At 35.8% G+C, this 288,358-nt stretch overlaps 17 protein-coding genes, 8 long non-coding RNA genes, 8 other non-coding genes and 3 pseudogenes across 41 annotated transcripts; 21 read left to right on the forward strand and 15 right to left on the reverse strand.

Annotated features, from left to right (window-relative positions):
• Window positions 1-255: 255 nt before the first annotated feature.
• On the reverse strand, window positions 256-3,786 carry LOC147563880 (uncharacterized). The gene is made up of 3 exons (XR_015236717.1): window positions 3,660-3,786; window positions 1,748-1,870; window positions 256-1,106 (listed from the first exon to the last, which is right to left on the reverse strand). It is a non-coding gene; the product is annotated as an uncharacterized LOC147563880 (long non-coding RNA).
• A 1,760-nt stretch (window positions 3,787-5,546) lies between these two features.
• On the reverse strand, window positions 5,547-7,914 carry LOC147563881 (uncharacterized). Its single transcript, XR_015236720.1, has 4 exons — window positions 7,775-7,914; window positions 6,460-6,543; window positions 6,169-6,235; window positions 5,547-5,941 (listed from the first exon to the last, which is right to left on the reverse strand). It is a non-coding gene; the product is annotated as an uncharacterized LOC147563881 (long non-coding RNA).
• Window positions 7,915-10,716: 2,802 nt separating this feature from the next.
• On the reverse strand, window positions 10,717-14,096 carry LOC147563882 (uncharacterized). Of its 3 annotated transcripts, none has more exons than XR_015236723.1 (3): window positions 13,996-14,096; window positions 12,411-12,536; window positions 10,717-11,681 (listed from the first exon to the last, which is right to left on the reverse strand). XR_015236723.1 is itself a non-coding variant. In XM_086665266.1 (3 exons), the coding sequence occupies exons 1-3, from the start codon at window positions 12,731-12,733 to the stop codon at window positions 11,283-11,285; spliced, it is 573 nt and encodes a 190-aa protein (XP_086521392.1). In that variant the 5' UTR covers window positions 12,734-13,912; the 3' UTR covers window positions 10,717-11,282. The 3 variants fall into 3 exon arrangements, 1 of the variants encoding a protein (XP_086521392.1); XR_015236725.1 differs by lacking the exon at window positions 13,996-14,096 and adding an exon at window positions 13,929-13,962; XM_086665266.1 differs by lacking the exon at window positions 13,996-14,096 and adding an exon at window positions 12,686-13,912.
• Window positions 14,097-23,588: 9,492 nt separating this feature from the next.
• On the reverse strand, window positions 23,589-41,769 carry LOC147563883 (uncharacterized). Its single transcript, XM_086641562.1, has 4 exons — window positions 41,706-41,769; window positions 25,559-25,616; window positions 25,284-25,409; window positions 23,589-24,554 (listed from the first exon to the last, which is right to left on the reverse strand). Exons 2-4 carry the CDS (start codon window positions 25,604-25,606, stop codon window positions 24,156-24,158), a joined length of 573 nt encoding a protein of 190 aa, XP_086497688.1. The 5' UTR covers window positions 25,607-25,616; window positions 41,706-41,769; the 3' UTR covers window positions 23,589-24,155.
• Window positions 33,405-34,750, reverse strand: LOC147563884 (uncharacterized). The gene is made up of 2 exons (XR_015236727.1): window positions 34,643-34,750; window positions 33,405-33,692 (listed from the first exon to the last, which is right to left on the reverse strand). It is a non-coding gene; the product is annotated as an uncharacterized LOC147563884 (long non-coding RNA).
• Window positions 38,322-41,325, reverse strand: LOC147563885 (uncharacterized). The gene is made up of 2 exons (XR_015225556.1): window positions 39,831-41,325; window positions 38,322-39,194 (listed from the first exon to the last, which is right to left on the reverse strand). It is a non-coding gene; the product is annotated as an uncharacterized LOC147563885 (long non-coding RNA).
• Window positions 41,770-50,066: 8,297 nt separating the features above from the next.
• On the reverse strand, window positions 50,067-53,408 carry LOC147563886 (uncharacterized). The gene is made up of 3 exons (XR_015236730.1): window positions 53,295-53,408; window positions 51,547-51,669; window positions 50,067-50,904 (listed from the first exon to the last, which is right to left on the reverse strand). It is a non-coding gene; the product is annotated as an uncharacterized LOC147563886 (long non-coding RNA).
• Window positions 53,409-61,084: 7,676 nt separating this feature from the next.
• On the reverse strand, window positions 61,085-66,077 carry LOC147563887 (proteasome subunit alpha type-2-A). Its single transcript, XM_086641582.1, has 11 exons — window positions 65,793-66,077; window positions 65,618-65,694; window positions 65,149-65,213; window positions 64,581-64,627; window positions 64,375-64,450; window positions 63,803-63,870; window positions 62,673-62,742; window positions 62,359-62,444; window positions 62,150-62,212; window positions 61,676-61,741; window positions 61,085-61,427 (listed from the first exon to the last, which is right to left on the reverse strand). The coding sequence occupies exons 1-11, from the start codon at window positions 65,831-65,833 to the stop codon at window positions 61,379-61,381; spliced, it is 708 nt and encodes a 235-aa protein (XP_086497708.1). The 5' UTR covers window positions 65,834-66,077; the 3' UTR covers window positions 61,085-61,378.
• A 4,108-nt stretch (window positions 66,078-70,185) lies between these two features.
• Window positions 70,186-162,564, forward strand: PARC6 (plastid division protein). Of its 3 annotated transcripts, none has more exons than XM_086641590.1 (12): window positions 70,186-70,774; window positions 71,053-71,166; window positions 71,272-71,409; window positions 71,747-71,851; window positions 71,943-72,065; window positions 72,373-72,741; window positions 72,879-72,974; window positions 73,059-73,187; window positions 73,680-73,745; window positions 73,835-74,584; window positions 75,570-75,760; window positions 76,164-76,581. In XM_086641590.1, exons 1-12 carry the CDS (start codon window positions 70,484-70,486, stop codon window positions 76,249-76,251), a joined length of 2,460 nt encoding a protein of 819 aa, XP_086497716.1. In that variant the 5' UTR covers window positions 70,186-70,483; the 3' UTR covers window positions 76,252-76,581. The 3 variants fall into 3 exon arrangements, with proteins under 3 accessions (XP_086497716.1, XP_086497726.1, XP_086497733.1); XM_086641600.1 differs by lacking the exon at window positions 76,164-76,581 and adding an exon at window positions 162,150-162,564 and having other exon boundaries at window positions 70,255-70,774; XM_086641607.1 differs by lacking the exons at window positions 75,570-75,760; window positions 76,164-76,581 and adding exons at window positions 159,269-159,459; window positions 162,150-162,564 and having other exon boundaries at window positions 70,255-70,774.
• On the forward strand, window positions 78,838-80,556 carry LOC147563889 (pentatricopeptide repeat-containing protein At5g08305-like). Its single transcript, XM_086641618.1, has one exon. The coding sequence runs from the start codon at window positions 78,852-78,854 to the stop codon at window positions 80,490-80,492; it is 1,641 nt and encodes a 546-aa protein (XP_086497744.1). The 5' UTR covers window positions 78,838-78,851; the 3' UTR covers window positions 80,493-80,556.
• On the forward strand, window positions 82,171-86,617 carry LOC147563890 (succinate--CoA ligase [ADP-forming] subunit alpha-2, mitochondrial-like). Its single transcript, XM_086641642.1, has 7 exons — window positions 82,171-82,676; window positions 83,507-83,716; window positions 84,224-84,394; window positions 84,661-84,784; window positions 85,044-85,105; window positions 85,545-85,626; window positions 86,183-86,617. The coding sequence occupies exons 1-7, from the start codon at window positions 82,260-82,262 to the stop codon at window positions 86,320-86,322; spliced, it is 1,206 nt and encodes a 401-aa protein (XP_086497768.1). The 5' UTR covers window positions 82,171-82,259; the 3' UTR covers window positions 86,323-86,617.
• On the forward strand, window positions 86,609-89,888 carry LOC147563891 (chaperone protein dnaJ C76, chloroplastic-like). Its single transcript, XM_086641630.1, has 4 exons — window positions 86,609-87,332; window positions 87,690-87,946; window positions 88,609-88,792; window positions 89,103-89,888. The coding sequence occupies exons 1-4, from the start codon at window positions 86,952-86,954 to the stop codon at window positions 89,778-89,780; spliced, it is 1,500 nt and encodes a 499-aa protein (XP_086497756.1). The 5' UTR covers window positions 86,609-86,951; the 3' UTR covers window positions 89,781-89,888.
• Window positions 92,967-96,796, forward strand: LOC147563892 (rRNA 2'-O-methyltransferase fibrillarin 1-like). The gene is made up of 7 exons (XM_086641663.1): window positions 92,967-93,212; window positions 93,303-93,610; window positions 94,019-94,114; window positions 94,270-94,347; window positions 94,449-94,625; window positions 96,031-96,099; window positions 96,427-96,796. Exons 1-7 carry the CDS (start codon window positions 93,197-93,199, stop codon window positions 96,601-96,603), a joined length of 921 nt encoding a protein of 306 aa, XP_086497789.1. The 5' UTR covers window positions 92,967-93,196; the 3' UTR covers window positions 96,604-96,796.
• Window positions 95,026-95,096, forward strand: LOC147563893 (small nucleolar RNA snoR60). The gene has a single exon (XR_015231633.1). It is a non-coding gene; the product is annotated as a small nucleolar RNA snoR60 (small nucleolar RNA).
• LOC147563894 (small nucleolar RNA snoR60) lies at window positions 95,546-95,616 on the forward strand. Its single transcript, XR_015231629.1, has one exon. It is a non-coding gene; the product is annotated as a small nucleolar RNA snoR60 (small nucleolar RNA).
• On the reverse strand, window positions 101,303-148,395 carry LOC147563895 (uncharacterized). Of its 2 annotated transcripts, XM_086641674.1 has the most exons (7): window positions 148,276-148,373; window positions 148,147-148,233; window positions 103,412-103,669; window positions 102,983-103,160; window positions 102,803-102,904; window positions 102,588-102,737; window positions 101,303-101,654 (listed from the first exon to the last, which is right to left on the reverse strand). In XM_086641674.1, the coding sequence occupies exons 3-7, from the start codon at window positions 103,552-103,554 to the stop codon at window positions 101,445-101,447; spliced, it is 783 nt and encodes a 260-aa protein (XP_086497800.1). In that variant the 5' UTR covers window positions 103,555-103,669; window positions 148,147-148,233; window positions 148,276-148,373; the 3' UTR covers window positions 101,303-101,444. The 2 variants fall into 2 exon arrangements, with proteins under 2 accessions (XP_086497800.1, XP_086497807.1); XM_086641681.1 differs by lacking the exon at window positions 148,147-148,233 and having other exon boundaries at window positions 103,412-103,653; window positions 148,276-148,395.
• LOC147563896 (small nucleolar RNA snoR60) lies at window positions 106,508-106,576 on the forward strand. Its single transcript, XR_015231636.1, has one exon. It is a non-coding gene; the product is annotated as a small nucleolar RNA snoR60 (small nucleolar RNA).
• On the forward strand, window positions 125,277-131,686 carry LOC147563897 (chaperone protein dnaJ C76, chloroplastic-like). Its single transcript, XM_086643476.1, has 4 exons — window positions 125,277-126,038; window positions 129,590-129,747; window positions 130,398-130,581; window positions 130,892-131,686. Exons 1-4 carry the CDS (start codon window positions 125,277-125,279, stop codon window positions 131,570-131,572), a joined length of 1,785 nt encoding a protein of 594 aa, XP_086499602.1. The 3' UTR covers window positions 131,573-131,686.
• LOC147563898 (rRNA 2'-O-methyltransferase fibrillarin 1-like) lies at window positions 145,827-149,951 on the forward strand. Of its 2 annotated transcripts, XR_015225602.1 has the most exons (8): window positions 145,827-146,110; window positions 146,200-146,534; window positions 146,943-147,038; window positions 147,194-147,271; window positions 147,373-147,549; window positions 148,996-149,064; window positions 149,432-149,684; window positions 149,770-149,951. XR_015225602.1 is itself a non-coding variant. In XM_086641653.1 (7 exons), the coding sequence occupies exons 1-7, from the start codon at window positions 146,095-146,097 to the stop codon at window positions 149,606-149,608; spliced, it is 948 nt and encodes a 315-aa protein (XP_086497779.1). In that variant the 5' UTR covers window positions 145,827-146,094; the 3' UTR covers window positions 149,609-149,801. The 2 variants fall into 2 exon arrangements, 1 of the variants encoding a protein (XP_086497779.1); XM_086641653.1 differs by having other exon boundaries at window positions 149,432-149,801.
• On the forward strand, window positions 147,996-148,066 carry LOC147563899 (small nucleolar RNA snoR60). The gene has a single exon (XR_015231634.1). It is a non-coding gene; the product is annotated as a small nucleolar RNA snoR60 (small nucleolar RNA).
• On the forward strand, window positions 148,511-148,581 carry LOC147563900 (small nucleolar RNA snoR60). The gene has a single exon (XR_015231630.1). It is a non-coding gene; the product is annotated as a small nucleolar RNA snoR60 (small nucleolar RNA).
• On the forward strand, window positions 151,765-151,835 carry LOC147563901 (small nucleolar RNA snoR60). Its single transcript, XR_015231631.1, has one exon. It is a non-coding gene; the product is annotated as a small nucleolar RNA snoR60 (small nucleolar RNA).
• Window positions 162,565-163,970: 1,406 nt separating the features above from the next.
• On the forward strand, window positions 163,971-166,355 carry LOC147563902 (pentatricopeptide repeat-containing protein At5g08305 pseudogene; annotated as a pseudogene). The gene has a single exon (XR_015225591.1). The product of XR_015225591.1 is annotated as a pentatricopeptide repeat-containing protein At5g08305 pseudogene (transcript).
• A 1,097-nt stretch (window positions 166,356-167,452) lies between these two features.
• Window positions 167,453-191,939, reverse strand: LOC147563903 (uncharacterized). Its single transcript, XM_086641717.1, has 6 exons — window positions 191,891-191,939; window positions 169,557-169,814; window positions 169,134-169,305; window positions 168,954-169,055; window positions 168,739-168,888; window positions 167,453-167,804 (listed from the first exon to the last, which is right to left on the reverse strand). The coding sequence occupies exons 2-6, from the start codon at window positions 169,697-169,699 to the stop codon at window positions 167,595-167,597; spliced, it is 777 nt and encodes a 258-aa protein (XP_086497843.1). The 5' UTR covers window positions 169,700-169,814; window positions 191,891-191,939; the 3' UTR covers window positions 167,453-167,594.
• Window positions 171,883-173,586, forward strand: LOC147563904 (PKS-NRPS hybrid synthetase cheA-like). Its single transcript, XM_086660466.1, has one exon. The coding sequence runs from the start codon at window positions 171,883-171,885 to the stop codon at window positions 173,584-173,586; it is 1,704 nt and encodes a 567-aa protein (XP_086516592.1).
• Window positions 173,761-183,723, forward strand: LOC147563905 (succinate--CoA ligase [ADP-forming] subunit alpha, mitochondrial-like; annotated as a pseudogene). The gene is made up of 7 exons (XR_015234448.1): window positions 173,761-174,159; window positions 174,804-175,013; window positions 175,504-175,674; window positions 181,886-182,009; window positions 182,269-182,329; window positions 182,678-182,759; window positions 183,321-183,723. The product of XR_015234448.1 is annotated as a succinate--CoA ligase [ADP-forming] subunit alpha, mitochondrial-like (transcript).
• On the forward strand, window positions 184,002-186,623 carry LOC147563906 (chaperone protein dnaJ C76, chloroplastic-like). Its single transcript, XM_086641696.1, has 4 exons — window positions 184,002-184,469; window positions 184,823-185,079; window positions 185,369-185,552; window positions 185,856-186,623. The coding sequence occupies exons 1-4, from the start codon at window positions 184,089-184,091 to the stop codon at window positions 186,534-186,536; spliced, it is 1,503 nt and encodes a 500-aa protein (XP_086497822.1). The 5' UTR covers window positions 184,002-184,088; the 3' UTR covers window positions 186,537-186,623.
• LOC147563907 (rRNA 2'-O-methyltransferase fibrillarin 1-like) lies at window positions 189,652-193,545 on the forward strand. Its single transcript, XM_086641706.1, has 7 exons — window positions 189,652-189,857; window positions 189,947-190,284; window positions 190,693-190,788; window positions 190,944-191,021; window positions 191,123-191,299; window positions 192,740-192,808; window positions 193,176-193,545. The coding sequence occupies exons 1-7, from the start codon at window positions 189,842-189,844 to the stop codon at window positions 193,350-193,352; spliced, it is 951 nt and encodes a 316-aa protein (XP_086497832.1). The 5' UTR covers window positions 189,652-189,841; the 3' UTR covers window positions 193,353-193,545.
• On the forward strand, window positions 191,740-191,810 carry LOC147563908 (small nucleolar RNA snoR60). Its single transcript, XR_015231635.1, has one exon. It is a non-coding gene; the product is annotated as a small nucleolar RNA snoR60 (small nucleolar RNA).
• LOC147563909 (small nucleolar RNA snoR60) lies at window positions 192,255-192,325 on the forward strand. The gene has a single exon (XR_015231632.1). It is a non-coding gene; the product is annotated as a small nucleolar RNA snoR60 (small nucleolar RNA).
• Window positions 193,546-203,470: 9,925 nt separating the features above from the next.
• LOC147563910 (serine carboxypeptidase-like 34) lies at window positions 203,471-210,500 on the reverse strand. The gene is made up of 11 exons (XM_086660692.1): window positions 210,292-210,500; window positions 209,879-210,128; window positions 209,544-209,782; window positions 209,272-209,325; window positions 205,271-205,415; window positions 205,089-205,177; window positions 204,767-204,982; window positions 204,529-204,665; window positions 204,339-204,428; window positions 204,153-204,258; window positions 203,471-204,049 (listed from the first exon to the last, which is right to left on the reverse strand). Exons 1-11 carry the CDS (start codon window positions 210,481-210,483, stop codon window positions 204,014-204,016), a joined length of 1,554 nt encoding a protein of 517 aa, XP_086516818.1. The 5' UTR covers window positions 210,484-210,500; the 3' UTR covers window positions 203,471-204,013.
• An 11,018-nt stretch (window positions 210,501-221,518) lies between these two features.
• On the forward strand, window positions 221,519-222,078 carry LOC147563911 (uncharacterized; annotated as a pseudogene).
• A 9,708-nt stretch (window positions 222,079-231,786) lies between these two features.
• Window positions 231,787-232,263, reverse strand: LOC147563912 (uncharacterized). The gene has a single exon (XM_086661024.1). It carries the CDS (start codon window positions 232,261-232,263, stop codon window positions 231,787-231,789), a length of 477 nt encoding a protein of 158 aa, XP_086517150.1.
• Window positions 232,264-270,774: 38,511 nt separating this feature from the next.
• On the reverse strand, window positions 270,775-271,665 carry LOC147563913 (uncharacterized). Its single transcript, XR_015225623.1, has 4 exons — window positions 271,575-271,665; window positions 271,226-271,287; window positions 271,080-271,117; window positions 270,775-270,871 (listed from the first exon to the last, which is right to left on the reverse strand). It is a non-coding gene; the product is annotated as an uncharacterized LOC147563913 (long non-coding RNA).
• A 719-nt stretch (window positions 271,666-272,384) lies between these two features.
• LOC147563914 (uncharacterized) lies at window positions 272,385-273,516 on the reverse strand. The gene is made up of 5 exons (XR_015225621.1): window positions 273,375-273,516; window positions 273,192-273,291; window positions 273,048-273,087; window positions 272,883-272,927; window positions 272,385-272,524 (listed from the first exon to the last, which is right to left on the reverse strand). It is a non-coding gene; the product is annotated as an uncharacterized LOC147563914 (long non-coding RNA).
• A 4,205-nt stretch (window positions 273,517-277,721) lies between these two features.
• Window positions 277,722-280,729, reverse strand: LOC147563915 (uncharacterized). The gene is made up of 2 exons (XR_015225625.1): window positions 280,296-280,729; window positions 277,722-278,036 (listed from the first exon to the last, which is right to left on the reverse strand). It is a non-coding gene; the product is annotated as an uncharacterized LOC147563915 (long non-coding RNA).
• Window positions 280,730-288,358: the final 7,629 nt, after the last annotated feature.

Raw genomic sequence — 288,358 nt, forward strand, 5'->3', positions numbered from 1 at the left:
TAAAATAACTGAAGCAGTAATATTATGTGGTTCGGTCGGATACTCAAGACCTACATCCACGGAGAAATAATTGTTTCATTAATAACCAATACAACTCGTGGATTTGATCGGTTACATTTGTCAGATATAACTCGGTGATTTAACTCCTATAACCCTTTCCTATTTATAGAGAAATTGTGTTGAGGGTTTCATAGTTTCTCCTAACTAAACAGAATATAATGTTTATCTAAATATAATTACAAGAGATTCTACATACATGAAACTAAATATTACTGGATCTTCATATATCATGGACTCATCTTGATCGCTGAATCTCTTCATCTCGATCCGTCTCATATCTTTTATATCTTTCATATCTTTTATATTTTTCAATATCTTGGACTCATCTTGATCATCAGATCTCTTCATCTCGATCTGTCTCTAATGTCACGTATCCTATTATCTGGACTTACAAATGTCAATCGAGTGCCGAAAGAAAATGTATATAAGATCAATTACGCTCCGAGAGAGCTTTAGAACACCTGCGCGAGTGAGAAAGTTTTGTTCCAAATGTAAAATGCCATAGATACGACATTGGTATTTTTCCTTCCCATGAGAAGAGCTTCACCTCTCGGATCCCATTACGAACTCGGTAGAACAAAGATTTTATGTTTTGGAATCTCGAATCAATTACCCTACCTATCGTTTTGGCTGTATCACCAGAGATAACAAATCCTTCTCCATATGTAAAGTTGAAAAGGCAAATTTGTCTTATTGTCAAATCTTGAACCTCGTCAATATAGACGAAATCCATCTCTTCACATTCAAAGTCTCCAGTTCTCAACCTTGGGTGCAAAACGATGACTAAATCCGCCTGAACAAACTCACTGTTTATTAACTTTTTCTTCTCATAATCAAAAACAAAAGATTATGAGAAATCCTCATAATCTTCCTCTAACATTTTCATTAGAAATTCTCTTCGTGCAATCGGGGCAATCCCAACAGCTAAATGATGGAACTCTAAGGGGAAGCCTTGCAAGTATTTCCTCGTCCGATTGTTATGAAGTTCCGGAGGAAATGGCCAACAAGCTCTAATATCTCTAGTTCGGGCACTAGCAACGTATCCTCTGTTTTCATGACAGAAACAATTTGTTAGTAAATAAACATACAGAGCGGAAATCTGTAGTAATGACAAGAAACATAAGACATTTGACTTTCGGAAGTACTATCAGCATTACAATTTTGACAGCATATCTCAAGAAGTTATATGCATTTTTATGATTGGTTTGAGTCCTTCGGTTATGAGTGTTAGGTCTTCAGTCACTACAGTCCATTGAGAAAGCTTCATAATGTAGAGAGGGTTGTATCAAACATAGAAAAATTAGCTCCGTTTATGAAGGAAGAACACAAATTTTTTTGAGGATTAAAGAGTAGTTAAATAATACAAATTAGAACAGCAAAGAGGGAAATGAATATTACTATAAGGTCATTGCAACTATACTCGCCCCCTAAGGCATGTATCCTTTTTTTTATTATTATACCTCGGCCTTTTGTATTTAGGGAAATAGTGCAATGCCCGGCGAATATCCAGGCCTAATCCCGACCGGGGTACTTGGACGGGCATGATCTAGTGAGAGAAAGTCAAACACTTTCTCTCACTAGTTATGAACCAGTCACGTAACCCGGCCGAGATAATGATCGGGCATAGCATCACTGCTGTTATATTTTTCATGCATGCATTTAAGACAAAAAATAGAGTACGTTTTACCTGGGTTGATCTTTGAAGAAAGTAGACTGTTTGGAATCAGATCTAGGACCTTACATTTTGCAACAATAAAATGAACCGTTGCAAGCTCAAATCTGATGACGACCTTTTCCTCCATGTGAGAAACTAAACTCATACATCCAAAAAAATCTTATGTGAAATTAAAATTAGACGAACAAATTTTCTAGACAATGCAAAACTATGAGACAGGAAGAGCATACATTGGATTAAAAACATTAAAGGAAATTATTTCTAATAAGAACATAATATATACCGAGGTTATGATCTCATAACACGTACAATCAAATTTACATGTAGACATTGTCTTTATTTCAAGAGGGGTAACATGTATTGAAACTTCTTCAACAAAAAAAAACATGGATTGAAACTTCTGCCAACGTCGTTACCATGGTTTATTTCTTAAGTCTCTTTAGAAGATTATAAGATCTAATAAAGGTATTGACTTTGATATTATTATAACATAAAAATTTCTAAAAATCTAATTAAAAACATTTGAAGTTTTAGAAAGTTAAAACATAAAGATGTTAACTATAACAGTACATAATGGGGAGATATTGGATATATATGGCGTGTACTACAATCTAAATTCTATACCGAGTTAATGATCTCATAACACGTACAATCAAATTTATATGTAGACTTTGTAGAACTGCTACCTAAACAAAAAGATTTGTAAGATCATGTCTTTATTTCAAGAGGGGTAACATGTATTGAAACTTCTTCAACAAAACGAAAAAATCATGCATTGAAACTTGTGCCAACGTCCTTACCTGGTTTATTTCTTAAGTCTATTTCTAAGATTATAAGATCTAAAGAAGGTATTGACTTTGGTATTATTATAACAAAAAAATTTCTAAAAATTAAAAACATTTGAAGTTTTAGAAAGTTAAAATATAAAGATGTTAACTATAACAGTACATAAGGGGGAGATATTGGATATATATGGTGTGTACTACAATCTAAATTCTATAACATTACTTAATGGGGAGACAATGGAAAGTGCGTGTACTATAATCCAAATTCTACTAGTAGAGAATAATAATCAGATAGTATGACAAACAACATTGATATACTTTCAACTTCAACAATTGTGATTTATCGAAATCCAAATTGTATATCAGATAGTAAGAGGAGAATATTTGATGTCATTGTGTGGGAAACCATAACCTTAACCTAGAAATATAGTTTTTGGTCTGTTTTTTCTCCAGCCACTTCCCGTGCTAATACATTTCTTCATCTAAACCTAACAGGTTAAGTTAATAAGGGGTAATACAATTAAGAATTAAATAAGTCAAATCAAATCAAGCAAATGAAGATGCTTGAAGTGTTTTAACAGATTGGCTTTGTTAGTTTGTTTCCAAAATCTTTTGTTGAGTTTGCCTTTAAGATTTACTTTTTTTAAATCTCCTTCACTTAAGATCTATGTCCCTTACAATTTGTTTTTAGATGTGTTTTAGCGAGTCTTCCAAGATCTATCTTCTTCAAATAATCAGATTTATTAATTTTAATCTCTTCTAGACCCATTTTTTCGGTGGTTTGAGCTATTTTAGGCTTTGAAGTGGTGGTACGGTCTTGGTTATCTCAATTTATTTGTGGTTGCTCACAACTAGTTAAGTCTAGAAAATAATTGTGAAGACTAATCTACAACCTTGCAGGTTACAGTTAGGAATGTGTTTTTCAAGTTACATTATTTGATTTTATACATATCTATTGGAGCTTTCATTCTCATTTTCTAAACTTTTGATTTATTAATGTAACAGTTAAAAATAAAGTGAAGCAAATGAAAATGCACATTACCAAGAAAAAATGAAACTAATAGCCCAAACCTACCTCATCAAAAAATATAAAAAAAATATAACATCAATGAATTGCAAGAAGGATTAACAGAACAAACCTTGATTTTAGATGACCTCCTTTCTTGCACCACTTAGTGGAAAGAATTTTAGGTAGAAGCAAAGATAAAAAAGAGTCGGAATATTAATGAATTGAATAGAGATCCGATGGTGAATGAGAAGAATTTGGTGGAAAAAAAAACTAATTGGGTATATATAGATATGGAGTCTCGTAATTAACGCTCTTCTAGAAACCACCTAGATAAGAACGTGGGGTCTACATTATTTCTTTATCACACTATTTTTCCTTGGATTTGGATAGTCTTGACTTTTAAGGGAAAAGATAAATATGAAATCCTTTATTTGAAGAAAGATTTTGTTCTCTCGTCTTGTAAATAAGAGTGAAAGGAAATCTACACTCTCAAAGAAACTATGTTTTCTCTCTCCTCATATTTGTAATTTTGGATGACTAAATTTCTATTTTAAACAAATTAGGGATATTTGTTGTCATGATTTCATTGTTAATCTTCCAAAGTAGAAAACAAATTAATGGAGAAAATCATTTTTTATAAATATCCTATATTTGATGATTACAATAAGTATATATTTAAGTTGTTTGAGATATTCTGGTGAAAATTATCCTTTTTTAACCCGCCACACAAAAAAATTAGCTAAAACACCTAAAATTAAAAATGTAATCCTCCACACAAAAAAATTTACAAATAGGCTGGTGAATAATATGACTTACGAGACAAAATTTTGTATAGCAACTCCTAAATCCCCACAAGTCCATACCATTGTAATTGCTAACACCCTCAATTTTGTTCAAACTATCTTTAGCCACTAAACATATATTTTATTTTTTTAATTTATGATCTTTAATTATAATACTAAAAGTGCTTAAGCACAATATTATGATCAAAGTTATCCTTGACAGAAAATTTAAAAGTAAATTACTCAGAAAATCAAAATGTAAAACACAGTAAATATGTGATATGAAGCAAGTTAACGCAAAAGCAGATAGATTTTAATGAATAAGAAAAACAAGCATAAACATAACTTTAATTAGCAATTACCAAATAACCCCAAGTCTTCACTAGCCTAACTATAGGATTCTAGTTTCGTCCAACCTGACTTTAACCATCAAACTCACGATTTTGCCTTTGGGTTGTTCAGTTCTTTTTCACTTGTTCCGATAAAGTTAAGGTTTGATCCTTAAAGTCTCTTCCAGTTTTTGTAATGATTTGATATTGATTGTGTTTTCAATTGATCTGTTTGGATTTAGAAAATGAATCCAATAGGTTAATACATACTTGGTTAATGAGTAACTTGGTCCTCAACATTTAAACGCAAGATTTCGCGAAAAAATCTATAAATGGATCTGTAAACTTTTTTTAGCCTTGAATAACCTAAACCATTTGTTCAAATAGCATTTAGTAAGATGGATCTTTAACTTGAAAGAAAATAAGAGGTACATTTTGGATAGGTTGTCAATTTCTTGCTTTGATTTTCGTACAAGTACATTGAGCGGTACAACATATTACAAGGAGATTATTGTATACACAATTCGTTGATTCAATAAAATGTGCTCAATTCATGACCAAGTTACTCGTTTTACATGTCCCATATCGCTTCATTGCTTCTCGATCATGGTAGCAAATGATCAAACTAGAGTTAGAAGTAAAGATCGAAATGGAGTTGGAGTAAAAAATTGAGGAGAAGATGAAATCAAAAGTTGAGCTGAATATGGCATCAAAATTTGAGTTCAAGATGGAGTAAAACATTAAGCTGAAAATAAAAGAGAAGACTTTGAGAGTCGCAATGCTTTAGGATTTGTTTTTTGTTCTCTTCCTCCAACAAAATCTTCCCCTTCCGCAATCATCGTGTGAGACAAATTTCATTTACTTCCTTTTCCTTGTGAAAGTGAATTATCTTTTGCTAGAAGAAAATACCTGAAACAAAAGACTAGTAGATACAGAATGCAATCCATATGGCCATACAAGGACTAACAACTTTATTATTTGTACTAAAAACATTAGGCTTGACGGCCTGATATATATACAAGTCTATACATAGTGAACGAATCTGACTCTTGGTGAACTAATATGTTGCACTTAATGAAAATAAGTTAACTCTTAAACAACTTAGACAAAATCTCTCTCTTCCCTTTGTCACCTTCTTCACCATTACCGCCATCATCGACGACCAATACCACTACACATATAGTACATAACAAGCAACAAAGCAATCTACACATTACAAAACTAGAATTTACCAACCTTGACTGTCTTTCCACTTAACCATGAGATCGTCCGGGTTATAAGGCAACTCACGTTTACATAATCTGAAATCAGAACAAAACAAAAACTAATCAACGTAATTCACCAGTGAAAGAAACAATTATCCAGTCCACAATATTCAAACATAAATAAAATTAAATGGACTAACAATTTAAGTAGATTTGGTTTGAATCCACCAGTAATAGCATTATACTCAGAGCAAGAACAGAACCTTCAGGATTAACAATTTTAAGTTTCTTGTAGTTCTTGAAGGAGTGAATATTGTTATTACCTTTTATTGTTGCGTACATTCGTGTAACGCCCCAAGCCTAGATTTCCACGTCAGCCGCCATGAAAACCTAAACTCAAAGCATTTCTCCGCAGAACAGTAAACATAGTTGATATACCCATCAAAAGAGACAAATAATATCAAATGTGAAGCTCATAAGAATCAATAAATCATCTAAAAGAAATCCATTAGACTTTCTTAACTCAAACAATGGTTCTGAATCATCGACACGTAGGTCGGACAATAACGAATGAAACAAATAACTATCTAGAAAGTGAAACTCCAAATAACTACCTAATCTCGAAAACGAAAACTAAGAAAGAAGCTCTGAACTGACGAACTGGGATCAAGCTGGTGGTGCTCCCCGATCTCTATCACCTGAAAAATAGTAGGCTGGGTCAGAACCCAGCTAGTAGATTTCTAATTACCTAAGGTCTAAATAGACCAATCCAATAACAAAACCAAATATCGAACAGAAGAAAAACAATAACAGTTTATTGTGTTACGCCTTTCGTGTCAACACCACTAAAGTCAACCTGATTCACAGTTGAAGAGATTCAAACAATACAACTTCTCTTTTTGAGGGGCATAACCAATTTTGAGGTCCACGAGATAGCTTCACTTAGCATCCGTGTTTGCATCGACTTAAACCTCTCAATAAACCATGGATATCTCTCCAAAAGGCAATCCGTGCAACACGAGCACTTCTCATATGAGCAGGAGGCGAGCCAACCTCTAGTTGGTAAATTACTTCTCAAACTAGAAGTATGTGGTCCACAAGAATGAACTTGTGTTTGCATCGATCATCCTGTCGAGCCAACCACCTATGGATTACAATCGTCAATCCATATTAGAACCCAAGCCCCTGGTCCACTAGGTTGTCCAATATCAAATTGACAAACCCGTGTTTGCAATCGACCCACATGTCGAGCCAACCAGTCTTAGTTCAATCCATTAACGAAACTCAAGATCATGGTCCACCAAGTTATCCAATATCGTAATGGTAACTAGTGTTTGCAATCGACCCACATGTCGAGCCAACCATTCTTGGTTCCGACTAGCCTATGCTTTCTAGGTTAACAACCTAGAGCAATATATCACACACAACTATGGATAACACTTATATTCCAATATCATACATATAATCTCATACAATCAAACGAGTCAAACATGATAAATATTGGTTATAATATCACTATAACCTATTTCGATGAACTTACTTATATAAATATGTCTAGAAGTGCAAAATATTACATCTAATTGATCACAAACATCAATTATCAACATCATTCACATAAACACGAATAATTCTCAACTTCTAGGTTGCTGTCCGGATCTATTTGTACTAAATTTATATAACCTTAATGGCCTAGGTTGCTATCCGGGTATGTAAATACTCTATTACTATAAGTATAATGTTCTAGGGTTACTTTATTGTTGTTGGGATTAGTTTCTAATCAAAGTATATGTATATTGTATCACTAATTGGTACTAATTTGATGATAACTTAACAAAAATTCATGGTTTAAAGTTGTTATTGTTCTAACCATTCAAATCTAGGTTTGAAATTAAAGAGGGCTATATAAACCCTAGGGAAAAAGAAACCTACTTGATTTTGTAGCACCAAGAAGAAGAAACCAAACCCCTTTAGTAAAGCTCTTTGATCCTCCTTCTCCTTCCTCCACACTTTCTCTCTCTAAGCCACACTTTCTCTCTCTAGATTCCTCCCAATTAATTAGCTTGTTGCTGCCTATTTCTCACGGCTGGAAAAGAGAGGAAATATGATGGGTAGTAGGGTTTTTAAAGGGGTGAAAAGGTGGTCCTGCTATAGGCACCCCGTAATTAATTGTTAGGGCACTACAATTCGCTCCATGATATTTCCGTCTTTACCATCACGTGTAGCTGGCTATAGGATCTAGTAAAATCAGGCAATATGACAATGAGAAGCTGCAGTTGTTTCCTCGTGAGTTTGAAATAGCCTCTCTATACAAATTAACAACATCATAATCAATTTGGTTAGGGTATGCACAGCGAATCAATTGGTGTTAGAGGACTTCGAAACAACTTTACAAAATGAAAGATATTTCAAAATCTACCTGACTAAAAGAAGGGAAAAAGTGAAATTTACCATTCCTTTACTGGGTACATGCTAACTAGTTCCTTGAAGTAACGAGTAGCCTCATATTGACGTATATTGGATAAGTTAGTGCACGACCAGTAATCAACTCCACCATTAATAGTTTTTTGCACAATAATTTCTATAATCATATATTGATTCCAAAGGAGTATTAATGATGTTTTTTTAGGGAAATGATAGAGTGACTTAGAAATTGGTACTTAGAGAGTGACATATTTTCTCATTTAGAAACAAAAGCTGTCCCCACCGTAGTCAAACTTTGAAAAAACCTCGTCTTTTAGTGATTCCACATCAGCTGGGCATTAAAATGCCCAAAAAACTGGTCACTCTAGCATCTCCCGTTTTTTTAAGTGTTTAACGACAAAGTTGTTGGAGATTTGGGATTTAGAATCAAGGTTTGAAGGACATTGCAAAACATAACATAATTAGAATTACAATAATATTCGATTTGGGGCATTTTGTGGGAAGTGAAAGTTTAGATTGAGTTTCATTTGGCCTGTAGAGACATCACAATAAAGGTGTTCTATAGGATGGTGAGCTTCCAGAAAAGAATGAGGGAGAATAGAAAAGCCACATAGGAGCCATCATGAAAGAGTGGACAAATATAAGAGCTAATATTTTAAGTTGTTAGAAAAAGGGCTCCACATCATTGTCAAACTTTGAAAAACTTTGTCTTTTAGTGCAAACTGAGTCACTAAGTCATCCTTTAAGTAATCCTTCAAGTAATCATTTAAGTAATTGTAGTAGTATATGCCAAGTTAAAAATCTTAGGACGGGAATAATTAGCGAAACGAGTTGAACTTGGACTTTTAATCACTTATTATTTGCCTTGAGTACTTCGGTTTTAATTCAATTAGAATTCTCGGAAAGAAAACAATTAATGAACAGTGATGAAATTTATTTTGATTAAAATTTTCATGAGATTTTGTTATTACGTGTTTTAAAATTTAAGTATATTGTTTTAATCGGTCTTTTATGTGTAATCTATAAGGAAATAGATCGGATCTTAAACATCCCTTCTGGCTTTGAAATAACAGCTAATAACGCCCAAGGAATAGCTCGGCCGCTCGGGTACGTTGTCCACCCTTATGCTCAACTCGTTTCGCTAATTATTCCCGTCATTATGTCATCCTTTAAGTAATCCCTTAAATAATTATAGCATCTCCCAAGTTAAAAACGAGTTGAACTTTGACTTTTAATGACTTATTATTTGCTTTGAGTACTTCTCTTTTAATTTAGTTAGAGTTCTCGGAAAGGAAACGATTAATGAGGAGTACATTTAATCTGATTAAAATTTTCAAAAGACTTTGTTATCACGTGTATTAATATTTAAGTATATTTTTTTAAGTCTCTTATGTGTAATCTATAAGGAAATAAATTGGATCTTTTGCATCCCTTCCGGCTTTGAAATAACATCTAATAATGCCTAAAGTATAGCTCGGACCCGTTGTAATGTGACACAGATACGGCAATAGAAGTTTATAGTCCAACCTTATATGTATGTGCGTGAATCACGCTTCTATAAGTCGTAAAGAAGTCATGTTGCAAACTTGGATTTTAAGCATGTCTTGAGAAAATCTTAAGAAAAAGATTAACGGCAAAAAAGAAACAAAACAAAAAAAAACTTGTAAAACATTAATAGATCAAGAAACTCGAACTACTCACTAATTGCTTGAATTCATCCCCAAATTCCATGATGCAACGCATTGGGGTATGATTTGAATAGTCAAAAGAAGGCGAAGCTCTCATCAATCTGTCCAAATTGAAATTCATTCTGCAAAATTTTAGAAAAAAATCATAGAATGTGATAAAAAGGTTAACATACTCCAACAATATGACTCTCTTATACAGACTCCTACAAAGATAGTGACCTAAACTTGATAACAAAATGGAGCAATCATCCACACATTTTTCAAATAGATATGTGGATACACCATATCTGTCCAAAATTGAAACTCATTCTGGTTGCGGATTGGACGAAACCAGGAATAGGGTTGGTCGGCTAGAACGAGAATAGACCAGATCTGGTCAGTTTTAGTTCCAGGAGTATGCTTTTGAATTTTAGACCTATTTTATGTCTAAAAGAATTGAAAAAAAAGATCAAAAGAATTCGAAAATGAATATAGGACTGACTTTTGTTGAAGAGGAAGTCTTTGGTGCTTCTTCGATGAGTAGAATTAGATTTCTTCTTTCACTTTATTTTCTCGTCTTGAAGATGAAATATAATCATCAAGAATAATCTTGGAAAAGGTTTAACAAATCAACAAAGCGATTGAATAATAATGTAATCATAACTATAAAAAAAAGTTGTAATTTTGCAAAGCATAAGTCAGGACTAATTAACCTGCTCATCATACCATGTTAAATTCATGGTTATGGGATAATCGACACGGAAATAACTGACACAGTAATATTACGTGGTTCGGTCGGATACTCATGACCTACATCCACGGAGAAATAATTGTTTCATTAATAATCATCACAACTCGTGGATTTGATCGGTTACATTTGTCAAACATAACTCGGAGATTTAACTCTTATGACCCTTTCCTATTTATAGAGAAATTGGGGTTGAGAGTTTCATAGTTTCTCCCAACTAAACTAGGAAATAATATAATGTTTATCTAAATATAATTACAAGAGATCCTACATACATGAAATTAAATATTACTGGATCTTCATATATCATGGACTCATCGTGATCGCCGAATCTCTTCATTTCGATCCGACTCATATCTTTTATATTTTCCAATATCTTGGACTCATCTTGATCATCGGATCTCTTCATCTCGATCCTGATCTAATGTCACGTATTCTATTATCAGGACTTACAATGTCAATCGAGTGCCGAAAGAAATTGTATATAAGATCAATTACGCTCTAAGAGAGCTTTAGAACACCTAGGTGAGTGAGAAAGTTAGGTTCCAGATGTAGAAGGCCATAGATTATATGTCTTGGAATCTCCAATCAATTCCCCTAGCTATCGTTTCAACCGTATCACCGAGAAAACAAATCCTTCTACATATATATAGTTGAAAAGGCCAGTTTGTCTCATTGTCAAATCTTGAACCTCCTCAATATAGACGAAATCCATCTCTTCACCTTCAAAGTTTCCCATTCTCAACCTTGGATGCAAAACGATGACTAAATCCCTCTGATCAAACTCCCCATTTATTAACTTTTTCTTCTCATAATCTTCCTCCAACATTTTCATTAGAAATTCTCGTCGTGCAATCGCGGCAATCCCAATAGCTAAATGAGGGAACACTAAGAGGAAGTCTTGCAAGTACTTCCTCGTCCCTGTTGTTGTGAAGTTCCTAAGGAAATGGCCAACAAGCTCTGATATCTCTTGTTCGGCTACTAGCAACGTATCCTTTGCCTTCATGACAGAAACAATTTGTTAGTAAATAAACATATACAGAGCGGATATCTGTAGTAATGACCAGAAATATAAGACATTTGACTTTCAGAAGTATCAGCATTACAATTTTGACAGCATATCTCAAGAAGTTATATGCATTTTTATGATTGGTTTGAGTCCTTCGATTATGAGTCTTAGGTCTTCAACCACTGCAGTAAATTGAAAAAGCTTCATAATGTAGAGAGGGTTGTATCAAACATAGAAAAATTAGCTCCCTTTATGAAGCAAGAAGGCAATTTTTTTTTAGGATTAAGGAGTAGTTAATCCTAATCCTATATGGTCATTGCAGCTATATTCGCCCCCGAAGGCATGTATCCTTTATTTTATTACACCTCGACCTTTTATATTTAAACCTTTTATATTTAACAAGAACAAACATAGAAAAATTAGCTCCCTTGCCTAGGCATGAAGTTAATGCCCAGGGTAATATATGACCCACCAACCATGCACCCAGACACTTATATTTAGGGAAATAGTGCAATGCCCGGCTAATATCCGGGCCAAATCCCGGCCGGGGTACTTGGACGGGCATGATCTAGTGAGAGAAAGTCAAACACTTTCTCTCACTAGATCTGAACCAACCACGTACCGCTGTCGGGATTCGACCGAGATATTGTTCGGGCATTGCACCACTGCTGTTATATTTTTCATGCATGCATTTAAAACAAAAAATATAGTACATTTTACCTTGGAAATTGATCTTTGAAGAAAGTTGACAGTTTGGAATCGGATCTCGGACCTTACATTTTGCAACAATAAAATGAAGCGCTGCAAGCTCAAATCTGATGACGACCTTTTCCTCCATGTGAGAAACTAAACTCATACATCCAAAAAAATCTTATGTGAAATTAAAACTAGACGAACAAATTTTCTAGACAATGGAAAACTATGAGACAGGAAGAGCATACAATGGACTAAAAACATTAAAGGAAATTATATCTCCATGAGAACATAATATATACCGAGTTGATGATCTCATAACACGTACAACCAAATTTATATGTAGACATTGTAGAACTCCTTCCTAAACAAATAGATTTGTAAGATCATGTCTATATTTCAAGAGGGGTAACATGTATTGAAACTTCTTCAACAAAACAAAAAAATCATGCATTGAAACTTGTGCCAACGTCCTTACCTGGTTTATTTCTTAAGTCTATTTCTGAGATTATAAGATCTAATGAAGGTATTGACTTTGGTATTATTATAACAAAAAATTTTCTAAAAATTTAATTAAAAACATTTGAAGTTTTAGAAAGTTAAAATATAAAGATGTTAACTATAACAGTACATGAGGGGGAGATATTGGATATATATGGCTTGTGTACTACAATCTAAATTCTATAACATTACTTAATGGGGAGACATTGGAAAGTGCGTGTAGTACAAGCTAAATTCTACTAGTATAGAATAATAATCTGATAGTATGACAAACAACACTGATATACTTTCAACATCAACAATAATGATTTATCGATATCCAAATTGTATATCATATAGTAAGAGGAGAATATTTGGTGTCGTTGTGTGGGAAACCATAACCTTAACCTAGAAATATAGTTTTTGGTCTTTTTTTTCACCAGCCACTTCCCGTGCTAATACATTTCTTCGTCTAAACCTAACAGGTTAAGTTAATAAGGGGTAATCCAATTAAGAATTAAATAAGTCAAATCAAATCAAGCAAATGAAGATGCTTGAAGTGTTTTAATAGATTGGCTTTGTTAGTTTGTTTCCAAAATCTTTTGTTGAGTTTGCCTTTAAGATTTACTTTTTTAAATCTCCTTCACTTAAGATCTATGTCCCTTACAATTTGTTTTTAGATGTGTTTTAGCGAGTCTTCCAAGATCTATCTTCTTCAAATAATCAGATTTATTAATTTTAATCTCTTCTAGACCCATTTTTTTCGGTGGTTTGAGCTATTTTAGGCTTTGAAGTGGTGGTACGGTCTTGGTTATCTCAATTTATTTGTGGTTGCTCACAACTAGTTAAGTCTAGAAAATAATTGTGAAGACTAATCTACAACCTTGCAAGTTACAGTTAGGAATATGTTTTTCAAGTTACATTATTTGATTTTATACATATCTGTTGTAGCTTTCATTCTCATTCTCTAAACTTTTGATTTATTAATGTAACAGTTAAAAATAAAGTGAAGCAAATGAAAATGCACATTACCAAGAAAAGATGAAACTAATAGCCCAAACCTACCTCATCAAAAAATATAAAAAAAATATAACATCAATGAATTGCGAAAAGGATTAACAGAAAATCAAACCTTGATTTTAGATGACCTCCTTTCTGGCACCACTTATTGGAAAGAATTTTTAGGTAGAAGCAAAGATAAAAAAGAGTTGGAATATTAATGAATTGAATAGAGATCCGATGGTGAATGAGAAGAATTTGGTGGAAAAAAAACTAATTGGGTATATATAGATATGGAGTCTCGTAATTAACGCTCTTCTAGAAGGTACCTAGATAAGAATGTGGGGTCTTCATTATTTCTTCATCACACTATTTTTCCTTGGATTTGGATAGTCTTGACTTTTAAGGGAAAAGATAAATTTGAAATCCTTTATTTGAAGAAAGATTTTGTTCTCTCGTCTTGTAAATAAGAGTGAAAGGAAATCTTCACTCTCAAAGAAACTATGTTTTCTCTCTTCTCATATTTGTAATTTTGGATGACTAAATTTCTATTTTAAACAAATTAGGGATATTTGTTATCATTATTTCATTGTTAATCTTCCAAAGTAGAAAACAAATTAATGGAGAAAATCATTTTTTATAAATATTCTATATTTGATGATTACAATAAGTATAGATTTAAGTTGTTTGAGATATTCTGGTGAAAATTATCCTTTTTTAACCCGCTACACAAAAAAATTACCTAAAACACATAAAATTATAAATATAATCCTCCACACAAAAAAAAAATTACAAATAGGAAAGGTGATGGTGAATAATATGAAAAAATTTTGTATAGCAACTCCTAAATCTCCACAAGTCAATACTATTGTAATTGCTAACACCCTCAATTTTGTTCAAACTATCTATAGCCACTAAACATATATTTTATTTTTTTAATTTATGCTCTTTAATTATAATACTAAAAGTGCTTAAGCACAATTTTATGATCAAAGTTATCCTTGACAGAAAATTTAAAAGTAAATTACTAAGAAAACCAAAATGTAAAACACAGTAAATATGTGATATGAAGCAATTTAACGCAAAAGCAGAGGTACATTTTGGATAGGTTGTCAATTTCTTGCTTTGATTTTCGTACAAGTACATTGAGCGGTACAACATATTACTAGGAGATTATTGTATACACAATTCGTTGATTCAATAAAATGTGCTCAATTCATGACCAAGTTACTCGTTTTACATGTCCCATATCGCTTCATTGCTTCTCGATCATGGTAGCAAATGATCAAACTAGAGTTAGAAGTAAAGATCGAAATGGAGTCGGAGTAAAAAATTGAGGAGAAGATGGAATCGAAAGTTGAGTTGAATATGGCATCAAAATTTGAGTTCAAGATGGAGTAAAACATTAAGCTGAAAATAAAAGAGAAGAATTTGAGAGTTGCAATGCTTTAGGATTTGTTTTTTGTTGCCATACAAGGACTAACAACTCTATTATTTGTACTAAAATAAATTTAAATGGACTAACAATTTAAATAGATTTGGTTTTGTGAAAGTCGGTGGGATAGAAATTGCTACAAAATTGGATTTCCAATTTTTGGACTCAAAATTGACAACTATTCAATTTTGGAAGTTGCTCAATTTTGAGTGGAATCTCAAATTGCAGCCGGTGCAATTGAAGAGGCGGTTTTGATGCCTAATGGCTTGTGGCGGTTTAGGCATCAATGGAGGTTTCTAAATTTTAAATTGGAATTGGTTTCCAAAAAATTGGAGGACCTCACAGGCTTATATTATAATATAAATAGGGGTCTTGAGTCTTTGTAAATCAACACCAACACAAGCAACAACAACTCTTCTTTAGAGAGAGCTAAAGAGAGAGAGCAAGAGTGAGAGAAATTTTTCATAGTTTTTTGAGCGGTGTTAAATTTCTCGGTCGTCGAAGATTTAGTATAGAAGGTTATTACTATACGGTACCATCTTGGGACGAACTTGCGGGTTGTGTTAGTCGTCTTCATCTATCCTTCAATAAAGATTTCTTGTTCGCCCGAGGACGTAGGCTTTAAAGCCGAACCTCGTTAAATTCTGTTCGCATATTTGATTTTGACTTAGCTTTTCGATTAATCTTCATAATCGGATCAATTTCTAGGATAGGTTCGATAGCTTCCGCGACTTTTAGTTATAACAATTGGTACCAGAGCCTTGTTGAAATTGAACGAAGAGAAGATGGGATCGAGAAGTGGTACGGTCAAAGCAGGGAAATATGAGATAGAGAAGTTCAATGGGAAAAACGATTTTTCTTATTGGCGGATGCAGATGAAGAATCTGTTAATCTCGCAGAAATTACACAAGACGTTGACGGGAAAGAAACCAGGAGATATGTCAGATGAGGATTGGGAAGAGTTAGATCTCGAAGCACGGGCTACCATTATGTTGTGTCTTGAAAGGGACGTGGCGTTCCTAGTAGACGAAGAAACAACGGCGGCGGGTGTGTGGTTAAAGCTAGAAAGCAGTTTCATGACGAAAACTTTAACGAATCGGGTCTACTTAAAATCCAAATTATTCACATGTAGAATGGAAGAGGGTTCTTCTATTCAGGAATATGTGAATAGGTTTGACAGGATTATCTCAGATTTGAAGGATATTGATGTTAAGGTTGAGGATGAGGACCAAGCCCTCATATTGTTACTTTCATTGCCAAAATCCTATGAAAACCTTGTCCAAACTTTGATGCTTGTTGGTGATAGTCTAAGCATGGAAGAGACGAGAAATTCGCTATTAGCGGATGACCTTCGTAAGGTTGCTACTAGCAGTATGGCGTCGGGTGGAGTAGACAAGGATCAAGCACAAGGGTTGTTTGTAACGAGGGGGAGGAGTAATGAAAGGGGAAAGGGAAAGGGCGGGAAATCTAGATCCAAATCTAGAGGCTCTTTCAAGAAAACGTGCTTTAGTTGTGGTGAGCTTGGCCACTTTAAAGCGGCTTGTCCAAAGAGAAAGTTGAAGCAAAAGAACGAAGGCTACAAGGAGAAACAAGAGATGCAAGAGGCGGGATATGTGTCAGAAGAGGCGGACGAATGTTTCTCGGTGACAGAGGTGTCTGAGAAGATCTTCGATAAGTGGATGCTTGATTCAGGGGCGTCACACCATATGTGCCCAAATAGGGAGATGTTTACTACCTATAGGAGTATAGATGGTGGTACAGTTATACTGGGTGATGATAGTATATGTAAAACTGTGGGACTCGGAACAATACGTATCAAGATGCACGATGGAGTGGTGAGAACATTGACGGACGTAAGACACATACCCGATTTGCGGAAAAATCTAATTTCCCTTGGTGTGTTGGAGCAAAGCGGCTGTAAGATAATTATAGAGAATGGCTCCATAAAAGTAGTTAAGGGTTCTTTGGTAGTAATGAGAGGTACTCGTTACGGTAATTTATACAAACTTTTGGGGACAACAATTACAGGAGATGTAGCAGTAGGAATCAGTGGAAGGGATCCAACGGCTAGTACGAGGCTTTGGCATATGCGCCTTGGGCATATGTCAGAAAAGGGTCTATCTTTGATGTGCGGGAAAGGCTTGTTGAAGGACATGAAGAAGCCTTGCATGGAGTTTTGTGAGCATTGTGTGTTCGGGAAGGCACACAGGGTGACGTTCTCTACAAGCAAGCACAGGAGCAAAGAGGTGTTAGACTACGTACACACCGATGTCTGGGGACCGGCAAAGTTACCTTCCAAGGATGGTTCCAGGTATTTTGTTACGTTCGTTGATGATCATTCGAGATTTGTCTGGCTTTATTTTCTGAAGCATAAGAATGAGGTATTCAACACGTTCCTGGTGTGGAAAGCAATGGTTGAGAACAAAACTGGTCGAAAGCTGAAGACGTTAAGATCGGATAATGGGACCGAGTACACGGATGGGGCATTCAAGGAGTTTTGTAATCAGGAAGGCATTGTAAGGCATTGGACAGTAGTAAACACACCTCAACAGAATGGAGTCGCAGAGAGATTGAACCGTACACTACTTGAGAAGGCTAGATGTATGCGCTCCAATTCGGGATTAGGCGTAGAATGGTGGGCAGAATCTGTTGCTACAGCTTGTTATATTGTGAACAGGTCTCCACATTCTTCTTTAGATGGCGGCATACCTTACGAGGTGTGGTCAGGTGAACATGCAGATTACGGGAGACTTAGGGTTTTCGGTTGTACGGCCTATTACCATGTTAAAGGTAACAAACTTGACAATAGAGCAAAGAAGGCAATTTTCTTAGGATATGCTACAGGAGTCAAGGGTTATCGGCTATGGTGTACGGAAGACAAGAAGTTTGTAATCAGCAGAGATGTGGTATTTGATGAGTCGTCTATTGTAGCTACGGCGAAAGCTACGGTGCCTAGTTGTGGTGATGTTGGGTCTACTAAAGCTCAAGTAGTGGAAGTAGAAGCCGAAGACCAACGGGTTTCTAGGAATCATGATCAGGTGGAGCATCAGGATAATACTCAGGATGAGGAAATTGATGAACCCGATCATGAGGAGGTTCAAGGGGAAGGTACACAAGTTTTACAACAACAACAGCAGGATGTTTCGGTACACACTAGGCCGAAACGGTTATATAAGCCGGTACAGAGGTTAGGGTCAGACAAACCTCTTAGGCATTATGGGCAGGCAAATCTTGTTGAGTATGCACTCTCGGTGGAAGACGACGAGCCGGTCACCTTCAAACAAGCTATTACCGCGGCGGAAAGAGAGAGTTGGTTGGTTGCTATGCAAGAAGAGATGGAGTCTCTTCACAAGAACAAGACATGGGAGGTTGTCCCATTGCCCGAAGGGAAGTCTGTTATTGGTTGTAAATGGGTGTACAAGAAGAAAGAGGATTCTTCCGAGATCAAGGGTACAAGGTATAAGGCAAGACTAGTGGCCAAGGGTTATGCACAGAAAGAAGGGGTCGACTACAATGAGATTTTCTCACCGGTCGTGAAACATACTTCTATTCGGGTGCTATTGAGTATTGTTGCTCACAGGGATCTTGAGCTGGAACAACTCGATGTTAAAACCGCCTTCTTGCACGGAGATTTGGAAGAAGAAATTTATATGGCTCAACCTGAGGGATACAAGGTTGAGGGTAAAGAAAATCAAGTATGTCGTTTGAGGAAGTCTCTTCACGGATTAAAACAATCCCCTCGCCAATGGTACAAACGATTTGATTTTTTCATGCTAAAGCATGGTTTTCGCAGAAGTGACTATGATTGTTGTGTATACATCAAGAAGCTTCGCGAAGGTGACTTTATTTATCTCCTTTTGTATGTGGATGACATGCTTATTGCTTCTCGAAGCATGGTGGAGATAAATAAGTTGAAATCTCAACTCAGTCAAGAGTTTGAGATGAAAGACATGGGCGCTGCAAAGAAGATACTGGGAATGGAGATTAAGAGAGAGCGGTCAAGTAAGAAACTGTACTTGAATCAGAAAGGTTACATCGAACGAGTAGTTTCTCGGTTCGGGATGCAGAATGCGAAGGCGGTGTCAACACCTTTGGCACCACACTTCAGGCTCTCGGGAAAACAATCTCCCACTACTACGGTGGAGAAGGATCATATGGATCGTGTACCGTATGCTAGTGCAGTTGGCAGTTTGATGTACGCTATGGTTTGTACTCGTCCGGATATTTCGCAGGCGGTCAGTGTGGTTAGTAGGTTTATGGCAAACCCGGGGAAGACACATTGGGAAGCTGTGAAGTGGGTGTTGAGGTACTTAAAGGGTACCGTTGATACGGGTTTGTGCTTTGGTGGAGACACATGTCAGGTAAGCGGTTATGTTGACTCGGATTATGCTGGCGATCTAGATAGAAGACGATCTACTACTGGTTATGTATTTAGGGTACATGGTGCTCCAGTTAGTTGGCGATCGATGTTACAATCTACAGTTGCGTTATCTACTACGGAGGCCGAGTATATGGCTATGGCCGAGGGTGTGAAGGAAGCACTGTGGTTGTGGGGTCTTCTGGATGATCTAGGGATTAAGTAGGAGTACGTGGATGTATGGTGTGATAGTCAAAGTGCGATCCACTTGGCGAAGAATCAGGTTCATCATGCTCGTACTAAGCATATTGATGTCAGGTATCACTTTGTACGAGATGTCATAGAGGAAGGTGATGTTTCTCTAATGAAGGTACACACAGATGAGAATCCCGCGGACATGTTGACTAAAGTGGTGACATGTAGCAAGTTTCAGCATTGCCTGGAATTGCTACAAATCGGCTCGTGTTAAGTTGCCCGAAAGGGCGTAATGGCGACAAGGTAATCTTTATGTGAAGGGTTGGTAGAACTACGGTAGGCTTGATCCTGTAAAAGGGTACGTAGGCAACCATGGTCAAATGGTGCAGTCGGATGATGTTACAAGAAGCAGACATATCTTACAAGGAGTATCCTGGTGTTCGTCCAAAATTTGAAGTATATCAAATTGTGTACGAGGTGGAGAATTGTGAAAGTCGGTGGGATAGAAATTGCTACAAAATTGGATTTCCAATTTTTGGACTCAAAATTGACAACTATTCAATTTTGGAAGTTGCTCAATTTTGAGTGGAATCTCAAATTGCAGCCGGTGCAATTGAAGAGGCGGTTTTGATGCCTAATGGCTTGTGGCGGTTTAGGCATCAATGGAGGTTTCTAAATTTTAAATTGGAATTGGTTTCCAAAAAATTGGAGGACCTCACAGGCTTATATTATAATATAAATAGGGGTCTTGAGTCTTTGTAAATCAACACCAACACAAGCAACAACAACTCTTCTTTAGAGAGAGCTAAAGAGAGAGAGCAAGAGTGAGAGAAATTTTTCATAGTTTTTTGAGCGGTGTTAAATTTCTCGGTCGTCGAAGATTTAGTATAGAAGGTTATTACTATACGGTACCATCTTGGGACGAACTTGCGGGTTGTGTTAGTCGTCTTCATCTATCCTTCAATAAAGATTTCTTGTTCGCCCGAGGACGTAGGCTTTAAAGCCGAACCTCGTTAAATTCTGTTCGCATATTTGATTTTGACTTAGCTTTTCGATTAATCTTCATAATCGGATCAATTTCTAGGATAGGTTCGATAGCTTCCGCGACTTTCAGTTCTAACAGTTTGAATCCACCAGTAATAGCATTATACTCAGAGCAAGAACAATAACCTTCAGGATTAACAATTTTAAGTTTCTTGTAGTTCTTGAAGGAGTGAATATTGCTAGTACCTTTAATTGTTGCGTACATTCGCTCCATGATATTTCCGTCTTTACCATCACGTGTAGCTGGCTATAGGATCTAGTAAAATCAGGCAATATGACAATGAGAAGCTGCAGTTGTTTCCTCGTGAGTTTGAAATAGCCTCTCTATACAAATTAACAACATCATAATCAATTTGGTTAGGGTATGCACAGCGAATCAATTGGTGTTAGAGGACTCCGAAACAACTTTACAAAATGAAAGATATTTCAAAATCTACCTGACTAAAAGAAGGGAAAAAGTGAAATTTACCATTCCTTTACTGGGTACATGCTAACTAGTTCCTTGAAGCAACGAGTAGCCTCATATTGACGTATATTGGAGAAGTTAGTGCACGACCAGTAATCAACTCCACCATTGATAGTTTTCTGCACAATAATTTCTATAATCATATATTGATTCCAAAGGAGTATTAATGATGTTTTTTAAGTGTTTAACGGCAAAGTTGTTGGAGATTTGGGATTTAGAAATCAAGGCTTGAAGGACATTGCAAAACATAACATAATTAGAATTACATTAATATTCGATTTGGGGCATTTTGTGGGAAGTGAAAATTTAGATTGAGTTTAATTTGGCCTGTAGAGACATCACTATAAAGATGTTCTATAGTATGGTGAGCTTCGAGAAAAGAATGAGGGAGACGAGAAAAGCCACATAGGAGCCATCTTGAAAGGGTGGACAAGTATAAGAGCTAATATTTTAAGTTGTTAAAAAAAGGGCTCCACATCATTGTCAAACTTTGAAAAACTTTGTCTTTTAGTGCAAACTGAGTCACTAAGTCATCCTTTAAGTAATCCTTTAAGTAATTGTAGTATATGCCAAGTTAAAAATCTTAGGACGGGAATAATTAGCGAAACGAGTTGAACTTTGACTTTTAATGACTTATTATTTGCTTTGAGTACTTCTTTTTTAATTCAATTAGAATTCTCGGAAAGATAACAATTAATGAACAGTGATGAAATTTATTTTGATTAAAATTTTCATGAGATTTTGTTATTACGTGTTTTAAAATTTAAGTATATTGTTTTAATCGGTCTTTTATGTGTAATCTATAAGGAAATAGATCGGATCTTAAACATCCCTTCCGGCTTTGAAATAACAGCTAATAACGCCCAAGGAATAGCTCGGCCGCTCGGGTCCGTTGTCCACCCTTATGCTCAACTCGTTTCGCTAATTATTCCCGTCATTATGTCATCCTTTAAGTAATCCCTTAAATAATTATAGCATCTCCCAAGTTAAAAACGAGTTGAACTTTGACTTTTAATGACTTATTATTTGCTTTGAGTACTTCTCTTTTAATTTAGTTAGAGTTCTCGGAAAGGAAACGATTAATGAGGAGTACATTTAATCTGATTAAAATTTTCAAAAGACTTTGTTATCACGTGTATTAATATTTAAGTATATTTTTTTAAGTCTCTTATGTGTAATCTATAAGGAAATAAATTGGATCTTTTGCATCCCTTCCGGCTTTGAAATAACATCTAATAATGCCTAAAGTATAGCTCGGACCCGCTGTAATGTGACACAGATACGGCAATAGAAGTTTATAGTCCAACCTTATATGTATGTGCGTGAATCACGCTTCTATAAGTCGTAAAGAAGTCATGTTGCAAACTTGGATTTTAAGCATGTCTTGAGAAAATCTTAAGAAAAAGATTAACGGCAAAAAAGAAACAAAACAAAAAAAAACTTGTAAAACATTAATAGATCAAGAAACTCGAACTACTCACTAATTGCTTGAATTCATCCCCAAATTCCATGATGCAACGCATTGGGGTATGATTTGAATAGTCAAAAGAAGGCGAAGCTCTCATCAATCTGTCCAAATTGAAATTCATTCTGCAAAATTTTAGAAAAAAATCATAGAATGTGATAAAAAGGTTAACATACTCCAACAATATGACTCTCTTATACAGACTCCTACAAAGATAGTGACCTAAACTTGATAACAAAATGGAGCAATCATCCACACATTTTTCAAATAGATATGTGGATACACCATATCTGTCCAAAATTGAAACTCATTCTGGTTGCGGATTGGACGAAACCAGGAATAGGGTTGGTCGGCTAGAACGAGAATAGACCAGATCTGGTCAGTTTTAGTTCCAGGAGTATGCTTTTGAATTTTAGACCTATTTTATGTCTAAAAAAATTGAAAAAAAAGATCAAAAGAATTCGAAAATGAATATAGGACTGACTTTTGTTGAAGAGGAAGTCTTTGGTGCTTCTTCGATGAGTAGAATTAGATTTCTTCTTTCACTTTATTTTCTCGTCCTGAAGATGAAATATAATCATCAAGAATAATCTTGGAAAAGGTTTAACAAATCAACAAAACGATTGAATAATAATGTAATCATAACTATAAAAAAAAGTTGTAATTTTGCAAAGCATAAGTCAGGACTAATTAACCTGCTCATCATACCATGTTAAATTCATGGTTATGGGATAATCGACACGGAAATAACTGACACAGTAATATTACGTGGTTCGGTCGGATACTCATGACCTACATCCACGGAGAAATAATTGTTTCATTAATAATCATCACAACTCGTGGATTTGATCGGTTACATTTGTCAAACATAACTCGGAGATTTAACTCTTATGACCCTTTCCTATTTATAGAGAAATTGGGGTTGAGAGTTTCATAGTTTCTCCCAACTAAACTAGGAAATAATATAATGTTTATCTAAATATAATTACAAGAGATCCTACATACATGAAATTAAATATTACTGGATCTTCATATATCATGGACTCATCGTGATCGCCGAATCTCTTCATTTCGATCCGTCTCATATCTTTTATATTTTCCAATATCTTGGACTCATCTTGATCATCGGATCTCTTCATCTCGATCCTGATCTAATGTCACGTATTCTATTATCAGGACTTACAATGTCAATCGAGTGCCGAAAGAAATTGTATATAAGATCAATTACGCTCTAAGAGAGCTTTAGAACACCTAGGTGAGTGAGAAAGTTAGGTTCCAGATGTAGAAGGCCATAGATTATATGTCTTGGAATCTCCAATCAATTCCCCTAGCTATCGTTTCAACCGTATCACCGAGAAAACAAATCCTTCTACATATATATAGTTGAAAAGGCCAGTTTGTCTCATTGTCAAATCTTGAACCTCCTCAATATAGACGAAATCCATCTCTTCACCTTCAAAGTTTCCAATTCTTAACCTTGGATGCAAAACGATGACTAAATCCCTCTGATCAAACTCCCCATTTATTAACTTTTTCTTCTCATAATCTTCCTCCAACATTTTCATTAGAAATTCTCGTCGTGCAATCGCGGCAATCCCAATAGCTAAATGAGGGAACACTAAGAGGAAGTCTTGCAAGTACTTCCTCGTCCCTGTTGTTGTGAAGTTCCTAAGGAAATGGCCAACAAGCTCTGATATCTCTTGTTCGGCTACTAGCAACGTATCCTTTGCCTTCATGACAGAAACAATTTGTTAGTAAATAAACATATACAGAGGGGATATCTGTAGTAATGACCAGAAATATAAGACATTTGACTTTCAGAAGTATCAGCATTACAATTTTGACAGCATATCTCAAGAAGTTATATGCATTTTTATGATTGGTTTGAGTCCTTCGATTATGAGTCTTAGGTCTTCAACCACTGCAGTAAATTGAAAAAGCTTCATAATGTAGAGAGGGTTGTATCAAACATAGAAAAATTAGCTCCCTTTATGAAGCAAGAAGGCAATTTTTTTTTAGGATTAAGGAGTAGTTAATCCTAATCCTATATGGTCATTGCAGCTATATTCGCCCCCGAAGGCATGTATCCTTTATTTTATTACACCTCGACCTTTTATATTTAAACCTTTTATATTTAACAAGAACAAACATAGAAAAATTAGCTCCCTTGCCTAGGCATGAAGTTAATGCCCAGGGTAATATATGACCCACCAACCATGCACCCAGACACTTATATTTAGGGAAATAGTGCAATGCCCGGCTAATATCCGGGCCAAATCCCGGCCGGGGTACTTGGACGGGCATGATCTAGTGAGAGAAAGTCAAACACTTTCTCTCACTAGATCTGAACCAACCACGTACCGCTGTCGGGATTCGACCGAGATATTGTTCGGGCATTGCACCACTGCTGTTATATTTTTCATGCATGCATTTAAAACAAAAAATATAGTACATTTTACCTTGGAAATTGATCTTTGAAGAAAGTTGACAGTTTGGAATCGGATCTCGGACCTTACATTTTGCAACAATAAAATGAAGCGCTGCAAGCTCAAATCTGATGACGACCTTTTCCTCCATGTGAGAAACTAAACTCATACATCCAAAAAAATCTTATGTGAAATTAAAACTAGACGAACAAATTTTCTAGACAATGCAAAACTATGAGACAGGAAGAGCATACAATGGACTAAAAACATTAAAGGAAATTATATCTCCATGAGAACATAATATATACCGAGTTGATGATCTCATAACACGTACAACCAAATTTATATGTAGACATTGTAGAACTCCTTCCTAAACAAATAGATTTGTAAGATCATGTCTATATTTCAAGAGGGGTAACATGTATTGAAACTTCTTCAACAAAACAAAAAAATCATGCATTGAAACTTGTGCCAACGTCCTTACCTGGTTTATTTCTTAAGTCTATTTCTGAGATTATAAGATCTAATGAAGGTATTGACTTTGGTATTATTATAACAAAAAATTTTCTAAAAATTTAATTAAAAACATTTGAAGTTTTAGAAAGTTAAAATATAAAGATGTTAACTATAACAGTACATGAGGGGGAGATATTGGATATATATGGCTTGTGTACTACAATCTAAATTCTATAACATTACTTAATGGGGAGACATTGGAAAGTGCGTGTAGTACAAGCTAAATTCTACTAGTATAGAATAATAATCTGATAGTATGACAAACAACACTGATATACTTTCAACATCAACAATAATGATTTATCGATATCCAAATTGTATATCATATAGTAAGAGGAGAATATTTGGTGTCGTTGTATGGGAAACCATAACCTTAACCTAGAAATATAGTTTTTGGTCTTTTTTTCACCAGCCACTTCCCGTGCTAATACATTTCTTCGTCTAAACCTAACAGGTTAAGTTAATAAGGGGTAATCCAATTAAGAATTAAATAAGTCAAATCAAATCAAGCAAATGAAGATGCTTGAAGTGTTTTAATAGATTGGCTTTGTTAGTTTGTTTCCAAAATCTTTTGTTGAGTTTGCCTTTAAGATTTACTTTTTTAAATCTCCTTCACTTAAGATCTATGTCCCTTACAATTTGTTTTTAGATGTGTTTTAGCGAGTCTTCCAAGATCTATCTTCTTCAAATAATCAGATTTATTAATTTTAATCTCTTCTAGACCCATTTTTTTCGGTGGTTTGAGCTATTTTAGGCTTTGAAGTGGTGGTACGGTCTTGGTTATCTCAATTTATTTGTGGTTGCTCACAACTAGTTAAGTCTAGAAAATAATTGTGAAGACTAATCTACAACCTTGCAAGTTACAGTTAGGAATATGTTTTTCAAGTTACATTATTTGATTTTATACATATCTGTTGTAGCTTTCATTCTCATTCTCTAAACTTTTGATTTATTAATGTAACAGTTAAAAATAAAGTGAAGCAAATGAAAATGCACATTACCAAGAAAAGATGAAACTAATAGCCCAAACCTACCTCATCAAAAAATATAAAAAAAATATAACATCAATGAATTGCGAAAAGGATTAACAGAAAATCAAACCTTGATTTTAGATGACCTCCTTTCTGGCACCACTTATTGGAAAGAATTTTTAGGTAGAAGCAAAGATAAAAAAGAGTTGGAATATTAATGAATTGAATAGAGATCCGATGGTGAATGAGAAGAATTTGGTGGAAAAAAAACTAATTGGGTATATATAGATATGGAGTCTCGTAATTAACGCTCTTCTAGAAGGTACCTAGATAAGAATGTGGGGTCTTCATTATTTCTTTATCACACTATTTTTCCTTGGATTTGGATAGTCTTGACTTTTAAGGGAAAAGATAAATTTGAAATCCTTTATTTGAAGAAAGATTTTGTTCTCTCGTCTTGTAAATAAGAGTGAAAGGAAATCTTCACTCTCAAAGAAACTATGTTTTCTCTCTCCTCATATTTGTAATTTTGGATGACTAAATTTCTATTTTAAACAAATTAGGGATATTTGTTATCATTATTTCATTGTTAATCTTCCAAAGAAGAAAACAAATTAATGGAGAAAATCATTTTTTATAAATATTCTATATTTGATGATTACAATAAGTATAGATTTAAGTTGTTTGAGATATTCAGGTGAAAATTATCCTTTTTTAACCCGCTACACAAAAAAATTACCTAAAACACATAAAATTATAAATATAATCCTCCACACAAAAAAAAAATTACAAATAGGAAAGGTGATGGTGAATAATATGAAAAAATTTTGTATAGCAACTCCTAAATCTCCACAAGTCAATACTATTGTAATTGCTAACACTCTCAATTTTGTTCAAACTATCTTTAGCCACTAAACATATATTTTATTTTTTTAATTTATGCTCTTTAATTATAATACTAAAAGTGCTTAAGCACAATTTTATGATCAAAGTTATCCTTGACAGAAAATTTAAAAGTAAATTACTAAGAAAACCAAAATGTAAAACACAGTAAATATGTGATATGAAGCAATTTAACGCAAAAGCAGAGGTACATTTTGGATAGGTTGTCAATTTCTTGCTTTGATTTTCGTACAAGTACATTGAGCGGTACAACATATTACAAGGAGATTATTGTATACACAATTCGTTGATTCAATAAAATGTGCTCAATTCATGACCAAGTTACTCGTTTTACATGTCCCATATCGCTTCATTGCTTCTCGATCATGGTAGCAAATGATCAAACTAGAGTTAGAAGTAAAGATCGAAATGGAGTCGGAGTAAAAAATTGAGGAGAAGATGGAATCGAAAGTTGAGTTGAATATGGCATCAAAATTTGAGTTCAAGATGGAGTAAAATTTAGATTGAGTTTAATTTGGCCTGTAGAGACATCACTATAAAGATGTTCTATAGTATGGTGAGCTTCGAGAAAAGAATGAGGGAGACGAGAAAAGCCACATAGGAGCCATCTTGAAAGGGTGGACAAGTATAAGAGCTAATATTTTAAGTTGTTAAAAAAAGGGCTCCACATCATTGTCAAACTTTGAAAAACTTTGTCTTTTAGTGCAAACTGAGTCACTAAGTCATCCTTTAAGTAATCCTTTAAGTAATTGTAGTATATGCCAAGTTAAAAATCTTAGGACGGGAATAATTAGCGAAACGAGTTGAACTTTGACTTTTAATGACTTATTATTTGCTTTGAGTACTTCTTTTTTAATTTAGTTAGAATTCTCGGAAAGGAAACAATTAATGAAAAGTGATGAAATTTATTTTGATTAAAATTTTCATGAGATTTTGTTATTACGTGTTTTAAAATTTAAGTATATTGTTTTAATCGGTCTTTTATGTGTAATCTATAAGGAAATAGATCGGATCTTTAACATCCCTTCTGGCTTTGAAATAACAGCTAATAACGCCCAAGGAACAGCTTGGCCGCTCGGGTCCGCTGTCCACCCTTATGCTCAACTCGTTTCGCTAATTATTCCCGTCATTATGTCATCCTTTAAGTAATCCCTTAAATAATTATAGCATCTCCCAAGTTAAAAACGAGTTGAACTTTGACTTTTAATGACTTATTATTTGCTTTGAGTACTTCTCTTTTAATTTAGTTAGAGTTCTCGGAAAGGAAACGATTAATGAGGAGTACATTTAATCTGATTTAAATTTTCAAAAGACTTTGTTATCACGTGTACTAAAATTTAAGTATATTTTTTTAATCGATCACTTATGTGTAATCTATAAGGAAATAAATTGGATCTTTTGCATCCCTTCCGGCTTTGAAATAACATCTAATAATGCCTAAGGTATAGCTCGGACCCGCTGTAATGTGACACAGATACGGCAATAGAAGTTTATCGTCCAACCTTATATGTATGTGCGTGAATCACGCTTCTATAAGTCGTAAAAAAGTCATGTTGCAAACTTGGATTTTAAGCATGTCTTGAGAAAATCTTAAGAAAAAGATTAACGGCAAAAAAGAAACAAAACAAAAAAAAACTTGTAAAACATTAATAGATTAAGAAACTCGAACTACTCACTAATTGCTTGAATTCATCCCCAAATTCCATGATGCAACGCATTGGGGTATGATTTGAATAGTCAAAAGAAGGCGAAGCTCTCGTCAATCTGTCCAAATTGAAATTCATTCTGCAAAATTTTAGAAAAAAATCATAGAATGTGATAAAAAGGTTAACATACTCCAACAATATGACTCTCTTATATAGACTCCTACAAAGATAGTGACCTAAACTTGATAACAAAATGCAGCAATCATCCACACATTTTTCAAATAGATACATGGATACCCCAGATCTGTGCAAAATTGAAACTCATTCTGGTTGCGGATAGGACGAAACCCGGAATAGGGTTGGTCGGCTAGAACGAGAATAGACCAGATCTGGTCATTTTTAGTTCCAGGAGTATGCTTTTGAATTTTAGACCTATTTCATGTCTAAAAAAATTGAAAAAAAAAAAGATCAAAAGAATTCGAAAATGAATATAGGACTGACTTTTGTTGAAGAGGAAGTCTTTGGTGCTTCTTCGATGGGTAGAATTAGATTTCTTCTTCTTTCACTTTATTTTCTCGTCTTGAAGATGAAACATAATCATCAAGAATAATCTTGGAAAAGGTTTGACAAATCAACAAAGCGATTGAATAATAATGTAATCATAACTATAAAAAAAGTTGTAATTTTGCAAAGCATAAGTCAGGACTAATTAACCTGCTCATCATACCATGTTAAATTCACGGTTATGGGATAATCGACACTGAAATAACCGACACAGTAATATTACGTGGTTCGGTCGGATACTCATGACCTACATCCACGGAGAAATAATTATTTCATTAATAATCACCACAACTCGTGGATTTGATCGGTTACATTTGTCAGACATAACTCGGAGATTTAACTCTTATGACCCTTTCCTATTTATAGAGAAATTGGGGTTGAGGTTTTCATAGTTTCTCCTAACTAAACTAGGAAGGAATATAATGTTTATCTAAATATAATTACAAGAGATCCTACATACATGAAATTAAATATTACTGGATCTTCATATATCATGGACTCATCTTGATCATCGAATCTCTTTATCTCGATCCGTCTCATATCTTTTATATTTTCCAATATCTTGGACTCATCTTGATCAGCGGATCTCTTCATCATCGGATCTCTTTTACATGAAAATGTCTCATTTGAATCTCCTAACTCGGACTAGTTAGTCCATTTCGGGCAGTTACTCTGATGAATTTAGTGTTTCTCTTTCCTAGGTGTCTTTTACGGAGTTTGGTGTGAAAAACGGTTAAAAACGGGCAAAAGACACATTAGGGGCATTTTGGTCATTTGTGAATTGTGGGCATTGATGGTGACCAGGTGAAAATAGAGTCCAAGATGAACCCAATGGCGGAAACGGGAGTCAAATCGGAATCCGGATATGAAAAATAGACTGGGTCAAAGTTTGTGTCAATTAGGGACCTTCAAAGACACGTGGCGGAATCTAACGGTAACGGATATGATTTCGGTATTCCCTCGTCCAAAGTTGTACCGAATTTAGTACTAGATGTGGGTCCAGATCAGGTGCATTGCACGGCAAGGTTTCAATGGTCCGCGTAAGAATCTAACGGTGGGACCTATAAAAGCAACACAAGGCGTGATCATAGAAGACCGTTTCACCTTTTCCCGCTGCTACGAGAAGTACTGAATCAAAACTTTTGGACAGTAAATCCTAACGGATTGGTGCCCAGATTTATGGGTAACATTTTATCCCATTTCTTAAGTCAAATCTTTCATGTTTCTCTCTTTTTGGAAACAAATTAATATGCAGTAGAGTGAGAAAGTTAAGGGTGAGTTTTATTTTAAGGATTTTCAAATCTTTTAAAAGGAAATCAGAAAGAAGAATTGGGAATTAATGTGTTGCGATTTAGGTCTTCTCTTTCTCTCTCTCTCTCTCTCTCTAATGTTTAGAGATATTCAAAGAGAGAGCTGGAAATTTGTTTGATGGAATTGATATTTTCTAGAGAGAAAGAGGGATTATGAGTATTTCTCATTGAAGGAAAGAAGAAAATATTCTTGTGGAAGGTGGGTTCAGAGTGATATTTTTAGAGTGGGACTCGACTAACCAAATCAAGACAGAAAGCTGGAATTTTCGGAAAAACTTTTCTAATACTTGATTGTTTGATTTAGATTTAAATTTCCATCATGGATAAGAGTTGGGTTCACAATAATAGAATTTTCAGAAAATTCTTTTGCAAAGAAGGAAGAGATTGATGATTCAATTGATTCGAGGATATTTTAGAGAGTTGAAAGGAAAGAAGATAATATTAAATAGAGATGGTTCTTCTCGGCTACAGTGAGATAAATCAAGATTCAGAGATCTTGGAGAAAGGGTTCTTCTCGGCTTAGTTTGGTCTTATAGGATAATGAAAGATTTCTTACTATCATAGGCGAGGAATGCAGGTTGATTGAAAGATATTTCTTGGACAAACAGAGTTTTCTCCTTGCTTCTCCTATTTAAACAGAGAAAGGACAGAGTTATGGGTATCTCCCAAAAAGCCAAAAACAGGAGTAAAAGTTCCATTAAAGAGTCCTCTGTTTCTTCTTCTCTGGGCATTGAAGATTATATTTTAGAGAGAGAGAGAGAGGAGAAGAACAGAGATGGAAAATTAAGTTATTTGTAATCAGAGTTTTCAGATAGAAAAAGGGAGAGTTATACTTGGTTTCCTTGTTATCTTCTTCTTGTTCTTCTCCTGTTTTATAAATTCAAAGAGAGAAATAAAGAAAATTGTAGAGAGATGGGGAGGGTTTGTGAGAGACTTTAACCATATTCTTTGTAATTTTCTTATACAATCATAAATCAAGGATAGAGAGAGTACAATTAAGATATTTCTTGTGTTTAAAGAGGGTTTGAGAGGGGCTTGATAAAGGTTCTTGTGAGAGGAACCAGAGATTATCAAATCTCTCCATCACCTACATCATCACCATGTTGGGATTTTGAGCATCTTCTTGGTGATTTCTTTTACTTGTCTTGGATTTGTTTTATTTTCTTAGATTGATAACTAGACACTTATAAGGATCACATTGGTATTAATCTTTATGTCTCTTTATCTAGGATGTTGATGAAGTTTTATGCATGAGTAGATAATTTAGTCTCTTCCTTTTTCATGATTCTTAGGATGTGCATTATTGTTTAATTATGCTCATTTCGATTCCATAGAATAATGGTAGTAGCTTCATCGTCTATACTTATAGCTTGATAGGTCATACTTAGAAGTAAGTTTCTTTGATGATTTATACTTGTAATTTGATAGGCGATAGTTGGGATATAATTATTTAGGACTTGAATTTTAACATAGTTCATTCTAGATATGTTTGTTTCAAATGTTTGATTTTCCGATGTTTAGATAAAGCTATTTTACTAAATATTGAGTTATAAGTTAAAGAATCATGCTAGGAAAGGGGTAAAAATCATTTTTGCAGTTCAAGGTGGAATCATAACTCTAAAATTTTCTCTCGTTTTTTTATATCTCTGAGAACCAGTCCTCAGTCTCTTTTTGTTCAAGTATTTTTTTTATTTTATCACCAAAACAATTTTCAAAGAAAACCGATTTCTTTTCAAGTCTTAGAATAGATTGACTTAGTCTCTGAGGAACGAACCGGTCTTACCGGAACTATTACTTGACGCCCGTATACTTGCGGGTGGTGACCTATTTAGGAAACTTTCTAGGCCCATCAGCCAACAAGCTCTAATATCTCTTTTCCGGGCACGAGCAACGTATCCTTTGCCTTCATGACAGAAACAATCACTACAAAAATGGAGACTTTTAGCGACGGTTTAAAACTGTCGGTAATATAATAAAACCGTCGCAGAAACTATTTAGTGACGGATCATAATCCGTCCTGGAAGCCACTGTCGGGGATACTTTTCGCGACAGTTGGTAGCGACGGGGTTGTAAATCTGCCGCTAAAAGCAATTATCAGCTACAATTTGTGTACAGAAAGAACCGTCGCTTCTGCAAAGTTGCGACGACAGAAAACCGTCGGTGATATGTTCTGATTTTCTAAAAAAAAAATTGTATTTCGAAACAATAAATTGACCCTCTGATTTGGGATCAATATATAAAATATTTCCAAATCTGTCAAAATACTATAATATCAGCCACAAAACATTACAACATTTCTTTTAGTTTTGATAGCGAAAACAAAAACGAAAGAAGTTCTAATTTCAGCTTGTAACTTGGTTTCTCCATACAGACTTATAAACTCCAAGTTTCATACAAAAGGTTTATCATAATAGAATCCCACCAATGTCCAATATCTTTATCTTTACCTTGTCTCCATCTTCTTGATAGCTTCTTCTATTCCTGGTACAGCTTTACCGAAGGAAGACCATTGTTCTGCTGTCAAGTTTCTACCTAAGATGATAAAACACGATAAACATTAGAATCATCCATAGAATTCTAGTTCCTATACAGGTAGAAACAACAAGGAGTTGCAGTATTCGAACAATTACCAAATATATGAAGTACTGGATCACTCAAGTACCAAAAATGGGATAGTAAAACACGAAAAGCATTAGGCAGTAGATTCTTCAATAATACCTGATCGAGCCTGCTAGGGAGTAGGGATTTCATTAAGAAATCTCAAATTGATTATAGAACTAATACTACTTTCAGAGTTGATGTTAAGGAAAACAAAACTGATCATAGGGACTAGGGAGAAACGCATTCTAACGATGAACTAGCGAAGCAGTATTGAGATTTCGAAGTAGCTCTTGTAAAGGGCATTAAGAACCTAGCGGCAAGAAGTGGGCAACGAATGCGTCAAAATGATAATAACAACAAGTGTGTAAGAAATGAGAAGCTATGACAGATTGATGCTGAGTATCTAAACCCATAAACATTAGTGTCATACTTTGGCATGCCCAATTTAAACTAATAAACCTAGGGTTTCAGATCCTTTGTGTTAGACATTGACATATAATAGCTGTAACATTGTGTTAGACATTGACGTGCTTATTAGACTAAGCGAATGGGTTGAACCACCCCATTTTGGGCGATCATGTGAAATAAAATCAATTACAAAAGAGTGAGCAGTAACATCCCATTATGATTCTGACATTTAACGATATATAATAGCTGTAATGAAATGACTCGCCACAACAACATTTCTTAACTATGAGAAATAATATAGTTCTCAACATTCAGCAAAGTAGCTGCAAGAGGAAAAAATTGGATTGCAGAATAGTAGTATAATATTGAATCACGTTTGAGAAAAAATAAAAGTTTCACATGAGATGTCATCAGAAATTTGAAGACTCAACATTGTAATGATCAAAAAACTTATCAGCATAATATCAGCATACCTGCATAATGACTAGCACATCCAAGGGGTCATTGTCGTCACAAAGAGTACGAGGGATAGATAAAGCCATAGTTGTGGGGGTAGACGACTGAGGAGTACAGTACACGGTCAACCTGCCAAAATATTTTCAATTACAAGATCATAAGATATACAACTATAGTAGGGAAGACCCCTAATAAGAACATTGAGTTCTTTATTACCTTGATAAGCCCAGTTTTCTTGTCCAGTTCGTATTTCACCTTACTCCCTCTTCCTATTTCCACCACCTGCATAATTTAGAGAGGTTTTCGCTCAAATTCATGTACCATTAGCTCAGTTTGCGTCTAAGAATGTTTGTTGAGAGAAACAATTAACAGGTTCGTAGAATCATAAATCACTAAAAAGCTACAATAGCAAAGTTGTGCTTTGTACGAATAATGACTACTGAAGTTACAATTAATTCTTTTCAATACATAAAGCTAGAATAGCAAAGTTGTGGATTGCAGAATTGTCGGTTACAGGTATCTCATATTATACATGCTGGTTGTCAATACTTGATACCCATTTATTAATTTATCTACTCCAAAAGATATACATGCTGGTAATGACATTAAATATGAAAAGATATAGTCCCTTTGTCGTTTCATTTCAGTTTGAGAAGGCAAGTAGGAAAGTGGAGAGAGAGAGAAAGAGAGAGAAAGAGAGAGAAAGAGAGATGAGTTTACTTGTAACCGCCAATTTGTTGTTCCATTTCAGTTGAGTGAAGTTGGTACTTGTGATGAACCTCGAGAGTCCTACGAAGATATTCAATAGTTAAAATGTAAAATCAGCAAAGAAGTGGTTACTAAAAATTTGAAGACTCCATTACTAAACGCATAATTCAAGAATTTGACGACTCCATCATCATACTCCTTTGAAACCCTATTATTGCGAACCCAACTCTTATCCATGATGGAAATTTAAATCTAAATCAAACAATCAAGTATTAGAAAAGTTTGATATGTTTTCACTTAGTAGTCATGAATAATTTCATATAATAAATAACAATAATACTATAAATGCAATTAACACACATCATACCATGAATGCTATTAAGCTTCATACATGAACTAGTATTTAGGATCTCAAACAATAAACTATTAACCAAGTTCCAATCAAGTATATATTTGGCATAATTAACATGTTATTAAGCTTCAAGACAGACTTTCTAATTGTTAATAGTTTTCAACTCTAAATAGCAAGTCTAAGGCAACAAACACAACTGAGATATTTTCTCATTGTTAATAGCTTTCTACAACAGAAGAACTTAGATTATAAATAAGTGTACCTGATAATGAAGTGGTTTTCTGCAAGCAAACTTTAAAATCCAACACTTCAAATGCCTCCCGGAATCACTTGATACTGAGCAAAATGATGATGAAGAAAAAAATTGTAGGTTAATATTACAGTGGAAAAAATGAAACTTAAACAAAAGCAAATAAGCAAAACAACCATTATGAAGAAGCAAATATGAAAACCAACCTTTGACTTCTACAGTGGAGGAGTAAAACACTCAAACTAGTACTTTTATTAGACTCATGACACTATCATACTTTACCCATACATGCATATACATGATTTTCAAAGGTGCTTGGGTATCTCTCAATACTTTAAATAAGTATAAATATTTATATTCTCTAAGGTAGCTAATTTGTGGCATTCTTCATTCAACAGATGATCAAGTAACATCATTAATTTGTCGCATATACATGATTTTCAAAGGTGTTTGGGTATCTCTCAATACTTCCATCAATGGAGAAACAAAGTCAAGTAACATCATTAATTTCAGATCGAATTGGCCAAATTTCCTACTGAAAATGAACTATTCATGCATCTAAATCATCTAAAATTGGAAACAGATGATCATTTAGGAATTTCATCAAACATATACAAGTCAATTCTTGAAACATCAACATTACAGATCGTACAACAAAACTTACCATGTTAATCATCATCTTTAGAACCTAATTTGTTATCTAGTAAGCACTACAAGAAAGAAAATAGGAACCACTAAGAACTATAAACTTAGATTAGACATGGAAAATGAAGTTTTGAATTAGTATTCCACATATAAATAATCAATACATACCATCTCTTCCATCTCTCACTAACACTAAAATAGTCAATTTATTTGAATCTGAGTTTAAACTGATCAGTATTCATTAAAGTGTCGCATGGGTGGTTTGCACAAGTGATTATTATAGCTATCAAAACACATAAGAGATAATACAGAACAATGTATCAAAATCTAACACTAAAATAGACTTCATCCTACACCCAGAAGGACTAAAGGAGACATGAGTTTGATTATCAAAATCTAACAAGTTTGTCGTTCCTAATAGTTTACATTTTTTGTAGTGGTTTTAACAGTTTATCGAATACTTTCGATGATCTTAGCAATGATAAAAGTAACCAAAAACTCATTGGATGTGGGCGACTGCATTATTACAGAAAGCAGCTCAAATGGGTGCCACTATGAGTAGTAGTATTAACTCTCCCATTATGCCGAAAAGCTTTGTTTCTGATATGGTTGGATTAGACCGTGATTTTAATAGCATAAGGTCTTCATATAACCAGCAGCAAGATCAAACCAACAGTAGTGATAGTAAATCTAATAACAATTACATCGGCACTAACATCGCTAACAACATCGCTAGGGTTTACGAAATCTACTTAACATCAACGGTAAATGTGTGCGAGCTGCTGGGAAGCCCATTAGACACAAGAGTGAGAAACAAAAATATTGATAACAAGTTATAACTAGTCAAAAAAGGAAAATAGTTGTTTAAACTTAATGAACAAGTCTCTCTCTCTACTAATTTTTTCAGAGAAAATCAAATCGATTTCACTTTTCATGAACAAATTTCATCAAATTTTTTCTTTTGGTTTAATCTTACTTCATAGTAATACAAACAGGAACAAAGGATCTCGAGTGAGAAACGACAAACCTCGGCATCAGCAGCTTCGTTAGACTTTTCTACGGTTTACACTTCAGTAGCTTCATCTCTCTCTCTCTCTCCCTCCCTCCCTCTGCGTATTTCTCTTTCCTCGTAATCTCTGAGATTTCTCTCTCTCTCTCTCTCCTCTCGAACTAGGCAGACAAGGAAAAACTAGGGCAAACGGGAAAGACGACCCACCTTAGTAAAACGAGTGCCGGCAGTAATTAGTAACTTTTGCCGACAGTTTTTAGAAAACCATCGTTAAATACCGTCGCCAAAAGTCCCTGTTTTTGTAGTGAATTTGTTAGTAAATAAACATATACAGAGCGGAAATCTGTAGTAATGACCAGAAACATAAGACATTTGACTTTCAGAAGTACTATCAGCATTACAATTTTGACAGCATATCACAAGAAGTTATATGCATTTTTATGATTGGTTTGAGTCCTTCGGTTATTAGTCTTAGGTCTTCTGTCACTACAGTAAATTGAAAAAGCTTCATAATGTAGAGAGGGTTGTATCAAACATAGAAAAATTAGCTCCCTTTATGAAGCAAGAAGGCAAACTTTTTTGAGAATTAAGGAGTAGTTAAATAATACAAATTAGAACAGCAAAAAGGGAAATGAATCACTATAAGGTCATTGCAACTATATTCGCCCCCTAAGGCATGTATCCTTTATTTTATTATATCTCGGCCTTTTATATTTAACAAGAACAAACATAGAAATTGGGTTGAGAGTTTCATAGTTTCTCCTAACTAAACAGAATATAATGTTTATCCAAATATAATTACAAGAGATCCTACATACATGAAACTAAATATCTTTTATATCTTTCATATCTTTTATATTTTCTAATATCTTGGACTCATCTTGATCATCGGATCTCTTCATCTCGATCTGTCTCTAATGTCACGTATCCTATTATCTGGACTTACAATGTCAATCGAGTGCTGGAAGAAATTGTATATAAGATCAATTAGGCTCTGAGAGAGCTTTAGAACACCTGCGTGAGTGAGAAAGTTTTGTTCCAAATGTAAAAGGCCATAGATACGACATTCGTATTTTTCTTTCCCATGAGAACGAGCTTCACCTTTCGGATCCCATTACGAACTCTGTAGAACAAAGATTTTATGTCTTGGAATCTCGAATCAATTCCCCTAGCTATCGTTTCGGTTGTATCACTAGAGATAACAAATCCTTCTATATATGTAAAGTTGAAAAGGCAAATTTGTCTCATTGTCAAATCTTGAACCTCGTCAATATAGAAGAAATCCATCTATTCACCTTCGAAGTTTCCAGCACTCAACCTTGGATGCAAAACGATGACTAAATCCTCCTGAACAAACTCACTATTTATTAACTTTTTCTTCTCATAATCAAAAACAAAAGATTATGAGAAATTCTCATAATCTTCCTCCAACATTTTCATTAGAAATTCTCGTCGTGCAATCGCGGCAATCCCAACAGCTAAATGAGGGAAAACTAAGAGGAAGCCTTGCAAGTACTTCCTCGTCCCTGTTGTTGTGAAGTTCCTGAGGAAATGGCCAACAAGCTCTAATATCTCTTGTTCGGGTACTAGCAACGTATCATTTGCCTTCGTGACAGAAACAATTTGTTAGTAAATAAACATATATAGAGCGGAAATCTGTAGTAATGACCAGAAACATAAGACATTTGACTTTCAGAAGCACTATCAGCATTACGATTTTGACACCATATCTTAAGCAGTTATATGCATTTTTATGATTGGTTTGAGTCCTTCGGTTATGAGTGTTAGGTCTTCAGTCACTACAGTACATTTAGAAAGCTTCATAATGTAGAGAGGGTTGTATCAGACATAGAAAAATTAGCTCCCTTTATGAAGGAAGAACACAAATTTTTTTGACGATTGAAGAGTAGTTAAATAATACAAATTAGAACAGCAAAAAGGGAAATGAATATTACTATAAGGTCATTGCAACTATACTCGCCCCCTAAGGCATGTATCTTTTTTTTTATTATACCTCGGCCTTTTGTATTTAGAGAAATAGTACAATGCCCGGCCAATATCCGGGCCTAATCCCGACCGGGGTACTTGGACGGGCATGATCTAGTGAGAGAAAGTCAAACACTTTCTCTCACTAGTTATGAACCAGTCACGTAACCCGGCCGAGATATTGATCGGGCATAGCATCACTGCTGTTATATTTTTCATGCATGCATTTAAGACAAAATATAGAGTACATTTTACCTGGGAAATTAATCTTTGAAGAAAGTAGACTGTTTGGAATCGGACCTAGGACCTTACATTTTGCAACAATAAAATGAATTGTTGCAAGCTCAAATCTGATGACGACCTTTTCCTCCATGTGAGAAACTAAACTCATACATCCAAAAAAATCTTATGTGAAATTAAAACTAGACGAACAAATTTTCTAGACAATGCAAAACTATGAGACAGGAAGAGCATACATTGGACTAAAAACATTAAAGGAAATTATTTCTAATAAGAACATAATATATACCGAGGTTATGATCTCATAACACGTACAATCAAATTTACATGTAGACATTGTCTTTATTTCAAGAGCGGTAACATGTATCGAAACTTCTTCAACAAAAAAAAACATGGATTGAAACTTATGCCAACGTCGTTGCCATGGTTTATTTCTTAAGTCTGTTTAGAAGATTATAAGATCTAATGAAGGTATTGACTTTGGTATTATTATAACAAAAAAATTTCTTAAAATCTAATTTAAAACATTTGAAGTATTAGAAAGTTAAAACATAAAGATGCTAACTATAACAGTACATAATGTGGAGATAATAGATATATATGGCGTGTACTACAATCTCAATTCTATACCGAGTTGATGATCTCATGAAACGTACAATCAAATTTATATGTAGACATTGTAGAACTCCTACCTAAACAAATAGATTTGTAAGATCATGTCTATATTTCAAGAGGGGTAACATGTATTGAAAATTCTTCAACAAATCAAAAAAATCATGCATTGAAACTTGTGCCAACGTCCTTACCTGGTTTATTTCTTAAGTCTATTTCTAAGATTATAAGATCTAATGAAGGTATTGACTTTGGTATTATTATAACAAAAAAATTTCTAAAAATTTAATTAAAAACATTCGAAGTTTTAGAAAGTTAAAATATAAAGATGTTAACTATAACAGTACATAAGGGGGAGATATTGGATATATATGGTGTGTGTACTACAATCTAAATTCTATAACATTACTTAATGGTGAAACATTGGAAAGTGCGTGTACTACAATCTAAATTCTACTAGTATAGAATAATAATCAAATAGTATGACAAACAACATTGATATACTTTCAACTTCAACAATTGTGATTTATCGAAATCCAAATTGTATATCAGATAGTAAGAGGAGAATATATGGTGTCGTTGTGTGGGAAACCATAACCTTAACCTAGAAATATAGTTTTTGGTCTTTTTTTTCTCCAGCCACTTCCCGTGCTAATACATTTCTTCATCTAAACCTAACAGGTTAAGTTAATAAGGGGTAATCCAATTAAGAATTAAATAAGTCAAATCAAATCAAGCAAATGAAGATGCTTGAAGTGATTTAATAGATTGGCTTTGTTAGTTTGTTTCCAAAATCTTTTGTTGAGTTTGCCATTAAGATTTACTTTTTTTAAATCTCCTTCACTTAAGATCTATGTCCCTTACAATTTGTTTTTAGATGTGGTTTAGCGAGTCTTCCAAGATCTATCTTCTTCAGATAACCAGATTTATTAATTTTAATCTCTTTTAGACCCACTTTTTTCGGTGGTTTGAGCTATTTTAGGCTTTGAAGTGGTGGTACGGTCTTGGTTATCTCAATGTATTTGTGGTTGCTCACAATTAGTTAAGTCTAGAAAATAATTGTGAAGACTAATCTACAACCTTGTAGGTTACACTTAGGAATGTGTTTTTCAAGTTACATTATTTGATTTTATACATATCTGTTGTAGCTTTCATTCTCATTCTCTAAACTTTTGATTTATTAATGTAACAGTTAAAAATAAAGTGAAGCAAATGAAAATGCACATTACCAAGAAAAAATGAAACTAATAGCCCAAAAGGATTAACAGAAAATCAAACCTTGATTTTAGATGACCTCCTTTCTTGCACCACTTATTGGAAAGAATTTTTAGGTAGAAGCAAAGATAAAAAAGAGTCGGAATATTAATGAATTGAATAGAGATCCAATGGTGAATGAGAAGAATTTGGTGGAAAAAAAAACTAATTGGGTATATATAGATATGGAGTCTCCTAATTAACGCTCTTCTAGAAGGTACCTAGATAAGAATGTGGGGTCTTCATTATTTCTTTATCACACTATTTTTCCTTGGATTTGGATAGTCTTGACTTTTAAGGGAAAAGATAAATTTGAAATCGTTTATTTGAAGAAAGATTTTGTTCTCTCGTCTTGTAAATAAGAGTGAAAGGAAATCTACACTCTCAAAGAAACTATGTTTTCTCTCTCCTCATATTTATAATTTTGGATGACTAAATTTCTATTTTAAACAAATTAGGGATATTTGTTATCATGATTTCATTGTTAATCTTCCAAAGTAGAAAACAAATTAATGGAGAAAATCATTTTTTATAAATGTCATATATTTGATGATTACTATAAGTATATATTTAAGTTGTTTGAGATATTCTGGTGAAAATTATCTTTTTTTAACCCGCTACACAAAAAAATTACCTAAAACACCTAAAACTAAAAATATAATCCTCCACAAAAAAAAAAATTACAAATAGGAAAGGTGATAGTGAATAATATGACCTACGAGACAAAATTTTGTATAGCAACTCCTAAATCCCCACAAAGTCCATACTATTGTAATAGCTAACACCCTCAATTTTGTGCAAACTATCTTTAGCCACTAAACATATATTTTATTTTTTTAATTTATGCTCTTTAATTATAATACTAAAAGTGCTTAAGCACAATTTTATGATCAAAGTTATCCTTGATAGAAAATTTAAAACTAAATTACTCAGAAAACAAAAATGTAAAACACAGTAAATATGTGATATGAAGCAATTTAACGCAAAAGCAGAGGTACATTTTGGATAGGTTGTCAATTTCTTGCTTTTATTTTCGTACATGTACATTGAGCGGTACAACATATTACAAGGAGATTATTGTATACACAATTCGTTGATTCAATAAAATGTGCTCAATTCATGACCAAGTTACTCGTTTTACATGTCCCATATCGCTTCATTGCTTCTCGATCATGGTAGCAAATGATCAAACTAGAGTTAGAAGTAAAGATCGAAATGGAGTTGGAGTAAAAAATTGAGGAGAAGATGGAATCAAAAGTTGAGCTGAATAAGGCAAAATTTGAGTTCAAGATGGAGTAAAACATTAAGCTGAAAATAAAAGAGAAGACTTTGAGAGTCGCAATGCTTTAGGATTTGTTTTTTGTTCTCTTCCTCCAACAAAATCTTCTCCTTCCACAATCATCGTGTGAGACAAATTTCATTTTCTTCCTTTTCATTGTGAAAGTGAATTATCTTTTGCTAGAAGAAAATACCTGAAACAAAAGACTAGTCAATACCGAATGCAATCCATATGGCCTTACAAGGACTAACAACTTTATTATTTGTACCAAAAACATCGGGCTTGACGGCCTGATATATATACAAGTCTATACATAGTGAACGATCTGACTCTTGGGGAACTAATATGTTAACTCTTAAACAACTTAGACAAAATCTCTCTCTTCCCTTTGTCATCTTCTTCACCATTACCTCCACTTAACCATGAGATCGTCCGGGTTATAAGGCAACTCACGTTTACATAATCTGCAATCAGAACAAAACAAAAACTAATCAACGTAATTTACAAGTGAAAGAAACAATTATTGTCATCTTCTTGAAGGAATGACTATTGCTACATTCGCTCCAAGAACAGTAACCTTTAATTGTTGCGTACATTCGCTCCATTTTATTTCCGTCTTTACCATCACGTGTAGCTGGCTATAGGATCTAGTAAAATCAGGCAATATGACAATGAGAAGCTGCAGTTGTTTCCTCGTGACTTTGAAATAGCCTCTCTATACAAATTAACAACATCATAATCAATTTGGTTAGCGTATGCACAGCGAATCAATTGGTGTTAGAGGACTCCGAAACAACTTTACAAAATGAAAGATATTTCAAAATCTACCTGACTAAAAGAAGGGAAAAAGTGAAATTTACCATTCCTTTACTGGGTACATGCTAACTAGTTCCTTGAAGTAACGAGTAGCCTCATATTGACGTATATTGGATAAGTTAGTGCACGACCAGTAATCAACTCCACCATTAATAGTTTTCTGCACAATAATTTCTGTAATCATATATTGATTCCAAACGAGTATTAATGATGTTTTTTTAAGTGTTTAACGGCAAAGTTGTTGGAGATTTGGGATTTAGAATCAAGGTGTAAGAGTATAAGTAAGAAGAAGAATCAGAAGGAAGAAAGATCGACTGTTATGGGCACTCCACCACTTGTGTACTTCGCTCGTGTGTTTTGATATAATGTTAGTTATGAAGTTAGTTACTGTTAGTTAATGTTCTAATTAGTATTAACGAACTATTAGTCTCTCTCTCTCTCTAGAATAGTTAGCTATATAAATCAAGAACTTGTAAACTATTTGGTTAATGAAAGTGAATGAATTGAATCTTACTTTCCTTCATGGTATCAGAGCCCTAATAGTTTGAAGATCAAAATCGATCCAAGAAAACCTAATTGGGACACGAGACCGAAATAGATCAAAAGGAGTTGAAACTTCCGCCATCAGAGAATCGGAGTATTCAATCTTCTAAAACTCAACTTTGAGATTTTCTTCTGCATCATCGAATCAGAGAAATAATCTCATCTCATGGAAAATCCTGAAATTATCAATAATCCCCCAATTCATACTATGAACCCTAATTCAGGTCAGATATCTTACAATGCTAACATAACCAATTTGATTTCTACAAGATTAGATGGCTCCAATTTTCTCATTTGGAAAGATCAAATCGAAAATGCCCTAATTGGCAATGATCTTATGTGTTATGTTGATGGATCCTATGAGGAACCTCCACAATTGATTCAAATCGAAGGAAGAGATGCTGTAAATCCTGCATATCTTCAATGGAGGAAGAATGATAGTTTTGTTAAAGCGTGCATTAAAGCTACAATTAATCAATCTATAGCATCAGACATTCTAGGGTTGAAAACAGCAAGAGATATATGGAGATATCTTGAACAAATTTATCTTCAAGAATTCGAAGCCAAGAAATCATCACTAAGGCACAAACTACAAACTATCAAGAAAGGTACATCTTCTATTTCTGAATATTTGAGTATGATTAAAACTTTGGCTGATTCCCTTGTAGCTGTAAATGATCGAGTTAGTGATGTCGAATTAACTAGAATAGCTTTACAAGGATTGGGTAAAGAATATTCTCAATTTGTTATTACAATTCAGAATAGAGATGTAGTTTTGAGTTTTGGAGAACTTAGAAGTAGATTGACTCATCATGAAGTTTGGCTGAAAGAACAAGACTCAAATGAAGAAAATGAATCTTATTTTGTGAAGAAATATCAATCAAAGAATCAAATAAAACCTTTCTTTAACACTAGATTCCCAAATCAGACCCAAAATTCAGAAGGGTCTCAACAGAGAAATCAACTTAGACAAAATCAAAGACAAATACCATCTCAATCAAGAAACACATTCTTTGATTATACTACAATACCTTGTGGTATTTGTTACAAATGGGGTCATACAGCAAGGCAGTGCAGAATGAGGTTTAGAGACTTTCCTGAATCAACATCTTCATCCTCAAACAAAGTATCTCAAAGAGATTTTGCAAACTTGCATTTACAAGAAATAGAAGAAGAAGAAGATGAGGATGAAGATGGGTCCTTTGAACAACAAGATGAAGGAGAAGAACAAGCACATTTTGTTCATTATGATGAAAATCAAGAGGTCTCACATGAAGCACATTTGTCTTGTCAAAGTGAAAAAGATAGGAAATGGATTGCTGACACAGGGGCTAGCAGCCACATGACCTATACTAAAGAAAATCTCACTGTTAGTGAACCATATAAAGGCACAAATGGGGTTTTGATAGGAGATGGAAAGTCCTTGCCTATATCTAGCACAGGAGAGGCAACTGTTAGCTCTGGATCAGCTACTTTTCAGCTCAAAAAGGTACTCCATGTACCAACTATTCAAAGAAACTTGCTCTCCATTTCAAAATTCACAAAAGAAAACTTTTGTAGTGTTGAGTTTCTACCATGGGGTTTTATGGTTAGAGACTTATGGTCTAAGGAGGTTCTTGCTGATGGACCTATGGTGAATAATCTATATAGCATTGATCTTACACTTAATCCATATGATAAACCTCTAGATGATACTGAGGAAGCTTATTCTGTAAAAGCATCTGCTCAAACTTGGCACAATAGGATGGGACATCCTTCTAAAGACATCATTTTGAACTTAGAAAAAGAAAACAGGATCAAACTAAGCTCTAGGAATTTTATGTCTCTATGCAACTCCTGTCAACTGAGCAAGAGTCATAAGTTACCTTTTGCCTCTTCATCAAGTACATCTTCTGGTCCTCTTCAATTGGTATATTGTGATATATGGGGACCATCACCTGTTACAACAAAATCAGGGATAAGATATTATATACTATTCATGGATGACTTTAGTAAGTTCTTCTGGATTTACCCTCTTAAACTAAGATCAGAGAGTTTGAGTAGTTTTCAAACCTTCCAGAGGCACTATGAAAAGCTCTTTTCCACATCAATAAAGGTTTTTCAAAGTGATGGGGCTCCTGAACTGTCAAAAGGAGATTTCAAAGCTTACTTAAACAAATGTGGGATACTATTTAGAAGCTCCTGCCTCTATACACCTGAGCAAAATGGGGCTGCAGAGAGAAAGAATAGACAAATTACATCAGTGGGTAATTCATTACTTTTTCAGGCCTCAATGCCTAAGGATTTCTGGTTTCATGCCTATGACACAGCCACCTATATCATAAACAGAACTCCCACCAAGGTACTCTCTTATCTAACACCTTATGAAGTTCTGTTTAATAAATGTCCAGATTACTCAATGCTTAAAGTTTTTGGATCATTATGTTATCCATATTTGGGAGATGTGAAAAATGATAAACTATCACCTAGGTCTGTTAGGTGTGTGTTCATAGGTTATAGTACTATTCACAAGGGATATAAATGCTTAGATATGTCCTCTCATAGAGAATATGTCTCTAGGCATGTCATTTTTTATGAGTCTTGCTTCCCTTTTGCTGAAATCAGTACACACACTCCTTCACATAAACAGGAACAGCCTATCCCATATCAAATTTTACAATTGCCTACACTGACTCAAAGTCCATTAACCTCCATTCCCTCATATCACAATAGCTATCCACAAACTGATCAGGAGCTGTCCATCAATATGTCTCCATCAACCTCTTCACCTATGCTCCCTAACTCAGCAAATTCACAAATGGAGACTTCCACAACCTCATTACCCACTCCTGCTAACTCACCACACTCACATGTTGAACCAATTCCACCAGAGGTTACTTCTCCTATTCACACTAATCAACACCATATGCAAACTAGATTAAAAAGTGGGATAGTTAAGCCCAAAGGTATTCCTGACCATGTTTCACATTTCACTGTCCCTCATGCTCTTCATTCATGCTATATTGCTGCCATTTCTTCTATACCTGAACCAAAATCCTATAAGGTAGCTGCTCAAGACCCAAATTGGGTTCAAGCAATGCAATCTGAGTATAAGGCTCTAGTTCAAAATAAAACATGGTCACTGACACCCAAACTACCCTCTATGAATGTACTTGGGTGCAAATGGGTTTTTAAAGTCAAGTACAACTCAGATGGTTCTCTTGAAAGGTATAAAGCAAGGCTGGTTGCTCAAGGGTACTCCCAGCAGGAAGGTATAGACTACCAAGAAACATTTAGTCCTGTAGTGAAGATACAAACAATTAGAGTAGCTCTTACATTGGCAGTGACCCATCAATGGTCTATTCAACAACTTGATGTGTCCAATGCCTTCCTCCATGGGGACTTGAGTGAAGCTGTCTATATGAAACAACCTGCTGGTTTTGAGGATTCTCAATACCCTGATTATGTTTGTCTTCTTCATAAGTCTCTATATGGACTTAAACAGGCTCCAAGAGCCTGGTTTACAAAAATAGCAACCTATTTACAACAATGGGGCTTCAAGAGAAGCACCTCAGACACATCTATGTTTGTGTTCTACTTGGATGGCCAAATGCTTATTTTTCTTCTCTATGTTGATGATATTATCCTCACTGGTTCAAATGAGTCTTTGATGAAGCAATTGGTCAATGATTTGGGAAATGAGTTTGCTATGAAACAGCTAGGTGCACTTCACTATTTCTTGGGTATAGAGGTTAAGCATCAAGGTTCTTCTCTGGAATTAACTCAAACTAAGTACATTACTGAGCTCCTTCATAAGTCTGAGTTGCTGGATAGTAAGCCAAGCTTAATTCCAGTGTCTCATGGCAAGAGAGTTTCTAAATTTGATGGAGAACAGATTGATAACCCTCTGTTCTATAGGAGTTTGGTGGGTGGCCTCCAATATGTGACTATGACAAGGCCTGATATTACCTTTGCTGTCAACTACCTAGCTCAATTCATGCAAGAGCCTAGCACCACTCATCTTATACTCCTCAAGAAGGTACTTAGATATCTAAAAGGGACTCTTGGTGCTGGAATCTCGATTGTTTCAGGAGATATTTCAAGCTTATCTGGTTTTTCAGACTCTGATTGGGGAAGTTGCCCAGATTCTAGAAGGTCTACTAGTGGATATTGTCTCTTTCTAGGGTCTACACTCATTTGCTGGTCTTCTAAGAAGCAAAATGTAGTTTCCAAGTCTTCTACAGAGGCTGAATATAGGGCTCTCTCCTTGGCTATTTCTGAATTGCTGTGGGTATCTTATCTGCTGAAGGAACTCCATGTTGAAGTCACAAAACCTATGACTATTTTCTGTGATAATATGGGTGCTAAGTATTTAGCTTCTAATCCTGTCCTTCACTCAAGAACTAAGCATGTTGATATAGATTTTCACTTTATCAGGGACTTAGTTTTTCAGAAGACTCTTGAGGTGAAGTTTGTGTCCTCTGAAGACAATCTAGCTGACATTCTTACTAAGGGAGTTCCCTTCTCCATTTTGAACTCAATTCGAGACAAACTCATGGTTGTTCCTCCTTCCACAACATGTGTTTGAGGGGGGGTGTAAGAGTATAAGTAAGAAGAAGAATCAGAAGGAAGAAAGATCGACTGTTATGGGCACTCCACCACTTGTGTACTTCGCTCGTGTGTTTTGATATAATGTTAGTTATGAAGTTAGTTACTGTTAGTTAATGTTCTAATTAGTATTAACGAACTATTAGTCTCTCTCTCTCTCTAGAATAGTTAGCTATATAAATCAAGAACTTGTAAACTGTTTGGTTAATGAAAGTGAATGAATTGAATCTTACTTTCCTTCACAAGGTTTGAAGGACATTGCAAAACATAACATATATAGAATTACAATAATATTCGATTTGGGGCATTTTGTGGGAAGTGAAAAATTATCCTTTTTTAACCCGCTACACAAAAAAATTACCTAAAACACCTAAAATTAAAAATATAATCCTCCACACAAAAAAATTTACAATAAATAGGAAAGGTGATGGTGAATAATATGACCTAGCCGAGACAAAATTTTGTATAGCAACTCCTAAATCCCCACAAGTCCATACTATTGTAATGGCTAGCACTCTCAATTTTGTTCAAACTATCTTTAGCCACTAAACATATATTTTATTTTTAGACATAGAGTTTTTTTTTTAATTTATGCTCTTTAATTATAATACTAAAAATGCTTAAGCACAATTTTATGATCAAAGTTATCCTTGACAAAAAATTTAAAAGTAAACTACTCAGAAAACCAAAATGTAAAACACAGTAAATATGTGATATGAAGCAAGTTAACGCAAAAGCAGATAGATCTTGATGAATAAGAAAAACAAGCATAAACATAACTTTAATTAGAAATTACCAAATAACCCCAAGTCTTCACTAGCCTAAGTGCCTAACTCTAGCATTCCAGTTTCGTCCAACCTGACTTTAACCATCAAACTTACGATTCTGCCTTTGGGTTGCTCAGTTCTTTTTCACTTGTTCCGGTAAAGTTTAGGTTTGATCCTTAAAGCCTCTTCCAGTTTTGGTAATGGTTTGAAATTGATTGTGTTCTTAATTGATCTGTTTGGATTTAGAAAATGAATCCGATAGGTTAATACATACTTGGTTAATGAGTAACTTGGCCCTCAACAATTAAACGCAAGATTTTGCGAGAAAATCTATAAATGGATCTGTAAACTTTTTTAGCCTTGAATAACCTAAAACCATTTGTTCAAATAGTATGTAGTAAGATGGATCTTTAACTTGAAAGCAAAGAGGTACATTTTGGATAGGTTGTCAGTTTCTTGCTTTGATTTTCGTACAAGTACAATGAGTAGTACAACATATTACAAGGAGATTATTGTATACACAATACATTGATTCAATAAAATAATCTCTCTTCATAACCAAGTTACTCGTTTTGCATGTCCATGTCGCTTCATTGCCTCCCGATCGTGGTAGCAAATGATCAAACTAGAGTTAAAAGTAAAGGTCGAAACGGAGCTGGGGTAAAAAATTGATAAGAAGGAATCGAAATTTGAGCTGAATATGGCATCAAAACTTGAGTTCAAGATGGAGTAAAACATTAATCTGAAAATAAAAGAGAAGACTTTGAGAGTCGTAGTGCTTTAGGATTTGTTTTTTCTTCTCTTCCTCCAACAAAATCTTCTCCTTCCACAATCGTCTGTACATAAATTGAGTTAGTTGAAAAGGCAAATTTGTCTTATTGTCAAATCTTGAACCTCATCAATGTAGACGAAATCCATCTCTTCACATTCAAAGTTTCCAGTTCTCAACCTTGGGTGCAAAACGATGACTAAATCCGCCTGAACAAACTCACTGTTTATTAACTTTTTCTTCTCATAATCAAAAACAAAAGATTATGAGAAATCCTCATAATCTTCCTCTAACATTTTCATTAGAAATTCTCTTCGTGCAATCGGGGCAATCCCAACAGCTAAATGAGGGAACTCTAAGAGGAAGCCTTGCAAGTATTTCCTCGTCCTATTGTTATCAAGTTCCGGAGGAAATGGCCAACAAGCTCTAATATCTCTAGTTCGGGCACTAGCAACGTATCCTCTGTTTTCATGACAGAAACAATTTGTTAGTAAATAAACATACAGAGCGGAAATCTGTAGTAATGACAAGAAAAATAAAACATTTGACTTTCGGAAGTACTATCAGCATTACATTTTTGACAGCATATCTCAAGAAGTTATATGCATTTTTATGATTGGTTTGAGTCCTTCGGTTATGAGTGTTAGGTCTTCAGTCACTACAGTCCATTGAGAAAGCTTCATAATGTAGAGAGGGTTGTATCAAACATAGAAAAATTAGCTCCGTTTACGAAGGAAGAACACAAATTTTTTTGAGGATTAAAGAGTAGTTAAATAATACAAATTAGAACAGCAAAAAGGGAAATGAATATTACTATAAGGTCATTGCAACTATACTCGCCCCCTAAGGCATGTATCCTTTTTTTTTATTATTATACCTTGGCCTTTTGTATTTAGGGAAATAGTGCAATACCCGGCGAATATCCGGGCCTAATCCCGACCGGGGTACTTGGACGGGCATGATCTAGTGAGAGAAAGTCAAACACTTTCTCTCACTAGTTATGAACCAGTCACGTAACCCGGCCGAGATATTGATCGGGCATAGCATCACTGCTGTTATATTTTTCATGCATGCATTTAAGACAAAAAATAGAGTACATTTTACCTGGGTTGATCTTTGAAGAAAGTAGACTGTTTGGAATCAGATCTAGGACCTTACATTTTGCAACAATAAAATGAACCGTTGCAAGCTCAAATCTGATGACGACCTTTTCCTCCATGTGAGAAACTAAACTCATACATCCAAAAAAATCTTATGTGAAATTAAAATTAGACGAACAAATTTTCTAATAAGAACATAATATATACCGAGGTTATGATCTCATAACACGTACAATCATATTTACATTTAGACATTGTCTTTATTTCAAGAGGGGTAACATGTATTGAAACTTCTTCAACAAAAAAAAACATGGATTGAAACTTCTGCCAACGTCGTTACCATGGTTTATTTCTTAAGTCTATTTAGAAGATTATAAGATCTAATAAAGGTATTGACTTTGATATTATTATAACATAAAAATTTCTAAAAATCTAATTAAAAACATTTGAAGTTTTAGAAAGTTAAAACATAAAGATGTTAACTATAACAGTACATAATGGGGAGATATTGGATATATACGGCGTGTACTACAATCTAAATTCTATACCGAGTTAATGATCTCATAACACGTACAATCAAATTTATATGTAGACTTTGTAGAACTGCTACCTAAACAAAAAGATTTGTAAGATCATGTCTTTATTTCAAGAGGGGTAACATGTATTGAAACTTCTTCAACAAAACGAAAAAATCATGCATTGAAACTTGTGCCAACGTCCTTACCTGGTTTATTTCTTAAGTCTATTTCTAAGATTATAAGATCTAATGAAGGTATTGACTTTGGTATTATTATAACAAAAAAATTTCTAAAAATTAAAAACATTTGAAGTTTTAGAAAGTTAAAATATAAAGATGTTAACTATAACAGTACATAAGGGGGAGATATTGGATATATATGGTGTGTACTACAATCTAAATTCTATAACATTACTTAATGGGGAGACATTGGAAAGTGCGTGTACTACAATCTAAATTCTACTAGTATAGAATAATAATCAGATAGTATGACAAACAACATTGATATACTTTCAACTTCAACAATTGTGATTTATCGAAATCCAAATTGTATAACAGATAGTAAGAGGAGAATATTTGGTGTCATTGTGTGGGAAACCATAACCTTAACCTAGAAATATAGTTTTTGGTCTGTTTTTTCTCCAGCCACTTCCCGTGCTAATACATTTCTTCATCTAAACCTAACAGGTTAAGTTAATAAGGGGTAATACAATTAAGAATTAAATAAGTCAAATCAAATCAAGCAAATGAAGATGCTTGAAGTGTTTTAACAGATTGGCTTTTAGATGTGTTTTAGCGAGTATTCCAAGATCTATCTTCTTCAAATAATCAGATTTATTAATTTTAATCTCTTTTAGACCCATTTTTTTCGGTAGTTTGAGCTATTTTAAGCTTTGAAGTGGTGGTACGGTCTTGGTTATCTCAATTTATTTGTGGTTGCTCACAACTAGTTAAGTCTAGAAAATAATTGTGAAGACTAATCTACAACCTTGCAGGTTACAGTTAGGAATGTGTTTTTCAAGTTACATTATTTGATTTTATACATATCTATTGTAGCTTTCATTCTCATTCTCTAAACTTTTGATTTATTAATGTAACAGTTAAAAATAAAGTGAAGCAAATGAAAATGCACATTACCAAGAAAAAAATGAAACTAATAACCCAAACCTACCTCATCAAAAAATATAAAAAAATATAACATTAATGAATCAAAAAGGATTAACAGAAAATCAAACCTTGATTTTAGATGACCTCCTTTCTTGCACCACTTATTGGAAAGAATTTTTAGGTAGAAGCAAAGATAAAAAAGAGTCGGAATATTAATGAATTGAATAGAGATCCGATGGTGAATGAGAAGAATTTGGTGGAAAAAAAACTAATTGGGTATATATAGATATGGAGTCTCGTAATTAACGCTCTTCTAGAAGCTACCTAGATAAGAATGTGGGGTCTTCATCATTTCTTTATCACACTATTTTTCCTTGGATTTGGATAGTCTTGACTTTTAAGGGAAAAGATAAATTTGAAATCCTTTATTTGAAGAAAGATTTTGTTCTCTCGTCTTGTAAATAAGAGTGAAAGGAAATCTACACTCTCAAAGAAACTATGTTTTCTCTCTCCTCATATTTGTAATTTTGGATGACTAAATTTCTATTTTAAACAAATTAGGGATATTTGTTATCATGATTTCATTGTTAATCTTCCAAAGTAGAAAACAAATTAATGGAGAAAATCATTTTTTATAAATATCCTATATTTGATGATTACAATAAGTATATACTGTATTTAAGTTGTTTGAGATATTCTGGTGAAAATTATCCTTTTTTAACCCGCTACACAAAAAAATTAGCTAAAACACCTAAAATTAAAAATATAATCCTCCACACAAAAAAATTTACAAATAGGAAAGGTGATGGTGAATAATATGACCTACGAGACAAAATTTTGTAGAGCAACTCCTAAATCCCCACAAGTCCATACCGTTGTAATTGCTAACACCCTCAATTTTGTTCAAACTATCTTTAGCCACTAAACATATATTTTATTTTTTTAATTTATGATCTTTAATTATAATACTAAAAGTGCTTAAGCACAATTTTATGATCAAAGTTATCCTTGACAGAAAATTTAAAAGTAAATTACTCAGAAAACCAAAATGTAAAACACAGTAAATATGTGATATTAGCAATTACCAAATAACCCCAAGTCTTCACTAGCCTAACTCAAGGATTCCAGTTTCGTCCAACCTGACTTTAACAATCAAACTGACGATTCTGCCTTTGGGTTGTTTAGTTCTTTTTCACTTGTTCCGATAAAGTTAAAGTTTGATCCTTAAAGTCTCTTCCAGTTTTTGTAATGATTTGGAATTGATTGTGTTTTTAATTGATCTGTTTGGATTTATAAAATGAATCCAATAGGTTAATACATACTTGGTTAATGAGTAACTTGGTCCTCAACAATTAAACGCAAGATTTCGCGAAAAAATCTATAAATGGATCTGTAAACTTTTTTTAGCCTTGAATAACCTAAAAGCATTTGTTCAAATAGCATTTAGTAAGATGGATCTTTAACTTGAAAGAAAAGAAGAGGTACATTTTGGATAGGTTGTCAATTTCTTGCTTTGATTTTCGTACAAGTACATTGAGCGGTACAACATATTACAAGGAGATTATTGTATACACAATTCGTTGATTCAATAAAATGTGCTCAATTCATGACCAAGTTACTCGTTTTACATGTCCCATATCGCTTCATTGCTTCTCGATCATGGTAGCAAATGATCAAACTAGAGTTAGAAGTAAAGATCGAAATGGAGTTGGAGTAAAAAATTGTGGAGAAGATGGAATCGAAAGTTGAGCTGAATATGGCATCAAAATTTGAGTTCAAGATGGAGTAAAACATTAAGCTGAAAATAAAAGAGAAGACTTTGAGAGTCGCAATGCTTTAGGATTTGTTTTTTGTTCTCTTCCTCCAACAAAATCTTCTCCTTCCACAATCATCGTGTGAGACAAATTTCATTTTCTTCCTTTTCCTTGTGAAAGTGAATTATCTTTTGCTAGAAGAAAATACCTGAAACAAAAGACTAGTCAATACAGAATGCAATCCATATGGCCTTACAAGGACTAACAACTTTATTATTTGTACCAAAAACATCAGGCTTGACGGCCTGATATATATACAAGTCTATACATAGTGAACGATCTGATTCTTGGGGAACTAATATGTTAACTCTTAAACAACTTAGACAAAATCTCTCTCTTCCCTTTGTCATCTTCTTCACCATTACCTCCACTTAACCATGAGATCGTTTGGGTTATAAGGCAACTCACGTTTACATAATCTGCAATCAGAACAAAACAAAAACTAATCAACGTAATTTACAAGTGAAAGAAACAATTATTGTCATCTTGTTGAAGGAATGACTATTGCTACATTCGCTCCAAGAACAGTAACCTTTAATTGTTGCGTACATTCGCTCCATGATATTTCCGTCTTTACCATCACGTGTAGCTGGCTATAGGATCTAGTAAAATCAGGCAATATGACAATGAGAAGCTGCAGTTGTTTCCTCGTGAGTTTGAAATAGCCTCTCTATACAAATTAACAACATCATAATCAATTTGGTTAGCGTATGCACAGCGAATCAATTGGTGTTAGAGGACTCCGAAACAACTTTACAAAATGAAAGATATTTCAAAATCTACCTGACTAAAAGAAGGGAAAAAGTGAAATTTACCATTCCTTTACTGGGTACATGCTAACTAGTTCCTTGAAGTAACGAGTAGCCTCATATTGACGTATATTGGATAAGTTAGTGCACGACCAGTAATCAACTCCACCATTAATAGTTTTCTGCACAATAATTTCTGTAATCATATATTGATTCCGAAGGAGTATTAATGATGTTTTTTTAAGTGTTTAACGGCAAAGTTGTTGGAGATTTGGGATTTAGAATCAAGGTTTGAAGGACATTGCAAAACATAACATAATTAGAATTACAATAATATTCAATTTGGGGCATTTTGTGGGAAGTGAAAAATTATCCTTTTTTAACCCGCTACACAAAAAAATTACCTAAAACACCTAAAATTAAAATATAATCCTCCACACAAAAAAATTTACAATAAATAGGAAAGGTGATGGTGAATAATATGACCTAGCCGAGACAAAATTTTGTATAGCAACTCCTAAATCCCCACAAGTCCATACTATTGTAATGGCTAGCACTCTCAATTTTGTTCAAACTATCTTTAGCCACTAAACATATATTTTATTTTTAGACAGAGTTTTTTTTTAATTTATGCTCTTTAATTATAATACTAAAAATGCTTAAGCACAATTTTATGATCAAAGTTATCCTTGACAAAAAATTTAAAAGTAAACTACTCAGAAAACCAAAATGTAAAACACAGTAAATATGTGATATGAAGCAAGTTAACGCAAAAGCAGATAGATCTTGATGAATAAGAAAAACAAGCATAAACATAACTTTAATTAGAAATTACCAAATAACCCCAAGTCTTCACTAGCCTAAGTGCCTAACTCTAGCATTCCAGTTTCGTCCAACCTGACTTTAACCATCAAACTTACGATTCTGCCTTTGGGTTGCTCAGTTCTTTTTCACTTGTTCCGGTAAAGTTTAGGTTTGATCCTTAAAGCCTCTTCCAGTTTTGGTAATGGTTTGAAATTGATTGTGTTTTTAATTGATCTGTTTGGATTTAGAAAAGGAATCCGATAGGTTAATACATACTTGGTTAATGAGTAACTTGGCCCTCAACAATTAAACGCAAGATTTTGCGAGAAAATCTATAAATGGATCTGTAAACTTTTTTAGCCTTGAATAACCTAAAACCATTTGTTCAAATAGTATGTAGTAAGATGGATCTTTAACTTGAAAGCAAAGAGGTACATTTTGGATAGGTTGTCAGTTTCTTGCTTTGATTTTCGTACAAGTACAATGAGTAGTACAACATATTACAAGGAGATTATTGTATACACAATTCATTGATTCAATAAAATGTTCTCTCTTCATGACCAAGTTACTCGTTTTGCATGTCCATGTCGCTTCATTGCTTCCCGATCGTGGTAGCAAATGATCAAACTAGAGTTAAAAGTAAGGGTCGAAACGGAGCTGGGGTAAAAAATTGAGAAGAAGGAATCGAAATTTGAGCTGAATATGGCATCAAAACTTGAGTTCAAGATGGAGTAAAACATTAATCTGAAAATAAAAGAGAAGACTTTGAGAGTCGCAGTGCTTTAGGATTTGTTTTTTCTTCTCTTCCTCCAAAAAAACCTTTCCTTCCACAATCGTCTGTACATAAATTGAGTTACTTTGAATTGAATGCCTTAGAGACTAGAATGATTTGGAAGTATTTCCAAAAGTAATCTCCATCTAAGTTGCAAAAGAATTCTTAACTTTTTTTGATGGCTTTGCAATCTGGTATGTAGTGGATTGCAATATGGTTTGCAAACTGAATTGCAATATGGTTTACAAATTGGTACGCAGTGATTTGCAATGCCTTAGAGACTAGAATGATATGCAAACTATTGTAAGCAATTACACCAACATTGTTCATCCAACAAATATAAAGAGAATATATTCAAAAAGCAAGTGAAAGCTAATGAAAACTAATTCATGAATTGAATTGACAAGTGTTTTTGGTCGTAATAACGTAATGAGAACTGGTTCATACATCAAGTTTACAAGTCTTCTTGGTGCGGTCAGATGTACGGCACACACTACACTTTATCGACCTCTTTTACTTTGCTCCACTGTTCGGCATTCTCTTTTGACTTGCTCTTCCACGTCTCTTCTTCTCAGTCGGTGGTAAAACAATCAGCTCATCAGAGTGATGATTCGGAAGGTCATAATCAACAACAGGTTCAATAACTTTCTCGTACGACGCACGATAATGAGAAGCACCAGTTTGCAAAGTCTTGCAAATCAGTTTGCAAAGTGATAAAGATTATTCTGCAATGCCTTGAAATGCAACAAAAAAATGCATGAATACAAGCCCCAAATGCAACAAATATAAGCATCACCAGTTTACACTTTAATATCAGAGTTAAAGGTTCAACTTTAGAATAAGTTTAATATTTATAGTTCACATGATATTACATTTATTCACAAAAAAAGAGATGAACTATTGATCTTCATATTCTTCATCCAAGAATCCTGGTGTCGAAGACTCGGTACTTCCTGGTTGCCCAAGGGTTAGCTTTATCCATACAATAAAACTTCAAACAACACTGAAACCAGGGTGAGTTTCTACATGGCTCTTCCTCTATGTGGTCGCCTTCAGATATTCCGAGAAGTTTGTTACACTTCCTGTTCAATACTTTCACCGATGGGTAACCATCGAAGAATTTTTCCTGGTCACGAATTAACATGATGTCGGTTAAAATGGGGATCGACTGGCTTATAGAAAGGTGGGAGTTTAGTTTAGAGACAATTGAACTATGTAATTTAAAGAACATGATGGATATGGTTTCGATGGCTCGCCCTGCCCCAGCATGTCTCGAGTAGGCTAGAGGCAGGTCATAGCGTACTTTCGCTTGCTTGAAGGGTGGCGGCCTAGCTAAGTGGAAAACACCAGTACCAAGCTATAACCATACAAGTTCTTTTCTTAGTGATGTGCTCGGTTTCTGCTTAGAATTCCATACTTCTCATATACCATTTTTAAATTACACAAAGACCTTGACCTAAAGGGTCCAACAAATGTACTAACAAGGAGTATCTGACAAGGGTATTCTGGCATCCAACATTAGTATCAGTGTCCGGCAGGGCAAAAATATATTAACAATGAGCATCAATTTCATATAGATAATGCTTCTAGTCCAAGGAGTATAAAGCGTTTACCCCGTCTTCACCATATATGTAAGCACGGATTCTTGCAGTCGAGTCCTCCAGTGTCAACCTCGCCAAAGAGTTGCCAGAGCAAGGAAACTCTCAACCTGCCAGGGAGAAATTGCAACAACCCGAACAATACATTTGAAATTGGTTGTAACCTGTAATGTATAACACACTTGGATTAAATCAAGACAACCTTTTGTTTTTCCGATGGATGGACGATTAAAAAAAGGTACTGACTGTTCTACAAAAGGAGTTGTTTGATCTTAACAAAGTTAACCTTGGGTCAGTCTTATGTAGCCTCAAATATAATAAAGAAAGAAATGCAGCTTGCGGGAAATTATGAATCACCAGTGAATACGTAAGAACATCCATAAATGTAATATAATAAGTAACAAATCAATATAATAACAACCGACTATTTGCAAATCACTGCAAAGCAATGCAAACAATTTACAAAGTCTTGTAAACCTCTTATTAACTCTTGCAAACACAATTAATCTTATAGAAAAGAAATTAAAGATAAATCAGAATCAATTGTGGCAAATTTCATCGAATAAACTATCATGAATAACTTACAATTATCATCCACAACTCATAATTTATTGTTCAATGAAAATAAAGTAATTAACAGGTTAGATTATACCTTGAAATATTTTGAAATTCTCCTTCTATTGAAAGTACATAAACCTTTTGAAACCCTAGCAAATTATGAAAGGGTATTACAACTTTCTCTCTCTAGAATTTTAAGAAAAAACTAACTCAAAATCCTTAACTCAAAACCCTAAACAACTAAAGAGATTCAATCACAAAAACCTAGTATAGATTGATGATCATAAAACTACAAAATCGAGTTCAACCCACGCTCGGCGAAATCGTCCAAATCCCACAATCTTCTGGTTAGTCATTTTTTGTTTTTGAGAAAGAGACAAGTTCCTGATTTTGATTTCAAATCGAATTTTTGGGTATTTTTTATTAGGCAAAAGATATTTTGACCTTCAAAATGTGAGTGTCTACAAAATTGTCCTTCAAGAGCATTTAGAATCTTTATTTGCGCCCTAGCTTCTTAAAAAGAGAAGAAGTTGTTTTAACCAAAAAAAAATTCAACTACTTATCTATTTAATTGAAGAGTGACGTGTGTATCCACTCCATGTTGAACAGAGTTTATAAGACGATTGTCACTATTACCAGTAACGAGAAGAACAGTTGTGGTTCCACTCCATCTGCTTCTCTGTCACACTTTATATGAGACTAGGGGTGGGAATCGGTCCGGACGGGCGGGAAACGGACACTAACTCAACCGGTCCGGGCGGAACGGACAAGAGTCCTAAGTGTCCACTCGGACATCCGAACAAAATGGGCGGACATTTCGGATTTTTCTCCAACAAAGTGTCCGTCCATGACCGTTTTGATAGTCGGGCAAACCGGGTATCGGTCGGGCGGACACCGGTCACTAATGAACAAATAAAGAAACTTTTATTCGAAATTTAAAATGTTAAGTCGCTAAATACAACTTTCTAAAACTCCCACTTTACAATTCTAAAAAGTAAATGAATTCAAAATCGCAAGATAAGCATTGAGATTTCTCATGGATTATGATCGGTTTCTATGCTTCTTCTCATGGATTACGACCGGTTTATTGTGGATTCTCGGGTTATTGATGAGATACTGAGATTGTGAAGGAGATAGAGACTAGAGAAGTAGAACGACGAAGACAAAATTAAGAAAAGTGATTTCTAGGGTTATTTATTTTTACTCTTGAAATCTAATGGTTGTAGCTAACTCTACAAATCTAAAGGCTTAAAATCAATCATATAGGCGGGCGGGTATAACAGGTAGGATAAACAGACGGATGCGGACGGGTTCGGTCGGGCGGACGATATAAGCAGGCTGACTCGGTCGGACCACCGGGTAAAGACCTATGCCCGCGTCCGTCCGCTTAAGATCTTTCGGTCGGGCGGGTACGGACCGATTCGGGCATCGGACGGTCACGGACCCTTCGGACTCGGACGGTCACGGACCCTTCGGACTCGGACGGTCGTGGGCGGGTTCCGGGTTTCCGGGCCAAAATCCCACCCCTATATGAGGCCCGTCCATCTTGAGAAGTAAGATTTTAAGTATTATGTCATAGACTCATAGATACAATAATCATAATAATGAGATAAACACATTAACTGCCATGAAATTAATCATTTAAAACTTGTCATTTTTAATCACTGCCACAATCCCATATTCTCCTCACAGCCAAACCAAATCCATTGGCAATACAGATCTGTTCCTAATGATGGTTGAACTCTAATTACTGAATTTATCTCATACTGATTTATCTCAAGATTCTAAACATGATCAAATTGTTCCAAATACAGTAGTCGGTATGCTTAATGTCAAAGTGCAGAGATATCTAACGAGCAAACAAGTATACCATCTCCAACAATGCCCTTCAACCATGTCCATACAAAGACAATCAGATTATTCCACTTCTGCCAAGTAATCGTCAATTTCAGCTGGGGTCAATACTCTGCAACATAACAACCATTGATTGATATCATTAGTTTCAAGACTACCACAGATTGGAAGAAAGGGAAGTTAGGGAACATAATAGCTAATTCAATATTTGATTATCCGCCAGTTCACTTGTTTCGTTTAGATTATTAACTACATAACACAAAAACTATGAAATTGTAACGTGATCAGGCAGGCAATATTCAGAGTTCCCCGTCGAAGGTGGAAGTCCCGATAATACCGCAATGAAAAAAAAAAACTTGCCTGAAAGTCTTTTCCTTGTCGATTATCCCGATCTCAATGTTTTTGCTGGAAATCTGTCCCTCGAACCTACAAAATGTGTAAAATACTGTCAGGTGCCATTTGAAGCATGATTGAGTGACTGGGATGCATTCTATAGAAGCATATGTTGTGACATAACTTAAGAAATTGTGAAAAAATTAAAGACAAGCTTCTTCTTGCTGACTCTAATAATGAAAGTGCAGTGAAAAGAAACAAAGATAACATTTTCCTGAGAGGGACTTCCGTACACGAGATGAACTATCAATGACAATAGCCAAAGATGGTGTTTTCCAGAGAGGACATTCATATATGGGATGAAATTTTGTAGACCTTTCCCAACGATCCTACTGCTAAATTTAATGGTCTGTATGGAATCTAGCCATGTGTACCAAGTAAAAGAAACTCCGTGAAATGAAATATATAAAGCATGACAATAGTCTGGTATATGTAAAATACCCTTCTTTCAGAGTCAAAATAGCCGTGTGCACAGCATCATCAAGCTCCATATCATCAGTGTACCTATAACATAGATGAGAACTCAGTTAACTCACTCTAAATTAATATATACGTAACGACAAATTAAGCTATATTATCCATAAAACATTTCCTCGATAAGTTCAAACCAGTAAACTATATTAAAGCGTAAATAAGAATCAAGCGAGCACCTCTTCTCAAGAAATGTCTTAGCATTAGAGACATTTTTGCCCATAGCCGAAGCTTTCCACGAAAAGTATGAACCCGAAGGGTCCACCTATAGCAAAATGAACAAAACCGGTCATATTAGACGATGCATTCAGAAAATAGGGTCAAGTGTCGAGACAAATAAAGCATGCTCTTGGAACAATATACTCCAAGGGAAAATAAGAACACACAGTTACCTCTTCTAAATGATTACTTGTAACTTCCAAAATTGTAATCGGAATTTATGGCACTGGTTTCAAAGCAAACACACAACAAAATGACAAATTAAAGGATGTACCTGGTATAACTGTGGACCATTGTCATCAAACCCAGCAACCAGCAAAGAAACTCCGAACGGTCTAACACCACTGTCCACAAAACACATTTTACAATATTCCATGAGTTTACTGTTTAATATAAAGAAGCCACTGTTTAATATAAAGAAGCCGGTCATACTGCAGCAAACCAAGCAGAAACTATTCCGTTAGATGCTCGATTGAAGATCTGTACCGCAGAAAGTCTTGTTTTCTTGCATTTCAGTGTTCCTAAGTAGTTATTTTTAATTTATATTTTACAAATAAGATTAATGATAATTGGAACCTTGCAGATGATTGTGGATTAAGTATGAATTCTAGAAAGAACAACTCATGATTAGAGCTTACAAACTAAACCTAAACAACTGATTAGGATGTGCCATTTTTTATTCATATCAATGTCAACTGGGTTTCTCCTCCCAAAAAAGTTTGAAGCTTAGAAGTGAGAACATGAGGTTATCGCTTTCATTATCATTTAGAACTAATATTACAAACTAGCGAGCTTAAAGAGAAATTTTTCTTCTAATTCCACAGGACAACTCCTCTGGTGCTTAGCAGCCCTTCTTAGAAGTTTCACGGCAAATCTTTGACATCAGAAAGGGCTTACATTCACTACGTGTGCTACTATGCACTAATGGGTGTTGGTTCATTAGTTTCTTCTACATAGCTGAGTTGCAATGAAAAGGTCAAATTCAAATTCTTTGCCTTCTCTTCACAATTCCAGATCTTACGGGGATCATCTGCACTCGTGTTATTTGTTGCCGAATGTGAAGAGAGAGCGTGCTACTATTTTAATCGCAGTGAAAAAGAATCCTATGCTCTTGCTCATTATGAACAATAAGTTTATTGATCTTGTCTTCATCTTCTGTCCTGGACAATGGGCGGGATAAAAGAGGAGCATTTAAACAGGCGAAACGTCCTTCAAGTTTTTGTAACCAAATTTAGCGTATATTTTTAGGTAACAGCGAAACAAAATACTACTATGTACAAATGGAGGAAGCACAAGAATCTAAGGATAAATGCTGGTAAAAACGCAAATAAGTTAAAATCCTTAGGTTTATATCAGTTGATGAAAATTGTGTATCACAAAGACGAGGAAATTATTATTCATTACCCAGATTGAGTGAACTCCTGCATAACAGCTGCAGTTTCCCTGACTAGTTGGGTAACAGGAATTGGTTCCTGCAAATGACCAGATTAAAATTCAAATATGCAATTTAGGTATCTCCATTTACAATATGTTGTGCTGACACCAGAACACAAATGATGCAAAACCGACAAGCAGAGAACAGATGATGCAAAAAACGTTGCTCCCATCTACTATAAGTCTCTAACAATACATTATTTGGGAACAGTAGCAGGAACTAAAAACCAGGCAAACATGTAGACTTTGCGCAATAGGAGACAGGAACAAATACTTAAAGCAAAGCAGTGGGGGTTTCATCGATACAGACTAAAGTAAATGCTTTACTGAAAAGCTCTAGATTAGACAACAACATTAAACTGAATACAAATTTAATTACCAATGATTTCCAAAATCTTTTAAACTTCTTTTGAAATTCAAATACCAAGAGTTGGAAATAAGAACAGACAAAGAGCAAGTAGAAAGTAAATAATGCACAAGTGTACTCAGAGAGTTAAACATCGTAGTAAAGCAAAAAAGATCCAGAGGGCGTAGAATAGTACTTTGTATAATCGGTGGTATTGTTGCGCCTGCTTCCTACTTTTCCGTACCAAAACTCTGGAATCGGGCCCCATTCCACTGCAGAAGAAAAGCAAGATTACCAGTAATAGTTATGTATAGAGTGGTCTAGGCTTTACTAGTTCGTCAATAACATAAGGATTATAAAGTAAACTTCCGTAACAAAAAAATACAAGTAAAGAAACACAACCTGTATACAACCCCAATATTTGGTGTCAAAGACTGAATTTTCTGAACCTGCGAGTGCAGATGATGGCGTTAGAATAGATGCTAAAAAATGGAAGAACGTTGAACAAAAAGAAAAAGAATAAACCTCAAAGCTTGACTTACCAACGTTACTCGTATTTGTATATGTGAAGCATAGATATGAAACATGAAAATGAAAGCTAGATATGAAAGGAAAAGATAAAACAGCATTGGCTAGTAATGTCTAGTAAAACTCCTAGATAACAGAAAATACTAGACAATGCTCCACGAGGAACTATACAAAGAAGTTCAAATTATCAGTTGGTAGAAAAACACATAATGTCATAACAAGGATAATAGTAAACCCGGGATAATGGCTGCAATTTGATGATAGGGAAGCAAGTAACAGTTTCACTTAGAGAAACTAATGCTTATTGCTAAAACAGAGAAACAAAATACAATTTTTGCACATCACCCGGCAACTGTTTTAACATAACAAATAAAAAAACCAAAAAAGTATGCATCTTCGAAGAACAATTCTAAGAGGTTACGAACTTAAGTTATTAACTCACAGATGTTTCGTCGACCAATATTGATGGCAACTTCTTCTCAGTTGCAATGACAACACCATTGGATGCTGCAGATATCATTGAAAGAATATGTTAAGTCTTAGTAATTATGAGAAGAACATAAAATTGTACTTTCAGTAAACCCCCAATCCCATGAGTTAATTTGGAAAGAAAAAGACGACATTTTTATTTTATTGGCTAACGAAACAATTATTTAAATCACACAACATTGTTTGTTTTTGTATATTATTCATAAAACCAAGCCTCGACCTGAATGGGTTGTCCACAGAAACAAGCGCTTGACCTACTAGAAAGAGAAAGAAAAAAGCCCTAGCTAGTACTGATCCATCTATGCGTGAGATAGTAGATAATAGGGCGAACTTAGGTAACAGCAATGAACTACTATTCTACCACTAGATTGATGAGATTATGACAAAATAAGTAAAGAGAGATCGCAGAGAATTGATAATACCTTTGATACCGAGAGATGTTTGTCCAGATCCGACTGCCATTAGAGCATATTCAATCTGAACAAGCTTACCGGAAGGACTATTCGATTCAAAGTTAGAAAGTTAGATGCTTGATCAAAGTTATAATCCGACGAAGATATGGAGATAGTAGAGAAATTAGGTTATTGTGTTGCATACCTGAAAGTAGTGAGAGAGAATGAGTATTGACTGTCTCCCATGGCGCCGGTTGAAGAAAGCGATAAAGGTTAAGTGTGAGTTACTGTCGAGAGAGAGAGAGAGAGATGAATCAAATCACAGAATGAGGGCAACGGGAGAAGAAAAAGGTCGAGGAGGAAGAACCCTTGCTCAAGAAAACTAACAGAGACTTGAAATTACACTTTTGCCACCAACTTTTGGTAAAACTACTTTTATTGTCCTAGCCTATGTGTTTTCCTTAAGAATTCTACTTTCCCCTTAGTAATTAATTCTAATTTGGAATCCGATATTTGATTAATTTGTTTGTTTAGTTCTTATATTCTGACCAATAGAGTGTTAAGTCCCCAAACTAACATTTATGTCGTTGTTACCTTTTTCGGGTTCTATTTCATCCTTGTTGTCGTGGACGGTTGATAATTAATATGTTAGTTGTTAACACTTGGTTGCCCAAGTGGATGATTGTGTTGACGTAAACTCCAAAATTTCTAGAGGCTCGGGATCGATTCCCATAAGAGGTAGTATTCATGGTTATTGAATTTGGACTATTAAAGGTATAGATAATGAGTTTGTGGGGCTTTAGACCTCTTTAATATGTTGTTGGGCTTAGGCCTCTTTGATTCATAGTTTAATTTTGGCGGTTATCGTGCTTATCACATCTTAAGAAAAAAACTAATTTGTTAGTTAAAAGCCACAAAGCTCTACAAGTCAAAATATGGAAATCGGGCAAGCAAGTAGGTCAAAAATGGGGGATGATCGGATCTCTATCAAGTGGTTTCTCTCAACACGCTCGTATAAGTGTTCTCTCTCTCATTTCTCTTTGCTCGCCAAAAGTCAACACCCTAACCGTCCCTCAAACAACTGTTTTGAAGCTCAGTTGTCCCTTTTTATGCTTCGACAACCCTTTCACAATGACCAACTACATCGCGCGCGTGTGTGTGTGTTTGTGTTTTGCAAGCTACAACGATTGTCACTCTCGGTTTTAACTAGTTTTCGCCAAAATTCAGTACTACTTTCATCTCCTTGATCTCCTTTAAATCTATTATTTTCACTCGTTTATGTCTTCGTTTTATTTCAGAACTACTGTATGTAGTTTTTTTTTCCCGTATCTATGATATTCTTTACTATATCTATTATTTTAACTTCCTTTTAATTTGTCAAAAGAGTAGTATCTTCTTTCAAAACCTCATAAATCCTCGGTTGGCATCTCTCTACGGATTGACCCTCACATACTTAATAGTGACTAGCATTTTGTTCCCCTTGCAAACTCTCAATTAGATTTTCTCACAAGGAAGTTTTTGTTGAGGTGTCGACTACTACCTACTATAATGGCCTGACGCTCACTTCATAATCCAGAGGTCATAGATTCTATTCTCAATGAAATTAAAAATCCATGAATTATAGATCTTACGGCAAATCTATGGGTTTTGGACTCTGTCCTTGTATTTCATTCTACAAAAAAGGTTTTTGTCGAGTGGCTCAACTAGGTGGCCATGGAGTGACTCTTCGGAGTTAGTAAAGAGAGTAAATATCGTTTCGGAGCCCTTCAATACAGTAGTCAGTAATTTACACATCAAAATGACACTTAAATTGTTATTAGAAAAATGATTTAGTAAAGAGAAATTCCAGATAGACTTGAAATGAAATCTCAGATGAGTTGTTAAAGTGGTTTGTCAAATTCTTTTGGTGTAGGAAGAGCACTTTTTAGCAAAGGCAGTGCATTAGATAGGGAGAGCACTCTTTTTAGAATAGGGAGGGATAAACATTTTTTTTTAAAATATCTCAAATTTATACTTTGGTCACTCCCATCAAACTATTTTGGACCAAAAGAGAGAGAGTATCCTCCTATTCGACTAAAAACCTTCGAGAGAAAAGAGAGAATCTTGTTCGACCTAAAACCTTCGATCAAATCAAAGAGAAAGAAGAGATATAAACATCCTGAAAAGGAGAAAAGCCCGAGATCTATTTGATTCTATCAAAAAGAGAGATATAGAGATAGAAACCTAAACCCTAGATGATTAACACAACACCATCTCCGTAGAGAGTTTGTAATTCTTGTTATTGCTTGATTTCTCCATAGATTTTTAGGGTTTTAACACTAACTAAGTAAGTTTTGAAGATTTCAAGTATCAATATTGCAATGAAAAATACAAACAAGGATGTAACTCGAAAAATATATAAATGACATTTACATAAAAGAAATTTCGCTTAGCATAAATAAAAATTCATAAATACCAACTGAAAATTTCAAAAAAATTCGGCCAGAGTGGTTGAAAAAACAGACTAATTTCAGCCATCTCAGCCGAAATTTATTACTATTTTCAGCGGGACCGGCCGAAATTTGTTATCTTTTTCAATCGACCCAACCGAAATTTTGTCATCTTTTTCAGTCGTTACGACCGTAATTTGTTGTCTTTTTCAGCCGACTCTACCGAAATTTGTTGTCTTTGTCAGTCGATCCAGCCGAAAATTATTTACGAAAAAAAACGACCTAAAACCCTAAAATGTTTGTTCAACCGTAGAGGAAGACAAGAAAATGATATTTCTTTACCTGAGACATATTATCTTAATTATAAATGTCTTTGTTTAAGTCGATAACTTCGTTTAAGTCGATATCCTTGTTTAAGTCGGTGGTTTCGTTTAAGTCGATGTCTACGTTTAAGTCAAAGGAATCTTCTTTCTTGATGTAGGTTGCATCCTTCTTTAACTGTGGTTCCTCATCCATGAGATCTTGAGGCATCATTAAAAGCTCGAAACTAAGACTATAGTGATAGTAAACTTTGTAAGTTTTTTAATACTAATGGTGATGTTGATAGTAGTGACAATATTAGGGTTTTGGTTGTTTATGTAAGAGAAACTACAAGTGAACAAAATTTTAGATTTATTATTAATTTTCATCGAAGTCTTTCTATTTTGACACAACTTATTAAATGATCCTTATAACGCCCTCCTGCCCTCCTTAAACTAATTTGGTAAAGGAAGAGCAAATACATAAATTGATCTTTCTAACGCACTGTCTTTACTAAATAGTTCTCTTCTTATACCAAAATTCTTTTTTTTTTAATGAGATTGTCAACTTCTTCTTGATACATGTTGTCCTGATTTAAATTTTTATGCAAAACCTACCTACGGTTTTAATTACTTGTTCTATCACTAAGGGGGGGTATTGGATTGGGACTTTCGCGGACATTTGAGAGTCCGCGAAAGTCCGAGGCATTCAAATCCAGACATTTAAGAGTCCACGAAAGTCTGAGGCATTCAAATCCAGACATTTGAGAGTCCACGAAAGTCTGAGGCATTCAAATCCAGACATTTGAGAGTCTATGAAAGTCCGAGGCATTCGATTTGTCTTCCAAAATGTCTCAGACTTTGGTGGACTCCATAGTTTGATGGATTTGTGAAGGATTTGGGACAAATTTGGAAGCCAAAATGTCTTTCAAAAAACAAGAGACATTTGAAGTCCATCATGTGATCAAATAACAATAATAATATTAAAATCATAAATGTCTACCAAATGTCCATCAATGTCCACAAATATTCACAGATGTCTACGAAAGTCGAAAAATATATTTTTGAAATGTTAGTATAAATATATTATTTCATGTAATTAAAAAATAATAATAATATTAAAATAATAAATATCTATCAAATGTCCATCAATGTCCACAAAATTCACAGATGTCTACGAAAGTCGAAAAATATATGTTTGAAATGTTAGTATAAATATATTATTTCATGTGATTAAACAATAATAATAATATTAAAATAATAAATGTCTACGAAATGTCCATCAATGTCCACAAATATTCACAGATGTCTACGAAAGTCGAAAAATAAAATTTTGAAATGTTAATATAAATATATTATTTCATGTAATTAAAAAATAATAATAATATTAAAATAATAAATATCTATCAAATGTCCATCAATGTCCACAAATATTCACAGATGTCTACGAAAGTTGAAAAATATATTTTTGAAATGTTAGTATAAATATATTATTTCATGTGATTAAACAATAATAACAATATTAAAATAATAAATGTCTATCAAATGTCCATCAATGTCCACAAATATTCACAGATGTCTACAAAAGTCGAAAAATATATTTTTGATTAGCACAAATATAATATGCATTACACATTTTGTCAATGGACTCAAGATCTTAAAATGTCCCCCAGGACATTTTGTTTATGGATCAAATGTCTTGAAATGTCTATAAAGACATTTTGTCTACAAACTCTCAATGTCTTGAAAATGTCTATGGACACATGTTGTCTATAATAAGTCATCCGAAATGTCTTGAAATGTCTACGGGACAATTTGTCTATGAAAGTCTGTGAAAGTCTCGATCCACTACCCCCCCTAAAAAAATGAACTTAGACATTCATGGACATCCTCCAGTTCACTATCCGACCAGTGGATATGAATATGATAGGCCTGGGGTAAAAAGTTTACAGTAAGAACGTCAAGATAACACGTGTTACTATACTATTGGCCTTTTTCCCAGTAAATAGAAGTAGACTTGCTTTTATCAATGTTAATTTCTTCAGAAGTGTGAGCAAAGCAACGTTCTCCATCGTCACTACTCTCAAAAGAGTAGCTTCTCTCTCTAATGGCGATCGCTGCTAAAGAATGAGCGACCAAAAATCTAGGGTTTGAATTTCATTTCTGAGATGGCATTAGCTAATTTAATGATCGCATCTCCTTCTTGCTGTTGTTGTTCTTGTTTCGATGAACCTAAAATTTCTAGATTAGGGGTTCTCATCCCTCTCTGTGACACCGGAAATGCCATTTATAGGACGAGGGGAGTTTTTTCACCGAGTTTAGGGTTTCGATTTAGAAAGAAAAGAAGAGGGGTTCTTGTTCAAGGTCGTGGGAGATTGAATATGACAGAGGTGAAGAATAATGCTGAAAATAACGGTCAGATCCGGAGTGGTGTTGAAATTCCTGTTACTTGTTACCAGGTTTGAAATTTTTTTATATGCATCTCCTTTCATTTGTATTGGTTTAACTGATAATTAGCAATGAATTTGGATTTTTTTTTTTTCTGATAGAATTACTTGAAAGCTTACAAATGATGGAGTTTTCTTAAAAAGCATTACTTCCTCTTTGACGGCTAACTATATGAAATAAAATCAGATTAGGCATGTAATTAAGTTGGGTGTCAGTATGATCGGAGTGTAGTTGTATTTGTGTTTTTATTGTCCTCTATGGTGCTAAGGTTATCAAGTTTAACTTGCAGATTATTGGTGTTCCCGATCGAGCGGAGAAGGACGAAATTGTTAAGTCAGTTATGAATCTCAAAAGCGCTGACATAGAAGAAGGGTACACATTGGATGCTGTTGTATCACGACAGGTAGAAGAAAAATTGCTGCAATGTTTTTGTTTTCCTCTGAAGAATTAGTCAATGATCTTGCTGATTCTTGTTTATCCTCTTTTGGGTCTCTTTGTTAATTTGAAGGAGCTTTTAATGGATGTGAGAGATAAGCTTCTATTTGAACCAGAGTATGCTGGTAATGTGAGGGAAAAGGTGCCACCTAAATCTCCTCTTCGCATACCATGGTCTTGGTTGCCTGGCGCTCTTAGCCTTCTTCAAGAGGTATGTTCTTAAATTCTGTAGCTCATTATGTATTTAGGGAACATATACGAGCTGGTGAAATATATGTTACGACGAATTATGAATTTCCCTGTGTAACTCTTACTTAGTTCACCTAGTTGTCCGCAGTGTCGTGGTAATCTAACCCCATCTGGTTTATTGTCTTCCTTCGCGACAATAAAAGTGGTAACTAGATGGGCCTTGAGTTCTAGAATCTAGATTCACGTCTCTCACCTCTAAGGTTTTAATGTATCTTCTATTTCTGATCCCAAGTTATTCTTTATCCAAACATAAAGATTTTTGCTATAGAGTATAAGGAGGTATTTGGTTGTTGCCACAGGTTGGAGAAGAAAAACTTGTACTGGAAATTGGTCGTGCAGCTTTACAACATTCAGATGCTAAACCATACATCCATGATTTACTTCTCTCAATGGCATTAGCTGAGGTAAGGAAAAGCAGTAAGAGGTGAAACACCCTTTCTAGTTTTTAGCAGAGTTGTTATTCCTTCCTTTCTTATCATAGGTATTTCTTTGAAGTGTGCAATTGCGAAGCTGGGGTTTGAGAAAAACAAAGTATCCCAAGGATTTGAAGCGCTTGCTCGTGCTCAGTATCTACTTAGAAGCAAAATAACTTTAGGGAAAATGCCACTGTTAGCCCAGGTATTAGCCCTTCTTTGTTGCAGTGTCTGCCAATTTGTGTTTTCTTTCTGTTTTTGTGATAATTTTGCAATTTTTTAGTTTATCTGAGGAGATCTAAGGTACGAAACAGGTGCTTGGGTGTGACCACCTCTCAAAGACTCTGTACCTCTTAAGTAAATTGTACAGGGTCTTGTAATCTCGAATAGTACAACAGGAGATCTCTTATAAGCCGATGGTTGATTCTCCCCGTTCTGGCTGTGGCCTGTGGTACCTCTGATTTCCTCTTAAGATTGATTGTATACAATGATTTAGTTGGATGTGACTTTAGATCGAAGAATCCCTGGAGGAGCTTGCACCTGCTTGCACGTTGGAGCTTCTAGGCATGCCTCACACCCCTGAAAATGCTGAACGTAGACGAGGTGCTATTGCAGCTTTGCGTGAACTGCTCAGACAGGGCCTTGATGTGGAATCTTCTTGCCGAGTCCAGGACTGGCCATGCTTCTTGAGCCAGGCTTTGGTTAAGCTCATGGCAACGGAAATAATTGATCTTCTTCCATGGGATGACCTAGCTGCGATCCGCAAGAACAAAAAATCACTTGAATCACAGAATCAAAGAGTTGTGGTTGATTTCAATTGTTTCTACATGACCATGATAGCTCATGTTGCTGCTGGATTTTCTACCAAACAGACAGATCTGGTATAAACAACTTGTAGCCCTCTTACTAGAACATCAGACAATTATGTTTCTCTTTCTCTCTGATATTTCATCCCCTCTTTTGTTTCTACCCTATTTCTTCCTCAATTCCCTTCAAATTTACGCATATATTTTTGCAGATCGCGAAAGCAAAAGCCATTTGTGAGTGTGTGGTAGCATCAGAGGGTATTGATTTGAAATTTGAAGAAGCCCTTTTTGATTTTCTTCTTGGGCAGGTACATATGTATCATATCTGTTTTTCCTGAATGTTATTTAGTTAATGATTATTATCTTTAAGTATATGAATGTTGCGTTCTCAGGGTAGTGAAGTAGTAGCTGCTGAAAGGCTTCGAGAGCTCGAAATTAATTCAGGACTTGCTTCTAGGAATATTGTATCAGCTGTTTCAGAGAAGGAAACAAAAAATGGTTCTAGTGCCAGTCGGTCATTGGTGAGTCACGTTGACTTTACTTATTAATATCTAATAGTCCATTGGACCTCCCCTCCACGTGTTGTAATCATGCACACATATTCACGAACCAAGTGAAGCAAATGCTCATTAATTTTTTCCTCTGCAAGGGCTGGTTTAAAAAGGAAAAATTAACCCCAAGAAGCAGTCCCTTTGAGGCTTCTACCAACATCGTATTAGTACTGTCCAACTAATAATTTTTGGGCTTTTGTTCTCTTCTTAAAAAGAACCAAACTTAGTGCCACATAGTGTTAAGGTCCTGTTGTTACTATCATACTATGTTCTGTAAAGTTATGGTTTTGATTGTTTGGAGATCTTATGTCAGTGGTCTGTGGTAAGGACTAAGGAGTTTGGGCATCCAGCCACTGCACTTTGATGCTATTCTTCCACTTGACCACTAATTCTTGAACTACTTCTATACTTTCCTTAAGGTTGATATTGTCTTATGCCAGACGATCTGCTGAAATTGACCAGGAAATATGGCTGAAGGATGCCGTGCTTGGTCTGTTTCCAGATACACGGGATTGTTCTCCATCTTTGGTGAGGATTTTAATTCCAAATTTGAACTTGTTTTTTATGTAAAATGCTCACTCAAGAAATTTAGCTGAGACATAATCCAATCTTTGCAGGCCAACTTTTTTGGTGGTGAAAAAAGAATACTTAGGGGCAACAAGCAAAATAAAGGAGTTACCAAGACAGTGCAGCCTATAAGCCACAGACCTTCATCTTTTGCTCTTTCAACTGACCGTGGTGGTTCTGATGAGCCTCTTTCACATTTGAATTCAACTGGACATCTGGGTATAGCCGTAAAGCAATTGGCTCCAGCTGATTTGCAGAATCCGTTAACAGCAGGAAAGCCAAGTAGTGGTAGCAGTGCTAGTTCACCTTCAGTTCAACTAAAGAGAAGCCTTGGAAGTTATCATAAAAATATATGGGGTGATTGGTCCTTCTTGCTTGATGTCGTGGGAAGAATTACATTTGTTACAGTAATAGGGTGCTTTATCTTCACTACCTTTAAAATGAATGTCTCTAGATTGTCTTCTACTAAACCGAAGATGAAGCAGAACACGCTCTCTTCGTCTATGGACCATAAAGCAGGTCCTGCTTGCATTAACCGGAGTAACATCGGCGGAAGAGTCGGGAAGTTGCTGGTAATGTGTAAGAATCTGATGCATCATACAGATGAAGTGCCCATGGAAAGTTCATCATATGTTGATGACCTTCTGCCTTTTACCATGACGCTGCATAAAAGACAGATGCCTGTGGAAGAAGCTGAGGGCCTTGTAAAACAGTGGCAAGCCATCAAGGCGGAAGCCCTCGGGCCCGACCATGAAGTTCACTGCCTGTCTGATGTCCTTGCTGAATCGATGCTTTCCCAGGTAAATATCCTGGTGGTGTGACCAACTTAATATTGGTTCTTCTCATGTGGTGAGTGGTAACCGAACCGGACTTGTTAGAACCCGCAGCATCTACCATCTACTCTACTTTGTTATCTTATCCTTAGCTTTCTATCGCTCTGCCATATGGAAAATGGGCATCCGCATAGCATCTTGTGATCTCCATAACTTATGCTGTATGGGTGGCCTGAATTCCCATGCAACACGGATATTTTTTGTGAGTAATTTTGGTATGTTTGATACCTGGATAATCACTAGAAACTATGTAAGAAAAACCCAAGATTTGGGCCCAAATACGAAAAAAAACCCACTCAGGAATAATAATGTAAGAAAAACCCAATTTTTAAACTGTTGACAACACTTTGAAACTGTTACAACACTTTTAAAACTGTGACAACATATATAATTATGTGTGAACAAAAACAAATTTGTTCATACATTTACAAAATTGTTGAGAGCAAATACAAAATTGTTAATAGCAAACTGTGTTTTGTTCAGAAATTTTCATAAATGTTTTGTAATTTCAAATTTTGGGTTTTTTTTGCATTATTATTTCGGGTTGGGCTTCATTTGATATTTTGACCCGAACTTTGGGCCTTATAATTTTCCTCTCTAATCACTATGGTTACTTGCAGTCACGTCAGTGCGTATAAATTGATATTTTTCTATTTCACCTCTGGTCCATACTTGCTCATAATCTTGTTAGGATCATAAAAGATATCATTATGTTAATTTCTTTTAGTTATGGTGGGGCCAGGCTCTATTTGTAGTAAGATCTATATAATTACTTTGTGGAAACATCAAAAATGTACATAGTCATATGACTCATATCCCTTTGGCATTTTTCAAGTTTCCGTGTCAGGCAGCTTGTAAAGGTGTTGGATTTCGATAACAGTATTGCTGTCGTACTACTCTCTCCAAGTTCATGAACTGACTTTTTTACTGCATGCTTGTTGGCTTCTTGTAGTGGCAAACTTTAGCCGAGTCAGCAGAAACAAATTCGTGTTTTTGGAGATTTGTGCTGCTAAAGCTGTCTATCCTGCAAGCTGAAATATTATCAGATGGAAATGGTGTCGAGATGGCCGAAATTGAGACTCTCCTGGAGGAAGCAGCAGAGCTTGTTGACGAGTCTCAACCCAAGAACCCAAATTATTATAGGTAACCATGCATCAACAAACTTATTAACAGTCACTCACTAAAAACTATTATCGTGGGTTTGTTAATTAGCTACTAACCAAGCTATGTACTAGCCATCCTCAATTAGACCTTATTGCCAGGAAAGTGAATTTGTTGACCCACAGACACCATGTTTCAAGAAAATCCACAATATAGTTGGGTACTTGGGTCTCATAGACGGTCCTAAATGATTAGAAACATATAAGTAAGCCCTACTAGTCACAGTTTTCTTCTTGCCCTTGAGTTTTCTGTCAACAAATAGCACTCGGATTATCAGAGTTGCCTACCCTAGATAATATTTACATAACCAGATATTCAGTAAAAGCTCTGATGTATTCTCATTTGATTATAAGCGGTCTTACGTTTTAACTATGTCCTTTTGCAGCTCGTACAGAATACGGTATGTTCTAAAAAGACAGTTAGATGGTTCATGGAGGTTTTGCTCATGGAGTATTATTCAGTCTCCAACATGATTCATCCAGTTGTGACAGAACCCTAACTCGCCACGGTCAATGTCCTGCAACACTGGTTTCAATCTTTCAATGCTTTCATAGACGCTGACTTCAAACATTTGAGCTTGAAAACAGAGAACCCCAAGATTAGTGTTCGGATGGTATCATATTTCTTTCTTTTTCCCTCCATTGTTGATCCTTGTACATCAATAGGAATTGAGTCTAATTTGTTGTTAGCTTTGAACCTTTCTCTTCAAAGTTGTGGATAATTTTATTAATCCCTGGATTTCAGAAGCCATTTTTCATGGTTATTAGGGAGGATTAGTGTTAATCATCTAACACCATTTTATCTGACTTGTTCTGATTTTTCGTGTTGTTGTATTTCCCCAGTGATAGTACTATATAAAACAATCTCACAAAATTAAATCTCTTTCTGATAAAAACACTACTAACTTCGAAAGAAGAACCTTTAACGTCATAGATAACTTTTATCATTTCATGTGTCAACTGAGAATTAGTGACGGCTGGTCTAATGGTGAAAGTTCTGACTAGTTACATGATCATAACTTCTAGGTAAGCGGTGTGAGTGGTTAAATTAGCTCCAGTATAGAATCTATGATAACCATTTAATTTTGTTTTCTTCTCTGAGTAAATATCGAAAAGAATCTACTGACTTCAAAATGAACTTTCAGTATGAGTTGTATAAGGATGTAACTGAAGTGCGAACATGAGAGCTACAAATAACTAAAACCAATAATTCAAATAGTTTTCTTTGATTTGGTACGCAAAATCTACGTAGGGTAGGTGATTAGAGGGTTTTTTTGGATGGCCAGCGATTTGGGGAAAGCTAAATAGTTTCCAGAGTGTGAAGACTTGGCAAAAAATTAGTCAATTTTGTTTGACAATTTTATTTTGTAAGTTGTTAGAGGGAAATAAAAACCTCCACCTCACCTCCCTCCACCTCACCTCACTCTCTCTCCACCTCACCTCTCTCTCCACCTCAACTCTCTCTCTCCCACCTCACCTCTCTCTCACCACCTCACCTCTCTCTCTTCTCCGACAAGGTTGCCGGCTGGAAAATTTCCGGCCGGCGACCATGAAAAAAAAAGAAAGATTCACTCTCTCTCTCTCTCTCTAGAAACTCCGGCGAAGGGAAACCCCTTCGCCGGAGAAACCAGACCAAAATCTGGTTGATGTAACCAGATTCCGGTCTGGTTTGGAAGTGAAACCAAACAATTCCGGTCTGGTTTCGAAGTGAAACCAAACGATTCCGGTCTGGTTTCGAAGTGAAACAAAACGATTCCGGTCTGGTCTCCGGCGAAGGGGAGCCCCCTTCGCCGGAATATTTTGAGAGAGAAAGAGGATTTTTTTTAGAGAGAGAAAGAGAAGAGTTTAAGAAAAAAAAATTATGTTGAAGGTCGCCGCCCGGAAATTTTTTCGACCGGCGACCTTCGTCGGAGAAGAAAGAGACGAGGTGAAGAGAGATGAGGTGGAGAGAGATGAGGTCGAGAGACATGTGTGGTGGAGAGAGGTGAGGTGGAAAATTTCCCCATAAATATATTTTCCCAAAAAATTTTCAAAATTTTACATATTCTCTTTAAAATTTCACACCCCGAAAACTATTTAGCTTTCCCCAAAGCGCTGGCCTTTTGGATGGAGGGCAGAAACACATTTAATCAATACAGTTTTGCTCAATTTTTTTTTATATTGGACTGCAAGAGTCATTACATTTCAATGACATTGATACGTCATGATTACAATATGCAATACATCATGAATTTGAATAAACACTATAACCGCCAATTAAGACGTTGGACCCTAAAGGCCGTATAAAGACCCTTCGGGCCATTCTAGAGAGTCTGAAAGCCCATCTACTCCTACTTCTACTTTTATTTAGTGTCTAAATTACATGGAATAAATCTTGATGACAAACTGCTTCCACTGAGACTCGATCCCACAAACTCATGGGCTTAAGAGGGGTTGTCCAACCACTACACGGCTACACCAAAGGGTGGTGGACAGTTTGGCTCAAATTGACTAGACGACAACTAGTCTTAACTTCCAAAAATCAACATGTTAGTTTTTACACCTTAATTTTTTGTCTTCATCACTATCTCTGACTACCACCATTTTTCTCTTAATCTCTGTTTCTCTCTTACTGTTTTGGTCAAGGAAAGTTACCTTCGTCTGTGAAGGATCCCCATTCTCATATAGAGGGGGATCAATCCCCATTCTCATACAAAATGACAAGACAGATGGATTCCGGTGAAAGGTACCTTTGTCAAAAGAGAGCGAGAGTTTGAAAAAGAAAATCGTTGTTAGTGGTAGTGGTCGAAAATAGTTGTACTCGGAAGTGGTGGTAGTTGTCGAATGTGTGGTAGAGATCAGAAATAGTAGTGGTGGTGCCTGGTGGTCCGAAGTGGTCCTCAGACATGAATGAGGGGAGAGCCAAACATATTGATTTTTGGAATTTAATTAGGTTGCCCTATAGTCAATTTTGGGACAAAACTAGATTGAGCCAAAGTATTTATGGTCCGCAACCGAAACTCTATGCCCCAAAGCACCCCACCTTCACAGTTCAAAAATCAGTTTATGCAGTTGTCTTCTTACTTCACCTGTAAATGGTGAAGTTTTCATCACTAGCACCTAAAAAGCAAAATGAACTTATCCACTCTTTACCCTCATTCTTGGATCATTGCAAATCAATGTTCCATTTAAAGCAAATTCATGCTTTAATCATCTCTTTAGGTTTCACAGAAGATCATTCTTTCTCATCAAGAATTCTCTCTCTCACATCAATCTCTGATTTCAGTGACATTGATTACTCTTACAAATTCTTCCAAAACCTCTTAAACCCTTCAATTTACAATTGGAATACCATCATAAGAGGTTACTCAAAAAGTAAAAACCCTAATCGTTCAATCTCTGTGTTCAATGAAATGTTACATGTTGGTGTATTACCAGATCATCTAACTTTTCCATTTATAGTTAAAGCTTGTTCTCGTTTATCTTCGATTAAGCTTGGGTTGTCTATTCATAGTTGTATTGCTAAAACTGGGTTTGAATTAGATCGATTTGTTCAGAATTCTTTGATTCATATGTATTTTTCGTGTGGGGATAAACTTTGTGCTAAGAAAGTGTTTGATGAAATGCCTAATAGAAATTTGGTTTCTTGGAATTCAATAATTGATGGGTATGCAAAATGTGGGGATTTAGTTTCCGCTCGAAATGTATTTGATTTGATGGAAGAGCGAGATGTTGTTTCTTGGAGCTCTTTGATTGATGGGTATGTCAAAAGTGCTAACTATAGAGAAGCTCTTCAAGTCTTTGAGAAGATGAGAGTTGAAGGACCAAAGGCAAATGATGTAACAATGGTGAGTGTTTTGTGTGCTTGTGCACATCTTGGGGCACTTGAGAAAGGAAGAACAATGCACAAATATGTAAAAGACAATGGGTTGCCATTGACTTTAGTATTGCAAACTTCTCTAGTGGACATGTATGCGAAATGTGGATCAATCCGTGATGCTTTGGTTGTTTTTCGGGGAGTTTCAATCGATCGAACCGATGTTTTAATATGGAATTCGATGATTGGAGGGCTTGCAAGTCATGGGCAAATAACGGAATCACTTGAATTATTTCAAGAGATGCAAACTTTATCTCGGGTTACTCCGGATGAGATCACTTATTTGTGTTTATTGAGTGCTTGTGCTCATGGAGGATTAGTAAAAGAAGCTTGGGGTTTCTTCGATTCTATTAGTAAGCAAGGAATGATGCCAATGCTTGAACATTATGCATGTATGGTTGATGTTTTAAGTCGTGCAGGTTACTTAGACGAAGCATTCGAATTCTTAAGCAAAATGCCGGTTGAACCAACTGCATCAATGTTGGGTGCATTACTTAGTGGGTGTAAGACTCATGGAAGACTAGACCTTGGGGAAATTGTGGGGAAGAAGCTCATAGAGTTGGAACCCGACCACGATGGTAGATATATTGGCTTGTCAAATGTTTATGCAGTTGGTAGAAGATGGAAAGAAGCTAGGAGCATGAGAGCAGAAATGGAGAAGAGAGGAGTTAAGAAATCCCCAGGGTTTAGTTCTGTTGAGGTTGACAGAGTTCTTCATAAGTTCATTGCGCATGATAAAACCCATCCAAAAATGTCAGAAGTATATTCAATGTTGAATGAAATTTCAGAAGAAATGAGATTGAATAGTGATCTACAAAATCAAGAACAAGTCCTGTATGACACATGGGAGGATGGGTAAGGTATTTTTTTTCGATCATCCATATTTCATTCAAGTCACAGCTCTTGTGTGTTATCGTACTTGGTGCTGATAACTTTGAGATGGCGGCACGTTTGGGTCTAAGTTCCATCTCTGTACTCATCAATCATCATACCTTAGTCTGCAAGAGTTTCTTCTAGCAAAACCCTTCATTCATCAAGACTTCACGTGACTGAAAAAAGAGAGGTGAGCAGGAAGCACCTCATGTTTGAACTCAGATATCATATCATAATTTTCTCCTTGGTTATACAGCACCGAACAAGCAGCTGGTTTAACCCAAGAAAATCGACAGAGGGGCGGTTGTATTCTCCAAGGTAATTCTTGATGGAGTGTTTATGATTTAGCAGGAAAAACAACTGTTCTATTGTTTAAGAACTTACGACAATGAGTTTTTTTATGATTAATGATAATTTATCTTCAAAGATATTTTGTTCTTTACTTCAACAACTATTTGAGAACTCTATGGTGCAGCTCGAATGTCATCTGTAACAAGTAGAATTTAGAATGTTTTGATCAAACCAACTTCTATAGCCCATAAAAGAAAGAAACAAAGATCTGTTAACTGCCGAGTAATATTGTAGTCGGTGAAGATAAGTCTTTCCTATGGAATTTGGGAAATGATAAAGAGACCACACTTTGACAAACTCCAACTTCCAGCTCTCTTGACTTGGAAGACTGACTTGGATCAAGTCTTGGCTAAGTTGTAAACGCAACCTTTAGGAAAACAAGAACAGAAGAAGATAAGCCTTTTGACCTCCTATTGTACTGGTGGCCGACGTATCGTGGCGTTTGTGACGCGCAAGAGTTCAGTTTGACAGGATACGGGCGTGCCACATGCCGTTGCTGTACGCCTGTACCACACTTCCTTTATACTTGTAAGTTCTTATATTATTTTAAAAGTTCTTGTTACTTTTTATGTTTTTTGTAAATTTGGACCATTATCAATTAATTTAAAATATTACTATAACTCAAGTTATAGCTTATGTTTGTTAACTACTAACACTAACATATCGTGCCATGGCCTGTGTGTTTGTTAATGTTTTTTTAGTTAAAGCTTATATTTTTAGCTTATTAATCTAAAATTTGAAAGGACTGACATTTTGCAAGTCTTGTGTCATGGCCAATTGTGTCGTCACATTTCGTGGTGATGCTGGGACGATATGATATTGGATTGTGGCTTTTGGGGCGTGGGAGCATAGAGAGAGCCAATGAGGGGATCGTTCCTAAATATTTAGGATTCATGTGTCCTACAGATATATCAATTTTGTTGTGAACCAGTATCACGTTACTGGGAAGCAAACAATGTTGCCTTTATAAACGATTGGAAATATTTAAACGTGATTCCTTTATAAACTATTGGGGAAAAAACAACTTCTAATTACGTGAGGCCCTTCCTTACATGTAAAAGCAAAAAACTATAACGAGCAACTAGGAAGTTTGGTGCAAACAATCCTTGGTTAGAGTGGTAAAAGGTATAATATTCCACCTTAGAAGTCAGGGTTCGAGGCACACGCTGACTAATTCAAAAAAAAAAAAAACTAAGAAGTTTGGTATGCACAATACTATAAAAGGTTATCAGCACAACAAGCACTGTTGTAATATAATCTTGATACTGCATTATACACCAATCTCACATCGATGTAAGACAAAGTACTCCCATAAAAGTCACAAGGCTCTAGAGCTCCAATACAGACATTAGCACTAGCAGTCCAAAATACGGGGTAACATGGACCTAGAATATGGGGTAACATGGACCTAGAATATGGGGTTTGCGCTTTGAAAAGTGATGGTGCCCATATAACTTTCCCAAATAAGAATTGCCTCGACATCGTGCAGAGACTAGTGGGTCTCTCTCTCTACATTTTTCCGGTCTTCTTCTTCTTCCTCCCTCAAAAAAGAGAGAAGCGGCAGCAGAATCAAAAGAAGAATATCAAAATGTCTAGGCAAGCTTTAAGATCTTTAGGTTCTAAATTAAAGTCTAGCAGATCTCTCTCTTCACCTTCTCTATCTTCTTCTTCTTCTTCATGTCAATCTCGCCGTTTCGCAACCGCTCCTCCACCTCCAGCTGTCTTCCTCGATAAAAACACTAGGGTTATTTGTCAAGGTATCACTGGAAAGAATGGTACTTTCCATACCGAACAAGCTATCGAATATGGCACCAAAATGGTAATCATAAGTAAAATTATTTTCTTGTGTTCTCATTTTTTATCTGATTCTTTTTTTTTTTTAATAATATTTAGATCTGAAAAAATGTCTTATGTTTGAATGAAACTCTTTTCTTTCATCTTGTTAGGGCAATTTGATTTTGAGTTATACTCCAGAAATATTTTCTATTCTTTATCTATGTTTAGTTTTTTCCCTAGTTACCTTGAATTGATCTGAATCATTTCAATCTCAAGGTCGATTATATTGTTCTGTGACAGAATGATTGGTTGCCCTGATCTTATTATGATGATGGATATGTGGGTTAGACTTTTCTCTTTAATCTTGTTCAATAATTTGTTTTTAGATTGATTTAGATCATATAAATATTGGGGATATGAACTATATCAAGAGATAGGTGATATATGAAATTATCTGCTACATATACTTCTAGTCGGGATGGGGATGTCAGAATTGTCCAAAAGTAATTATACAAGAACTCTTCCACTATGCGCGTCTCCCGTATATGTGCCGAATAGTTCAAACTGTAATGATAATTGACTAATCTTGGTACTTGACACGGGTATTTCTTAAGAGCTGTTGGCATGAATTTTGATTTGCGAGTAAGTGTTCTTCAATCAAAGTACGATCGTTATTGTATTTTATCATTAACAAACTGTTGAGATGAAATGTCTCTACCTAGGGTTTAATATTCTGTATTGTACCTTGAGAATAGATATGTAGATTTAGTGATACTCATTTATTCAGTGAAGTATGTTTAATAAGTGGTGGTTTTAGAAATTTCCAAAAATATTTTACATATATTTTCATTATTTGCCTATTCAATAAAATAGGTTGGCGGGGTGACACCAAAGAAAGGTGGAACAGAGCATTTGGGTCTTCCTGTATTCAATTCAGTTGCAGAAGCAAAGGCCGAAACAAAAGCAAATGCATCTGTAATTTATGTACCCCCACCATTCGCAGCTGCAGCTATAATGGAGGCCATGGAAGCTGAATTGGATCTTGTGGTCTGCATCACAGAGGGAATTCCCCAGCATGACATGGTATAGTATACTTGTTAGTTATATTCACTTTGCATGCTTTTATTTCTACATGCTGAAAAACACAGTTTGTTTTTATGTTATTTTTGTCACATTGTTGGTTCTTCTCTATTGATCAATTTCGATTTAATTGAACATGACAATATTAAAATATTACACACACACACACACACACATGTAGTAAGAATGTATATGTATATCTATATATTTATCCATTTAGTATTTATATACAGAGGGTATCTCGAATGTTAATCATCATGGGTAGCAAATAACTTATAATTATATGAACTTTGAGCAATGGGTAGATAGCCACCATTACTTCATTGGTTGTTTTTTGAATTGCTTTGTACTTCATGCAGTTTTAAATAGTTCTGGGTATTTCTTCTCGGCTATTGAAAGTTTAATATGTTTACGCCATTTTCCTTTCGGTGTTCTTCACTCGTCATTCTATTGGATCCGGATTCACTTTTTTCATGCTTTGACCTTGAAACAAATATTTGTCAATTTCAGGTTAAGGTGAAGGCTGCTCTAAACCAACAATCCAAGACCAGGCTTATTGGACCAAACTGCCCTGGCATTATCAAGCCAGGAGAATGTAAAATTGGAATCATGCCTGGATACATTCACAAGCCAGGTCGCATTGGAATTGTTTCTCGATCTGGTACCTTGACGTATGAAGCTGTAAGATTCTTTCTTCAGATGAAACTCAATATGCACTTGAAATTATCCATTTAATTTTCTATGCCCATGAATTAACCCTCAAAAGAGATCTCTTTAATCTCGATACAGATTTGAACTAAATAATTCGTCCAAACCATTCAAAATTCAAATATTGCATAGAAGATGCTTGTGTTCATCACACAGCTGTACTAATATGTCGTGTTGTTATTTCATATAATCAAGGGACCAGTTAATAATCTTGCTTATAATTGTTGTATATTCTACAGGTTTTCCAAACAACTGCAGTTGGCTTAGGACAGTCAACTTGTGTAGGTATAGGTGGGGATCCTTTTAATGGGACAAACTTTGTTGATTGTATGAAGAAGTTCATTGCTGATCCTCAGACTGAAGGTAAACCGTTCATATGATGACTACTTTCAGTTCTTTTACATATTCGGTATGAACAGTGTCACTGCCTGTCCGTATTACCTCATTATACAATAGTATATAACCCTACTAATACTTTGTTTTCTGTTTTCCGACTTAAGTTTTGTCCGTTGAAATTTTGTCCATTTGTTTAAGTATAAGTAATTGATAAGTTCTGTTTGGTCTATATGAGAAATGCAGTTGTGGTTTGTAATATCTCATTGTCGTGACATTTGCTTTCCAGGTATCGTTCTTATTGGAGAGATTGGGGGGACAGCGGAAGAGGATGCTGCTGCTTTAATCAAGGTATAGTCGTATAGATGGTTGAGATTCATTAACCTATTAAAGAAACTGCATTGACGATTGAACTATTGAGGACGAAATAGCTTAAATGATTATCTTAATATCTTATTAGCAATCAAGGTCCAAACCCATTCCATGTGTTGGTCACCAGTGTATCTCTCCAAGAATCAGTTATAAAGCACTAAATCTGACGATCTTGATATTTCAATCCACATTGTTTTGGATGTACATTGCTATCTGCGAGTTCCTTCAAAAATATGCACGGTCTATATAATTTCAGTGGATTGTATAAATCTATTGTGTAACATAAACCAGAAGACATTTATAAGCAATTTCGTTCGCCAGGATAGTTAACTTTGGGTTATAGTTCCCTCTTATTGCTGGAATATCCCTAATCATCTCTTTCGAGTGGAACTGATCTGTTTGATTTTATGTGAAACAGGAAAGTGGAACTGAGAAGCCTATAGTTGCATTCATTGCTGGTCTTACTGCGCCACCTGGTCGCCGTATGGGTCACGCTGGAGGTACGATTATCATACATTAAGCTGTATAGACTATAGAGTATAGACATGAATTATCCGAAAACGATGCTTACCTTTCAGTTCAGCATAATCATAACACTTGCACTCAAACTACACATTTTTTTAGCTTACACAGAGGCTCTCAAGTCTTCATTAGTACCTACCCTAATGGATCATGCACGATATACACCCCATGTTTTGAAATTCGGTAGACGTGTGCGCCTCGAGGCACTCTCAAGGCGAGGCAGTCTGTTTTCGCTTCGGAGCAAACCTCCTCGAGGAGTCATTGTAACGACAGTTTTTTTGTTATAATTGACCGTTAATATCTCTTATATTATAAATGAAAAAGAGAGATAGTTGTAACAATTCTTTTTACTGTAATTGGTGCTTTTTATACAGTATATCGTTTCGTCGAAAATTAGTAACCCGTAATGCAACCTTTCCCATTATCATAGTATTGAACTAGAGCTGTATCTATCAGTGCACTTTATATACATGCCTTCGACAATGAAATAATGTATTTACATTTTCGACATACTTCTTTTTTTGCTCTGTGCAGCTATTGTTTCGGGAGGGAAGGGTACAGCCCAAGACAAAATCAGGACACTGAGAGAAGCAGGAGTGACAGTGGTCGAATCTCCAGCAAAGATTGGTGTTGCAATGCTCGAGATATTCAAACAAAGGGGTCTCGTCGATTAGTTTATGCAGAACTTCCTGTTATTTAAACAATGGATTCCAAGAGCATCGATTTTCCCTGTTCTGTTTTCACTGCTTAGAGTTGAGTTGACTAATAATTGGGGATAAAAACCCTGATTGTGCTTAAATTACTGCAACATACATCCGAGCTTTATCAATTTTTTTTGGTTATATATAGAGGTTATTGAATACTAAGAAGGATAAAGAGGAGCTCTTATTATCGAATTGTAGAGAAGTTTCTCTTGATATGCAACTTCGCTGCCTTGGGCATCGTATTTATCTCTTTTCAAGTCCAAAAGTTTGTTTGTTGACTGCAGTTTTTGTTATCTATGTTCTTAGCAAAAAGGAAAAAATCGAACCCAATTTTTTCGGTTTATCTTTGGGTCAAAATGAGATATTTTCAAAGCAAAACTAAAAAAATATCTAATTGGAAAAGGACATTATATCATTTTCATGGGCCAATTTCGAATTTTCAGTATGTAATGTGGGCATTTGAGTAATTCTTAATAACCAGATATTTTTTTGAGCAATTGGAAGTTTGCAAACTCAACCAATAGAAATATCTCTCATCCTTTAACATACAAAATTCTCTCCCTCTCTCTTTTCTCATCTTCCAAAAAAGTAGGGGAACAATGCCTTCAACAGGACTTCTCCTTCTTCATAATCCCTCTACTTCAACCATTTTCAGACAACCTTCTTCATATTCTAATTCAAATGACTTCCCTAATTTTTATTCTCCAATAACTAAGAGATTGCATAATAATAGTACTACTCTTAGATGCAAATCTTCATCATCTTCTTCGTCGACTTCTTTAGTTACAGATTTTGATCTATATGATCTTCTTGGAGTTGATAGTTCTTCAGACCAATCACAGATAAAACTCGCTTATCGATCACTTCAGAAACGGTGCCATCCCGACATCGCTGGTCCTGCCGGTCATGACATGGCTATCATTCTCAATGATGCTTACTCCATTCTATCTGATCCAAATTCGCGCTATGCTTATGACAAGGTTCGTATCATACAATCTTATTTTTTCCTGGCGAGGAGAAGTTTATTTCCTCCTTGAATTATGCTTTTATTCGTAATCGTTTGGATTAAATGATCCAAATTAATCAGAATAAATGATTCAGACTGACTAGACACCACAAGCCTGACAAAACTAAACAGTCTGACCTCTCACTTGAGTCAGACACTAACTCAGATTTCAGATCTGACTTAGAGAATTGTTGGGGGCTATTTTCACTCCAGATGAGGAAAGACACTATTGTGTGGGGAAAAAACCCCCAAAAGGAAATTGTTATTTCAACCTAACTATCTTTTCCCATGAGTTCTTAGTTATTGATGAATGGAATGTTAACTTGATCAGGAACATGCCAAAATAACAGAGTTTAGGGGTTATACTGGGAAACCAATTTACTCGACGTGGTTCGGATCAGAGAGTGAAGATCGAGCAGTTTTTGTCGATGAAGTAAAATGTGTGGGTTGTTTAAAATGTGCATTATTCGCCGAAAAAACATTTGCAATAGAATCAATATATGGGAGAGCTAGGGTTGTAGGTCAATGGGCTGATCCTGAACATAAAATTCAAGACGCCATTCAGTCATGCCCCGTCGACTGCATCTCGTAAGCTTTATTTTCATCGGTTTTATTTTATTTTTATTTTTTTTATCAAATATTATATGATTAGAAGAATAAAAAGGCAAAGACGTCAATGGAACTTCAAATTTTATCGGAGATATACTACCTTACCTTCTAAAGGAACATTTGTATGTCTAAATTCGATTATACAATCTATTCCGATGTTTGATGGGCAAATAAAAAACTCGTTTCTTGAAAGGTAAAAGTGAATTTCACCTCTTCAGCTAGTGATGTCAAGTGGGTGGGACTACCCGAGCCTAGGCCAGGCTTAGACAATCTCAGATTGAGTCAAATTTGCTCAGTCGGAGCCATGTTGGGCTCGACCTCCCTAGCTTGTGTTAGTCAAGGACATCCCAGGCTATACAAGCTAAATCGGGTCGTCTAACTCAAATGAATCGTTTTGAGAGTTTGACTATTTTACCCTCAAAATGGAAAAAAATGAACGGAGAAAAAGTAACAAACAATAGAATTTGGAGAAAAAGAAAAGGAATAACTCAAACCCGTGACACCACGATAGTAGTACTACCCCCAAATAGTCAAATCATGTCGAGATCTTTTGGATCGACTCATTATAGGAGACACTATCTCACACAAGTATAATGGCCTAACCCATGAATTTTGTGTTGTCCTTTTCTTTTGTGTTTTAGGGTTGTTGAGAAATCAGACCTTGCAGCCTTAGAATTCCTAATGTCAAAGCAGCCACGTGAGACAGTAAGAATGAGTACTGGGAACTCAGTTGGGGCACGAGTCTCTAACATATTTGTTGACATCAAGAAGTTTCAATCTAGATTTGATGAAGCCAAACTCAATTCCTCCCATCAAGACTCCAAGGTAAAAACTTCATCTGCACTAATTTTTTTGTTAGAGACTATTAGGAAGACGTTTTCCTTTTTCCTCGTTGTCTAAATCTGACTCGTGCAAACTTAGGTTGTCCGAGTTCAGCTCATGTGAACATAAAATCAGCTGAAATCATTCATACATACAAGTCAGACAAAAACAAATATTCTAAAATCTGACTCAAGTAAATGCAAACTACGACTCGAGTTTAAGATCGGACTCAAATTTTTTGTTAGGTTAGGAAGTTAAGGATCGGACTCAATTTTTTTTTATGACCAAAATACCCTCATATTTATAATGGCAGGAATCGGACTTCCAAAGAAAAGCAAGAATATCAGCTTTTCAAGCTATCAGATCAATCTCAAACTGGTTGTACTGGCAATCACCCAAACCTCATTCAACTACACCAGCTGGACTTCACCGGAACCTGGCACTAATTGCCGGAAAATCAACTCAACCTAATACGAAAAAACTTCAAGATGCCGCAGAGGCGAGGCGAAAAGCAAGAGATAATTTGGGTACACGTAAAATTCCGTCGAATAATAAACTTCATGACGAATATTGGGCCCCATCAACTCTAACTCTTCCAGACAGCTCTAACTCAACAACAACAACAACAAGTACTAAATCTTCATTAGATACAACCAATGACAAAGATAAAGGTGATAATGAGAATGATCATCAAGATGAAGTAGTTGTGGAGAAGGATCGAGGTCGTCCAAACCCAATCAAAGTGGTGTTTCCGATGGGGACGGCTGTTGTTGCAGCAGTTATAATACGGTTGCGAGCGGACGGAAATGGTGGCGGGGGTGGCGGTGGTGGTGGAGAAGGAGGGGTGAATGAGCATATGGGTGGGTCACTAATATTGGACATTGTCAATAGCTCTTGGCTACAAGTGATATTAGCAGGACTTACATGGTATTTAATTGGATTGGCAGTGATTGAATTGGTAGATGCTCTTAGAGGGAAAAAATCAGGTTAAACAAAGACAATGTGAAGGGAATCATGTAAACCAAGGATGTGAAGGGAATTATGTAAACCAAGGATGCAAAATTAATTTAAAGTTGAAATATAGACTATACTTTTTTTTTTTTGTGTTGAAGGAAAAAAGAAAAACATTACAGAACAAGGTCAGCCTTAAGCTCAAGAACGGAATTCCAAATGCGTTGTCGAAGGTTTCTCTTTCCCCATTTCGCTAGTTTATCCGCCATTTGATTGTGTTGCCGCTTGATGTGGGTGAAAACTATTTCCTCAAAACCTTGTCGAAGTCGATTGATGTCGTCAATGAGATCCTCCGATTGCCAGTCTATAGACGATCCGTTATGTTGGAGATATCGAACAAGATTTAGATTATCGCTCTCGATGTGCAGGTGAGAGATCTTCAGATTGTCCGCCCACCTGATAGCATGTAAGATAGCTTGACATTCACACTCTTCCACTGTTTGGCCTCTGATAGTGTCTGCTTTGGCTATGATGAAATTCGCTTGATCATCCTGAAAGATACAGCCAATACCTGCTGGTTCCGTGAGTGAGGAGAAGGAGGCGTCCACATTGCACTTTAGGAAAGGTTTTGATGGAGGGGTCCAGCCTGCAGTTAAATTAGTATTCTGTTGTGTAGATGGGATATTAGTTACCGATCCCTGTATTTTCGTGATTATCTGCCTGGGGTTTTGTTCTACTTTAGAGAAGTGTTTATCACATCGTGCTTTCCAGATGAACCATAGGATTTTAGCCTGTAGAGCTGCTCTCTCTGGTTTTAAATTTTGCCATTCAATAATCCAATCATGAATGTTATTGACTGAGCCTGAAAAGACACCAAAATGGAGCCAGATAGTACGAGAAAAAGCACAGTTTAGAAGAATATGGGTCACAGTTTCTTCATCACAAAAAACACATTGCAATGTGTTGCCAATGAATTTGCCAATTTTGCTCCGCACGGGGAGGCAGTTGGTACAACATTTCCATAGGAATAGTTTTATCCTCGGTATCGTTGGTATGATCCAAATAAAGCACCATGTCAGAGTGTCGTAATCTTGGTTTCTTGTTCGCAGGTGATAATACATAGATTTAATAGTAAATTTACCTGTTCTTGTTAATGACCACTTCATAGAATCACCTTTATCATTCTGTAAATTGATACTGCTAAACTTTTCTATTTAATATATATATATATATATATATATATATATACATATGTGGGCCTATTTTCGGTCTAAACTTTTCTATTTAATTTCATCTTAACTAGGGTTAGGGGAGGAAACTTTGTGTTTGTTAAAAAATGCAAATTTTGGTAAGTATCACAATTATCCAATAAAATTTTTCTAGTTATATCAAACGGTTTGAACATCTAATATTACGAAATTTGTCGTTTGACCTTTCTCTTTCCTATATATGGACCTCAAACATACAAAAGTCGGAACAAGGGAGTGTACTGAATAAAAAGAAATAAGATAAAGAGAAGACACAAATTTTGTAGTGAAAATAAAATGCACTTTGCCCTTAAAAAATAGCACCAGTAAATTTTATTTTTGATGAAACTGCATTAAATAAACAACTAAAACAAACTAGGGTCAAAGAAAATAAGGAAAGACATTCCAAATACAATTACTACTATCCGTACGCTCCCATTTAGCCAACTTATCTGCTTGGTTGTTGTTTATTCTCTGAGTGTAGGAGTAGATAATCTTCTGGAAATATCTGTTATACTTGTGAATTTCCTTAAGGTGACCTTGAGATTGCTAGTGTACTGATGAATCATGATGTTGAAGATTTTTTATAATGTTTATGTTGTCGTTTTCAATGTGAAGGTATTTTATTTGTCTGCTTTCGGCCCATTCCATATCCTGTAAGATTGCTTTACATTCGCATTCCTCAGCATTTCCCCCTCTTGTTATTTTCGCAAGTGCTCGTTGGAAAATCGATTGGGAGTCATAGAGTATACAGCGGATCCCTGCTCATTTACTAATGTGTGTGAATGAAATATCCGAGTTAAACTTGATAAAAGGTGGTTTCCATGCTAAAACAATGATGTTGTGTTGCCAGACATTAGTTTGGGTTCTTCTAGCTGTCATGCCTTTAATATGTTGAATAACGTGTAAAGGTGATTGTGCCTGTTTATTAAAACATAACTCACATCTAGTTTTTCATATATACCATAGCACGAGTAAACTTGGTACACTATCAACAATTCAATAAGTTGAAAAAAAAGAATTCAACAATTCAATAAGCTAATCATAAAGTTCGAACATTTGAAGAAAATTTAATCATGCTTTACTGCACTGTAGCTTTGCTAGAAATATATGGTTTTACTTTCATATTATTACTTCGAATATTTCGTCTCTACTGCAATGAATTATTTCATGGAAAGATTCTAATTATCATGTTTGTAGCACTCAAATATCGTTGCATGCCACGATTCTTTGGTATATATGGAAAGCGAGATGTACTAATTGCTTTCAGCATATAAAGACTACTCCTTCTCAGGTAATCAACTAAATCTTAGTTTTTCCTTGAGAAATGAATTCCAGTACCCATATAAATCTAACAAGCACCAGATTAGATGGCTTCCTCGTATGTTAAACTTAATAAAGATGTCCCGTTCATTGATATTAAAGCTCCCGCAGGTATACGCACCATATTTCGTAACGATAGGGCAGAATTTTTACATGGCCACACTTCACTCATTACTACCAGAAATGCGGATATGGTTGCAGTAAATGGAATCAATGGACGATCTTTCACGGAATCGAATTCCTCCACGTTGAAAGTGATAATCAAGCTATAATTAATCATCGGAATGATCTGAATCATCAAATCCATTGGAACACAAAGGTGCACGTCCCATCGATCAAGAAAATCCTCTCTCATTTCCAGGCCACGATCTTCACGCATCTCTCCAGACAAGGCAATGTGCTCGTTGACTCTCTAGCTAAATGGGCTAGGACGAATTATATCATTAGTAACTAGGAGGTTGTTCCCACAATTATTAGACATAAATATTGTAATAGCACCTTGTTTATTAATTTTATTCCCTTTCAACAAAAAAAAAAAAAAAAAAAGTGAAACATCACACACTTTTCTAGTACATCTTCAACGAAAAAAAACACTTTTGTACTACATTGGGCTACGTAGGCCTGCCTATAGACCTTTCTAACTCACTTAACGGGTTACGTCAGCCCATTATACACTAGTTCATTGGCAACCCTAATGTCAAATTCTAAAAGTCCCGCTCTCCAAAACCCTAAAAATCTTAAACCCTACTCTCTTCAGAAGTTCATATAAACCCTAAAACCCCTTCGAAACTGTACTACCTCTACTTCATTTCTACCCTTCGTAGACACTTATTTTCCTTGTTGAACCCTAGTTTCTCTACCAGTTACTCTATCATATTTTGATAAGATGAGACCTCCAAGAGGTAAATCTATATCTCTATTTGTAATCGTTTTTGGTTTTTCTGTCGCAAATAGATCTTACTGATTTTATCTGTTTTGCGTTTGGTTTTCAGGACGTGGTGGTGGTGGTGGATTCAGAGGTAGAAGTGACGGAGGCGGTAGAGGAGGAAGGGGTGGTAGAGGCGGCTTCGGTGGTCGTGGTGGTGATGGTGGTGGAGGTAGAGGCCGTGGCGGCGGTCGTGGTGGTGGTCGTGGTCGTGGTGGTGGAAGAGGAGGTGGAATGAAAGGTGGAAACAAAGTTATAGTTGAACCTCATAGACATGAAGGAGTGTTCATCGCAAAGGGAAAGGAAGATGCCCTTGTTACTAGAAATATGGTTCCTGGGGAAGCTGTTTACGGTGAGAAGAGGGTTTCTGTTCAGGTATGACTACTACCCATTTCTTAAAGGTTCAATTTTTAAGTTGAAAATTTTGTATTCATTTGTTAATAGTCTTTATTTGTTTAGATTTAGGGTTTAACCACTAAAACTAGTTCAGTTAATCATATATCATTGGATTTGAGCTGTTTTATACCATCAATCTTTTGAAATTATGTATTTATGATAGATGATGTTCTGTTTTTACTCTGTTTTCCTTTTGTTTGTATGGAAATGTTAGGTTTTAGATATGGAGAAACCCACTGTTTTTTTTTGTTATTTTCTATGATTAGTTGGCTAAATCTTTTCAATTTAGTTATCAAATGATTTATTCGCTTAACATTCTTGTTCTAATTTAACACTTCAATTTGTGATAACTGTTATAGTTTACAATTTCTTGTATTTTAATATCAGAATGAAGATGGAACAAAGGTTGAATACAGGGTTTGGAATCCCTTCAGGTCGAAGCTTGCTGCTGCCATTCTTGGTGGCGTTGACAATGTTTGGATTGTGAGTGCTCTCTCACTCTCATTGTCTCCCTTGTTGTTATCTCTTTCTCTCTCTTGCGCAGACTGTTGTAGTTTTGTATTCCATCTCTTATATCCCATGCCCATCTTTTTCTACCTTCATTTGCACCATTTTTTGACAGAAGTTTTGTCTCTCAGGTACCTGGAGCACGGGTTCTCTATCTTGGAGCTGCTTCAGGAACCACAGTGTCTCATGTTTCTGACGTTGTTGGACCTGTAAGTCGAACCTCTTGTTGATGGCTTTAGTGCATTTCCCATTTCTTTTCTGTTTCATAACGTTTATGCACTAATTTGTAATATTCTTTGTACCTGTACAGACAGGAGTTGTCTATGCTGTGGAGTTTTCACACCGAAGTGGTAGGGATCTGGTGAACATGGCTAAGAAGCGGACAAACATTATTCCGATCATCGAGGATGCTAGACATCCGGCCAAGTACCGAATGTTGGTTGGCATGGTCGATGTTATATTCTCCGATGTTGCCCAGCCTGATCAGGTGCAGTTTTTCTACTACTGGAATTTGTTTTCCTTCGGATTATTTGTCAAAGCTGATTAATATAGATGGTGTTATTTGTGCTATTGTTTCTAATAATGCATGTGCAAATGCATATACATATGCATATACATGTACACAATGCATATGCATATACACCGATACACATACATAAAGAGATACACACACAACACATATACTATGTTCCTAATGTAAATTCATGCTGGTTCTGTTTTCTCTTTTTTTTTTCCCTCTTCGGGCATGTTGTTTGTTTTTGGATCTTGAGAGTGCTTCTCTAATCATATAAACGTATCTGATTCACTTCATACATTTATACACCTGACTTGATTACATTATGTTTTTCATTTCGTCTCATGTTTGGTTTTACTATATTTGTGACGTCAAGCATATGATGAATTACTCGGATTCCCCTTCAAGACATTATGGGTGATGTATTCTCGAGTTTCTGATGCAATCAGTCATTTGATTACAAATATTATTGGACCTGATTATAAATCGTTTTTCAACTCGTGATGATGTTGTTACAATGCTGCACCTCTTAATATATATGAAGTCTACTGATGGAGAAATTAAATTGAAACATTGCTTAAACTTTCTTACAAATAAAGTTTTATTAGATAGGAAGCTGGCATTATTAAATGCCCAGGCTAAGAAGTTTGAGAAGTATGATATTTGGTTTGATGTGTGGATTTCCATTTGATGTTATTTTCTTCCCAAAGGTTTTCTCTTGCTTGTTGGTATCCTTTTTTTTTGGTGTTTTTTGTTATTAGCTGTGGATAATGCTTTTGAACAATTTACGTCTTGATGATTACACTTATGAATCCCGACTTGTTGATTCTTTGTTGGTAGTGTTTGAATGAATGTTGCATTTCTGTGCATTATCCGATACGCTGAATAGTTTAGAGCATGTGATGAATTACTCGGATTCCCCTTCAGGACTTCTTGGATGATGCAAACTCGAGTTTCTGATGCTATCACTGATTGTAATTTGTTTGTCAAAGTCACGAGTATGTAGACTGCTTTTCATTCGAGTGCCAGTAAGAGTTCATGTAACTAATCTAGTAGTTATTGATGCTGTGTTTGCTTAGTTGTAAACCCATTTTCGTGTAGAAAACCTCGTTCTCTTTGGATAACCAAATGATGGGATTTGTAGTTCTTGGGGTGTCATTAGTTTCATTTTCGGACAAATGCACCTTAACATAGTGAGATCCCCCAGGCTGGTTTCCGTGTCCAAGTTTTATATGTGCTATTGGAGTAAGTTCCTTCGAAATATCTAAGATTTTCCTTCTGCAAATAATAAGAGTTTGTCACCTTTGCCTCTCCAATGGTGGTGTTAGACTTGTTGAACTATGTAGAGTATGTATTAATGACTTCATTCTTCTTGCAGGCTAGAATCCTAGCACTGAATGCTTCATATTTCCTCAAAAATGGTGGGCATTTTGTGATCTCAATCAAGGTTTGTTATTAGCTTACTACTTTTAAGTTTGTACATGTTATTCTTTGCCTGCCTTACTAATCTGAAACTTATTTTCCTATATGTTAATATATATAATGCTCCAATCACTAAAGCAATTGATTCGTAGGAACCATTAAGAACAACTGTATTTTGTTCCACCAACTTGAGTACTAGTGTAACGTTAAACAAACCAAAACCCTGAATTGATTACTAAGAAGTCTTTTGTTATGAATAAGTAGCCTTACATGCTCATCAACATAAATTATTGTATTTGGCATTTAGTTACGAAAACTAAAATTTGCTGTTTTCTTTCTTTTGTTTTAACAGGCAAACTGCATTGATTCAACTGTTCCTGCTGAGGCTGTGTTTGCTCAAGAAGTAAAGAAACTTCAACAAGACCAGTTCAAGCCATCAGAACAGGTGACACTTGAGCCTTTTGAGAGAGACCACGCTTGTGTTGTTGGTGGCTACCGAGTGCCGAAGAAACAAAAACCAGCTGCCTAAATATGTCATAGGAAGTATTACTTGGGATTGTCTCCTTGAGTGATCCTGGAAATTATTATGTTCTGTTTTAATCAGAGTGGATCATATACATTTTATGTTACTTGATATTTTGGGCTCAATCTATGTTATGCATTTGTAACATATCTATTTTAAGTGATTAGAGGAATTAAGTACATTTTGTTTCAGGGTAAAATATATACCTGTGAGATGGGCTCGATTTTGTTAGCTCTAGCCTGTTACTGGGGTGGTCATGTGAAGGGTTTTTTATAACACATTTTATGATGCTGAGTTTTATGACAAGATTTTTAGTCTCTGGAAAATCAATAATTGAGTCATTTTCCCATCCAATATTGTCAAGTATCTCTTGTTTGTATGGTTCCATATGAGACGATCTGAGAGGATTTTTAGTTCATCTAGACATGGAGGTGTTACTTGCATTTTTAAAAACAAGATGGGCTAGCTTAATCGAAAGTGAAGCTAGGTTATACTTTTGTATCTACTTTAGGATGGGTTGGGTGGAATGGAAGGGGCCCTAGTTTAACTCTAGTTAATATATGCCCCCACACCCTTGTAATTCGTGATAGTGTATTTCAGAACCTTAGTTAAATTTGCGAACTGCCCTGTCTTTGTCTAATAATTCTTTATTTTTTTTTATGAGACAATAATTCTTTATTTGAGAGTTTACTTTGGCAACAAATTACTTTATTTCCATTAATTTTTTGGAAAGGAATATAGAAAGAGGGTAAATGTAGCACTCACACAAGTAATTTGATAATGTAGTTTTAAGTTAGGGCATTAACTTCAATTGTCTAACTATGCATTTAACAATTTCTATACAAAGAAGCATTGACCCCATAGTGAACTCCATCATAGGTCCTAAACATATTTTAAAAAGTTGCAGGTCATCGTCATCTAGAAGCATTGTGTTTTTTGTTTTTCTACTTGTCTTTAGACCTAGCTCAGCCTTTGTCCTTCTACTTGTCTCTAGACCTACCTCTGCCGGTAATCTTGTTTTCTCCTTTCATATCTACTTGTTTTTTTTTATGAGAGGAACATTGCATTAACGAAACCAAAAGTACAAAGTACAAACCAAATAACTAGAGTAAAGCAGAAATAAAAGAAGGTACAGTGTTCCACACATTTCTGTAATCATGTCTTCTTCCCTATTTTGCAAGCGCGTCTGCAGGAGCATTGCAGTCTCTAGGAACAAAAGTGAAGATGATGCCCTCGAATTTATCTATTTGAGCGCTCTACTTGTTTGTTATAGGATAAAATAAGCGGTTGTACCTTCATTTGTGGTTATTATTTGATTCACCAAATACATCTTTATTATTGGTTTAAACCTCCCTTTGGTGAAGGATAGAAAAGACAATGATTGTCAAATAGTACATGAGTTAAAATTAGCGTTTATGTGAAATTAGTCAGTATTCAGCAATATTGGTAGCGTGTATGTAACTCGTTATCAGAGTTAGTGCATTGGGTATAAGACTCGGAATTTTCAGACTCTAATGTGTTTTCATAAATGTAAGGCCTTGGGGTTTCCTGGTATTAGATGGGACTTGAGAAGATGTTGTTGTTCTAAGGGGACTTTGGCCAAAACTCCCTAAGAAATTATGACTTTGGTTAAAAAAGATTCATCAAAGTTTGTAGGCACTCTCATTTTCAGGGTCAAAAATACCCTTTGTGTGATGTAAAATACCAAAAAAATCAATTTTTTTTATAAATTAGGAAGTTTTTTTTTTTACTAATGAAAAAACCGAATGTGGGAAATTTGTGGATTTCTCCGAGCTGATTCTATAGGGTCGATCTCCTTATGTTTTGATCATCAATCTATTTTAGGTTTTTGTGATTGAATCTCTTACTTGTTGTTAGAAGATGATTTGGAGGGTTTGAGTTAGTTTTGGTGAAAAATTCTAGAGAGAGAAAGTTGCAATTTCCAAGTTTCGAATCTTTAGGGTTGAAGTAAATTTTTTGCTATGTTAGTTTTGATGTATTGTTATTTTTTATGTTTATGCTCAAACTTATTTGTTGAATTTATATGGTAGTTATGGTAGTATAGTTGATGCAAGGAATGTGTTTGATAAAATGCTTGAAAAAAATGTTGTTGTTTGGAATGCAATGTTAGTTGGTTATACAAAATTTGGGTTGGTTGAAATAGCTCTAAAGTTGTTTGATGAAATTCCTTTGTGAAATGCTTCCTCTTCAACAATCATGATAGATACTTATGTTCAAATTAAGAATTTCATGTAAGTTTTTCGAAGAAATGTAAAAGGATGGTGTTAGAGTTGATAAAATGACAACTATGAATTTTTAGGATATGTAGCTAGTTTTTTGGTAAAACATTCTATTAATATAACAATTTGTAACAAATTTCATGTTAAATGAATTCAAAAACTAATTTGCAAACCACTTGCAAGGATCAACAAGTTACTTGCAAGGCACTGCAAGCGCATTGCAAGGCTCTGCAAGGTGTTTGCAAGGTTATGCAAGGTGTTTGCAAAAGTCATGCAAGGTGTTCGCAAGGCTCTGCAAAGTGTTTGCAATCTGCAAGGTGTTTGTTGCAAGGCAGTGCAAGGTGTTTGGAAGGCTATCCAAGGTGTTTGTAAAAATCATGCAAGGTGTTTATAAAAACCATGCAAGGTGTTTATAAAAACCATGCAAGGTGTTTGCAAGGCTCTGCAAGGTGTTTGCAAGGTTTGCAAGGCTCTGCAAGATTATGCAAGGTGTTTGCAAAAGTCATGTTAGGTGTTCGCAAGGCTCTGCGAAGTATTTGCAAGGCTTTACAATGTAGTGCAAGGTTATCCAAGGTGTTTGCAAGGCTCTGCGAGGTGTTTGCAAGGCTTTGCAAGGCAGTGCAAGGTGTTTGCAAGATATTTTCTTAGACTAGGGTTAGGTTGGTATTTTCACTGAAATAGAAAATTATATAATTGCCACCAGGGAGGTGAAGCCTAAAAAACTTTGACGAATCTTTTTTAACAAATTTCTTAGGGAGTTTTGGCCAAAGTCCCCTTAAATAAATTGGTGATAGAATCTTACATTTTTTAGTTTCTTACCCATCACAAAAATGAAAAAAACTTATTTCTAGATTGAGAAGCAATATCTAAATAAACTTATTACTAGATTGATAATTAAACATCACAAAATTGAAAAAACATACCTCTAAAATCTAAATATAAAATACTCAATAAGTTAATCTATTTCTAATTTGAAATTTTACAATATCTTCCCAAAATTTTATTGCACCTTCCTAATGGTCTTACTATTTCTAGTTTAATTCAACTATTTTTAAGAAAAAAAATTATAATATTGTTGGATAGCTCGTATAGAAACTCTCGTAATATAATATCTTTATAACTATATAACTTCTAAATAATATATATATCGTCAAAATCCTTTTATATGTTAATTATCTTTACTACGTATTTAGTTGATCCTTATACAAAAATAACAAAATGTAACTAAAATAGTAACAATAATATTATCTTTTTTTTTCCAACAACCATTAATTGGAGTATAAGAGGTATAATCTTCTACTTAGAAGTTAAGAGTTCGAAGCCCACTCTGAACAATTCAAAAGAAAAATACCCAAGACGGACAAACCACAATTTTTTGGAAACTCCAACATGACTTTATAAGAGTGTCCAGAAACAAACACATACTTACAAACAATGGGTCTTAATTATAAAAACGACATTTAAGAAAATGATATTTCCAAACTAATAAGACGTTTTTATTTCAATTACTTTGTTGGCAATAGAAAAACTCTTGCTAGACTTTATCACTTTAGTCGGAATATAATGAGTCCTATCAATTCTTTCCAATTCAATAACGCATTTTCTTTCTTTGGAGTTATTTGTTCATTAACTTTCCGTCCATTTATTTTCTTTCCAAAACCATTAAAGACAATTAACACTCACTCAGTCCACCACCCTTTGGTGTAACAGTTGGACACCCCTCTTAAGCCCATGAGGTCGTGGGATCGAGTCTTGGTGGAAGCAGTTGCCATCAAGATTTATCCTATGTAATTTAGGCTATAAATAATGTAATAATTTGTCAGGCTTTAGGCCTCTTTCACTCTCAGTTTAAATTAAGCGGTTATCGTGCTTATTGCATCTCTATGATGCATCAATGCCTTGTAACGACAAACGTAGATCCTTCGAAATCTCAAAAAAAAAAAAAAAAATTCAAACTCACTCTCATCTCCTTCCTTCTTCCCCCACCTTCACTACAATGTGTTCATCAAGTTTGGAGGGAGAACAAGAGTTTTTGGTTGAAGAGGAAATCTAATTTAGAGAGAGAGAGAGAGAGAGAAAATCAGATGAAGTTAAAGTCCCAAAATAATAATGTGGTATTTTAGAGAGAGAAATTGAAGGATAAATGAGATTTATAAAGAGAGTGAATATGAGAGAGAGAGGGAAGCTGTTGGAGATGCGTTTTTGGGAGGGATGGAGCGTAGAGATCCGTATTTTGGTTTAATTTGGAATAATATTTGGGTTTTGAGTTTTTAGTGGGTTATTATTCCGAGCTAGGTTTTATTTCTTATTTGGGCCTAAAATTTGGGTGTTTCGTCCAAAAAATCTATATTTTATCCATTATGAAGCCTAAAAAGAACATTGTTATTATTATTATTATTGTATTATTATAGTTGCAAAGAGGTGATATGAGGGGCAATAATGAAAGAAAAAGAGAAGATTTAGACTGATCCAGAAGTCTGCCTTAGATGCCTCATTTTCACATAAACAGACAATTAAAAGAACATCAAGTCTGTCAACACAGGTTTGAACAACCAAAAGAGAAAAGTCTGTCAACACATACAATACCAAGTCTGTAACATTCATTCTTTAAGTCAGGCAATCCACATGCGTATTGGCAGCAGTAGAAGCACAAATAGTACTCAGATTTGTTTCTTCGTGAACTCCCCTCTTTTTCAGAATCCTACCCATACACTGTACTATAGCTATCCCAATCCGTGTCAATTTAGACTCGTCAGCAAAAAACTTACGGGAACAACGCATGCCTTCCCACTGTTTGTCTAACATTTTAACCACATCCTACAGTTACAAAATCATATCATCAGTATGACACAACTTAACAAATCATTAAAAACAATTTGTACAAAATATAGTACATGGAATGATAGAAATGGCAATCGAAGCAGATTATAAGGAAATTAAATGATGTCCATGACACAAGGCAATGACAGATATAAATATAAACATGATACAAGGCAATAAATGATGTGCATGATATAAGGCAATGATAGATAAAAAAAGTAATTGTGACAAAAATCGGGCAACTCGATTTGCCCTCTTTTGATAAGTTACACTTCTATTAGGGTGGGTCACAAGGTGTCATCTAATCTGCCTATTGGTCTTTTGATCTAACGTGATGAGCCAAAAATGGAGGTGCAACTGGCATTATCCAGATGGATTGTATATGGACTTTCGATCAATGTATAGTTATGCAGATGAATGGTATTTCTATACTTGTACTTTGTTACGGTCATCCGGTATAACTTTTCCTTCACTATTTTTTTATCAGATTCATGGGTCAAGAGTTCGGTTCCGAATTATTAAAAACTAGGAGCTTCACAATGAAAAAGGCCAAAGCACCCTAACACCATGGGTCAAGAGTTTGGTTCCGAAGTTATTAGAAACTAGGAGCTTCACATTGAAAAAGCCCAAAGGAGGCTGACACCATGGTCAAGAGTTTGATTTCGAAGTTACTACAAACTAGGAGCTTAACAGAATTTGGGGACAGGGGGAGGGGGGCTTCTTGGCCCCTTCGACCAAGATCGATTTGTTTGTGTGTTCCAATAGAAAACCCTATTACCCATTCCTGATCACAACACCGTCACATTACCCATCATCAAACTCTGGAACAATTCGATGTTGTTATTTTGTATCACCCCCACACTATAATTCGGAAAACCTAGCAATTAAATTAGGAAAATCATTAGAAACAATCTGTTATACTTCGATTACCTCGTACTTATCATCTTTAATGTCTCCCAAATCCATCTTCTCCAAAGTAGGAATTAAATCGCCGTCAATAAATTCAAGGAGGTAATATCTATCAAGTTTACGGACCGAGAGATCCTCCCTCATCTTGTTAACCACGTTGTCCATGCCCAACTGTTCATACATGTAAAATTTAGGGCAAACAGAGATGGAGTTAAGTTGTAGAGATAGAGGTTTACCTTATATAATTTTCCCAAATTCAATGTCCATTCACGATCATATGGTTCGTTGAGATATTTAATGAATGCCCGAATGTCCTTGACCAATTCAGCAACCACCTTCTAAAGAACCATAAAAGCATGTTAATACAATAACAGATGGATTGATTACCTCGTAATACAGGTTTAGAAATTAATTACCTTGAAGAGGTTAAATTCCACTTGTATTTCCCTGGTGTTACTTGTGGCCAGTGAGTTATGATAAACATAATCCTCAAGGATCCTTTGTAGCTCTAAATAATTGAAGTTGCAAGGATCTTCCGTTCTTTTTTGATAAGGAATGGCCTTCCAGTAACTGATATAGTTATGGATCTTTTCCCTGAAGAAAAAGAACAATATGATGAAATAAGTAGTAGAGAATTCAACAACAAGCCTCATCATCCTATAGGTCCAATTTTAGGGTTTCTTAATTTGATTTATCTCTGCATCAAGATTTTGAGTAACAGTTCCTAATTACTCTAACCTATAACTTCAACAAATCAAATTGAAGACTGGTAAGAAGTAAAATTCTAACAAATCTCACAAGAAAAAAATAAAGTATATAAATAAAACCGAACAGATCCTCCATACCTGATTTCCTTCAGATCATCAAGAGAAGACAGCTTCCGATTATCTTCTTCCTCCGTTTCGTATTCAAAATCTTCGTCCTCCGTTTCTTCTTCTAGTTTTTGCTGTTTTGGATCCGGTGGATTGCACAAACCCTCATCCTCCATGTTTTCTCTTTCTTTTTTTGTCTAGGGTTTGAGAGATTGCAATGTCTTTTATACCCGAAAAGAAATAGATTTAGACCTCTGGCGATATTTAGGGACACCCTCATCCTCCATGTTTCTTTTGGGGAGAATTACTGAAACCCCTAACTCTGATAATGCCTTTACTGAACCCCCCACTTTAATTAGTAATTACTGAAACCCCCCAACTCCGTTAGATTTGACGGTATTTGCCGTTAGAGAGAGTGAAATGACAAAAACACCATTTACTAAAACCGGACCAAAAAAGTACATGGAAATGGGGCGCCGGATACTAAAAATGGGAGCGCATATATCACCGAATTGTCTTTTCCCCCACTGCCTCACGCGAAATCACAACTCTCCTCCTCGGTACTCAAACCGACGCACTCTCACCTCCATGAAACCATCTACCTTGTTGAAACCAGATGAAGAGCGCAAGAAAAGTCACGTTTCAGTAATCACACCAGGTATTCACGCTCTCTCTCTCTCTCTGTTCGAATACAACTAGGGTTTTGAGTTTTGGGTTTTCAATCTTTTAGGGTTTTGACTTGGGAGAGTTCCTTAGTTTAATTTCGAGCTGTAGTAACTCATTTTCCTCCATTAGTAGTAATTTCAGTATTATTAAGAAGTGAACTCGTTTTCCTCCTTTAGGGTTTCGAGCTTTTGATACACATTATTTTCCTCCATTAGTGGTAATTTCTGTATTATTAGTAGTAATAATAAACTAATAATCATCTCATGTTAACCTAGTCAATAACTTTATATGTGGTCTTAGGAAGCTTTTGAAGTAACTGATTTTCCTCCATTAGTAACTCGTTTTCCTCCATTAGTAGTAATTCTCCCTATAGAGTATTCATATGAGAATAACAAATTACTTATAGATTGTTCTTAAATTATCTACAAATATATAGATTATTTCCTTTATACTGTAATACTTCGGTTGGGATATCCGTATGTACATTTATGAAGTTCTACTTGGTGGTGGGATTCTCTGAACAACATGGTTGTGCATGAGCAATTAATCATAATGGTTTCATATATATGTGATAGGGTTTTGGTGGTGGGTTTCTCTGAATAAGAAAAATGTTTATGTATGAATAAGTATATGAAAAGGGACGAAGAATCTGAAAAATAAATTACTGTAAATTGAAGGTTGCGTGCAAAGTTTCAACAATTCTGATATTGATGATGACATATAATTCTATATATTTGGCAATAGAAGAGTCTAGTATGACTGAAATTGTCTTCTCATATGAATCTTTGTTTGAAGGTTATACAAGTTTGATTTTTCTTCTCATCATTTTTAAAGCTCATTCTTTTCATCTTCTATTAATCTACTAGTACTACTATCTGATTTATGATTTATATGGTTGCAGGACTCGATGGTAAAACCTATAACAAAGATCTTATTTGGTGTAGCAGTAATAACTTTTCTAGTACATTAGTTATGCAAGAACGTCCGGATTGGATCATGAAATTGAACGTCTTTGGTAGCAGTTTTCCTCCGTGGATTATTGCTTGTGTTATTATAGTTTTTACTCATCTCCGGAAAGAACAAGGGATGTTATGAAGAAGTATGGTTGGTAAATTAGTTGTTTCTCTGGGTATAACATAAACCACTTATGTTTCCTTAGTTGTCTCCAGTTTCAACCCAATCACTGAAATGACTTGAATTTTCCTGTAATTGAAAGTGTTTAATGGAGCTGATACTTCATCGAACTTATCGAAGAGTTGCAGAGAGGAATCCGATAGAAACAGACGCTTTTCTAATTGGAATAATCCGAAATGTTACTTCATGCTTTAATGCTGACATTCTTTTATTATGTAACTTGTTTTACTTAGTGAGTAAAATTATGAACTTTTATTTCAATCTTTCTGAAGACTAAAGGATGTCTTTTATTCATTGGATCTCTATGAGACATAATTAAGCCGCAATTACAGACATTGTTCTAGCTTCTGCCACCAAGTTGAGTCGGTTCTAAGATCAACAAGTACATGGTTTTGTTATTGGTAAAACCCCTTGAGGCCATCGAAAATGATGTCACTGCAATGCTAACGGTCTACCATTAGTAAGATTGATTTCCACCCAATTGAGACTAATTGAAGATACAAATTCCCACCAAACTAAATAGCCATATAGTATCCAGTGCTTGACAACGACAATTTTTTACACTTATCGTTTCTTTCTCTTTTCTTTCGTGTTTCTTTCTCTTTTCTTTCTCTTTTCTTTCGTGTTTCTTTTTCTTTTCTTTCGTATTCTCACCATCACCATCTTCATCATCCAAGGTCACGATTCAGACCAAGTTCCTATAAGAAGTTGTTATCTTTATTTTCGTTAATATGGATACGGCGTCTGAAACTATTTGGGGTATTTTGGTCATACATGAAGAAATATAGGTCCATAGGCGATTCTTGTTAGGCCAAGGTGGTAATGGCAATTTTCAGTCAATCGGGGAATAAACTCAATTACCAATCAGGCTTAGGGGGTAACGTAGAAAAACATTCATAAAAGTGGAGGGTTTCAGTAATTATTAATAAAAGTGGGGGGTTTCAGTAAACGCATTATCAGAAGTGGAGGTAAAACGTAAGAGGGCAAGAAAGTAATATTGAAAATATCAAAGTTAAATCTAACGAAGTTGGGGGGTTTCAGTAATTACTAATTAAAATGGGGGGTTTCAGAAAAGGCATTATCAGAGTTGGGGGGTTTCAGTAATTCTCCCTTTCTTTTCCATTTGATGTTATTTTCTTCCCAAAGGTTTTCTCTTGCTTGTTGGTATCCTTTTTTTTGGTGTTTTTTTGTTATTAGCTGTGGATAATGCTTTTAAACAATTTACGTCTTGATGATTACACTTATGAATCCCGACTTGTTGATTCTTTATTGGTAGTGTTTGAATGAATGTTGCATTTCTGTGCATAATCCTATACGCTGAATAGTTTAGAGCATGTGATGAATTACTCGGATTCCCCTTCAGGACTTCTGTGCATAATCCTTAAGTTTGTGCATGTTTGGTTTAATGATTCTATCAATCAACTCTTTTATAACTGCGCAGTGCTAGAAAAGTTGGATATATTAATCTGCTGCTGGAAGAATGAGAAGATTGCACACATTTCAGGCCTATGCTAATACGGTTTGCATGTGTTTATACTCCCCAACCAGTCAAGATTTGGGCACCGAATCTGCTGGCCCTCTTGTACAAAGGTTCGCTCACAGATATTCATGTTTTTCCTGGATTTTCTTCACTTAAGTGTGCACGGACCTATAGAAGTACGCTCATGTGAAAAAAGATGAAGATCAAATAATGGGGGAAAAAAAGTAGATGGAATGAAGCTTCTTCCATTTTACAATGTGAATCCGTCACATTCCTACCTTTGTCGCTAAATCTGAAATCCGTCACATTCCTACCTTTCAACAGAAACACAAGAGAGATGTGTGTGGTAAACTTTTTTTTTTTTTTGAAAAACGCTACGTATCAAACCTACGTATTTAAGTCCTTCTCAAACAAAAAATATATCTCAATTTGAATTAATGGAGAACAAACTGAAAATTTTGGAGTCCTCATTGGAAATTAAAGAGGAGAAACTAATGGTAGCTGAAGAAATAGTTGGGCTTCCAAGAGCTTCATCAAGTTGTGTAATTAAGTTTGTAGAACCACATCCACATTGATCTTTACTTTTTTTTTCTTATATGGGTTTCATTATTTTTGACAATTTGGTAATTAGCCTTGAAACGCAATTTTGTTACTAGAAAGATACTTATAGGGTCAGGAAAGTGGGTGAGAAGTTAGAAGTGCAACAGAGATTGAAGCCATTACTCTTACCTGAAGTAGATAGGCTGAAGCCGCTCGACAACAACCCCAAAGTTGGAGAGAAGAGAAAAGATGGAGGAGACCTAATAACATGAGAGAAAATATACTCAAATGGGATGAAATCCTTCCATTTTTTGTACCCTTACTGGTGTTAGTTGGAGGATTCTTAGTCACCTTCAAGAGTCAGTCTACCTGTCTGATGACCTGCAACTAATTACAAAACACGGTTTAAAGTTGAAGACTAAGTTGTGCAGAAGGAAAGAAAAATACACATGGCCAGCTTTTTTGTACGTACAAACCTCTCACATAAGAAGACACATCATGGGTCTCTACATACAACGCACTACCTTTATTAATGTCCCTGCTGTAGTCAGAAAGAGCTAAACTAACTCCAACACATGATATCCACCGTGAACTTGAATTGCCGTGTCTACTACTATCCCTAAATTTAGATCTCCTACCTGCTCAGCTAATCGGCAAAAGAAAATGCATTTTAAGAGTTCTTGTAGAATTGACTCTTTGATTTTAATGATCCCCGGCCTTTCTTGTTTCCATCCCGATTTAACTGGTTTGCTGATTCTAGAATAAACAATCTGACCTTCTCTAGCTCTATTCGACACTGGAACTGCACATTAGCTGAGCAACTCAACCGAACAATCACAATCTGATCTTCTCTAGCTCTATTCAACAATCTGCTGCTTCTAGAACGAACCCTAATAAACCAGTAACTCTATTGCGCAAAAAAATGATCTAACTTCAGTCTCATGACAGGATTTCAAAGTATTTGGCCCTCTAAGATGCTTCTTGCCAACAAATCAGCACACAATTAGATGTGTAACTTACCGAATTTGAAACAAGGTGAAATAGGAAACTGTTTTACACTTTTACCATCTCATCGGAATGGAAAGTAGGAGGGTATGGATTTGAGTAGCATTTCTAGAATAGTTCTCGTAAGCTTTCCACACCATCAATTTCGTCCAATGCACCTCTTTATAAAAGATGCATGGAAGTAGGCTTCAACTCCAACACATGAAGCCATCAATAAGCTCTGATGAGATATACCAGATTACTTAACATCAAAAGTTGAAATTTTGTTTCCTTTCTCCTTCCAGTATAATTGCATTTTCGCCTGCCGGCTCATCAAAAGTTGAGAAACACATGAAGTGTTTCTCAAAATAAGTATAAAGCTGACAGAAGACTTTCCAACAGATGATCGGCACATAATTGAGTTTCATTTGCAGTCTGTTGACAAGTTTCAACAAAATTAATTAATTCAATTGTTCCAAATGGTAAGTTACATCAACCATGTTGAAAGATCCGCAGAGCAAGAGGAAAACATGCATTATAATTATAATGAGCCTATCCGTTATTGTCAGGCACATCAAGACCAAATTAACCACGGATCGAACAAAAATGGGTGGAAGACAAAAATAAAGGGATTCAAATTTTAAAACAGTGGTGCTGTTTATATTGTGTTTTCGTGGTCCTTCACCCCACGAAACATATGTATACACGAGCAAAATTGATATAAATAATCTTTAATTGGAAAATTGTAATATCATCAAACACAGTTGAGGAAAAAGGGTTTGTCATACCTTAAAGAATTCCCCTGCGGTCTCCTGCAATGGATTTCTATACACCCATAGAATATTACTACAATATCATCTAGAAACTAATAATCAGCACCAAGTTAGAATTCATGTACCATTCAAAAAAATGCGATATGTAACCGCATAACAAGTAGGAATATGAACAGAAGTACTTGATACTATTCTACAGAAAATCAAATGATATAGTTGTACTTGTCGTAAGTGGAAACAAGAACACACCTCATCAAGCATAGGTTTAAACCATCTAAAATAATTACCAGGTGAGAACCAGATACATCGAGTGATTACCCAATCCAGAGAACATTTATATTCTGTCAGCTTTCCCGAAATTGGCCTAATTACATGAAGTGAAACTCTGAAGTTCAACGATCTACTTACTCTAGTAACCAACAACAAGCAAACTAAGAAATGAAAAAGACGGGATACTTCATTTTGAAAAAGATCGATATGATAAACTAGATGATGGATAAAATCTGAGTGCGGGACATCTATATCCACAAATTCTACTCGCTTCCTTATCTCATCGATAAAATGTTCTTATCACTGAGATTTCTAAGCGACACACATGATTTATGAGCCATGTTTCAAAGATCTTAATAATGCACTTTTACGAATTCAGAAGCATTACAGCAGACGTACCAAAACTTAAGAAACCTGGTATCTGAATTCTAAAGGACCTTAGTGTAGTGTCAACTTTATTAGAATGAGCCACAAAACCCTTCCCAAATATCAGAAAACAGAAATGGACGTGCAATCAGCGTCGCCTGTCAGCTATAATATGCATAAAAAGTAGAAGTAACAAGTTCATTAAGTGGTCCTTACAATGTCTTCCCACAGGTTGAGATTACAAATTTGTGAAGCCGCTCTTCGTTTAAGAAGCCAAGTAGATAATATGGTCTTAACGAAATTTATTTTCACATGTGGCCAAAAGCATGCCCTTGTTAACGGACAACGAAATGCAGCTTATCTTATGTAGCAGGCCATTCATGCGACTTGTTATTGAATTATCTCAAAGCTGCCGCACCACTATTCATGTCTAGGTTATTCGTACTAGATAAACGTAAGATCATCTTATCCTTTCATAAAACCACATTATCTTAAATGCTCAGGCTACTCCAAATAAAGTAACCAGCAAAATTCTTATAATTTGAGTGATTTATGTAGTCATCACTAGTGAGAAACCTCATCTTTGACAAATATCTGAACTATTTACGTGATATTTAAGCGAAGTGCAAAGAGAGAAATACCTTCGGTGATGCAAAAGTACAACCCCATAGAAAGAAGCAACTATCGACGTGCAAAACCCACCAAGAAACTAAATGAATAGATCAACGACAAATTATAGGAAGTAGTCAGATTACCAAGTAAGGCGGGCACGCCCCAAACCAATTACAATGAGCACTTGAAGGTGTCCCGTACCCCACCTTTTCCCTTTTGGGTACAACCTATTTTCACATTACGCAGTGTGCCTTCCTCTTCTTTGCTGGTGTCGACTTCCATAAGAAATCTTTCATGATATTTAACCAGTCATCACGGGAGATTTCTCAATAAGAGTTGAGCGTAGGTTCCTGACAGATGGTGTTTCATAAAGTATTATGCCAATACTAGATTTACAACTGATTCATGTTCATACATATACAACCATTTCACTAGGAATTTTGAGTAATTATGTAAATTCTACGACAGCAAATGTGTGATATACGTTCTTGAACTCCGACTGAAGCTAACTCGATATAGAAGATAACTATTTCGTAGTTTCTACAATTTTTAGGACATAGATACATATATGTAAGTCTTTTCTCTAAAAAGGAAAAATAGGAAATACTTGCATGCGTGTATTTCTCAAATCAATACATGTTATATGCTCACCAGTCACCACAATATACGTGTATTTCTTACCGCACAAAAAACACCAAAATCAACATTCTCAGCAGAGCGAGGAAGAGGCCTCTTAGCAATGGTTCTTCTCAGTTATATAAGTTAAGATTTTGAACTAATGTGATCACAGTAATACACGTAACCAGACAAATACTTAAAGCCACAACTTTAAGAAACTTTTAGTGAAAATGACCTAGCTTGAAATGTGCAATGTAAAAATATACAGGGATTCCAAACCTTAACAATATCAGCAGCACTTTCTTGACAGAGAATTTTCATACCATTTAGTTTTGGTAGTTCCTCTGTGGTACGCAAGAAAATCAATTGAAAAATTCCTATATAACTAGCTGTACCTAGAAATAACGTGTTAGAACTTAGAAGTAGCATTGTCTCGAGACCTTCTCAAGAGAAGGAAATATGAAGAATTCCTGCAAAAGATGTTAATGGTAGGAGAAACCATTATTTATAAGAAACATTCAGAAAGAAGAAAGTAAGCAGGAAACGTCTGCTTCAGTAAGCAACTGATCCACCTCATATTTCGACTTCCATAAGAGTTCCTGATTTGCACCACTCGTGAGAGCTTCTAAACAAAAGGAAGTACGGAGAATTTCTGAAATATACTCTCTGAATTTCAGAATATGCTTCAGTATCCAGTGCATCCCACACAAGAGAATACGTAAACTGCCAAATAGTTTCATCATTTGACTCAAATAGTTGAGAGACTCCCCGACTCCCAAACATATGGTGTAACCAAAAGCTTACTGACAACCTTGTTAAAGACCAGGAAACCAGCAACCATATAAGCTTAAACTGCGGGATCACTCGAGCATGACATAACGAGGTATGTTATAGATCGGCTTAACCACTTGAAACACAATATTCAAATCTTACCCTAAAGCTAACATGGCCGATGGAAGCAGCCATACTTGTACATATGTGTCCTCGTGTACATATTACTGAAAGGGGTTTGGTTGCAGAATTCCATAAAGCACAGAACAATGAAAACCCTAATAATCTAGACATTAAACGTTATCACAGAAGAATGTGAAGCCAGTGATGGAGACACTGGCAGGAATTCCAGCAAAATATGTTACAGGTTAACACTTCCAAGAAGAATATAAGAAAAATTCCCGCAAGAAGATGTTAATGGTAGGAGAAAACATTATTATGAAAATATCCGCAAAGAAGAACATAACCAGGGAAACCTGGTGACAAACTAAGCAACATATCTACCTCATATTGGGTCAAAGAGTCGTAGGCTGCCATCCTGATTTGCACCACTCACGAGTCACGAGACCTTCTAAACAGAAGGAAATATGGAGGAGGATTTCTGCAATATACTCTTTGAAGCTTCAGAATGTGCTTCAGTATTCAGTGCACCCCATCTTCAGTACTGACAACTAGATTTCGATCAAGAAACCAGAAACCACATAAGCTGAAACAGCGAAAGGACTCCAGCATGACATAACAAGATATATTAAAGTTCACCTTAACTAGATCCAACAAAATAACATGTATATTACTAAATGATGGCGTAACAAAGGTACTACCAAACTCGGATAGGAAACAATATTCAGATCTTACCCTACAGCAAACATGGCCAATGAACAGCCATACTTGTCCACATGTTTTCTCATGTACGAGTTACTGAAAGGGTTTTGGTTGCAGAATTCCTTAAAGCACAGAGGAAAGAAAACCCAATAATCTGAACAACAAGAAATATAGTTGGAACAATCCGTTGTTACGGAAGCAACTATAACTACCACTGAAAATATTTTGTTCTTGAAAGCAACCTGGGAAGACCCAGTTCAGGATTATGAGACCAATAGCTGCGAAAGCCGGAAGAACCTACAACGCATCTTCCCTGCGAATGATGCATGACCAAGACGGGAAATACATTATACGAGCAAGCATGTTAGCATGGAATGTTTGCAACAACAGAGCAAACCAGATCTCATTTAACTTGTTCCAAATACTCTATAAATATAAGGTGATCCTATTGCAGTTTCAACCTAACAAGATTTTCTCGCAATTTGTGTTCATGAACCAGCATAAAACTGTATGCTTTAAGTTGAGACATTGATGACTCTTGGTCGTGATGTACCTAATGTCAGGTGTAACAATAAACATATATTCGGAGAATAAGAAATTGAAGCCCCCTCCTCGAAACGAGATTAAAGAAAGATAGCTAAGTGAAGAATCAAACTTAGATACATAACAGCTGAGAACTACTAGAAGTTTGGGTCCTCAAACTTCTAGTATATAAGTTGCTCACCACAAAATCCCGATTCTTAGGGAAGCTATGATGATATAACATAGTTTCCTATGTTTACTCTGCTTTTGTTTTCTATATTATTTTTCTATATAGTCATCTAAGTTTCAAAAAATTTCCAGATAATTCAAATATTCCTGAACCAATAGATATCTGTGGATTTAAGTTAAGAATTGACGCAAACCTCTTGTTCCTTTGTTCGATATCTGGGACCCCACAAAAAGGTTTTGTAACTCCAAAAATCGTAGTCACGAAGAGGCAAATTGTCCATGTCCATTGGAAAAATGAAGGATAATCCAGTTCAATTGTATTTGTCTGAAGAAAATAACTGTACTCGCCTGGACTAACATAATAACATTTTGCCTTCTTCAAAAGAACTAATAACAGTCCAGGTAAAAATAGCAAACCCAGCTCTCTGCAACACTTCGACAGTTCCTTCCCACTAAAGTACTTGCAAAATGACAGAGAAGTTCCCAACGGTTGCAAGACACTACGCCTTCAAAACTAATATAAATTTATTTTTTTGCGTTGTTCCAAACATTGATATAGCTCAAGGACTTGCTGACCAGCTATCTTTAGACACCCGATATTCACTTAGACACTTTAACAGCTTCCCACTAAAATACTTCTCCAACTAGTAAAAAGTATCAAAGTAATATAATTTTACCTTCTTGAGGAAAAAATAAGGACAAGAAGGCCATGCAGACTCAGCTTTCTGTGGACAACCAATATACACTTTGACAGTTCAACAATGGGCTACATCCCACTGAAGTACTTCTCAAGAGTCAATATCAGTACAAAGTGACAAAAGAGTTCCGACAGTTCCACAACACATGATTGAGTCTTGTACGTTGTCTATGAACAAAATTCAACAGAATCGATTAAGTCAGTTGTTCCAAAAAATGCAAAGTTCTTATTATTTGAGTAATTTATGTAGTCACTATCTTTGAGAAATATCTGAACTACTTACGGGATATTTGAGTAAGTACGAAGAGAGTAATACCTTTGGTGACACAAAAGTACAACCCCATTGAAGAAGCAACTATTGTCGTACAAAACCCACCAAGAAAGTATAGTAAGTAGTCAGATTACCACGTAAGGCGTACACGCGCAGACCAACTATAATGAGCACTTGAAGGTGTCACATGCCCCACCTTTTTCCTTTAAGGTACAAACTATTTCCAATTTCACCGGAGATTTCTCAATAACTGTGAAGTGTATGTTCCTAGCAGATGGTGTTTTAAAAAGTATTATGCCAATACTAGATTCACCTAAGCCAATCCCGACCAATCCCTGAAGACAATCATCTCACAAGGATTTTTGAGTTATTATGTAAATTCTACAACTGTTACACTCTGAAAACCACGACAGCCTCATGTGAATATTTTGTTTCTAGGTAACAGATCCACGACAAGAAAATCTGCACTCCACTACCAAATGTAAGACTTTGGCTTCTAAAGCAGATTGAAAATGGAGTAACAGCGCTTAACAACAAATGTATGGTATACGTCCTTGAACCCCGATTGAAGCTAACTCAATATAGAAGATAATTATTTTGTAGTTTCTACAATTATTATGACATAGACACATATATGTATATATACACTTACAGACTCAGCCCTTTGTGGACAACCAATATGCACTTTGACAGTTCAACAATTGGCTACTTCCCGCTGTAGTACTTCTCAAGAGTCCAGATCAGTACAAGGTGACAAAAAAGTTCCAACAGTTCCACGCCACATGATTGAGTCTTATTGTTTGTTGTTTATGAACAAAATTCAACAGAATTGATCAAGTCAAATGTTCCAAAAAGTGAGATACAATACTCTGAAAGACAAGGATATGCCAGAGAAATTATGCATTATCAGATAGTCATAATGAATCTATCGGTCACTGTCAGTATACTATATATCTAGACCAAATCATAACCCAAGGACCGAACAGAAAGGGCTAAAGACAAGAAATACGAAACAGAAAGGTTTAACTTTTGCTTCGTTTGATTTGTGCATGTGGCCGTCAACTCACAAGACATATACAGTATATAAACAAGCAAAGGTGTTCTGATTAGAACATAAAAAGTATCACGACCAGAAACGACATATCAAAGGAGATAGTTTCACCTAATGTTGCAGACACTTGGAATCCATCATCCATGTACAAGCCACATAAGCTATGGCTAAGTAACGAAGGAGTTATTTCAGAGTAGATGCCACACTACTCATATCTAGGTTCTTAATACTGGATGCAAGTGACTTCCTGCCCATCATAAAAATATATATCTTATATGCTCAGACTTCCCCAAATCACGACAAATTCCTTATAATTTCAGTGATTTATATAGTCACCAATGAAAACCCCCATCTTTGACAACTATCTAAACTAAAGCAAAGGCAAAGAGAGTAGCACCGTTAATCACATAAGCATTTGTAAGCCAGAAGCAATACAGTACACATAAGATGCGTAGGAACTAATGCTTAGTCTATTGAGATACTAATACCAAAACGTAAGAAACCTGGGATCATTCTCCAATAACCACCGCATGGCGTGCGTCTAATTAACTCATTTAACATGAGCTTCGACCAACCTAGACGAGCTTTGATGAACCAAAATAGTCAATAACATCATTAAATAGTGTCTCCAACCTAGAATCTTAGGAACATAGAGTCAGATCCCCAGATGACAATTCCAACAAGTCTGCGTTATCCTGAATCTGGACAGATCAGAAGCCCTTCCAAGACAAAAATAAGAAAGATCAATTTGGTAAACGCGAACAGTGCCCTCTAAGGGTTCTCGTCGTAAGAGCGGATTAAATGTGATGGCAACCTTACTGAATGATGTTCAGTACAGTCTCAACTGTACTCACATGAGACGAGTAACCATCCTGAATTTCAGAAAACATGAAAATGGACATCTAATCACCATAAAAAGTAACAAGTTGTATAAGTGGTCATAATTACGCCCTTCAACAGGTTGAGATTACAAAAGCAAGTGGCATCAGAGGCGAGCAAAACTTGCAGTAAACATGACGATGAAGAGATTTCTAATACATCACATACATACATCGTTAATAAAACAGAGTCCCAAATCGTCCAGCTGTTTTCCCTTCAAGGGTAGAATAGTACAAGTCTACTCTATGGGAAACCCATACCCATGAAAAATAAATATGCTACAGAAGTATCTCTTCTTAATGTAAGGTAGTGAGGAGAAAGCTAACCCTAGTAGCTAATATCCCTTAGCCACATGTTATGTTCCCAGAGTATCCTCCGAAAAGTTTTGTGGGACTGACTTAAGATTGCATTTATTTATTTCCTAACCCGTCCTTCACAAGCTTAAGTTCCTTGCAGAAATTGAAAGTATTGGCAATGTGAAACTTACAGAGTTTGAGATAATGAAATAAAGCAGCACACAGTAACATGTGAAACATACGGAGTTTGAGACGCGGCAACCAGACCGAATACATTAACAACTCCAACCATCTGACCAAAATGGACAATGGGAGGATGCAGATCATCTGAATAGCATTTCTCGAAAATTCTAGTAAGCTTTTTACTTCATCCGAATACATAAAAGTAGGCTTCCAGCTCCAAATCGTGAAGCCACCAATAAACTTTGATGGAAAATACCAGAGTACTTTACAAATAAAAGTTCAGAAATGAGTTTCCCATGAACTTTAACCAAAGAGATTATTTCACCATTGTCAAGGAGCCATAAACTTTAACTGCCAACATATTACATTCTCTCTTTTTGACGTGAACAATTAGAGTTTATGTTTACAATACATAGTTGTTCATGTCCAATCTAAGCCATACTGAGAATGAAAATAAGGATATCAAAAGTGATAATAGCCCATACAAGAAATTTAGACCCATCTCTCTCTAGACAACCAATATGCTTTCATAGTCCACAATGGGTTCCAGATATAGAGAACTTAGCATCTTTGATTTTCATCGATTACTGAAAACAAATTCAACATTTTGTTGGGGCTACATATATAGAAGAAAAACAATCGGTTTCTTCCCTCTCAAGTAATTCTGAAGATCCGTACAGAGTGTAAAAGAGTTTCCAACAGTTCAATGTCAACAAATTTGAACAAATTCATCAAATGGATTGTTCCAAACAAATGTAAAACAGCGGGGCTGAAAGATGCGTCAAAAGAAAAGGATATAACAAGAAAGGCGGAACACAAGTATAAAGGGAAAGGTGAAACCTTTGTGCCATTTAAATTCTGTTATTATGGTCCTTAAACAACGAAATATATACATCTACATGTATAATCCTTTCCATTGTGCAAGCAAAATTGGTTGGACAAGCCTACATTCCAATCTAATGTTGAAGCCAATAGGCATCCATATAGAAGCCTTTTCTAGGTTCCTGGTACTGGATAAATGCAACTTCATAACAGTCTAATCGATCATAAAAATAAACGTTTGGACTTCTCCATATCACATGACCTATTGATAAACCAGGGTACATTGCCTAGTGGTCACCCTCAGCGTCACAATTCTCAGACGATGTCCTGCCATCAAAACTCCAGCTTTAACAACAAATAAGAGCACAAAAGACGTTGCAGATAAAGTGGACCAAGGGAATCTGGTCAATACAACGTTTAACAAATAGTTTTGAAAACAAAGGAGTCAAAAAAACAAATGAATTTAAAAGTTTTTGGTCAAAAAGTTTGAAAATGAATAGTGACGACAAACCAGCTTTCAGGAATCGAATCATTTAAGCCACCAAATTATATATATATTGATTCATTATGTTCTTGAAAAACCGGTACATTTCCGAAAAGTCACCATTATCATCACAATTCACAGTTATAAATGAAACTTTATAACAGTTTGAAATCATAAAACTGAAACATTTGTAAAAAGAATGTAAATGACTGAGGACTCCCGAACGCACACATACAAAAAAAACAAAAACAAAAAAGAAAAGAAACGTTTTGACAATCATTGTCAAAGAACCATGACGGAAACTAGTTTCCAAGACATGAATCATTTAAGCCGACAAGTTATTTATTTTGATTCATTACGTCGTTGGATGACTAGTACAATCCCTAGTAGTCGCCATCATCATCACAATTCTAAACATGATGTCATTCAGTTCAAAATCCACGTTTAACAACAAATAAGAGCAGATCTGACGTTTGAAAATAAAGTGGGTCACTCGAATATGGGTCAATACAAGGTTTAACAAATCGTTTTAAAACATAAAGATTACGAAAAACAGATGTATATAAGGGTTTTGGGTTAAAAAGTTCGAAAACTAATCGCGATGACAAACCAGCTTTCAAAAAACGAATCATTTAAGCCGCCAAGTTATTTATATTGATTCGTTATGTTCTTGAAAAACCGGTACATTTCCGAGCAGTCACCATTATCATCACAATTCACAGTTATAAATGAAACTTCGTAGTAGTTTGAAATAAAAAACAGTTGGGAAAAAGAATGTAAATGTTTACGAAATCCCGAACACACATAGAAAAAAAACAAAACAAAAGAAAAATAATTACACAAGCAATGTCAAAAAACCATGACGAAAACTAGTTTCCAAGACATGAATCATTCAAGCTGTCAAGTTATTTATTTTGATTCATTACGTCGTTGGAAGACTAGTACATTTCCTAGTAGTCACCATCATCATCACAATTTAAAACATGATGTCATATAGTTCAAATCCACGTTTAACAACAAATAAGGGCAGAACTGACGTTTGCAGATAGAGTGGGTCACTTGAATTGGTCCATACCAGATTTAACAAATCGTTTTGAGAACATACAGAGTATGAAAACAGATGAATTTAAGGGTTTTGGTTAGAACGTTTGAAATGAATCGAGATGACAAACCAGCTTTCAAGAAATGTATCATTTAAGCCGCCAAGTTATTTATATTGATTCGTTACGTTCTTGAAAAACAGGTACATTTCCGGAAGTCACCGTTATCATCACAATTAATAAAAATCAATGAAACTCGATAGTAGTTTGACATCATAGAACTGTTGGGTTGAGGACTCCCGAACACACACATACAAGAAGAAAACAAAAAAGAAACATTTTGACAAGCATTGACAAAGAACCATGACGAAAACTAGTTTCAATAGACATGAATCATTTAAGCCACCAAGTTATTTATTTTGATTCATTACGTCTTTGAAGGACTAGTACATTTCCTAGTAGTCGCCATCATCGTCACAATTCTAAACATGATGTCATGCAGTTCAAAATCCCCGTCTAACAACAAATAAGAGCAGATTTGACGTTTGCAGATTACGTGGGTCACTCGAATATGGTCAATACAAGGTTTAACAAATCGTTTTAACACAAAAATTACAAAAAACAGATGCATTTAAGGGTTTTGGGTTAAAAAGTTTGAAAATGAATTGTGATGACAAACCAGCTTTCAAGAAATGAATGGTTTAAGCCGCCAAGTTATTTATATTGATTCGTTATGTTCTTGAAAAACCGGTACATTTCCGAGCAGTCACCATTATCATCACAATTCACAATTATAAATGAAACTTCGCAGTAGTTTGAAATTATAGAATATAAAACAGTTGAAAAAAAGAATGTTAATGTTTAAGGAATCTCGAACACACATACACAAAAATAATACAAAAGAAAAATATTTGGACAAGCATTGTCAAAGAACCATGACGAAAACTAGTTTCCAAGACATGAATCATTTAAGCCGCCAAGTTATTTATTTTGATTCATTACGTCGTTGAAAGACTAGTACATTTCCTAGTATTTGCCGTCAAAGTTCTCGACATGATGTCATGCAGTTCAAAATCCACGTTTAACAACAAATAAGAGCAGATTTGACATTTGCAGATTATGTGGGTCACTCGAATATGGTCAATGCAAAATCATTTTAAAACATAAAGATTACAAAAAACAGATGCATTTAAGGGTTTTGGGTTAAAAAGTTCGAAAATGAATTGTGATGACAAACCAGCTTTCAAGAAACGAATCATTTAAGCCGCCAAGTTATTTATATCGATTCGTTATGTTCTTGAAAAACCGGTACATTTCCGAGCAGTCACCATTATCATCACAATTCAAAGTCATAAATGAAAGTTCGCAGTAGTTTGAAATTATAGAATAAAAAAAGTTGGAAAAATCATTTTGAAACATAAAGATTACAAAAAACAGATGCACTTAAGGGTTTTGGGTTAAAAAGGTTGAAAATGAATTGTGATGACAAACCAGCTTTCAAGAAACGAATCGTTTAAGCCGCCAAGTTATTTATATCGATTCATTATGTTCTTGATAAAAACCGGTACATTTCTGAGCAGTCACCATTATCATCACAATTCACAGGTTATAAATGAAACTTCGTAGTAGTTTGAAATTATAGAATAAAAACCAGTTGGAAAAAAGAATGCTAATGTTTAAGGAATCCCGAACACACATACACAAAAACTAAACATTCAGACAAGCATTGTCAAAGAACCATGACGAAAACTAGTTTCAAAGACATGAATCATTTAAGCCGCCAAGTTATTTATTTTGATTCATTACGTCGTTGAAAGACTAGTACATTACCTAGTAGTCGCCATCATCGTCACAATTCTAAACATGATGTCATGTAGTCCAAATCCGGGTTTAGCAAATGGCTTTTAAAACATTAAGAGTAAGAAAAACATATGCATTCATGGGTTTTGGTTTAAAAAGTTTGAAATTGAATCGTGATGGAAAACTTACTTTCAAGACATAAATCATTTCAGCCCCCAAGGAATTTATTTTGATTCATTATGTCCTTGAAAGACTAGTACATTTCCTAGAAGTTATCACCATCACAATCCTAAATGGAAAACAAACACTTCAATAGAGATGGAAAACTAGTTATCGAGACATGAGACACTTAGAAGAGGATATATACACAGTCAACTAGTTAGGGTTCAGATCGTGCATATATAGCAGGCTAATTTGAAACAAACTTGAGATTCAAAAATATATCAGTAAGCTAAAGTTTAAGAAGATAGAAGAGGATAAACCCTAATTCCTGCTTCAAGATCGTTTCCGTATGTGATCCTTGATCGGTTAATCCACAACGTAGGCCCCCGTTGGCTCCATATAAATCAAGAATGAAAGTTAGGGTTTAATAAAAGAATAAGAGTTCTTCTTGAATGAAACAAGACAGGTAGGGAATAACAATCTAGGGTTCAAGAAATATGGTAAACGAACAGTAATAGCACTTCTTGAAAGAATCTGACGACGATCGGTTACCAAAATCGAGCGCTAACCCGAAGAGATTTAGGGTTAATCGAAGAGTGAAGACCGATGAATTAAACCCTAAAATCAAAGTAGAAGAAGAAGAACAATTATGGTTTAGGAAAGATCGTCAATGACTTGTTCGTGATCAGAAAGATAAGACAACGAAGATTAGGGCAAGAATTGTAATTTCATAAAGATCGTAGTAGATCGGTTCGCCATCGACCAAGAACCTTTCCCGCTAAACCACACCCGCCAGAGAAAAACGCGGAACCTGATTTTATTCGTTGCCTATAGGAGGTCATTTAAAGTAAATCACTAAACTACCCCTATGGAAATACTAAAGACTAAAGAAGGGTTAAAATAGGAACGATTGTATAACTTTTTTTTTTTTTTTTTTTTTGGTAATTCCATTACAATTGGTGTTGATACATCATAGATGTGATAAGCTTGATTACTACCCATACAAACTCAAACAAACCGGGCCTATAGCCCATCTAAATTATAGCCTGAAGCCATCTAAACTATGGCCTAAAGCCCAGCTATATTATTATTAATACCCTAATAATCCCATTTTAAATAGGGGTATTTAGTGTTTGGGTCAAGGATAAGTACCGGCATTAGCATTTAGGTCACAAGTTTGTCCGTTATAGCCTTTGGGTCACGGACTAACAGTTGACCGCGTTGACCGTCGACGAAAACTAACTACCGTTTCAATTCACCCGAAATTACTGTTTCACCCTAACTCTTAAATATAAATTACCGCATAACCTAACCTAATTCCGTTAGCTTGACGGAATGAATCCGACGGCCTGGATTCGTTCTGAATGGACGGTCAGATTGAAATAAGAAAATATAATCGGGTCAGATTCGTTATATCTCTTTCCCGCGATAGAATTGGGGATTTTCGAAATTCCTAGGGTTTGTGCGATTTCAGTGCGATTTTAGTGTTTGGGGGTTTAGGGTTCTTGCGATTAGGTCAATTTCCGGCTGGTTACATGTTCGTGCGAGCTTCTCTGTTTACTTCGAAGACAAATCTCTAGGGTTTACAAGGCAGTAAGGTAAGTGTTCATCGATTTTCATGTGAATTTTTGACCTAATTTCTATTTAGAACTGTTCTAAGATTTCAAACTTGTTACCATGTTTACCATGTTTGTAACCTAATTTCCATATGAATGATTAACCTAATTTCTATTTAGATTAACCTAATGATTACCATATTTGTAACCTAATTTCCAAGATTTCGAACTTTCTCTCTCTGGATGTAGGTTTAGGGTTTAGATTGCTGAAGAGCTTAATGATTAACCTAATGATTACTGATGGGCCTAAAAATAGGTCTATTCCCGCAAGTATACGGGGTCAAGTTATAGTATTTATAATAAGATCGAGTATCGTCCCAAGAGATAGGAGGGTAACTTCGGATATTGGATGCGGGTTTAGCCCAATAATCAAAATGTCAATAGCTAACTTAGACTACACACACACACCCCACATAAAATTGATGATTGATATATGAGAAATAAGAAAACAAATAAAAGTAAATAAGCTATCAAAGAGAGGGGAGAAGAGGATATCTAAGGTTATAAAATCCACCACATAATTTCACTTTATAAAACAAGCACTTAATCACTTAAATCTCTTTTGTATTTACTCGGGATCCAATATAATGAACTATTTGGATTCCGGATGATATTCTAGATGAAACAATTTTATAATTAAGAATGTATGATTGACTACCATATAAAACTAATTTCCTACACTATCATTCAAGATCTACAAGGCATATCTCATCTAATAAATCAATAAAAGCATGAAATATCTAATTATAATACATGAATGATAATAAGGTTATAGAATCAACATGAAATGACAATCAATAGGCATTGAAGCACATCAAAGGATTTAATTAATCAAGAACAAGTATTATAAAGATCCAAAATGGGTTTCATTCACAACCTTAGATTGCTAAATTAACTATACATGAAATCTAGAATAACATTCATTGACATTGTAAAATAAATGAAAATACTAAGAAATTAATGGAAAGAAATCACCAAGAATGCTCAAATTCCATATCCCCATGTATCTCCAATTTGTCCAAGATTTGCTCCATCTATGCTCAAGAATGTTACTCCAAGAAATCCAAGTAATAGCTATTTTATTGCAACCCAAATAAGAAAAAGAAAGAAAAGAAGGAAGCAATTAGATGTAGAAAGAAGTTAGAAAGAAGAGATGAAAGGGGATAAAGATGATGGAAGAATATGGAAGAAAGAAGAAGATGACTATTAATGGTAGTAAGAATAGTGGTAGAGAAGAAAGTAGTAGTATTAGTAGAGAAGATAGAAAAAGAATGGGAAAAATTGATTAGGTTGAAGAAAGAAATAGGTAAGAAGAGGTAGAAGAAAAGAATGGGGGATTAGGGTTAGAAGATAGAAAGAGAAGTGGCTTAGAAATTAGATAAGGAAGCCATTTGAGAGGGTTGTTGAAGTCTAGATTAAATGAAGGAGAAAGAGACTTATTTATAGGTGGGTTAGGGTTTTTGGTGGTTAAAATGGTAAAAAGGGTAAATTGGAGGGCTACTTTTGGGAATTAATGGGTTAAAGTGCAAAAACCCTAAAATAATTCAAATAGGCTGGCGGCTGGGGTTAGTTGCTGAAATCCGGATGCTAAGGTGTTTCTCGGGTAATGACATTAAGTGCGGCATCAAGCAGGGAGCGTCGGATGAGGAGAACGCGGGATCTGGACTTCGGGGAAACAGACACGTGGGCGGGAGCACGTTAATAAAAAGTTTCGGGTAACACGGGAATGGATAAGGAGCTGACGCTCAGCATCCGTTAGATCTTGAAAGCGCGGTAAGTAGCGGTCACGATTAAAACGTGGGAAGGGGCTACGGATTCTAAGTTGCGACGGGCTACACAGGATGGAATAAAACAGGGGATGCACAGTAACCGTCGATATGGGACACTCGGAGACGAACGGTCAAGATTAAAATGTTGAAGTGGGACTACCGTACTAACTTCCAACGCGCTTCACCGGATCAAGCTTATAAGGGTCACTTCGCTGCTGAGCGCTAACACGGGAACCGCGTATACCAACCTCCATACATCGACACGTGTCCCTAACCGTACCGCGGGCCAGAAACTAACCCGAGCTTGTACCGAATGTTGACCAAATGTTGACCCAACTTTGACCTTGATTTATTCCTCCATCCGGACTCCGATTTGACTTCCGTTTTCTCCTACGGACTCGTCTCGACCTCTACTTTTCAACCACGCACTGACCTTGGCCAAATTACCAGATTGTCCTTGACTCCAAATGACCAAAATACCCTTCATGCATCATTTCCTCGTTTTTAACCGTTTTTCACACCTAACTCTCCAAAAGACACCTAATCAAGAAAACCAACCATTTTATTATAATAAAGACTCGAAACGAACTAACTCGACTAAATTAAGCGACTCAGATGGGGCATTTTTATGACCCATCAATTACCATGTTTGTAACCTAATTTCAAAATTACTTCTATGTTTGTAACACTTACCTTACTGCCTTGTAAACCCATTTACCTTACTGTCATCAATGTTTGTAACACTTACAATATGGAAAAGGTTTAGTAACTTAGTAATTTTGAAACACTTTCACTGTTTTACCATGTTTGTAACCTAATTTCAAAATTACTTCTATGTTTGTAACACTTACCTTACTGCCTTGTAAACCCATTTACCTTACTGTCATCCATGTTTGTAACACTTACCATATGGAAAAGGTTTAGTAACTTAGTAATTTTGAAACACTTTCACTGTTTTCCATGTTTGTAACTTTGAAATTCTGTCACTGTGCTTTTGTATTGTTTATTATGTGTGGTTGTGGATGTGGTTGTAAGTTTCAATGCTTTTGTATTGTTATATCATGAATAACTTTGCAGAAAAATGGTGGGGTCTACCTCAAAAGAAACAGTAAACAATAAGGGTTTGGGTAAACAAACCAAAACAAAGGGCAAGAGCATTGACTATGTGTCTGAGGAAGAGTTAGATTGGCTTCCTATCATAGATTTTGCTAAAAGGTGTGAAGATCAAGTTGCTAGAAGGGGTTCATATACAAATGTGTTAGATAGTGGTGTTGAAGATGATGAAGATGATGGTATTGAACCTGAGGAGGAATACCATTCTGGAAGAAGTAGTGATGGTGAAGAATCTGTTCCCACAGATGCAGATGATGAAGATGAGTACATAGGAGGAGATTCTGATAGAGAAGATTTGTTTAATGCAGACTTTGTGAGTAGATCACAAGATGTGTATGATGAGGGAACACATGGGTTAGGGGACACAGACACAGATGAGTTATTCATTAGTATGGAATGGCAGAGTGTGACCCACTGTAGAAATTTTATAAGAGCTTACTCCATCTCAAAGAAGTTTGTAACAGCTCAAGTAAGGAATCACTCAACTCAACAAGAGTATAAGTGTAAAGATAAAGACTATGAGTGGAGAGTGTATTGCTCTGTACTGCCAGACAAACAAACCTTTAGGCTTAGGACTGGTGTTTTTAGACACACTTGTAAAGGGCTTAGGGATTTAAAAAACCCAATGGCAAACAGCAGGTGGGTGGCAGATAAGATACTTGAAGATCTGAGGGAAAACATTGAGCATAAACCCAAAGACATCAGAAAGATCATCTTGAGAAGGCATCATGTAAGGATCTCATATTGGACAGTGATAGGCCTAAAATAGGTCTATTCCCGCAAGTATACGGGGTCAAGTTATAGTATTTTAGTAAATCGGGAAATCGTCCCAAGGAATAGGTAGGTAACTTCGGATATTGGATGCGGGTTTAACCCAATAATCAAGATGTTAATAGCTAACTTAGACTAACACACACACCCCACTTTATAAGTTTGATGATTGATTGGTAAGAAATAAAGAAACAAATAAAACTAACTAAACTATCTAAGAAAGAGGTAAGAGGATATCTAAGGTTATAAAATCCACCACATAATTTCACTTTATAAAACAAGCATTAATTGCTTAAATCTCTTTTGTATTTACTCGGGATCCAATATAATGAACTATTTAGATTCCGGATGATGTTCTAGATAAAACAATTTTATAATCACTAATTCTAATTGTCTTCCTTATAAAGATTCGGATCACTTAACTATTATTCATCATCTAAAAAGCATACTCCATCTAACAACTTAACGAAAGTATGAAATATCTAATTATGAGGCATGAGTAATGGAAAGAAAATCCAATCCATATAGATAAACAATCAATAGACATTAAAGCACATCAAAGGATTTAATTAATCAAGAACAAGTATTATAAAGATCCAAAATGGGTTTCATTCACAACCTTAGATTGCTAAATTAACTACACATAGAATCTAGAGTAACATTCATTGACATTGTAAAATAAATGAAAATACTAAGAAATTAATGGAAAGAAATCACCAAGAATGTTCCAACTCCATATTCCCATGTATCTCCATTTTATCCAAGATTTGCTCCATTTATGCTCAAGAATTTTACTCCAAGAAATCCAAGTAATAGTTATTTTATTGCCACCCAAATAAGAAAAAGAAAGAGAAGGAAGAAATTAGATCTAGAAAGAAGTTGGAAAGAAGAGATGAAGAGGGTAAAGATGATAGAAGAATATGGAAGGAAGAAGAAGACTATTAATGGAAGAAAGAATAGTGGTAGAGAAGAAGATGGAAAAAGAATGGAAAAGATGGATTTAATAGTAGAGAAGAGGGATTAGGTAAGAAGAGGTTGAAGAAATAGGTAAAAAGAAATAGGTAAGAAGAGGTATAGGTTGAGTAGAGAAGAGGAATATTGAGAGGGTTTGCAAGTCTAGGTTTTAATGGAGGAGAAAGGTGCTATTTATAGATGGGTTAGGGTTTTGGTTGGGTTAAATGGTAAAAAGAATTAAAAGGAAGGGTTACTTTTGGAATTTAATGGGTTAAAAGGACAAAACCAGGTGGCTAGGGCTTTAAAGTGGGAATTCGGGTGATTTTGTGTACCCGGTTATAAGATAATAGGGTGAGATGATTCAGTAGCCGTCGGATGGAAAAGAACGCGGGATCTGGAGGGTCGGGAGAGTGACACGTGATCGGATGCATTCAATTAAGCTGCTACGGGCAACATGGGAATGGAATAAAGGACGGGACTTACGGAAGCCGTCTGATCTGGGACACGCGGAAGGGAGGGGCTAAGATTAAAACGTTGCTTCCGGGTGTACGGAGTTAAGTTGCAACGGGCTACACAGAAGCATCAATTGAGAAGGACGCTCAGCAACCGTCGATCTAGGACACGCGGAGAAGAACGGTCAAGATTAAAACGTTGAAGTGGGGCTACCGAAGAAAGTTACAGCGCGTCACACTGAATCGGGCTTATAAGGGCCATTTCGCTGCTTAGCGTGAATACGGATATCGGATGCTCCGACCTCCATACCGAGACACGTGTCCCGCAGAATCCCGCATGCCCGAATTTGCACCGATTTATCCTACCTGGTCAACATCCTTTGACTCAACTTTGACTTTGATTTATTCCTTCGTCCGGATTCCGATTTGACTTCCGTTTTCTCCTACGGACTCGTCTCGACCTCTACTTTTCAACCACGCACATGATCTTGGACAAATTACCAGATTGTCCTTGACTCCAAATGACCAAAATACCCTTCATGCATCTTTTCCTCGTTTTTATCCGTTTTTCACACCTAACTCTGCAAAAGACACCTAATCAGGAAAACCAACCATTTTATTATAATAAAGACTCGAAACCGACTAACTTGGCTAAATTAAACGACTCAGATGGGGCATTTTCATGACCCATCAAACATCCCCAAACTTAGATTTTGCTAGTCCTCGAGCAAAACAAAATAAAAGAAAAACCTAACTCACTTTCGGAGGAATCCCGGTTGCATTTAGCATATGCAACAAGTCGTTAAACCCCTAGGTTGCCCTAGTGGACGAGTGTGGTCTCGTGAGGGTTTTCATAGATGACACCCACAAACATCATGGTTTCAAATACACAAGGGTCCAAAATCCAAATCGTAGATAAGCATGATTGATATAGTAAAGGGTTTAAGCATGTCAACACATAATGAATCAAGTAAATAAGCTCTTGTAAAAGCTAAAGATCTCTTCACTAATGGTCTTACCCTAAAATGCAAGTGTCATACCATAATGAGTACATCTATGTTCCGAAGTCACAAAACCTTGATTCTCAAGTTAGTACATTTCGCCTCGACTTCGGCCTCACGGACATACACTCCAAAAATGAAATCACTCAAGAATGGTTCGCTCGTATGTGTGAGTGTGATCACGACTATAGACTCAACACATAAAAAGGGGTGAGGACAACATTTTGGAACGAATGATCTTCGAAAAGGAATTAGCCACTAATAGAGTGGGGAAGCTCACTCACCCTTCTCACCCATTCTACCCTCTAAAAATGCCTTCTAAAGTTTAGCGGATACTAGAGATGGATGTTGATGGTGGATTCCCGAGAATTTCGACCTCTTCATTATGGTAGAACCTCTTAAGCATCTCAACATTTGTTTCTTGCTTCGAATACTTATTCATGAACAAAAACACCAACACATATATAAAATCACATCACTCACACAAAAGAGCTAACACATGCTCAAACATACACAAAAATCACTTTATTTCACTCTTTTTCTTTCTTTTTCTTTTTTTGTATCACTTTTTTTTCATTTTTCATTTTTTTTTTCATTTTTTTTTCTTCTTTTCTTTTCATAACACAAATACAATCAACCAAAACAAAATACAACACACACAACTCTATTCTTGCAATCAACTTTTCACTTCATACTTGCTTTTGACATTCTTCATTCTTTTATCTCATGTCTTCATTCTCGGGATATAAGATGATGGATGATGATGGAGTATCCGTTATCCTCTAGTTGGCATTCTCATTGGGTTTCATGGACTACAAGGGCAAGGTTAATTCGCTATCCTAATGTCACTCCTAGTGGCTAAGGAAATTGAGCACACGAGATCAAATGAGCTCTTTTATAAGTTACGAGGTTGAGTAGCTCTTCATTCTACTCGGAGTTAGCGCGGAAGAGTACCCTCGAATGGCAATTTAGGCTTTGAGCTCTCACATGGGTTAAGTCTCCACTAATGACTACTTTAGGTCTCTTAGAAATGTCTCTTCTTCAATAAGATGTAACTCACATGGCACAACACAAACACTAAAAGACTCAACTTTCATGCAAAGGCCATTAGCAATCACAAAACTCATCAACTCGACACATATGCATCAAAAACATTTGCAATAGAATCAATATATGGGAGGGCTAGGGTTGTAGGTCAATGGGCTGATCCTGAACATAAAATTCAAGACGTTATTCAGTCATGCCCCGTCGACTGCATCTCGTAAGCTTAATTTTCATCGGTTTTATATTTTTTTTTTATCAAATATTATATGATTAGAAGAATAAAAACGCAAAGACGTCAATGGAACTTCAAATTTTATCGGAGATATACTACCTTACCTTCTAAAGGAACATTTGTATGTCTAAATTCGATTATACAATTTATTCCGATGTTTAATGGGCAAATAAAAAACTCGCTTCTTGAACGGTAAAAGTGAATTTCACCTCTTCAGCTAGTGATGTCAAGTGGGTGGGACTACCCGAGCCTAAATCAGGCTTAGACAATCTCAGATTGAGTCAAATTTGCTCAGTCGGAGCCATGTTGGGCTTGACCTCCCTAGCTTGTGTTAGTCAAGGACATCCCAGGCTATACAAGCTAAATCGGGTCATCTAACTCAAATGAATCGTTTTGAGAGTTTGACTATTTTACCCTCAAAATGGAAAAAAATGAACGGAGAAAAAGTAACAAACAATAGAATCAGGAGAAAAAGAAAAGGCTCAACCCCGTGACACCACTATAGTAGTACTACTCTCAAATAGTCAAATCATGTCGAGATCTTTTGGATCGACTCATTATAGGAGACACTATCTCACACAAGTATAATGGCCTAACCCATGAATTTTGTGTTGTCCTTTTCTTTTGTGTTTTAGGGTTGTTGAGAAATCAGACCTTGCAGCCTTAGAATTCCTAATGTCAAAGCAGCCACGTGAGACAGTAAGAATGAGTATTGGGAACTCAGTTGGGGCACGAGTCTCTAACATATTTGTTGACATCAAGAAGTTTCAATCTAGATTTGATGAAGCCAAACTCAATTCCTCCCATCAAGACTCCAAGGTAAAAACTTCATCTGCACTAATTTTTTTGTTAGAGACTATTGGGAGGACGTTTTCTTTTTTCCTCGTTGTCTAAATCTGACTCGTGCAATCTTAGGTTGTCCGAGTTCAGCTTATGTGAACATAAAATCAGTTGAAATCATTCATACATACAAGTCAGACAAAAATAAATATTCTAAAATCTGACGCGAGTAAATGCAAACTACGACTCCAGTTTAAGATCGGATTCAAATTTTTTGTATGGTTACGAAGTTAAGGATCCGACTCAATTTTTTTTTATGACCAAAATACCCTCATATTTATAATGGCAGGAATCGGACTTCCAAAGAGAAGCAAGAATATCAGCTTTTCAAGCTATCAGATCAATCTCAAACTGGTTGTACTGGCAACCACCCAAACCTCATTCAACTACACCACCTGGATTTCACCGAAACCTGGCACTAATTGCCGGAAAATCAACTCAACCTAATACGAAAAAACTTCAAGATGCCGCAGAGGCGAGGCGAAAAGCAAGAGATAATTTGGGTACACGTAAAATTCCGTCGAATAATAAACTTCGTGACGAATATTGGGCCCCATCAACTCTAACTCTTCCAGACAGCTATAACTCAATACCAACAACAACAAGTACTACTAAATCTTCATTAGATACAACCAATGACAAAGATAAAGGTGATAATGAGAATGATCACCAAGATGAAGTAGTTGTGGAGAAGGATCGAGGTCGTCCAAACCCAATCAAAGTGGTGTTTCCGATGGGGATGGCTGTTGTTGCAGCAGTTATAATACGGTTGCGAGCGGGCGGAAATGGTGGTGGGGGTGGCGGTGGTGGTGGAGGAGGAGGGGTGAATGAGCATATGGGTGGGTCACTAATATTGGACATTGTCAATAGCTCTTGGCTACAAGTGATATTAGCAGGACTTACATGGTATTTAATTGGATTGGCAGTGATTGAATTGGTAGATGCTCTTAGAGGGAAAAAATCAGGTTAAACAAAGACAATGTGAAGGGAATGATGTAAACCAAGGATGTGAAGGGAATTATGTAAACCAAGGATGCAAAATTAGTTTAAAGTTGAAATATAGACTATACTTATTTTTACAAAATACACATATATATATATATATATATATATATATGAGAGATGGTAGAATCACAAAAGATTTTGACAAAAAAAAAGTTCCCAGCTGATGTGGCGGTTGTGATTTTCATCTCTCAACGGCCTAGATTTGGTCAAAGTTTGAAACCACACCCGCCACATCAGGTGGGAACTTTTTTTTGTCAAAATCTTTTGTAACTTTATCATTTTCCCATATATATATACTAGATATAACCCGTGCCCATAGGGCACGGTACAATTGAGTATCGATAAGTCACCAAAAAAAAAATCATAAATTTACATATCTCATTAAGTCGATATCTAATTGGATATGATAAATCAACAAATAATAATAGAAACTTGTCGAAAAGTAAAAAGTTGTCGAGCCATATAAGAATAAAAATCTAAAAAGCAAAATTCAGCCAAAAACAATTATATAAAAAATTAAAACACTATGTCGGATTATATGTCTTATTCTAACAATATTCCTACTATGTGGAATTATATTGGTATTCGTATATGATATATCGCAATTGTTGTATTCTAAACTGTTCCAACTCGTACAAAAAAATCCTTAATCACATTATGTATCACATTAAAACACAGGTTGAATATTTTGATAAAAAGTCTAAAATAAATTCTTTTATAATTCTCAAAACATAAAATGTACATGTATTAAAAAAGAAATACAAAGTTAAATGTGAAATTTCTCCTGGAAGTCGATTAAATTAAAAGGTCGCCGCTTTGGAGAAAACAAAATTTTTTGGAGTACAAATTTGTGGGCAGAATCAAAATTTTTGTTTTCCTCAGGCCCCGCCACGCTTTTTTTCTTCACTCTGGCGAGAGATTGTTCGTCAACAATCTACCATCACCGACGACACTTCAAAAATAATTCTCGTATTCTTCTTCTTTCTTCTTCGACCGCCACCGCGCTCTCTCTCACTCTTGCACTGATGTTGAAGTGAATTATAGTTACATATTGGTCACTAACAAATGAAACTCCAAATTTATTCAGCTAATTCATCCCTTGCAAATACAAATAAGATCATCTGGACGTTAGTTACATGTACTGGAAAACATGAATGATAATAAAATGTGGAATTAAGAGAATACACAAACACGCTAACCATAATGGCACAGTTTTTCTACTATACGAGGACACATAAAATAAACTATAGGGACCAAGAAGATTGGCTTTCATTTGTTCAAACATAAGATCAACGTCTCGCCTGTGGGTCCTCTTCAAAGACATCGAATGCATCATCTATGAACTACACGATATTACTACAGGATTCGAGAAAAAAATGTAATCCAATGACAACACAAGACTACCGAACTCTTACATGGATCCATCCTTGTTCAATTGCCAATTCATGGTATGAAAACGTCTGAGCTGTAATATAATCAGAACTACCATGCTTCCATTCATTCTTGGTCCTTTACATGGATTCATCATCTGATAAGTTTGAGAATTCCCTTCACTTTACAATCACCACATAATCGTATCCACAAATTTACCATCGCCACATAAAAAAATAAAACAACCTAAAACTTTTATACCATAACCGAAAAAAAAATTTAAAAATTACTGATAGGATAACTACAAATACCATCAATCGTCAACAACTCCCGAACAAATAACTGAAAGTAAAAGGCAAAGTACAGACCCAGAGTCAAGGAGCACATACAATATTTCCATGATTCTATCACGTCATCTTTCTATCATAGTTAGACAATCGAACATACTTTCTCCTATACTGCAAAAGTAAAAGGAATAGCCTGGTCCACCCTGTAGCTAGGCTAAAATCAAACATTCAATAAAGATAAAATCAGGATTAAGAAACCTAAAAACAAACAAAAACACTATCAACAAACAAAACGAAATGATCAAACGGGAATCCATAGAGAGGGAGAAAACCATGGAAGCCTGCCTTAAACTTCAAGTCGGTAATTACAAAATATTTCACAATTTAGCTGAACTATGGTATACCACAACTTGGTTGATCATAATGTTAGAATCAGTTGATTATGGCATGTAATAGTTACCTAAACATCATAACCACCCATGATTAAACAAAGACTCAGAACCAGTTTTACATATATGTGATCTACCATTTGTACTAAGAGAAATTAGAAATCTTGAAAAGTACCAAAAGCTAAGGAAAAACACAAAAGAAAATATCCATTTTGTTGAGTAGAAGACTGGAATTGAAGTAAGAAAAAATGAACCTTAAATCATGAAAAACGTATTGAATCGAAGCTAGATGTAACCTGCAAAATTGAAAACACAAATTAGTTTGATATTTATCGAAAATATATTGAATCAGAAACGAAATCAAATGTTACCTTTATAAATTGAAAATAAAAAATTGTGCTAATCTATTCATAGATGTTAGACATATCAGATGTCACAATGGAAAACAAAAAATGAGCAAGATGATATACCATCTGTTGTGATGGATTTTTGCAATTGAAATAGGAGACCATTGTGATATTAATTATTGTCTCCATTAATGCTGTAAAAATTTATGATGAAGAAAACGGTTTTGCCGTTTGATTACCAAAGGTTAGAATTATATTTTTTTAATCAAAAGGAGTGAAATTAGGATATTCATTATTTTATCCATCAATGATTCAATGTTGTAAGCAAATTTCTAATCCTCACCTTCCCCCTCACTTACCGTTTCTTTATATATAAGATAATCATTCATTAAATGTAAGAGAACCAAAAATATAAATTTAAGGGTCCGTTTGATACGTTAGAAAGGCTGAGTAAGAAAACCATTTTTTTTCTGATGAGAAAGAAAACCAAGATTTTCTTATCTTAAAGTCATTTTTTGGTGTTTGATAAAGCATGAGAAAATTGAAAGAAAATATCTAATGGCACCCACCATTGTTTCTGTTGACACTTTTTTTAACATTAAGATGGGCGCTAGTAGCAATAATTATGGGCACCTTTAGAAAATCCTAAAATTTATTAATTTAATACCCAATGGCCAAATGAACCAGGAAGCAATCCATGGTCCCTCTCGTTTATCCCCTCTTTTCTCGTCAATCCCATTTACTCTCTCTCTCTCTTCAAATATTAGGGTTAAGGGCGTTTCATCCGACCATGAAATCGATCGACTTCCTTTGTCAATTTCAATTCGTGTGGGGTTAATTTTGCATCATGTGATAAAGATCGATTTGCTCTTTCAATTTGACTTCTTAAATTGATATCATATCAATTAGAATAATGGTGATTGAATCCTAATTGGGTTAGGTTAAATTGATCTCATATCAGTTCCACTTCCAGATTTGGGTTGAAACTAATCCCAACTTGTCATTAGGGTTTTAAAACCTTTAATGGCTTCAACATTTTCTGAGTATTCTTCAGTTTGATTGCATGAATTTATACAATCTAAGTCCGACGATTTCATAAGTGATTGATCCAATCTTTTCATCATTTACTTAAATACCTTATTTTCTATAAAAGCATTGCCACTTCTCAGTTGCATTAGGGTTTGCTTGAGTTGAAAGGAAAGGGAGATGCTAGAGAGAGATTGGGAGATGGTTCTGAAGAGTTGTGAGAGAAGCAGAGATTTCATGGTTCAGATCTTTTCCCCAAATCTATTTGGGGTTTACACTTATAGAGAGAGAAAGAAGAAGTTATGGAAGAGTATGGGAGAGATAAAGGACGAGAGACAGATTAGAAGTTACGGGAGAGATGAGGAGAGAGAGCGTGTTCTCAAGAGTGTGAAAATGAATTTCACACCTTTTAGGTGGTAAAATTATCAAGTTCTTTTCCTACCTTTTTTTACCATGAGAATTGGATTTTCACATCATTTTGTTCCAATCAAACAGTGGAAAATGATATTTTCGTACGAAAACGACTTTCCCACCTTATTTTCACACGTATCAAACGGACCCTAAGAATCCAATTTTAAGGAAGAGAAAATACGATCTAAAGGCTCAAGTCTGAAGATGAAATATTGGACGGTGGAGATTGAAAAATGCCTACAATAGATTTCACCCCACCTTCGTTAATCAATTTCATCTAATTAATTTCACCTCGATTGACGGTAATTAGACGATCCAGATTCATCGTGTTATTTACTTTATTTCATTTAGTGGGTGAGCAAATTTGTAATTTTTAGGGTGGGTAACAGATCAAAAGGTGTGGATCTTATCAAAATCGCAACGGATGGACGGATTTGTCTTTGGGTTTGTCCCAGTCAGCACAAAACATTGTGTTTTGTTATATAGATATATATATATATATATATATATATATATATATATTTGTGTGTGTGTGTGGGCCTATTTTCGGTCTAAACGTTTCTATTTAATTTCATCTTAACTAGGGTTAGGGGAGGAAACTTTTTGTTTGTTAAAAAATGCAAATTTTGGTAAGTATCACAATTATCCAATAAAATTGTTGTAGTTATATCAAACGGTTTGAACATCTAATATTATGAAATTTGTCGTTTGACCTTTCTCTTTCCTATATATGGACCTCAAACATACAAAAGTCAGAACAAGGGAGTGTACTGAATAAAAAGAAATAAGATAGAGAGAAGACACAAATTTTGTAGTGAAAATAAAATGCAATTTGCCCTTAAAAAATAGCAGGAGTAAATTTTTTTGTGATGAAACTGCATTAACTAAACAACTAAAACAAACTAGGGTCAAAGAAAATAAGGAAAGACATTCCAAATACAATTACTACTATTCGTACGTGATGGGTCATGAAAATGTCCCATCTGAGTCGTTTAATTTAGCCAAGTTAGTTCGTATCGAGTCTTTATTATAATAAAATGGATGGTTTTTATGATTAGGTGTCTTTTGCGGAGTTAGGTGTGAAAAACGGTTAAAAATGAGAAAAAGCTACTTGAAGGGCATTTTGATCTTTTTGACACAAGGGTATTCTGGGAAATTTGGACAAGGTCAGTGACGAGTGAAAAGTAGAGTCCGAGACGAGCTCGTAGGAGAAACCGGAAGTCAATTCGGAGTCCGGAAGAGTGAGATATGCATAGTCAAAGTTGGAGTCAAACAATGTAGACTGGTGGGACACTTTCGGGCACCATTCTGGCTGGTGGGATGCACAAACCGGACAGCAACATGTGGTCCCCTCTTTTCCCACTTTTAAGTCCCTGAATTTACAGAAATGCCCCTCCTTTTTGTCTCACTTTATGTTCAACCAATAAGAAATCATTTCTTGAGTAGAAAGCAACCCTAACTTCCTATTTTAACCCTCTTTCTCCCATTTTCTCCCAATTAACTCCTAAAACCCTAGCCATCAACCGATCTATAAATAAATCTCTACCTCTTTCATTTCTCTCTAGACTTGCAAACCCTCTCAATCCTCTCTTACCTCCCTTCTTAGCCCCCCTTTCCTCCTTCTTGTAGTTGTAAAACCCTAACCCTTCTTTTCCCCTCTTAGCCTCTCTTAGCCTCCTTTTCTCTCTACCTCTTCTCAATTAAAAACCCTAGCCACCATTCTTTTCTCTACCACCTTCATCTTTTCTCTAGATTTTCTTTCTCCTTCTAATTTCTTCTTCTAACCTTCTAATTTCTCCATACCTTCTTCTCTAATATCTCTTCTTCGTCTATCTCTTTTCTAAATTTCTCTTCTTTTATCTTCTAATAAGCTATTATTTGGAGTTTTGGGCAATATTCTTGAGATACTTGGAGCTTAAATTGGACATCAAAATGGAGATACATGGGAATATGGATTGTGAACATTCTTGGTGATTTCTTTCTATTAATCTTTTGTAATTCCATTTATTTTATGAATTCAATGAATATTATTTTAGATTCCATGAGTAGCTAAATTTTGTATCTAGGGTGTAGAGGAAACCCATATTTGGGCTTATTTTGAGATATGTTATAAATCAATGAATCCTTATTTTGAGCTTCAATGCCTATTGATTGTCATTTCATGTTGATTCTATAACCTTATTATCATTCATGTATTATAATTAGATATTTCATGCTTTTATTGATTTATTAGATGAGATATGCCTTTTAGATCTTGAATGATAGTGTAGGAAATTAGTTTTATATGATAGTCTATTATACATTCTTGATTTTGAATTGTGTTATTAAAGAATATATTCCGAAATCTAAATAGTTTATTATGTTAGATTTTGAGTTATACATGAGAAAAGGGATTTGTTAATTAATGCATGTTTTAAGTAGTCCATTTATGTGGTGAAATCGAAAACCCTAGATTCTTCTTCTCACCTTGATTTCATTCTTATTAGTCTATTAGTATTTGCTTTCTTTTTTTCATAGTAGTTTCCAAATCAAATTAAAAGTTTGAAAGGGGGTTTAATTCGAGATTTAGGTAAAATAGCTTGTCCTTTGGAACGAAACTCGACTTATTAGAAATACTATAACTTGACCCCTACACTTGGGGAATAGACCTATTTTTAGGCCTATCAAGTTTTTGGCGCCGCTGCCGGGGATAAGTTTAATTTTATTTTCAATCTTGAATTGGTTTTTATTTTTATTTTTGTCTATTTTGATTACTTTGACTTGCTTTTCTTTTCTTTTTGTAAGGAGCTAAAGGGAAGGAGCATCAAAGAAGAGGACATCAAAGAAGACCTTTTTTTAAATTTTAGTTATTTTAGTTCTTTATTTTTATTTTGGTGAGAGAGTGTTATTAATTTTTTTTTGTATTTCTTTTATTTGTTTGTTTTGTAATAAGGCCTTTATTGTTTTGACCCTAAATTAGAGGGCATTTAATTTGTAACCGAAACTAAGAAGCCTCGGGTTCGCACACTTGCGGGAAGAGTGGCCCGGGTCGTCTACAAAGGTCGTCGCCCCTCTTGAACGGGAGGTAACTTCTTGATCACCCACGAATCTCCTGTAAGTGGGTACTTGTGATGTTTTTTGCTTGCTAATTGATTGTCGAACCGTTAGTTTAACTATCATATTAGTAAGGGCATTAACCCATTACAAGATAGGAGTCGGATTTCATCACCGGTCTCTTGCCCATCTAGGTAACAACATCGCCGATCCCAAGCCTCACTTAAAATTAAAAATCGATTTAGACATTGGCCAAGGGTAACGAGCTTATAGGACCTTTTTGACAAATCTCGAACTTGATTAGTATTTGGAGTTTTCCCAGGAAGAGGGAACGATCTAAGCGCACAATTCTTGATCGTTGTACTGTGACGGAGTAACTCCTTATAAGAATCATAGTTCAAGTTTTGGAAAGAAATAGAAGCTGTCTAGATTAATTTTTAGGTGAAAAAGACTACCCAGTCGTCTAGATTGTGTCTAGGTTGCTTGGTTGAGTCAGCTTGCTTGTGTGTGTTTTCCTTAGGATCTTCGTAGTTTCGTTACTCTTTTAAAACAAAAAAAAACCAAAAAAACAGAAGGATTCTTCTATGAGGACGAATTGGAAGAGAGACGGAAGGAACAATCATTGTTAAGAACACAAGAGATACTTTTACGGAGCATGTCTAGACTTGAGGCGACCAACGCTACTCTAGATAATTTTGACCAGTCCCGTAATGATGGTCATAACGTCGATAACTATTGGAATCATCATCAACCTCAACAAGGTTGTGTCCCTCAGTTACAAAATACCAATAATTATCAACGTTTTAACTATCAAAATTATTTTGAAAATCCGAGGGATAATGTCTATGGTGATAATTATAGGGAGTATTGTCAACCTCAAGGAGGTTATGAGTCACACTATGCACATGTCAATAGTTCATCCTACAGTCACTATAGTGAAGAGTTTTATGATCCAAACATGTCCCAACCACCTCAATGGGATAACATTCAAACTAATGACTCTTCATCATCTTCATTAGACAAACTTTATAGTCTTCTTGTCAGGACTAATATAGAGCTTGAGCAGAAAGGTCGGGAGCTACGAGCTGAAAGATTAGCTCTAAGTGAAAGAATTAGTGAAAATCTAGAATTGTCCCTCAATAAAAAACCCAACATCATAGATGATGAGTCCTTTGATAATATGGAGTGCAATACACAATATCATGAGTCTTATGATGATGAGGATGGTAGTATAAATGAGGCGAATACTTTGTTTGATCCTACTCCATGTTTAGTTTCTGACCATAGTATTTTGCCAACCATAGAGTCGCCGCTATCATCATATGAGTCCATTGCTGAGGAAACTCTTGAACCACCTTCAGATAAACCAAAAGCTGAGTCTGTTTTGTCTCCCGAGTCTAAACCTTCTACTCATCTTAATGATAATCTTTTGGATCAAACTAGATGTCTTACTAACGATGAAGCTGATGAACTTTGGCTAGTTGAAATGTCCAAAGAGAGTGATGACTCACTCGACTTAGGTGAAGTTCTAAACACTAATGAGATCATAATGAAAGATAGTTTGTCTGAGTCTTTACCGAAGGAGATTAGACCCAACTTGGAGGTAATTTCAATACAACAAGCCAATGGGGCTATTTTAGAACCTCCGAGTTTGAGTGTTGATCTAGGTGAATCAAACCTCTTAAATAGTCATGGACCATGTCCCTCGGAAGTCCAAGTAACCTCGTGTCAATCACTTGTGTATTCTTCCACAGTCTCTCAATCAATTTGTCATGTTTATGAGGATCCATTTTATCCAATGTCTTTCAACTTTAGTTTATCGCCAAACTTAATGATTGTTGCTTCATCTAAGTTTGGGGATAAATCATTCACATTGGAAGTCTCACTTAAACTGCCATATCATTCCATGGACGTGAGACTGAACCTTCCTGGATACTTCATCTTTTGGGTTGACCCTCAAATCTTCCGATTACTATTGTATGGGGAGTCATCAACCCTTAATCCAGTAGGTTTATAGTAACTTTTCTTTCCTTTTTCTTTCATCATCGTCTGGCTGAAGACGATAAACTTAACGCCTCTTGGGAGGCAACCCATGCTTCTGATATAGGACAGTGGAGTCTGGTAATATCTTTCCTCTCATCTTTTATTTTGGCATAGTCTTCAGAACATTGGGGACAATGTTCGGTTTAAGTTTGGGGATAGGGAAGAACTTTTTGCTAAGTCATTCATTTCGAAAATTCGAGAGGGTTCAAAATTTTTCAATTTTGACCGAAAATGTGAGTCTAATGGTTGTTTTTGGCTTGTTAATAGTTATAGAGTCGAGTTGATCGTACTATCCGGTTGTTAAAGTTTTTTTCATGAATGTCGAGTCTTGAGGTCGTCTGTGTGCTAGCCATGTGAGTATTATGGAAGTGAAGGGTAGACGGTTCTGAGTGAACTAGATTAATCATTAGTGGAGACTTAACCCTTGTGAGATTTCTGAGCCTTTCTATTACCTTTGAGTGTACTCTTCTGCGCTGACTCTGAGTAGAGTGAAGAGCTACTCAACCCCGCAACTTTGTAAAAAGAGCTCATTTGATCTCGTGTGCTCAACTTCCATAGCCACTAGGAGTGACATCAGGATAGCGAATAAACCTTACTCTTGTAGTCCATGAAACCCGATAATAGTGTCAACTTTAGGAAGACGGATACTCCACCATCCATTCATCATATGACTCTCGAGAATGAAGGCATGAAAAGTAAAGAAAGAAGAATGTGAAAGCAAAGTGTGAAAGAAGGAAAAGTTGATTGTTGAGAATACTAGTGTTGGTATTTGTAGTTGTTTGTAGTTGTTTAAAAAAAAAAAAAAAAATTGAAATTGAAATTGAAAATGAAGAGAAAAATCTCTGAAAAAAAAAGAAAGTTTGTGTAAAAGAAAGTTTGTGTAAAAGAAAGTTCGTGTGAACTTTAGTTTGTTATGTAAAATAAGTGTTCGAAGCAAAAAAGCTAAGTATGGAAGTTGCTTGAAGTTCTCTAATATTGAAGGCGTCGACATTCTCGGGATCTCATCACCATCCATCTCATCACTTGTATCCGTTGACCTTTAGGAAACACTTTTAGAGGGTAGAGTGGGTGAGAATGGTAAGTGAGCTTCCCCATTCCATTTAGTGGTTATATTCATTTTCGTAGATCATTCGTTTTAAAATGTTGTCCTCACCCTTTTTATGTGTTGAGTCTATATTCGTGATCACACTCGCACATACGAGCGAACCTTTTCTGAGCGACTTCATCTTTTAGAATGTATGTCTGGGAGGCCAAAGTCGAGGCGAAATGTATTAAGATAGGGATCAAGGTTTTGTCTGCTTGGAACTGAAGTGATTCTCATTGTGGCTAGTCACGTACACTTCGAGTCTAGATTATTAGTGAAGAGATTTTTAACGTCTGTATAGTGTTGTTAACTTTGACTGATTCCTATTAGCTTGCCAAAATTTTCTAGGAGATAAACATTTTTGTCCATCTTAGTTGGCTTTGAGTGCGTTTAGAACCTATTGTATTTTTGAAATGTTTTTGAATTTTGTGGGTACATTCTCTGAAAACCCTCACGAGACAAAACTCGTCCACTAGGGCAACCTAGGGGTTTAACGGCTTGTTGCATAGGCTAAATGCAGCCGGGATTCCTCCGAAAGTGAGTTAGGTTTTTCTTTTATTTTGTTTTGCTCGAGGACTAGCAAAATCTAAGTTTGGGGATGTTTGATGGGTCATGAAAATGTCCCATCTGAGTCGTTTAATTTAGCCAAGTTAGTTTGTATCGAGTCTTTATTATAATAAAATGGTTGGTTTTTATGATTAGGTGCCTTTTGCGGAGTTAGGTGTGAAAAACGGTTAAAAATGAGAAAAAGTTACTTAAAGGGCATTTTAGTCTTTTTGACACAAGGGTATTCTGGGAAATTTGGACAAGGTCAGTGACGAGTGAAAAGTAGAGTCCGAGACGAGCTTGTAGGAGAAACCGGAAGTCAATTCGGAGTCCGGAAGAGTGAGATATGCATAGTCAAAGTTGGAGTCAAACAATGTAGACTGGTGGGACACTTCGGGCACCATTCTGGCTGGTGTGATGCACAAACCGGACAGCAACATGTGGTCCCCTCTTTTCCCACTTTTAAGTCCCTGAATTTACAGAAATGCCCCTCCTTTTTGTCTCACTTTATGTTCAACCAATAAGAAATCATTTCTTGAGTAGAAAGCAACCCTAACTTCCTATTTTAACCCTCTTTCTCCCATTTTCTCCCAATTAACTCCTAAAACCCTAGCCATCAACCCATCTATAAATAAATCTCTACCTCTTTCATTTCTCTCTAGACTTGCAAACCCTCTCAATCCTCTCTTACCTCCCTTCTTAGCCCCCATTTCCTCCTTCTTGTAGTTGTAAAACCCTAACCCTTCTTTTCCCCTCTTAGCCTCTCTTAGCCTCCTTTTCTCTCTACCTCTTCTCAACTAAAAACCCTAGCCACCATTCTTTTCTCTACCACCTTCATCTTTTTTCTAGATTTTCTTTCTCCTTCTAATTTCTTCTTCTAACCTTTCTAATTTCTCCATACCTTCTTCTCTAAAATCTCTTCTTCGTCTATCGCTCTTCTAAATTTCTCTTCTTTTATCTTCTAATAAGCTATTATTTGGAGTTTTGGGCAATATTCTTGAGATACTTGGAGCTTAAATTGGACATCAAAATGGAGATACATGGGAATATGGATTGTGAACATTCTTGGTGATTTCTTTCCATTAATCTTTTGTAATTCCATTTATTTTATGAATTCAATGAATATTATTTTAGATTCCATGAGTAGCTAAATTTTGTATCTAGGGTGTAGAGGAAACCCATATTTGGGCTTATTTTGAGATATGTTATAAATCAATGAATCCTTATTTTGAGCTTCAATGCCTATTGATTGTCATTTCATGTTGATTCTATAACCTTATTATCATTCATGTATTATAATTAGATATTTCATGCTTTTATTGATTTATTAGATGAGATATGCCTTTTAGATCTTGAATGATAGTGTAGGAAATTAGTTTTATATGATAGTCAATTATACATTCTTGATTTTGAATTGTGTTATTAAAGAATATATTCCGAAATCTAAATAGTTTATTATGTTAGATTTTGAGTTATACATGAGAAAAGGGATTTGTTAATTAATGCATGTTTTAAGTAGTCCATTTATGTGGTGAAATCGAAAACCCTAGATTCTTCTTCTCACCTTGATTTCATTCTTATTAGTCTATTAGTATTTGCTTTCTTTTTTTCATAGTAGTTTCCAAATCAAATCAAAAGTTTGAAAGGGGGTTTAATTCGAGATTTAGGTAAAATAGCTTGTCCTTTGGAACGAAACTCGACTTATTAAAAATACTATAGCTTGACCCCTACACTTGGGGAATAGACCTATTTTTAGGCGTATCAGTACGCTCCCATTTAGCCAACTTATCTGCTTGGTTGTTGTTTATTCTCTGAGTGTAGGAGAGTAGGTAATCTTCTGGAAATGACTGTTATACTTGTGAATTTCCTTAAGGTGACCTTGAGATTGCTAGTGTACTAATGAATCATGATGTTGAAGAGTTCTGATAATGTTTATGTTGTCGTTTTCAATGTGAAGGTATTTTATTTGTCTGCTTTCGGCCCATTTCATACCCAGTAAGATTGCTTTACATTCGCATTCCTTAACATTTCCCCCTCTTTTTATTTTCGCAAGTGCTCGTTGGAAAATCGATTGGGAGTCATAGAGTATACAACGTATCCCTGCTCATTTACTAATGTGTGTGAATGAAACATCCGAGTTAAACTTGATAAAAGGTGGTTTCCATGCTAAAACAATGATGTTGTGTTGCCCGACATTAGTTTGGGTTCTTCTAGCGGTCACGCCTTTAATATGTTGAATAACCTGTAAAGGTGATTGTGCCTGTTTATTAAAACATAACTCACATTTAGTTTTTCATATATAGCATAGCACGAGTAAACTTGGTACACTATCAACAATTCAATAAGTTGAAAAAAGAGAATTCAACAATTCAATCAGCTAATCATAAAGTTCGAACATTTGAAGAAAATTTAATCATACTTTACTGCATTGTAGCTTTGCTAGAAATATACGGTTTTACTTTCATATTATTACTTCGAATATTTCGTCTCTACTGCAATGGATTATTTCAGGAAAGATTCTAATTATCATGTCTGTAGCACTCAAATATCGTTGCATGCCACGATTCTTTGGCATATATGGAAAGCGAGATGTACTAATTGCTTTCAGCATATAAGAGCATCTCCAATGCAAAACTCAATCTTAGAAACTTGGAGTGCCACCTAGGATTTTCTGAGTTTTTCTTAAAAAATCATCTCTAATGCAAAACTCAACTAAGATCTCAAAGATGATGTGTCGAGAGTGGAATAGAGATATCTCAAGAGGACACTCTATTTTCAGAGTGTCCTCTTGAGATATCTCTAATTGTCCAACTCATCAATATTTAAATTTCATCCAATAGAAATCAAGTCTTCGTATATTTCTAAAATAACTATTATTTTTTTACAAAAATAACCATGACACGTAAGTAAAATAAAAGAGTTTTGAGTGTTGCATTGGAGACATACAAGAATTGAGGATCTCTATTTTCGACACCTAGGAGTGAGAATCTCAATTGGAACTTGACAAATAGGACGACAAGAGATTTTTTTGAGTTTTGCATTGGAGATGCTCTAAAGACTACTCCTTCTCAGGTAATCAACTAAATCTTAGTTTTTCCTCAGAGAAATGAATCCCAATACCCATATAAATCTAACAAGAACCAGATTAGATGGCTTCCTCCTATCGTCCCATATGTTAAACATAATAAAGATGTCCCTTTCATTGATATTAAAGCTCCAACAGGTATACGCACCACATTTCGTAACGATAGGGCAGAATTTTTACATGGCCACACTTCACTCATTACTACCAGAAATGCGGATATGGTTGCAGTAAATGGAATCAATGGACAAATCTTTCACGGAATCGAATTCCTCCACGTTGAAAGTGATAATCAAGTTATAATTAATCATCGGAATGATCTGAATCATCAAATCCATTGGAACACAAAGGTGCACGTCCCATCGATCGAGAAAATCCTCTCTCATTTCCAGGCCACGATCTTCACTCATCTCTCCAGACAAGGCAATGTGCTCGTTGACTCTCTGGCTAAATGGGTTAGGACGAATTATAGCATTAGTAGCTGGGAGGTTGTTCCCACTATTATTGGACATAAATATTGTAATAGCACCTTTGTTTATTAATTTTGTTCCCTTTCAACAGAAAAAAAAGAAAAAGTGAAACATCACACACTTTTCTAGTACATCTTCAACAAAAAAAAAAACACACTAGTTCATTATACACTAGTTCATTATACACTAGTTCATTGGCAACCCTAATGTCAAATTCTAAAAGTCCCGCTCTCCAAAACCCTAAAAATCTTAAACCCTACTCACTTCAGAAGTTCATATAAACCCTAAAACCCCTTTGAAACTGTACTACCTCTACTTCATTTCTACCATTCGTAGACACTTATTTTCCTTGTTGAACCCTAGTTTCTCTACCAGTTACTCTATCAAATTTTGATAAGATGAGACCTCCAAGAGGTAAATCTATATCTCTATTTGTAATCGTTTTTGTTTTTCTGTCGCAAATAGATCTTACTGATTTTATCTGTTTTGCGTTTGGTTTTCAGGACGTGGTGGTGGTGGTGGTGGTGGTGGATTCAGAGGTAGAAGTGACGGAGGCGGTAGAGGAGGAAGGGGTGGTAGAGGAGGAAGGGGTGGTAGAGGCGGCTTCGGTGGTCGTGGTGGTGATGGTGGTGGAGGTAGAGGCCGTGGCGGCGGTCGTGATGGTGGTCGTGGTCGTGGTGGTGGAAGAGGAGGTGGAATGAAAGGTGGAAACAAAGTTATAGTTGAACCTCATAGACATGAAGGAGTGTTCATCGCAAAGGGGAAGGAAGATGCCCTTGTTACTAGAAATATGGTTCCTGGGGAAGCTGTTTACGGTGAGAAGAGGGTTTCTGTTCAGGTATGACTACTACCCATTTCTTAAAGGTTCAATTTTTAAGTTGAAAATTTTGTATTCATTTGTTAATAGTCTTTATTTGTTTAGATTTAGGGTTTAATCACTAAAACTAGTTCAGTTAATCATATATCATTGGATTTGAGCTGTTTTATGCCATCAATCTTTTGAAATTATGTATTTATGATCTATGATGTTCTGTTTTTACTCTGTTTTCCTTTTGTTTGTATGGAAATGTTAGGTTTTAGATATGGAGAAACCCACTGTTTTTTTTTGTCATTTTCTATGATTAGTTGGCTAAATCTTTTCAATTTAGTTGTCAAATGATTTATTCGCTTAACATTCTTGTTCTAATTTAACACTTCAATTTGTGATAACTGTTATAGTTTACAAGTTCTTGTATTTTAATATCAGAATGAAGATGGAACAAAGGTTGAATACAGGGTTTGGAATCCCTTCAGGTCGAAGCTTGCTGCTGCCATTCTTGGTGGCGTTGACAATGTTTGGATTGTGAGTGCTCTCTCACTCTCATTGTCCCCCTTGTTGTTCTCTCTTCCTCTCTCTTGCGCAGACTGTTGTAGTTTTGTATTCCATCTCCTATATCCCATGCCCATCTTTTTCTACCTTCCTTTGCACCATTTTTTGACAGAAGTTTTGTCTCTCAGGTACCTGGAGCACGGGTTCTCTATCTTGGAGCTGCTTCAGGAACCACAGTCTCTCATGTTTCTGACGTTGTTGGACCTGTAAGTCGAACCTCTTGTTGATGCCTTTAGTGCATTTCCCATTTCGTTTCTGTTTCATAACGTTTATGCACTAATTTGTAATATTCTTTGTACCTGTACAGACAGGAGTTGTCTATGCTGTTGAGTTTTCACACCGAAGTGGTAGGGATCTAGTGAACATGGCAAAGAAGCGGACAAACATTATACCGATCATCGAGGATGCTAGACATCCTGCCAAGTACAGAATGTTAGTTGGCATGGTGGATGTTATATTCTCTGATGTTGCCCAGCCCGATCAGGTGCAATTTTTCTACTACTGGAATCTATTTTCCTGGAGTATTTGTCAAGGCTGAGTGATATAGATGGTGTTATTTGTGCTACTGTTTCTAATAATGCATGTGCAAATACATATACATATACATATACATATACACAATGCATATACATGCACACAATGCATATGCATCATATGCATGTACACAATGCATATGCATGTACACGATGCATATGCATACAGATACCCACACAATACATATACTATGTTCCTAATGTAAATTCATGCTGGTTCTGTTTTCTCTTTTTTTCTTTTTATCTCTTCGGGCATGTCGTTTGTTTTTGGATCTTGAGAGTGCTTCTCTAACCATATAAACATATCTGATTCACTTCATACATTTATACACCTGCCTTGATTAAATTATGTTTTTCATTTCGTCTCATGTTTGGGTTTTACTACATTTGTGACGTCAAGCATATGATGAATTACTCGGATTCCCCTTCAAGACATTATGGGTGATGTATTCTCGAGTTTCTGATGCAATCAGTCATTTGATTACAAATTTTATTGGACCTGATTATGAATCGTTTTTCAACTCGTGATGATGTTACAATGATGTAACTTTTAGTATATCCGTAGTCTACTAATGGAGAAATTAAAGTGAAACATTACTTAAACTTTCTTCCAAAAAGTTTTATTAGATAGGAAGCTGGCATTATTAAATGGTCAGGCTAAGAAGTCTGAGAAGTACGATATTTGGTTTGAGGTGTGGATTTCCATTTGATGTTATTTTCTTCCCAAAGGTTTTCTCTTGCTTGTTGGTATCCTTTTTTTTGGTGTTTTTTTGTTATTAGCTGTGGATAATGCTTTTAAACAATTTACGTCTTGATGATTACACTTGTGAATCCCGACTTGTTGATTCTTTATTGGTAGTGTTTGAATGAATGTTGCATTTCTGTGCATAATCCTATACGCTGAATAGTTTAGAGCATGTGATGAATTACTCGGATTCCCCTTCAGGACTTCTTGGATGATGCAAACTCGAGTTTCTGATGCTATCTCTGATTGTAATTTGTTTGTCAAAGTCACGAGTATGTAGACTGCTTTTCATTCGAGTGGCAGTAAGAGTTCATGTAACTAATCTAGTAGTTATTGAAGCTGTGTTTGCCTAGTTGTACACCCATTTTCGTGTAGAAAACCTCGTTCTCTTTGGATAACCAAATGATGGGATTTGTAGTTCTTGGGGTGTCATTAGTTTCATTTTCGGACAAATGCACCTTAACATAGTGAGATCCCCTAGGCTGGTTTCCGTGTCCAAGTTTTATATGTGCTATTGGAGTAAGTTCCTTCGAAATATCTAAGATTTTCCTTCTGCAAATAATAAGAGTTTCTCACCTTTGCCTCTCCAATGGTGGTATTAGGCTTGTTGAACTATGTAGAGTATGTATTAATGACTTCATTCTTCTTGCAGGCTAGAATCCTAGCACTGAATGCTTCATATTTCCTCAAAAATGGTGGACATTTTGTGATCTCAATCAAGGTTTGTTATTAGCTTACTACTTTTAAGTTTGTACATGTTATTCTTTGCCTGCCTTACTAATCTGAAACTTATTTTCCTATATGTTAATATATATAATGCTCAAATCACTAAAGCAATTGATTCTTAGGAACCATTAAGAACAACTGTATTTTGTTCCACCAACTTGAGTACTAGTGTAATTTTGAACAAACCAAAACCCTGAATTGATTACTAAGAAGTCTTTTGTTATGAATAAGTAGCCTTACTGGACCTTCAGTAGGTGGTCTTAGAAATCTTGACAATTACATGCTCATCAACATAAATTATTGTATTTGGTATTTAGTTACGAAAACTAAAATTTGCTGTTTTCTTTCTTTCGTTTTAACAGGCAAACTGCATTGATTCAACAGTCCCTGCAGAGGCTGTGTTTGCTCAAGAAGTAAAGAAACTTCAACAAGACCAGTTCAAGCCATCAGAACAGGTGACACTTGAGCCTTTTGAGAGAGACCACGCTTGTGTTGTTGGTGGCTACCGAGTGCCGAAGAAACAAAAACCAGCTGCCTAAATATGTCATAGGAAGTATTACTTGGGATTGTCTCCTTGAGTGATCCTGGAAATTATTATGTTCTGTTTTAATCAGAGTGGATCATATACATTTTATGTTACTTGATATTTTGGGCTCAATCTATGTTATGCATTTGTAACATATCTATTTTAAGTGATTAGAGGAATTAAGTACATTTTGTTTCAGGGTAAAATATATACCTGTGAGATGGGCTCGATTTTGTTAGCTCTAGCCTGTTACTAGGGTGGTCATGTGAAGGGTTTTTTACAACACATTTTATGATGCAGAGTTTTATGACAAGATTTTTAGTCTCCGAAAAATCAATAATTGAGTCATTTTCCCATCCAATATTGTCAAGTATCTCTTGTTTGTATGGTTCCATATGAGACGATCTGAGAGGATTTTTAGTTCATCTAGACATGGAGGTGTTACTTGCATTTTTAAAAACAAGATGGGCTAGTTTAATCGAGTGTGAAGCTAGGTTAAACTTTTGTAACTACTTTAGGATGGGTTGGGTGGAATGGAAGGGGCCCTAGTTTAACTCTAGTTAATACATGCCCCACACCTTAGTAATTCGTGATAGTGCATTTCAGAACCTTAGTTAAATTTGCAAACTGCCCTGTCTTTATCCAATAATTCTTTATTTATTTTTGATGAGACAATAATTCTTTATTTGAGAGTTTACTTTGGCAACAAATTACTTTATTTCCATTAATTTTTTGGAAAGGAATATAGAAAGAGGGTAAATGTAGCACTCACACAAGTAATTTGATAATGTAGTTTTAAGTTAGGGCATTAACTTCAATTGTCTAACTATGCATTTAACAATTTCTATACAAAGAAGCATTGACCCCATAGTGAACTCCATCATAGGTCCTAAACATATTTTAAAAAGTTGCAGGTCATCGTCATCTAGAAGCATTGTGTTTTTTGTTTTTCTACTTGTCTTTAGACCTAGCTCAGCCTTTGTCCTTCTACTTGTCTCTAGACCTACCTCTGCCGGTAATCTTGTTTTCTCCTTTCATATCTACTTGTTTTTTTTTATGAGAGGAACATTGCATTAACGAAACCAAAAGTACAAAGTACAAACCAAATAACTAGAGTAAAGCAGAAATAAAAGAAGGTACAGTGTTCCACACATTTCTGTAATCATGTCTTCTTCCCTATTTTGCAAGCGCGTCTGCAGGAGCATTGCAGTCACTAGGAACAAAAGTGAAGATGATGCCCTCGAATTTATCTATTTGAGCGCTCTACTTGTTTGTTATAGGATAAAATAAGCGGTTGTACCTTCATTTGTGGTTATTATTTGATTCACCAAATACATCTTTATTATTGGTTTAAACCTCCCTTTGGTGAAGGATAGAAAAGACAATGATTGTCAAATAGTACATGAGTTAAAATTAGCGTTTATGTGATCAGGTCGGGAACTAGAAATTAGTCAGTATTCAGCAATATTGGTAGCGTGTATGTAACTCGTTATCAGAGTTAGTGCATTGGGTATAAGACTCGGAATTTTCAGACTCTAATGTGTTTTCATAAATGTAAGGCCTTGGGGTTTCCTGGTATTAGATGGGACTTGAGAAGATGTTGTTGTTCTAAGGGGACTTTGGCCAAAACTCCCTAAGAAATTATGACTTTGGTTAAAAAAGATTCATCAAAGTTTGTAGGCACTCTCATTTTCAGGGTCAAAAATACCCTTTGTGTGATGTAAAATACCAAAAAAATCAATTTTTTTTATAAATTAGGAAGTTTTTTTTTTACTAATGAAAAAACCGAATGTGGGAAATTGGTGGATTTCTCCGAGCTGATTCTATAGGGTCGATCTCCTTATGTTTTGATCATCAATCTATTTTAGGTTTTTGTGATTGAATCTCTTACTTGTTGTTAGAAGATGATTTGGAGGGTTTGAGTTAGTTTTGGTGAAAAATTCTAGAGAGAGAAAGTTGAAATTTCCAAGTTTCGAATCTTTAGGGTTGAAGTAAATTTTTTGCTATGTTAGTTTTGATGTATTGTTATTTTTTATGTTTATGCTCAAACTTATTTGTTGAATTTATATGGTAGTTATGGTAGTATAGTTGATGCAAGGAATGTGTTTGATAAAATGCTTGAAAAAAATGTTGCATTTCTGTGCATAATCCTATACGCTGAATAGTTTAGAGCATGTGATGAATTACTCGGATTCCCCTTCAGGACTTCTTGGATGATGCAAACTCGAGTTTCTGATGCTATCTCTGATTGTAATTTGTTTGTCAAAGTCACGAGTATGTAGACTGCTTTTCATTCGAGTGGCAGTAAGAGTTCATGTAACTAATCTAGTAGTTATTGAAGCTGTGTTTGCCTAGTTGTACACCCATTTTCGTGTAGAAAACCTCGTTCTCTTTGGATAACCAAATGATGGGATTTGTAGTTCTTGGGGTGTCATTAGTTTCATTTTCGGACAAATGCACCTTAACATAGTGAGATCCCCTAGGCTGGTTTCCGTGTCCAAGTTTTATATGTGCTATTGGAGTAAGTTCCTTCGAAATATCTAAGATTTTCCTTCTGCAAATAATAAGAGTTTCTCACCTTTGCCTCTCCAATGGTGGTATTAGGCTTGTTGAACTATGTAGAGTATGTATTAATGACTTCATTCTTCTTGCAGGCTAGAATTGTAGTGTCCCTACTAATTTATGGGGGTGCCTTTAGCAAACGAAATTAATACCCCTTAAATCCCTAACACCCACTAGATTCAATTTGGTTTCTTTCCTTCCCTTACACCCGTGAGTTGTGAGAGAACTTTAAAGAGGGATAGTAGGGTTTAGAGAGAGAAAGTGAAGAAGAAGGAGAAGGTGGATCAAAAAGGCTTTGCTAGAGGATTTGTTTCTTCTTCTTGGTACTAAAAATCAAGTAGGTTTCTTCTTCCCTAGGGTTTATATAGCCCTCTTTAATTTTTAACCTAGTTTTGGATAGTAGTACTATAATAGCTTTGAACCATTGTTGTTTACTAGGTTATCATCAACTTAGAACTAATTAGTGATACCATAGATATATATTATGATTAGGAACTAATTACAACAACAACATAGTAACCCTAGATCATTATAGTTATATTAATGGAGTATACATATACCCGGACAACAACCTAGGTTATTTAGGTTATATAAATATGGTGTATATATACACCCGGACAGCAGCCTAGATATTAAGAATTATTCGTGTTTATGTTATTGTTATTGATAATTGATTGTATGAGATTATTTGTGTGGTATTGGAGCATGAGTGCTACCAATAGTTGTGTGTGATATATTGCTTTAGGTTGTTAACCTAGAAAGCATAGGCTAGTCGGAACCAAGACTGGTTGGCTCGACATGTGAGTCGATTGCAAACACTAGTTATTTATGTGATATTAGATAACTTGGTGGACCATGATCTTGAGTTCCGTTAATGGAATGAACTAAGACTGGTTGGCTCGACATGTGGATCGATTGCAAACACGGGTTTGTCAATGTGATATTGGACAACCCAGTGGACCAGGGGTTTGAGTTCAAATATGGATTGACGATTGTAATCCATAAGTAATCGGTGGTTGGCTCGCTTCCTGCTCATATGTGCTCGTGTTGCACGGATCCCCTTTTTGGGTAGGTATCCATAGTTTATGAAGAGGTCTAAGTCGATGCAAACACAAGATCATTCTTGTGGACCACATACTTCTAGTTTGAGAAGTAATTACCAACTAGAGGTTGGCTCGCCTCCTGCTCATATGTGAAGTGCTCGTGTTGCACTGTGCTCGTGTTGCACGGATCCCCTTTTTGGGTGGTATCCTTTGTCTATTGAGAGGTTTAAGACGATGCAAACATGAATGGTAAGTGACGCTATCTCGTGGACCTCAAAATTGGTTATGCCCCTCCAAAAGGGAAGTTGTATTGTATGAATCTCTTCAACCGTGTAACAGGTTGACTTCAATTGTGTTAGCACGAAAGGTGTGACATAATGGACTGTTATTATTGTTCTGTTGTTCGATACTTGGTTTTGTGTTGAATTGGTCTATTTAGACCTTAGGTAATTAGAAATCTACTAGCTGGGTTCTGACCCAGCCTACTATTTTTCAGGTGATAGAGATCGGGGAGCGCCACCAGCTTGATCCCAGTTCGTCAGCTCAGAGCTTCTTTCTTAGTTTTCGCTTTTGAGATTAGGTAGTTATTTGGAGTTTCACTTTCTAGATAGTTATTTGTTTCATTCGTTATTGTCCGACCTACGTGTCGATGATTCAGAACCATTATTTGAGTTAAGACAGTTTAATGGATTTCTTTTAGATGATTTATTGATTCTTATGAGCTTCACATTTGATATTATTTGTCTCTTTTGATGGATATATCGACTATGTTTACTGTTCTGCGGAGAAATGCTTTGAGTTTAGGTTTTCATGGCGGTCGACGTGGAAATCTAGATTTGGGGCGTTACAAGAATCCTAGCACTGAATGCTTCATATTTCCTCAAAAATGGTGGGCATTTTGTGATCTCAATCAAGGTTTGTTATTAGCTTACTACTTTTAAGTTTGTACATGTTATTCTTTGCCTGCCTTACTAATCTGAAACTTATTTTCCTATATGTTAATATATATAATGCTCCAATCACTAAAGCAATTGATTCTTAGGAACCATTAAGAACAACTGTATTTTGTTCCACCAACTTTGAGTACTAGTGTAATTTTGAACAAACCAAAACCCTGAATTGATTACTAAGAAGTCTTTTGTTATGAATAAGTAGCCTTACTGGACCTCAGTAGGTGGTCTTAGAAATCTTGACAATTACATGCTCATCAACATAAATTATTGTATTTGGTATTTAGTTACGAAAACTAAAATTTGTTGTTTTCTTTCTTTCGTTTTAACAGGCAAACTGCATTGATTCAACAGTCCCTGCAGAGGCTGTGTTTGCTCAAGAAGTAAAGAAACTTCAACAAGACCAGTTCAAGCCATCAGAACAGGTGACACTTGAGCCTTTTGAGAGAGACCACGCTTGTGTTGTTGGTGGCTACCGAGTGCCGAAGAAACAAAAACCAGCTGCCTAAATATGTCATAGGAAGTATTACTTGGGATTGTCTCCTTGAGTGATCCTGGAAATTATTATGTTCTGTTTTAATCAGAGTGGATCATATACATTTTATGTTACTTGATATTTTGGGCTCAATCTATGTTATGCATTTGTAACATATCTATTTTAAGTGATTAGAGGAATTAAGTACATTTTGTTTCAGGGTAAAATATATACCTGTGAGATGGGCTCGATTTTGTTAGCTCTAGCCTGTTACTAGGGTGGTCATGTGAAGGGTTTTTTACAACACATTTTATGATGCAGAGTTTTATGACAAGATTTTTAGTCTCCGAAAAATCAATAATTGAGTCATTTTCCCATCCAATATTGTCAAGTATCTCTTGTTTGTATGGTTCCATATGAGACGATCTGAGAGGATTTTTAGTTCATCTAGACATGGAGGTGTTACTTGCATTTTTAAAAACAAGATGGGCTAGTTTAATCGAGCGTGAAGCTAGGTTAAACTTTTGTAACTACTTTAGGATGGGTTGGGTGGAATGGAAGGGGCCCTAGTTTAACTCTAGTTAATACATGCCCCACACCTTAGTAATTCGTGATAGTGCATTTCAGAACCTTAGTTAAATTTGCAAACTGCCCTGTCTTTATCCAATAATTCTTTATTTATTTTTGATGAGACAATAATTCTTTATTTGAGAGTTTACTTTGGCAACAAATTACTTTATTTCCATTAATTTTTTGGAAAGGAATATAGAAAGAGGGTAAATGTAGCACTCACACAAGTAATTTGATAATGTAGTTTTAAGTTAGGGCATTAACTTCAATTGTCTAACTATGCATTTAACAATTTCTATACAAAGAAGCATTGACCCCATAGTGAACTCCATCATAGGTCCTAAACATATTTCAAAAAGTTGCAGGTCATCGTCATCTAGAAATTAAAATGGTCAAGTTGGTTCATGTTTCCATTGTATTTTTTGTTCTTTTACTTGTCTATAGACATATCTCAGCCGGTAATCTTGTTTTCTCTTTCATCTCAACTTGTTTTTTTTTATGGGAGGAACATCGCATTAACGAAACCAAAAGTACAAAGTACAAACCAAATAACTAGAGTAAAACAGAAATAAAAGAAGGTACAGTGTTCCACACATTTCTGTAATCATGTCTTCTTTGCTATTTTGCAAGCGCGTCTGCAGGAGCATTGCAGTCTCTAGGAACAAAAATGAAGATGATGCCCTCGAATTTATCTATTTGGGCGCTCTACTTGTTTGTTATAGGATAAAATAACCGGTTGTACTTTCATTTTTATGGTTATTATTTGATTCACCAAATACATCTTTATTATTGGTTTAAACCTCCCTTAGGTGAAGGATAGAAAAGACAATGATTGTCAAATAGTACACGAATTAAAATTAGCGTTTATGTGATCAGGTCGGGAACTAGAAATTAGTCAGTATTCAGCAATAATGGTAGCGTGTATGTAACTCGTTATCAGAGTTAGTGCATTGGGTATAAGACTCGGAATTTTCAGACTCTAATGTGTTTTCATAAATGTAAGGCCTTGGGGTTTCCTGGTATTAGATGGGACTTGAGAAGATGTTGTTGTTCGTAGGGGACTTTGGCCAAAACTCCCTAAGAAATTATGACTTTGGTTAACAAAGATTCATCAAAGTTTGTAGGCACTCTCATTTTCAGGGTCAAAAATACCTTTTGTGTGATGTAAAATACCAAAAAAAATCAATTTTCTTTATAAATTAGGAAGTTTTTTTTTCTACTAACGAAAAAAACGAATGTGGGAAATTGGTGGATTTCTCCGAGCTGATTCTATAGGGTCGATCTCCTTATGTTTTGATCATCAATCTATTTTAGGTTTTTGTGATTGAATCTCTTACTTGTTGTTAGAAGATGATTTGGAGGGTTTGAGTTAGTTTTGGTGAAAAATTCTAGAGAGAGAAAGTTGCAATTTCCAAGTTTCGAATCTTTAGGGTTGAAGTAAATTTTTTGCTATGTTAGTTTTGATGTATTGTTATTTTTTATGTTTATGTTCAAACTTATTTGTTGAATTTATATGGTAGTTATGGTAGTATAGTTGATGCAAGGAATGTGTTTGATAAAATGCTTGAAAAAAATGTTGTTGTTTGGAATGCAATGTTAGTTGGTTATACAAAATTTGGGTTGGTTGAAATAGCTCTAAAGTTGTTTGATGAAATTCCTTTGTGAAATGCTTCCTCTTCAACAATCATGATAGATACTTATGTTCAAATTAAGAATTTCATGTAAGTTTTTCGAAGAAATGTAAAAGGATGGTGTTAGAGTAGATAAAATGACAACTATGAATTTTTAGGATATGTAGCTAGTTTTTTGGTAAAACATTCTATTAATATAACAATTTGTAACAAATTTCATGTTAAATGAATTCAAAAACTAATTTGCAAACCACTTGCAAGGTTCAACAAGTTACTTGCAAGGCACTGCAAGCGCATTGCAAGGTTGTGCAAGGTGTTTGCAAAAGTCATGCAAGGTGTTCGCAAGGCTCTGCAAAGTGTTTGCAAGGCTCTGCAAGGTGTTTGTTGCAAGGCAGTGCAAGGTGTTTGGAAGGCTATCCAACGTGTTTGTAAAAATCATGCAAGGTGTTTATAAAAACCATGCAAGGTGTTTGCAAGGCTCTGCAAGGTGTTTGCAAAGTTTGCAAGGCTCTGCAAGATTATGCAAGGTGTTTGCAAAAGTCATGTTAGGTGTTCGCAAGGCTCTGCGAAGTATTTGCAAGGCTTTACAATGCAGTGCAAGGTTATCCAAGGTGTTTGCAAGGCTCTGCAAGGTGTTTGCAAGGCTTTGCAAGGCAGTGCAAGGTGTTTGCAAGATATTTTCTTAGACTAGGGTTAGGTTGGTCTTTTCACTGAAATAGAAAATTATATAATTGCCACCAGGGAGGTGAAGCCTAAAAAACTTTGACGAATCTTTTTTAGCAAATTTCTTAGGGAGTTTTGGCCAAAGTCCCCTTAAATAAATTGGTGATACAATCTTACATTTTTTAGTTTCTTACCCATCACAAAAATGAAAAAAACTTATTTCGAGAAGCAATATCTAAATAAACTTATTACTAGATTGATAATTAAACATCACAAAATTGAAAAAACATACCTCTAAAATCTAAATATAAAATACTCAATAAGTTAATCTATTTCTAATTTGAAATTTTACGATATCTTCCCAAAATTTTATTGCACCTTCCTAATATTCTTACTATTTCTAGTTTATTTCAACTATTTTTAAGAAAAAAAATTATAATATTGTTGGATAGCTCGTATAGAAACTCTCGTAATATAATATCTTTATAACTATACAACTTCTAAATAATATATATATCGTCAAAATCCTTTTATATGTTAATTATCTTTACTACGTATTTAGTTGATCCTTATACAAAAATAACAAAATGTAAATAAAATAGTAACAATAATATTATCTTTTTTTTTCCAACACCCATTAATTGGAGTATAAGAGGTATAATCTTCTACCTAGAAGTTAAGAGTTCGAAGCCCACTCTGAACAATTCAAAAGAAAAATACCCAAGACGGACAAACCACAATTTTTTGGAAACTCCAACATGACTTTATAAGAGTGTCCAGAAACAAACACATACTTACAAACAATGGGTCTTAATTATAAAAACGACATTTAAGAAAATGATATTTCCAAACTAATAAGACGTTTTTATTTCAATTACTTTGTTGGCAATAGAAAAACTCTTGCTAGACTTTATCACTTTAGTCGGAATATAATGAGTCCTATCAATTCTTTCCAATTCAATAACGCGTTTTCTTTCTTTGGAGTTATTTGTTCATTAACTTTCCGTCCATTTATTTTCTTTCCAAAACCATTAAAGACAATTAACACTCACTCAGTCCACCACCCTTTGGTGTAACAGTTGGACACCCCTCTTAAGCCCATGAGGTCGTGGGATCGAGTCTTGGTGGAAGCAGTTGCCATCAAGATTTATCCTATGTAATTTAGGCTATAAATAATGTAATAATTTGTCAGACTTTAGGTCTCTTTCACTCTCAGTTTAAATTAGGCGGTTATCGTGCTTATTGCATCTCTATGATGCATCAATGCCTTGTAACGACAAACGTACATCCTGTCGAAATCTCAAAAAAAAAAAAAAATTAAAACTCACTCTCATCTCCTTCCTTCTTCCCCCACCTTCACTACAATGTGTTCATCAAGTTTGGAGGGAGAACAAGAGTTTTTGGTTGAGGAGGAAATCTAATATAGAGAGAGAGAGAGAGAGAGAAAATCAGATGAAGTTAAAGTCCCAAAATAATAATGTGGTATTTTAGAGAGAGAAATTGAAGGATAAATGAGATTTATAAAGAGAGTGAATATGAGAGAGAGAGGGAGGCTGTTGGAGATGCGTTTTTGGGAGGGATGGAGCATAGAGATCCGTATTTTGGTTTAATTTTGGGACAAAACTAGATTGAGCCAAAGTATTTATGGCCCGCAACCGAAACTAGATGGAGCATAGAGATCCGTATTTTGGATTTCGATAACAGTATCACTGTCGTACTACTTCTCTCTCCAAGTTCATGAACTGACTTTTTTACTGCATGGTTGTTGGCTTCTTGTAGTGGCAAACTTTAGCCGAGTCAGCAGAAACAAATTCGTGTTTTTGGAGATTTGTGCTGCTAAAGCTGTCTATCCTGCAAGCTGAAATATTATCAGATGGAAATGGTGTCGAGATGGCCGAAATTGAGACTCTCCTGGAGGAAGCAGCAGAGCTTGTTGACGAGTCTCAACCCAAGAACCCTAGTTATTATAGGTAACCATACATCAACAAACTTATTAACAGTAGCTCACTAAAAAATATTATCGTGGGTTTGTTAATTAGCTACTAACCAAGCTATGTACTAGCCATCCTCAATTAGACCTTCTTGCCAGGAACGTGAATTTGTTGACCCACAGACACCACGTTTCAAGAAAATCCTGTTAAAATTATAAACTCAAAAGGTATTTATTTATTTATTCATTAAATTAGTGTTAGATGAGGTGGATTAGTGTTAGTAGTTAAGTAATTAGAGAGTTAATTTTAGTGGGATTAATGTACTAATTAGTGGGGTTAATGTACTAGTTAGTGGGTTAATGGATGAGCTAGTGGAATCATGTTACTAGTGGTCTTAGTTAGTGGGTAGAATTTGGGTCTATAAATAGACCAGTCTTTGTAGTTTATTTTTATCAAAATCAAATCAAATCAAGTCAAGTATTCATTTCAAGTTAAATATCTTCTTTATTCTTCTTTGTTTGTGCAAGTATTTTTAATTTCCAACATTTGGTATCCGAGCTAGAATTATTTTGTGATTACTAACCGAATTACAAAATGAATGGATCAATCCAACCTCAGCTTCCGCGATTTTGTGGGAAAATTTTTGATCAATGGTGTATCCAAATGAAAGCATTATTTGGCTTCCAGGAAATTTGGGAGGTTGTCGAATTTGGGTATGTAGAGCCAGTTGATCAGGCAGCACATGAAGCTCTCTCTCAGGTCCAAAAAGATAGTTTGAGAGAGAACAGAAAGAACGATAAGAAGGCATTGTTCTTTCTCTATCAAGCTGTTGATGAGATTGTCTTCGAGAAAATCTCAAGAGCTGAAACAGCTAAAGAAGTGTGGGTCTTGTTGCAAAGATCCTACAAGGGTGATGAGAAGGTAAAAAATGTAAGGTTGCAGACTTTACGAGGTGAATTTGAATCTCTTAATATGATTAACTCTGAAAATATTTCTGATTATTTTTCTAGAGTTCAATCTATTGTTAATCAATTGCGGGTTAATGGTGAACATTTAACTGATCTTCGTGTTATTGAGAAAATCATGAGATCATTAACATGTCGTTTTGACTATGTTGTTGCTGCAATTGAGGAAGGAAAAGACCTCTCAACTATGTCAGTTGAAGGTTTAATGAGTTCATTATGTTCTCATGAACATAGAATAAACCAGAGAGCTGCTGCAGGGTCTATTGAACAAGCTTTTCAAAGCAAAGTGACTCTGCTTGAAAAAGGTGGTTTTAATGGTGAAGAGAGTCATGGTAAAGAACCAAAAAAATTTGGAAGGTATGACAAATCTAAAGTTAGATGTTTTCGTTGCAAAAAATTAGGTCATTATAAGTCAGAATGTAGAGTTTCCAAGAAATATTCAGAGCATGCTAACTTTGCTGAAGATGATGTAGAAGAGGGAGAAATTCTTTTATTAGCTTGCAGAATGGATTACGATTCGGATGAAGATTCGGATGAAAATTTAAATGAAGATTCAGATGAAGATTTAGATGATTATTCGGTAGAAAGTGATGAAGATGGAGTTTGGGACTGTCCGGTTAAAGATCATCAAATAAAAATTGATACTGATGATGAGACAGTAACTTCAGAATCTCAAGTAATTGAGATTACACCTATTTCTCTGAATATTGATGATAATTCAAATCTAGAATTATGTCCCAGTTCAACTTACATTCAAGTTTTGTCAAGGTCCGATGACTACGTTGTAAGCAATGATAATAATGGGTCTAACGAAGATTTTTCAAGTGTTGTATCTTTTGCAGATTGTAATCACACCAAACCTATCACTGTTAAAGAAGCAGTAGAAAATGTAGGGTGTATTTCTACTATGGACGACGAAATTTATCCAATTGAGAAAAGTGATACTTGGGAGCTAAATTATTTTCCAGCAGAAAAGAAGTCAATTGGATTGAAATGGTCATTCAAAACCAAGTACAAACCAGATGATGAAGTAAACAAATTAGTTGTGAAAGGGTATGATGAAAAGCCAGATTGATATGAAGTTTTAAGTTGATGATTAAATGACTAATATTTTTTATTAAGTCATTGAAGGTCCATTGATTTTTCAAGTCGAAGATTATGATGGTTGTTATAGTGTTTGAGTTTAAGGGAGAGTGTTAAAATTATAAACTCAAAAGGTATTTATTTATTTATTCATTAAATTAGTGTTAGATGAGGTGAATTAGTGTTAGTAGTTAAGTAATTAGAGAGTTAATTTTAGTGGGATTAATGTACTAATTAGTGGGGTTAATGTACTAGTTAGTGGGTTAATGGATGAGCTAGTGGAATCATGTTACTAGTGGTCTTAGTTAGTGGGTAGAATTTGGGTCTATAAATAGACCAGTCTTTGTAGTTTATTTTCATCAAAATCAAATCAAGTCAAGTATTCAATTCAAGTTAAATATCTTCTTTATTCTTCTTTGTTTGTGCAAGTATTTTTAATTTCCAACAAATCCACAATATAGTTGGGTCTCATAGCGGTTCTAAATGATTAGAAACATATAAGTAATCCCTACTAGTCACAGTTTTCTTTTTGCCCTTGAGTTTTCTGTCAACAAATAGCACTCGGATTATCAGAGTTGCCTACCCTAGATAATATTTACATAACCAGAAATTCAGTAAAAACTTTGATGTATTTTCATTTGATTATAAGCGGTCTTACGTTTTAACTATGTCCTTTTGCAGCTCGTACAGAATACGGTATGTTCTAAAAAGACAGTTAGATGGTTCATGGAGGTTTTGCTCATGGAGTATTATTCAGTCTCCAACATGATTCATCCAGTTGTGACAGAACCCTAACTCGCCACGGTCAATGTCCTGCAACACTGGTTTCAATCTTTCAATGCTTTCATAGACGCTGACTTCAAACATTTGAGCTTGAAAACAAAGAACCCCAAGATTAGTGTTCGGATGGTATCATATTTCTTTTTCCCTCCATTGTTGATCCTTGTACATCAATAGGAATTGAGTCTAATTTGTTGTTAGCTTTGAACCTTTCTCTTCAAAGTTGTGGATAATTTTATTAATCCCTGGATTTCAGAAGCCATTTTTTCATGGTTATTAGGGAGGATTAGTGTTAATCATCTAACACCATTTTATCTGTGATTTGTTCTGATTTTTCGTGTTGTTGTATTTCCCCAGGTGATAGTACTATATAAAACAATCTCGCAAAATTAGACACTTTCCGATAAAAACACTACTAACTTCGAAAGAAGAACCTTCAACGTCATAGATAACTTTTATCATTTCATGTGTTAACTGAGAATTAGTGATGGCTGGTCTAATGGTTAAAGTTCTGACTAGTTGCAGGATCATAACTTCTATGTAAGCTGTGAGTGGTTAAATTACCTCCAGTATAGAATCTACGACAACCATTTAATTTTGTTTTCTTCTCTGAGTAAATATCGAAAAGAATCTAGCACTTCAAAATGAATTTTCAGTATCAGTTGTATAAGGATGTAACTGAAGTGTGAAAATGAGAGCTACAAATAACCAGAACCAATAATTCAAATAGTTTTCTTTGATTTGGTACGCAAAATTTACCTAGGGTAGGTGATTTGGGGATACCGTTTTTTGGGTGGAGGGCAGAAACACGATCAATGCAGTTTGGTCAATTTTTTTTTTGATATTAGACTGCAAGAGTCATTACATTTCAATGGCATTGATAGTTTGATACATCATGATTACAATATGCAATACATCATGAATTTGGATAAACATTATAACCGCCAGTTAAGACATCTTGGACCCTAAAGGCCGTATAAAGACCCTTCGGACCATTCTAGAGAGTCTGAAATCCCATCTACTTCTACCTCTACTTTTATGTAGTGCTTAAATTACATAGAATAAATCTTGATGACAAACTACTACCACTGAGACTCGATCCCACAAACTCATGGGCTTAAGAGGGGGTGGCCAACCACTACACCAAAGGGTGGTGGACAGTTTGGCTCAAATTGACTAGACGACAACTAGTCTTAACTTCCAAAAATCAACACGTTAGTTTTTATACCTTAATTTTTGGTCTTCACCACAATCTCTGACTACCACCATTTCTCTCTTTTTCTCTCTTTCTCTCTTACTGTTTTGGTCATGAAAAGTTACCTTCGTCTGTGTAAGATCCCCATTCGCATATGGAGGGGGATTAATCCCCATTCTCATACAGAAAATGACAAGACAGAGGGATTCCAGTGAAAGGTGCTAACAACCCTTGGTTGGAGTGATAAGAGGTTTATTTTTCCACCTTAGAGGTCAAGGGTTCGAGACACGCTGACTACTGAAAAAGAAAAAAAAGATTTCAGTTAAAGATACCTTTGTCAGAAGAGTGAGCGAGAGTTTGAAAAAGAAAAATCGTTGTTGGTAGTAGTGGTCGAAAATAGTTGTACTCGAAAGTGATGGTAGTTGTCGAATGTGTGGTAGAGATCAGAAATAGTAGTGGTGGTGGTCGGAAGTGGTCCTCACACATGAATGAGGGCAAAGCCAAACATATTGATTCTTGGAATTTAATTAGGTTGCCCTATAGTCAATTTTGGGACAAAACTAGATTGAGCAAAAGTATTTATGGCTCGCAACCGAAACTCTATGCCCCAAAGCACCCACCTTCACAGTTCAAAAATCAGTTTATGCAGTTGTCTTCTTACTTCACCTGTAAATGGTGAAGTTTTCATCACTAGCACCTAAAAATCAAAATGAACTTATCCACTCTTTACCCTCATTCTTGGATCATTGCAAATCAATGTTCCATTTAAAGCAAATTCATGCTTTAATCATCTCTTTAGGTTTCAGAGAAGATCATTCTTTCTCATCAAGAATTCTCTCTCTAACATCAATATCTACTTTCAGTGACATTGATTACTCTTACAAATTCTTCCAAAACCTCTTAAGCCCTTCAATTTTCAATTGGAATACCATCATAAGAGGTTACTCAAAAAGTAAAAACCCTAATTGTTCAATCTCTGTGTTCAATGAAATGTTACATGTTGGTGTATTACCAGATCATCTAACTTTTCCATTTATAGTTAAAGCTTGTTCTCGTTTATCTTCGATTAAGCTTGGGTTATCTATTCATAGTTGTATTACTAAAACTGGGTTTGAATTAGATCGATTTGTTCAGAATTCTTTGATTCATATGTATTTTTCCTGTGGGGATAAACTTTGTGCTAAGAAAGTGTTTGATGAAATGCCTAATAGAAATTTGGTATCTTGGAATTCAATAATTGATGGGTATGCAAAATGTGGGGATTTAGTTTCTGCCCGAAATGTATTTGATTTGATGGAAGAGCGAGATGTTGTTTCTTGGAGCTCTTTGATTGATGGGTATGTCAAAAGTGCTAATTACAGAGAAGCTCTTCAAGTCTTTGAGAAGATGAGAGTTGAAGGACCAAAGGCAAATGATGTAACAATGGTGAGTGTTTTGTGTGCTTGTGCACATCTCGGAGCACTTGAGAAAGGAAGAACTATGCACAAATATGTAAAAGACAATGGGTTGCCATTGACTTTAGTATTACAAACTTCTCTAGTGGACATGTATGCGAAATGTGGATCAATCCGTGATGCTTTGATTGTTTTTCGGGGGGTTTCAATCGATCGAACCGATGTTTTAATATGGAATTCGATGATTGGGGGGCTTGCAAGTCATGGGCAAATAACGGAATCACTTGAATTATTTCAAGAGATGCAAACTTTATCTCGGGTTACTCCGGATGAGATCACTTATTTGTGTTTATTGAGTGCTTGTGCTCATGGAGGATTAGTAAAAGAAGCTTGGGGTTTCTTCGATTCTATTAGTAAGCATGGAATGATGCCAATGCTTGAACATTATGCATGTATGGTTGATGTTTTAAGTCGTGCAGGTTACTTAGACGAAGCATTCGAATTCTTAAACAAAATGCCGGTTGAACCAACTGCATCAATGTTGGGTGCATTACTTAGTGGGTGTAAGACTCATCGGAGACTAGACCTTGGGGAAATTGTGGGGAAGAAGCTCATAGAGTTGGAACCCGACCACGATGGTAGATATATTGGTTTGTCAAATGTTTATGCAGTTGGTAGAAGATGGAAAGAAGCTAGGAGCATGAGAGCAGAAATGGAGAAGAGAGGAGTTAAGAAATCCCCAGGGTTTAGTTCTGTTGAGGTTGACAGAGTTCTCCATAAGTTCATTGCGCATGATAAAACTCATCCAAAAATGTCAGAAGTATATTCAATGTTGAATGAAATTTCAGAAGAAATGAGATTGAATAGTGATCTACAAAATCAAGAACAAGTCCTGTATGACACATGGGAGGATGGGTAAGGTATTTTTTTTTCGATCATCCATATTTCATTCAAGTAACAGCTCTTGTGTGTTATCGTACTTGGTGCTGATAACTTTGAGATGGCACGTTCGGGTCTAAGTTCCATCTCTGTACTCATCATACCTTTGTCTGCAAGAGTTTCTTCTAGCAAAACCCTACATTCATCAAGACTTCACATAACTGAAAAAAGAGATGTGAGCAGGAAGCACCACATGTTTGAATTGAGATATCATATGATAATTTTCTCCTTGGTTATACAGCACCAAACAAGCAGCTGGTTTAGCCGAAGAAAATCGACAGAGGGGCGGTTGTATTCTCCAAGGTAATTCTTGATGGAGTGTTTATGATTTAGCAGGAAAAACAACTGTTCTATTGTTTAAGAACTTAGGACAATGAGTTTTTATAATTAATGATAATTTATCTTCAGAGGTATTTTGTTCTTTACTTCAACATACTATTTGAGAACTCTATGGTGCAGTTTGAATGTCATCTGTTACAAGTGTAATTTAGAATATGTTGATCAAACCAACTTCTATAGCCCATAAAAGAAAGGAAGTCCGTCAAGATCTATAAATTAATGTTAGACATTATAAATCAAGTTATAGCTTATGTTAGTTAACTACTAGCACTAAATCTAAAATTCTAAAACAATATCTAAAATCTAAAAGATCTATAAAAAAATAACAAGTCTTGTGCCATGGCCTATTGTGTCGGCACATTTCGTGGCACGGCTGGCACGATATGAAATTGTATTGTGGCTTTGGGAGAGTGGGTAAGGTGAGCGGATAGTGGGAAAACAAAACACATTGTCTTTATAAACGATTGAAAGTATTTTAAAGAAGTCTGATGCCTTTATAAGCTATTGGGGAAAACACAATTTCTAATTACGTGAGGCCCTTAAATGTTGAAGCAAAAAAACTATAACTAGCCGTTAGGAAGATTGGTATGCATAATAATACATAAAATGTTATCAACAGGTCAAGTACTGTTATAATATAGTCTTGGATACTGTATTACACACCAATTTCACATGGTTGTGAGACAACGCACTCTCATAAAAGTGACGATTTCTTAATGCTAATTTCTAAAGCCACAAGGCTCTAGAACTCCACGACAAACATTATCAGTAGCAGTCCAAAACACTAGGCAACGTACATCAACGTAGAATATTGGGTTTGCGCTTTGTAAAAGTGATGGTGCTCATATAACTTCCCTAAACAAGAATTGCCTCGACATGGTGCTCATATAACTTCCCTAAACAAGAGTTTTTGGTTGAGGAGGAAATCTAATTTAGAGAGAGAGAGAGAAAATCAGATGAAGTTAAAGTCCCAACATAATAATGTGGTATTTTAGAGAGAGAAATTGAAGGATAAATGAGATTTATAAAGAGAGTGAATATGAGAGAGAGAGGGAAGCTGTTGGAGATGCGTTTTTGGGAGGGATGGAACATAGAGATCCGTATTTTGGTTTAATTTGGAATAATATTTGAGTTTTGAGTTTTTAGTGGGTTATTATTCCGAGCTAGGTTTTATTTCTTATTTGGGCCTAAAATTTGGGTGTTTCGTCCAAAAATTCTATATTTTATCCATTATGAAGCCTAAAAAGAACATTGTTATTATTATTATTATTGTATTATTATAGTTGCAAAGAGGTGATATGAGGGGCAATAATGAAAGAAAAAGAGAAGATTTAGACTGATCCAGAAGTCTGCCTTAGATGCCTCATTTTCACATAAACAGACAATTAAAAGAACATCAAGTCTGTCAACACAGGTTTGAACAACCAAAAGAGAAAAGTCTGTCAACACATACAATACCAAGTCTGTAACATTCATTCTTTAAGTCAGGCAATCCACATGCGTATTGGCAGCAGTAGAAGCACAAATAGTACTCAGATTTGTTTCTTCGTGAACTCCCCTCTTTTTCAGAATCCTACCCATACACTGTACTATAGCTATCCCAATCCGTGTCAATTTAGACTCGTCAGCAAAAAACTTACGGGAACAACGCATGCCTTCCCACTGTTTGTCTAACATTTTAACCACATCCTACAGTTACAAAATCATATCATCAGTATGACACAACTTAACAAATCATTAAAAACAATTTGTACAAAATATAGTACATGGAATGATAGAAATGGCAATCGAAGCAGATTATAAGGAAATTAAATGATGTCCATGACACAAGGCAATGACAGATATAAATATAAACATGATACAAGGCAATAAATGATGTGCATGATATAAGGCAATGATAGATAAAAAAAGTAATTGTGACAAAAATCGGGCAACTCGATTTGCCCTCTTTTGATAAGTTACACTTCTATTAGGGTGGGTCACAAGGTGTCATCTAATCTGCCTATTGGTCTTTTGATCTAACGTGATGAGCCAAAAATGGAGGTGCAACTGGCATTATCCAGATGGATTGTATATGGACTTTCGATCAATGTATAGTTATGCAGATGAATGGTATTTCTATACTTGTACTTTGTTACGGTCATCCGGTATAACTTTTCCTTCACTATTTTTTTATCAGATTCATGGGTCAAGAGTTCGGTTCCGAATTATTAAAAACTAGGAGCTTCACAATGAAAAAGGCCAAAGCACCCTAACACCATGGGTCAAGAGTTTGGTTCCGAAGTTATTAGAAACTAGGAGCTTCACATTGAAAAAGCCCAAAGGAGGCTGACACCATGGTCAAGAGTTTGATTTCGAAGTTACTACAAACTAGGAGCTTAACAGAATTTGGGGACAGGGGGAGGGGGGGCTTCTTGGCCCCTTCGACCAAGATCGATTTGTTTGTGTGTTCCAATAGAAAACCCTATTACCCATTCCTGATCACAACACCGTCACATTACCCATCATCAAACTCTGGAACAATTCGATGTTGTTATTTTGTATCACCCCCACACTATAATTCGGAAAACCTAGCAATTAAATTAGGAAAATCATTAGAAACAATCTGTTATACTTCGATTACCTCGTACTTATCATCTTTAATGTCTCCCAAATCCATCTTCTCCAAAGTAGGAATTAAATCGCCGTCAATAAATTCAAGGAGGTAATATCTATCAAGTTTACGGACCGAGAGATCCTCCCTCATCTTGTTAACCACGTTGTCCATGCCCAACTGTTCATACATGTAAAATTTAGGGCAAACAGAGATGGAGTTAAGTTGTAGAGATAGAGGTTTACCTTATATAATTTTCCCAAATTCAATGTCCATTCACGATCATATGGTTCGTTGAGATATTTCATGAATGCCCGAATGTCCTTGACCAATTCAGCAACCACCTTCTAAAGAACCATAAAAGCATGTTAATACAATAACAGATGGATTGATTACCTCGTAATACAGGTTTAGAAATTAATTACCTTGAAGAGGTTAAATTCCACTTGTATTTCCCTGGTGTTACTTGTGGCCAGTGAGTTATGATAAACATAATCCTCAAGGATCCTTTGTAGCTCTAAATAATTGAAGTTCCAAGGATCTTCCGTTCTTTTTTGATAAGGAATGGCCTTCCAGTAACTGTTATGGATCTTTTCCCTGAAGAAAAAGAACAATATGATTAAATAAGTAGTAGAGAATTCAACAACAAGCCTCATCATCCTATAGGTCCAATTTTAGGGTTTCTTAATTTGATTTATCTCTGCATCAAGATTTTGAGTAACAGTTCCTAATTACTCTAACCTATAACTTCAACAAATCAAATTGAAGACTGGTAAGAAGTAAAATTCTAACAAATCTCACAAGAAAAAAATAAAGTATATAAATAAAACCGAACAGATCCTCCATACCTGATTTCCTTCAGATCATCAAGAGAAGACAGCTTCCGATTATCTTCTTCCTCCGTTTCGTATTCAAAATCTTCGTCCTCCGTTTCTTCTTCTAGTTTTTGCTTTTTTGGATCCGGTGGATTGCACAAACCCTCATCCTCCATGTTTTCTCTTTCTTTTTTTGTCTAGGGTTTGAGAGATTGCAATGTCTTTTATACCCGAAAAGAAATAGATTTAGACCTCTGGCGATATTTAGGGACACCCTCATCCTCCATGTTTCTTTTCGGGAGAATTACTGAAACCCCTAACTCTGATAAAGCCTTTACTGAAACCCCCCACTTTAATTAGTAATTACTGAAACCCCCCCAACTCCGTTAGATTTGACGGTATTTGCCGTTAGAGAGAGTGAAATGACAAAAACACCATTTACTAAAACCGGACCAAAAAAGTACATGGAAATGGGGCGCCGGATACTAAAAATGGGAGCGCATATATCACCGAATTGTCTTTTCCCCCACTGCCTCACGCGAAATCGCAACTCTCCTCCTCGGTACTCAAACCGACGCACTCTCACCTCCATGAAACCATCTACCTTGTTGAAACCAGATGAAGAGCGCAAGAAAAGTCACGTTTCAGTAATCACACCAGGTATTCACGCTCTCTCTCTCTCTCTTCGTTCGAATACAACTAGGGTTTTGAGTTTTGGGTTTTCAATCTTTTAGGGTTTTGACTTGGGAGAGTTCCTTAGTTTAATTTCGAGCTGTAGTAACTCATTTTCCTCCATTAGTAGTAATTTCAGTATTATTAAGAAGTGAACTCGTTTTCCTCCTTTAGGGTTTCGAGCTTTTGATACACATGATTTTCCTCCAGTAGTGGTAATTTCTGTATTATTAGTAGTAATAATAAACTAATAATCATCTCATGTTAACCTAGTCAATAACTTTATATGTGGTGTTAGGAAGATTTTGAAGTAACTGATTTTCCTCCATTAGTAACTCGTTTTCCTCCATTAGTAGTAATTCTCCCTATAGAGTATTCATATGAGAATAACAAATTACTTATAGATTGTTCTTAAATTATCTACAAATATATAGATTATTTCCTTTATACTGTAATACTTCGGTTGGGATATCCGTATGTACATTTATGAAGTTCTACTTGGTGGTGGGATTCTCTGAACAACATGGTTGTGCATGAGCAATTAATCATAAAGGAGATTTTAAAAGGCCTCCCCGTTTTTGTTAAAAGGCCTCCCCATGGTTTCGTTGACTTGGTAAAACACGTTTGACTTGGCTTGGTTAAAGGGCCCCCTCTTTGAATGGGTGAAAAAAACCCCCTTTAAGGGTGTATTTCACCCACATTAAGATTTTAGTTGTTAATTATTAAACTTCCTAAAACTCCCAAACCCAAATCCCTAGAACCCCAAATCCCTAGAAATTCCTCTTCTTCCCTCTTCTTCCACCGGAATTGTCAACATCACCGGCGACCATCATCGACGGGGAAAGTTCATCGGAGTTGTGCAACAATCTCACATTGTTGTTGCACTCCTAAACCACTTCTCTATCCCTTTCTAAACTCTTAAACCACCATGGATGAAGCAAGTTTCAAAAGTTTTGGAGAAACATCAAAGGATCCTAAATCATCAATTTCTGGACAAGATTCAGTCTCCCAAGAGGTATATGAACATATCCTAACACTTTTTTCCAAGTTGTATGATATATTCGTTGGTTGTATGAAAATTTTTTGGTTGTTGAACACGGAGGGTATTTTCGGTCTGGTCCAACCGAATTTATGCCATTTTACGGCTCGAGTCCGCCGAAAATATGCACAGTAGCTACTGTGCAAAAATTCGGTGGGCTCGAGCCGAAAAATGTCAATTAATTCGGTTCGTGCCCACCGAATTTATGCACAGTAGCTACTGTGCATATATTCGGCGGTCGCGAGCCGAAAAGTAATACATAAAACGGTGGTCCCGGGCCGTTTTGACTAAAATTCTCTTTTTTCCTATTAGGGCTTTGCTGTTGTGGCTTCTTCTCAACTTCCATCTCAAATTACTACAGACACTTGGGATTTTGGAGGTTCTAATACACAAGAAAGGTGGCAAGATGCAGTCGAAGAAAACGAAGCATCATCGGAATTTGGATGTCTTAAAATTGTAAATCGTGAATGTGGAGAAGAAGAACCCAACATTGAAGTTCCAGATAAGAAAGAAGAAAATCAAGAAGAAAACAGACCATATGAAGGTTTTGTCAGCATTGATGTTAGTGAGTATTTTCGAACTGAACAAGTGTTTGAAACGAGAGACGAGTTAGTTAAATGGGCAAAAGAAATTGGTATAAAAAACAAGATGGTTGTTATGATTGGTAAGTCTGCTGCGCGGAAAGGTGGTAAAAAACCGAAGATGGATTTACGATGTGAAAGAAGTGGAGAGTATCGTTCTCATCTTAAGGCAGAAATAATTCCTAAAACAAAAGAACCGTCCACCAAAAAGAGAAAAACGAGTACTAAGAAATGCAATTGCCCCTTCAAGTTAAAAGGAATACCGATAGACAGAGACAAGTGGAAGGTGGAAGTTGTGTGTGGGATCCATAATCATGAACTTGCAGAGACTTTAATTGGGCATGCATATGCCAATAGATTGAATAATGAAGAAAAGGCTTTTGTTGAAGAACTATATGAATGTGGTACAAAACCACGACAAATTCTTTCTCAAATAAAGAAAAAATTCAACGATAATACCTCGACAATGCGTACCATATACAACGAAAGGATACGAATCCGGCATAGTCAACAAGAAGGTAGAACTCCTATGCAACAATTGATGAAATTGTTAGTTCAACACAATTATGTTTATTGGCATTCAATGAAGAAGGAAACAGGGGAGATTACTAACTTATTTTGGGCACACCCGGAATCTATCCAATTGCTGAAGTGCTTCCACACGGTGTTAATGCTTGATTGTACATACAAAACAAACCGATACGGGAAACCATTGCTTGAGATTGTTGGGATGACTTCGACTATGAAATCATTCACCGCGGCTATGGTTTTTATGGATGGAGAGGCAGAACATCTATACACTTGGGCTTTGAATCGTTTGAGGACATTATTTCCTCCTAACTCTATGCCGAAGGTATTTTTGACTGATCGGGAACAAGCATTAATCAATGCAATAGGTGAAGTCTTCCCACATGCAGATCGTTTATTATGTACTTTCCATATAGATAAGTGTGTGGTTGGAAAGGTTAAACCACACTTGAAAAACAAACCATTCCGAAAGTTCATGTCAATGTTTCGACTAATCATGTTTGCGGAAACCGAGGCGGATTATAATCGCGTTGTTGAAGATTTCGTCACAACGTGGTCGAAGAGTAACGCCATTGATGTTATTTATGTTCAGAAGACTTGGTTGCCACTTAGGGAACATTTTGTAACGGCATGGACCGATAATGTGATGCATTTGGGTAATACTACAACGAATAGGGTTGAAGGTGCACATGCGAAGCTGAAAAGAAACTTGGATACATCCGAGGGTAACTTCGTCACATGTTGGGAATCTATACATTCAATGACTGAGACAGAGATTGTTGCGATTAAAGCTACATTCGAGAAAAGTCGTACATCAGTGAAGATGTCTCATCAAATCAACGCCTTTAGGGAACTCAGGGGTTATGTCTCACACAATGCACTTGACCTGTTGGCAGATGAGGTGGAGCGGGCAAAAACTATAGGAATTGATTCAAATTTGTGTGGATGTGTGTATAGGTCTGTGTATGGTCTCCCTTGTGCTCACGAGATGGAAATCATTATGAGACGCGGTGAGGTGATATCTTTGTCACTCATTGACCCGCAATGGACTAAACTCTCAATTATTCCTACTCCTGAGGTATATAACGAACTTCAGAGTTCTTACGAATTAGGATTGTTGTACTCCATGTGGGATATGTCGACCGGTCCTGAGAGAAAAGCCATATTAGAAAGGTTGAGGAGTATTGTTTGTCCTTCAATGACATCCATGACAGAACCTTTGGCAAAATTGAAAACCCGATGAGCCCCAAAAAAACCAAGAAACAGAAAAGAGAAGGAAGCAGCCATATCTACTAAGAGAGATCCTTCTCGTTGGGAGTATGCACAATGTATTCCGGAAACATCGGTTCCATTGGTTAAAAGTGCACGGAAAGCCAACAGGAGATCTCGCGGTAGTGGTGATTCATTTTTACGTCTAATGCCTGAGGTGATTTATCCGTTTATCAGTACTATTACAAACGTTCCAGGAGACGGTCATTGTGGTTTTAGAGCCGTCGCTCTTGGTCTCGGGTATCCCTCGGAGGTAGGTTGGATTGAGATCCGAAAAGGTGTTCTTAATGAACTCGAAACACGTCCAGAGTTATACAAAGCCATGTTTGGGTCTTTTTATGACGAATTGTTGGTTTCGACCAACAATTTTGATATACCAGCTGAACATGAGTTTTGGTATACTCACGGAGAGACGAGTTATTTAATTGCCACTCATTTTAATATAATGTTGATTCATTTGTCGAAATATGATTCAACGACATTTTTACCTTTAATCACCGGTCCACCAACACCATCTTCCGAAGGTTTGTCTCAACCACATACAATGGTATGCATTGGTTATGTAAACAATTGTCATTTCCTTAATGTTAAGCTACAAAACGAAACTATACTTCCTCCGATTGCTAGGCAATGGGCTCGATACGCTACTTCAGATGCAAGAAGGTGGTTGACTATTTGCGAACATAAAATTGACAGTGGCGATAATTTCAATCCGCAATTGGAAGAAACTCCATCAAGTATAAAGAAGGAAGGGGACACATCATCGAATGCAATAGCAATAGATATGGAATGAAAACTTAGTTGAAGTTGTTTTTTTTTTAGTACTAACTGTTAGTTGAAGTTGTTTTTTTTTTAGTACTAACTGTTAGTTGAAGTTGGATATCAGAATTGTCCAAAAGTAATTATACAAGAACTTTTCCACTATGTGCGTCTCCGGTATATGTGCCGAATAGTTCAAACTGTAATGATAATTGACAAATCTTGGTACTTGACACGGGTATTTCTTAAGAGTTGTTGGCATGAATTTTAATTTGCGAGTAAGTGTTCTTCAATCAAAGTACGATCTTTGTTGTATTTTATCAATAATTAGTACTACTCATTATTCAGTGAAGTAAGTTTAATAAGTGGCGGTTTTAGAAATTTCCAAAAATATTTTACATATATTTTCATTATTTCTATTCAATAAAATAGGTCGGCGGGGTGACACCAAAGAAAGGTGGAACAGAGCATTTGGGTCTTCCTATATTTAATTCAGTTGCAGAAGCAAAGGCCGAAACAAAAGCAAATACATCTGTAATTTATGTACCCCCACCATTCGCAGCTGCAGCTATAATGGAGGCCATGGAAGCTGAGTTGGATCTTGTGGTCTGCATCACAGAGGGAGTTCCCCAGCATGACATGGTATAGTATACTTGTTAGTTATATTCACTTTCCATGCTTTTATTTCTACATGCTGAAAAACACAGTTTGTTTTTATGTTATTTTTGTCACATTGTTGTTCCATCTTCTCTTCTCTATTGATCAATTTCGGTTTAATTGAACATGACAATATTAAAAAAATACACACACACACACACATATGTAGTAACAATGTATATATTTATCAATTTATTATTTATATACAGAGGGTATCTCGAAAGTTAATCATCATGGGTAGCAAATAACTTATAATTATATGAACTTTGAGCAATGGGGAGATAGCCACCATTACTTCATTGGTTGTTTTTTGAATTGCTTTGTACTTCATGCAGTTTTAAATAGTTTTAGGTATTTTTTCTCGGCTATTGAAAGTTTAATATGTTTATGCCATTTTCCATTTGGTGTTCTTCACTCGTCATCTATTGGATCTGGATTCACTTTTTTCTTGCTTTGACCTTGATGTCAATTTCAGGTTAAGGTGAAGGCTGCTCTAAACCAAAAATCCAAGACCAGGCTTATTGGACCAAACTGCCCTGGCATTATCAAGCCAGGAGAATGTAAAATTGGAATCATGCCTGGATACATTCACAAGCCAGGTCGCATTGGAATTGTTTCTCGATCTGGTACCTTGACGTATGAAGCTGTAAGATTCTTTCTTCAGAATTCAGATGATCAATATGCACTTGTGTTATAACTGAAAATCGCGGAAGCTATCGAACCTACCCAGAAATTGATCCGATTATGAAGATTAATCGAAAAGCTAAGTCAAAATCAAATATGCGAACAGAATTTAACGAGGTTCGGCTTTAAAGCCTACGTCCTCGGGCGAACAAGAAATCTTTATTGAAGGATAGATGAAGACGACTAACACAACCCGCAAGTTCGTCCCAAGATGGTACCGTATAGAATTTAACCTTCTATACTAGATCTTCGACAACCGAGAAATTTAACACCGCTCAAAAAACTATGAAAAATTTCTCTCACTCTTGCTCTCTCTCTAGCTCTCTAAAGAAGAGTTGTTGTTGCTTGTGTTGGTGTTGATGTTGTTACAAAGAACTTAACCCTCTATTTATACATAGTGTAGGCCGACTACTATGTCCCAATTGGAGACCGACTCCAATTTGAGAATTAGAAACCATCTTCAAATTGGATGGTTCCAATGTGAGAATTTAGAAACCAACTTCAAATTGGATTCAGTTGGTGAGAATTAGAAACCAACCGACTCCAATTGGAGATTACCACCGACTCTCACAATTCTCCACCTCGTACACAATTTGATAAACTTCAAATTTTGGACGAACACCAGGATACTCCATGTAAGATATATCTGCTTCTTGTAACTTCATCTGACTGCACCATATGACCATGGCTGCCTACGTACCCTTTTATAGGATCAAGCCTACCGTAGTTCTACCAACCCTTCACATAAAGATTACCTTGTTGCCATTACGCCCTTTCGGGCAACTTAACACGAGCCGATTTGTAGCAATTCCAGGCAATGCTGAAACTTGCTACATGTCACCACTTTAGTCAACATGTCCGCGGGATTCTCATCTGTGTGTACCTTCATGAGAGAAACATCACCTTCCTCTATGACATCTCGTACAAAGTGATACCTGACATCGATATGCTTAGTGCGAGCATGGTGAACCTGATTCTTCGCCAAGTGGATCGCACTTTGACTATCACACCATACATCCACGCACTCTTGCTTAATCCCTAGATCATCCAGAAGACCCCACAACCACAATGCTTCCTTCACACCCTCGGCCATAGCCATATACTCGGCCTCCGTAGTAGATAACGCAACTGTAGATTGTAACATCGATCGCCAACTAACTGGAGCACCATGTACCCTAAATACATAACCAGTAGTAGATCGTCTTCTATCTAGATCGCCAGCATAGTCCGAGTCAACATAACCGCTTACCTGACATGTGTCTCCACCAAAGCACAAACCCGTATCAACGGTACCCTTCAAGTACCTCAAGACCCACTTCACAGCTTCCCAATGTGTCTTCCCCGGGTTTGCCATAAACCTGCTAACTACACTGACCGCCTGTGAAATATCTGGACGAGTACACACCATAGCGTACATTAAACTGCCAACTGCACTAGCATACGGTACACGATCCATGTGATCCTTCTCCACCGTAGTAGTGGGAGATTGTTTTCCCGAGAGCCTGAAGTGTGGTGCCAAAGGTGTTGACACCGCCTTCGCATTTTGCATCCCGAATCGAGAAACTACTCGTTCGATGTAACCTTTCTGATTCAAGTACAGTTTCTTACTTGACCGCTCTCTCTTAATCTCCATTCCCAGTATTTTCTTTGCAGCGCCCATGTCTTTCATCTCAAACTCTTGACTGAGTTGAGATTTCAACTTATTTATCTCCACCATGCTTCGAGAAGCAATAAGCATGTCATCCACATACAAAAGGAGATAAATAAAGTCACCTTCGCGAAGCTTTTTGATGTATACACAACAATCATAGTCACTTCTGCGAAAACCATGCTTTAGCATGAAAAAATCAAATCGTTTGTACCATTGGCGAGGGGATTGTTTCAATCCGTAAAGAGATTTCCTCAAACGACATACTTGATTTTCTTTACCCTCAACCTTGTATCCCTCAGGTTGAGCCATATAAATTTCTTCTTCCAAATCTCCGTGCAAGAAGGCGGTTTTAACATCGAGTTGTTCCAGCTCAAGATCCCTGTGAGCAACAATACTCAATAGCACCCGAATAGAAGTATGTTTCACGACCGGTGAGAAAATCTCATTGTAGTCGACCCCTTCTTTCTGTGCATAACCCTTGGCCACTAGTCTTGCCTTATACCTTGTACCCTTGATTTCAAAAGAATCCTCTTTCTTCTTGTACACCCATTTACAACCAATAACAGACTTACCTTCGGGCAATGGGACAACCTCCCATGTCTTGTTCTTGTGAAGAGACTCCATCTCTTCTTGCATAGCAACCAACCAACTCTCTCTATCCTCCGCGGTAATAGCTTGTTTGAAGGTGACCGGCTCGTCGTCTTCCACCGAGAGTGCATATTCAACAAGATTTGCCTGCCCATAATGCCTAAGAGGTTTGTCTGACCCTAACCTCTGTACCGGCTTATATAACCGTTTCGGCCTAGTGTGTACCGAAACATCCTGCTGTTGTTGTTGTAAAACTTGTGTACCTTCCCCTTGAACCTCCTCATGATCGGGTTCATCAATTTTCTCATCCTGAGTATTATCCTGATGCTCCACCTGATCATGATTCCTAGAAACCCGTTGGTCTTCGGCTTCTACTTCCACTACTTGAGCTTTAGTAGACCCAACATCACCACAACTAGGCACCGTAGTTTTCGCCATAGCTACAATAGATGACTCATCAAACACCACATCTCTGTTGATTACAAACTTCTTGTCTTCCGTACACCATAGCCGATAACCCTTGACTCCTGTAGCATATCCTAAGAAAATTGCCTTCTTTGCTCTATTGTCAAGTTTGTTACCTTTAACATGGTAATAGGCCGTACAACCGAAAACCTTAAGTCTCCCGTAATCTGCATGTTCACCTGACCACACCTCGTAAGGTATGCCGCCATCTAAAGAAGAATGTGGAGACCTGTTCACAATATAACAAGCTGTAGCAACAGATTCTGCCCACCATTCTACGCCTAGTCCCGAATTGGAGCGCATACATCTAGCCTTCTCAAGTAGTGTACGGTTCAATCTCTCTGCGACTCCATTCTGCTGAGGTGTGTTTACTACTGTCCAGTGCCTCACAATGCCTTCCTGATTACAAAACTCCTTGAATGCCCCATCCGTGTACTCGGTCCCATTATCCGACCTTAACGTCTTCAGCTTTCGACCAGTTTTGTTCTCAACCATTGCTTTCCACACCAGGAATGTGTTGAATACCTCAATCTTATGCTTCAGAAAATAAAGCCAGACAAATCTCGAATGATCATCAACGAATGTAACAAAATACCTGGAACCACCTTTGGAAGGTAACTTTGCCGGTCCCCAGACATCGGTGTGTACGTAGTCTAACACCTCTTTGCTCCTGTGCTTGCTCGTAGAGAACGTCACCCTGTGTGCCTTCCCGAACACACAATGCTCACAAAACTCCATGCAAGGCTTCTTCATGTCCTTCAACAAGCCTTTCCCGCACATCAGAGATAGACCTTTTTCTGACATATGCCCAAGGCGCATATGCCAAAGCCTCGTACTAGCCGTTGGATCCCTTCCACTGATTCCTACTGCTACATCTCCCGTAATTGTTGTCCCCAAAAGTTTGTATAAATTTCCGTAACGAGTACCTCTCATTACCACCAAAGAACCCTTAACGACTTTTATGGAGCCATTCTCTATAATTATCTTACAGCCGTTCCGCTCCAACACACCAAGGGAAATTAGATTTTTCCGCAAATCGGGTATGTGTCTTACGTCCGTCAATGTTCTCACCACTCCATCGTGCATCTTGATCCGTATTGTTCCGAGTCCCACAGTTTTACATATACTATCATCACCCAGTATAACTGTACCACCATCTATACTCCTATAGGTAGTAAACAACTCCCTATTTGGGCACATATGGTGTGACGCCCCTGAATCAAGCATCCACTTATCGAAGATCTTCTCAGACTCCTCTGTCACCGAGAAACATTCGTCCGCCTCTTCTGACACATATCCCGCCTCTTGCATCTCTTGTTTCTCCTTGTAGCCTTCGTTCTTTTGCTTCAACTTTCTCTTTGGACAAGCCGCTTTAAAGTGGCCAAGCTCACCACAACTAAAGCACGTTTTCTTGAAAGAGCCTCTAGATTTGGATCTAGATTTCCCGCCCTTTCCCTTTCCTCTTTCATTACTCCTCCCCCTTGTTACAAACAACCCTTGTGCTTGTTCCTTGTCTACTCCACCCGACGCCATACTGCTAGTAGCAACCTTACGAAGGTCATCCGCTAATAGCGAATTTCTCGTCTCTTCCATGGTTAGACTATCACCAACAAGCATCAAAGTTTGAACAAGGTTCTCATAGGATTTAGGTAATGAAAGTAACAATATGAGGGCTTGGTCCTCATCCTCAACCTTAACATCAATATCCTTCAAATCTGAGATAATCCTGTCAAACCTATTCACGTATTCCTGAATAGAAGAACCCTCTTCCATTCTACATGTGAATAATTTGGATTTTAAGTAGACCCGATTCGTTAAAGTTTTCGTCATGAATTTGCTTTCTAGCTTTAACCACACACCCGCCGCCGTTGTTTCTTCGTCTACTAGGAACGCCACGTCCCTCTCAAGACACAACATAATGGTAGCCCGTGCTTCGAGATCTAACTCTTCCCAATCCTCATCTGACATATCTCCTGGTTTCTTTCACGTCAACGTCTTGTGTAATTTCTGCGAGATTAGCAAATTCTTCATCTGCATTCGCCAATAAGAAAAATCGTTTTTCCCATTGAACTTCTCTATCTCATATTTCCCTGCTTTGACCGTACCACTTCTCGATCCCATCTTCTCTTCGTTCAATCTCAACAAGGCTCTGGTACCAATTGTTATAACTGAAAATCGCGGAAGCTATCGAACCTACCCAGAAATTGATCCGATTATGAAGATTAATCGAAAAGCTAAGTCAAAATCAAATATGCGAACAGAATTTAACGAGGTTCGGCTTTAAAGCCTACGTCCTCGGGCGAACAAGAAATCTTTATTGAAGGATAGATGAAGACGACTAACACAACCCGCAAGTTCGTCCCAAGATGGTACCGTATAGAATTTAACCTTCTATACTAGATCTTCGACAACCGAGAAATTTAACACCGCTCAAAAAACTATGAAAAATTTCTCTCACTCTTGCTCTCTCTCTAGCTCTCTAAAGAAGAGTTGTTGTTGCTTGTGTTGGTGTTGATGTTGTTACAAAGAACTTAACCCTCTATTTATACATAGTGTAGGCCGACTACTATGTCCCAATTGGAGACCGACTCCAATTTGAGAATTAGAAACCATCTTCAAATTGGATGGTTCCAATGTGAGAATTTAGAAACCAACTTCAAATTGGATTCAGTTGGTGAGAGTCGGTGGTAATCTCCAATTGGAGTCGGTTGGTTTCTAATTCTCACCAACTGAATCCAATTTGAAGTTGGTTTCTAAATTCTCACATTGGAACCATCCAATTTGAAGATGGTTTCTAATTCTCAAATTGGAGTCGGTCTCCAATTGGGACATAGTAGTCGGCCTACACTATGTATAAATAGAGGGTTAAGTTCTTTGTAACAACATCAACACCAACACAAGCAACAACAACTCTTCTTTAGAGAGAGCTAAAGAGAGAGAGCAAGAGTGAGAGAAATTTTTCATAGTTTTTGAGCGGTGTTAAATTTCTCGATCGTCGAAGATTTAGTATAGAAGGTTATTACTATACGGTACCATCTTGGGACGAACTTGCGGGTTGTGTTAGTCGTCTTCATCTATCCTTCAATAAAGATTTCTTGTTCGCCCGAGGACGTAGGCTTTAAAGCCGAACCTCGTTAAATTCTGTTCGCATATTTTGACTTAGTTTTTTGATTAATCTTCATAATCGGATCAATTTCTAGGATAGGTTCGATAGCTTCCGCGACTTTTAGTTATAACAACTTGAAATTATCCATTTAATTTCTATGCCCATGAATTAACCCTCAAAAGAGATCTCTTTAATCTCGATACAGATTTGAACTAAATAATTTGTCCAAACCATTCAAAATTCAAATATTGCATAGAAGATGCTTGTGTTCATCACACAGCTGTACTAATATGTCGTGTTGTTATTTCATATAATCAAGGGACCAGTTAATAATCTTGCTTATAATTGTTGTATATTCTACAGGTTTTCCAAACAACTGCAGTTGGCTTAGGACAGTCAACTTGTGTAGGTATAGGTGGGGATCCTTTTAATGGGACAAACTTTGTCGATTGCATGAAAAAGTTCATTGCTGATCCTCAGACTGAAGGTAAACCGTTCATATGATGACTACTTTCAGTTCTTTTACATATTCGGTATGAACAGTGTCACTGCCTGTGCGTATTACCTCATTATACAATAGTATATAGTCCTACTAATACTTTGTTTTCTGTTTTCCGACTTAAGTTTTGTTTGTTGAAATTTTGTCCATTTGTTTAAGTATAAGTAATTGATAAGTTTTGTTTGGTCTATATGAGAAATGCAGTTGTGGTTTGTAATATCTCATTGTCGTGACATTTGCTTTCCAGGTATCGTTCTTATTGGAGAGATTGGGGGACAGCGGAAGAGGATGCTGCTGCTTTAATCAAGGTATAGTCGTATAGATAGTTGAGATTCATTAACCTATTGAAGAAACTGCATTGACGATTGAACTATTGAGGACGAAATAGCTTAAATGATTATCTTATTAGCAATCAAGGTCCAAACCCATTGTTTTGGATGTACATTGCTATGTGCGAGTTCCTTGAAAAATATGCACGGTCTATATAATTTCAGTGAATTGTATAAATCTATTGTGTAACATAAACCAGAAGACATTTATACGCAATTTCGTTCGCCAGGATAGTTAACTTTGGGTTATAGTTCCCTCTTATTGCTGGAATATCCCTAACCATCTCTTTCGAGTGGAACTGATCTGTTTGATTTTATGTGAAACAGGAAAGTGGAACTGAGAAGCCTATAGTTGCATTCATTGCTGGTCTTACTGCTCCACCTGGTCGCCGTATGGGTCATACTGGAGGTACGATTATCATACATTAAGCTGTATAGACTACTATAGACTATAGAGTATAGACATGAATTATCCGAAAACGATGCTTACCTTTCAGTTCAGCATAACACTTGCACTCAAACTACACATTTTTTAGCTTACACAGAGGCTCTCAAGTCTTCATTAGTACCTACCCTAATGGATCATACACGATATACACCCCATGTTTTGAAATTCGGTAGACGTGTGCGCCTCGAGGCACTCTCAAGGCGAGGCAGTCTGTTTTTGTTTCGGAGCAAACCTCCTCGAGGAGTCATTGTAACGACAGTTTTTTTTGTTATAATTGACCGTTAATATCTATTATATTATAAATGAAAAAGAGAGATAGTTGTAAAAATTCTTTTTACTGTAATTGGTGCCTTTTTATACAGTATATCGTTTCGTCGAAAAGTAGTAACCCGTAATGCAACCTTTCCCATTATCATAGCATTGAACTAGAGCTGTATCTGTCAGTGCACTTTATATACATGACTTCGACAATGAAATAATGTATTTACATTTTCGACATACTTCTTTTTTTGCTCTGTGCAGCTATTGTTTCGGGAGGGAAGGGTACAGCCCAAGACAAAATCATGACACTGAGAGAAGCAGGAGTGACAGTGGTCGAATCTCCAGCAAAGATTGGTGTGGCAATGCTCGAGATATTCAAACAAAGGGGTCTCGTCGATTAGTTTATGCAGAACTTCCTGTTATTTAAACAATGGATTCCAAGAGCATCGATTTTCCCTGTTCTGTTTTCACTGCTTAGAGTTGAGTTGACTAATAATTGGGGATAAAAACCCTGATTGTGCTTAAATTACTGCAACATACATCCGAGCTTTATCAATTTTTTTGGTTATATATAGAGGTTATTGAATACTAAGAAGGATAAAGAGGAGCTCTTATTATCGAATTGTAGAGAAGTTTCTCTTGATATGCAACTTCGCTGCCTTGGGCATCGTATTTATCTCTTTTCAAGTCCAAATGTTTGTTTGTTGACTGCAGTTTTTGTTATCTATGTTCTTAGCAAAAAGGAAAAAATCGAACCCAATTTTTTCGGTTTATCTTTGGGTCAAAATGAGATATTTTCAAAGCAAAACTAAAAAAATATCTAATTGGAAAAGGACATTAGATCATTTTCATGGGCCAATTTCGAATTTTCAGTATGTAATGTGGGCATTTGAGTAATTCTTAATAACCAGATATTTTTTTGAGCAATTGGAAGTTTGCAAACTCAACCAATAGAAATATCTCTCATCCTTTAACATACAAAATTCTCTCCCTCTCTCTTTTCTCATCTTCCAAAAAAGTAGGGGAACAATGCCTTCAACAGGACTTCTCCTTCTTCATAATCCCTCTACTTCAACCATTTTCAGACAACCTTCTTCATATTCTAATTCAAATGACTTCCCTAATTTTTATTCTCCGATAACAAAGAGATTACATAACAATACTACTAATTTTAGGTGCAAATCTTCATCGTCTTCTTCGTCAACTTCTTTAGTTACAGATTTTGATCTATATGATCTTCTTGGAGTTGATAGTTCTTCAGACCAATCACAGATAAAACTCGTTTATCGATCCCTTCAGAAACGGTGCCATCCCGACATCGCTGGTCCTGCCGGTCATGACATGGCTATCATTCTCCATGATGCTTACTCCATTCTATCTGATCCAGATTCGCGCTATGCTTATGACAAGGTTCGTATTCGTACATATTTTTTCCTGGCGAGGGAGAAGTTCGTTTCCTTCTTGAATTATGCTTTTATTCATAATAGTCTGGATTAAATAGATCCAAATTAATCAGATTAAATCATTCAGATGGCTAGACATCACAAGCCTGACAAAACTAAACAGTGACTTCTGACTTGAATCAGACACTAACTCAGATTTCAGATCTGACTTAGAAAATTGTTGGGGGCTATTTTCAGTCCACTTAAGGAAAAACACTGTTGTCTGGGAAAAAAAACCCCAAAAGGAAATTGTTATTTCAACCCAACTATCTTTTCCCATTAGTTCTTTGTTATTGATGAATGGAATGTTAATTTGAGCAGGAACATGCCAAAATAACAGAGTTTAGGGGTTATACTGGGAAACCAATTTACTCGACGTGGTTCGGATCAGAGAGTGAAGATCGAGCAGTTTTTGTCGATGAAGTAAAATGTGTGGGTTGTTTAAAATGTGCATTGTTCGCGGAAAAAACATTTGCAATAGAATCAATCTATGGGAGAGCTAGGGTTGTAGGTCAATGGGCTGATCCTGAACATAAAATTCAAGACGCCATTCAGTCATGCCCCGTCGACTGCATCTCGTAAGCTTTATTTTCATCGGTTTTATTTTTTTTATCAAATATTATATGATTAGAAGAATAAAAAGGCAAAGACGTCAATGGAACTTCAAATTATATCGGAGATATTCTACCTTACCTTCTAAAGGAACATTTGTATGTCTAAATTCGATTATACAATCTATTCCGATGTTTGATGGGCAAATAAAAAACTCGCTTCTTGAACGGTAAAAGTGAATTTCACCTCTTCAGCTAGTGATGTTTGATGGCCTAACCCTTTTCTTTTGTGTTGTCATTTCCTTTTGTGTTTTAGGGTTGTTGCGAAATCAGACCTTGCAGCCTTAGAATTCCTAATGTCAAAGCAGCCACGTGAGACAGTAAGAATGAGTACTGGGAACTCAGTTGGGGCACGAGTCTCTAACATATTTGTTGACATCAAGAAGTTTCAATCTAGATTTGATGAAGCCAAACTCAATTCCTCCCATCAAGACTCCAAGGTAAAAACTTCATCCGCACTAATTTTTTTGTTAGAGACTATTGGGAAGATGTTTTTTTTTTTCCTCGTTGTCTAAATCTGACTCGTGCAAACTTAGGTTGTCCGAGTTCAACTTATGTGAACATAAAATCAGCTGAAATCGATACATACAAGTCAGACAAAAACAAATATTCTAAAATCTGACGCAAGTAAATGCAAACTACGTCTCCAGTTTAAGATCAGACTCAAATTTTGTATGGCTACAAAGTTAAGGATCCGACTCAATTTTTTTATGACCAAAATACCCTCATATTTATAATGGCAGGAATCGGACTTCCAAAGAGAAGCAAGAATATCAGCTTTTCAAGCTATCAGATCAATCTTAAACTGGTTGTACTGGCAATCACCCAAACCTCATTCAACTTCACCACCTGGGCTTCACCGGAACCTGGCACTAATTGCCGGAAAATCAACTCAACCTAATACGAAAAAACTTCAAGATGCCGCAGAGGCGAGGCGAAAAGCAAGAGATAATTTGGGTACAAGTAAAATTCCGTCGAATAATAAACTTCATGACGAGTATTGGGCCCCATCAACTCTAACTCTTCCAGACAGCTCTAACTCAACAACAACAACAATAAGTACTACTAAATCTTCATTAGATACAACCAATGACAAAGATAAAGGTGATAATGAGAATGATCATCAAGATGAAGTAGTTGTGGAGAAGGATCGAGGTCGTCCAAACCCAATCAAAGTGGTGTTTCCGATGGGGGCGGCTGTTGTTGCAGCAGTTATAATACGGTTGCGAGCGGGCGGAAATGGTGGTGGGGGTGGCGGTGGTGGTGGAGGAGGAGGGGTGAATGAGCATATGGGTGGGTCACTAATATTGGACATTGTCAATAGCTCTTGGCTACAAGTGATATTAGCAGGACTTACGTGGTATTTAATTGGATTGGCAGTGATTGAATTGGTAGACGCTCTTAGAGGGAAAAAATCAGGTTAAACAAAGACAATGTGAAGGGAATTATGTAAACCAAGGATGCAAAATTAGTTTAAAGTTGAAATATAGACTATACTTATTTTTACAAAATACATATATATATATATATATATAATATATATATATATGTGTGTGTGTGAACCTATTGTCGGTCTAAACTTTTCTATTTAATTTCATCTTAACTAGGGTTAGGGGAGGAAACTTTGTGTTTGTTAAAAAATGCAAATTTTGGGAAGTATCACAATTATCCAATAAAATTGTTCAAGTTATATCAATCGGTTTGAACATCTAATATTACAAAATTTGTCGTTTGACCTTTCTCTTTCCTATATATGGACCTCAAACATACAAAAATCAGAACAAGGGAGTGTACTGAATAAAAAGAAATAAGATAGAGAGAAGACACAAATTTTGTAGTGAAAATAAAATGCAGTTTTCCCTTAAAAAATTGCACGAGTAAATTTTTTTTTTGATGAAAACTGCATTAACTAAACAACTAAAACAAACTAGGGTCAAAGAAAATAAGGAAAGACATTCCAAATACAATTACTACTATTCGTACGCTCCCATTTAACCAACTTATCTGCTTGGTTGTTGTTTATCTCTGAGTGTAGGAGAGTAGGTAATCTTCTGGAAATGTCTGTTATACTTATGAATTTCCTTAAGGTGACCTTGAGATTGCTAGTGTACTAATGAATCATGATGTTGAAGATTTCTGATAATGTTTATGTTGTCGTTTTCAATGTGAAGGTATTTTATTTGTCCGCTTTCGGCCCATTCATACCCTGTAAGATTGCTTTACATTCGCATTCCTCAGCATTTCCCCCTCTTGTTATTTCAGCAAGTACTCGTTGGAAAATCGACTGGGAGTCATAGAGTATACAGCGGATCCCTGCTCATTTACTAATGTGTGTGAATGAAGCATCCGAGTTAAACTTGATAAAAGGTGGTAGAGGTGGTTTCCATGCTAGAACAATGATGTTGTGTTGCCAGACATTAGTTTGGGTTCTTCTAGCTGTCATGCCTTTGATATGTTGAATAACCTGTAAAGGTGATTATGCCTGTTTATTAAAACATAACTCACATCTAGTTTTTCATATATACCATAGCACGAGTAAACTTGGTACACTATCAACAATTCAATAAGTTGAAAAAAGAAAATTCAACAATTAAATCAGCTAATCATAAAGTTCGAACATTTGAAGAAATTTAATCATGCTTTACTGCACTGTAGCTTTGCTGGAAATATATGAGTTTACTTTCTTATTATTACTTCGAATATTTCGTCTCTACTGCAATGGATTATTTCATGGAAAGATTCTAATTATCATGTCTGTAGCACTCCAATATCGTTGCATGCCACGATTCTTTGACATATATGGAATACTAATTGCTTTTACCATATAAAGACTACTCCTCGGGTAATCAACTAAATCTTAGTTTTTCCTCGAGAAATGAATCCCAATACCCATATAAATCTAACAAGCACCAGATTAGATGGATTCCTCCTATCGCCCCATATGTTAAACTTAATAAAGATGTCCCGTTCATTCATTGATATTAAAGCTCTAGCAGGTATACGCACCATATTTCGTAACGATAGGGCAGAATTTTTACATGGCCACACTTCACTCATTACTACTAGAAATGCGGATATGGTTGCAGTAGATGGAACCAATGGACGATCTTTCACGGACTCGAATTCCTCCACGTTGAAAGTGATAATCAAGCTATAATTAATCATCGGAATGATCTGAATCATCAAATCCATTGGAACACAAAAGTGCACGTCCCATCGATCAAGAAAATCCTCTCTCATTTCCAGGCCACGATCTTCACACATCTCTCCAGACAAGGCAATTGTGCTCGCTGACTCTCTGGCTAAATGGGCTAGGACGAATTATAGCATTAGTAACCCAAATAAATTCGAATTCAGAAATAGGATTTTAGAGATAAGGAACAAACCATGGATAAATCCAACCGACCTTTTCTTAAATCCAAGCGATCTTTTCGTAGGCGTTTGCCCCCAATTGTATTGGGGGATCGAATTGATTATAGAAACATGAGTTTAATTAGTCGATTTATTAGTGAACGAGGAAAAATATTATCTCGACGCGTGAATAGATTAACCTTGAAACAACAACGATTAATTACTATTGCTATAAAACAAGCTCGTATTTTAGAATTCTAAATTACAATGATTAAAATGGGCGAACGACGGGAATTGAACCGGCGCATGGTGGATTCACAATCCACTGCCTTGATCCACTTGGCTACATCCGCCTCTCTATTCCCTCCAAATCCAAAATATGAAGTAGTGTTGAACTCTTTCAGTAAGCACCCCTTCCGAAATCAATCAAGGATTGCCATCGAAATTTCCTCTAAAACTACCCCCCTTATTAAAGAAGAAGTTCGGGAAACCGTCAGGCCCCGCTCATTATAACTGCCTTGTCACCTTCTAAATAAGCACTTCTTCGATTTCAAAAATTTCCACTAGCCCCATTATTGGGATGCTCAAGCTCAATATCATATTGGTTGTGTTCTACCAACGAGGAGCTAGGAGCCTAAAGAAAGCACTGAGAAAGAGATAAGTGTTCTGTATAGGTTCGTATATATACTGTGGTGCTATATGATCTTTAGCTATAGGTCTCGTATAGTGTGCTTGCTATATATAGTCTATATACGAGTCACGAGTAAGAGGGGGCGGTAACGGTCGATTGATATTCTGGAGTATTTGCTGACTTCAGCGTCACATCAAGGTGACATGATTCGAACCTATGGCCCTCTGTACCCAAAACAGATGCGCTGACTAGACTGCGCTACTCCTCGCGCGCGGAGTCGATGAACCAACCGATGAAGAGCAAAACCAATTAGGATCTTAGGGTCGTATTATTAGACATAAATATTGTAATAGCACCTTTGTTTATTAATTTTATTCCCTTTCAACAAAAACAAAGAAAAAGTGAAACATCACACACTTTTCTAATACATCTTCAACAAAAAAAAACACTTTTCTACTACATTGGGCAGGGCTACGGTAGGCCTGCCTATAGACCTTTCTAACTTACCTAATGGGTTACGTCAGCCCATTATATACTAGTTCATTGGAAACCCTAATGTCAAATTCTAAAAGTCCCGCTCTCCAAAACCCTAAAAATCTTAAACCCTACTCACTTCAGAAGTTCATATAAACCCTAAAACCCCTTTGAAACTGTGCTACCTCTACTTCATTTCTACCATTCGTTGACACTTATTTTCCTTGTTGAACCCTAGTTTCTCTACCAGTTACTCTATCAAATTTTGATAAGATGAGACCTCCAAGAGGTAAATCTATATCTCTATTTGTAATCGTTTTTGTTTTTCTGTCGCAAATAGATCTTACTGATTTTATCTGTTTTGCGTTTGGTTTTCAGGACGTGGTGGTGGTGGTGGTGGTGGTGGTGGATTCAGAGGTAGAAGTGACGGAGGCGGTAGAGGAGGAAGGGGTGGTAGAGGAGGAAGGGGTGGTAGAGGCGGCTTCGGTGGTCGTGGTGGTGATGGTGGTGGAGGTAGAGGCCGTGGCGGCGGTCGTGATGGTGGTCGTGGTCGTGGTGGTGGAAGAGGAGGTGGAATGAAAGGTGGAAACAAAGTTATAGTTGAACCTCATAGACATGAAGGAGTGTTCATCGCAAAGGGGAAGGAAGATGCCCTTGTTACTAGAAATATGGTTCCTGGGGAAGCTGTTTACGGTGAGAAGAGGGTTTCTGTTCAGGTATGACTACTACCCATTTCTTAAAGGTTCAATTTTTAAGTTGAAAATTTTGTATTCATTTGTTAATAGTCTTTATTTGTTTAGATTTAGGGTTTAATCACTAAAACTAGTTCAGTTAATCATATATCATTGGATTTGAGCTGTTTTATGCCATCAATCTTTTGAAATTATGTATTTATGATCTATGATGTTCTGTTTTTACTCTGTTTTCCTTTTGTTTGTATGGAAATGTTAGGTTTTAGATATGGAGAAACCCACTGTTTTTTTTTGTTATTTTCTATGATTAGTTGGCTAAATCTTTTCAATTTAGTTGTCAAATGATTTATTCGCTTAACATTCTTGTTCTAATTTAACACTTCAATTTGTGATAACTGTTATAGTTTACAAGTTCTTGTATTTTAATATCAGAATGAAGATGGAACAAAGGTTGAATACAGGGTTTGGAATCCCTTCAGGTCGAAGCTTGCTGCTGCCATTCTTGGTGGCGTTGACAATGTTTGGATTGTGAGTGCTCTCTCACTCTCATTGTCCCCCTTGTTGTTCTCTCTTCCTCTCTCTTGCGCAGACTGTTGTAGTTTTGTATTCCATCTCCTATATCCCATGCCCATCTTTTTCTACCTTCCTTTGCACCATTTTTTGACAGAAGTTTTGTCTCTCAGGTACCTGGAGCACGGGTTCTCTATCTTGGAGCTGCTTCAGGAACCACAGTCTCTCATGTTTCTGACGTTGTTGGACCTGTAAGTCGAACCTCTTGTTGATGCCTTTAGTGCATTTCCCATTTCGTTTCTGTTTCATAACGTTTATGCACTAATTTGTAATATTCTTTGTACCTGTACAGACAGGAGTTGTCTATGCTGTTGAGTTTTCACACCGAAGTGGTAGGGATCTTGTGAACATGGCAAAGAAGCGGACAAACATTATACCGATCATCGAGGATGCTAGACATCCTGCCAAGTACAGAATGTTAGTTGGCATGGTGGATGTTATATTCTCTGATGTTGCCCAGCCCGATCAGGTGCAGTTTTTCTACTACTGGAATCTATTTTCCTGGAGTATTTGTCAAGGCTGAGTGATATAGATGGTGTTATTTGTGCTACTGTTTCTAATAATGCATGTGCAAATACATATACATATACATATACACAATGCATATACATGCACACAATGCATATGCATCATATGCATGTACACAATGCATATGCATGTACACAATGCATATGCATACAGATACCCACACAATACATATACTATGTTCCTAATGTAAATTCATGCTGGTTCTGTTTTCTCTTTTTTTCTTTTTATCTCTTCGGGCATGTCGTTTGTTTTTGGATCTTGAGAGTGCTTCTCTAACCATATAAACATATCTGATTCACTTCATACATTTATACACCTGCCTTGATTACATTATGTTTTTCATTTCGTCTCATGTTTGGGTTTTACTACATTTGTGACGTCAAGCATATGATGAATTACTCGGATTCCCCTTCAAGACATTATGGGTGATGTATTCTCGAGTTTCTGATGCAATCAGTCATTTGATTACAAATTTTATTGGACCTGATTATGAATCGTTTTTCAACTCGTGATGATGTTACAATGATGTAACTTTTAGTATATCCGTAGTCTACTAATGGAGAAATTAAAGTGAAACATTACTTAAACTTTCTTCCAAAAAGTTTTATTAGATAGGAAGCTGGCATTATTAAATGGTCAGGCTAAGAAGTCTGAGAAGTACGATATTTGGTTTGAGGTGTGGATTTCCATTTGATGTTATTTTCTTCCCAAAGGTTTTCTCTTGCTTGTTGGTATCCTTTTTTTTGGTGTTTTTTTGTTATTAGCTGTGGATAATGCTTTTAAACAATTTACGTCTTGATGATTACACTTGTGAATCCCGACTTGTTGATTCTTTATTGGTAGTGTTTGAATGAATGTTGCATTTCTGTGCATAATCCTATACGCTGAATAGTTTAGAGCATGTGATGAATTACTCGGATTCCCCTTCAGGACTTCTTGGATGATGCAAACTCAAGTTTCTGATGCTATCTCTGATTGTAATTTGTTTGTCAAAGTCACGAGTATGTAGACTGCTTTTCATTCGAGTGGCAGTAAGAGTTCATGTAACTAATCTAGTAGTTATTGAAGCTGTGTTTGCCTAGTTGTACACCCATTTTCGTGTAGAAAACCTCGTTCTCTTTGGATAACCAAATGATGGGATTTGTAGTTCTTGGGGTGTCATTAGTTCCATTTTCGGACAAATGCACCTTAACATAGTGAGATCCCCTAGGCTGGTTTCCGTGTCCAAGTTTTATATGTGCTATTGGAGTAAGTTCCTTCGAAATATCTAAGATTTTCCTTCTGCAAATAATAAGAGTTTCTCACCTTTGCCTCTCCAATGGTGGTATTAGGCTTGTTGAACTATGTAGAGTATGTATTAATGACTTCATTCTTCTTGCAGGCTAGAATCCTAGCACTGAATGCTTCATATTTCCTCAAAAATGGTGGACATTTTGTGATCTCAATCAAGGTTTGTTATTAGCTTACTACTTTTAAGTTTGTACATGTTATTCTTTGCCTGCCTTACTAATCTGAAACTTATTTTCCTATATGTTAATATATATAATGCTCAAATCACTAAAGCAATTGATTCTTAGGAACCATTAAGAACAACTGTATTTTGTTCCACCAACTTGAGTACTAGTGTAATTTTGAACAAACCAAAACCCTGAATTGATTACTAAGAAGTCTTTTGTTATGAATAAGTAGCCTTACTGGACCTTCAGTAGGTGGTCTTAGAAATCTTGACAATTACATGCTCATCAACATAAATTATTGTATTTGGTATTTAGTTACGAAAACTAAAATTTGCTGTTTTCTTTCTTTCGTTTTAACAGGCAAACTGCATTGATTCAACAGTCCCTGCAGAGGCTGTGTTTGCTCAAGAAGTTAAGAAACTTCAACAAGACCAGTTCAAGCCATCAGAACAGGTGACACTTGAGCCTTTTGAGAGAGACCACGCTTGTGTTGTTGGTGGCTACCGAGTGCCGAAGAAACAAAAACCAGCTGCCTAAATATGTCATAGGAAGTATTACTTGGGATTGTCTCCTTGAGTGATCCTGGAAATTATTATGTTCTGTTTTAATCAGAGTGGATCATATACATTTTATGTTACTTGATATTTTGGGCTCAATCTATGTTTTGCATTTGTAACATATCTATTTTAAGTGATTAGAGGAATTAAGTACATTTTGTTTCAGGGTAAAATATATACCTGTGAGATGGGCTCGATTTTGTTAGCTCTAGCCTGTTACTAGGGTGGTCATGTGAAGGGTTTTTTACAACACATTTTATGATGCTGAGTTTTATGACAAGATTTTTAGTCTCCGGAAATCAATAATTGAGTCATTTTCCCATCCAATATTGTCAAGTATCTCTTGTTTGTATGGTTCCATATGAGATGATCTGAGAGGATTTTTTAGTTCATCTAGACATGGAGTTGTTACTTGCATTTCTAAAAACAAGATGGGCTAGTTTAATCGAAAGTGAAGCTAGGTTATACTTTTGTAACTACTTTAGGATGGGTTGGGTGGAATGGAACGGGCCCTAGTTTAACTCTTGTTAATATATGCCTCACACCCTAGTAATTCGTGATAGTGCATTTCAGAACCTTAGTTAAATTTGCAAACTGCCCTGTCTTTGTCCAATAATTCTTTATTTTTTTTTGATGAGACAATAATTCTTTATTTGAGAGTTTACTTAAAAAAAAACAAATTACTTTATTTCCATTAATTTTTTGGAAAGGAATATAGAAAGAGGGTAAATTTAGCACTCACACAAGTAATTTGATAATGTAGTTTTAAGTTAGGGCATTAACTTCAATTGTCTAACTATGCATTTAACAATTTCTATACAAAGAAGCATTGACCCCATAGTGAACTCCATCATAGGTCCTAAACATATTTCAAAAAGTTGCAGGTCATCGTCATCTAGAAATTAAAATGGTCAAGTTGGTTCATGTTTCCATTGTATTTTTTGTTCTTCTACTTGTCTATAGACATATCTCAGCCGGTAATCTTGTTTTCTCTTTCATCTCAACTTGTTTTTTTTGATGGGAGGAACATCGCATTAACGAAACCAAAAGTACAAAGTACAAACCAAATAACTAGAGTAAAACAGAAATAAAAGAAGGTACAGTGTTCCACACATTTCTGTAATCATGTCTTCTTTGCTATTTTGCAAGCGCGTCTGCAGGAGCATTGCAGTCTCTAGGAACAAAAGTGAAGATGATGCCCTCGAATTTATCTATTTGGGCGCTCTACTTGTTTGTTATAGGATAAAATAACCGGTTGTACTTTCATTTTTATGGTTATTATTTGATTCACCAAATACATCTTTATTATTGGTTTAAACCTCCCTTAGGTGAAGGATAGAAAAGACAATGATTGTCAAATAGTACACGAATTAAAATTAGCGTTTATGTGATCTAGTCGGGAACTAGAAATTAGTCAGTATTCAGCAATATTGGTAGCGTGTTTGTAACTCGTTATCAGAGTTAGTGCATTGGGTATAAGACTCGGAATTTTCAGACTCTAATGTGTTTTCATAAATGTAAGGCCTTGGGGTTTCCTGGTATTAGATGGGACTTGAGAAGATGTTGTTGTTCGAAGGGGACTTTGGCCAAAACTCCCTAAGAAATTATGACTTTGGTTAAAAAAGATTCATCAAAGTTTGTAGGCACTCTCATTTTCAGGGTCAAAAATACCTTTTGTGTGATGTAAAATACCAAAAAAAATCAATTTTCTTTATAAATTAGGAAGTTTTTTTTTTCTACTAACGAAAAAAACGAATGTGGGAAATTGGTGGATTTCTCCGAGCTGATTCTATAGGGTCGATCTCCTTATGTTTTGATCATCAATCTATTTTAGGTTTTTGTGATTGAATCTCTTACTGGTTGTTAGAAGATGATTTGGAGGGTTTGAGTTAGTTTTGGTGAAAAATTCTAGAGAGAGAAAGTTGTAATTTCCAAGTTTCGAATCTTTAGGGTTGAAGTAAATTTACTGCTATGTTAGTTTTGATGTATTGTTATTTTTGATGTTTATGTTCAAACTTATTTGTTGAATTTATATGGTAGTTATGGAAGTATAGTTGATGCAAGGAATGTGTTTGATAAAATGCTTGAAAAAAATGTTGTTGTTTGGAATGCAATGTTAGTTGGTTATACAAAATTTGGGTTGGTTGAAATAGCTCTAAAGTTGTTTGATGAAATTCCTTTGTGAAATGCTTCCTCTTGAACAATCATGATAGATACTTATGTTCAAATTAAGAATTTCATGTAAGTTTTTCGAAGAAATGTAAAAGGATGGTGCTAGAGTTGATAAAACGACAACTATGAATTTTTAGGATATTTTGCTAGTTTTTTGGTAAAACATTTTATTAATATAACAATTTGTAACAAATTTCATGTTAAATCAATTCAAAAACTAATTTGCAAACCATTTGCAAGGTTCAACAAGTTACTTGCAAGGCACTGCAAGCGCATCGCAAGGCTCTGCAAGGTTATGCAAGGTGTTTGCAAAAGTCATGCAAGGTGTTCGCAAGGCTCTGCAAAGTGTTTGCAAGGCTCTGTAAGGTGTTTGCAAGGCAGTGCAAGGTGTTTGGAAGGCTATCTAAGGTGTTTGTAAAAACCATGCAAGGTGTTTATAAAAACCATGCAAGGTGTTTGCAAGGCTCTGCAAGATGTTTGCAAGGTTTGCAAGGCTCTGCAAGATTATGCAAGGTGTTTGCAAAAGTCATGTTAGGTGTTCGCAAGGCTCTGCAAAGTATTTGCAAGGCTCTACAATGCAGTGCAAGGCTATCCAAGGTGTTTGCAAGGCTCTGCAAGGTGTTTACAAGGCAGTGCAAGGTGTTTGCAAGATATTTTCTTAGACTAGGGTTAGGTTGGTCTTTTCACCGAAATAGAAAATGATATAATTGGCACCAAGGAGGTGAAGCCTAAAAAACTTTGATGAATCTTTTTTAACCAATTTCTTAGGGAGTTTTGACCAAAGTCCCCTTAAATAAATTGGTGATAAAATCTTACATTTTTTAGTTTCTTACACATCACAAAAATGAAAAAACTTATTTCTAGATTGAGAAGCAATATCAAAATAAAGTTATTACTAGATTGATAATTAAACATCACAAAATTGAAAAAACATACCTCTAAAATCTAAATATAAAATACTCAATAAGTTAATCTATTTCTAATTTGAAATTTTACAATATCTTCCCAAAATTTTATTGCACCTTCCTAATATTCTTACCATTTCTAGTTTATTTCAACTATTTTTAAGAAAAAAAATTATAATATTGTTGGATAGCTCATATAGAAACTCTCGTAATATAATATCTTTATTACTATACAACTTCTAAATAATATATATATATCGTCAAAATCCTTTTATATGTTAATTATCTTTACTACGTATTTAGTTGATCCTTATACAAAGATAACAAAATGTAACTAAAATAGTAACAATAATATTTTTTTTTCCAACAACCATTAATTGAAGTATAAGAGGTATAATCTTTCACCTAGAAGTTAAGAGTTCAAAGCCCACTCTGAACAATTCAAAAGAAAAATTCCCCAGACGGACAAACCACAATTTTTTGGAAACTCCAACATGACTTTATAAGAGTGGCCAGAAACAAACACATACTTACAAACAATGGGTCTTAATTATAAAAACGACATTTAAGAAAATGATATTTCCAAACTAATAAGACGTTTTTATTTCAATTACTTTGTTGGCAATAGAAAAACTCTTGCTAGACTTAATCACTTTAGTCGGAATATAATGAGTCCTATCAATTCTTTCCAATTCAAAAACGCGTTTTCTTTCTTTGGAGTTATTTGTTCATTAACTTTCCGTCCATTTATTTTCTTTCCAAAACCATTAAAGACAATTAAAACTCACTCAGTCCACCACTCTTTGGTGTAACAGTTGGACACCCCTCTTAAGCCAATGAGGTCGTGGGATCGAGTCTTGGTGGAAGCAGTTGCCATCAAGATTTATCCTATGTAATTTAGGCTATAAATAACGTAATAATTTGTCGGGTTTTAGGCCTCTTTCATTCTCGGTTTAAATTAGGCGGTTATCGTGCTTATTGCATCTCTATGATGCATCAATGCCTTGTAACGACAAACGTAGATCCTGTCGAATTCTCAAAAGAAAAAATTAAAAAAATTAAAACTCACTCTCATCTCCTTCCTTCTTCCCCCAGCTTCACTACAATGTGTTCATCAAGTTTGGAGGGAGAACAAGAGTTTTTGGTTGAGGAGGAAATCTAATTTAGAGAGAGAGAGAGAGAGTTAATCAGATGAAGTTAAAGTCCCAAAATAATAATGTGGTATTTTAGAGAGAGATATTGAAGGATAAATGAGATTTATAAAGAGAGTGAATATGAGAGAGAGAGAGGGAAGCTGTTGGAGATGCGTTTTTGGGAGGGATGGAGCATAGAGATCCCTATTTTGATTTAATTTGGAATAATATTTGGGTTTTGAGTTTTTAGTGGGTTATTATTCCGAGCTAGGTTTTATTTCTTATTTGGGCCTAAAGTTTGGGTGTGTCGTCCAAAAATTCTATAATTTATCCCTTATGAAGCCTAAAAAGAACATTGTTATTGTTATTATTGTATTATTATAGTTGAAAAGAGGTGATATGAGGGGCAATAATGAAAGAAAAAGAGAAGATTTAGACTGATCCAGAAGTCTGCCTTAGATGCCTCATTTTCACATAAACAGACAATTAAAAGAACATCAAGTCTGTCAACACAGGTTTGAACAACCAAAAGTGAAAAGTCTGTCAACACATACAATACCAAGTCTGTAATATTCATTCTTTAAGTCAGGCAATCCACATGCATATTGGCAGCAGTAGTAGCACCAACACCCAGGGTTGTATCTTGGTCTCCCCTCATTTCCAGAATATCACCCATACAGTGTATTATAGATATCCCAATCCGTGTCAATTTAGACTCGTCAGCAAAAAACTTACGGGAACAACGCATGCCTTCCCACTGTTTGTCTAACATTTTAGCCACATCCTACAGTTACAAAATCATATCATTGGCCGAACCTGGTCTTTTTCTTTGTCTTTCCTCCGTCTTTAGACGGATGCTTACGCTTCTTACTTGGACCGGTCTCTACGACGTTCACATTCGAGAGTCTTTCAGAGTTCTTCTCGGCAATGCGACTGTCCTCTTCGATTCGAAGCTTTAGGATGAGTTCTTGAAGACTCATATCCTTATTCTTGTGGCGGAGATAATTTTTGAAGTCTTTCCACCCCGTGGGTAATTTTTCAATCAGAGCTCGGACCTGGAAAGGTTCATTCGTTATCATGTTATCTGCCTGTAGTTCCTGTAGGAGACTCTGCAGTTCTTGGACTTGGGTCATAACTGGTTTTGAATCAGTCATCTTGTAGTCCAAGAATCGTCCTACGATGAACTTTTTGACACCCGCCTTTTCAGTTTTATACTTATTGATAAGGGTGTCCCACAGTTGTTTAGATGTTTCTATAACCGAATATAGATTATAGAGTCCGTCATCTAAACTGTTCAGGATATAGTTCTTGCACAAGAAGTTTTCTTGTTTCCATGCATCTATTTCAGCGATACGTTGCGCCTCATCCTCTATTTCTGCATGGGCGGGTCTCTCTTCGGTTAAGTATTTAACCAGACCCAATGTCGTTAGGTAGAACATCATCTTCAACTTCCATCGGTTGAAGTCAGTTCCCTTGAACTTCTCTGGTTTTTCCCCATTGTTGGTGTTAGGCGGAATAACTCGTAGAGTAGTTCTTGTTCGTGCCATTTCCTTTTCTGAAACACACAGAAAGTAAACCAAATTAATATCTTATAACCAGAGAAATAATCGTTATAAAATGTCTTAAGATTGTTGTTCCTCTGGTTATTAATCGATAAGTCGATTTCTCTCTGTCTTGGCTTGATTTAGACAGAGTTTCCTTTCTCTAACTTATAGAGAGATAAACTATTAAAGAATAATGATTTATCAATATTCCTTCTTTCGGTTAATGTAGTCGAGGCGAGAATAGATTCTCTTTCCTTAAGACATTTTACACCCCCGTAACAGTACCAAACGTTAAGGTGAATGCCTTCGGGATACAACGACTAACCTTTCAGAATTTTAAGATGGTACTTCTATATTCTGAAAGCGGACGATCCTTTGTCAGTATTATGAGCTCTTGGACTAATGCGGATGATCTTCTAGATGCTTCGGAAATTCAAATTTCACTTGAAACTTCTTTCTTCCTTTTTCCAGATATTCTAGTCTAACCAGAACTTCTAGAAATACTTCCTTAATTAGATATTCTAGGCTAACCAGAACTTCTAATTGTTAGAAGGGAAGAGAAGAAGAGAATGAATTGAATTGATGAAAAATGAAGTGGGTTTGGTGGGTTTATATAGGAATTGAATAGGTGCATTTGCCTTTTGGGTTCAAAAGACATAGCTGTTCGAAACTAGGGACTATAACTGAATATTAGAGTCGGTTGATCTTGGGACGTCGGATCTGACTTAAACCCGCGGATATAACGCCATCCGTTAGATGGTTATGGTTATCCCGAATCTCGTCCCAACAGTGAGTTAAGATGGTCGTTGGATGGAGAAAGGAACGGCTAGATTAAAACATCACAGTTGTCCCACTCGGTGCCCGACGCGGAGATGAGCGGGACCGTCAGATCTTGCGCAATCCCGCGGAAGGAACGCCCACCGTCCAGATCTGAGCGCGTTCTCTTCGCGCAAATGCCCCCCCAACTTGACTTGTCCTCTTTGACAATTTAGTGCCTATTTCAACCGATCTTCGTTCAAACTTTAACCTTGAATTTCTCATTCATCCGGAATCGGATTTGAGTAATTCTTGGCTCTAAATTGTAGATCTCGACGAGACGAACGCAATGGCGCGTTCCGTTTCTGAGTTTGACGAGTCGGGTCGAGCCAAAATAGGCTCCGATTCCAACATTTCCTTCTGCAAATAATAAGAGTTTCTCACCCAATGGTGGTATTAGACTTGTTGAACTATGTAGAGTATGTATTAATGACTTCATTCTTCTTGCAGGCTAGAATCCTAGCACTTAATGCTTCATATTTCCTCAAAAATGGTGGGCATTTTGTGATCTCAATCAAGGTTTGTTATTAGCTTACTACTTTTAAGTTTGTACATGTTATTCTTTGCCTGCCTTACTAATCTGAAACTTATTTTCCTATATGTTAATATATATAATGCTCCAATCACTAAAGCAATTGATTCGTAGGAACCATTAAGAACAACTGTATTTTGTTCCACCAACTTGAGTACTACTGTAATGTTAAACAAACCAAAACCCTGAATTGATTACTAAGAAGTAGGGGTGGGAATCGGGCGGGTGTGGGCACCCACGGGTAATTCTGAGTCGGGTTCGGGCGGGTCGGGTAAGTTTCTCCTTTACCTACTCGAGGTTTCGGGCGGGCTTTTCTGAAATCTCATATGATCAAAGCCCGCCCAAGCCCACTAAAGCAGCGGGCAAGTCGGGCTTCGGGCAAATCGGGCATCGGGTTTCTTTATCTGATATTTTTCTACCAGATCGAGAAACTCTAGAAATTTGATATTGTTCAAATAAGCTTCTTTAAACAAATTGATACCAAATCTTTACAAAATTTATAAATCGAGAATGAAAGAAGTACTCAGATTCCGTAACATAAGAAATCAACAACTGATATAGATCTATATATGTAAACATGAGACTTGGTTGTCTTCCACTTTTTTACTTGTCTTTGTATGTTCCATTAGTTCTTTGTTATTCATTCACATCGAAATAATCTTAAAATTTGACCACTACATAGAGATGGAAGATGATCCCAATAACTTATTTAATAGAGAAAAAGGTTGGCATAAGAAGGTCTAGTAAATAAGAGAGAAACGGCTAGAGAGACAGCTTAGATGCTTTTTTCTCTCTCTATGCTACCGAATTTTTCAGATTCAATGTGGTAAACTATTAGGGTTGCTTCAATGTGTAGTTTATATATATTGGGATAAACCCTGAATCTACCTTGGGCTTTATAGTGAAGTATAATCGACACTCAAAATGATTGGCATCTATAGGCACCTGTCGGGTGACCATATCGGGCTCGGGTATGGGCGGGGTGGTGGGCAGAGCTTTTCACCCGAGCCCGCCCATGAAAAATCATCGGGCTGGGCGGGTGGTACCCATCTTCCGGCGTGGGTGTCCATGGACATTGTCGGACGCGGGTAAACGTGACGGGTATCGGGCTTTCAGGTATAACTACCACCCCTACTAAGAAGTCTTTTGTTATGAATAAGTAGCCTTACTGGACCTTCACTAGATGGTCTTAGAAATATTGACAATTACATGCTCATCAACATAAATTATTGTATTTGGCATTTAGTTACGAAAACTAAAATTTGCTGTTTTCTTTCTTTTGTTTTAACAGGCAAACGCATTGATTCAACTGTTCCTGCTGAGGCTGTGTTTGCTCAAGAAGTAAAGAAACTTCAACAAGACCAGTTCAAGCCATCAGAACAGGTGACACTTGAGCCTTTTGAGAGAGACCACGCTTGTGTTGTTGGTGGCTACCGAGTGCCGAAGAAACAAAAACCAGCTGCCTAAATATGTCATAGGAAGTATTACTTGGGATTGTCTCCTTGAGTGATCCTGGAAATTATTATGTTTAAGTGATTAGAGTAATTAAGTACATTTTGTTTGAGGGTAAGATATATACCATTGAGATGGGCTCGATTTTGTTAGCTCTAGCCTGTTACCGGGGGGTCATGTGCCAAGGGTTTTTTATAGCACATTTTATGATGCTTGAGTTTTATGACAAGATTTTTAGTCTCCGGAAAGTCAATAATTGAGTCATTTTCCCATCCAATTGTCAAGTATCTCTTGTTTGTATGGTTTCATATGAGATGATCTGAGAGGATTTTTTAGTTCATCTAGACATGGAGGTGTTACTTGCATTTCTAAAAACAAGATGGGCTAGTTTAATCGAAAGTGAAGCTAGGTTATACTTTTGTAACTACTTTAGGATGGGTTTGGTGGAATGGAAGGGGCCCTAGTTTAACTCTAGTTAATATATGCCCCTCTATACACACCCTAGTAATTCGTCATAGTGCATTTCAGAACCCTAGTTAAATTTGCAAACCCCCCTGTCTTTGTCCAATAATTCTTTATTTGAGAGTTTACTTTGGCAACAAATTACTTTATTTCCATTAATTTTTTTGGAAAGGAATATAGAAAGAGGGTAAATGTAGCATTCACACAAGTAATTTGATAATGTAGTTTTAAGTTAGGGCATTAACTTCGATTGTGTAACTATGCATTTAACAATATCTATACAAAGAAGCATTGACCCCTTAGTGAACTCCATCATAGGTCCTAAACATATTTCAAAAAGTTGCAGGTCATCATCATCTAGAAATTAAAATGGTCAAGTTGGTTCATGTTTCCATTGTATTTTTTGTTCTTCTACTTGTCTCTAGACCTACCTCAGCCGGTAATCTTGTTTTCTCTTTCATCTCTACTTGTTTGTTATAGGATAAAATAACCGGTTGTACCTTCATTTTTATGGTTATTATTTGATTCACCGAATACATCTTTATTATTGGTTTAGACCTCCCTTAGGTGAAGGATAGAAAAGACAATGATTGTCAAATAGTACATGAGTTAAAATTAGCGTTTATGTGATCAAGTCGGAAACTAGGCATTAGTCAATATTCAGCAATATTGGTGGCGTATATGTAACTCATTATGAGAGTTAGTGCATTGGGTATAAGACTCGGAATTTTCGGACTCTAAAGTGTTTTCATAAATGCAAGCCCTGGGGTTTGTTGGTATTAGATGGGACTCGAGAAGATGTAGTTCTAATTAAATGAGAAATTATCATATAGTAATTCTTATAGCCCATCATAGTATGAGCATTATAACTTAACAGAAAGAATTATAACTTAATAATTGCTAAATCTGATCCTAGTAGAAGTATGATGGAGATGTCATTAGAAGTCTGATGGAGATGTCATTTGTAATTGTTTGTTGTTTTGTTTTCCTTTTTTTTGTTTGTTTTTCGTTCAAATTTTTGAGCGGAAACCTCCCTAAAACAGTTAGTCACGTACGTATGTATATGTTAAATAATTTAGGCGTTTAAATACGGAGTAAAACTCAATCCATTTGACTCAAATTTAAATTATATGAGGTTCCAGCAGACAACATTTGATTGAAAGTGAAATTACTTGTTAACTTAATACATTTGATTGGAAATGAAGTTATATTCTCCCATTTCCTCTCTAATAAGAGGTGGGACCTGCATCTAATTAGTTTGTTATGAACTTTTAAGTCCAAGATAAATAGTCCCCAATAGGGTAATATTAGCTTTGTGTGTAATTTTACTTTTGAACCAAATGGAGTACTTTTGAACCAAACTGCTCCATTCTATTCAAAAGTAAAATTACACACAAAGCTAATATTACCCTATTGGTTCAAAAGTACTCCATTTGGTTCAAAAGTAAAATTACACACAAAGCTAATATTACCCTATTGGGGACTATTTATCTTGGACTTAAAAGTTCGTAACAAACTAATCAGATGCAGGTAGGAGCCTCTTATTAGAGAGGAAATGGGAGATCAACTACAGAGCTCTTTTCGGGGTGACAATAAGGACTTCATGCCCTGCTTCTCTCAGTGTATCAAACAACCTGCATACTTACTGTCCAACCTCCCACCTAAGCACGAATCAAGTAAAAAACAAAAAGACGAAGTATGTTTAAACATGATATTATAAATTACATTTAATTATGGAAAAATTAGAAGAAAATTAAGACATACCTCCTTTCCATTGAACCATGGCGCCCAATGTCTAGTTATATTTAGACCTAACTTTCTCAAGGCATACCTAGTCGAGGTCACAGGAACTTGTGCGTCTGTATCTCTACTAAAGAAAAGGAACCAAATCGGTTAATGAGAAATAACATAGTCATAGAAACATGAAAGAGAAAATAATCACATATATACCTATAAATCCATATGCAGATTCCACCAACGATGAGCTCTTTGATGATTGGAAGGACAGATTTTGCTTCATCCCAAAAAATGACAGTTTTACTGGAGATACGATAATTAATTTTTGTTATAAGTCGGAAAATTTAAATAACAAAAAATGCACGTATATGAATATACTCGTTGATTTTAAAAAAATTCATACCGACAAGACTCCCAAGCCATGATACCGTCATCCATATCAACATGCAGTGCTTTCTGCACATTCGGATCGTTGAAGTAATGAATAGCATAGCTATCCAAACATGGGTCGTATCTTCGTGATACGCTTCCTAAATCCATCTGTAAGGAAAAGATTATTACTAAAATAGACTACGAGATAACTTGAAAACTCATTTTTAATGGTTTACCAATGCCTAAGACAAAAATGTTTTCAAACTTACTGATATTTTTATGGTGGTCTCGTTGGGGCAATTTGGCGTGTACAAACTGTACAAATCATACTCATCGGAAGCTCTCGCGCTTTCTTGATTGGGAACTGGGATGAAATTACACGATCGGAGTACTTCATATAACTCATCTGAGATTATTGCATGCTGGTATGCATAATCATAGAGACCTTTGTACTCTGCTTCATAGTCTAACACAAGATTTCCAATCTGAAACATATAATATGATAATCTTAGAATTCAATGTTTATATGAGAATAAGAAAATATGAAAGATGATGATGGGGTTTGCCTTGATAAATTCGAGATTTACTTACAATAAGACCTTTTGGCTTTATAAAACGATTTATTCCCGATCTTTTGTTCTTATTAACAATGACCTCGGCTAGCTGTGGTATGTAATGCCCTAAAAGATGCGAAATTGTGGAAAATTATTTTATTATTATATTTATTATAACTTAAAAACATTATCATTATAAAGGATCGGTCATTCTTATACCTGTAAAGCTTTTCCCAACTATATAAAAATCATGCGATTTATATTGAGGGAATCTGATAAACCATCTCTCCATGAGCTCAAAAGAATTGTGTGTTGAGAAAAATAACCACTCTTTATAGGTGATCAATCTACTTAGAGTCTTTCTCTAATAAGGAAACCATAAAAATTCACCATTACATCCAAGCTCCTATAAATTGTATATATACATGCATCGATATTGTAATAGAAGTGTTTATATAAGCTTCCTACATAGACAAAAACTAATGGGATTAGCATTTATGAAGAAAACAAGTCCCAAAGACAGACCATGCTGAAAGAAGAGATACGGACTTTATGGGCTTTTAAGAATTCTGTTGAATTTTGACTCACTAGCTATGGAGTCTAGTTTCAAGTCCCAAAGACAGACCATGCTGAAAGAAGAGATACGAACTTTATGGGCTTTTAAGAATTCTGTTGAATTTCGACTCACTAGCTATGGAGTCGAGTATCATGTCACATGGGCTTTTAAGAATTCTGTTGAATTTCGACTCACTAGCTATGGAGTCTAGTTTCATGTCACATGGGTTGTCTATAGAGTTTGACTTCTATTATTAGGTGAACCTGCCTTTTAAGAGCCAAGATAGTGTGATAGTAGTCCCACGAGGACTTCTCATTACTATGATTGGTTTTGAATTGAATTTCCACAAACTATATACTGTATTAATCCTACAACTAGAATTACGCTTACACCTAATAGACCCACTGGGGCAGTGTATTAAGATCCACTCGGAACCATAACCACGAAGGCCCGAGCACACCACCATCCAATCCAGATACTTGGTCAAAGCAAAATCTTATTGTTATAGATTCATAAATCCGAGTGGATCTTAATACAGTGGGGCTCTATGTCACCTAACAAAGACGTGTACAAGATTTTTAATAAAGGTCAAATAGGGGACTAAAGCCAGTCAGGCACACGAAAATGAATTGCGATAAATTGAAAATCACATTTCAATCAAAATAGAATTTGGTATACGAAGACGAGCAAGTTGTATACACCGTGGATTTTTGTATACGAGTAAATTAACCAAGTCAAAAGACATTTCCGTGTACTCAAAAAATACCATTCGACAGTGTATAAAATTATAACTTGAAAATGCATGGAATAGCCATTCTAACAAACCCAGGGGTGAGTGTACGATTATTTGTTCCTAGCTTGAAATCGAAATGATTTACGAGGGAAGTTAGTATCAGTGTGCCATATATTTTTACCGTCAAACAATAAATAAGACGTAGAAATTATTAAAAATCACAATGCAGAAATCAAAATTTTGTTATTTACATTCCTTTTTTCGGCACACTGGAAACACCTAAAAGTGGATAACTTATGAAGTTCCCCCTCAAGCTTTCTGGGCCAGTGCTCTAGGGTAAAAAGAACTTTGTAGAACCCGATTAACGAATGATAATGAACCAGATCGTATTGGCTTTTGCCTTTTGGCGTTGGTCCATGACTTTTAGTGTTGGAACAAGAGAGACCATCTAAACTGTGTCACCACTCACCAACTACTCATGGATCTAACATGAAATTCCAAAGAAGAGTTAAAGGCGCCTCCTTCAAGGCAAACTTAAGGGTCTGTTTGTTACGTGGGAGAATAGTGCGGGAAAATCGATTTTCGTAAGAAAATGGATTTTCGTTGGCTAGTAAGATTGCAAGAGACTTTTCAGGACGTACAGTTGTGGGCTTAAAGGGTACCCTACTAGCTAATTTAATAGACCAAGTAGAGAACAATATAGTTAGGGAGCGGCTAAAAAGCAACTGAAGATTGTTGTCAACTCCTGATGTCATCTCTTTACCCCAAACATTTGTTGGCACCCGACCCAGAGCGACTTGTCTGAAATCCAGAACAAAACTTCTCCAGTAGACACCTTGACCGTACTGAGTTCAAAAAGACAGTCTTGTATGAATAAGAATTCTGTTGGATGCCTTTAGCCTCTCCCATATAGTTATTGTTTAGGACTGAAAGTTATTTTTGACGGTCAACTTTTAATTAGATAAACTAGGTATAACCCATAGCTGCGCCACTAACGCCTTTTAAAATATTTTAGGCGTTTCAACCTTAAAAACGACCCAGATTTCTATGGCCGTGATCGTTATAACTGTTATGATGCATACACGTTTTCTGTTATAACTATTTCTGTTGTTATGTCGCCTTTATGATATGAGATCTTATGTTTGATTTACAGCTAGAGAAGCAATTGGATTGGTTCAAGGAAGAGGGAAGGGTATCAAACGAAGTCCAAGAGCTATAAAGTTGGTTGATTAATTTTTTAATGTGCAATAGGTATACAATTTGATTATATGTTATTCTTCAAAATTTTGAAATTTGTTATCCTCAAAACAACTTCTAATACATACAACTTCTCGTTTTAATCTGATGACCCAAGTTACATGCTATTGTCATCTTCTCTGACAATCGTCTAAACTTCATTGCAATGTCAAGGAGAGTTAAATATTGAGAGAAAACATCAAGAAAATGACAAAATAAGGCACATAATAGTATACTTTGCTAAACCCTATTATGTGACCAGTTAAGTTCAATCCAGCTACAATTTAACTGTGTCTTTGTGCCATGGAAATCTTCAGCGAAACGTCAACAAAAGTAAAATGTTGAAGACAAAAGACAATAGAAAGGGTAATGTTCCGCGAGGAAGTTAGAGCTAGAGAGAAAGATTTTCAAAGAGAAGGGGTCGTTGATTTGACTCAACGACCCAGATCAAAAGAGGATTTGTTTGTTTCAGACGAAACTTGTAAACATATATGGAACTAAACTGGAAAATGAAAGGGCTTAAACTGAAAAGTGAAAGGGCTTCTAGACAATCTCAAAGCGGGTCGTTGATCTGACTTAACGACCCATAACTCCTATAACAACAATTCTCCAGGAGGGATTAAACTGAAAAGTGAAAGGGCTCCATCAACAGATTTGTTTATGTTTTGCTATATAAATATAGATAATCACAAAAACAGAATAATCAAATAAAAATTTGAAGGGTAGCTAGGTTATATTTTATTTTTAATCACTTTAAGATGGGTTGGGTGGAAGGGGTCCTAGTTTAAGTCTAGTTAAAAAATGCAGATCTCTACACACCCCTTAGTAAATCCTGATATTATTGGCGTGCATTTCAGAACCCTAGTTCCTAGGACAAACGATTGCTCTTTGTCACACCCACGGTCCACCTAATTAATATTATTTAGAGTTGGGTAGCTAGATCGGCTCCAATTCATTGGTTACCACTATCTCCCCTCGTAATAGTACTGAACTAAATAAATTGGGAGTAAGGAACTCATCCTCTCCCACCCAAAGTGATGAGAGAGACAGAGAGAACAATCAATAGTAGTGTTTTGTAGGCCTTGCAGTTGGATTCTGGTGTACTCAGCAAAATGTTGTTGCCGAGGCAGAGTAAGATCTGCATGGACAACCAGAAATTCCGATCAAACACAATGCTGGTACATAAGATTCCAACTACAAGACGTATAAAAGTCATTCCGTTGGTTTAGGCTCAATGGAGGTAATTAGATTGTGGGAATTGTCATAGACATCTATTCTCTTTGATTGTGGTTTTGTTTATAAAATTCACTGTTACACTTGCATAAAGATAAAATAGTTATAGTATAATATTTTACTTTACAAAAGAGAGAAACACATCCCATCAATATATCCATTTCCACATTCCACAATAGACTAGATCTCTAATAATTGGGAGGAAAGATAGTGCTTCATCCATATAATATACATTTATATTTTTTTTGTTGCTGAAAGATATACATTTATACTTGAGTTACATTGATCAATTTGTTTTGTCCATAATTGGAAAAATTAATAAAATAAAATAAAAAACACACATATATCAATATACCGATCGATTTCTAAAAAATACGTATAAAAAGAATCCTAAGACAGAAAAACTTTGTTCATGTTCAAATGCAGTGCTTTTTGCACATTCGGATCGTCGAAGTAACTAACGGCATGATTATTCAAACAAGGATCGTATCCGCCTGGTACCCTCTCCAATTCCATCTGCAAGAAAAACAGACTTACTACAATGAAATAAAACCTAAATCAGGTTCTATATGTCTCTCAACAAAAAAAAAATCAGGTTCTATATGTATTTTAAAATTGCATCTAATATATGAATACTCATTTTTAAAATGTATGCCTTACTGATGATTTTCTTGGACTCTAAAAGCTTAGCTAGAACAAAAATATGTTTGTAGATATAAATGTTTTCGAACTTACTGATATTTTGATGGAGCCTCCTTGGAGCATGTTGGTGTGAACGAATTATACAAATCAATATTTAAGCGCGAAAGGTCATCAAACTCTTCGAAACTTCTCTGGTATTTGCTCGTACCAATTGGTTGGGTGAAATCATATTCTCGGAGTATTTCATATAATTCATCCGAGATTATTGCATGGTGGTATGCATAATAATAGATTATCACACACCTTGTTCCAACAGAAGAACATCCTAGTCCTGTATTACATAAAATTGACTATTGTGTCAATAATATTTGGTTAGAGTGGCTACTAAATTCACGTTTCGAGAATGAAAAAAGAGAAAACATAGTACCCCTATTAAGCCAGAGGACGAGAGGCTTTGTTGTCGGATTTGTTTCGGCTTCGAGAAACCAGTAGAAGAAGGATTTCTCAACCTCTTCAACCTGAATTCTTATGTATCCAGAAAAATGTTGGACGAAAGCAGAGGGCTGCGCTAGTAGACTGGTGACCCTATCCGTTTTGGCTTCATTAGAATATTTTTGAAAACTTATTGTCCCTCTTATGGAGTAATTACTGATAAAATCACCAACATGTAGATTATCCTGCAATATATAAAATTAACCTGTTTGTCAACAACTTTTGCTTAGAGTGGTTATCAAGTTCGTTAATTTCCATTCTGTAAGTCTTGTTTTCGAGAAAAATAAATATTATTTTCAAATAAAATTTAACAAATTTGTAAAAAAAAAAATACTAAATATGTAATACCCCCATTGAGCCAGAGGAGGAGAGTCGTTGTTGTGGTATTTCCTTCAAGGAACCGGGAAATGAGAGGCTCTTGAACGTCCCCGTCTTGGATTCTGATGTACTCAGCATAACTTCTTTCTTCTTTTTTTCTCGAGCACCTTTGCACTTCCTTTTCAAAACGAGCACCCTTGCAGTTTCTACATCTATTTCCATCACTCAGTTTGTGTGACGAATTAGTTTACTTTTTTTTTTATATAGTAGATCACAAGGGGCAAAACTGAAATAACAAATCCACGCCAATATTATTGCTTTAATGTATAAAAGACATATCACATGCTTATGGTTATGGGTGGGTGAAAAGTCAAAAAGTTGTTTGTGTTTTATTTAATGATATTTACTTTTTTTTTTGTTGAAGGATTTAATGATATTTACTTAAGAGTTAATGAAGAGATGTCACATGGTTTATATTTATCTTTTGTCATCTTAGCAATGGAGTACATATGGAAACTTAAGGGAACACATCAAATTTATAGTATCCCATTAGTGGAAGTAGCTTATTGAAACCTGTGAAGCATGCCAGCACCACATTAATTTCCTTAGGAAATGTAAGAGAAAATTAGAAAGGATGGTGCATGGACATGTAGTAGACATTTATTCCATCACATATAAGTCACTTGACAACAACTGGTCACCCAGTTAGTAGTGCATCTGCTCTACAATATAGAAGTCTCAAGTGGATCTCACAGAAATTGGAATGCAGGATAAGCTTTAGGCCACTTTCTATAAAGCCTTAAATTTGACAGTTTTCGTGTTTCTCGCGTCGTGTTGATGTATCAATATCTTCGGAATGACTATCGCAATCAATATAAAAAATATCATTTGACAAAAGATTTTCGGACTCGGACATGTGGTAGACATTTATTTCACCACATATAAGTCATGGCCAAAGACATGTTGCACCCTTTTTATAGGGGGGGGGGGGGGGGGATGTTTGTTGTTCTTCAACTACTTGTTTGATTTCAACAAGGCACAAGTAAGGTGTTGGCAATCTCCTTTAAGGCATTTTTGTTAAATTATTTGAGTTTAGCCTTTGTTTGTCTTGAAGTCAATTGTCACCTAAGACTATGACTGATCGCCAAACAATAGCAATAATTTGAAGGTGTGTTGCGCTCCCATGCTTGATTTATTAAGGTGGCTAGTGAATCAAAGGTTGTTTTGAGTATTTTGTATCCCAATTTGTTTTATCTCTTGGAAAAGCAAAGGTTGGTCATCTACAAGAAGGCAAAAAAGATAAAAGAATACAAGAGAGGGCAAAGAGAAACAATTATGAACAAGGATTTTAGGAACTTAATGGGTTTATTATATTTTGGCCCCCTAAATATGACCAACTCACCAAAAAATGACCTCCTAAAGATGACCAACTTCTAATATGCCCCCCTAAATCTCATATTTGTTAGAGCTTCTGAGTATTTTGGGTTCCAATTTTGTCCTATCTATTATTTTGTCAAATTTTTTGTTTGTCATATTTAAAGAGTAGTAAGCATTATAGGGATAAACTTTATGTTCGTCTCTTCATCTTTATTTTTGCACCACCATATATTCATCTTCATCTCCATCACCGTGTTGTCATTGTTTCATCTCACTATGCATTGCTTTGGAGAAGGAAGCAAACTAGACGAGTCTAGCTTTAGGAAGATTAAAATCCAGGTTCAATCTAGTTTTAGAAAATACCTAAGCTCCATGAATCTAGCTAGTTTTGGGAAGAGTATCACAGAACCAAACCGGGTTTGGTTTGAAGAGAAATTCCAAAAATAATTAAATAGTAAAAGATAAAAAAAGGCAATAAAGATGAGTATATGTAGTGCAGGTAGGGGTGGGAATCAGGCGGGTTCGAACGGGCTCGGGCAACTATGAGCCGGATTCGGGCGGATCGGGCTCGGATAAGCTGAGCCCGCGATAGGGAGTCGGGCGGATCGCGCCGGACCAAACACTCACTATAAGAGCCCGTAGCCCGACTGCCCGAGCGGGTTCCAACGGGCTCGGGTCGGACGGGCTCGGGTTTTTGTGACGTAAGAAAAAAAAAGCAATTAAAGCTTAAAATACAGATATCTGGTCTAAATTACATGATTACATATCTGCTCTAAATTTACAAATTAAAGCTTAAAAAACAGATAGTCATCCTCTTCTTAACCTCCCCATTCAACTTCCTCCACAACGTAGAATGGATACTGTGATGCATCAAACAGTGCTCCTGAACTAATAGAAAACATTAAGAAAATCATTCAAACACAAATCCTAAATCAAAAAAACATGAAAATAATTCAAACACAAACCCCAGCACTTTCAGAGACTAAGGCTAAAAAGTACTCGAAAAATTTCATAATCTCCAAGTTGAAGCTAATTTGATAGGTTACTTCCAACTTTAGAGGATCTTAAGAATCCAAATTGTGGGTCATATAAGATCTTACACTTGAGTGACAACATTAGATAGATTACTTAAACTAATCAAAGATAACAAAACCTAATTAAGCCTAATGAAAATAATTCAAACAAAGAAAGAAAAAAAAAGATGGATAAAAGAAGAACAGAGAGCCACCATGATCATCCATTATCACTAAACCGGACCAAATCTATGAAGTTATTAATATAAACACAAAGACCTAGTTAAGAAGAAAAAGATCACCCGAAGAACTCTCTGCGAAATTGCTTAGATTAAAAGTTTCATGAATTCCAACCCCCTGTTTACCAAATCCTTCCATCTTTTTATTCCTAAAACTAACAATAATAACCTTAATTCTCGAGGGGAAAAAAAGGGTAAGAAAGGGATCTTCAGAAATCGAAATCCTTAAGAAAAGAAGAACACATGAGGTTAGATGAGATGAAGTGGTAAGTGATTTAGGGTTAGTAGTGGTTTCCGCCTGAGTTAGAGAGAGAGGCGGAGGGAGAGAGGCGGAGAGAGAGATTATTTAGGGTTAGCTGTTAGGGTTTCCGGTTGGGGAGGGGTTTTATAAGAAATGAAGGGGCAACTTGATCCAACGGCTGAGATATAATACGAAGATATGCCCTATCTACGCCGTTGGATCTAAACCATTTCACACGGACCGTGAGTTTTCTATCGGGCTATCCGTCGGACTCTCCAGCGGGCTCGGTTGTCGGACGGACCAAATGGGCCGGGACTCGGAATTGGGTGCCTGTCCGAATCCCGCCCTATTAACCCGATACTCTCGGGCCGGGTAAGTCCGGCTCGGGTACATGTCGGTCTGCGGGTCTATTCGGTCTGGGCCGAACGGACCGGATCTCGAGTTGCCGGACCGTTTTCCCAGCCCTAAGTGTAGGTGAAGATGAAAGAATGGAGATGAAGTAATAAAGATGAAGAAATGGGGTGGAGAAGGCGAAGAAATGGTGGGAGTAGAATAGTAGATGAAGATAAAGTGTTTCTCTCTCTAATATTTATCTTTCTTCTATTATGTCAACCCAAAAAAATCAGACAAAATAATAGAAAGAAAAATTTGGAGTCCAAGGTACATGTCATCAAAAAATCTAACACGATTAAGATTTAAGGATCATAGTAGAAGTTGGTCAAAATAAGAGGGTCAGTATGGTGAACTGGTCATCTTTAGGAGACCTAAATGAAATGAACCCAGTCCACATTAGGTGGTGGTTATAGAACCGAAATAAATATTTCTTGTAAATAAACTAGTCTTTTTAACAACAATGTCTCTCATTAAAAAAAAAAAACAATGTCAGCTTGGGTCTGTTATCTTTTTTTTTTTTTTTGTTGAACTAGCTTTCATAGATTAAATAACAGCGTTATTACAATATTTATTAACTAAAATACAAGGTACATTCTTCCACTCTTTGCTCGCGTTTTTCTTTCTTGCCCATTTAGCTAATCTGTCTGCGCTGGAATTGAGTTCTCTTTTCGTATACTTGAATTTCACCTCTTCGAATTCTTTTCTGCTTTCTCGAATTCTCCGGATGTGGATTAAAGATTGCTAGTGTAACGTGTGATGTTTATTGTGAAGATGTTTGATGAGATTAATATTGTCGCTTTCTACAATTATATTCTTGAATTGATTAGTTTTCGCCCATTCGAGGCCGAGTAAGATTGCCATCGCCTCTCCTTCTTCACTGTTTCTGGCTCTAGTGGATTTTACTTTCGCTTCTAAGAATTCGAAGGCTATAGTGCTTTCTGATCGTCTTCCAATTCCAGGAGTGATGAGATTTAGCAGGGCCTGGGTGTTGGAGTGCGGGAAATACTTGGCTTTAAGGAGTTTGACCCATATTGCTTCTGGTTCAGTCTTGAGTCGCCAGGCCATCTTAGAAAGGAGAGCTGTATTATCCAGATCTGGCAGATGAAGCCCTAGCCCTCCAAGTTTTTTAGGAGTGCAGATATAAGACCAGGCTTTGGTGCAAATACCTTTCGACTTACCCCTCTCAAGCTGGTCGCATTGTGGTCATCTCAGCCATAGCGGCGGCAGGACCCCCCCAACCAGATGCTTGGGTCTGTTATCTGTAACCAAAAAAGAAAAGACAATGTCAGACTGGCCTGTATAAAAGTAAATGAATATATATAGGGGCATACAGAACGAAAATCAAACTAAAAGAACATTTACAAATTGTAGGTGGAACCAGACGATGCAAACACCACCATATTGCTAGTTCAAAAAAAAAACACCACCATATTGAAAATAATTAAATTTTTCTTGGGTGTAGATTATTAGTATTTTCTTTTTGGAAGAAAGCCAAACCAGAGGGGATAAGTGACTCCTCCATCACTCCCCGCTACTTTGGTCTTTTTCACATCTTCAACTGGTACGAAAAGATTAAAGTGTCTTTTGTCTTATTCATCCTGTAGCCAGAGCGGACGCCACCTTAGGAGAGACCCAGGCGGGTCACTAACTAATTTTGTCAAAATATATTAAAAAAAATGCCAAAACGGCAACCAAAGAGAGAAAAAGACAATTATATGCACATTACTGCATCCTAAAGAGAGACCAAGGACATGGGAGAGGGTTGCCATATGACACCGGCAGGGTCGGCCCGATTATATTCGAGGCCCAAAGCCAAATGAAGAAATGGGCCCCTTTACTATAGCAGAGAAAAAAAATAACCTTAATAATGTTATTGAGAGGGATCAAACCCCTATCTTTCACCTTACAATCCAACTTCCAAAAAACATGGTATTCATCTTCCTGAGCTTGACAACCAAGCCATGCTTAGTAAATTAGTCTGGAGAATCAAAGCTGAGCCTAAAGTTGTGTGGGTGCAAGTTTTAAAAGCTAAATACTTCCCCCACACGGAGAACCCAGGATCAGCCGAGTCACATCACTCTTGGAACTGGAAGACTATAAGTAAACACCTAAATCATATTGACGATCTCACTACTTGGGAGGTCCACAATGGAGATAAGATCAATATATGGAGTGATAACTGGATACCATCTTTACCACTCCTCCGTGCAATAGTCACAACTCCAATCTTACCATTGTCTCTCAACTGATCATGAATAACAAGTGGAATGAAGAGGCTCTTAACAACAATTTCGACACTACGACTAAAAACTTGATCAAAGCTATTCCTATCAATGGTGACGGAGAAGACCAAAGAAAATGAACTCTTACTGAATCTGGTAATTATATAGTGAAGTCTATGTATCATCATCTACGCACTAGTATGAATACTCCTATACCTTTTTCCCCTAACTGGAACTTCATTTGGTCTATCCCTACTGTGTCCAGAATCCAAAACTTCATTTGGAAAATATGTTCTAAAGCTCTCCCGGTGAGAGAAAGAATTGGAAAATACATTGACAACAACTTGAAATGCCCAAATTGCAATGAGATTGAATCTATAGAACATGCGCTGCTTCATTGTCCTTTGGCTAACAACATCTGGTTTTATTTTAACATCATCTCTGATAACATCACTTCGGTGGCAGATTAGATCTTTTCATGGGAACAAACATCTCAACATAGTAACACTGCGAATAACATACACTACGCTACTATCCTATGGATAATATGGAAAACTAGATGTGATCACTGCTTCCAGCATGAAATTAATTCTCTATCAAAGATTATAAACACGATACAAGCGTTCCCAAAAAACAATATCACTCAGTCAAACAATAATCAAATCCTTCAAGAAAAATGGCAACCCCCAGAACCTCCAGTGGTGAAAATTAATGTAGACGCATCCTTTACAAATGTCCGCAATATAACAGGTATCAGCTTAATAATACATGACTCAGAATCGAAATTCATAGAAGCTCATACATCTACTACCAGAAGCAGAAATAGCGAGGAAAGTGAAGCCAAAGCAATCCTCAATGACCTTCTATGGGCAGAAGAACAAAATTATAGAAATATCATCATAGAAAGCGACAACATCAACATCATCAAAAACATACAAAACGGAAGATACGGAGTCCAATGGCAATCCAGAATTCACATTCAAAGAATTCATGAAGTAAAAAATAGGATCGAAAAGGTGCAATTCAAATACACGAACATGAAATTCAACTCTCCGGCGGATAAGTTAGCTAAATGGTCTAGAAAGAAAAATTGATCAAAGACATGGCATAATGTAACTTATTTCATAGTTAATATGTATTGTAAAAACGTTTTGATTACTTAATATGAAATTTACCTTTCAACAAATAAAAAAACTATTGCATCTTTCCTGTTAAGATGTTAGTTATTCTTTTTATTAGAACCGAACTGACCCCCATAAACTCCATAAAACAGGCCCTTAAATCGATAGGAGCCTAAAGCAGCCGCTTTAGCTGCTTTGGGCCTAGGGCGCCCTTGGACCCCGGTCGAATCCTTCAAACAAAAAAAAAAGCAAGGCCACGACTTTGGGGAATAAATAATAATCTTCAGAGAATAATTTCTCTATGGAATCCGTGTTTTTTTGTTTATTCTCGGGGGAATATTTTTTTTTAGTCCAAAACCTCACTTGATCAAATATTGCCCCCTAATCTTCACCCTCTTTATCACCTTCACCACAACCATTATGGCCACCACCATTTCGAGCACCATTGTCACCTCTTCTATTTCCTCTCTAACTCACCGTTACCTTCTCTCTCTCTCGTCAGTCTCACTCTACATTTCCCCCTCTCTCTCTCTCTCTCTTGGTCTATATAGATATCTCTGTGGAAATCCTAGAGTTCGTTGTCACGAAACATTTTGTGGCCACGAAACGTTTTGTAGCCACGAAATGGTCATGCCCACAAACACGAAATGTTTCGTGACCACGAAATCTTCGAGGAGAGTTTCACCTCGATGTTAGTTTCGACGAAGGGAACACTTTCCTTTGCCAGAGCGGTCTCTGTGTAAGAGAAGGAAAGAAACAATGAGCGATAGATTGAGAAATAATGAGAGATTAAGAGAGAAACAGAGAGAGATCGAGAGACATATAGTGAGAGCAATAGAGAAAGATAGTAAGAGATAGACAACGAGGAATCTAGAGAGAGACTAAGGGTCCGTTTGATACCGAGAAAATATATGGGTAAGAAAACGACTTTCTTTCTCATTAGAAAGAAAAGAGATTTCTTACCTCAAAGTCAAATTTTAGGTGTTTGATAAGAAGGTGAGAAAAATAGTGCCTTTAGACAAATGTTTATTAATTATGTTTTATTTATTAATTGAGCCTTTGACCAATATATATAAATGTTAGGCATTTAAGAGGTGCCTATAGAATTTAAAGGGGGTGCCTTTAGAATTTGAGGGGGGGGGTGCCTTTAGACAAATGTTTTGTAATTAGGTTTTAGTTATTAATTGGGCATTCTGCCAATATTTAAATGTTAGGTATTTAAGGGTGCCTTTAGAATTTAAGGGGTGCCTTTAGAATTTCACCTTATTTATTAATTCAGTTTTATTTATTAATTAGATAGAAATGAACAGAGAGAGTTACAGTAGAAGAGAAATAGAGAGAGAAAGTTATGGGAGGAGGGAGAGAGTGAGAAATCAACTTTCCCATCTAAAAGGTGGGAAAAAAATTAGACCATTTGCACACTTTTTTTTTTTCTTAGGAAATCGATTTTCTTACCCAAAGTGGCCAACCAAACAACGAAAAACTGATTTTTCTGGAAAAACGACTTTCTTCCTCACATTTTCAGACGTACCAAACGGACCCTAAAAGAAGAAGAGGGAAAGAATAAGAGAATAAGAGAGACATGGTGCGAGACAGGAGGGAGGGGGAGGGGGGGGGGGGGGGGGGGAGGGGGAGAGAGAGAGAGAAAATGTGAAGATTAGGGGGCAATGTTTGATCAAGTCAATTTTTGGACGAAAACCAAATATGTGTCTGAGTCAATATTTATTGACTGAAATCTTTATTCTCCGGAGAATTTTCTTTATACCCAAAACCGCAACAAAAAATGATTGAAAGCCCTCTCAAATAACTAAGTATAAATGTTTGAACTGCCAAATCATTGCTAGATCATCTCTCTGTATTAGTCGGTAAAAACCTTGTTATACAAGCTAAAGATCATGAGTTCAACACTTTCTCATTTGATTTTTTTTTTCTTTTTCAAATAGTCAATTATAAGTATATGCTTCTAGATAGCTAATGATTTACGGGATTTGAAATTTAATAACTATTATTTTCGTTCTCTTTCATTAGAATATTATTCGTAAATATATTTACATAAAAATATAACTGAATATTTCTTTTGTCATGAAAGAATTTAATTCGATTAATAAGTTGTTTTGTTGCATGTCCTGTGAAGCTCGTTCAACAAAAAAAAATGTACTGTGAAGCTCTAAATATATTGTTAATTACTATACTCACTCATATTTATCTACAAAATTATGTAATCAAAAGTGGAAATTTTGTTTAATATTTTACATTTAAAAAATGATATTTCATCTTATGCTATCCAAGAGTTCCGAATAAATTTCATTTGACCAAATTTTCTTGAAGTAGATGTGACTAATGCGTGACGGAGATTCCTCGGAATAATTCAATTGACCAAAAACAAATGCAACATGAAAGGAATAAATACATTGACATTAGGTTTCATTTTCCGAGAGATATGATTGAAGAATGTAATATCACTTGCCACAGAAGATTATCCAAGATATATGTTAATCAAGACAATTACAACTTCCAAGTTCACAGGTGTTGCAGGCGTTTGAGGGTTGGCCCTTGTAGGGCAACTGCGACGAAGACAAAGTGTTGTTTTTGTGAAGAACTGTGGTACATTCAAGTTAATGTGGACATTCAAGCTAATGTGAAGAATTAATGTCGAAAGTGTCTTCAATATAAGTCAATTATCTTGTCTTCATTGTACTAGATGTACATACTTTCTCTACATATTTAGGGAGGTAAAAAATCTAAGAATCCGAAATTCATAATGGACATCTGAGTCTGTTAGAATCTATAGGCACCCGTTTTCGATAGAGCCCATGGGCCCCTGAGTTTGTTAGAGGCCACGGGCACCTGAAATCTGAAGTCAAGTTTGACCGATTGACTCGATGAAATATAAGAACTCGAACTGGGTTCTGAAATTCTACCCGACATCTTGCTCGAGTACTATATAACGTCCATGCATATAGTATGTATTTATGCTCATGAATTAATAAATTCTTACATTTTAAATTATTTCGATATTTTCAAATATTTTTATATTATGTTAAATTTAAAATCGTACTAACATTAGGAGCATATATTTATTATGCATATATATTTTTCGATGAGATATTATGCATATATATTTAAAAATACAAGTTTGAAGGTGCCTCCCTTAGCATAAAAGCTTGCAACAAAAAATAAATCTAGTGTAAAAGCGTCGTATTCTTGAGCAGTGAAAACCCAATACTCGACTGTCATACCCGATAAACCCGAAATATTAGACGGATTTTGGACATCAGAATTTTAAAAACAACCCGTACGAGTCTGCCCGATATTCTTAGCGGAAATAAAATTCTAAAGCTCGACCGTTCTTACTCGATGGGGAGTAAGCTCGCGGTCACTCGGCCCGACCATATTCCCCCCTATACATGTGCTACAAGCTCAAAATCTGATGACCCTACTCTTACCACTAAGGTTGTGAAATGATAGATCTAAGATATTTTCGTCTATTTTTTATTATTACTATTTTCCTACTCTAAACGATTTGTCACTCAATATTAGTCATATCATCTTCTTTTTCCTTCTGCCATTTATAGTAGTATACAACAAAAATGGGAGATACGGATATTCTATCTATCAATGGGGGATCCAACATTTCGAGACAGGGGAAGGGAACTACTACTCTCAACAATAATCAACAAAAAAAAGGTTACCAACACAAATACTCTATACAATATAGAGTATTATAAGGCAAGGGTAGAGGTAGGATTTTGAATTTGTGGACTAGCCTAAAATTACATGCACATCAACTTTTCGATTCAAAACAAGTGATATGAAAATCGAAAAAAGGGATATGAAAATCAACTTAAATGGACATAAGAGGGTTAAAGCATAATTTAACATTAGTGGAGAGGTGCAACCCTAACATTCCAAAGAAAAAATTAAGAAAGTTAGTGAAGGGATTTGATTCCAATATCTCTTATACCACAACTAAATTAACAGTCACCAAACTACGGATGATTTGAATATATATTACAATATAGAAGTTTTCTAGGAGCCTCTGATAAAGGGGTAAAGGCGAACCCCTCCCTTAACAAACTTCGTTTTAAATTTGCCTTGAAGATGGGGCTTATAACACTATTAAGGGCAACTCCAATGTGGGGCTCGGGCTCCCAATTTTGGGAGCCCCTGAATTTTGGGAGCCCCGGGACTTAGAGCAACTCCAACGTTGGGTTCCCAAATCCAAATTTTGTACATGTGTGATGTACGTGTGTGAGGTTTGTGTTTTAATTTTCACCCATTAAATTTTGGCTCTAATATTTTAAATTTCAAATTTTACCAAAAATTTGGGAGAAATTTGAATTTCAAATTTTACCAAAATTTAGGGGGGTATTTGAATTTCAAATTTTACAAAAATTTTGGGGGGAATTTGAATTTTTTTTTACTTTTTGTTCACCTATAAATACAACCACTTATCCATTAAGTTTTCTACATCTTGTTTCTATATTCTCTACATTCTTTCCATCTTTTCTCTTTTACTTCAATGGATGATACTTATGAGTTAGCAAATTTGATCATTCAACAAGAGTTAGAAGATAGGGAAGATGATGAATTTTTATTTGGATTGTATCTAGCAGAGTTACAGGAAAGGGATCAATGACCACGTTGCCGTCATGTTGGTTCTGTTCCGGGTCATCGTACGATAAATCGTAACAGAAAAGAGGGTCATGAACGACTGATGCGTGACTATTTTGTTGAGAATCCACTTTATGATGCTGCTACATTCCGAAATCGATATCGCATGAGTCGTGATTTATTTCTTCATATCCTCAACACGTTGGTTGCTCATAATCACTATTTTGCACAAGAGCCAGACGCCTCCGGCAAAATGGGTTTATCGCCACATCAAAAGATAACTGCGGCTTTGAGAATGCTTGCTTATGCGACACCAGCAGATGCAATTGACGAATACCTTCGACTTGGAAAGACGACAACAATCGATTCACTACGAGAATTTGTATCAACGATCGTCAATGTGTTTGACCCTCGTTACTTAAGGTCTCCTAATGAATCTGATATTGTAGGCTTTTAACACTTGGCGAAAAACAAGGATTTCCTGGAATGCTCGGTAGTATAGATTGTATGCATTGGGCGTGGAAAAATTGTCCGACCTCATGGCACGGTGACTTAGTCTCTGAGGAACGAACCGGTCTTACCGGAACTATTACTTGACGCCCGTATACTTGCGGGTGGTGACCTATTTAGGGTAACCTTTTAGGCCCATCAAGTTTTTGGCGCCGCTGCCGGGGACTAAGTTTGAATTTATCTTATCTTATTTCTATATTTGGAAAGTTTTATTTTTGGTAAGTTTTTATTTTTGGACACTTTAACTTGCTTTTCCATTTTTGGTGTGTAGAACGCTAAGGAGCGAAGGAAAAGGCGCAACAAGGAGAGGAGCTCAAGAAGGAAAATTTACATTTTATTTTTAGTAATTTTTTATTTTTGGTGAGAGAGAGACTTTTAGACTTTCTAGTTTTTATTTTTGGTATTAAAGTTTTGACCCTAAATTGGAAGGCTTATTAAATTGTAACCGAAAACCAAAAATCGAAGCCTCGGGTCGAAATACTCAAGGGGAGAGTGGCCCGGGTCGTCTGCAAGGGTCATCGCCCGTCTGGAACGGGAGGTAATTTCTCTAATCACCCACGAAGCCCCTGTCAGTGGGTATTTGCGTGTTTTGTGTGCCTAATTGTTTTGATCGAATTGCTTAGTGTAAGCATTCTAGTAAGGGCAATAACCCAATTGAAAGATAGGAGACGGATTTCATCACCGTTCTCTTGCCCAAATAGGTAACAACATTCACGATCCCAAACTTCACTTAAAATCTAAAATTTGATTTAGACATCAGCCCCTAAGGTGACGAGCTCATAGGATCTTTGACACAATTCAGGGACTTAATTTTTATTTGGGCATTCCTAAAGGGAAAGTTCATTCAACTCTTTATAAGGTCGCCTCGAGAAGAGGAAACGTTACCAGGTTGGACGGCTATCACAACGTTTATCGTTGGTCGTCTCCAGGAGTTGTTTGATCGTAGTACTTGGACGGAGTAACCCTCATAAACATTATAGTTCAAGCTTTGTAACGAAGTAGGAGCTGTCTAGATTTTTAAGGGAAATCTGACCAACTTGTCTTTCGTCTAGATTCTGTTTAGGTTGCTTGGTGGAGTCAGACTGATTGTGTTTGCTTTCCTCTAGGGTCTTCGTAGTGATTCCCCGGTTTTTGGTTAAAAAAAAAAAAAAAAAAAAAAAAAAAAGTTTTTGAGAATATCCTTGGTCATTGGGCTCTAGTTTATGCCCGATAGATATCGTGATAAGAGAGGTCGTTTCATTAGTAGAGAAACTCATCTAAGTAATCTTCTAGCCAATCTCTCTTTGAGTGACACTATGGGTGAAAATCTAAACCAAGCCAGGGATGGAAATCCACCTATGACACTCAGGGATTACATGAACCCTACTAGAACATCTCAACCATCATGCATACAGTTACCCCACTCCACGGCTCACTTTGAGTTAAAGCCGAGCATTATCCAAATGCTCCCACTCTTCCGTGGAGTTGAGAACGAGAATCCCTACCACCATGTTAGGGATTTTGAAGAAATCTGTGGGACTATAAGATTCCCCAATATGTCTGATGAAATAGTGAAGCTTAGGTTGTTCCCTTTCTCTTTGAGAGAGAAAGCAAAATCTTGGTTGTATGCCTTACAACCTCATTCCATCACCACATGGGAAGAATTAACCAGTTTATTCCTTCTGAAATTCTTTCCCAAGCACAAAACCACCGCTTTAAGGCAAAGTCTTAATAATTTTGTGCAACAAGAAGGAGAGTCTCTCTACAAATATCTAGAGAGATTTAAAGAACTGGAACTACAGTGTCCACACCATGGTTATGAAAAGAGTAGACTAGTCCAATTTCTCTATGACGGACTAAACTATCCCACTACATCCATGGTAGAGTCATTCTGTGGTGGCGGATTTACTAATAAATCCGTCGATGACTGCATGACGTTTCTAGAAGATCTAGCTGAGAAATCCCACCAATGGGAAACTTCTAGAGGACCTCCTACTAGGGCAAATCCTACTCCAAATAAAGGCGGCATCTATAGAGTTGATGAGTCCGAACTTAAACTCGCCGCCATGACGAGAAGGATAGAAGCCCTAGAGCTTGGTCAACCTAAAGCAGTTAGGGAGGATCCCACTCAGGTCATGAGTGTTGGAAATGAATCCATCTCTTATCCGTGCTCCGTCTGTGGAGACCCATCTCATACAGGGAATAAGTGTACCCTATTCTTTGTTTCTGACGAAAAAGAGCAAGCTAATGCTCTGTATCTAAACTCTAGGCAAGATAACCGTCAGAAATATGATCCTTACTCGAACACTTATAATCCGGGTTGGAGAAATCACCCCAATTTTGCTTGGTCCGAGGGTCAAAATCAGGGTCAGGTTAGTAGTTCCATGAATCCTCCTGGGTTTAATGCTCCTAGGAATTCTTTTGCTCAAAACCAGGGTCAATCTAGTACCCAATATCCTTCTCAAAACGATGAGTCTTTAGCAGAAACCATGAGGCAATTAGCTAAAACCCATATGGATTTTACACAACAGACCAACCAGGCTATACAACAGACCAACCAGGCTTTACAACAGACTAACCAGACTGTACAAGAGACCAACCAGGCTGTAACTAGTTTAAGAACCGAGGTAGGTCAACTTAGAGAAGCCCTTAGGCAGAGAGAACAGGGTAGGTTTCCTAGTCAAACTGAGCAAAACCCAAAAGGTACACTAGGTAAACAACCAATGGATCAGGCCAATGCAGTAACCACCCTTAGAAGTGGTAGGGTAATTGACAATAAGGTAGGAGTTCCCGAAGATAGTGAACTAAACTCTGAGCAACCCACCTTACCAACTAGTGTCCCTAGTAAAGAGCCTGAGAAGGCTCCTGAGTCTGAGGAACCACCTGTAGTGCCTGAGCCTTACATTCCTAGAGCCCCGTATCCTCAGCGTCTCGTAGAGCCAAAGAAGAAGTCTCAGTTCGAGGAGATAATGGAAATATTTAAACAAGTCAACATTAATATTCCATTACTAGATGCAATTAAACAGATCCCAGCTTACGCTAAGTTCCTTAAGGACCTATGTACTAGAAAGCGTAAGATGAATATGCATAAGAAGGTCTTCTTGACTCAACAAGTGAGTTCCATCATCCAGCAAAACCTCCCACCTAAGTACAAAGATCCAGGAAGCCCTACATTACCTTGCACTATAGGGGACCATAAGATCGAACGAGCTTTGTTAGATCTAGGTGCTAGTGTCAACCTTCTCCCTTACTCTGTGTACTTGCAGTTAGGTTTAGGAGAAATAAAACCTACTTCTGTAGTTCTTCAGTTGGCAGATCGGTCTGTCAGGCGACCACGTGGCATAGTAGAGGATGTTCTGATAAAAGTTGGTGAGTTTATCTTTCCTATAGATTTCATCATCTTAGATACTGAACCTATTCATGATACTCAGAGTCAAATCCCTGTCATTTTAGGTCGACCATTTTTAGCTACATCAAATGCTGTCATATACTGTAGAAGTGGTCTTTTAAGATTGTCATTTGGAAATATGACGGTGGAGATGAATATTTTTAATGCGGGACTCCATCCGGATGACATAGATGAGTTTAGTGGGTTGAACTTGGTAGAGTTATTAGTTCAAGATGGATTACCAACGACTCAGTCGAGAGATCCCTTAGAAACTCTATTAGCCCTTTTGAGCTTAGATGAGGAGGGTATTATTAATGAGATGGATAACATGTTGGAATCTAGCTCGTGGTTGGTGTCTGAACCAATTACATTGTCAATCGTGGAGACACAACTCCCACCGGGTGAACCCATTGTTAATTCTGAGGAGACTTTTGTGCCCCTTTTGGAGGAGCAAAAAGTCGAGGTTGTGTTATCTTCGACGCCGACACCTTCATCCCATTTTCATGTGGATAAACTTGAGAGTCAATCAACCAAAGATGATGAGTCATGGCTACTTGACTTGTTGAATGAGACCATTAGCTCACTTGACTTAGGTGAAGATCTAGATGCCTTTAAGGACCCTGCTTACATCGGGATAAGAGAGAGTATAGAAGGTTTATCTAAACTGACTTTTGAGGACTTAGAGTCGGATGGCCGAGGTATTCCTTCGGAAGTACCCAACATACCTGTTTTGGAAACCGCTAGTCTAAGTATAGACGTCTTTGATAGTCCTCAAGATCCTCTTGCATTGTATCCATCGGGAGCATGTTGGGAAGTTTGTGCAATCTCTCACTTGGTTTCTCCTCCCTACAGAGATCCTTTCTATCAGGACTATAGTTCTGCTAGTCCATTGCCAAACGTAACGACTTTATTGTCGTCTAAGTTTGTGCAATCTCTCACTTGGTTTCTCCTCCCTACAGAGATCCTTTCTATCAGGACTATAGTTCTGCTAGTCCATTGCCAAACGTAACGACTTTATTGTCGTCTAAGTTTTTGGCGCCGCTGCATACGGGCGTCAAGTAATAGTTCCGGTAAGACCGGTTCGTTCCTCAGAGACTAAGTCAGTCTATTTTAAATCCTATAACTAATATGGTTTCCTTCGAAAGTTGGTTTTTGTGATGAAAAAAAAAATAAAATAAAAATAACAAGACTATTCAAACAATCGACGGGGATAGACAATAATGGTAAAAGGAGAAATCTAGAGTTTCGGAGTCCACCTTATCGTGTATGTAAAGTGACCTAGTTTTTCACAATCAAATATTTTTCTTATAACTCAAGGGAAGGCAACCATTCGTACCAAACCTCGGAAAATTATAATCTTTTAAAACGACATAAACATCTAATATCTTAATTTCAAGACAAATATTCAAGAGATGCTCCAACTATTACATATCAAACCCTAAGCATGATACATTAAAGACTCTAAGTCTAAACATGTAACATCAAATTGTAAGCATAAATAATGAAGGAGATACTATAAAATAAGTGCAAAGAAATTAAATGTATCTATCAAAGCACATCGAATATATTTATCGTGAGAAAAAAAAATGTCATCCTATCATACAAAATTAAGGCTTCATCCTAACCCTAGATTAGGTGTTTAGCTACTCATGGTAAATAGATAAACACTAGTAAGTATGAAAGAGAATGAGAGAAACATAAAGAATAACCACAATTTTCTCGCTGATTTTCCCTTTGGCAGCCAAACAGTCCCTTAAGGAAAATATTTTTCCAGCACTGTGAGAAAACTATTTTCCAGCAGAACTTCAAACCAAACGAGGTCTTCTTCTTCCTTAGAAAATCTCTCTCTCTCTCTTTTTTTTTTTCTTTACTGTTTCTCTCTCTATTTCTTATTTCAATTGAAAACACTAACACCAACCCAATTGAAAATGGAGATTATATTAAATAACGAATTGGAATACAATCCTCTCACTCTCGGTTTCTTTCTCTCTGTTTCTTCTCTCTGTTTCTTCTCTCTCTGTTTTTTTCTCTCACTAAAAATTACAGAACAAGAAGAAGAAGAAAAGATACAAACAAGGATGGTTCTCAGGTGTTAGGTCCTGTTTCTAATTGTGAGCAGCTCTCTGTTCTAGCCGTAAGGAGATCCTCATCGACTCCAACCTCCTGTTTCTCATATAGCCCGAGTATCCCCTCTCTCTCTCTAACTTTCCTTCTCTCTATCTTATTCTTTCCTTTTTCTTTCTCGGTTTCTAAAAAAAACTCTTTCTCTCTCTATCCTTCCAGCCGAGAAGATGAAAGGATCAAAGATCTTCAACCACTCTTTCCTTCCTTCCATCTTTACATTATCCTCTTTCCTTCTTTCCATCTTTCCTTCTTTCTTGTTGTTACTCTTTCCATCTCGGTTTTAATTTTGAAAAAAATATCTCCTTTTCGAAATTAAACAGCTCTCGGTTATAAAAGGAAGAAGGAGATGATGATGACGTCAGCTGACGTCATCAAACTCGGTTTAGAGCTCGGTGTACCTCTGATGAAACCGAAAGTAGCCCACTTTGTTTCTTGTCCCTCCGATTACTTTGCTCGATGCGCACCACGTGTCCTTCTTGACTCTTGGTCCACCAAATTTGACCCGAACTTTGACTAGCTCTATCTTACTCATCCGGACTCCGATTTGACTTCCGTTTTCGCCTACGGGTTCGTCTTGGACTCTACTTTCCATCCGAGCACTAATACTGATCATGAGATCAGAATCACAAAATGACCAAAATACCCCTAGTCTGCATTTCTCCGACTTTTATCCGTTTTGCACACATAACTCTGAAAAAGGTACCTGAGCAAGGAATCACAAGCAAAACATCAGAGTAACAGCTCGAATTAGACTAACTAGTCTAAATTAAGATATTCAGATGAGGCATTTTCATGACTCATCACACGGACAGTATACTGGCCATTGCTATAATCCAACAGTCATACTAGAAGTTGTTGCATCGTCGGATCTTTGGATTTGGCATGCATTTTTTGGGTTTCCTGGATCATTGAATGACATCAATGTGTTGGAGCGTTCTCTGGTGTTCAATGCAATTGCCACAGGTAAGGCTCCAACTGTTAATTTTGAGATTAATTGTAAGCACCATGATACGGGTTATTATCTCGCTGATGGGATATATCCACAATGGAGTTGTTTTGTTAAAAGCATACAAAATCCGTTAACTCCGCAAGAACAATATTTTACGAGACGTCAAGAATCGGTAAGAAAAGATGTTGAACGAGCCTTTGGTGTATTGCAAGCTCGTTTTGCTATCATCCGAGAACTGGCACGTCTTTGGGATGTAGAAACACTAGGTGATATCATGAAGGCATGTATTATATTGCATAACATGATAATCGAAGATGAAGGACCTAATGCGACTAATGATTTTGATGGAAGAATTCCAGAAGAAGTGTTTGAACTGAAGAAATGTTTAATCGTCTTGGCTGAGTTACAAGCAAAGATTTGCATACACGATTAAGGGCATATCTTGTACAACACTTGTGGAATACTAAAGATCATAACGAGTAACGGAACTATTATCGTTATTTTACTTGTTCTTTCTGTATTTCGATTATGTGTTTGTAGGGAGTTATTATGTATTTGGTTTTCAATCAATGAAGTGCTATTTAAAAAAAATACATAAATTTATTGTTTTTTTCAAGCAAAGAAGAAACAAAAAAAAAAAACAACTAAAATTCATAGATAATCAAAAAATTCTTACATAATCAAAACAACTAAAATTCATACATAATCAAAACAACTAAAACTCATAAATTTTCCTTTTTCCAATTTGAGATCAATATCCTATGAATAGCAAGTTGTTCGGGATCCATTTTTGAAGTATCTTTGCCAATCAAGTCTATCCCCATTTGCATCCGTTGAACCTTGTTATCTAGTTGCACGTCTAAATTTTTAACTTCCACCTCTAATTCTTTATGTTTGTAGTCTATTTGTTTCTCTTGAAGGAGCATATTTCCATTGACAAGTTTATCTCTACTATCTTGTTTCTCCATTTTCTCTTTCCAAAATTCAAGCACCGCGAAAGTTTCACTACCTTTGGATTTATCTCTTGCCTCCTTGCTTGCTTTTCTTCCAAGTGGTCTTTGTTGGGTTATTGAGGGAGATCCTTCGTCTTGGTCTAAAGAAGTTTTTCTTTTGTGTGACGAAGATCGAGATATGTTTAATGACCATTTGGGATGGTCTTTCAAAATTTTATAACAATGTTCGAACTTAAATTCTTTGTTGCCGTTTTGTTTAAACATTACTATTGCGGATTTTATCTGGAAAAATAAAATTATAAAATTTCAAATATGTGTCAAAAATACATCATAATGTTGTCAAAATGTAATAAGAGTAATTACCCGATCATTATTATTTTCACCGCTTTTTGGGTTCCTTTGCAACAATGACAAATACCCACAAAACTTCGCGCATTGCTTGTTAATTTCGCCCCAATGACATTTAAGACCTTTTGGTACACGATTTTGATTTGTACGTTCGTTGAAGTGTTTGGCAATTTTGCTCCAAAAAGTACCCGCTCTTTGATCATTACCAATAATCGCATCGGTGGCAATATGTAAATAAGCATTAGCGAGCACAATATCATCATCATTAGTATAATGCTTACTAGAAACCGAAGACGTTGGCGTTTCACTACAATCAAAACTTTCTTCGACCTTTTCTTCGACCCCATCAATTCGATAAATTAACTTCATCGACAACATTGAAATCGGAGTTTAACATTTCCATATAGCCTAAATTATGCAAATTGACATTTGGATCATTGAAAAAAAAATGGATGGAGGAGAAATTGATAGAGACAGAGAGAGAGAGAAAGAATAGATATGATAGTGGAGAGAGATGATAATGGAGTATTGGGGTGGATCCTCTTTAATAGGGGATCCACCCCAATACTACCGTTGGGAGCTCCCAACGGTAATAACATTGGGGCTGGGAGCCCCCAGCCCGGGCTCCCATTTGGGAGCCAGGGAGCATGGGCTGGGGAACCCAACCTCGGGGCTCCCGGATTGGACTCTGTAGACTGGGGACTGGGACTCCCAAATTCAAATTGGGAGCCCCAGCCCCCGTTGGAATTGCTGTAAGGGGTGGCTTTATCCCAAATTTTATATTCACAAAGTTCATTAATTACTACCAGTACTAAAGAACAATGATAAAAATTAAGGAACCCGACCTGATGTCTTGGCGACCCAGATCAATTTTTGACAAGTCAGATCCGGTGGTCGTTGGCTGTATTGAATCCTCAACCAGCCAGACCATTTCAGCCAGGCCAAACTAGGTCAAAAGACTACTGGGCAGGGCCCCATTAAGTGGAACGCCCACCCGACCTGACTGATCCAGTAGGCTAAACCTAAAGTATCACCTGGGTGAATTCTTTTCTTTTTCTCTTTGAGGAAGGCTTGGGTGGATTCAAGAGGGTACATTACTAGGAATGTGCCAGCTAAAATTACTTTTTGGTTTTCATTATTAAACGAGTAAGACCTTTTTAGTGCCAAGTTCCTTAGAGTGAAGTTCAACAAAAAAAAAAGTTCCTTAGAGTGAAATTACGCGTATGTACCAAGGAAATTAGTCTTTTGATCAACATATATTATCTAGGATATTGATTTATTATCAATTAGCTGCTCACAAGCTTAAATGGTATAAAATAAGTTAGGAATGCACGTGATAGACTCAGTGAATATACGTGGCAAGTGGCTCTCAACAAAAAGCACGTAAAAATTTATTAAATGAGGTCCAATATTGGACTTAGGGCTCGTTTAGTCCACGAGAATAAAATGCAACTACTCAAGAATGTATTCTAAAATACTATTTGGTGCACAAGAATATATAGACTGCATTCACAATCTACCTATCACCTTCCAAACTAAACAAAACAATGGATCAATATCTTGCAACTACTAGAAATGATATTAGTGGATACATTAATTAATTCTGGTTATTTTTTTTGTTAAGGATATTAATTCTGGTTATAACTTGGAAATTTAAATAAGGAAAATGCCCAAATATGAATATACTAATCGATTTTAGAAAATTCATACAGACAAGAGTCCCAAGGCAAGGCAGGATAACATCATCCCCATCTACATGTATGTTGTGCTTTTTGCACATTTGGCTTGTTGAGGTGACGAATGTCATAACTATAGAAACATGGATCATTGAAGTGACGAATGGCACAACTATAGTCATGATACGCTTCCTAAATCCATCTGTAAGGAAAAGAACTACTAAAATAGACTACCAAATCACATGTTAACTTTTTTTTTTTTTTGATGAAATAATCACATGTTAGTTCAACAAAAAAAAAAATGAAATAATCATATGTAAACTTTTTTTTTGATGAAGAGAAATACCATTAAAAAAACTAACGTCAATTACATACCAACTAAACATTCGAAATAAAAGAGGGAACATCATTCCAAATTTTCTTTTGACAATGTGTACGACCCCATTTAGCTAAAACATCTGCAGGAGTATTGCAAGTTCTTGACACATGAGAAAAGATTATTCCTGTGAATTTGTCGTTGATGTCTTTAATCTGTTGGATGATTCTTTGCGACTGCCAGTGAATCCCTCCTCCATTGCTATTGAGATATTGAATTAATGCTTGATTATCGCTTTCTAATTGCACGTGAGAGATTTTTAGTTGAATCGCCCATAAAAGACCATGTAATATAGCCAAACTTTCACATTCTTCTGCGTGTTGTCCGCGTACGGTATCCACTGCCGCTATTATAAAGTTTGCTTCTGCATCTCGAATAATGCATCCAATCCCAGCCGGTTCATTGAGACTAATAAATGAGGCGTCAACGTTGATCTTTATGAATGGTGTCGATGGAGGTCTCCATGTTTGAATCTTCATTTTTTCTCTGCATTTAGTTGTAGTATTGGACTCGTTCTTGAGTGGTGTAGCCGTAGTATTGTTAATTCTTTCGATCATTTGTAATGGATTTTGTTTATTCGTCGTAAAGCATTTCTCACATCGTGCTTTCCAAATAAACCATAAAATTTTAGCATATAGATTTATAGTTTCTTCCTCTAGAGATTTCCATTGTTGAATCCATTGTATAGTAGTAGTGATATGATCCGTTCTAACTTGATAATGAAACCAAATTGCTTTTGCGAAAGTACAATGCAACATCACATGGTCAAGAGTCTCATCCTCATTACAATTAACACATGAGTAATTATTATCAATAAATCTACCAATTTTCGCTTTCACCGGTAAGCTGTTAGTGCAACATTTCCAGAGAAATAATTTAATGCGAGGTAGTGTATTCATATTCCATATAAAGAACCAGTCCATCTGTTCTTGTATCGTGTGCTCTATATTAGTTCTTAAATGGTTGTACATAGATTTGAGTGAGAAATTACCAGCTCTAGTCAGTGTCCAGATGGCTTTATCCTCTTGGTCAGGATTAATGTGAGGCTTACCAATGATTTCGTAAGACAAAAATGTTTTCAAACTTGCTAACATTTGTAGGGAGTCCTCCTTGGCGCATGTAGGTGTGTACAAACTGTACAGATTGTTGGGTTTTCCTCCTAGTGGGGAAACCTAGTTGGGTTTGGATTAGGAAACCAAACCCGGACCCGAGTCGAGTTTCTTTGGGTCGGTTACTTATGACGGTGGAATTAGGATTAAGGGGGAGTCTATAAATACTACCTTAATCTAATTTAGATGTGTGTGAGGAGCATCAAAGGGGGCAACACAATTAGAAACGCACAAGAGAAGAGGGGAGAGAAGGAGGTTGCCGAGAAGAGCGGGACAAAACTTTTTCAGCACGCACAATCTTCGTTGTTCGGAAAATCCGACAGTGAGTTCTTCTCCGATTAAGCTGAAATTTGGCAGAACTGTTCTTGACATATTCATCTAGTATTTGTACGGAGGGATCGTTGATTGATCGCCAGAATCCTAGTGAATTTAGGGTCGTTTTGGACTGCAAATTTCTGGGCTGTTTTTTGTTCTTTCTTGTGAGGGTTTCTCCATGTTTCTTCTTTGTTTGAGATAGATTCCTATTGGAATTTGAGTCTCGGTTGGACGTAGTCTGTAACTACTTTGCTTATTATAGTTGATTTGGTTGGACTACGAGTTCCGTGGTTTTTACTTCTCACGTTGAGGAGGTTTTCCACGTTAAAAATCGTTGTCTTATTTACTTTCAGTTCTTTGTTTATTGCTCCCACATATTCTTCTGTATTATCCTCGTAACTAACACAAAGGGGAAAAACTCTTATATTTCCGCTGCACCTAAGTGCCCGTTTTTCCAACACAAATATATATTCAAGCACCAACGTTTATCATACTCATTAGCAGAGACGAATTCAGGATTTTCACTTAAGGACGTCGATTTATATATCTAAATAATTTTCTTTTATAACGCAGTAATTAATAAAATACTTGTGAGTTTTTAGAAAGAGAGAAAAAATGTTGTATTTCATTATGTGAGTTGATCAATTACATCTTCTCTTATATAGTGTTTCTAGAGAGAGAGAGAGAGAGTGAAACAGAGAGAGGGAAAGTTTGTTAAGAATAAAAAACTTTCTCTACTCAAATGACAAAAAGATCCCTCACTCTATAGGCACCCTCTCTAGCCTTTATTACATCAAAATGACTTACACTCTTATTACACTCTCTTCTCCTAATACCCCCCTGAATCTGAACCAGAGACATCAGATTGGATAAGAGAGTGGAGAAAAGAGGATCAATGAGACATTTAGTAAAGACATCGACCACTTGAGAAGCAGAAGGAACAAAATCAATCTGCAACACACAAGAAGCAACAAGCTCAAGAATGAAGTGATAATCAATTTCCACATGTTTGGTGCGGGCATGGAAGATGGGAGTAGCAGCCAAGTGCTTAGCACCCATGTTATCACAGAGAAAAATGAAAGGAAGGCAAAGAGAAAAACCCCAGCTCATCCATCACATAAGAAATCCATAGCAGCTCAGAAGTGGCATTGGCCATAGCCTTATACCCTGCTTCAGTGCTTGATCGAGCCACAGTTGGTTGTTTCTTGGAAGACCAAGCAACCAATGTAGAACCAAGAAACACAACATACCCAACAGTAGAGCGACGAGAATCAGGGCACCCAACCCAATCAGAGTCACTATAGGCTCGAAGAGAAGTCAAATCACCAGGCAAAATGGTAATACCAGATCCAACTGTGCCTTTTAAGTACCTCAGAATACGCTTGACCATCTGAAAATGATCAGTTCTTGGTGCAGACATGAACTGAGCCACATAATTGACTCCAAAAACAATGTTTGGTTGAGTTGTGGTCAGATATTGAAGACCCCCAACCAAGCTTCTATAAAGAAGAAGATCCTCAAGTAAGTCCCCATCATTAGCAGACATTCTCTTTCCAAAAGGTACTGGAGTGGAAACAGGTTTACTATCCAACAAACCAGCTTTCTGTAGAAGTTCAAGAGTATATTTAGTCTGGGTAAGAAGTAATCCATCTGAAGAGGATAAAGAGTTCACTTCAATCCCCAAGAAATAATTGAGAGAACCAAGATCCTTCATAGAAAACTCCAAACTAAGCTGGGCTATCAAGGTTGAGAGAAGAGAATCAGATGAACCAGTAAGAATAATGTCATCCACATAGGGTATAAGAACCATTGTATCATCCCTAACTGTATAGACAAACATGGAATGATCAGTGAGGCTCTTCTGAAACCCAAAATCCAAAAGATAACCAGCAAATCTAGTGAACCAGGCCCTTAGAGCTTGTTTAAGGCCATACAAGCTCTTATGAAGTAAACATACATACTCTTTATGAGGGGGATCAGAGAAACCAGGAAGCTGCTTCATGTATACCTCTTCATCAAGTATGCCATGAAGAAAAGCATTAGATACATCTAGCTGCTTTATAGACCATGATTTAGAAACAACAACAATAAGCACAACCCTAATAGTTGTAGATTTGACCACTGGACTGAAAGTCTCAGTATAGTCTAAACCATCAACTTGATGAAAACCCTTAGCAACAAGTCTGGCCTTATATCTTTCAATACTCCTATCAGCTTTTAACTTAGTCTTAAACACTCACTTACAACCCAACACATTCATAGAAGGGAGAGCAAGAACAAGAGATCAAGTATGGTTCTTATGTAGAGCCTCAATTTCTTCTTTCATGGTCTGACACCACTCAGGTAACTTAGAGGCTTGAGTATAAGAAGTAGGCTCACCAGATGATTGGAGTAAGGTGACAAAAGCCTGAGGAAGTGGATGACAAATGGTATGATGTGTAACAAAGTCAGATAAGTGTTTAGGCTTATGAATACCAGCTCTTGTTCTAGTGGTCATGTGGTGAATTGGGGGAGGAACAAGAAAACCAGAAGAAGTACTTGGTGTGGAATTGGAAGTGGTCATGTGAAGGAGCTGGAATTGGAAAATAAGTACCTTATTCACCTGGTGTGGAAACAAAATGCTCACACGAAGCACCAGGAGAGGAAGGAGTAATAGGTGTATTCACAAAAGGCATAGGTAAAATAACCTTATCTGAAAGAGGTATCTCAGGCTGAGGAAAACCATAATCTTTAAAAGAATATGAGCATTCATCAAAAACAACATGTCTAGACATATAGAACTTCCCAAAGTGAATATCAAGACACCTAAACCCTTTATAAAGAGGACTAAACCCCAGAAAAACACACCTTATAGATTTGGGGTCGAGCTTATCTTTCCTTATAGCACCCAAATGAGGATAACAAGCTGAGCCAAATACTTTGATAGTTGAATAATCAGGCACTTTATCAAATAAGACCTCAAAAGAGGATTTACCCTTTAATAGCTTTGTAGGAAGTATGTTCAGTACATATGTAGCATATTCAAAAGCATCTATCCAATCTTCCTTAGGAACAGATGCTTGAAAACATAGAGTATTTCCAATCTCAGTCACTTGTCTATTCTTTCTCTCTGCTCTACCATTCTGTTGAGGAGTACAAGGACAAGAAATCCTCAAGGACATTCCATAATCATCAAGAAATCTTTTAAAATCTCCTTTAATAAGCTCAGGAGCACCATTACTCTGAAAAAGCTTAATCTTGGTAGAGAGCAAATTCTCAACAGTGAGTTTGAACTTCTTAAAGCAAGTCAGACTATCACTTTTATGTTTCATAAGATAAAGCCACAGAAATCTGCTAAAATCATCTAAGAAGATGATTTAATATCTAAATCCAGAGACTGAAGGTACAAGGGATAGACCCCAAATATCACAGTGAACTAAGTGCAAAGGTGTATGAGTTAAGCTAGAAGATAACTCAAAAGGATGGCACTTGCTTTTACCAAGCTGACAAGAATCACATAAGTGAGAAATCTCCTCAGAAGTGAGCTGAATAAGATTTGATTTATGTAGAGTCTCAAGAACTCCTTGAGCTGTGTGACCCAACCTTTTATGCCACAACGAGGGAGAGGCCACCAAGTTAGCAGATAAAGCTTCAATTTGAGTAATAGACCATGGTGTAAACTCAATAGGATAAAGGTTATTCACCATTGGTCCTTTTAAAAGAGTAGACTGAGAAGATAAGTCTTTAATGTTGTATCCCCATAGGAAAAAATTCGACTGAACAATCATTGTCCTTTGTGAATTTTGATATGGACAATAAGTTTTTTCTAATACTAGGAACCAATAATATTTCATGAAGTTCAAACTCTTGAGAAGCAGCTAGCATTTTTGAACTACCAGTACTAGTGATGCCAATGCTTTTACCACTACCAACCATTACTGATTCAGTACCAAGATAAGGAATAGAGTGTGTAAGTACCTTAGAATCATTAGTCATCTGACTCGAGGCGCCAGTATCTGCAATCCATGAATTTGAAGGTTGTGTGGAAATGACATCAGCAGTAAGACCTTCTTCAATGAAAGCAATATTGCATTCTTCCGTAGAAGGTTCAGATTCACATCATTTGTATGAGATTTTGAAGATTCTCCGCTGTGAAGTCCAGCAAAGGACTGATAATCTGTAGGTCTTGAAGGAGCATATCGAAATCTGCACTTGCTTGCCTTATGACCCCATTTATGACAAATACCACAAGGTATGCTAGAGAAATCGAAATTTTCAACTTTCTGATTATGTAGATGATGATTTGGTTGAGGTGAATCTGAGATATGAGGCTTTGTTTGAGAAGAATTCTTCTGCTTCATTTGATTTGTATTAGATCTGTCTTAATTAGATCTCTAGTTTGGTGTATAACCTGATTTTGTATAATTTGTGTGTTTTTTATTGTAATTGGTCCTTTGATTTGAAGAAGAAGATTTATGATAATCAACATTCTTCACATAATATGCAGATTGCTCATCAAACTTCTCTTGAGCAGATAACCATTGCTCATGATGAAGAAGACGAGATCTGAGCTCAGGAAAATTAGTTCTAGTGGTTCGATTATCAATAACAACTATGAATTGACTATAATTTTTTCCTAATCCAGCAAGAACAATTCTAACTATCTCTTTTTCAGAGATCTTATCATTTATTGAACTAAAGAATCAGATAGAGATTTAATCTTTCGTAAATACTCATTGATTGTAGCTGATCCTTTCCTTGTATTCTGAATATCTCTTCGAAGTAGATCTTGTTTGGCTTCAAATTCCTCAGCATAAACTGTGTTAAGATAGTTCCAAATTTGCTGAGAAGTTTTCAATCCTAACACATCTGATGAAAGAGATCTGGAAAATGTTGCCTTTAAACAAGATTTAACAAAATTATCTTGTTTTTGCCAGATATGATAAGCTGGATTTAGAATTTCTCTTCCATCTTCATAGATATATGCTTCTGGTGGTGTTATAGATCCATCAACATAACCTATCAAGTCATTGCTGATCAAGATGGTTTCAAATTGATCTCTCCATAACACGAAATCCGTTTCATCTAATTTCTTTGCTATGACGTTCGTAACATTTAGAGTAGGAAGATGATTTGAAGAGTGAGAAGAAGAAGATGGAGTAGTATGTGAACTGATTTCCTCCATTGTTAGGTTTTGAAGAAAAACCCTAGAGCTCTGATACCGTGTGAGTTCTTATAAAGAGAAAAAGAGAAAGTTGTATTTCATTATGTGAGTTGATCAATTACATCGTCTCTTATATAGTGTTTTTAGAGAGAGAGAGAGAGAGCGAAACAGAGAGAGGGAAAGTTTGTTAAGAACAACAAACTTTCTCTACTCAAATGACAAAAAGACCCCTCACTCTATAGGCACCCTTTCTAGCCTTTATTACATCAAAATGACTTGCACTCTTATTACACTCTCTTCTCCTAATAATACTTATATTCATTAATTATATTAATACATCAACGACTACAAATGCAATTGACCTCTACGAGAGTTCATATTTTGAAATGTTCGCATAATCGACTCATTGTCAATTTCACTAAAAACTTCTTTTTCAGTAAAGACTACTGAACGACTATCATTTAGCCACGCATCAGTCATCCTGATTCTTAACCGTGTTTTAACTAGCTTCATAGCTAAAAACTCTCTTTCAACAGAGGCAATTGCAACTGGCAAAGTTAGTGCTAAAGTGATAAACAAATAAACTAAATGATATGTTTTATCCCTCTTAGTTTCCACCAATGTTTTAGTAAAAGCTTCAATTCCATCTAAATTTGAGAAATCACCATTATGTCTCATATCGTAAATGTAATTATCAAGCTGAGAACTAAGTAGCATAATATCAAGACTACTGAAATATGACGGATAAAATTCAGCAAGACACATCAACTTGCTTTTGTCGAAAAGGGCAAAATCTCTGGATAGACTTAAACATTCCATACAACAAGCAACTTGGTATTCTTCTCAGTGAAACAAGCATTTAATTCTTGAAGTTGCATATCAATAACGGTATTGAAAATCTCCACTTGATAGTGATAAAAGTTTGTAATTTGTTGTGCATTTCTTATACTTTTCCCTTGAACTATGTACGAACCATTGGACGAGGTACCTTGATGTTGTATTTTCAAATCCGGTTTCCCACGTCCTGAACGACTATCATTTAGCCACGCGCACTCTTTCATATACAGTTAACGACACATGTATTTAAAAATAATAATTAAAATGCTTAAGGTGGGATTCAAAATCATGCCCTTACTATCGTGATGGTTTATAACACGAGTTTAACCACTACGCCAAGGCCTTGTTCATGTCATTTGTACAAATCATTATATACATAAATACATATATATATAAAATATTACTAATACTATAATTTTTTTTCGGAAGGATCGAGGGGGTACGGCCGCACCCCCATGGATCCGCCCCTGATCATTAGAAGTTTCAATTATTTCATATGAATTGGTTTGGTCGTTGGGTGAAATAGCATCCTTAGAGTTTTCATATAACCCATCCTAAATTTTTAGTTGTTTTAAGCGTTTATTGAAAACTTTATGTTGTTGGTTCGAAAAAGTTACAACTTATTTTAAGCTATAAAATCATATTTTCTCCAAAAAGCAGAATTTGCAATTTCGTGGATTTTTTATAGCTGCTTTAAAAAGCTAGTTATGAATAAGAAAGAAAATATATTATTTTTTGTCACCATCAATAAACATCCACTGCTATCACGACCACTTCACCACTTCCATCAAAACCACTCCACCACTTCTGTTACCACAATCATTCCGCCACCTCTGGCCATCACCCCACCACCTCTGCCACCATTCCACCACCTCTGCCGCCAATCCACCACAATCACCAACTCCGGCGCAACTCTATCCCCACCACTCCACCGCTTTTACCGCAACTCCATCACCACCACAACTATTCTACAACCATTAGTATTTTTTTACAACCACCCACCAACTTCGCATCCACTCTACTGCCGTCACCGATTCACCACCTCCCCCGCAACTCCACAACCTCCAACGCAACTCCATCACCACCACTCTAGTTTCGCCCTAACTCCATCACCACCACAACCACTTCTACACCATCGCTACAAATCGACTACTCCACCACCACACTATACCACCTACACCATTTCACCACCGTCATTACAACTTTACCTGCCTAACCACCAACACCCCCATTCTATCACCACCACAACTCTGCCACCATTAAGCGCCCCCACAACACGTCCACCACCATTAAACACCACCACCACCTCCTCATTATTAACACAACATAATTTGTAGTATATTACTCTCACTATCAATACTAAAACCACCATCACCACCACATAAAGTTCTAAAATTTTCAAATATTGAGTTTGATGAGTTTATGAAAATTTAATAATTTTATATTATATTATATTATTTTATTTTAAATTTTAATATTTTTAATTTTTGTTATTAACATAATGATGTAAGTATATTATTTTAATATTTACAATATGAAAATTACATTTTTTTTTACCACATACCACAGTCGCTTTTTAAGATACAAAAACACTTTTTATAAAGCGCACCAAACGACTCGGATAATTGGTCATTCACTTTTTACATAACATACCACATACCATATTGTTTTAATAATACAATATGAAAATTACATTTTTTTTTTACCACATACCACATTAGCTTTTTAAGATATAAAAACACTTTTTAAGATATAAAAACACTTTTTAAGATTTTTAAAAAACGCTTTAATAAACTATATGTGTACCCAAACGAAGCCTAAGACCTTTTAGCCTTATATAACGATTTATACCCGATCTTTTGTTCATATTAAGGATCACCACGGCTAACTATGGTATATAACGCCCTCAAACATAAATAAAAGGTCATTCTTATACCTGTAAGCTTTCCCCAACATTTTAAAAATCATGCCATTTATATTAGGGAATTTGAGAACCATTTCTCTATAAACTCATAAGAATCATGTGCTAACAATGCTAACAAATAAATGGATAATAATAAGTAATTGAAAGATGAACCATTTCAAAAGAAAAAAAATAACAAAAAATATGAAAAGTATATAATGTTATGATTCACAATAAAAAAAAATGAGTGTTCTTGTTTTCTTTATATAGTAGAGACCATGTGCCAACTGAAAAAGAAAAATTTCTAAAATTTGTTTTATAATATATTTATTTATCTAGAATAAATTTTGATGGAATCAGAGGGTAACATAATAGATTGGTGACTCGATTTTTAATAAATAATAATATTATTAATTAGTATTCTAATTAAGAAAATAATATTATTAGTTAGTATTTTAATTAAAAACAATATTATTCATTAGTACTTAATTAAGAAAAAATAATATTTAATTAATCATATTAAATGATACAAATTATTATAAAATAAAGTTTAGTTATCAAAATGAATATTTACAACAAAACACATATAAGGTTTAATTCATGTTTAACACTTTCCGAAGTACTTAATAATATTAATTAACCAATAATAATTAATCATATTACTTGTTTTTCTAATTATTAAGGAATTTTTATAAATTATTATTTAATAATTACAATATGAAAATTACATTTTCTTACCACATACCACATTAGCTTTTTAAGATATAAAAACATCTTTTAAGATTTTTAAAAAGCGCTTTAATAAACTATATGTGTACCCAAACGAAGCCTAAGACCTTTTAGCCTTATATAACGATTTATACCCGATCTTTTGTTCATATTAAGGATCACCACGGCTAACTATGGTATGTAACGTCCTAAAACATAAAAACAATAATTTATTATTAAATTCTGTTATTACCTAAAACCATTATTATTATTATTATTATTATTATTATTATTATTATTATTAAAAATAATTGGTCATTCTTAAACCTGTAAGCTTTCCCCAACTATATAAAATCATGCCATTTATATGAGGGAATTTGAGAAACCATTTCTCTATAAACTCATAAGAATCATGTGCTAACAAATAAAAGGATAATAATAAGTAATTGAAAGATGAACCATTTCAAAAGAAAAAAATAACAATACTATGAAAAGTATATAATGTTATGATTTACAATAAAAAAAATGAGTGTTCTTGTTTTGTTTATATAGTAGAGACCGTGTCCCAATTGAAAAAGAAAAATTACTAAAATTTGCTTTATAATATATTTATTTATCTAGAATAAATTTTGATGGAATCAGAGGTTAACATAATAGATTGGTGACTCGATTTTAATAAATAATATTATTTATTAGTAATCCAATTAAAAAATAATATTATTAGTTAGTATTTTGATTAAAAATAATATTATTCATTAGTACTTAATTAAGAAAAATAATATTTAATTAATCATATTAAATGATATAAATTATTATAATACAAAGTTTAGTTATCAAAATGAATATTTACAACAAAACACATATAAGGTTTAATTCATGTTTAACACTTACCGAAGTACTTAATAATATTAATTAACCAATAATAATTAATCATATTACTTGTTTTTTGTTATAAATATTAGATTTATAGTGGATGACCACCACACTTTGGTAACTCCCACCACCATAAGTTCTCCACCATTATTTGTATTCAAGCACCATTGATTATATGTAACTCTTGTATTAGATATTTATCTCTTCAAATGCCTATATAAAGAGGTCTCTAGCTAATGTAGCAATGTATCTAATGTGTACCAATGTATCAAAGTACCAAAGTAGAGAATCTCTCTACAAACATAAGAATATAAATCTAGTCCTTATTGTCTACAATCTCTTGGTTAATATATTTTCGTTATATTTCTTCTTCCCTACCTTCTATACTTTTCACAACACGTTATCAACACGAATTGCTCTATGATTAAAGGGAAGAAGAAATTATCAACTCCTTGATCAAGATATAAGCACATAAAAGATTGGTAAGTTTGGTCAATTGTTATTGTAAGTTTAAAGGTATTTGGACCTTTCTTTGTTGAATTTACAAATTTTTTATTCTTATTTATTACTAACAATTTATTTTATTGTTGTTGAGACATATTAAATCATATCAGAAGGATATGAGAATTGCATAGATGAAAGGATTAACATTCCAATCTAATATGAATGTTAATGCAATGCATTCGATGGTAAGGTTAATGTAAGTTATATCTTCAAAAATAAATTAGTATTACTCTCATAACTAATATTTGGTGTTCTATGAATATATTCTAAGTGCATATTTTGATAAAAAAATTTTTTACAGATATATGACAATCAATAATTTTTAGATATATCTTAAGGATGATAAAATTATTTCATATAAGTACTTCAATTCTCCCATCTTATTAGATTTATTAATAAAGATTCTTTCAGGAGAAAATTTAACCATCTGATTTTGGTTACAATGAAACTGAATCATCTATTTCTATATGATATTACCAAACCTGAAGTTTGGTAACCAATATGAGTAAGTTAATTATCACCAAAACGGTGAACCTTTGCAAAACAAAATTTGTTTACTCATTCCTGAAGAATGAAAAATATTGATATTTCAGTATTGGAATTACTTTCCATTGATTATTAAGAGATCACAACTGAACTTGTAAGAAAAATAATTCATCGAGTTCAGATTGAAATGAAGTGGCAAAAATGAACATCTCATTTCACTGTATCAACATACAGTCTGATTAGATTTGAAAAAGTTCTTCACGGTGGAAGACAATCAATTTTTGTGAATTTCTTTTAAGGAGAATTCAATATCACAATTTTGGTTGCACTTGTATTGCATAAAATTTTCATCAAGTGGTGATAATATCTTTCTTTCATGTCTATGGATGATGACGAGTTGAAAATTATTGGAAAATAAATTTGTTGAATATCTGCTTTCATATTACACCTAAAGTTGTAATACACAAAAAAAGTGATGATGAATTTTAATAGAAAAAATCGCATGAAGATGACATCTCACATGTAATAATCAATCACACCAGAAGTTGTTATTAAAACAAATTGCTCACACCTGAAGTTGTGATTAGATAACAATTTTGGCCCAACAGATCATATGAGATAAAAATAGAAATCAAAATTTGCCCGAAGCAAATGATTTCTCTTTCGTCTATGTCGCATCCTTGAAGTATGTGCACATAAATAAGACGAAAATCTATCGACATTAGGGGGAGAAAGTCATATATTTAATGTCGTAAAATACTTGAAGATGATCAAGTTTCTCTCACTTGGAATCAAAACATAGAGAATTTTTTATCTACAAATATTAATAGTTTTCAAAGCGTAAGAGGCTCATATACGAAAAAAGATCTTGGAAAATGATCAGAGCTAACCAAAGTAGCATATACTCCTCCTGAAGGAATAATTTTATAAAAGAATCCTCCTGAAGAGGCTATGAAATTAGAAATGAATGTGATTCATATTCCTAATAATAATCCCTTGAAGAGGATATGTCTGAAAGGAGAAAGTGACCTTTAACGAGGCACGCGCACTCAAATGGGAAAATTTATTGAAACATATGCACTTTGTGGAAATTTGAGAAATCGGATAAATCGTTCGAGACGATGTATTTCTGAAAATAGTAGCTACTAGGAGCTTGTTGATCCGAAATTACTCCAAGTAATTGGTCAAATTTTGAAGAAATACTTCATTATTTATGGATTTTTCTTACAAAATAATTAAGTCTTCAGACATGAAGTCGAAACACCAACTGACAATTACCCTGAAGGTAATAAAGTAGATATATGTAAGAAATAAAAGTCATTTAGTCAACTGACAATTACCCTGAAGGTAATAAAGTAGATATATGTAAGAAATAAAAGTCATTTAGTCTATAAAGGGCTTGACATACATTTATAAACTCTCTATATGAATTCTAGAATTTCCGAGTTGAGTTATGAAGTATTCTTATTTTGACTCCTGAAGAGTTTGTCAAAGTTTCAAAGTATAGTGTTGAAAAAGATTATTCGAGTAAAGAAAATCTTGAATATAAACATATTCTGAAATTCTAAAAAGCTTTAAGCTTAAAAGCAACGGATATTGTCTCAAGTTATTATTTGTCAATGAAAATTAAGGTTCAGAAGTACCTAATATAATACAGACAATACATTACGTATGTTGTAATGTGGTTTCAGAAACAACCATCATTCATATATTTATATGAAAGCTAAAATTCCTGATTAATATTTAATCAGAGAGAATATAATATAAAATGTCAATCGCGTTGTACTCTTTTTCCCTCGCCAAGGTTTTGTCCCATAGGGTTTTTCTTGTCAAGGTTTTAATGAGGCAACTATGCTTATTTGAAAATTGTTTTGATTTTCTATAGGTTGTAGTCTTTTTTCCTTCGTTCAGGTTTTGCCCTATTGGATTTTCATGACAAGGTTTTGGCAAGACAACTCGATTTTAAAGCAATAGTCATCGAATGATGAATTTAACATCTCTTATGCGTATCAAGTGAATTGTACAAAGAAATGTGATAAGTATATCAATTTTACAAGATGTTTTAGTTATCTTACTTATTTACATGATACACAAATACAAATCACTAAATGGTGACTTCAATTGATATCTCTGAAGGATTTAACAAGCTTCAATTTAAAGTACGCATGAACTTTATAGCATTATATGAATGCAACTTGAAATGTCAAATGCTACTTATTATATATATATACCAAAAGGGAGCTGACGATAAAAATTTGAACAATGCCCTCAACTTTCATGAGGGGGAGCAAGTTTATGAAGACATTGTATACTATATTTTCTCACTGTACTCTTTTTCCTTCGTTAAGATTTTCTCCCCGCAGGATTTTTTCTAACAAGGTTTTAATTAGGCAGATTATGTGGACATCAAAGATGAACAGATAGAAAGAATTTGTACTCTTTTTTCTTTCACTATCATTTTTTCCCATTGGGTTTTCCTAATAAAGTTTTTAATGAGCCAATTTTTGAGTGGTGGACATCCACGGGGAGTGTTATAAATATCAGATTTATAGTGGATGACCACCACACTTTGGTAACTCCCACCACCATAAGTTCTCCACCATTATTTGTATTCAAGCACCATTGATTATATGTAACTCTTGTATTAGATATGTATCCCTTCAAATGCCTATATAAAGAGGTCTCTAACAAATGTAACAATGTACCTAATGTGTACCAATGTATCAAAGTACCAAAGTAGAGAATCACTCTACAAACATAAGAATATAAATCTAGTTCTTCTTGTCTACAATCTCTTGGTTAATATATTTCCGTTATATTTCTTCTTCCCGACATTCTTTATTTTTCACAACATTTTTCTAATTATTAAGGAATTCTTATAAATTATTATTTAATGGGTTATTTCCCAATGGGCCCCAACTTTGTGACCAGCTTCCTGCCTAGCCCCCTAGATTAGCAAAAATACTCATATGGCCCCCTTTTTCAGTTACCGTTAACTGGTCATCATCTTCTCTCCTCCATCTCACATCTCTCTCTGCCACCACACCTACTCGCCACTTCATCGTCTTCTCAGGCGAGAGTCTCCGGCCGGCAAATTTTTCGGCCGCCGACCTCAAACATAAAAAAAAATATATTTTTTTTTCTCTCTTCCTCTCTCTCCTAACACTCCGGCGAAGGGAGACCTTCGCCGGAGGTCTAGTCTGGCCGAAAAATTGGTCGGCCGGCGACTCTTGCCTGAGAAGACGATGAAGTGGCGAGTAGGTGAGGTGGCAGAGAGAGATGATGAGATGGAGGAGAGCTGGTCACAAAATTGCTAATCCAAGGGCTAGGCAGGAAGCTGGTCACAAAGTTGGGAGCCATTTGGGAAATAACCCTTATTTAATTCATAAATAATTATACAAGTAATAATGTTAATTGTCATAAATTAATATAAATAAAACTTTATTTACAAAAATAAAATGAATAATGTGTCTATCAAAATTCTTATAAGTTCTTATTTAAGTTTACAAAGTTTTCGAAGTACTTAATAATATTAATTAATTAATAGTAATTTTATTTGTTATTCTAACTATTAAATAATATTATAAATTATATTTTAATTCATACATCTATATAATAAAACAGAAGGGAAAACGATGACTGGGACAAACATCCTTCGTAACATTTAAAATATAGTCATTCGTAGAAATAAAGTTACCTATTTAAAAAACAATAATCTTTTCCTTCTTAAAAATAATATAACTAATTTAAGAAAGAAAAGAAACAAAATAAATTTCAAAGGTTAAAAAAAAGAAATTAAAATATCTCTGTCAATAAAATAATAACTAATTTAAGTGAAGAAACAAAAAAATAATAACTAATAAAAATCTCTCTCTCTCTCAATAAAATATGGTTGCCAATACGTGGACAACCAAATTTGTTATGTGGACAAAACTTTTTGGTGGGTGTAAATATAATATATTAAGAGAAAAGAAATAAAAAAATAATACAAAAAAATAATAACTAATAAAAATCTCTCTCTCTCTCTCTCAATAAAATATAACAATAAATTTCTTTCGTAACATTTAAAATATAGTCATTCGTAGAAATAAAGTTACCTATTTAAAAAACAATAATCTTTTCCTTCTTAAAAATAATATAACTAATTTAAGAAAGAAAAGAAACAAAATAAATTTCAAAGGTTAAAAAAAAGAAATTAAAATATCTCTGTCAATAAAATAATAACTAATTTAAGAGAAAAGAAACAAAAAAATAATAACTAATAAAAATCTCTCTCTCTCTCAATAAAATATGGTTGCCAATACGTGGACAACCAAATTTGTTATGTGGACAAAACTTTTTGGTGGGTGTAAATATAATATATTAATTTAAGTGGACAACCAAATTTCTTTCTCTCTCTATACTTCCTAGCCTTTACCGCCATCATCACCATGAGAGTGAGGAACAAAAGCCCTTTGTAGAACATCATTCATGTCTATTAGATTACCTATTCCTTCTCTTCTCTGTTTATGTGAAACAACTTGGTGGGGATATAAGGATTTAGATATTTTGGGATGTCTTCTTCCTATTTACTTGGTATATGGGGTTTGAAAATCAAATCAAACATATTTACTTACGATAGAAAAACAGATTAATTTGTGGAAGTGTAGTTTGTCTCTCTATATTATATCATGATTTGTTCCTCCACTGGTTTACTAAGCAGAAAACTATAAAAGAAGCAAAACAATAAGATGAACGGATGAAGAGTGAGTTATTATTCTTACTAGGGTTTTAATAGATTTTAAATTATAGGAACAAATATATAAGATAATTAGGGTTTCTGTTGTTGGGCAGTCTTGATTCATCAAGAGAAATACCATCAAGGAGATGGTTGTTGGGTGGAGAAAACATCTGTTAATTATGTGGAAGAAATTTACAAGAAATAAATTGTCCTCTTTAAAATTAGTTATATTTCAACCAAATATATTTGTCCACAGAAGAAATCTGTTTGTCCATATATTGTCCACCTAAAATATAACAATAAATTTCGTAACATATGATTGGTACAAGTGTTCGTGCCCTAGGGCACGGGATATACCCTAATCATACTATAAATTATATACTAAGTTACATAGTTCAACAAAAAAAATATATACTAAGTTACATATACTTGTAACATGGCTCCACGGACCCCCACCAGACATGAGCCCGATCACAAATTTTTGTATTAAGAGTTATTAATATTAAGTTACATATACTTCTAATATGGCTTCACGGAGAGAAGCTTGTCCGGCGGGTCAATGGTCACGGATTTGACTACCATAAACGGCGTTTTTACTTATATTTTTAGGGTGGTTCTATACGGCCCCTATTTCTTATTGTTGGCACCTTTAAGAATTCGACAGGTTCTTATTATATTTAATGAGGTTTCAAATATTCTACGATTTTATGATTTTGGGAAAAATTCAAGTTCAACCTTGTTTATAAACTAATACAAATCAAATTAGAATTTGTGAGCATGAATATCTCTCTTATTTTTAAATGTTGTGTACTTAATTGTTTATATAGTTTTTAATTATACATTAAAATAATTTTCACAACATTATCAAGTTTTATGTTAGTCTATTCTGACGTGACATCTTAGTTCTACATGTATCGATTACCATCTCTAACATTATGTTTTCTTTGGTCAAGAGTCTAATTACGTAGTTTGTATACTGCTTGCATATCAAATAAACTTTACTAGAAAATTATTTGAAGCGATCTTTAGAAATTTCATACCACGAGTTTGGTTTCGTGATCAATTTAATGGCATCTATATTATTGAATAATTTTGGATATTTATCTATTGATACGTTTAATACAATTCAACTTTATGTTAACGTACTCGAGGGCCTCCCATAAAATTTCACACCGGACCTTCAGATTCTCAGCAACGGTTCTGTCATTAATCTATGTTCAAAAGAATTGATCTTTTTGTTGAAAAAATGATTGACTTTAAAACTACCAAGTTACAAAAAATTTAATATAAAGGGAAGAGGAGTCAGAGGTACTGGAACCCACACGATTTAAGCTTCCATCCTAGAATCCAAGTATCCAACCATTGGTCTCGAGCATCCTTGACGTCTATTCCTTGTTGTAGTTGGTATTATTAGCTAGAACTTTTATTTACTAGCCATTTAGGTCTGCATAGGGGTGATGAGAGGCTAAAGCCTCCCCTAGCCCCTATGTGGATCCGCCACTAAGGACTATTCCATTACTAAATATAAAAGAATATTGAAGGGTGCATGGGGATGTACTCCACATTTATTCCATCATGTATATATAGTCATTTGACAAAAGGTTTTTGTTATGTGCGAACACAAGAAAACACTAGACATAGAAAAGACACCTTAGATCTCATCCAACACATTATGTTTTAATGAATTAAAAACATTTTTCCGATGAAAGCCAAATATACAATGGTGATGGGGGACCTCCCTCACTTCATGGTATTTTGTTTTTTCACAAACTTCATGGGTGCAAAAAAGACTAAGGTGCCTCTTGTCTTACAATTTTTGTAAATTATTTTTCGATTCTAAAAATAATTAATGTTATGTCTTTCTAGTGGTCCTTACACCTCTATGTAATGTAATGTCCAATAACTTCCCCCAGTTGGTTTTATGTACACTTGGAAGAAGAAGTCACAAATTTGTTTCCTATCAATTATGGACTTGTGTTAAAAGACTATGGCCTCATTTGGGAACACATATAGCTTATTTCAATAGCTTTTTTATCAGAGCTTAAATAAAAGCGATTTATAATAAGCTATCACGATTGTTTGGTATGACAAAATAGAAGCGCTTTCTCATCCACAAAAGCTATTATGTAACATTTGGTAAAAAAAAGCTAAATGTGGGTTCGTCAGTATCACATTATATTTAAGAGTAAAAATGTAGCAATTTAATCATATCATTCATGTCATTTACATTGGCAATGTTGTCAGCTATTAAACCTCGAATAACGTTCGTATACACTTGTTGTTGTTGCCGATTGATTGTGCTTCATCACAACCTTTTCGCGCTCGTCTTCATTATCATAATCTAGCTCAACGGCGTCATTCTCATTGAGAGAGTCTTAAGGGTCTTTATACAGGGTCAAATTTGTGTTAAAAAAGTTTTTTTTTTTTTGTTGAAGAAAACACAAAAACAAGACAAAAACAAATTACAATCCCAAATCCGACTTCATCGCCTCTTTAGAGTTCCATGTTCTCCTTTCTTTAGCTATCCGTCCCCACTTAGCCAATTGATCCACTTGGGTATTGATCGTCCTCGGACCGTATTAGAATTGGAGTTGCTCGAAGTTCCTGCTTAGGGATTTTATTTCTTCCATGTAGTTCTTCGATTGCCAATTTATATCATTGTGCTGATCCCTAAGATAATTGATGAGGTTGCAATTGTCACTTTCAATTTGGAGATGGGAAATTTTGAGCTCAGACGCCCATTTGATTGGCTCAAGAATCGCAATACCTTCACACTCCTCTGCTGTTTGACCTCTGATGGAGTCCGCCATCGCTATTATGAAGTCTCCACAGTCATCATGAATAATACCCCCAATACCGGCTGGTTCAGCATAATTGATGAACGAGGCATCGACATTGATCTTGAGAAACGGAGGATCCGGAGGTTGCCACCTTGGTTTGTTGGCTTTCTTTTTCTGAGGCTTAGATACCGGTATGCTGGTGTCGTAGCACTGAATCCTACGAATGGTCTGTAAAGGTGTGATATCAATCTTTCCGAGGCTTTTCTCGCATCTCGCTTTCCATATGAACCACATTATTTTAGCCATCATTGCCATGCATGCTTCCTCCATAGTTTGCCAAAAAACAATCCAATCCACCACCGTAGTAAAGTTACTCGTTCTGATATTGAAGTGGAGCCATATAGCACGAGCATAGTGACAATGCAGGAGAATATGCGAAATAGATTCATTATCCGTACAAAAAGAGCACATGTAGTTATTACCAATGAATTTACCGATTTTTTCCCGAACCGGAAGGCTGTTAGTACAACGTTTCCAAAGGAATAGTTTTATCCGTGGGATGGTGTGAAAATTCCAAATGAAGTTCCAGTTCATAAGTTCAGCATTAGTGCCTCTCATTCGTAAATGCAAATACAAAGATTTCATAGTAAATTTGCCAGATTTAGTTAAAGTCCATATCATGGTGTCGTCTGCATGGGGATGAATATTTATACTAAGAATAGCTTTTCTTATGTCCTCGTTAAAATAAACTTCTATCAAGTCCGTATTCCAGTTGTTATTCATAATCAAGTTCGACACTGAATCAAAAGGACAATTGTTAAAATTCATGATCGGGGGTCTATGGTTAGGAATCCAATAGTCATTCCAAATGTTCACATTAGTACCCTTGTTGACATCCCAAAAAATAAGATTATTAATCTCTCTAATAGGATCAGCCAGAGATTTCCACACCCAGGAGTGGTGTTGTTTGGGTTTAGACGGTTTACCAGCTTTAGGGAAATATTTAACTTTGAGAAGCTGAGCCCAAGGAGTGTTCGGGAATTTGAGAAGACGCCAACTCAGTTTACCAAGGAAAGCTTCATTATCAAGGTGGGGGAGCCGAAGACCCAACCCACCAAACCGGCGCGGGCTGCATATTTTCGACCAGTGGATAGTATGAATCGATTTGCTTTTTCCCCACCAAAAAGACCGTTGCATAGTCTCAATGCGATTGCTGACACCTTTGGGTATGGCGAAGCATTGCATCTGGTATCGGGGAACGGTCGCCGCCACAGACGAAATCACTACGGCGCGACCAGCTTGAGAGAGAAGGTTAGACTGTCATTTGGAAAGTTTATTTTGAATTTGGTCAACCAACGAGGAGAAAGCTAGCTTCTTCTTGGCATCAATAAAGAGCTTGGTACCCAAGTACTTGTCGAGAGAGGACGCTTGATGAACTTTAAGGGATTTGATGATTATACGTTTAAACTTAGGGTGGGTGTTTTTGGTGAAGAAAATAGTTGATTTGTTGTAGTTTATAATTTGGCCGGATTCCTGACCGAAAGAATTGAGAATGTTGAGAAGGGTAGTGATATTGTCAAGAGTGTTACGACCAAAGATGATGCAATCGTCGGCAAAGAGAAGGTGTTTGATGGTAAAGGAGGATCTGGGGATGGAGAACCCGGTAAATTTGAAGGGGCTGTCTGGTGACTCAAGAAGTCTACTAAGACCTTCCATGGCCAAAGTAAAAAGGAAAGGCGAGAGCGGATCTCCTTGCCGTAATCCCCGAGAGACATTGAAAGAATTACCCGGGCGGCCATTAATTAAAACTGCCATCGAGGAGGTAGAAATGCACGAGTGAATCATCTGAACCCAATGTTGATTATAGCCTAGCTTGAACATGATATTCTCGAGGTAGGACCATTCGACCCGGTCAAAGGCTTTCGACATGTCCAGTTTCAGAGCAAAAAAACTTTTAGACCCTCGTTTGATTTTGAAAGAGTGAGCCACTTCTTGGCTGATGATAATATTATCGGTAATCTGCCTACCTGGAACATAAGCTGTTTGGAAAGGCGAGATGATACCAGACAACGTAGATTTGAAACGGTTAGCCAGGATTTTGGTAATGATTTTATATGTGGTGTTCAAGAGACTAATAGGTCTGAAGTCAGAAGTGGATTGAGGGGATTTGGACTTGGGCAGGAGACAGATATGAGTATGATTGGTGCCAGGAGGAAGAAAAGCGGATTGGAAGAAGTTAGAGACCATCTGAATAATATCATTCTTGACCGTGTCCCAGTTAGTCTAGTAGAAGAAGGGAGGAAAGCCATCTGGACCAGGGGCAGCTTCCGGTTTGAGGGAAAAAGTAGCATTGCGTATCTCATCTTCATTAGGAGTATTGAGAAGGGTCAGATTCTGGATGCCAGTGATTTGGGGTTGGAAAAGATTATGAATGCTGCCCAAGTCCCCAGTCATATTAGAGCTTGAAATGATTTTCAGGTTGTTGGAGAAGAGTTGGGAGATATCAGTAGGATCATCGCACCAGGAGCCATCCTCTCTCTTAATCATGGTGATTTGATTTTTCCGATTCCGAGTGATCGCCTTGGCGTGAAAGATTTTAGTATTACGATCTCCCAATTGTATATGAGCCACCCTAGATTTTTCCTTCCAGATATTTTCCTGTTGGTTATAAGCCTCTTCAAGCTGATTCGTAAGTTTGAGTGAAGATTCAGAGATTTGATACGTTGCTCAATGTGCCCAAGCACAGTTTTATTCCACTTAGAAAGCTTGATGGCCAGAAAGTTAAGTTTCTGTTGAATAAGATGGGGGAAGCGGGGCCAGTTGTCAAGAATAAAGGAGCTGCACTCCGGGTGGGACATCCAAGTTCTGATAAATTTGAAGGGTTTGCCGCCTTTGGGTTTGAGTGGATTGGTAGAAAGGAGGATAGGTAGATGATCTGAGACAACTCCGTGAAGGTGCTGAACTCTCGAGTGAGGGTAAGTCGACATCCAAGCCATATTAGATAAAGCTCGATCAAGGCGCTCTTGGATCAGATTACCATTAAATTGACGATTAGACCAGGTGAAAGTAGGACCACTAAAACCTAAGTCAAGAAGGCCAAAAGTATTGGTAAAAGACACTATCTTTTTAGCATAGTTGGGCAGAGGTTTGGGGGCTCCATTCTTTTTAGCGGGGTGTATAATCGTGTTAAGGTCGCCTATAAGAAGCCACGGGCACTCCGGAGATGGGCTAACAGAACTAAGGGTTTCCCAAGGTTTAATACGATCTTTGTTGTGAGGGCACCCATAAAAGCAAGTTACTACTAACTGATCCTGGGATTCTGCTAAAGTAATATTGACGTGAATCATATTGTGGTCAGCATAACTGACCGTAATGTCTAAATCCGAATTCCAAAACAAGGCCAAACCCCCACCCTTGTTGACAGGCTCAATCGTGGTCTTCTTATAGCTCGAATGAAGGTTAAGAAGTCTGTCTATATTAGTATTCATACATTTAGTCTCGGACATAAAAATAAGGTCAGGTTTATGCTCTTTGATAAGGGACCACAAGTGCTTACGATTGAGAAAATTACCGCAACCCCTCATATTCCAAGCAAGGATCGACAGATAGTTTAAGGAGGGGGTGTCTGTAGAACTACTAGGTCTGGAGGCCCAATTTGGCCCGGTCAAAACCCCTAAAGGGTTACTAGCGCTGTGGGCCATCAAGGGGCCGGGGAAGCTAACCCAAAACAAAAAAACGAAAATAACCAGCGAAGACAAAAAAGGAACAAACTAGAAGTCACTAGAATGGAAGACCAGCTACAACAAAAGAAAGAAAGTACGAAAAAGCCAAGACACAAGACCGACCTCCAAACTGCTAATACAAATACCTATCGGGTCAACCGTCCAACCCGCGGCCGCCCCTGGTACACAGAGCCAGAGAAACAAAAGAGAGTGCCTAAAGCACCCCTCTGGGGGAGCCTATAGCTAACCCACTAGGAGTACACTACAGGCACCACAGACTCAGCTCACAGAAGCAGCTACTCTTGCAAGTGTACTAAGGTGCCCAAAAAAGCAAAACAGGCCCTACCAACGGAATACACCAGCTACAAACAGAAACAAACTAACGAGAAGACGATAGAACTAAAAAATTAAAAACAAGACCAAAAACATAGTAGACTAGGCAGGTGGTGTTGAGGCACCATCCTCTCCCTGAGACACTAGGATGTCTAGGCTACGGGAAAGCAGACTAGACTCCTCTAGCAGTTGTTGGGCTTCAAAATTATCCATCAACCTCGACCTAAAGTGAGGGGATTCAAGGGAGTCATCAGAGGAGCTAATGGATTGGTGAGACGAACTAGGTCTGACCCGCTTGCCAGTAGTGGTTGCACGACGAGTAGGGTGGTTTAATCGATGGACAGGAGATGGTGGTGGGGCTCGCAGAAGTGGTTCTTTTGGCAGTGGATTGGTGCCAGAAGAACATAGTCAAAAAAGTTTAATAGTCGCTCTTTTTAACAACATAGTCATATATATTGTCAACAGTTCCAAACCAGTTAGGACAAATATAGAAGGGTAGAAAAGGGATTAGTGCTCAAGATGAGAAAAAACAACACATAGATCCTTGGACTTGATTTGAAGTAAATTGTAAGTTCTCGGTTTTCTAAGAAAAAAAATTTATTGTTGCCCTAATTTTCTGTTAGAGATCCCGTCTTTTTGGCTTTCCGTAAAAAAATCCTTTTTCTATGCGACAGGTGAAGGAATAGAGAGAAACAAAACTAAAACGGATCGATCAAAACTTAATGTGTGGTTGTAATAGTTGATAATTAATGGGTAGTTTTTGCAAGGGGAGTGCTACAAAAACAAAATCTTTGACTCAATGATTCGTTTTCACGAAAAAAAAGATTTTCGAAGTTTTTTTTAAATTTGATTTTGATCTGGACCTTTCTTTCACCCACGTGACTCACTTCTCCATTTAAAAGCAACTACATTCAGGGATGAATGAGACGAAACTAATAACACCTGCCTTGTCGCTTGAGTGCCTAAATTTCGTGTTCATGGCAAGTTGCCAATGTTTTGATTCGCTTGCAGAACAACAAGTGCGACTATCCGATGTAAACATGGGCTATGTTCATGCAAGGCCCATTCGCCAATTTTCATGAACAAGGCCCATTAGTATGTCCCATACAATAAGACCATGTATAGACTTGTTGGGCTAAAGGTTTGTTGGGCTCATAAAACTCATTCATGTATTGAATCTATGGACACTAACTGTGTGTTGACAACAAGGCCCATTTATAAGCATGAGGTGTATAGACTGATGAGGTTTGTACTGATCAAACCTCTTATCAAAATTTAAGCTTAATTTGTAATCAAAGCCTTGGACCGCCAAATGAGCTTTGTACTGATCAACTGACCCATTTGATTTGAGCTTGGTATGAAAATCCATTTAAAAGCAACTACATTCAGGGATGAATGAGACGAAACTAATAACACCTGCCTTGTCGCTTGAGTGCCTAAATTTCGTGTTCATGGCAAGTTGCCAATGTTTTGATTCGCTTGCAGAACAACAAGTGCGACTATCCGATGTAAACATGGGCTATGTTCATGCAAGGCCCATTCGCCAATTTTCATGAACAAGGCCCATTAGTATGTCCCATACAATAAGACCATGTATAGACTTGTTGGGCTAAAGGTTTGTTGGGCTCATAAAACTCATTCATGTATTGAATCTATGGACACTAACTGTGTGTTGACAACAAGGCCCATTTATAAGCATGAGGTGTATAGACTGATGAGGTGTGTTGTCTTGTCTTGTGTCTTGACACTTAATGGTCTAGTTGCTTGACACATAAGGGACACTTGTCTTGTGTCTTGACACCTAATGGTCTTGTGGCTTGACACATAAGGGACACTTGTCTTGTTTCATGACACCTAATGACACCTAATGACCTTGTTGCTTGACACATAAGGGGACACATGACACCCATGTAGTAACTTGTACAAACTCTATGATGGATTAGAGACTTGTATAAGTAGAGATGGAGAATGAGATGGAAAGCTATGCTATTGCTCATTAATTCAAGCTAGTCTCCATCACTAGTGCTTGAAGAATAGAAGAGAAAAGAGTATACAAGTTCATCTTCTAGTAAGTAGAGAATTAAGGAGTTAATCTTATTCAAGTAAGGAGCTTATATTGGTTCAAGTAAGAAGTTATTTCTAATCTCTACAATGGAGAAAGGTATGTAATTATTTCATGTTAATAATTACCTAATGTTCATATTTCCATATTGATTTTGTGACAAACATGAGTCCCTAGATTCTTGTGTGTTCATGAGAAGAATTTTTGAATTGCTAACTTGTCTCATGAACACTACTTATAGAATGTATAACATGTGGTATCAGAGCTATGGGTGTGGACTTCATGTTTGTTCAAAATCGTTTTGGCAAATTATCGGATTTTAAACTATGTTTAGTTGCCATATTGGAAAAAAATTTAAAGAAGCTATATGAGTTGATTTTTGAAACTTAAAATCTTTTGCATTAAGGAACTCATGTAGTTTCATAAAAGTTCTTTTAATTGAGTTAAAAGTTATTAAAAACCACTAATGAATTTTGGTTTGATTTAAGAGAACCTTTCTTTATGTGTTTTATCGCCTTATGAATTTTCGATAAAAACTAGCAAAAGGTTAATTTTATAACTTGTAAGAAGACAATATTAAAGTTCACCATGTTGGCTAATTAAAGTTTTGTTGTAGTCAAATAATTTAAGTATATGAAAATTGTCTTTTATAAAAGTTTTTAAATGAAAATTTGACATAAGAATAAAAGTTTAACCATGATATGTATAATTAGTGAAAAGGTTGCCAAAGTGACTTTTGAACTAATCTTACATATCTAAGAAGGTTAATTAATGTTCAAACTTATGTCGGATAATTTGCATTAAACGATTTCGATAACGTGTAATTTTTCCAAAGAAGAATTATAAGTTGATTGAATACTATTGTTAATGCTTTGTACCGTCTAAATCAACTTGGTTCTATTGCCCAAAGGTGATGAACCCTTTTGTGGTTAGACGATACACTAATGGACTCATTTATGTATGATATTTAAATGATGAATGGTATGGTATATATATTAATTTAGACCCAAAGGATAAATTTTGATATAGTTAACTTGTTTATAGTATATTGTCTAAATGTTTGCAGTATTTGCGCCGATATCCCTACATTCGCAAGTTGCGTCTGTTCCCTTGCTCTTACTGGCTCAAATTTTTCAGAATGGAGCGAACATGTCAAGTTCACTTTAGGTGTTCTTGATATGGATCGAGCCCTTATGTCTGATAGACCTGCTACTCTAAATGTATCAAGTAGCACTGATGAGAAAAATTTGTTTGACGCTTGAGAAAAATCAAACAGACTAAGCATGATGTTTATGCGAATGACTATTGCAAGCAATATAAAGTCATCTCTTCCTCAAACTGATAATGCTACAGACTTCATTAATGCAGTTGAGGAGAGATTTCGTGCAGCCTATAAGTCTCTAGCTGGCACGCTAATGGCTCAACTCACTACCATAAAGTATGTCGGTGTGAGAGGTATGCAAGAGCACTTAATTGAAATGACTAACATTGCGGCGAGACTTAATGGACTTGGTATGAATGTAGAGGAGCCTTTTCTTGTTCGTTTTATTATGAATTCCTTGCCTCCTCAGTATGGACCATTCCAGATGAATTACAATTCACTTAAGGAACAATGGAATGTGAATGAACTATCTAGTATGTTAGTTGAAGAGGAGACAAGGTTAAGACAACAAGAAAGTTTCTCTACTAATCTTGTTACTCAAGAAATGAAAAGAAAGAATTGGAAGCCCAAGAAAGGTAAGAAAGTTGTCGCACCAAAGAACCATGAACCTGCTTTAGCTCCTCAGGTTCATATTAAGAAGAAGGAATTCAGATGCCATTTTTGTAGAAAGATTGGACACTTTCAGGCAGATTGTCCAAAGCGTAAGGCTTGGTTCGAAAAGAAAGGTGAGCAGTTAGCTCTTGTATGTTTCGAATCAAATCTTGTTGAAATTCCTTCTAATACTTGGTGGCTCGACACGGGCGCTAATGTTCATGTTTCTAAAACGATGCAGGGCTTTGTTTCAAGCCGAAACCCAAGTCAGACTGAACGTTTCATTTTTATGGCAAACCAAATTTCCTCTGAAGTTTTATCTGTTGGAACCTATCGTTTAAAACTTGATACTGGTTGTTTTTTGGATTTGTATAATACTCTTTTTGTTCCAACCGTATCTCGTAATCTAGTTTCTATGTTTCAACTAGATCTTTTGGGTTATAAACTGTCTTTAGGAAATCAACGTTTTGACTTGTATAAAAATAAATGTGTTATAGGTTCTGGCATTTTATATGATAAACTTTATAAAATCAGTCTTGATAACCAGTTTGCTGAATCTATTTTAAGCCTGCATCCTAATGTAAGTTTTGGAATTGAGCATAAAATAAATGAGAACTCTAGCAACTTGTGGCATAAAAGATTGGGGCATGTCTCCAAAGAAAGAATGATGAGATTAGTGAAGGATGGGATTTTGTCAAACCTAGACTTCACTGTTTTCCGGATGTGTGTCGATTCTATAAAAGGAAAGACAACAACACACACCAAGAAAGGAGCCACAAGGAGCAGAGAACTTCTTGAGATCATCCATACTGATATTTGTGGACCTCTCTCCATTGCATGTATTGGTGGAGAGAAATATTTCATCACATTTATAGATGATTTTTCACGCTATGGGTATATCTATTTGTTACATGATAAATCTCAGGCAGTAACTGTTGTTGAGATTTTTATCACTGAGGTTGAAAGACAATTAGATAAAAAGGTGAAAATCATCAGGTCAGACATAGGTGGTGAATATTATGGAAGGTATGACGAATCGGGACAACATCCTGGTCCGTTTGCTAAACTCCTAGAAAAACTTGGCATTTGTGCACAATATACAATGCCAGGAACGCCTCAGCAGAACGGTGTTGCCGAAAGGCGTAATAGAACTCTAATGGATATGGTTAGGAGCATGATGAGCAACTCTACTTTACCCATTATGTTATGGGGTGAAGCTCTTAAAACTGTTGCATATGTCTTAAACCGAGTTCCTAGTAAGTCAGTTCCTAAAACTCCTTTTGAGTTATGTACTGGTAGGAAACCCAGTTTAAGGCACTTTCGTGTTTGGGGTTGCGCAGCAGAAGCTAGAATTTATAACCCACAAGAAAAGAAATTGGACTCAAGAACTATCAGTGGGTTCTTTATTGGATACCCTGATAAATCCAAAGGGTATAGATTTTATTGTCCTAACCATATCACTAGAATTGTTGAAACTGGCAATGCAAGATTCCTTGAGAATCATGAGAATAGTGGGAGTACCGAACCATGAAATGTGGTTATTAAAGATGTAAGGGTAACTGTTCCCATACCCTTACCTATTGAAAATATTGTTGTTCCTCATGAAAACTATCCAACTATTGATAGTGAACAACAATTGATGGACCCACAATCTCATGATCCAGTAGAGTTACGCAGATCTCAGAGAATAAAGAAGTCTGCGATCTCTTCTGATTATTTAGTATATCTTCAGGAATCTGAATATGACATTGGGACAAGTAAGGAAGATCCAGTTTCATTTTCACAAGCAGTAAATAGCAATAATTCTTCTAAATGGATTGATGCAATGAATGAAGAGTTGAAATCTATGAAACAGAACAAAGTCTGGGATCTGGTTCAATTGCCTGAAGGGTGTAAGAAAATCGGGTGTAAATGGGTCTTCAAGACCAAACTCGACTCTAAAGGCAAAGTTGAACGATATAAAGCCAGACTTGTTGCAAAAGGTTTCACTCATAAAGAAGGCATTAATTATTATGATACATTTTCGCCTGTATCAAGAAAAGACTCATTTAGAATCATTATGGCTTTGGTGGCTCATTATGATCTAGAGCTTCACCAAATGGATGTGAAAACAGCTTTTCTAAATGGGAGTTTAGAAGAAGAGGTCTACATGGAGCAACCAGAAGGTTACTCAGAAATGAGTATAGAACATATGGTGTGTAAATTGAATAAGTCAATATATGGACTTAAGCAAGCCTCCAGACAATGGTTCCTTAAGTTTAATGATACCATTGTGACCTTCGGATTTAAAGAAAACATTGTTGATCAATGTATATATCAGAAGGTCAGTGGGAGTAAGTTCATATTTTTGATCTTATATGTGGATGACATACTCCTAGCCACTAATGATCTTGGTCTACTGTATGAAACCAAGAAATTTCTCTCTAAGAACTTTGAAATGAAAGATATGAATGAGGCAAAATTTGTGATCGGGATCGAAATTTTTCAAGATCGAAAACAAGGTCTACTTGGTTTGTCTCAGAAGAGTTATATCAAAAATGTTTTAGAGAGATTTTTGAATTTGCAAAATGTCATTTGTCTTTGTCCAACTAATTTCTATTTCAGAGTTCATTACTTTTAAGAAGTTGATAATAAATAATTAAGTTTTGCTAGTGGGTGCATTCATTAAAATTTACTTTCTTTGATGTACATTTGTAACTAGTCATGTTGCCTTTTAGCACACAAAAAGTAATTTTGGCTCATTCCTACCAATACAAGTTTTGCCATTTCGGAAAAACAAATAAATGAAAATACCTTTAACTTGATGCAATCCCATTAATTTGTGGAAAGGAATATTTAAAGAGGGTAAATGTAACATTTTTTTTTCTTGACAAAAATGTAACATTCTGACAAGTAGTAATTAACTAGGATACCTCATGTAACAATTTATGGCGATTATTTGAAGTCCCAAATGGATTTTATGGCCTCCTTGTATGAAGGATATAAAATACATAGATTGAAAGCCCCAACTAGGATTTCGGCTTCAATGTTTATGTGAATGCCTAGACATTTTATAAACTACCAAGTGTCTGAATTTGAATACCCGGAACATTCAGAAACTCTCACATGTCTGAATTTCAATCCCAAAAACAATTATAAACTTCCAAATATCAACGAAACTCACATTCCACTACACTAACATCGTCCATTAAATGCACATTTATACACACCTTTGTAGTGCATTTGAGAACCCTAGATAGTACCTGGGATGAACAATTGCTTGTGAAATGTTATCAGTCACATCCATGTAATTTTTGTTCTTTATTTAGAGTTGGTACTCTTTTTTTTTTTGTTGAATAATTTAGAGTTGGTACTTGGTAATGAAAACTAGAACTACTCAATTAAATGTTGTTTCCCTGGTTCTCTTTTCAGAGAATAGTTCTTAATCTTTCTGTTTCTTTTAACAAAACAGAGTACACCCACTTCTGTTTTTCTTTCTATCTCTTAAATCAGAGAAAGAGTTATCTTCTAACAATTAAGATAACAAGAGTGATTATAAAAAAGAAAAATCAAATGTAAAATATCCGAGTCGAGGATACCTCTGTCCTTAAGACAATTTACACCCTGTATGTCAGTACCAACAGTGATGGTGTATGTCTCCCAGGATAAAACGGATTACCTATCAAAGTAAAGATGGTACCTCTTAGTTATGATAGTCTGACGAACTTGGTAAGTAATATGAACTTCTGAACAACGATCCTTAAACTCTAATGCTTGAAAATGAATGCTCAGAAATGCAAAAAACTAATGATTTGTTTGCTGAATTCTCATGGTATTTATAGGGGTATTGACACCACTTCGTATGGGTGCCTATAGATGAATGGATGCTTCCCAACAGTCATATTTGACTGTTGGTTTTCGGGTGCCATATTGATCGTCAGATCTTAACGGATCTATTAAGATCTCGCGCATTGAACGCCCACCGTTAGATCATCAACGGATCTATCTTAAAAGCGCCAAATATCCTGACCGTCAGATCATATCTATGATCGTAAAATCCAAGGCTCCAATCGCTCCTCACGACGATGCGTACGTGCGAAGTGCAAAGTGCAAAGTGCAAAGTGCAAAGTGCAAAGTGCAAAGTGCAAAGTGCAAAGTGCAAAGTGCAAAGTGCAAAGTGCAAAGTGCGTGCGGGCGCCTCTAAAGCGCCCAATGCGCCCTAAACGCCCATTCGCCCACGCCGCGCGTGCGCGTGCGTGATGCGTGGTGCAAACCACGCCAACCATCCCATCATTCCAACCAATCTATTATTAGTAACATAAGGAAAAGTCTATATAAGGAAGTAGAACTTTCCTTTTTTTTCCAATACGGTACTAATAATAAAACTACACGTTGTAGTTATCCCTATACTTTTCCGAAGTAAATCAATGATAACTCATTCATATGAAATCGGATTCTGACAAACTTTATGTCTAAATTCAAGAGCTCGACGAGACGAATCCAATGGTCCATCCTGATCTTGATTTGGACAACGTTTGGTTGCCCAAATTGACAAAAGACAGATCCGGTTTCTACAATCCCCCACATGAATGATTATCATGATTTTACCAAAAATTCAATGCAAACTGATTGACACTACTTAAACACTAATGTAGACAGACAGAAGTTCATATTCGAAATTTCGCTGCATCAGAAGAGGTGGCTTTTGGCTTTGAACCTTTCCTAGTGAATAACTACATGGTTTACAAGGACAACAGTGAACTTTAAGTCTTGAACTGAGTCCTGGTTATTGTAAACCAACATAGCTATCACACAGCTAGTTTCTTACTTACGTAAGTTCTCGGTTTTGTTCTTTTCGGCCATGAACGATCCCGGATTCTTGTGTGTTATTAGAAAATTCAGCCTAAAACGACATTCTCATAGAACCGGCCACAGTTCTCACACATATAGGTTTTTCCTACTTAGGTATCCTGCTATACCTTTACTTTAGAATTTAATTTATTCAAAGTCTTTTCGGAAATATTAAAAGCTTTCAAGCTTAGCCTCTTTAATGCAGGCGACACTAATATCATCCTAGAAATGGGAAAAAGATATGTTGTCTTTAAGTGTCACTTTCGAGTCAGGATATAACTTCAGTTTCCCTTTGAACCTAGATCGTGGGATCTCCAGTCTTCTAGGTAGGGTTTCATCATGCCTTTACTCATTTTCTTTAGGCAGCAGTCCCATTCCTCTTGATGAAGCAATTACAAGATCTCTAGATAACCCTTTAGTAAAAGGATCGGCTAAGTTATCTTTGGATTTCACATAGTCAATTATTATGACTCCCTCAGTGAGTAATTGCTTTACGGTGTTATGTCGTCGACGAATGTGTCGTGACTTACCGTTATACATCTTACTATGTGCTTGTGCAATCGCAGCTTGGTTATCACAATGTATATTGATTGCAGGCACCGGCTTAGGCCATACTGGTCTATCTTCTAAAAATTGTCTTAACCATTCAGCTTCTTCTGCAGCTTTATCCAATGCAATGAACTCTGAATCCATTGTTGATCTAGCAATGCAAGTTTGCTTAGAAGATTTCCAAGAGATGGCAGCTCCTCCAAGTGTAAATACGTAGCCACTGGTTGACTTTGTATCATCTGTATCTGATATCCAGTTTGCATCACAATATCCTTCAAGTACTTCTGGATACTTAGTGTAGTGGAGTCCATACTCCTTTGTATGTCGTAGATACCGTAATAGTCTGGTTATCGCAATCCAATGTGTCTCATCTGGATTACTTGTGAATCTACTCAATTTGCTAACTGAGAGAGCTAAGTCTGGTCGAGTACAATTCATGAGATACATAAGGCTGCCTATAATCCTTGAGTACTCTAATTGTCTGACTCCGGTTTTAGTAATATTCTTCTTAAGATGAATACTTGGATCTAATGGAGTCCTTGCTATCTTGTCGTCATTTTTACTAAACTTTTCCAAAATCTTCTCAACGTAGTGAGATTGGGACAAACCAATCCCTTCAGCTGTTTTGGTAAGTTTTATGCCAAGAATGACTTCAGCTTTTCCCAAATCTTTCATATCAAAGTTCTTGGAAAGCATTTTTTTAGTTGTATTAATGACATCTAAATTATTTCCAATAATTAATATATCATCTACATACAAACATAATATGACACATCCTTTTGTAGTGCTCTTAGTGTAGACACATTTGTCACATTCATTAATTTTGAATTCATTTGATAGTAAAGTATTATCAAATTTCAAGTGCCATTGTTTAGGAGCTTGTTTAAGACCATACAATGATTTTACTAGTTTACACACCTTTTTTTCTTGTCCAGGAACCACAAACCCTTCAGGTTGTTTCATATAGATCTCTTCATCGAGATTTCCGTTTAAGAAGGCTGTTTTTACATCCATTTGGTGAATTTCCAAATTATATAAGGATGCTATAGCTACTAAAACTCTTATGGATGTGATTCGACTAACAGGAGAATAAGTATCAAAATAATCTAATCCTTCCTTTTGTCTGAATCCTTGTGCGACGAGTCGTGCCTTATACTTTTCGATAGATCCATCTGGTCTTAATTTCTTCTTAAAAATCCATTTACATCCTAAAGGCTTACAACCAGCTGGAAGATCCACTATCTCCCAAGTATGGTTTTGCATGATGGATTCTATCTCACTGTTTACAGCTTCTTTCCAAAATGGAGCTTCTGGAGTAGTCATAGCTTCTATAAATGTTTGAGGTTCTCCTTCAATCATGAAAGTGACAAAATCAGGACCAAAGGTCTTTTGTACCTTTACCCTTTTACTCTTTCGAGGTTCAATTTCTTGTTCCTTGATTTCTATGTCATCTTCTTTAGATGGTTCTGAAATTTGATCACTTTGATCTCGGTTTCTTTTCTTAGTTTCAGATTGTATTTCCTGGTTTTGTTTATATGGAAAGATATGCTCAAAGAACTCTGCATTTCTAGATTCCATAATAGTGTTTACATGGATATCTGTTATATCCGATTTGTAAACTAGGAAACAATAGGCACTACTGTTAATCGCTGGTCCTAAGTAAATACAATCTACAGTTTTAGGACCTATCTTAACCTTCTTAGGAGGGGGAACTAGTACCTTAGCAAGGCGCCCCCACACTTTTGTGTACTTAAAAGATGGTTTTCTTTCATTCCACAACTCGTAAGGAATGTTTCCTGTTTTCCTATGGGGTAACTTGTTTAATAAGTGGTTGGCTGTTAAGATAGCCTCCCCCCACAAGTTCTGAGGTAAACCAGAACTCAACAACATTGCATTCATCATCTCTTTCAAAGTTCTGTTTTTACGCTCCGCAATCCCATTTTGTTGAGGGGTGTAAGGAGCGGTTGTTTGATGAATGATTCCATTCTTTGCACATATTTCAGCAAAAGGAGATTCATATTCTCCTCCTCTATCACTTCTAATTGCCTTAATCTTTTTATTAAGTTGATTTTCCACTTCTGCTTTATAAAGCTCAAATTTTTCAATTGCTTCATCTTTACTTCTTAATAAGTACATATAACAGAATCTTGTGGAATCATCTATGAAAGTGATGAAATATTTCTTTCCTCCTCTTGTTTGAACCATTTTTAAATCACAAATATCTGTGTGAATTAAATCTAAAGGTTCTGTGTCTCTTTCAACTGATTTAAAAGAAGGCTTAGTCATTTTTGACTCTACACATGTGGGGCACTTCTTTCTGGTTTCAATTTCAAATTTGGGTAATAGATCCATATTCATTAATTTCTTTATTGAATTTAAGTTCACATGTCCTAATCTCTTATGCCAAATTTCAGAAGAAGACTCAACAATATAAGCAGAACTCATAGTTTTATTATTAATAATATTTGATGCCTTAGGCATTACAGTGGTTACATTTAGTTTGAATAGACCCCCTGACATGTATCCCTTTCCCACATACATATTATTTTTGGACAGTACAAAGTTATCTGCCACAAATACAAGTTTAAACCCATTTTTACTTAGGAGAGATCCGGATACTAGATTCTTCCTTACATCTGGAGCATGGTACACATCATTCAAGGTTACTTCTTTTCCAGAAGTAAACTTTAACACCACCTTTCCTTTCCCTTGAACTTTGGCGGTTGAGTCATTACCCATAAACAGGTTCTCTTCATTATCTGCTTCTTTATAAGTAGAGAACATGCTTCGATCAGAACAAATATGACGAGTAGACCCTGTATCTACCCACCATTCTCTCATGTTACCAATGAGATTAACTTCAGAGACAACAGCACATAGGTTCATATTTTCAAATTTCTGAACCACATCAACGACCATATCTTCATTGTCAGTAACAAGAGCACATAAATTCTGAAGTTCTGAGTCTTCAATAAGTGAAGTTTGATTCTTCACTTTATTTGGTTTACTGCCTGGTTTAGAAGACCAGCAGTCCTTTGCAAAGTGCCCTGGTTTTCCACAAGTAAAACAACCATCTTCCTCAATCCTTAATTTGAGGATTAGGTCTTCGAGACCCATATCTTTGTTTTTGTGTCTAAGATAGTTTTTGAAATCCTTCCAACCTAGAGGGAGTTTTTCTATCATAGCACGAACTTGAAAAGCCTCATTAGTAATCATGTTTTCGGCCTTTAACTCCTGTAACAACATTTGGAGTTCTTGTACTTGTAACATAACTGGTTTGGAATCAGTCATTTTATAGTCCAAGAACCTTCCAACAATGAATTTTTTCATACCCGCTGTCTCTGTCTTATATTTGTTGATGAGGGTATTCCATAATTCTTTAGAGGTTTCTATAATATAATAAATATTATAAAGACTATCATCAAGAGAATTCAAGATATAGTTCTTACAGAGAAAATCACTATGCTTCCATGCCTCCACGGCAGACACATTCTGAATGTCACCATCCTCATTTAGGATAGGTTTTTCTTCAGAAAGATATTTAACCAACCCGAGAGTGGTTAAATAAAACAACATCTTCTGCTGCCAACGTTTGAAATCAATCCCCTTGAACTTTTCTGGTTTCTCAGCATGGTTCGAGGATGAAGCATTGACACGAACTGTTTCAACGTTTGTTGCCATTTTCTCTCTCTCTCTTAACAAAGAAACAAAGTAAGTTAATATTTTAAGAACTAGAAAACTAATTATAATAAATTGTCTTAAGATCCCTGGTTCTCTTTTCAGAGAATAGTTCTTAATCTTTCTGTTTCTTTTAACAAAACAGAGTACACCCACTTCTGTTTTTCTTTCTATCTCTTAAATCAGAGAAAGAGTTATCTTCTAACAATTAAGATAACAAGAGTGATTATAAAAAAGAAAAATCAAATGTAATATATCCGAGTCGAGGATACCTCTGTCCTTAAGACAATTTACACCCTGTATATCAGTACCAACAGTGATGGTGTATGTCTCCCAGGATAAAACGGATTACCTATCAAAGTAAAGATGGTACCTCTTAGTTATGATAGTCTGACGAACTTGGTAAGTAATATGAACTTCTGAACAACGATCCTTAAACTCTAATGCTTGAAAATGAATGCTCAGAAATGCAAAAAACTAATGATTTGTTTGCTGAATTCTCATGGTATTTATAGGGGTATTGACACCACTTCGTATGGGTGCCTATAGATGAATGGATGCTTCCCAACAGTCATATTTGACTGTTGGTTTTCGGGTGCCATATTGATCGTCAGATCTTAACGGATCTATTAAGATCTCGCGCATTGAACGCCCACCGTTAGATCATCAACGGATCTATCTTAAAAGCGCCAAATATCCTGACCGTCAGATCATGTCTATGATCGTAAAATCCAAGGCTCCAATCGCTCCTCGCGACGATGCGTACGTGCGAAGTGCAAAGTGCGTGCGGGCGCCTCTAAAGCGCCCAATGCGCCCTAAACGCCCATTCGCCCACGCCGCGCGTGCGCGTGCGTGATGCGTGGTTTGCGTGGTGCAAACCACGCCAACCATCCCATCATTCCAACCAATCTATTATTAGTAACATAAGGAAAAGTCTATATAAGGAAGTAGAACTTTCCTTATTTTTCCAATACGGTACTAATAATAAAACTACACGTTGTAGTTATCCCTATATTTTTCCGAAGTAAATCAATGACTAGGTTCCCACCGCGTCCTACGGACGCGGTAGATCCCTCTTGGCTAACGCCGTTGTGGTTCATTACGTCCCGATTTTACGAGTAAAGTGTTTTCGAGCATTCTCCGAGTCTGCTTATACTGTGGGATCTATGATCACGCCGTTGACATCACGTTGGGTCGAGCTTACCCGAGAAGTGTATATACACTGATGCCCATTTTCACACCTTTTGGTGTCATGTGTTTACTTGTCATCCGAAATCAGTACGTGATTTCATTCGAAATCAGTACATGATTTCGGATGACAGGTATTCGCGTGACCCCACATTGTGTGAAAATGGACATCACTGTACATACATTTCTCGGGTAAGCTCGACCCAACGTGATGTCAACGGCGTGATCATAGATCCCACAGTATAAGCAGACTCGGAGAATGCTCGAAAACACTTTACTCGTAAAATCGGGACGTAATGAACCACAACGGCGTTAGCCAAGAGGGATCTACCGCGTCCGTAGGACGCGGTGGGAACCTAGTTTTCATGTATTTCATCGTAAAAAGAAAAAAAAAATCGTAAGGAAAAACTAAAAATTTATTTATTAACCACAAAGATTATCCTTTATTAATTCCGACTGAAATCTAAATACAAAAGCCTTAAATAATGTCTCAATGTTGAATCATCACAATAATACTCCCGGATATATGGTGGGAACCTAGTTTTCATATATTTCATCGTTAAAAAAAAAACAAACAAACAAATTAAAATGTCAAGGGAAAACGTCAACTATATCTATTAACCACAAAGGTTCCTTATTAATTCCGACTGAAATCTAAATAAAAAAAACCTTAACTAATGTCTCCATGTCACCTCGATAAAGCAACATACAATTGCCCCTGGCTAAATACTGGAGTGCAAAGATCAACCCCCCACATTGTCTGAAAATGGACACCGTTATGCATGCACTACTTGTGTAAGCTCGCCTTAATGTGATGTCATCACGATACACGCACACTCGTAGTATTCTCAAAAACGTTTTTCAACGGCTAATCTGAGATGAATGTACTACAACTGCGTTAGCCAAGAAAGATCTACCGCGCCTGAGGGGCGGTGGAAGCCTAGTTATAATGTATTTCATTGTAAAAACATTAGAAATTAAAATGAAATTGGAAGGCGAAGCTAAAACATTTACTACTAACCTGAACAGAAAAAACAACCTTAATTAATATTGACGGAAATCCAAATATCATTAAGGGATGAATTAAATGTTCATAAGTTTAGTTTTAAAACCTTTAACTACATTAAAGTATAACTTCTTTAATTACCATAATAAAAAGGAAAAAAATTATTTAAATAGTTACCAACAGACAATCTGAATTGACAAACAGTAATAGATAACAACAATATGAATTGACAAACAATAAGAAGAAAAATCATCTGGTCAGGCATTTCTTCCAACACCTTGAACTCATAAAAATTTAACTAAAAATAAAACTATGAAACTAAACAGAATATCAAGAAAGGGTCGAATCTTATTGCTACCAACATATCCAAACATGAAAAATATACATGAGTACAACAAATAGTTCAAATTCTGATTGAACAATGGATATCAACTTAAATCAAATCATAATCTCATTAAAGGTTTAGAAACCATATCCCACGGATCCAATGAGGAACATCGAGCTTCAGCAAGAAGCAGTTGTTATGGCGAAATCTTGCTTTTATGCGACATTGTTTTCAGTTTTGCTTTGTAGTATAAGTGATGAGTTCTTGAGGAAGATTTCCATCATAAATATGAGTATGTCAAAAGGCGAAGAACACGTGTAACAAAAGAAAAACAACTCTCATGAGAAAAATATAACTGGTAAGAATAAATAAGGAGAGACAGATCACCAAATTATTAGAAAAAAAAACATATAAGCACATATATATATATATATAGAGAGAGAGAGAGAGAGACAGAGAGACATTGTATACCTCGAGCTCAAACAAATGGAATTTTTGCATTCTTTGGCCTAAAAGATTGAACTTAATATTTGTAACATATATCAGCGAGACAAAACAAAAAACTTTTATAAAAAGTACAGTAACTGGTTAACTCTTAATTTCATCAAACTCATTACCTTTTGACCTTTGCAACTTAACAATAAAATGGACCCATTACGGGTAACAAAAAAATCCTTTCCTGCAAAAAGAAGAAGAAAATTAGCATTAAGTAAATCAGTAAAAGTAAAGAAACAAAAAGAAACTACAACCGAGATCAATTGTGAAACAGAGACAAAGATGACTAAAGGAAATAAAAATCAAGACTAAAACAACAAAATGTTGTGATGAAGAACATCTGAGTTGTAAACACAAAAGTATAAACAATAGAAGATGAGTTCAAACACAAAAGTATAAACAATTTGACAAATTGTACTATAATTTAAATTTACAAATCATTATATACAATTTGAGTCTGTTTTAGCTTACCTTTTCATAGAACTTGATAGCACGGTCTAGATCGCCTACACGAAGCATGACTTGACGAAGTCGTTCGTCAAGTAGTTCAGGTGTTGGCCCCTTCTTCAAACATGTAACCATTAGGATACTTCATACAACCAACAATAAACAAAGTTAGTTACCTTTCGAGCATACAACTAACATAGATTAGAAAATTTTCGACACACTTTTGAGAGAGAGAGAGAGAGACTGCAACTGTCTTCAAATCTCTAAGAAGCATTTACTCATACAACTTTTGTACAACTAAAGGGTGAGCAATACAAACTAACCTGAAATAGATTGAGTGGAGATCAGTTCAAACATAAAAGTTATAAAATAATCAAAATAAATTAACATATAATATTCACGACGAACATTTAGTATATAACAATAACCAAATTCACCTCATAGAAGATGAAAAGGAGACTTCCAAACTGAAAACCCAAACTAACAAAATTAGATTAAATTAACAAATCAAATTACTGAAGGGCTGCACATTGATGAAAACCTCTCCGGAAGTATAGTTCTGGAGATGAGCTTTAGTGAGAAGCTGTGGCATACAAATGTTTAGAAATAACTTCCCATACATAAAGATTAGAAATAACTTCCCATGCATAAAGAGGAACTCATGTTGTACTGCAGTGAAAGATTTGGAAAGATAAGAAATCTTAAAAGTGATAAAAATTGATTAGCAAATTAAGAATATGCGAGTAAATGTGTATATAAGATATGATACCAAAGCCATTGCTGTTAAATGATAGGAGGAGAGGAATAGGTAACCAAGATTGTGTCACGCCTCATCGTGACACATCTTCAAATTCTACCCAAACTGATTGATATTAGAGAGAACATTCACCTCAAGCTGCAGTAATGTTTGTCTATTAGGCAAAAATATACATCCTTAGCAAGTTATTTCATATCAATCGTCAAAATTAGTTTTCCTGCAAAAGTAAACAATGTAATTCAGAAAAGCTTCCTAATCCAAATGTGCAACAAAGTAAAGTAGAAGAAAGAAAATATCAAACAACACGGAACTCATAATTCCATGCATTTAAACATTACAACTCACGGTTTAGGTTTTGGACTGTATAACAGTTACTAAAAGTTCAAAAAGGAATTCGAAAGTAGAGAAAGTAAAAATAGGGATCCAAAGTTATACTTCAAACTATAAAAAGATTTGTAAGTGTTGAAGCATTCAGAAACTTTCTCTCTTGTGAGCAAGACAGCAAAGGGTAGGATTTCTAAGTGCTAAAGCTGTACTTCAAACTATAAAAAGATCCATAAAAGCATATAACTTACCAAAGACTTTAGTTAAGCATTTCTTCAAATTCTTCAAATATCTCCCTGCAATTCAGAAGATCAAAGCTTAAATAAAAAACGACAGACCCAAAAAATAATCAAATGAATCATAAACTAAAAAGAAAATAAACTAAAAAGAAAAAGAAAAGAAAAAGTGTGATTTACCTGGGGTACTCTAATTGAAGGAGAAGAAGGTATTACAAAACTGCAGATTGATTTAAAGAGAGGGTATGATTTCTATAGAGATGTTGAATTAAATTTTAAAGAATAACAAAAACTGTTTAGAGAGAGAAAGAGAGAGAGAGAGACCTGGAGAGAATTAACGGAGCCACGGTGAGTAGATGCGATTGGATTTGATACGATTATCAAATTAGGGAACTTATAGTTTCCAATAAAACACCTTCTGAATCTGTAAATTATAGCCCTTCATAGAAGTTAAAGAGAGAAAGATAACAATAGAGATTAAGAAAACAATAGAAATCTACAACTGACCTTCACTTTGGGTTTTGATTAGAAATCGTTGCAGAGAAGGTTACTATTCCTAGGGCTTCTTCCATTTTAGGTTTTCCACCTCCATGGTTTTCTCTTAAAAAATGAAACTAAGATTTTGGATGGACTTCAAATTGAGATACAAAGATCTTCCGGAGAAGTTAGGGATTTCAGAATCGTGGGAGTTTGAGAATTGTCGTGGGGAGGTTGGAGAGATAGTAGGGAGAGTATAAAATGACTTTAATGCCCTTTTATTATTATTCTATTTACATAATTGTATATTTTATGGACCGTTCGATCTAATCAAAACTAAATTTGTCAAAAGAAATGGACGGTCAGACTTATCCCCTGGATAACCGACTGAGCTGTTTTAATATAATAGATAACTCATTCATATGAAATCGGATTCTGACAAACTTTATGTCTAAATTCAAGAGCTCGACGAGACGAATCCAATGGTCCATCCTGATCTTGATTTGGACAACGTTTGGTTGCCCAAATTGACAAAAGACAGATCCAGTTTCTACATTAAATTTATCGAATATACATGTATTGTAAAAGCAAAAAATAGTCACAAGAAAATTTGAGATAGTGCTTATCAATTTTTTTTAAAACACCTAGTACCTATCAATTGAGAGCTAACTTGTTACATCCTATAGAAAAAGTAATTGTTGAATTTGCAAAATGTCATTTGTCTTTGTCCAATTAATTTCTATTTCAGAGTTCATTTTGGGAACACATTACTTCTAAGAAGTTTTTTTTTTTTTCTGTTGAACTCATTGCTTCTAAGAAGTTGATAATAAATAATTAAGTTTAGCTAGTGGGTGCATTCATTAAAATATTTATTTTCTTTGATGTACATTTGTAACTAATCATGTTGCCTTGTAGCACACAAAAAGTAATTTTGGCTCATTATTTCTACCAATACAAATTTTGCCATTTCGAAAAAATAAATAAATGAAAATACCTTTTAACTTGATGCTATCCTATTAATTTGTGGAAATGAATATTTAAAGAGGATAACTCATGTAACATTTTATGGCTATTATTTGATGTCCCAAATGGATTTTATGGCCTCCTTATATGAAGGATATAAAATACATAGATTGAAAGCCCCAACCAAGATTTGGGCCTGATGTGGGCCTCAATGTTTATGTGATTTGGGGCCCGAAGTAGGAATGGGTCAGTACTCATAGGAAGCCCCAAGCAGGAATATTGGTGGGGGAAACATGTCTCCATGTTGTATTGAAAGAGTGTGGCGCCATGAAAACTAAAGACTCATGGTTGCCTCTACACTAAAGAATGGTGCTAATAACATAGGTTGTAATGAAGTTAGTTAGGAAATGTTAACTAGCCTCTTGTCATGTAAGAAAGTGTTCTTCACATGTAACTGAAAATAGGCCAACCACATGTTACCACAAGAGAAAGAATAATTCCAATAGTCAGTACAAATGACAACAGGGTTAAACGTCTTATCAATTTAAGCTTAAGTTCTAATCAAAGCCTTGGACCACCAAAGGAGCTTTGTACTGATCAACTGGCCCATTTGATTTGAGTTTGGTATGAAAAACCCATTTAAACCCGACTATATTCGGGGATGAACGAGGCGAAACTAATAACCAACTGCTGTATCACTTGAGTGCCTCAATATCCCATTCATGGCAAGTTGCCACTGTTCTGACTCGCTCGCAGAATGGTAAGCCCGACGACCCGAGGCTCCTTAATGGCGGATAGTGCTGCAAATAAATTTGATCCACAAGAACGAACATTATTAGGATCACAAGGAGAAATATCATATGTAGAGTTCACCTGCAAATAGACCGGTTATACGGACCAGTGACCGTCAAATACTGCATGAGTATCCGACCAGATCAACAAGAGAGGGGGGAAACGGGTGGTGTAACTAGCTTGGACATTGAGCGGAGCGACCGAGGGGTGGAGAGGAATCAACAGAAGGTGGTTCCACGAGAGGTTCTGGAGGAGCCACGCATCACTCATGATTGAATCCAAATCCCGGAGGCCGGGTATACAACACACCGAAGAGGATGTCTCCATCAAAAGGTGCATGGGTACCTGGGTGAGATCAACACGAGAGGGGGAACTGAAAACTGATGGTGTAACTAGGTTGGACAATGGGAAGTGCAACCTAGTGGTCGAGGGTAATCAGCAGAAGGCATTTCCATGGGAGGTTCTGGAGGCGCCACACACGGGAGTCCATATAGAGGTGGTGGAGACACCTTACTGAGGCCCGGTTGGTCGTCCAGAACCACTTGCGTGGCCTAATCACATCAGCCATTGGGCTGGCGTCACTGTCTAAACGCAACCCTAATGAGGGTGATGGAGGGGCTGAAAGAGAGAGAAAAAAGGAAGCGTCAATTAGGGGGTTTGGCTCTGGATCGGCCAGGGTTAAAGGTCAATTTTTGAAGAAAAAAGGGAGAATTTACTCTAATGCCTTTAGTGATTTTGGACTTACATTTACGGTTTATTCTTGTTCTGTTTCCAACCGGTCATATCAACCTCTAAACTTTTTGCAGTTTTAATACTAGAAGCAGGGCCGTGTGGTGGGGGGTGCGGGCCGTGCGCCCGCACAGGGCCTCCCACCACACGGGGCCCATTTTTAGCTTTGAGAGGCGTAGGGACAATAAATAAGTAAAACAAGTTTCACGTTTTAAGCATCTAAATTGAAGCAGCTCCGATGGTTTGATGTTTCATTTCCAATACGGGAAGTCCCGAGTTCAAGCCACATGGATGACAATTCCATTTCTTTTTGTGACTTATTTGTTTTATTGTTTATTTTTAAGAGCAAATCACTTCTTTGCTTTGCTAGCTAGTTGTTTGGTATAGTTTGTCTAAATCTAAGTTAAAATCATAATAGACAGTCACACATTGGCAAGATGAATAATTTAATTTTTTTAGAATCTTAGTAGACACTAACATTTGATTATTTCAAGAAAAAAGTTATTTTGTTATCAAGGAAAAAAAGCAAACACGCCTAAATGTTAATTCTTATTTCCATAGTTTAATTTTTATTTTTTAAATTTCAAACTAATGTTTTATAAAAATAAGACTCTCGTCAAATCAGAGAAGTTTTACATAAAAAATGTCACGACAATCATATAATAACATTATACATTGAGTTTGGATTCGTTAATGATTCAATCTTAATTTTATAGTTAAATCATTTGAAAACAAAAAAGTTCATATAAAAGAAAACTCTAGTTTTTTTTTTTATATAAAGGGGCCCCACTTCAAATTTAGCACCGGGCCCCTAAATTGTCAGGCACGGCCCTGACTAGAAGAAAACGAATGATGTGATTGTTAGATACGGAAATGGCAGACTACGACTAAAGGAGACGATAGATCTACACTTTGCAATAGTGACTTTGAATTTCATTCTTGTATTTAGTTCTCTTAAGCGACTTGAATCATTTCCCCACGTCGTGTTAAGTTTGAAAGGCTCCTGAGAGTTGGAAGGGAGTACGAAGGGAAAACCATAAATACCTAAGGAATAGGGGTAAAGACCTTTATTACAAGCATATCAAAAACTCGACGAGAAAGAATACAAAAAGGTTAATGAGAAATTTAATGGTATAAAACTTAATAGTGCAGATCATGAAGTGACGATCGACGAGGTCGCGAAGAAGATGGAGGAAGATTTGAGTCTTCTTGGTGCTACTATTGTCGAAGATCATCTTGGATAGGCAATGATCTCAAGGAAACTGTATAATTTTCGTAAAACCCATCATGCAATTGGAATGGAACTTATTGCTAGGGAGTGAAGAGCAATTCTTACAAGAACTTATTGCTAGGGACGACATTTATCTTTCTCTTATTTGAAACTACAATTGTTGCAAATCAAGTGGACAGATTAATATATAGTTATAAATCAAATGGAGGGATTTAAATCCTTAATTGGTTGAACACACCTGGAAACATTTGAACATTTTCGATCTTTTTATTTTCTTTCTGTAACTTTTGATCTTCATTTTCATTTTATTTTCGTTCGGTATTCTACTATTAATTAATATTTCAATAAATAATTAATAATAATACTTAATATCCAGTAATAATTGTTATTAATTAATATAAACAATATCTTGTTATTAAAAATAACATAAATAAAAAAACTAATTAAAAGTTTTTATTGAAGTGTAGAGACTTATCAAAATACTTATTGGAAATGTGTTATCTAAGCACTAAGTAATTTTATCAAAATAATTACGTAACAGTTTTAATTAAAAAAAATTATTTTGCTATAATATGTTATGCCCAATCGGGGTTAATGTGAACAATACGAGTAATCCAAGACAAGCAATAGGAACAGGAATAGTAAAGAACAATCAAGAACAGAACACAGAGATTTACGTGGTTCGGTTGGTGAGACCTACTCCACGGCGACAACGGCGCGATGATTTCCACTATGATAAGCAAACAAGTTTACACAAGAGATTCGTGAGATTGTGTTTTACAGATATCTCCTTAGGGTTTAGTTTATATAGCCACTAAACCCCAATCCCACTGCCTCATCGACTCTCTACAACCGACTCTCTCTACAACCGACATTATACACAGATAACACTAATCACCGACATAAGCCTAGCTTTCGCATTCCAGCTCTGTCTCGGAGTCCAGCTCTGCCTCACAGCCATGCTTCGCATGCCAGCTCTGTCTCAGTAATCAGCTTTGTCTCATGAATATCTCTCTTATTTTTAAATGTTGTGTACTGAATTATTTATATAGTTTTTAATTTTATATACATTAAAATAATTTTACAACATTATCAAGTTTTATGTTAGTGTATTCTGACGTGAAATCTTAGTTCTACATGTATCGATTACCATCTCTAACATTTATTATGTTTTCTTTGGTCAAGAGTCTAATTACTTAGTTGGTATACTGCTTGCATATCAAATCAACTTTACTAGAAAATTATTTGAAGCGATCTTTAGAAATTTCATACCACGAGTTTGATTTCATGATCAATTTAATGGCATCTATATTATTGACTAATTTTGGATATTTATCTATTGATACGTTTAATACATTTTCAACTTTATGTTAACGTACTCGAGGGTCTCCCATAAAATTTGACACCGGACCCTCAGATTCTCAGCAACGGTTATGTCATTAATCTATGTTCAAAAGAGTTGATCTTTTTGTTGAAAAAATGATTGACTTTAAAACTACGAAGTTACAAAAAATTTAATATCAAGGGAAGAGGAGTCAGAGGTACTGGATCCCAGACGATTTAAGCTTCCATCCTAGAATCCAAGCATCCAACCATTGGTCTGGAGCATCCTTGACGTCTATTCCTCATTGTAGTTGGTATTATTAGCTAGAACTTTTATTTACTAGCCATTTAGGTCTGCATAGGGGTGATGGGAGGCTAAAGCCTCCCTTAGCCCCTATGTGGATCGGCCACTAAGGGCTATTCCATTACTAAATATAAAAGAATTTTGAAGGCTGCATGGGGATGTACTCGACATTTATTCCATCATGTATATATAGTCAATTGACAAAAGGTTTTTGTTATGTGCGAAAAACGTACAAAAAAACACTAGACATAGAAAAGACGCCTTAAATCTCATCCAACACATTATGTTTCTGTTTTAATGAATTAAAAACATCTTTCCGATGAAAGCCAAATATACAATGGTGATGGGGGACCTCCCTCACTTTTTTTTTTTTCTGATGAAGGACCTCCCTCACTTCATGATATTTTGTTTTTTCACAACCTTTATGGGTGCAAAAAAGACCAAGGTGCCTCTTGTCTTACAATTTTTGTAAGTTATTTTTCGATTCTAAAAATAACTCATGTTATGTCTTTCTAGTGGTCCTTAAACCTCTATGTAATGTCCAATAACTGCCCCCAGTTGGTTTAATGTGCATTGGAAGAAGAAGTCACAAATTTGTTTCCTATCAATTATGGACTTGTGTTAAAGACTATAATATAAATATATAGAGGGGCTTTTTAGACCTCCTCATTAAGAGAGTCTCAAGGGTCTTTATACAGGGTCAAATTTGTGTCAGAAAAGTTTAATAGACGCTCTTTTTAACAACATAGTTATATATATTGTCAACAGATCCTAACCAGTCAGGACAAATATAGAAGGGTTGAAAAGGGATTAGTGCTCAAGATGAAAAGAAAATAACACATAGATCCATGGACTTGATTTGAGGTAAATTTTAAGTACCGGGTTTTCTAAGAAAAAAAAGTTATTGTGGCCCTAATTTCCTATTAGAGATTTATAGCCCGTCTTTTTGGCTTTCTGTCAAAAAATCCTTTTTCTATGCGACAGATGAAGGAATAGAGAGAAACAAAACTAAAACGGATCGATCAAAACTAAATATGTGGTTGTAATAGTTGACAATTATGGGTAGTTTTTGCAAGGGGAGTGCTACAAAAACAAAATTTTTGACTCAATGGTTCGTTTTGACGAAAAAAAAAAGTTTTTTCGAAATTTTTTTAAAGTTTGATATTGATTTGGACCTTTCTTTTACCCGTGTGACTCACTTCTCCTAAATAATCAATTGATATGTTTTAAACATATAACCGACGTACATGTTTTAATAGTATATAGGATACCCCGTTTACAAAACTTTATCAAACTGTTAATACCCTATTCTTTGTTTTTAATCAAGAGCATCTCAGCCAGTTGTTGTAGGTAGTGCCCTAAACATAAAAAACATGTTAATTTAAAAGAAAAAGTCATTACTATACTGGACCAGTCATGTTTAATACGTTAGAAAGCCTGAGTAAGAAAACATTTTTTTCTGATGGGAAAGAAAACCTAGTTAAACCTAGTTTTTCATGTGTGAATTGAAGTTTAAGATGTTTGGTAGGGTTGGAAAGAAAATGGAGTGTCTTTAGAAATTTGTGGTAAGAATGCATGAGAATCGGGGGAGTGCCTTTAAAACTCATACCAATTAAACCTTATTTGGGTTTGCTGAACCTCAAATCCTCCAATCAAATAGCCTCTTTGAATAATTTTGTTGTGCTTGAAGGAATCAACCATCGGCTTAACTTGAATAATATAACCACATCCTCATCAGTACCCATCTCTCAAAATTACTTAAACACATCAAACAAGGATCAAAATCAGATTCATAAACCATAATATAAATTTACCAAGATTCCGTCAAGCTTCTAGTTGCGGTTTCACCAAGATTTCAAGCTTCCAGATTCTATTCTCGATTTGTGTTTAAGTTTTCAACATTTGGGTTTTCAAACTTCTTTCCATGGAGGCTAGGGTTCCTTCAAAGATTAGGTGAATTTTTTAGAGAGAGAATGTCAATGATTTTAGAGAATGTTAATCCCATTTTTCAAATTTCTTCTTCTGTTCCTTCATAGCCATTTCAATGGTTATTAGAGAGAGATAGCCCGGGAGGGAAAGAGTGATATAACACGAGAGAGAGAGAGAGAGAGAGAGAGAGAGAGAGAGAGCGTGTTTTGTGTGGGAAAACCGATTCCGGAAAATTGTGAGACGCTTTTTCTTACCTTTTTTTCTAATGGAAATCAACTTTCTTTCTTACTCATCATTGTCTTACGAAAATCGATTTTCCCACTTCACTTTCTTACGTATCAAACGGACAATCCTAAGAGAACAATATGTCCAAACATGTAATATTTACAGCCTGCCCAAGCATTTGGAGGATCTAAATCTAATGCACATAGAGAATCAAACTGAGAGAAAGAAATAGAATTTGAGATTATAAAGTTTAGTGATAGAGAACTGAAAAAATAAAGAACGAAAAGATATAGTGGTTCACGCGCCTTTGAAGTTGACCTACTCTAACCAATTTTATGAACTAAAAGTTACTCGACTCGGCGGACTTCAAGTCAAACACAAAAATTGAATGCTTGTTTTGACAGGAGGCACTATTAACAAATTTCTAGGAGTGCTTTAATCGGCAATGGCCACTTGCACTAACAGAAGGTGCCTGCAATCCGCTTACATTAACAGGGTGCCTTTAAAAATTATTTTTTACATATCTTTGGTGGAGTTCCTATTAGGGAAATTTTAAATCCACTGACAGATTGGTTATATGCACTCACATCAACAGTATTTTTTGTTCAAATTGGAGGTGATGTGAGTGGATATAACAAAAATTGTGAGTGCATATTTAACAGATCCCTTCCTCCTGTGGACAAACTTTGACAAAGAGGTATATGATTCCTAGTTTGTATTTCCCATTTGTTGGTAGACTACAGGACCTTATATGCCTGATCATCTTGCTAAGTGGAAATGGAACAAGCCTGTAATAAGAACTCATTATCTTTTTCCCTCCCCTATTCATACATGGGGGGCTGCAAATCAAGATTGGAGGAGTCATGTCCTAAGGAGGAATTTCCAATGTCATATGGAACTTGAATGATCTTACTAATATGTACTTAATAAGTGTGGACTGGTCATCTGCTAAAATACTCATTTTCTTTTAATGTACAATTGTAATTAATCATGTTGGCTTTTACCGAAAAAAAGGGATTTTGGCACATTATTGATACCACTACAAATGTTGCCATTTCAGAAAAAAATAAATATAATTACCAACTATTAGATTATGAAAAATAAATAAATTTTGGAAAGGTTGAAATGTCCAAGTAGCTGACCAACATCGTCAAAAAGTGAACTACAATTTGTTTAAAATCATATAATTTAGAAAATTAATTGAATATTTGACAAATTATAGTTATAAATAACAGATGAACAAATAGTAATCTAGAAACAAGCAACTGGAGATAAATAAATAAAAAGTAGAAGCAATTTAAATTAAAGGGGGAAGAAAAAGACCAATAGTCTTCTCACTTTTTGTACATTTCCGTGAAAACTTAATTATTATTTTTTTGCTGAAATGTGAATACCAACTTAAATGAACATTCCTTAACAAAAAAACTTAAATGAATATAAAGAGAAAAGATGTAGACATTTCAGCTAGGCCAAACTAGGTCAACAGACTACCGGGCGGCCCCCTATTAAGTGGAACCCCCACAGACCCGAATGATCCAGCAGGCCAAAGTATGGCTTGGGTGAATTCGAAAGGGAACATTACTAGGGACGGGCTAGTCAAAATTTCCTTTTCCAACTTCCAAGTATTTCCATGCAAACCAATTAATTCAATCTTTCACCCAAGAGTAGGGCTGGAAAAATGACAGTTGACCGTGAACCGCCCAGTGCCGCCTGAATCCGAAGACGTCTGAGACCGTCCGAAATCCGATCGGGTCAAACCCGGACCGCCCGAGTAGAGTTGTCGGGCCGGTATCGGTTCTGAAGCTCTGATCGGATGTCAAATTACCAAGCCAGGACCTCCCGCACCGATTTCTTAACAACCGCTAAATTAAAACAATTAGTCACATTACCAAATGAAGGGTTTAACCCCTGGGTATAAATAGATTTTTCATTGAAGCCAACCCCAATCCCCCATTAACCTAGACGCCTCTCTCTCATCCCCCGAACTCAGGTATCCTCTCTGTCTCAACTCTCTCGTCTCATCTCTCTGTCTCACCTCTCTCTCTCTCGTCTCCTCTCTGTCTCATCTCCCCTCTGTCTCATCTCCCTCGCTCGTCTCGTCTCCTCTCTGTCTCATAGTTGAAGAAGAACATACTTGAAGAAGAAAGAAGTTGAATAAGAACGAAGTTGAAGAACGAAGAAGAAAAACAAGAATAGATCGCCCGAATAAGAACAACAAATACATGACGAAGATCTGTTTTTTAAGATCTATTGGTTCTTAAGATTTATTTCTTGTTGTTTCTTTTTAAGATTTGTTCCATATTTTCTCTTTTTAAGTCTGTTTGTTCTTGTTTCTTCTTAAGAGGTGATGAAGATCTATTTTTTTAAGATCTATAATTTTTCTTAATATTTATTTCATCTTGTTTCTTCTTAACTCTTAAGATTTGTTTCATCTTGTTTCTTCTCATCATCTTGATTCAGTAGTTTGTCCTAAAATTTGCCCGATTTTGCCCTAAAATTTGTCTCAATTTTTGTCCTAAATGTTGCCCTAATTTATTTATTCAGTTCGGAAACCATACCAAACCGTATTGATACCCGGGTATCCGAAGAAAAGATCCGGCTGCGGGCGGGCTTTGGGCAGGCGACTTTGATGTTTTGACCGGAGCGGAACGGACCGAAATTCCCATCGGGCATATTAGTGTTGGGCCTGGATCGCCCGAGCCCGATTGAAATCGTACCGCGAGTAAACCCGACCGGACCGATTCCCCGCCCTACCCAAGAGGGAATACTAGGGATGGGCTGGCTAGTTAAAATTTCGTACGTTTTCCAACTTCCAAGAATTCCAAGGAACCCATTAATTTAACCTTCAATAATCCTCATTAGTAGCCCCAAGAGTCAAACTTGAAGAAAATGTGCATTAATGGCCACTATAAATTTCATTATTATTATTGATTTTTGTTTTTTCTTTTTTTCTTTTTGAACTATTATTGATTTTTGTTTTTATTGAAAACATTATTATTATTGATTGAGTAAGCCAGTAAGGTCTTTTAAGTTCTAGTTAGTTGTAATGAAATTATTCATATGTACCAAGGAAAATAGACATTTTACCAACATATAAAATCTATGATATTTATTTATTATCAATTGGATCCTAACAAACTTGAATGATATAAAATAAGTTAAGACTGTCCACACTTAATGATAATAGGCCCCAAATGTCTCCTGACAAAAACCACATAAAAATTTATTAATTGAAGTCTGCTATTGGACTTAGGGCACGTCTGATCCACGAAAATAAAATGCGATTTCTGAAGATCTTTAGTGCAGAAAAATATATAAAATGCATTTGCAATGGAAACTCAAGAGTGGGGTGCAAGGAGGAAGAAGAATTTGTTTTTATTTTCTTTTAATTCACGTATAAAAGAGTCTACGAACAAAACTAAACACTAATTATCACCGCCGGAACAAACGAAACAAATGTTGCTCATTTGTCAAGATATTTGTTATTTTCTTTTAATGCACTTCTGGGTCAGCCATCTTGCTCCAATTCCATTAATTTATGGCAAGAAATAGAAAGAGGGTAAGGCGGGGTAGTGGACTGTGACTTTCGTAGACTCTTGTAGACTTCATGTACATACACTTTTTTCAAGATTTATGTTGACACGTCCATAGTCATCTTATGGATTTTGAGTACATGGACGACATTTTGAGAAGTATTTCTAGTGACACTTTGAGGGACATTTCTGTTGATCCTCGTAACATATTTTTGATACCTATTTCGACATTTCATTGATATTCAGATAATTCGTTATAATTATCTTTTGCATATTTTCGGTAAAGGTCTATTCAGAGTAAAATATTCGACCAAAAAAATCCTCACAAAAAAAAAGAAGTTGTTCATACAAAATTAAAATATTCATTCGAATAAGTCTTCACAAAAAAAAATGAAACTAATCCGCTAAAGTGATTGTTCAGCATATTCTCACATGTCAAGTGAAAATGTCTCTTGTTTTTGTAAAGCTTCAAATTTATTCCAAATCCTTCACAAAACTATGAAGTTTACCAAAATTCTCGGACGTTTTGTTTATAACGGAATGCCTCAAACATTTATAAGCTCTCAAATATCTGGATTTGAATACCTAGAACATTCAAAGACTCTCAAATGTCTGAATTTCAATACCAAAGACAATTATAGACTTCAAATTATTAACGAAATCACATTCCACTATTTGTAAAGGTAACATCATCCATTAAATGCACATTTACACACACCCTTGTAGTGCATTTCAGAACCCTAGAACCTAGGACGAACAATTGCCTATAAAACGTTATTAGTCACATCTATGTAACTATTGAAAACTAGGCCTACTCAATTAATCCATGGGTATATAGACCAAAATCATTTTCATAATAGGTATATAGACCAATCTTCCCAAAATATGGACATTTAGTCCTTTTATAATATGGGCATAAATAACTCATACTTTATTGATAAATACCCTCCATGTCCCTCGTCTAAAAAATCCGGGGTTGTTAAATTTCGAAATGAATCCGGAAAGTTTCCCAAACCAGGGGGCGTGATTTGGGGGAGATATTTAGGTTACAAACTGAAAAGATTTAATAGGAAGTAACGGATCAAGGATATTTTCCAAAACAGATTTTTCAAAACAGATTTGAAAAACGGATATTTCCAAAACAGATTTTCTCTCTCATCCTTTCAGATTTGGAAACCAAATCTATATATCACTTTCTCTCACTTAATTTTCAGATTTGGAAAGAGTATATTTTCTGAGATTAATTAGCGTGATTTGGGGGTTAATATTCAAAACATATATATCAACTTTCTCTCACTTAACTTTCATTTTTTACTCATAGATAAACACACATCGAATACAAATTATGAAACAAGTTCGTAAATTATGTGTTATTTATGACGAGGAAACCATCATTTGTCATGTATACAACGTAATTTATCATATGTGTGTGTGTCATCCATTATGTACCATTGAATACTTAGATTATTTTCTGACATAAATTACTTGTTTTTTATGTCATGTTAGGAAATGTACCATTGAATCCATTATGTACCATTGAATCCATTATGTACCATTGAATACTTAGATTATCCATTATGTACCATAAATTATAGTAACTTGTTAGGAAATGTAAATCTGAAATTATGTTTTTTGTTATAAAGTATGTGATTTATCATAAATTATGTATACTGTATAGAAAATAACACAACCTTTGTACGACTGAAAGAAAATTTTATTGAACAGTAATCTGTGTTTTATTGTAAATGAAAAGAACATAGTAGACTAGGTAACTTAAAAACAAACTCCGTCAGAATGTTGCCCGAGCTCTCGATCCTTACTGTCTTTGGTCTTCCAGGTTTACGGCGAATCAAATATGGTAGTGTTTTTGACTCTTCATTAAATGTACATGGTTCATCGAAGTTAGGGGCAGGGTTTATATGTTCCTTGTAAGTCTTCACGTAAGACTCCGTTGTCCAAACAGGATCATAGAAACAATCTTCTTCATCGTAATTTATACTTCTATAGTTTATGTGATGATTCTGTAAGAAATTTGATGGGCCTAAAAGGTTACCCTAATTAGGTCTACACCCGCAAGTGCACGGGTGTCAAGTTGTAATAATTTCCGGTAAGACCGGTTCGTTCCTCAGAGACTAAGTGAAACCTATTCTAAGTCTTGGAAGTAAGACGGTTTTGAAAATGGTTTTGGTTTTGGTGATAAAATAATGGACAAAATAATAAAACAAATTATGATACAAGGAACTCAAATGGGGGAGAGGACCAAGGATTTTAGAAATTCACCACATAAAATCACCTTTAGAAACAAATACTTAAAATGGTTAATTCTCTTCTTTTTTATAACTCAGAATTTCGGATAATGAACTATCCTAATTCCGGGAGATGTTTTCGTTAAAACCGAATAGAACATAACAATGTAATCATTTTATTTTAAATAAATAAATCTCTAAACTACTATTTATCAATTAATAAGTATGAACCGTCAAATGATTTAACATAAGCACGATGCATCAAATCGAAAAGTATAAATAGTGAAAAGAAAATCTATTTGTCAAACTAAAACGAATTAAACTATGAAGCATTAATCAAGAGTTAATCAATAAAAATTATATCTCTAAAAGATCAAAAATGGGTTTCATCGTAAAACCCTAGATGGAGAGTCTTAGCTAATCATGATCGAGATTTAAATAAATATGAATAATAAAAGAGGGAGAAGAAAACTTAACTTTTTCGCTATTTCAGAACCAAACAGGGCCTTAGGGAAAGATTTTCCTTCTGTTTTCCCAAAATTCTGCCAAACAGACCCTTAGGGAAAATTATTTTCTCATCTTCCCGGAAACGATTTCCAGGTGAGAAAATAATTTTCCTTCCCTGGTTTTTCTTCTCCTTCTCTGTTTTCTCTTATTTCTCTTTCCCAACTTATCTCTTTCTCTCTCTAATGAATACAGAAACTCTCTCTAATAATTATAACCGAGTGATGATAAAGAAAGAAGAAGAAGAAGATGATAATGAAGTGTAAAAACTTTGATTCAATCTTTCTCTCTCTACAGTATCTCTCTCTCAACTCTCTTAATCTAACTCTCTCTTTCTCACTAAGAGATGAATTAGAAGATGAAGAGAAAAACAGAAAAAGAAAGTATCTCCCTCTCTCTCTTTCTCTCGGGTTTTTTTCACTTTAATGGTGGAGACCTCTGTTACAAACCGTGTGGAGTTTATAAAGTTGATTCACTTTCTCTCTCTCTCTCTAAAACCCGAGAAGCTTCTTCTCTCTCTCTAAACCTGTGTTTCTGTCCTCTTTAGCCGTGAGGTGATTTTTTCTTTCAAAGCCAATCTTCCTTCTCTCTCTAATGTTTCTATTTAGTTGAGCTTGGAGAAGATGATCCCCCAAACCGAGATGATCCTCAAGATGGCTCTCCTTTCTTCTTTTATCCAGTTCAGCCGAGTATGTCAAAGAGAATATATTTCTCTGTATGTTTCCTTCTTTGATTCAATAATATCATCCTTCTCTCTCTCTTGATCTCTTCAAATCGAAAATCTCTTTTTCCTTCTTCGTTTCCAGCTTCGGTCAATCGAATGAATATATCTTCAACTCCTTCAATCCTTCTCTTTCTCTGTCAATCTCTATAATCTCTCAAAATCCATCTCTATCCAACTCTGTTTCTAATTTCTTTCCTTCTCTCTCTATCTAAATATATCTCCAATCCTTTAAACAGTAGAGAGATAGGAAAAAATGGAAAGAAAAATAGGATTTCCCACTCAACAAATCGAGTTCAACAGCTCACTTTCCATCTCTGTTTTCTTTCCTTTCTTCAATAATCTCTATTAGCCAAACTTTCCTTCTCTGTTTTGGATTTGTCTTTGTAACCAGTAGAAAGAGAGACAGAGATGGGTAGGGAAAGTTTCATTCCCACAAATTATGGAAATAAACCAGTCAACGTTCGGTTGTTGGCTAATGGTTGGAACGATTCAGTGTGACGCAGAGTAGTAG

The sequence above is a fragment of the Eschscholzia californica genome, unplaced genomic scaffold (genome assembly GCF_041429995.1).
Source record: "Eschscholzia californica isolate CP2 unplaced genomic scaffold, dmEscCali1.0.p SCAF_1, whole genome shotgun sequence".
In the NCBI taxonomy this organism is placed as follows: Eukaryota; Viridiplantae; Streptophyta; class Magnoliopsida; order Ranunculales; family Papaveraceae; genus Eschscholzia; species Eschscholzia californica.

Excerpts from the sequence above, each read along its gene's own strand:
- LOC147563891 (XM_086641630.1), top strand. The coding sequence starts at position 86,952 with ATGCCTTCAACAGGACTTCTCCTTCTTCATAATCCCTCTACTTCAACC. Across the intron at positions 87,947-88,608 it reads TGCCCCGTCGACTGCATCTC|GGTTGTTGAGAAATCAGACC; the intron begins GTAAGCTTTATT and ends TTTGTGTTTTAG. Across the intron at positions 88,793-89,102 it reads CCTCCCATCAAGACTCCAAG|GAATCGGACTTCCAAAGAAA; the intron begins GTAAAAACTTCA and ends TTATAATGGCAG.
- LOC147563892 (XM_086641663.1), top strand. Across the intron at positions 94,626-96,030 it reads ATGTTGCCCAGCCTGATCAG|GCTAGAATCCTAGCACTGAA; the intron begins GTGCAGTTTTTC and ends TTCTTCTTGCAG. Across the intron at positions 96,100-96,426 it reads ATTTTGTGATCTCAATCAAG|GCAAACTGCATTGATTCAAC; the intron begins GTTTGTTATTAG and ends TTGTTTTAACAG.
- LOC147563910 (XM_086660692.1), bottom strand. The coding sequence starts at position 210,483 with ATGGAAATAGATGTAGAAACTGCAAGGGTGCTCGTTTTGAAAAGGAAG. Across the intron at positions 209,783-209,878 it reads CGTCCTCTGGCTTAATAGGG|GACTAGGATGTTCTTCTGTT; the intron begins GTACTATGTTTT and ends TATGTAATACAG. Across the intron at positions 204,259-204,338 it reads ATCTGCATATGGATTTATAG|TAGAGATACAGACGCACAAG; the intron begins GTATATATGTGA and ends CCTTTTCTTTAG.
- PARC6 (XM_086641590.1), top strand. The coding sequence starts at position 70,484 with ATGGCATTAGCTAATTTAATGATCGCATCTCCTTCTTGCTGTTGTTGT. Across the intron at positions 72,066-72,372 it reads AAATGCCACTGTTAGCCCAG|ATCGAAGAATCCCTGGAGGA; the intron begins GTATTAGCCCTT and ends ATGTGACTTTAG. Across the intron at positions 73,188-73,679 it reads CTAGTGCCAGTCGGTCATTG|GAAATATGGCTGAAGGATGC; the intron begins GTGAGTCACGTT and ends GAAATTGACCAG.
- LOC147563903 (XM_086641717.1), bottom strand. The coding sequence starts at position 169,699 with ATGGAGGATGAGGGTTTGTGCAATCCACCGGATCCAAAAAAGCAAAAA. Across the intron at positions 168,889-168,953 it reads ATTTGGGAAAATTATATAAG|TTGGGCATGGACAACGTGGT; the intron begins GTAAACCTCTAT and ends ATGTATGAACAG. Across the intron at positions 167,805-168,738 it reads TTAAAGATGATAAGTACGAG|GATGTGGTTAAAATGTTAGA; the intron begins GTAATCGAAGTA and ends TTGTAACTGTAG.
- LOC147563906 (XM_086641696.1), top strand. The coding sequence starts at position 184,089 with ATGCCTTCAACAGGACTTCTCCTTCTTCATAATCCCTCTACTTCAACC. Across the intron at positions 184,470-184,822 it reads CGCGCTATGCTTATGACAAG|GAACATGCCAAAATAACAGA; the intron begins GTTCGTATTCGT and ends TAATTTGAGCAG. Across the intron at positions 185,080-185,368 it reads TGCCCCGTCGACTGCATCTC|GGTTGTTGCGAAATCAGACC; the intron begins GTAAGCTTTATT and ends TTTGTGTTTTAG.
- LOC147563895 (XM_086641681.1), bottom strand. The coding sequence starts at position 103,554 with ATGGAGGATGAGGGTTTGTGCAATCCACCGGATCCAAAACAGCAAAAA. Across the intron at positions 103,161-103,411 it reads GATGATCTGAAGGAAATCAG|GGAAAAGATCCATAACTATA; the intron begins GTATGGAGGATC and ends CTTTTTCTTCAG. Across the intron at positions 101,655-102,587 it reads TTAAAGATGATAAGTACGAG|GATGTGGTTAAAATGTTAGA; the intron begins GTAATCGAAGTA and ends TTGTAACTGTAG.
- LOC147563904 (XM_086660466.1), top strand. The coding sequence starts at position 171,883 with ATGGTTGTTATGATTGGTAAGTCTGCTGCGCGGAAAGGTGGTAAAAAA.
- LOC147563912 (XM_086661024.1), bottom strand. The coding sequence starts at position 232,263 with ATGAAGATTCAAACATGGAGACCTCCATCGACACCATTCATAAAGATC.
- LOC147563889 (XM_086641618.1), top strand. The coding sequence starts at position 78,852 with ATGGTGAAGTTTTCATCACTAGCACCTAAAAAGCAAAATGAACTTATC.
- LOC147563898 (XM_086641653.1), top strand. Across the intron at positions 146,535-146,942 it reads AGAAGAGGGTTTCTGTTCAG|AATGAAGATGGAACAAAGGT; the intron begins GTATGACTACTA and ends TTTTAATATCAG. Across the intron at positions 147,039-147,193 it reads GCGTTGACAATGTTTGGATT|GTACCTGGAGCACGGGTTCT; the intron begins GTGAGTGCTCTC and ends TTTGTCTCTCAG.
- LOC147563882 (XM_086665266.1), bottom strand. The coding sequence starts at position 12,733 with ATGTCTACATATAAATTTGGTTGTACGTGTTATGAGATCATCAACTCG. Across the intron at positions 12,537-12,685 it reads GTTATGAGATCATCAACTCG|TTTCTCACATGGAGGAAAAG; the intron begins GTATATATTATG and ends GTATGAGTTTAG. Across the intron at positions 11,682-12,410 it reads TTCAAAGATCAATTTCCAAG|GCAAAGGATACGTTGCTAGT; the intron begins GTAAAATGTACT and ends TCTGTCATGAAG.
- LOC147563883 (XM_086641562.1), bottom strand. The coding sequence starts at position 25,606 with ATGTCTACATATAAATTTGGTTGTACGTGTTATGAGATCATCAACTCG. Across the intron at positions 25,410-25,558 it reads GTTATGAGATCATCAACTCG|TTTCTCACATGGAGGAAAAG; the intron begins GTATATATTATG and ends GTATGAGTTTAG. Across the intron at positions 24,555-25,283 it reads TTCAAAGATCAATTTCCAAG|GCAAAGGATACGTTGCTAGT; the intron begins GTAAAATGTACT and ends TCTGTCATGAAG.
- LOC147563887 (XM_086641582.1), bottom strand. The coding sequence starts at position 65,833 with ATGGGAGACAGTCAATACTCATTCTCTCTCACTACTTTCAG. Across the intron at positions 64,451-64,580 it reads AATATTGGGGTTGTATACAG|TGGAATGGGGCCCGATTCCA; the intron begins GTTGTGTTTCTT and ends TTTCTTCTGCAG. Across the intron at positions 62,213-62,358 it reads AAGACATTTCTTGAGAAGAG|GTACACTGATGATATGGAGC; the intron begins GTGCTCGCTTGA and ends TCTATGTTATAG.
- LOC147563890 (XM_086641642.1), top strand. The coding sequence starts at position 82,260 with ATGGACCTAGAATATGGGGTTTGCGCTTTGAAAAGTGATGGTGCCCAT. Across the intron at positions 83,717-84,223 it reads GAATTCCCCAGCATGACATG|GTTAAGGTGAAGGCTGCTCT; the intron begins GTATAGTATACT and ends TGTCAATTTCAG. Across the intron at positions 85,106-85,544 it reads ATGCTGCTGCTTTAATCAAG|GAAAGTGGAACTGAGAAGCC; the intron begins GTATAGTCGTAT and ends TATGTGAAACAG.
- LOC147563897 (XM_086643476.1), top strand. The coding sequence starts at position 125,277 with ATGGTGGGGTCTACCTCAAAAGAAACAGTAAACAATAAGGGTTTGGGT. Across the intron at positions 126,039-129,589 it reads TCATCTTGAGAAGGCATCAT|GCCATTAGCAATCACAAAAC; the intron begins GTAAGGATCTCA and ends TTTCATGCAAAG. Across the intron at positions 130,582-130,891 it reads CCTCCCATCAAGACTCCAAG|GAATCGGACTTCCAAAGAGA; the intron begins GTAAAAACTTCA and ends TTATAATGGCAG.
- LOC147563907 (XM_086641706.1), top strand. Across the intron at positions 190,285-190,692 it reads AGAAGAGGGTTTCTGTTCAG|AATGAAGATGGAACAAAGGT; the intron begins GTATGACTACTA and ends TTTTAATATCAG. Across the intron at positions 191,022-191,122 it reads TTTCTGACGTTGTTGGACCT|ACAGGAGTTGTCTATGCTGT; the intron begins GTAAGTCGAACC and ends GTACCTGTACAG.